The sequence below is a fragment of the Zootoca vivipara genome, chromosome 14 (genome assembly GCF_965207765.1).
Source record: "Zootoca vivipara chromosome 14, rZooViv2.hap1.1, whole genome shotgun sequence".
Taxonomy (NCBI): domain Eukaryota; kingdom Metazoa; phylum Chordata; class Lepidosauria; order Squamata; family Lacertidae; genus Zootoca; species Zootoca vivipara.
The window spans coordinates 3,153,617-3,358,641 of NC_142597.1; the positions used below are offsets into that span (position 1 = coordinate 3,153,617).

A 205,025-nucleotide genomic window follows, 5' to 3' on the forward strand; every position below is an offset into this window, starting at 1 on the left:
CTCAACCCGGGGAACCCGGGGTTCTATGGGGATCCGCGTGCCCCCGCGGTATTCCCCCCCTCCGCGAATGCCAGAAGCCCCGCAGCTCGGGGCTTCTGCGTCCTCACAACAGCGCGATAGACCGGAAGTCAAGATGTTATGTTTTTCCATTTTTTCTTTCATCATGTAGAGATGCCACCCGAAACCTAGTCCTGTTCCTTCCAAATCCAAAATCCAATCTTTCTTGAGCTCCATCCAATCTTTAATCCAAACTAAACCTGCCGCATCGTGGTAAAGTTCTAAATTTGGTAAGCCAAAGCCTCCTCTTTCCCTCGTGTCTTCCAATATTTTATATTTTATTCTCGGTTTTTTCCCTTTCCATATAAATTTTGTTATTTATTTTCGCCATTCACTAAAGCACTTTTCTCCCCCCAAAACTGGTATATTTTGAAATAGGTACATTAGTTTTGGTAATATATTCATCTTTATCACTGAGATTCTTCCTAATAGTGACAGCTTTAATTTAGTCCACATTTCCATTTTTTGCTTAATTTCTTTCCAAATTTTTTCATAATTTTCTTGATATGAATCTATATTTTTAGCTGTCATTTGTATCCCTAAATATTTAATTTTTTTTCTTCATCTCTATACCTGTTAATTCCTGTAATTTGATTTTTCATTTTTTTCCAAATTTTTTACCAATATTCCACTTTTTCCACAATTTATTCTGAAACCTGCCAATTCTCCAAATTGATTTATCTTTTTTATCACCTTTGGTATGCTTTTTACTGGATCCTCAGTTGTTACAATTATATTGTCTGCAAATGCCCGCACTTTGTACATATTTTTCCCTACCTTGACCCCTTCAATTTCTCTATCCTCCCTGATGCTTTTCAATAGTGGTTCCAAAACAATTATAAATAATAGAGGTGACAAAGGACATCCTTGTCTGGTTCCCTTATAAATTTTTATCTCATCTGATAATTTTCCATTTATTACTATTTTTGTGTTTTGATTCTGATAAATAATCCCAATTGCTTTTGTTATTTTCTCTCCCAATTCCAATTCACCTAACACCTTTTCTAGAAAGCACCATGACACATTGTCAAATGCCTTCTCGGCATCCACTGACATAATAGCTGCACTTTTTCCTCTATCATTTTCCAGATATTCCAAAATGTTAATTATATTTCTTATGTTGTCCTTTGTCTGCCTCCCCTTTACAAACCCCGCCTGGTTTTCATGAATTACATGATCCAAAATTAAATTTATTCTTTTTGCTAGGACCCCTGAATATATTTTATAATCGCAATTCAGTAGCGATATTGGTCTATAATTGTTTGGAAGTTCCGGGTCTAGATTTGGCTTTGGCAATAAAGTGATTGTGGCTTCCCTCCAGCTCTTTGGCATTTCTTCTCTTATTGGGATCTCATTCATTAATTTCCGTAAAGTCGTTATTATAATTTCCCCTAATTCTTTATAATATTCTGCTGGGATACCGTCCGGGCCCGGTGATTTTCCATTTTTCATTTTTTGTATCACCTCTTTAATTTCTTCATCCATAAAGGGTTCATTTAATAATCTTATTTTTTCCTTTGATACATTTGGTAATTTATACTTATTTACAAATTCTTTAGCTTCTTGTTTATTAATTTCTTCTTTCTGATATAATTTAGTATAAAAATTTTCAAATATTTTCCTTATTTCTTTTGGTTTCTCTATAATTTTGTCTCCCTGAGAAAAGTTTCCCTGGCTTATTGGCCCATTCATAATTCCTATATCTCCAAAACTCCAATTGCCTATTGATCTCATCCTCTATTATCTTTTCATATTCCAATCTTAAAATTCTTATCTCTCGGTTAATTTCCTTTTTTCCTGTTTTATATAATATTTTTTCCTTCTTTTTTATTTCTTCCATTAGCTTTATTTTTTTCTCTTCCTTCTTCATTTTATCTATTTTATTTTGTTTAATAAAATAACCCCTTGCAACCACTTTGCCCGCTTCCCACACCATTTCCAAATTCACCTCCCCGTTACAATTTAGTTCAAAATATTCCTTCATTAATGCTGGATGGCATTGATTCTGTACTCGTAAATTCAAGGCTGCCACATTTGGAGATAACTGATTTCTGCAAACTGCCAACAAATAATCATAATTATTATGGTACTTACTAGAAAGAACTGCAAAGATCTGGGAATCATGCCAGACACGTTAATCAGCTCCCCGAAACCCCGAAGGAGACAGAGTAAAATCACACATTATTTTCTCCAAAAGGAGGAGAGTAAGAGGGAGCTGGATGAGTTAATTCTAGATGAGGCCATTCCTCCTCCTCCCACTGTTCTGGTCAATTCATCTTAAAGGGCCCCAACAAGATTCCAAAATTATTAACTACCCAAGAAGCCTGGCTCAAGAACTGGCCTTGGCTGAGAAATCCTATAAGGCAACTCTATGATTCTAAATATGTGTGCCACCCATAGTAATTGTTCCAGCCTTCCGGTCGACCAGCTGCAGATAGTCAAATTCCGTTGCATACTTCGGATACAGCTCCCTCAGGCAAATGGAAGGGAACTTGGCTTCTGAGGTCTTGCCGTCATCTAGCTCTGGGTTCTCCACTGGCCCTTCTTCAAGCAAATCATTTCCCCTCTCCCATTCAGCCTCTGAAGCCTCAGCCAATGTCTTTTCCTTCTTTTTCTTGCGTGGATCCACTAACCGGAGGGTGTCCTGGATGACAGAGACTTTGACTGCCTTACCAACAGGGCTTCGGATGTACTCAATGACTCCCAGAGAAACCTCTTTCTCATGCTCACTTATCATGCTGGGGTTTGCATTGACTTCCATCAATATCCGCTTTAGGTTTTTCATCAGAAGAATGTCAAACCCTAAAATCTGTAAGCAAGAAGGCCCTGGTTTTCCGGCAGGAATATTGGACTGATAGTAAACTTTCAAGTTAGGGACCATGGCAATGGTCCCTGATGACCAGGGAAATGATGTCATTTGTGAGGTCCTCGATGTTGACACTGTTGGAGGACAATGTATACAAAGTATCAAAGTGGTGATAATAATTAACAATAAACCAAAACAAACCACCACAAACTGGCTAATAAATATAAAAGGGAATTTACTGAGATAATAACTGGACTAAAGATAGACTAAAGACCATTCAAACAAACAAAAATATGTTACAAAGTGGGTAATGTCCAAGCATTGAACAGCAACCTGATGCCAATAGAAAAATAATGTTCAATATAGTTTGTAAAAACTGAACTGGATAGAAAATTCTTCATTTGGTCTTAGGTTGCCACTAACCTGGTGAAGTTAACGCAGGTGGATGAAAGAAAGAGCTGGATGAAATGTTTTTCAGTAGATCTTATATAACCACCACTGTGATGAGATAAACGCAGGTGGGCAAAATGAAGGAATACCTGTCCTCCGGATATGCAACAGGTTTCGCCACAAGCTTCATCAGTTCAAAAGGCTGCATGGTACAAATAACACTCAAATTACAATGTAATTACAAAGAAATTGTAAAGCACAAATAACATGCTATACCTTACCCAGTCAGACAAAACAGTTTACACAAATTAAGAAAGTATTCACAGGCACAGCTAATGTTCAAACTTGCTTCAAGCATTAAATACATAGCAGGTGAATGGAATCAATCATTACATGGTTACATGGTTAAAGGTACAGTGTCACTTTTCTGTTACCATTAAACAATAGAATACATAAATACATATTAAACTTATACATAACATCCCAAATCAAGTTCAGTATTAAGACCCTTAGGATACAAGGTTCTAAGTTGAAATATTAATCTATACTCCTTTTGTAACAACGTTCTTCGTATGTCCACAGGTAATTTTTTAAAGGTCCACAAAGTAAAGAAGCTCAGATCATTCTCTGTATGTGCTGCTTGCTGGAAATGCTGCACTTATTACGTATTATAAATGCTTCATTTATTACGTATTTGGACCTACGTTCAGAAATTCTGGTCCTGATTGCACGGGTGGTACTGCCTATATATAATAGCCCACAAGTACAGCGTATACAGTATATACACGTTTTAGTGGAACAATTGGGAAATTGTTGCAGGACAATCTGTTTTCCATTAAGTGTATTAGTGAAAGATTTTACAGGCAACACAAATTTACAACATGTGCAATGACTACATTTGTAATGTCCTTTAGCTGATACTCAAGGTCCTCATCATGATATTCTAATGAATCTGCGCATGTAAGGAAGTCCCTGAATGATCTAGACCTTCTTTTGCCTAAAATGGGCAAGTTCTCACAACCTGGAATGTGGGAGAGGATGTGCCAATGTTGTTTAATAATTCTTTCAATAGAAGAGGATAAGCAATTATATTCTATGGAACCCAAAATCCTGTTATGTTCATTTTTGGGTTTAGATATTGTTAGGGCAAAATTCTGGGTGCGAGGGTACTCTGCCACCCAGCTCGTCAGGCGAGGGCCTGCGGTGAATGCGGAGAGCAATGGAAGGAGGCCAGCCACGGATAGGAGCAAACAAACACCAAGGTTTATTGCTGCGCAGCAGGTTCAATGCAGAGACTGAACCCCGAACATAAGGTTACAACAACTTTTAACGATTCCCCAAATGTCCCATGAAACATTGCAGAGGATGTCACACATACATCATTGAAACATCATCAAAACGTCACGAAAGGGGAAGGTACAAGATAAATTTCCATATGGGTAAACAGGATTAACACAAAGGGAGTGACAGACAACGACCCCTGATGGTTCGCTTGATGGCTCAGGTATTGAAATTCAGGTAAAGATGAGTATTGGGTGCAGTTCTTGATGTAGCCAGATGGGGGGTGACAATGGAACCCAGGTGCAGGTAGCCCCTGGCATGGGCAAGACCCAGGAAGGGTGTATGTCCAGGGATTCTTTCCTTATGGGCTGTGAATATGTAGAGGGAACATCTTCCTGTCTACGTGACTCTACGCTTCAAGGATATGGCGAGGCCTGGGGTCAATGAAAGACCTAGGCTCCTGTATCAAAATAACGTTGGTCTTATAAAGATACATGGTTGCACTGATTTTATATGATTTAATAAATATTTCTAGGTTTCCCTATCTGGACTCATTGTGTACTTCTTTCGCCTGGGTGGCCTGGATACATTGTAACAAGTTATAACAGGATTACTGGCTTCTGAGGATACGGAGAGCTGTCAGTGATTGTTCTCCTGTCAGCACCTTATCAGCGGCCCACTCAAGCGTGCAGAGCTAGCTGAGCTAGGCTCTGCAGGGCCATTGCAATTGCCTGATTGGCCAGGACGCAGCGGCTTGGAGAAGGGGTTTCATTCATTGATTGATTGCATTGATTTGATTTGATTTATTGTTACGGTTCTTGACCAGCACACATAAATATACAATACATAAAAACAATAAAAGAAGACAAGAATATCTAAAAATAGACAATAAGTATAAGTTTTAACAATTGGTTAAAAGAAAACTAATTAAAAGGAGTATTACTACTTAGGGAGGTAGACTACAGCAGTTAATATCACTGGATCCTCTTTAGCTAGTCCTGAAGATGTTCTGAGGATATTTGGACACTGCTAATTAGATTGGACCGAATTTTTATGGCTCTAGCACAGAATTTGGCAACCTTCACTGACACATTAGAGTTAGCGTCGGAAAGAAGCCACTCTATATAGAAATTATCTGAGCGTCCAAGTAGCTCTGCCAGTATAGTGTGGATAAGCTCGCCTCGCACCTCCTCGTAGAAGCAGCATCGCAGAAGTATATGGCCGATAGATTCCACTTCTCCTGATCCGCACAGGCAGCATCTCTCACATAAAGGGATCCATTTGTACTTCCCCTGGAGAACTGTTGAAGGCATTATGCGGTTACGGGCCAAAGTGAATGCTCTTCTATGAGAGGGTATTTCCAGGTGACATAAATATCTGGCTGGGCGGGCCAAGTATCTCCTTTCCTCCTCAATTAGAAAGTGAGGTACTTTACTTAAATCCTTCTGTCTTTCTATATCTATAATCCTCTGTTTGATAAGGGTCTTTGCTGTATTAAGATCATGTGACATAAGGCTGGATGGATTGAGGCCTATACTTAGCATCTTATTCACTATGGTCTTGCTCCAGAGGGATTGATAGTAACAGCAACAGAAGTAGGCCCTGAGGATTCATGTTAAGTTTCAGCGATAGATTACAAGCCTGCATCCACACTCTGGCCTCCACGCAGATCAGGCCTGTTTCTAATCTTATGGCCGCGTTTGACACACACGGGGGCATTTGTAAAGCCGCTCTAAGGAATTTGGACTGTACTCTTTCGGCTGTCGTCAGGTTAGGCGGCGGGATGTTAAGGTTGGCCCCAAAAAGCAGCTGAGCCATCACCTTAGCTTCATACAGTTTTAAAGCCGCAGGAATATACTGTCCCCCCTTTGTTCTAAGAAAGCTTAGAATAGCTGTAGAGGATTTGTGGGCTGCTGTTACTGATTGTATTAAGTGGGCTTTCTTTAGCCCTTTATCGTGAAAGACGACGCCTAGATATTTTAGGCAGTGGACCTGTTCGATTTTCTGGCCGCTTATGCTCCATGTATGGTTCTTAGGGCGTTTGGCGAAAGACATTCTTTTTGTCTTTTGATAATTGATAGTGAGTCATTGCCAGGTGTAGACCTGCCAAGTTTGCCTTGGTATCCTTGCAGTTCCTATTCAGGAGCTTGTTGGGAAGATCTTGGGCCACGTCAGGAGGGAATAGCTGATATTTGTTGTACAGTGAGTCATCAGCACCTTATCAGCGGCCCACTCAAACTTGCAGAGCTAGCTGAGCTAGGCTCTGCAGGGCCATTGCAATTGCCTGATTGGCCAGGATGCAGCGGCTTGGAGAAGGGGTTTCATTCATAATTTTGAGACATGTATTCGTTCCATTCATAATTTGGAGACAGTGTTACTAGTATGAAGAAAGAGATATAGGAAAGGAAAAGAAGTGGGAACGGGGGGATGCCTTTATTAAGCAGGGCTCATTCCCGTGTGATGCGGGTTTTCTTGAGGTCTTTCCAGGGGGTGAGGGCATGGTCTGGAGGGGGTTCTCTTTGGGGTCAGTCATTACTCTGGTGTCCAAATGAAGCCTCGTTTGGGTGACCCCCCCCCGTAAAATTCCCTAACAGTCGCCCACTTGGAGATAGATTCGTGACACAGTTCTGAAAGAACCACGAATCTTTTCTCCGCACCCCTCTGTACCCTTTCTACCTATATCTCGGTGATTTGATATTCACCTTCCCCCAGGTGCCGCATTTGGAGGTACTCAGGGAAGGGATTGCCATTGGGCGAATAGGCCCTCAGGGGAAACAACTTAGGGGAAGTCCTTTCGGGAAGGCAGCGAAGTAGGGAACAACAAGGGTTAACACAGTGTAAAGCACAACAAAGCATAGATACGCATAAAACACTAATGACTAGTATCGAAATAATCACTTTGAGCACGGATCTTACCCATCCTAAGTTGGGAAGCCAGCCCCATATGTCAAAGTCCGAGAGTCCTTCGTGTTGGATAGTTTCAAGTTGCCCTGCCAGCTTGTGGATATTGTTCAAGTGTCCCGTAATATTCAGGGTTTGATCCGTTATGAATGTGCAGCATTCAGAACCAATCAGAGCACAAGTCCCCCCCTCACTGGACAGCAAAAAATCCGCCGCGATTCGATTCTGAATAGACAGCTGGCGTACTTGGGACAATTCCGTGGTAAGGGAATCCGTGATCTGCTCTGCCTCCTGCATGAATTTCAAAAGCACGTCGGTGAGTTTAAGAATGTCCACATGGTTGGAGCCTGCTCCATATGCAGGGAATAATGCCCTGCCCCATGTTTCACTGTTGGCAGCCACATTGGAAAGGTCTGAGAGGGACTTCTGTTCTCTCTTGTTCCTCTGTCTCCCAGTAGGTAAGTCGCGAGTGATCCGTACTCCGGGTACGATGTATCCAACAAAGCAGGACCCAGACATGTGGGGGCTCACCCAGCTATACGCGCGATGCCCACATACCCAGAATAATCCGGAGAGGTAGGACTCCATTCTACCGGAAGCAAAGGTTCGTAGGAGTGAAGAGTCAGAGTTGCCCAAGAAGTCTTCGGGAGAACAGCCAATAACCGTGATTCATGCCATGGAGAGATTAGAGTAGACGTAGGACCCTAGACCCCCTTCATGGATCAATGCCTTGTCGTGGCGAAGGGGCTTGAATAACTCAGAGAAGCTATGAGCTATGCCATGCAGGGCCACCCAAGATGGACAGGTCATAGTGGAGAGTTTTGACTAAACGTGATCCACCTGGAGAAGGAACTGGCAAGCCACTCCAGTATCCCTGCCAAGAAAACTCCATGGACAAAGACAACAGGCATATAAAAGTTATGACGCTGGAAGATGAGCCCCTCAGGTCGGAAGGCGTCCAACATGCTACTGAGGAAGAGCGGAGGACAAGTACAAGTAGATTCAGAGCTGATGAAGCGGCTGGGCCAAAGCCGAAAGGACGCTCAGTTGCGGATATGCCTGGAAGCGAAAGGAAAGTCCGATGCTGTAAAGAAAAATATTGCATAGGAACCTGGAATGTAAGAACCATGAGTGGAGGTAAGCTGGATGTGGTCAAAAATGAGATGACAAGAATAAATATCGACATCCTGGGCATCAGTGAACTAAAATGGAAGGGAATGGGCGAATTCAGTTCGGGTGACTATCGTATCTACTACTGTGGGCAGGAATCCTGTAGTAGAAATGGAGTGGCCCTCATAGTCAACAAAAGAGTGGCAAAAGCTGTAATGGGATGCACTCTCAAAAATGACAGAATGATCTCGATACGAATCCAAGGCAGACCTTTTAACATCACAGTAATCCAAGTTTATGCACCAACTACCGGAGCTGAAGAAAGTGAAATTGACCAATTCTATGAAGACCTACAACACCTTCTAGAAATGACACCAAAGAAGGATGTTCTTCTCATTACAGGGGATTGGAATGCTAAAGTAGGGAATCAAGAGATAAAAGGAACAACTGGCAAGTTTGGCCTTGGAGTTCAAAATGAAGCAGGGCAAAGGCTAATAGAGTTCTGTCAAGAGAACAAGCTGGTCATCACAAACACTCTCTTCCAACAACACAAGAGACGACTCTACACATGGATATCACCAAATGGGCAGCATCGAAATCAGATTGATTATATTCTCTGCAGCCAAAGATGGAGAAGCTCTATACAATCAGCAAAAACAAGACCTGGAGCTGACTGTAACTCAGATCATCAGCTTCTTATAGCAAAATTCCAGCTTAAACTGAAGAAAGTAGGAAAAACCACTGGGCCAGTAAGATACAATCTGAATCAAATCCCTTATGAATACACAGTGGAAGTGAGGAACAGGTTTAAGGATTTAGATTTGGTGGACAGAGTGCCTGAAGAACTATGGATGGAGGCTCGTAACATTATACAGGAGGCAGCAACGAAAACCATCCCAAGGAAAAGGAAATGCAAGAAAGCAAAATGGCTGTCCAACGAGGCCTTACAAATAGCGGAGGAGAGGAGGCAAGCAAAATGCAAGGGAGATAGGGAAAGATACAGGAAACTGAATGCAGATTTCCAAAAAACAGCAAGGAGAGACAAGAGGGTCTTCTTAAATGAGCAATGCAAAGAAATAGAGGGAAACAATAGAATGGGGAAAACCAGAGATCTGTTCAATAAAATTGGAGATATGAAAGGAACATTTCGTACAAAGATTACCATAATCAAGGACAAAAGTGGTAAGGACCTAACAGAAGCAGAAGACATCAAGAAGAGGTGGCAAGAATACACAGAGGAATTATACCAGAAAGACATGGAGGTTTCGTACACCCCAGGTAGTGTGGTTGCTGACCTTGAGCCAGACATCTTGGAGAGTGAAGTCAAATGGGCCTTAGAAAGCACTGCTAATAACAAGGCCAGTGGAAGTGATGATATTCCAGCTGAACTATTTAAAATTTTAAAAGATGATGCTGTTAAGGTGCTACACCCAATATGCCAGCAAGTTTGGAAAACTCAGCAATGGCCAGAGGATTGGAGAAGATCAGTCTACATCCCAATTCCAAAGAAGGGCAGTGCCAAAGAATGCTCCAACTACCGCACAATTGCGCTCATTTCACACGCTAGCAAGGTTATGCTTAAAATTCTACAAGGCAGGCTCAGGCAGTATGTGGACCGAGAACTCCCAGAAGTGCAAGCTGGATTTCGAAAGGGCAGAGGAACCAGAGACCAAATAGCAAACATGCGCTGGATTATGGAGAAAGCTAGAGAGTTCCAGAAAAACGTCTACTTCTGCTTCATTGACTATGCAAAAGCCTTTGACTGTGTCGACCACAGCAAACTATGGCAAGTTCTTAAAGAAATGGGAGTGCCTGATCACCTCATCTGTCTCCTGAGAAATCTCTATGTGGGACAAGAAGCTACAGTTAGAACTGGATATGGAACAACTGAGTGGTTCAAAATTGGGAAAGGAGTACGACAAGGTTGTATATTGTCTCCCTGCTTATTTAACTTATATGCAGAATTCATCATGCGAAAGGCTGGACTAGATGAATCCCAAGCCGGAATTAAGATTGCCGGAAGAAATATCAACAACCTCAGATATGCTGATGACACAACCTTGATGGCAGAAAGCGAGGAGGAATTAAAGAACCTTTTAATGAGGGTGAAAGAGGAGAGCGCAAAATATGGTCTGAAGCTCAACATCAAAAAAACCAAGATCATGGCCACTGGTCCCATCACCTCCTGGCAAATAGAAGGGGAAGAAATGGAGGCAGTGAGAGATTTTACCTTCTTGGGCTCCTTGATCACTGCAGATGGTGACAGCAGTCACGAAATTAAAAGACGCCTGCTTCTTGGGAGAAAAGCAATGACAAACCTAGACAGCATCTTAAAAAGCAGAGACATCACCTTGCCGACAAAGGTCCGTATAGTTAAAGCTATGGTTTTCCCAGTAGTGATGTATGGAAGTGAGAGCTGGACCATAAAGAAGGCTGATCGCCGAAGAATTGATGCTTTTGAATTATGGTGCTGGAGGAGACTCTTGAGAGTCCCATGGACTGCAAGAAGATCAAACCTATCCATTCTTAAGGAAATCAGCCCTGAGTGCTCCCTGGAAGGACGGATCGTGAAGCTGAGGCTCCAATACTTTGGCCACCTCATGAGAAGAGAAGAATCCTTGGAAAAGACCCTGATGTTGGGAAAGATTGAGGGCACTAGGAGAAGGGGACGACAGAGGACAAGATGGTTGGACAGTGTTCTCGAAGCTACCAACATGAGTTTGACCAAACTGCGGGAGGCAGTGCAAGACAGGAGTGCCTGGCGTGCTATGGTCCATGGGGTCACGAAGAGTCGGACACGACTAAACGACTAAACAACAACAGGACCCTAGACGTGAGGAGACTGTCACACGTCCGGAGGCATGAAGTTTGATGTTGGTGGTGCAGGTGCTGGTCCCTATGTAGGCCCCGTCACCGGTAAAAAGCCGACAGAGGGGTCCTTTAGTTGGGCCCGTGAGGTACAAGTACTGGTGGGTAAGGTTCATTGCGGTGAGATTCCAGGAAGTCATATCCCCAGAGCGGAATTGCTCTAGGGTGACAGGTATGGGTACCAAAGGCAGTCCTTGTCGCATGTGACTTGGAGCGTGGGCACAAATCCAACAGTCCTGTGGGGGCGCTTCCTTAGCTACTTGGCTGAGGAGTTGGAGGTAGGAGTTCTTGCCCCAGGAGGAAAGTAAATTTGGTCTCTGAAAGTGGGGTCTTCGCCGAGCTGTCGAGGAGCTGTTCCGATGGGGTGAAGGGGATCAGTGGTGTTTAGGAGTGTTGCATCCTTGGCGATTCCCCCGCATCGCTGGGGTCCAGCGTGGTCCCATACTGGAGAGGTGGTCGAAGGGCCTATGGGGTGGTACCAACCTTCAAGGTACTCTCCCCCTTTCCAACCCTTCGTGTGTCCAAGGTTCCACAGGCAGCAGAAACGTCTCAGGCAAATCCCTTGCAATTGGGGCTTTTCTGGTTTCGGGGTCAAAAGGAGGCACTGGAATCCAAATATCAAATTCTCCGAGGGGTGGTGGTTGTCGGTGTAAACGTGGGTGGCACCTCCTCGATCCATCTCAGTCCAATTCGGGTGGCGGAGGGTGTCCCCTTGTCCGTAGAGGAGGTACGACCCGTTGGTGCAGCGTAGACGGTAGTATTGTTGTTCCATAGAAAGGTTGGTGGATCCAATGCGTTGGTATTGGCGGTCCCGTATGAAGAGTTCCCAGTACTGAGTCCCGCTGAGTCTAAGGATCAATGAGTGGCGGAGAAGGGTTCAGGATTCAGGGAGACAGAAGTTGAAGTCGCCCACTTGGTCGGGGTTCTGGTTACCCCCAAGGTCCATAGTATGGTAATCAAGAAAGCGATAGTCCATTTGCAGTTCGGAGCACTGGTCCGACAAGGGCATGGTAGCTCGAGTGTAGAGGAGGAGGGTGAGGAGGTAAAGTGTAGGGCCCATGTTCAGTTCAGGAGAGAGCAGTCCAGGCAGGAGTTGTCGGACGAAGCGAAGAACGAGCGGCTGACAGCCGTCAAAGCAGGAGCTGTCAAACGAGGCGAAGAACGAGCGGCTGACAGCTGTCAAAGCAGGAGCTGTCAAACGAGGCGAAGAACGAACAGCTGACAGCTGTCAAAGCAGGAGCTGTCCGAAGCGAAGGCTAAAGCGACGGCAGGAAGCAGAAGTGAGGCGAAGGCTGAAGCGATGGCAGGAAGCAGAAGCGAAGCGAAGGCTGAAGCGACGGCACCGTCGGTGGGTATTACTCCCACCTCAGGCGCAGCTTGATCGCAGTAGGATTGTCCCACAGTTGTCCCACAGAGGTGTAGCGGCGAGGTCTTGCTCCGGTCCGGTCTGTTGAGCCCGATCTTGGCCCCGATCCAGGTCCGGAGGCGGGTGTGAATGAGTCTGGTCAAGCTCATCGTCCTCTAAGTCAGTAGCTGGGAGGGATGGGGGTTTGTCAAAAACACAGTCCTCCCCCTCCCCGTCCCCAGAGTCTTGTGGTGGGGCAGCTTTCTTGCACCTGGTGTGGTGCAGCCAAGAACTCTTCTCCCCTATTTTTTAAGCGGTGGGTGAGGTGAGGAGAACCTGAAACGGTGCCTGCCTGTGATATACTTTCACCAGGATCCAATCCCCTGGGTGGAAGGAATGGGCAGGGACGTCTACGGGCAGGTTCTGTCCCTCTATGGCAGCATAGGTATGGAGATGCTGTAATTGTTTTTGGATGACATATGTCGTAAGTTCCGCTTCCCCTACATCCAATTCAGCAAGGGGGAACTGTGTCGTATAGACGGGTGGTGGTCTTCCAAACAAGAGCTCGTATGGGGACAATTTTAGGGTTCTCGTGGGGGCGCACCTAATATTATGGAGAACTAGAGGTAGAGCATTCACCCACTTAAGTCCAGTTTCACTGCAGAGTTTTCCAAGTTGTAATTTAATTTCCTGGTTCATACGTTCCACTTAGCCGGAAGATTCAGGGTGATAAGGGGTATGTAATTCCCATTTAATTCCGAGCGCCTGTGCGACGTGTTGGGCCACTTCCGTGGTGAAATGGGTTCCTTGGTCACTATCTAATCTACGGGGAATTCCGTATCTGTGTATTATGTCTTGAATGAGCGCCCTAGCGACTACGGAGGCAGTCGCCCTTCGGGTTGGAAATCCCTCTACCCAACAGGAGAATTTGTCCACGATGATCAGAGCATGTTTAAATCCCTGACAAGGCGGGAGGTCAATAAAGTCTAATTGGAGAGTTTCAAAGGGAATGAAAGCCCAAGGCCTGGCTCCTGGGGGTCGTTTCGGTTCCCGCTTTGGGTTAAAGTTCTGACAAGTGACACAGTTCTTGGTGGCTGACGCGGCTGCGGCTGCAGTCCCCAGTGCATAGCAGTACCTTTGAATGAAGTCAGTTATCTTCCCCTTTCCCCAGTGGGTTTGTTGGTGGAGGATTCTTGCAAACTTAGGTGTCCAAGTCTTGGGTGGAATTATTCTACCATCGGGCAAAGTCCAAATCCCTTCGGCCTCAGACGCACCGATGGAAATCCACTTTCCTAATTCTTCATCGGTTACGGTCTCGTAAATTTTCCTCAAATCTAAATCCGCTGGAAGTTGTACACATTGAAAGTCCATTCCCTCTAGAGGAGATTGAAGTGCGGCCATTTGGGCCGCCTTGTCTGCCCGGCTATTTCCTTTGGAGATTGGGTCTCTCCCCCTAGTGTGCGCCTTACAATGCACGACTGCTATAGCCTCTGGTAGATGAATGGCATTTACGAGTCTTTCTACGAGGGCGGCATGGGATATTTGGGAACCTGCCGCTGTTAGGAAGCCTCTCTGGAGCCAAATCTGCCCTGTGGTGTGGACTAAACCAAAGCAGTACTTGCTATCTGTGTAGATGTTGGTGCGCTTCCCTTCGCTAATCTCACAGGCTCGTATGAGGGCAACGAGTTCAGCTGCTTGGGCACTATACTGTGGGCTTATTGGGTTGGCTTCTATTACTTCGAAGTCAGAGACCACCGCATACCCGGACTTCCTTTCCCCATCCACAATTCCCGAGCTTCCATCCATGTAAAGGATTAAGTCTGGATTTGGTAGAGGGAGGTAGTCTAAATCCTCTCGGGGTTTTTCTGCTTGTCAAACTATCTGTGCACAATCATGGTGTGGGGTGCTGTCCTCAGGTAGTGGTAGCAAGGTGGCAGGATTAAGAGAAGTGACCCTTTTGATGGTTACATTTGAGGGGGTCAGTAGTAAGGCCTCATAGCGGTTCAGTCGCGGATTCGAGAAATGGTGAGTGCCCTTCATGGTTAGGAGGACGGATACTGCATGTGGTACATGTATAGTAATTTCATGTCCCAGTACAGTCTCCTGGGCCTTTTCAAGGAGTATCGCCGCGGGTTTTATTGAGGTCTTTCCAGGGGGTGAGGGCATGGTCTGGAGGGGGTTCTCTTTGGGGTCAGTCATTACTCTGGTGTCCTAACGAAGCCTCGTTTAGGTAACCGCCCCCCCGTAAAATTCCCTAACAGATATCAACAAACTCTGTCTAGATGTTCTTTTGGCCCTATCAAGGGCTGTCTGAACTATAATCTGAGGATAGCCTCTATCTCTTAATGAAAAGGAAAGAGCTGTTGCATTTATCAAAAAATCAGATTCAAGGGAAGAATTTCTTTTTAACCTACTGAATTGGCTGGAGGGGGAGACTATTTTTTAAATGAACAGGATGATTGGAATGATAATGCAAAATCAAATTTCTAATTTCTATCTGTGGGTTTGCGAAATGGACATAAATTGATAATTTGCTCATTGCCAGAAGCAAAAAAATAAAAAATAGTTCAACGTCTAAAAAAGGAATACAGTACTAACTTCACTCTTTTTACCACTAAATCTCAAAGCTGTATCACACTGATTTAACCAAATATCAAATTCAGGAACTATATCCTTGTCTAAAACATATATCAAATCATCAATAAACCGGTGATAAGTCAATAAATGCTTTCTGAAGGGGTTCAAATCACTCATAATATATTCCAAATCAAAACAACGCATGTAAATGCAAGGAAGGGAAGGCGCACAATGGGAGCCCATCGTAACACCCCTGCATTGAATGTAAAACTGATCTTTAAAACGAAATTTTTTTTTTATCAAGAATGATATCCACCAGGTCAAGTAGTACATCTACAGGTGGATCATTCTGATTATTATCATAGAGCATTTTTTCAACTAAAAAACGTAATCTCTCCAAAGGAACATTGGTATACAATGCTTCCACATCCCAGGTAGCTTGGGGGACAGAAAGGCCTTCTATAACAGAGATAAAATGTTGGGTATCTTTAATTTAAGATAGGGTTCTCTTAGCTAAGGGATTGAAAATGGAATCCAAAAATTGGGCAGCAGGCTCCAGTAAAGGTCCAGATCCAGAGATAATAGGACAGCCAGGAGGGGGGGGGGAACACCCTTATGGATCTTGGGGAGGGTGTGAAAGATGGGCACATGGCTGTGTTCTGGCACTAAAAATTCAGCCAGCTGATCTGTTATAGTACCAAGGGCCAATGCCTCTTGAGCTACCATTTAAAGCTTACATCTGACCTCATTGGTGGGATTATGATCAACAGGTTGATAATAATTGTGATTGCTCAATTGTTGGGAGGCCTCTTGCTCATATACTGCTTTATCTAAAACCACAACAGCCCCTCCCTTGTCAGCTTGTTTGATGACAAGATGTTTTTTCTCAGCTATCTATTTAAAGATGGTATATTCTTCTTTAGACAAATTATAAGATTTATACTGCTTCTTCCTTTCAATTCCTCAATATCTCTTAACACTAGGGACTGAAAAGTTTGTACATTATATAATGATTATGTGTTACAGGATTGAAATGTGACTTAGTTCTAAAAGGGGTAGGCTGATATATCTTGCCTGCAAAACAGATGATTTTATGAATATCCACACGAGTTTGAAAGGCTGAGTAGCTGGGTGTTGGTACAAAACCCAAACCTTTCTCAAGTATGTTTAATTCTGCCCTAAATTAACAACTAGTGACTTGGCCCGAGTAGATGGCATTATCATGAAACGAGACACCGTGCCAGTAGATGTCACAGGGTATGTGGCAGCCAAATGAAAGCTCTTTCCAACGCAGCAGCTTTAGGCTACGCTCGAGCAGCTGGAGCGAGGTGCGCGCCTTGGAGCTGTCCACTGTTACAGGTCGAGAGTTCCAGCACAGGTGCGGCCGAGGCCCCGGAGCTGCAGGGCCCTTTTTCTTCCTTGGCGTCCGCATTGGCGGCTCCTTGGCTGCTCTGCCTCGGCGGCCTCTGCTCACTTCTATTATGAGAAAAGTGATGTGAGGCCTGGATCCAGAGGGGAGCCTGGGACTGGTTTCCTGCTGAAGACCTCCTCTCCCCATTTGCCTCTGTGTCTCAGAGGTTCTGTTCATTGCAGGGATGACTAACATGTCATTAGACTCCAGTCCCCATCTTATGCAGTCAGCATGCCCAATGGTCAGGGAGAAGGAGAGTTGTAGTCCAGCAGTACTGACTGTTGTTGCCATTCGTCTGCCTTGGGAGGCAATGGAGGAGTGCACTTTGGGGGATGAAGTCACACTGTTGGAAAGTTGCAGCATCTGCTGTGGAGACCGATGCAAGAGAGACATATTTTGTTGCAGCTGGAGCAGATGAAGGTGTCCAGTTGTGCTGCTGCAGATGTTTCTTCCCTCTGCACTCCTCTGCTGCTGCCATTCATCCTCTGGTTACCTGTCTGTCTCTCTCCAGGCACATGGCGGGGTTGATGTTGCCAACCTTCACATGTCACGTTTGCAGCCATCTTTGTAATGCATAGGATCCTGCCATCTTCCATTCTGTGGACACAGCCAAGCCAGCAGTACTTACAGAGTCCCAAGTTCCCCACCTCTAGTTCCCAGGGAAAGAGCAATGCCAGTTTCTGAAGGGATTCCTAGGAAGAAAAGTGCAACAGCAGACCCCTGGTTTGATCCCTGGCACCTCCCAAATCCATCTGGGAGACACCCCTGGCTGAAATTCTGGACAGCCACTGCCAGTCAGTGTAGACAATACTTGGCTTGATGAACCAATAGTCTGACTCAATATATAGCTACTAAGGCCAGAAGAGCAAAGGCATAGAGTAGAATGTGGGTGGTGACCATTCAATAATAGCACAGTCTCTTATTGCTCTTTTTCTCTTTTGTTGCTGTTTTAGGAATGGAATGTCCAAGGGATATTCCTTGGGAGTGCAAAGATCTTGAGCTTGTCCTACCATCTGTGGCGAGAGAATTTGGTGGCTTCAGAATATCTTATGTCCTATTCCCTCCCTGTTGAATCCTGGGGAATGGGGATTCATGCTGAAAAATGGGGTGATGGTCTAGGGTGGAGGTGAGGGTCCTGTGGCCCCAGCTGTTGCTGGACTGCAACTCCCTTCATCCCAGATGGTCCAGGCCATGGTGTCTGGGGCTGATGGGAGTTGGAGTCCAACCACACCTGGAGAATCACAGCTTCCCCAACCCTGGTCTGCTCTGTGTTGGGGGAGGGGTGTATATGGCCTGGACATGTCCCTGCCCCGCCTTTCGCACCCCATTCTCAAAAGCATGAGGCTGCTGGCATGCCTGGAATGCTTTACGGGTGTGGGTTTCCCAAGAGGTTGGTGGGAGCTGTTGCGCCATTCAGAAACACAAAAGCACAAAAAAACGCTGCTCCTTTAGCAGTGCAAACAAGGGCCCGTGCAAAGACTTGGAGAGGCATTCTGGGTGCCGCCCATCTTCCTGTTGCGAACAGCATTCCTGCCATGAAGTCACCACAGAAACGGCCAGCCCAGCGTGTTCTGGAATGCAGCTTGCACATTCTCCACATTCAGATACCCAAAAGCAAAGGGAGAGGTGAGACTCAAGGCCTTTCACTGGAAAATTTCACCCAGGGAAGCAAAGGCCTCTCACTGCTTGCCAGGGATGGGGAACCTGCAGCCCTCCAGATGGTCAAGGGATGAAAGGGAGTTGCAGTCCAGTAGTATCTGTAGGACCAGAGCCCCCCCCCCCTTTGACTTTTCAGCCTCTGTATCAGTTTGATACTGTTGATACTGATGCAATTGTCATATCTCACTGCTGTTAATCCTGGGAATTGTAACTGAGAGTATTTCCTGTCCCCGTAAGAGAGCCTATACAGAGAGAGAGAGAGAGAGAGAGAGAGAGAGAGAGAGAGAGAGCAGTAGAATTACAGTTCCCTGGTGGAGAAGGGCTGGTTCCTCTTAAGTGTTCTGCCAAACATATGTTCAGGAAATGAAGTCATTATGGCTGTGCTGCTAAATGTGGATGAAATACCTCACACTGCTAAGTAACTGTCACAGATGGGTGTTGGCTACTCCCGAGTAAGCACTCCACACATCCTCTGGATTTTCATAGTTTTATTGTGCATGCTATATACAGTGGTGAGATGTCTCAAATCATGTCTGCTCTGCATGGGGCAGAAGCCCACAATGGCGTCTCGTGGGCTCTGACCCCCCTTTTAAGACTCCAAACGCCCCTCCTCCTTGCTCTATGGGTCCTCCGTGGTCCCAAACCAGGCTCCTGAGGTGCCGTTCCCTCTCCTCCCTCCTTTCCAGCCCCTGCTGAAGCTAGCTCCTCCCCTGCTTCCCTGCTACCAACCTGGAGCTGAGCCACCAGGACTGTGCAGAGCCCTGGACCCGTCTTAACCCTTCCTGTTCCTGATTTGAACTCCCAGACTTGCTGCTGCTCTCCCATCTGATGGAAGTAAGCAGAGTGGGCTGCTCTCTGCAAGCCCTCTCTCTTACATCCACCCCCCCTCCAGGCTCCCCCCCCCTTCTGAGGCCTGGTTTGCCTGGTCTGATGTCTGTAAAGAGGGCTGGAAGCCTGACAGGTCTTCCTCCTCTGTAGTGTGTGTAAAATCCTGTTCCCAGTCGGTGCTGGGTGGCTGGTCCGTGTAGTTCCTTCCGTTGTCATCCTCCTCCTCCCTCTGGAAAATTGCTTCCGATTCCCGGAGGGCTCCTTGGGTCTGCGTCTCCCCTGCTCCCCACCTGGGATCGCCCTCCCCCTCTGTGTTCCCTGTGCTACTGACGTGTGGTGGTTTGGGTCTGTGGGAGAAAGGAGCGTGCAGTTCCAGTGTGCGGTCCTCCCCTTGCATGGTGTGCGTGGTTGCCTCCGCGTTTTGGGAAGCAGGAGTGCCCTGCCTGGCCATCAGACATTTTAACCCCCCCTCCCCCCTTGGGGAGCCCGGGCTCGCTGTGGCACTGTAGACCTCCTCCTCTTCCTTTCTTTCTGGAACCTCTTGGCTGCCTTCTCCCTCCACCCTTCTGTCTAGTGTCTTTTGTGTGATTTCCTCCCCCTCCCTCCTGTCAGCGTCTTGTGTTGGATGTGTGTCACGTCCTCTGAACCTTGGGCTTTCCCTAAAGTGTGAGAGCAAAGACCTGTGACCCACGGGATGGACCTTTCTCGCTGTAGGTACTTCCCCCCTGAAGGTGACAGGGTTGATCTGTGTCAGAACCTTGAAGGGCCCCAGCCTTCTGGGTGCCAGCTTCTTCCCCCTTCCCCCCATGGGAAGGCCTTCTGACCACAGCCAGACCCTGTCCCCTCCGTGGAAGACCTTCTCCAGTCCCCCGTGATGGTCTGCCCCCTCCTTGTAAGCCTCATTGCCCCTTGCCACGTCTCCATCCAGTTGTTGGTGTACTGTCTCCCTCCTCTCACCCCATGCCTCAATAGGTGGTCCCCCACTCTCCCCCTCCCGCTGCTCTGGGAAGGCTCTGGGGTTTCGCCCAAGACTGGCCTTACTGGGTGTGAGCCTCGTGAAGACATGTACTGCATGCCCCTCCGTGGGGTTGTCATGATATTGCTTGAGAATCTTCCCTCTGAGGGAGTCCTGGGGCATATACCGGGCATCATTGCTAAAGAGTAACCCCTCTTTCTCTGCAAGCCCTTCCCCTGCCCCCTCTCCCTCCCTCAAGTCCCTCCGTATGTTCTGGGTAAAAGTGTCCTCTTTGGTGAGTTGGCTCAGTTTCTCTTCCTGCATCCCCGCCTCTGCGTCGTTCCATCCGCCTGGGGAGCTGATGTGGTGCGATCCTGAGGATTCTCCTTCTTTCCTGCAGTGCTCCTTGCCGTCTGCATCTCCAAAGGTGAGATCTCCCCGGCGCTGGCTGCCCACAGGGTCATTGTCCATTAAGTCCAAAGCTAGCACTTCTGCGTGCTTGTTCACTGTCATCTTCCGAGAGGGGGTCTGTTGCGTGACCTCACCCTCCTGCAATTCCCTGCCGTCTATGGCCGAGACGCTCATGGGAAGCTTCCTTGGGAAAAGGGGAATCTGATTCTGCCTAGCCAAGTCCACCGATAGGAAATCATTGCTGCTGCCCCTGCAGAGAAGCCCGACTGTCTCCTGGGTCTGGCCTCTTGGCAGCTGCAGACTTACTTCCATCTCTTTGTCGTGCTGTGGGGTGTTACAGGAGGGCTCAGTTGTTGGTGCTCTGCCTGGCCCCTCCCCTCCTGATCTGGCATCCAGGCTTGTGTCTGTGCCTGCCTGCTCTCGCCATTCCTTCCTCTGGGGGCAGTGTTCCACCCAGTGGCTGGGTGCATTGTAAAGGCATCTCCCGCCTTTCTCTTCCCTCTGTTTTCCCGCGTCAGCGTTTGAAAGTACCCGCGCGCGGGCTTTGTCCCTCTGCATCACATCTGGCTGGAGGGGGCTGTGCTGGGCTGCAGCTGCCTCCCCGGGACTGTATGGGAACTTGTGGCCGCTGCCTTTCCCCTCCGTCTGTCCCCTCTGCCCGGACTCGCCTCTCAGCCTCCTGCACTTCCACGCCACCATGCCTCTCAGTCTTAGAGCCAGCTTGTGCTGAGGGTCGCCCTACAAAGTGCTGGCCCGTCCCGAGTGTCCTCTCTGCTTGTCCAGCCTCCGCTCCTCCGGCTTGGCTGTGTTCAGAGCTGCTCGGTCCACTAAGCTTGGCTTCCCCTGTGCCCGGGTGCCTACCTGGTGCTTGAGCCGTTCCATAGTTGCAGGGTGCTGGCAACTCATGCCAATCCTCCCTTGGCATCTCTCTCTTCTGCTTTAGATGCTGCCAACTTCATGCCGGCTGCTACATTTGCAGCCCTCTTCCCTCGGGGTAGCCATCAAAAGATTGTGGGCTTGCTGTCACAGATGGGTGTTGGCTACTCCCGAGTAAGCACTCCACACATCCTCTGGATTTTCATAGTTTTATTGTGCATGCTATATACAGTGGTGAGATGTCTCAAATCATGTCTGCTCTGCATGGGGCAGAAGCCCACAATGGCGTCTCGTGGGCTCTGACCCCCCTTTTAAGACTCCAAACGCCCCTCCTCCTTGCTCTATGGGTCCTCCGTGGTCCCAAACCAGGCTCCTGAGGTGCCGTTCCCTCTCCTCCCTCCTTTCCAGCCCCTGCTGAAGCTAGCTCCTCCCCTGCTTCCCTGCTACCAACCTGGAGCTGAGCCACCAGGACTGTGCAGAGCCCTGGACCCGTCTTAACCCTTCCTGTTCCTGATTTGAACTCCCAGACTTGCTGCTGCTCTCCCATCTGATGGAAGTAAGCAGAGTGGGCTGCTCTCTGCAAGCCCTCTCTCTTACAGTAACCAAACTACAGTATTGTTTTCTGGGATTAGGTGCATGTTGAGGAGGATAGTTTTCAGCCACACAACGGGTTTCCATATCTCTGGATCTCTCCACCTCTGGAAGGTGACCACATCTGGAGTAGATTCAATACACAATTGTCTGTAGTCAGGCCCAGGATCAAAGGTCAACTCTGTGGAGCAATTGCTGAACCCTCCCCCAAAGCCTCTTCACATGCTGCCAACCCAACATGCAAACAGTGGTACCTCAGGTTAAGAACTTAATTTGTTCTGGAGGTCCATTTTTAACCTAAAACTATTCTTAACCTGAGGTACCACTTTAGCTAATGGGGCCTCCCACTGCTGCCGCCACGCGATTTCTGTTCTCATCCTGAAGCAAAGTTTTTAACCCGAGGTACTATTTATGGGTTAGCGGAGTCTGTAACCTGAAGCATCTGTAAGTTGCAGCGTCTGTAACGTGAGGTACCACTGTACTTGGGTGACGATGGCTGGTGCCTGCCATTTTATCTCTCAATGCCTCTGAGGCCACAAGAGCACTACATTGAGCACTACATTGAGTGCTGGAGACATTGGGGCCGGCTTACAGTGGCAGGACCCAGCAACGGGGTTTGCTGCTGTTGCTGAAATTGCACCCACCTGCTACCACCAATGTGAGGGCAGGGGCTCCTACTCTGTGCTGGTGGTAGGGTGGCAGATGGTGCCAAGGTTCACACCAAACCATGTGCCAAGCCCTCTGTCTAGTGGTCTCCTAAGTCCTGTCCAGTATAGGGACCTGTATAGGGACACAGGTGAAGCTGTGGGTTAAACCACAGCACCTAGGGCATGCTGATCAGAAGGTTGGCGGTTCGAATCCCTGCGATGGGGTGAGCTCCCGTTGCTCGGTCCCAGCTCCTGCCAACCTAGCAGTTCGAAAGCACGTCAAAGTGCAAGTATATAAATAGGTACCACTACAGCAGGAAGGTAAACGGCGTTTCCGTGAGCTGCTCTGGTTCGCCAGAAGCGGATTTGTCATGCTGGCCACATGACCTGGAAGCTGTACGCCGGCTCCCTCGGCCAATAACGCAAGATGAGCGCCGCAACCCCAGAGTCGGTCACGACTGGACCTAATGGTTAGGGGTCCCTTTACATTTTAAGTCCTGTCCAGAACTCTGCACTATTGGGTGTAAGGAGGTGGGGGTTCTGGGTTTGGGGAAAGGGGCCAAAAGGGGCATCTTGGCTACCTGTCAAGTGAAGTCTCCAATTTCTCCAGCTCCTTCATCAGACGGTATTGATGTAAGCATGAGGAAGGAGACACCGTTCACACTACAACTTGTGATCTCTTATTGGTGTACTCCCTACAATCCCTTTCACACACCAACAAACATGTACACTAAACGCTTGTACCTCTGATCACTGTGGATCAGAGTCTTGTTCTGTCCCTCTACCAAATTGTATCACACACACAACCCAAGACATTTTTCTTCCTGGAGTGAAATACAAAATGGCAGCCCCTCCTCATTCCCCATACAGAAAGCTGACTGGATTGGTGATGGGATAGTCATTGTTCTTCACTTTACCTGAGGGCAGCAGGGGAGGGCATGTGTAGCGGATACAGATGTGTTCTCCATCCCAAGGAAACAACCATGGAGTTTAAGAGGACTGGCAAGTGGGACTGCTGCTTGCGGTGGTCACCTCCCTTGGCCTAATTAAAAGGCTGGTCCTGCACATACAGGTGCACACAGGTGCATGCACACAGGTGCTTCAACAGATCCCATTTCTTTTTTCTTAAACATTTGTTGTTGCATCTATCTGGTTGGACACCTTGCTGATTTGTGTGGCAGTAGAATCTGTACCTGGTTCCTTTGCAGTTAGATTAGGTTAGAACACACTTATATCCCAAATCTTTAATTAAAAAAAAGGGAGCACAGTGAGATGTACATGGTTCGCCTCCTCTCTATTTCACAACAACCCTGTGAGAGGTATTTACCGGCCCAAAGGCAGCCAGTTTTGTGGCCAAGTGGGGATTGGACCCTGGTCTCTCAGGGCCTAGTTTGACACCAACCACTATGTCCAAGTGGTGTCACGTTTTGACTTTGGCAAACAGGATGGGGCCACGCAAGTGCCCAAGCTCAGTACTGACAAGAGTCCATATTTGCAAGAGAAAGAAGTGGCCACACATGCAAGGCAAATATAAAGATTTGCCCCAGGGAAAAGAGGTGGGAAGTGGAGAAAATATATCTGAACACAACTTTACTGGAGAGATGAGAGGGGTATGCCCAGACTTTTTGCTCCCTGTAAGTTTAAAGACAATTAACAACCCTAAGGCCAAAACAATTCCCAGAAGCAATGGCTTGGAACTGCTTTTGAGGAATGCTTTTGTTTATAATTTGAGGAGAACCTTAGTGGGTGAAACTGAGAAGGATTCACCCTCCTTAACCATCCTGTTGGGTGCTTTTGTGTGATTGATGGGTTTGAATTTGGCATGCATCAGCAAACCTGTATGACTAATGAGAAGCAGGTAATACAGTATCAGGTGCAAGTTGGGGGCTGCGTGATTTCCCTGAGAACTGGTGCAGGTGAAAAAGGCAGGTTCTACGGAGTCCTGCCCTCTTGTCAGTTTGGATTTGTTTCTAAGGTTCAGTAGTCCATCCTCTGCACCTGGATAATCTGAAGGGCCTTTTAAGAGCCTCTTGAGGAGGAGGTGATGGTGTCTCAGGGCTGATAGCATTGTATTGGCTGGATTCCCAGACCCCCTCCTGCCTGCTTCCCCTTGTCTTTTTCTGGGAGTGTTAATAGGGGGTGTTATGGTTTGTAGGGGGAGAGAACTGTGCTCTTTGAGGAAAAAGAAAGCCCTATTAATCATGTGCTATTTTAGGCGTAAACCTCACGCTACCGGTATTTACAGTGGCATTATTATCTGGTTGCCCATTTACCTTGAGGCCTTGGGCTTCTCTTTACTATTCAATAACTCACTCACTCACTCATTTATTCATTCATTCATTCACCATTAATCATTTTGATAAAAAAAATACCAAAGTGGATTACAAAAACAAGATTTTAAAATCAAAGATAGTTATTACAGTTAAGTATTTTCATAACTGTCTGCTTAAGCTTGGCAGCATTGAAAAGTTTCAGCAGCCGTTTATGGAACTGGACGAGCTGACCGGGAGACTATGTGATCAGGGAGAAGAGTTGATGGAAGAAGATTGGAAGAAGTTTAAAGCATATACAAAAAAGAATTGCAATATTGGTAGTGTTTAATTTAGATTTGGAAGTATTTAGAGGTTGTAGAAGAAATATATGTTAATGTATTTTAAGATATAGGTACAAGTATTAATTAAGAAATGAAATGAATATTAAGAATGTTAAGAAGATATAAGATGATTGGAATTATGATATATACAGTCATTCCTCGGTTTAAGTACGCTTTGGTTTGAGTACTTTCAGTTTAAGTACTCAGCGGATCGTCTGGAACGGATTAATCCACTTTCCGTTACTTTCAATGGGAAAGTTCACTTCAGGTTAAGTACGCTTCAGGTTAAGTACAGACTTCGGGAACCAATTGTGTACTTAAACCGAGGTACCACTGTAAATTACTAAAGATGATTTACAAGGAAACACAGTGAGGGGGGACACGAGGAAGTCACAAATGTTAAGATATAAGAAATATAAATATGAATTTCTCTTTTTTTCATTTTTTGTATTCTGCATTTTGTGTATTTTTGTATTTTGTATTTTTTCATTCTTATAAAATGAATAAATATTATTGGGCGGGGGGGGGGGAGAGAGAGAAAATCAGCAGAAAGTCCCTCTTGGCAGAAGACTCCAACGGACTGAGCCCCATGACACGAAGGGTTGAGTTTCTTGTTGGTGTCAGATGAGCCTCACCATCTCAGGGTATTGCAACCACTGCCTCTTCATTTATGTCTCCCCCCTTCACTTTAAGGAACGCAGTGCAGCATATAAGCATAGCGCATAGCTGTCAAGTTTTCCCTTTTCTCGCGAAGAAATGATCTCTCTTACCATTCCCTATTCTACAACAGCCCTAGGAGGTAGTCTAGGTTAGGCTGAGAGAGAGCAACTGACACCAGCTCACTCAGTGAGCACCATGAGTGGGGATTTGAACCTGGGTTTCCCCCATCCTAGTGTGATACTGCAAGCACACAACACTGCAGCATATAGGTATTTGCCCTGTAAACTAAATTTTTGCTCCTGGGTTTTATACATGTGCTCTTATTAATCATTGCCTGGCCTCCCATATTCCAGTATGTGACACAAGGGCAGAGGGGTTCCTAACCAAAAGTGTAATGGCAATGAGACAGACCCAAGAACACAGTGGCAAGCCTTCAGAAATTGGTGCAAATTAGTATTGTTTATTAAATTTGTATACTGCCCTTCACCCACAGAACTCAGGGTGGTTCGCAACATAAAACTGTAGCATAAAAGCAAAAAATACATGATTAAAATGTTATGAAAAATGTACCCAAAACAAGAATAAAAAAGCCAAACCAACCAATAACCCTCCCTCTCTAGATTGCTAAGACTTCAACTACAAAGAGTTCTAGTAAGTTTAGCCTTTCAAGGTAAATAAATAACTTTAATGTGAACTTGTTGAACAACTCCACTTCCAAAAGCAGATAGGTAAGGAGGCCACCACAATAGGGGAAGGCATGGACCCCCTCCATCCGGAAGATAAGTCACAGTTTATTGTGACATCTGAGCACCAGTGGCCATTTCCAACAGCAGGAAATGATGGACAAAGAAATGAAAACTAGAAGCCAGAGGTTTGTTGTGCCGAACACCTGAGCATGACACCTCCTTGTTTTGACTCCAGTGCTCCCTTCCCACCTTTGCTAAAGCGCTGCCCTGTGTCTGCCTCCTCTTCTGCCCAGGGCTTAATCCTGTTTGTCTGTATCAGCAAGTGAATTCCAGCACGTCTTTGAAGGGGTGTGCGTGCTCTTTATCTTCCTTATCAGTCTGCCTACCTCCCTTCTCCCTTTAAACCTCTCTTGCTGAAAGGAAAGTTTGGATAAGAGCAGAGGGGTTTGGGTGTTGTTATCATGCTGGTGCCTGGTATTCTCCAGGAGTCTGGCTTCATGAAACAGCTGTGTGCTCATCCCCTTCGCTTGCCTTCACTCCTGCTTTTGTGCTGCAGCTAATCAGGTTCCTTTTTATGAAGTCTCCCTTTTAGTCAATTTATCAGATTAAAAAGAAATTCCTCCTTTGAATCAGATTTTTTGCAACATGCTACGTTACTTTCTTCTGCATTAAAAGATAGGGGCTATCCTCAGAGTGTCATCCAGAAAGCCCTTGATAGGGATTTTAAAAAGCCTAGACAGAGTCTGTTAGTACCCAAACCTAATAGTCCACATAACAGGGTTTTTGGTTCTATTGAATATAACAAGTTATCCTCATCTATTGAGAGAATTATCAAACATCATTGGCACATCATCTCCCACATTTCAGGATGTGAGAATTTACCTATTTTGGGCAAGAGAAGAACCAGGTCCTTTAGGGACGTCCTTACACATACAGATTCATTAGAACATAAAGATGAAGATCGGTGTATAGTTTCTAAAGGGCACTTCAGATGTGGCCATTGTTCATGTTGTGAATTTGTGTTACCTGTTAAATCTTTTACTAACACGCTTAATGGGAAACAGATTGTTTTACAACAATTTTCCCATTGCTCTACTAAAAATTGTGTGTACTGCATATGATGTGCCTGTGGTCTGCTATCTATAGGTAGCACTACATGTGCAGTTAGAACCAGGATATCAGAACATAAGTCCAAAATACACAATAAATGTTTGGACGCTCCATTAGTCCGACATTTTCAGTTAGCAGCTCATACTGAGGATGATTTAAGTTTTTTCATCTTATGGCTCTTAAAAAACTATCATTTAGAACTACTGATATACGTAGAGCGTTATTACAGAAGGGGTATCAATTAATATTTGAACTTGGTACACTCCATCCTAAGGGCCTTAATACAGAGTTTGATGTGGGATGTTATGTATGGTCTGATTTGTTGTTATACCCATTGTTTAATGGTTCCAGAGAAGAGTTACTGTACCTTTAAGTAAGCCATTCTGTATTAATTGATGGTATTCACCTGCTGATGTATTTAAGGTTTGAAGCTTGTCTATTCATTAAGCTGTGCCTGTGAAGTATTTCTCATGTTGTGCTAATTGTGCTGCTTAATCTGGTAAGGTGTTACATGGTATTATGTTTATATTTTAGTACAATTTATGTAATGTGGAACATTGTAATTCAGGTATTATTTGTATTACACAGCCACAAACTGATGAAGCTTTATGGCGAAACCTGTTAGTAATCCGGAGGACAGGTCTTCTTCCTGTGTCTGTGCCATCTGATTATGCAAGACCCACTGAAACATTATTCGTCCACCCTCTTCAATTACATCCAGGAGGTTTCTGTTTTAAACCTCTGAAGAATTCCATTATCATTCCACCCACTATTACTTGTGAACGTTTTGTTGGCATCAGGACCTTGTTGAATATCTAGCCTATTATCACCACAGTGATACTTTGTATACGGTAGTTTGTCCTTTTTATGGAGGCCATAAGTGCCAACTCCCTGGGGCCCTGGGTGCCCAAACACCCACAAAATTCCCCACAAAGGGGCTGGGCACCCACTAATTTCGGTGCCAGTGCCATGCATGTTGCATGGCACCCACAGCACCAGGCACCCATTGTCATGGGGCTAAGTTGGCACTGCTGATGAAGCAGCCTCAGACCCTGGTTTCACATCTTGGTTAAGACTGGCAGGAGAAACTGGAGCCAGAGGTGGGAAGGGGCTCCCAATCTCTAATTTTTAAAACTGTTGCTTGTTTGCTTTTAACTGTGGCTAGTTTTGCTTGCTTCTTTGTTTTTGCTTTAGGGCTGCACTTTTCTGTCTGTGTCAAAGGCACCTTGTGAATCACTTCCATACAAATCACAAAGCAATTTCATAGTAAAAAAAAACTTTAATAGAAATAATGAATAACAATCCCATATATGCAAACAAGGCAATGCAAACTGTCATGTATAAAACAGAAGTCAAACACAGTACAGGTGTAGGTTGGTATAAAGACATCCAATTAAAAGGCTTGTTGAAAAAGGAAAGTCTTGAGTAGCCAAAAAGGCTACAGAGTGCTAATTTTCATTTTCAGAATAACTTTCCCTTGAGAATTAATTTGCTGTGTTGTTGGTCATTAATCTTTCATTTTACGGATGAAGTACTGGCATTAAGGCATAGTGTCTTGTTATAAAGTCTCATAATGAGTCTGTGGCAGATGGGAAAGTTTTTAAAAATTCACTGATTAGAATAGATATATACCCTGCCTTGTTCCACATTCTCAAGCCAACAATTAGCAGTCTGTCATCCCTCCCTCCTGCCAACCTAGCAGTTCGAAAGCACGTCAAAATGCAAGTAGATAAATAGGAACCGCTACAGCGGGAAGGTAAATAGTGTTTCCATGTGCTGCTCTGGTTTGCCAGATGCGGCTTTGTCATGCTGGCCACATGACCTGGAAGCTGTACGCCGGCTCCCTCGGCCAATAATGCAACCCCAGAGTCGGCCACGACTGGACCTAATGGTCAGGGGTCCCTTTACCCTTTACCTTTACCATCCCTCCCTACTATCCTTTCTTTCTCTCTTTCTTTCCTTAAAGGGCGGACAATAAAAAACAAAGCACATACATGGATGCAGCAGGAAAAGAAGAAGAAGAAAGATGGAAAGTTAGACAAGATTTTGAAATATTGATCCAAGCCCAGTTTCAACACTATCATCTTGCTTTACTGCTCGAGGGAGCCAGCATACGGCTTCCAGGTCATGTGGCCAGCATGACTAAGCCGCTTCTGCGAACCAGAGCAGTGCATGGTAACGCCTTCCTGTCGGAGTAGTACCTATTTATCTACTTGCACTTTGACATGCTTTGAAACTGCTAGGTGGGCAGGAGCAGGGACTGAGGAATGGGAGCTCACCAGCTCACCCCGTCACACCGCCGACCTGATTGGCAAGCGCCACCCATGTCCCAATTAAAGGCTGTATTTACTCTTAGACAAATTATAGTGTACTTAAATAGATAATCTCTCTGGAGTGAAATTGTGAGCAATTAAATGGTTAATGGCATTTGCCTCAATTCAGCTTACTAGTTAAAAAGCAATCAAAGATGGGGGAAGGAAGAGAGGCTACCGTGTTTCCCCTTTTTTAAGACACCGTCTTACAACTTTTTTTTCTCAAAAAAACACAGGGTGTCTTATTTTCGGTGGGGTGTCTTTTTTTTAATTACCTGATGATGATAAGATATAGTTTGCATTTCTGTACATTACATTTCTGTACATTAATTAATGATGATGATAAGCTATAGTTTGCATTTCTGTACATTACAAAAAGGGAAGAAAAAAGAAGAAGAAAAACTGGCTTAGGCGGTCCACCCGGCCCGGCAGGGCGCTCCAAGCGCTTGGCGCTGTGCCGGTTCTGGGCGGCGGGGAGGCAGGTCTCCTCGGCAGGGCCAGGCGGAGACCACTGGCTCGGGCGCTCTGCCCGGCCGACAGAGCGCTCCAAGCGCTCGGTCTTGCGGAGCTCTCAATGCGCTCCACGCTGCAGCCGCCGGATCTGGGCGGTGAGGAGGCAGGTCTCCAGACTATGTTGTGGGTACCTCGACAACCGAATGACTTGACTTCCAAAGGTTTCGACTTCCGAAGTCGACACCCCTGGAAGTGTTTTCGCGTGTGCGCCCTGCACGTGCGTTCTGCGCCTGTGCAGAAGTGGCACACGCAGTCAGCACATGCGCAGAAGCGCGAAATCGCACTTCGCGCATGCGCAGAACAGGCGCTTCGAGAACCGAAGACTTCAACTTACGAAGATGGCCGTGGAACGGATTGTCTTCGTAAGTCGAGGTACCACTGTATATATTTGGGGGGGGGGATGAATGAATTCCTATGCCCCACAAATAACCCAGAGATGCTTTTAAATAAAACGACACATTCTACTCATGTAAAAACATGCTGATTCCTGGACCGTCCATGGGTTGGATTGAGAAGGCGGTTGGGTCGCATCCGGCCCACGGGCCTTAGGTTGCCTACCCCTGGGCTACAACTTAGTATTTTTGGTAGCATCAGCCATGGTCTGAATAAAGTACAGTAAAGGGAAAACAGGATCCTGCTAGCAATTTTGTGCTGGTGTATTTATTTATCTCTATACTGCTCCACCATAAAACACCAGTCCTCCCTGGTCTAGGTTTAACAGGATAGTTGCTATGGAAAAATCAGCTGGTGAAACTGTTTAATGGCACACAGTTAACCATGATAATCTGTGGATTAGTAAAGGTAAAGGGGCCCCTGACCATCAGGTCCAGTCATGTCCGACTCTAGGGTTGCGGCACTCATCTCGCTCTATAGGCCAAGGGAGCCGGCGTTTGTCCGTAGACAGCTTCCAGTCATGTGGCCAGCATGACAAAGTCAAAGCTGCTTCTGGCGAACCAGAGCAGCGCACGGAAACGCCGTTTACCTTCCCGCTGGAGCGGTACCTATTTATCTACTTGCACTTTGATGTGCTTTCGAACTGCTAGGTGGGCAGGAGCTGGGACCGAGCAATGGGAGCTCACCCCATTGCAGGGATTCGAACCGCCGACCTTCTGATCAGCAAGCCCTAGACTCTGTGATCTAACCCACAGCGCCAAATGCAGGAGGCTGGTCATGTGCTAGCTACCCTACAAGGAAGCAGCTGCTTGCAGTCTAAAAGGTGCTCCTTGGAACCCTTTGCAAGGTTGCAGAGGCACCATGAAATGTTTCCAGGAGGGCAGCTCTGTTAAGGTAAGATCCACACCATATGTTGAAAGCATGGGCACCCCCCTAACAGGGGTGTCCAAACTTTTTTCAAAGAGGGCCAGATCTGATGAAGTGAACATGCCCGAGGGCACCCCCCCCCCCACACACACAGTTGTTGAGCTTTTTTAGGGTTGAAGTTGTTGACCTTTTTTGGGATTTTACCCAAAGTTGATGACCTTTTCTTTCTTTTTTTTAGGATTTTACCCCAGATTGTTGACCCTTTTTTAGAACCACAGGAAGGAACTGCCTGTGGTGGCCAGATTAAACCAACCTCTAAGTGTAACCTATGTAAGTGTAACCTATGGTATATAGGTAGTACAATAAGAACCGTCAAGACTAGAGTATTGGAGCACAAGAGCCACATTTTTAATAACGTTATAGAGGCCCCGTTTACATCCCACTTCATAGAAGCTAATCACAAAGCTACAGACTTCAGATGGTTCATGATTTACAAACATGGTACTGATGAACCCGCCTTCATGGATCACTGCCTTGTCGTGGCGAAGGGGCTTGAATAACTCAGAGAAGCTATGAGCTATGCCATGCAGGGCCACCCAAGATGGACAGGTCATAGTGGAGAGTTTTGACCAAACGTGATCCACCTGGAGAAGGAACTGGCAAGCCACTCCAGTACCCTGCTAAGAAAATTCCATGGACAAAGGCAACAGGCATATAAAAGTTATGACGCTGGAATAAGGGCCCCTCAGGTCGGAAGGCGTCCAACATGCTACTGAGGAAGAGCGGAGGACAAGTACAAGTAGATTCAGAGCTGATGAAGTGGCTGGGCCAAAGCCGAAAGGTCGCTCAGTTGCGGATATGCCTGGAAGTGAAAGGAAAGTCCAATGCTGTAAAGAAAAATATTGCATATGAACTTGGAATGCAAGAACCATGATCCTTGGTAAGCTGGAGGTGGTCAAAAATGAGATGGTAAGAATAAATATTGACATCCTGGGCATCAGTGAACTAACATGGACAGGAATGGGGGAACCACTGGGCCAGTAAGACACAATCTAAATCAAATCCCTTATGAATACACAGTGGAAGTGAGGAACAGGTTGAAGAACTATGGATGGAGTACCACACAGTATAAAAGCCAGTGATTGGGAACACCTTCCAGCAGTCCTTGCAATAGCTTTGTACCAAGCAGACTATGAGAGCTTACATAGCCCTTTGCTGAATCTTCTCCACAAGCTATGATTGCTTGGCTTTGAATCTTCTTATAGGTTTTTTACCTTTGGATTCAAACAAAACTGGACTTTTTATTTTGGGTAATTTACCCCTTACTGCCTGGGAGCTTTCAGTTTTCCTTAAGGTTCATAAATCCTCCCCTTATTTTGAATTGTTGAGAAGTGACCTTGAGTCTTTACGAATGCAATCAGTTTCTTTTTCCTTCTGAGGAAACTGATAGATCATTTACAGAGAAACGAGATCTTTAGCCGGCAACTAGTTAAGGTTTCTTTGAGTTAGTTAAAGGTTTCTTTGAGTTATTTATGTTTTTTGAGTATTTAATTATGGTTATACATTAGTTAGTTTAGCTTCACTATATTCTTTACTTTAATTCTAGATATCTCGTTTTAGGGATCTTTCACGGTGTAGATTCGTTCTGTGCTCATTATATTCCCGTGATTGTCTTTTTCGCTATCCCAGATTAAACCAACCGGCAGGCCAGATTAGGCCCCCAAAACGGACTTTGGACATCCCTGCCCTAAAGAATTCTGGTAAATGTTGTTTACCCCTAACAGAGCTACCGTTCCCAGCACCCTTAACAACAGGGGGGTGGGGTGGGGGTGAGGAGCAGAAGGAAAGATGCTGTATCCAATCAAGCCCAGTGACTGGTATCAGCAAAATGGTTTGCTTGAGGCAGTCATTATGCATGCATTGTTACTGAAACAGGAACCATTCACAATGATGGATAGTAAAATAGCAAATGCAATTCAATGTAAACAAGTGTCAAGTGCTGCTTATCAGGGCAATTTTTTAAAAATTTCACATATACATTCATAGAGACTGAACTGGAGGTGGCTGACTAGGAATGTGATCTTGGGGTCCTAGTAGTGGATAGCTTGGTGAAGATGCTGACCTGGTGTGCGGCAGCTGTGAAAGGAGCTAGGGATCATTAGGAAAGGAACTGAAAATAAATATTCCGTTATCATAATGTCATCATATAAATCTATGGTGCAACCACATTTGGAAGACTGTGTACCATTCTGGTTGCCTCACTTCAAAAATGGTATCGTAATGTTGGAAAAGGTTCAGAAAAGGGCTATGAAAATGATCAAAGGGGTGGAAGTAAGGAAAGCTTACAGCATCTGGGGATTCTTAGTTTAGAGAAATGCCGAGTAAGATGATGACACAATAAAACTCTGCAAAATCATATGTAGAAAGTGGATAGAGACGTTTTCTCCCTCTCTCATAATACTAAAACTAATGGGTATGTGGTTAAGCTGAATGCTGAAGATTCAAGACAGAGAATAGAAGCAGTGGCAAGTTGAACAGAATGTTGGACTAGATGGGCCATTGGCCTGACAGAATCTTAGTGACTTCCAGGAAGAATGGAGGCATTTCATAGAATCATAGAATGATAGAGTTGGAAGAGACCACAAGGGCCATCCAGTCCAACCCCCTGCCAAGCAGGAAACTCCATCAACAAAGCATTCCTGGCAAATGCCTGTCAAGCCTCTGCTTAAAGACCTCCAAAGAAGGAGACTCCACCACACTCCTTGGCAGCAAATTCCACTGTCAAACAGCTCTTACTGTCAGGAAGTTCTTCCTAATGTTTAGGTGGAATCTTCTTTCTTGTAGTTTGAATCCATTGCTCCATGTCCGCTTCTCTGGAGCAGCAAAAAACAACCTTTCTCCCTCCTCTATATGACATCCTTTTATATATTTGAACATGGCTGTCATATCACCCCTTAACCTTCTCTTCTCCAAGCTAAACATGCCCAGCTCCCTAAGCTGTTCCTCATAAGGCATCGTTTCCAGGCCTTTGACCATTTGGGTTGCCCTCCTCTGGACACATTCCAGCTTTTCAGTATCCTACTTGAACTGTGGTGCCCAGAACTGTACACAGTACTCCAGGTGAGGTCTGACCAGAGCAGAATACAATGGTACTATTACTTCCCTTGATCTAGATGCTATACTCCTATTGATGCAGCCCAGAATTGCATTTTTTAGCTGCTACATCACACTGTTGACTCATGACCAAGACTCCTAGATCCTTTTCACATGTACTGCTCTCAATCCAGGTGTCACCCATCCTGTATTTGTGCCTTTCTTTCTTTTTTGCCCAAGTGTAATACCTGTTAAAATTCATCTTGTTTGCTTTGGCCCAGCTGTCTAATCTGTTAAAGTCATTTTGAAGTGTGATCCTGTCCTCTGGGGTATTAGCCACCCCTCCCAATTTGGTTTCACCTGCAAACTTGCTCAGGATGCCCTCAAGCCCATCATCCAAGTCGTTTATAAAGATGTTGAATAAGATTGGGCCCAAGACAGAACCCTGTTGCACCCCACTAGTCACTTCTCTCCAGGATGAAGAGCAGCCATTGATAAGCACCCTTTGCTGGGGCGTACCCAGGATCAAAACTGGGGGGGGGGGCAAGGGGCGGGGCCAAGGCACGGGAGGGGAGGGGCCACAACAGATGTTAAGGTGACAACAGATCATCTATCAGGGCCGTCTTAAGCCCATCCAGCGCCGTGGCGCAAAGGTGCCTTTGCCGCCCCCTCCCTGCACGGGAGAAACGGGAGAGGGGTGTCAGGCAGCGGAGCGGGAAACTTCTGCGGGGGGTGGGGGATGGGGGGGGGCTCCGAGAGAAAGCCGCACCTGAAAGCCCGCCGCACGCTCCCTCCGCACTTTCTGCCGAAGGCGCCTCACGAGTCTCCTGCTGGGTGGAAGGAGGTGGGCGAGACGCGGGAGATGCGAGGCGGCGCGGCCTGCGGGGCGAGCAGCCGGCCGCTTGGACACCCCCCCTCCCAGCTCACAGCGCCGGAGCCCGGTGGTCCTGCTCAGCCTTTGCCCGGCCGCGCAGCAGCGGCTTTAGCCCCGCTCTCGCAGTTGCTGCTCTGGCGCCGCAGCAGGACATTTGTTTTTAAATCAGCTTTTACTGACGCTTAAAGTGACTAACAAATGCAGTAATAATTATTTTATTATTGTTGTTTTTTGGTGTCCATTGTTTTCTTCTTAACGTTGGCAGTACTTATTTTGCAAATAAAGAAATAAATAATTTTAAAATAAAACGAAGGCCAACATTTTTTTGTGGGGGGGGGGAGTAGAGGCTTTGGGGCGGGGGACTCCCGTTCACTTCATCTTCAGATGCACGATGGGCTTTGGTGCACGAAAGCTTTTGTCGTAATAAAAGAGGTTCGCTTTTCCAAAGGCAGCAATCCTGGCGGCGCCTTTGGCGAGACCCTCGTGCCCCCGCCCCCTGGCTGCCCCTGGGAGGTCCTTCCTCGCGGCGTCATGTGAGCGGCGTCCTCCCTCTCCGTATAAATCCCTGGCGCGGCGGACTCGGGCCACGCTGCTGCCCGCGGGGAAGAGCCAGCCAGGGGCCGCTCCGCGCCTGCGAGTGAGATGCTCCGAAGGCGGCGGCGCGTCTTCTCGGTGGCGCCTCTCGGCAGCGGAGGTGGGTTTCTGCGCGGCCCCCGGGAAGGAAGCGCTGCGCCTCGCTTGGCCCGCGCAAAGGGCCGGCATTGCTAATTCTGGTCTCCCCGCACCGGCTCCTGCGAGGAAGACGAGCGAGGTGCGCGCTAGCAAGTCTTCAGGGTCCGCTTTCGTGCTGCTGCCTATCACATACAGGTTTATCACAAGGCGTTTTCACACGTGGCGTTGAAAAGCGTAAATTGCCTTCGTCACGTTCACGCTGTCTTCCTGAGTTATCTTAAAGAAAGCCTCTAGTCTCGCTTTTGATTGCTGTTTTGTACGATGCTGCTCGTGAATGCCTTTACCAATGCAGTCTTAGGAATCCTTACTCAAAAGTAAGCCTTACCGAGCTCCGTGGGGTTTACCGCTCGTTAGTGTGCATAGGATTCCAGCGCAAGTGGACGTGCGAAGGACAACAAATGCCTGTTGAATTGCATGCTGACCTCAGTGTATTTCTTCTGAGACTTATTGAACATAAAGGTAGACACGCACAGGATGTATTTTTGCTTTTCTCTGATGAACGTGCCAGGGCTTTTAAGAGTAATGTCGCCTGTCCTGCAGTTTTGATAAACAGAAAAGCAGCAGTCTGTTTATAAATTTTAAATTGATTGCATATATTTCCTAACAAAATTCGTTTTGCATTTATATTGCTGGAAGCATCAATGCCAAAAACAGAAAGGCATATTAAGATATTGGGGGTGGCACTTAAATCGGGTGTGTTCTTTCTGTGTCACATTTGTGATAGTCACAAGTTTGCATAACTCTGCAAGACAGGCTCAAAGATGTACTTAATGCCCTTGGTAAAGAAAGTTGTGTGTGCACACAAATGTAGGAGACCTTGAAAGAAGTTGGCCCTGGGCACCTGGTCCCTTGTCTTTCTTTTATTTAGGATGTGATTATCTTGTTTTTAAACACAATGGCATTGCAAAATGTGTGTGTTATTTTCTGGGAGGGAAAGTTAGGACAACATACAAGCTGGGGAGCAGACTGAGAAGAAGAGCTTCATTCCAGTGCCTGAATGCTTCCCTCCAGGCGATGGGGAAAACTTTCTGTTGTTTGTTTAGCTTTCCTGGTTTAATTGGTAGAGTTTCTGTAGGATGCTGGACTGGGGAGATTTGGGTTCAAATTTCCACTCAGTCATAAAGCTAAGGGGGACTGGGTCAAAGTTCCTGTTTTTTCAGCCTACCATCTTTTGCATGTTTATTAGGGAAAAAACCAGGATAACCTCCAAGAACATCACCCTAAGTTGCTTCGAGGACAGATGGGGTATGAATGTGATTAATACAATTTTAAATAAATAAAAATTGATATTGGAGTAATGCAATAGAGATTCCTTTTCTTCACTGCTTCCATGTAGGCTCCTAGACTTGAATCTGCCAACACTGGAAAATTTAAGAAAAGTTGAGGTGCAATGCCCATCCATAGAAGAGGGTGTATGGATGTGCTGGATGATTTAGACTGTGTTCACTTTTTTCAGAGTTATCACCATTGAATATAGTACTTCTGAGTGTACTTAAAGTTGTTCATTTATTTGTTTAGTAAGTCTGAATGTGTACTAAATGTGGCAGATTTACTTTCTTGTCCAGTTTGCAGAACTACGTACATTTCAGAACTGGTTTCTCTGTGCTCAACCATGAGCAGAGCTGAACCATTAGTTTTGCTCACTTTTCCATAAATGACAGATTCGTAATCAGAAATTCAGCTGGTTGAGCAACAGAAAGATTTGTGGAGCATTTGAACTGTTGTTCTGTGAAAAGAACTTGGGTGTTTGCAGGTATGTGTCCCAGTTTATTATGCAAGTGTGGAATATTGTGCCTTGCACAACATTTGGAAACTTTACTTTGATACAAGTTTCTAGTCCTCACGGCTGTAGAGAAAAGCTTGTGATCAGCCATTGGCAAAAGCTCAGATCAGAGACTTTCATGATTGATGGCCATTGTTGTGAACAATAGACTCAAGGTAATGTACAATAAAAACAACAAAACACAAAAACAGACAATATAGTCTAAACTAAACTAAACAAAAACCATACAGAATAGATTGATGGCGAAGATTCATTCATTCTGCTGGGATGGGAAAGCTCATTAGAACAAAATGTCTTCAGTTGAAAAGGCATATAGTGTAGGCCTTCTATGGTATTTCTCTATCTGCTACCTTTATTGGCTACCTCACTTAAGTGTCCCATTTCTTTGCAGTCTGCAGATAAGAATTATACATTCCAAGGAATGGAAAAATAGCTCATTAGACCTAGCAATGTTTCTGTGAGACAGAACCCATCTGCTGTAAAGCTGGGCTAGGTCCTGGGCCTGCTATCCATGCATATCTGTCAGGAATGCTTTGATGGAGTTTTCTGCTTGGCAGGGGGTTGGACTAGATGACCCTTGTGGTCTCTTCCAACTCTATGATTCTCACCAAGTAGTTTAAGGTGGAATACATGGCTCTTCAATTTCATTCTCACTACAGCACAGTGAGGTATGGTGAGTAGCCTTTTGCCACCCAGTGCCTTTATGTCTGAGGTGGCATTTGATCCTGGGTTTCCTCAGTCCTAGTCTAACCACTATGCCACACTGACTTGTGTGAACTGGCCCATAATTGTGTCCCAGCAGGGATGGAGAACTTGTGACTCTTCAGACGTAGCTGGGCTACAACTCCCATCACCATCCTATATTGAATCAGATCATACAATCATAAAGTTGGAAGGGCCCAACAGGGTCATCTAGCTCAGCCCCTTGTAATGCAGGATTTTTTTGCCCGGCAAAAACCCTGAGATTAAGCCTCTTATGCTCTACTACCGGCTGAGCTATCTGTGGTGATGGGAGTGGGATCCCACCACCTATCCTTGTTAATGGAAGGTTCTGCTTCCCAAGCACATTTGTAGAAACCTCACATTTCCCTGTAGCAAATTTCAAAACTGTGCACTTTTTCAAATTTCAAAACTCAGCAATCCCATTTCCCAAATATTGGAAGTAAGGCAGCATTCTCATGACTGGCTTTAAGCACAGCTAGAGGGGGTTGGGATTCGGAAGCAGTATTTCTTAAGAAACTTTTGTTGAGTTTGCACTGCTTTCCAAACCAGCTCACTGGATGCAGAATAAGTGGGAGCCCAAGTCTGTTTAAGTTTAATGTAATTTCCTCATGGATCAGTGTAGTTTGGTTTCATTACTCACAAGTTGCCAATACTGTTATTTAGAAAGCAGGTACTGGTACAGTATTACTAAATAGGTACAGTTGGAAGGAGAGAAGGTGAAGGTTTGGATCCATTCCACCTGGAGAGACTTCAGACCATGTAGATCAAAGGGTTCATCTCTCATTTCTTCCAGTACCTCCTCTGCTTCTCCCCCCCCCCCGCCCCCGCCCTTCTACCTCAAGCATTTGGCAGACTCAGGAGAGTGGAGGTCTCTGTAGCAGGACCAGTGGGGCTGACAGCTCTTGATGGAGGTGTGCTGGTTTTGCTGGTTGAAATGATTGTTTCAGATTGCAAGGCGATGGCAGATTCTCTGCAAACAGCTCTGATGTTTCCCTGCAGGGCCCTCCTGGGGCTGGGCATTCTTCCACACTTCAGTGGAACTGCAAAGTCCAGCCAGGCTGATGAAAGACGGAGATATGCTTGTGTTTATGTTCTTAGAATGCCAGAAAAAGAGAGGAAGAAATAATGATGGATCTTCGTTATTGGGCTCTGCTTGTCTGGGAGGAGAGAGAGAGTTGGCCTGAAGGAGCAGACATTGCATAGGATCCTACCACTCCCTCCACGATGCAATGTGGCGTATTTGTTTGTTTGTATTGTGTGGGGGTGGCGCTGTGGGTTAAACCACAGAGCCCTAGGGCTTGCTGATCAGAAGGTTGGCGGTTCGAATTCCCGCGATGGGGTGAGCTCCCATTGCTCGGTCCCAGCTCCTGCCCACCTAGCAGTTCAAAAGCACATCAAAGTGCAAGTAGATAAATAGGAACCGCTACAGTAAACGGCATTTCCATGTGCTGCTCTGGTTTGCCAGAAGCGGCTTTGTCATGCTGGCCACATGACCTGGAAGCTGTACGCCGGCTCCCTCGGCCAATAACGCGAGATGAGCGCCGCAACACCAGAGTCGGTCACGGCTGGACCTAATGGTCAGGGGTCCCTTTACCTTTTACCTTATAGTGGGGGTGGGGCACCAGGTGCTGGGCAGAGTACTAGAGGGCAGGCCTGTGTCTGGACATAAGAGGCGCTGGAGGAGGAAGGTTTTAAATCCGGGTTTCCCAAAGGTGTGAGTTCATGGACTCCACTGATGAGATAGTATAGCTATCCTTGACTCCAACCCAAATTTTTAGCAGTGTAAATATGAGTATATAATCAACATTTATTCCTCACTCATCCTTACTGGAATTCATAACAACTTAAAAAATATGGAAAGCTGCTGGATGTGGAATCATATTGTTAAATTCAGAGGTTCCTCCTGGCAAGTGATGTGTCTTCTGTACATGCCTCGTGCCCTTTATTTCTGTGGCTTGTAGTTCCTGATTCTTGTTGTGTTTCCTGCAGTATTCCTCATAAACTTATTTTGCACCCCAGGCCCTTTAGGTCATTATCCACCCCCTGCAAAACCCCACTGACTCCCATGGGGGTCAATTTAGGAAACTGGTTTGAACAAATAATATATGATTGTTTCAGTTAGTTAAGGAATTTGGCTCTTTGGCAAGTCTGGGATGAACACAAATGGGCCCCTTGTTTCTCTTCTGTGTCCCTCGCCTTCTGCCAGTACTTGGGAATGGTGTGGGTTGAGCCTCGGGGCCTTCGTTCTGCCTGTGGTCTTGCATCTGATGTGTCCAGAGGAAGGTTGCTGCATGCAGAATTACCGTATTTTTCGGACCATAACACACACTTTCCACCTCCTAAAACGGAAGGGGAAAAGTCGCTGCATGTTATGGAGTGAAGGCAACGGATTCCGCGCTGCCCGCTCCTCTCCCTTCGTCGTCGTTGTTGGCAAAGGGGGAGGAGCGGACAGCGCGAAAAGCGCCACTTTCCCGCTGCCCACTCCTTCCCCTTCGCCCACAGCGACAAGGGGGGGAGGCAACATCAGCCTGAAATCAGGTTGGTGCTGCCTCCGTAGCCAGCAGCTGAGGGTTGATAGAAGCGGCTGAAATGGTGCTGTTGCTGCCGCCTCCCAGCCTTTTAGAGGAGGAAAACCAGGAAATTTTTTTTTCTGGTTTTCCTCCTCTAAAAACTAGGTGTGTGGTATGGTCCGAAAAATACGGTAGCTCTTGGTGCATGTGGATTGGGAAGGAATACTTAACTGTCATTGTTACCTCCGAGTGACTTGCAGAGTAAAATAAAATAACGTCAGATAAAGGCAGCAATGCACAAAAACTGAAATGCTCACCTGGCAATATTTTAAAGGAGCAAGTCCTATTCTGTACTCTACCCGGGCTACTCCCCACTTAAAAGATGGGCATAACAAGGAACTACCTTTCCAATCAAAAACCCTAAGCCTGGGTAGAAAGAGGATGTTTTTGCCTGGCACCCCAAAACAGTCTCTGCTCACCTGTGCTGGTGGTGTAGATGCACGAGTGCTTGCTATAGAGATGTCACCCTAGAGACTGAGGTCTTAACTTAAGCATTTTAACATCCACGACAGCTTCTAGTCAAAAGGGGAGAGAGCTCCTGAGCCCAGCCAAAATCCAACCCCCCCCCCATTAACACACAGGTCATGGACCTGGCCAAAAAAAGTTCAATGTATTTATTCTGGAATCAGTTGCAGCCTTCAGAATTCTACGCCACGTTGTCTTGGGGAGGATAGGGCTCTGTGGCCCCCATTTTTATTTCTTTGCAGTACAGTGCATGTACAGTTAGCGATGTAATTCCAATAATTCCAGAGCTTGGCTCAAACATCCTGTCCTCTAAAAACTCCTCTCCTGTGGGCACAGTTGACAAAATCAACACATTCTTTGAATAGGTTCTGGCTCATTATCTTACTCAATTGATTTCTATTCACAGAATGTGAGTTTGATGCAGAAGTCTAAATTCCTGTGCCAGACTGCCACTGTGCCTCCACCCCCATCCAAAAAAGGGCTTTTTTGGCCTCCCCTGCCATATCTGATTCACCCTGCATGTTTGAGGCCACTTTGTTCCAGTCAAGAGAGGCTTCTAGAGTCCAGGGAGTGATCCTGTGTTTCTGGGCCCCTGGTTCCGGATTCTTTGCTGGAAACCAGTCTAACCAGGGCGGAGAGGGTGAAATGGCTGCTGAGTGATACTAATGACCCTGTGACTTCTAAGGAGACTCTCTGTACCCTGGGCTGCTGCTAGGAAGATTAGGAAGAAAGAACTGGATGGGCTAGTGGTCAATTGCAAAGGGGACTCAGATATCTAATGTGCACACTGTATTTGAGAATTACATTTTATTCTGTGTAATAAGAAATTTTGGTGGTTTTACTACATATGTAGCAACTGCTGTGTCCCCCCCTTCCTTTTCCTTCTTTGGATGTTGCCATGGTTTTTGGCTAGTGCAATAACAATCCAATAAATTAAATGTAGGATTCCTTGTTGGGAATGCCCTAGGTTGTTGTGTGGCTCATTTAGATAAGAATGGCACAATACTAGTACTAAAAGTCATAATGACTTTGACTCAAGTGTCCCACCATAGGTCTGGGTGACTCCACAACCTGGAATGCAAGGAGAGGGAATGGAGGGGCCTCCTGCAAAACTGAAGGCAGGCAGACCACCTGCAGTAGGTTTCTGGCTCCCAGTTTTTCAGCAACACGACAGAAAGACTGTCTTTTCTCTTCTAAATTAGGCCTCTGAAATTAAAGTTTTGATTGGCAGAGGGAATTAAAAGTTATTTACTGGTACTTTATTTTTCTCCCACCCTAAAGGAACCCAAAGCAGCAAACAGCAAAATGATAAAAAAGAATGGAATATAAAAAGAATTCTGGAAACTTCTGAAAGCAAACCAAATTCCCCCACAACTCATATTCATAGATTTCATTCCATAAGCAGGGACTGCTACCAAGAAAGCAACATGGCTGTGTTATGGGTCAGTGCCAGCTGAGCAGCACCCAGCAGCAGAATCACAACAGGATCTCCCCTTTCAATTGTAAGGCCTGTCCCTTAGATCCCTGGGTCCTGGGCTGTTTACAACTTTGCATGCTAGCACTAGCACCTTGGATGGGGCCCAGTACCGGTAGTTCGCTGGCATCCAGGGCCACACTTCCAGGACTGCTAATACATGGTCCTACTGCACTGCCCCACCCTCCAATCTGGCAGCTGCATTCTGCACTAACTGCAGCTTCAAGGCCATCTTCAAGGGTAGCCCTATGCAGAGTGCACTGCAGCAGTCCAGACAGGAATTCACTAGGATGCTTAACCAAGGCCAAGGAACTGCTGTGGATCGTACCCTTTTTGAGTATGTTTGCTTGGCTAGAATGTGTTATTGAACTCTGATGGTGCCTTTTTCTTGTCTGGATGGTGGATAGAGAAGGGTATGTGTAGAAACGAGCCTCTTGTGCTATGGTAAAATTGACTTTCTTTATTCTGTCTGCTTTTGCCTCTGGTCCAGGCAGTCCGTCATCACCATGTGGCCCCCAGAAGGTTGCCTGGCCCTTAGGCTAAAAAAGATTCTCCACCACTTTTTTGCACAGTTGTTATCCCTCGGTTTTTCCTTTTTCTGCTGCATATATTTCATTCTATGCTATAAATGTTAAAAATGGAAAACTAGTATTTAAAAATGCAAGTTTTTTAAAATGGAAATTTGGGGAAATAAAAAAAATGCAATCCTGAGTTATAAAACCTAAACTTTATTTGACACTTTAAGGATGTGAAATGCAGGTGTATCTTAGCAGTTACCACATATGTGACACATATGTTTGCTGTATTTGTGATATATAAATTCTTTGGTATTTATTTAAACCAAGTGTTAAGAGATACCTCCAGAGTTATCTTTGTGCTAGTCAGTAAAGGGAGTCAAAAATAAAAACCATCAATGTTATTGTAAACACAAAGGCTTAGGAATTGCCTTTTTTGGCTTAAATTGCATGCATGGATGGAGGAAACTCCTGTTTCTGAAGCTGCAGCTCAGAAGCAAACATTCCAATGATGCAATTAACATAACTTGTCTAACTGCAATGCAGTCACCTTGAGGATGGATGTTAAGCAGGTCTGGGTCTTGTCAGTGCCTAGAAGGGAGACTAGTAGTAGGGTGGCTGAGGATTTTATTTTCCAGGAAAGGAGGAATAGAAATTAAACTAATCAGTTAATTCTGAAATAGAAAGGATTGTATTCAGTGGGGTTCCTACTCAGAGTAAATCCATTGACGTTAATGGACATGTATAACATAGGTTCGCTAATTTCAACTCTTGATTAGAATGAGCATTGGATAAACTCAAAATACCTTACCAAGTGGTTTACACAGAAGAGGGAATTCTTGCAGGTGCAGCTTCCCCCACTTTCCTTGTCTTTTAACCTGGTACCACTGAAATGCCAACTTTACCTGTTTGCCACATTGCAAGCTAAAGATCCTGTAATGCCTCCAATAATCCCAGGAGACAGATTGCACTGCCTTCTTTGCTGGCCCTTTTGCCCACCCTTCTCTCCCAACTGTCCTGTGGGATAAAAATGGGAGTTCTGCTGGCCACAGTAGAGTACAGTGGTACCTCGGGTTACAGACGCTTCAGGTTACAGACTCTGCTAACCCAGAAATAGTACCTCGGGTTAAGAACTTTGCTTCAGGATGAGAACAGAAATTGTGCGGTGGCAGTAGGAGGCCCCATTAGCTAAAGTGGTACCTCAGGTTAAGAACAGTTTCAGGTTAAGAACGGACCTCCGGAATGAATTAGGTTCTTAACCCGAGGTACCACTGTAGCTGTATGGGGGTGGAGATGGTGCGAGGGGAAGGATGAGGCACCTGTCACTCTGGTACTCTGCATCTCCCAGGGCTCACTGCAGCATTGGCAGGGCTAAAGTAGGCATGGAAGCCCTTCGCATGGTTACAGGAGCATTTGTTTTTGAAACTTTTATCCTGCCCTACCTCCAGAGGAGCCCAGGGTGACAAACACTTCTTTAACAAAAAACGGCGTTAAGAAAAAACATACTTAAAACAGTTTAAAACTAAGAACAGATGCAACCAAATCTTATGTCTGGTTAGGCTTGCCAAAACAGAACAGTTTTCAGCAGACGTCTAAAAGGATTCAGTGATGGTACCTGCCTGATGAAGGTGATCCTGCACTAAAGGAACAACTTACAAGCACAGAACGGATGTTTTGTGGATCTTATAGAAGTGCATCTTGAACTCAGTCTGGTAGCAAATGGGCAGCTAGTGCAAATCTTGGAGTGCAGGCACAAAGACTTGTCACTCCTGTTTAGCTAATACAGTATGCTGCAGCATTTTACACTAACTGCAGTTTCTGGACCAAGCACAAGGGAAGCCTCACATAGAGTGCATTGCAGCCTTGTGGTTAACAGTGCCTGTTAAGTTGTTCCGGTCCAGGAACAGGCACATTTGTCTTAGCAGCAGAAGTCTGCTAAAGGCACTCCTCGCCATGATGATGAGGAGGATTAATTGAATCCGTTGTAACTCAGAGTGGGGCACTTGGGGCTCCAGTGGCAGAGCTGGATCCAGGAGCCACCCCAAAGCTGTGTACCTGCTGCTTCAGAGAGTGTTCGTCATCCCCATCCACTCAGGCAATGGACCAATTTATTGGGAAAGAGAACTGTTGTGTATTGAATAGCAGGCACAACACAGGAGCAGAGTAGCCAGGAAGGAGTTAAGGCTAGGAGTGACTGTTTCAGTTAGTTTAATTAGTTTCACCTGCAGTTTGTAGGCTGGCCCAGTTGGCTACATATATATAGAGCAGTAGGCTGGGAGCTGGTCTTTGTCTTTTACTTGTCTGCTGTGAATAAAGAGATTGTCACAACCCCATTGCCTGGACTTATATGCAACAAGGACCACTTGCCACAATTCAAACAAAACTTATCCCCCCCCCCAATCCATCCCACCGTGGCATCCAGACACTGGTCTCTCCAATTCAGATCTTGAGAAGCAGAGCTGAGTGTCACCAGCATATTGTAAAAAGGAATGATCTGTGAACTGGGATGCCTCTGGTTAAGATGTCTCCGTTTACTAAGAGCTTGTTGGATAACCTTAGGCAAGCTGAGTTCTCTAGGCCTCCTTGGTACAATAATTATAGATAATATTGGCCTACCTTAGAGCAGTGTTTCCCAACCTTGTGCCTCCAGCTGTTTTCGGACTACAATTCCCATCATTCCTGACCACTGGTCTTGCTAGCTAGGGATGATGGGAGTTGTAGTCCCAAAACATCTGGAGGCACAAGGTTGGGAATCACTGCCTTAGAGGGCTGTTTGAAAAAATTACTGAAACAATGTCTGTGAGGGGCTGTGAACACTCTGAAAGTGTTGTCTAACTGCTTAGTATTTGTTTTATATAACCTCCTTTAGCACACAGTGTGATGTTTGAAGAGGGGTTTTTTCCTCCCTCTGGCTCTCCCCACTCTCATGTGAAATTAGGGAGAGGCCGTAGATCAGGGGTCAGCAATGTTATACCTGCCTGGGCCGGTCAAGTCCTGCGGAGATCTCTCTGTGGGCCGGATCATGTGCACGCATGCGATTTCTGGCGTCTGGGCATGTGCAGGTGCAATTTCCGGCGCTGTGGAAGCGAGTTGCCGTGCTGGTTTAGCACAGCGCGCGGGGACTCGCCAAGTGGGCGGCTTGGTTCGGGGGTGGCTCGTGGGCTGGTTAAACTGCCCCCGTGGGCCGCAGGTTGCCAACCCCTGCCATAGATTTATCAGCCCTTCTTCTACAGGCTAAGAGCAAGAACACGGATCCCTGTCGCAAGGATGGTTGGCAGAAACCTTTATTTCTGTCATCAAATTAAGTAGAATGTGTGAAAGTTGCTGGGGTCACAAAGTTTGCACAAGACCTCTCTTGTAGCCCCCAGTTACATAATTTTTTGAACAGACCCACTGAGAGAATGAAGACAGGTGGGCAAGTCTTGGCAGTGGTGGCACACACCATTCATGGTCCTTGTGCAATATTCCTTGTGCAGAACCCGTTCCCCCAAGTTCTATTTCCTTAGCACTGTCTTCAGCTCCTCCTTCTCTCCCATCCCTTGTCTGAAGCAAAAGCCAGCGTGATTCAGGTGCATGAGGAATATTCTTGGAATGCATATGTTGCAAGCACACACATTTCCTCGTCCAAAGGAGCTTTGGGGGGAGGAGAGTGGCCAGGGCGGAGTTATCTGCTGGGAAGGCACTATATTTACCTGGATCCAGGTGTTGGGCTTTTCATGATCTGTGGAACAGGGTTGGCCTCTGTCTCAACAATGTCTGCTTCCCTTCTAAATCTCAGGTAGTACCTGGAACCCCATAGAGAACTGCGTGGTGTTGACCTCAGTCAGCATGTTTGAGAGTCTACAGGAACCTCAACTCCAGTGCCCCCTTGACTTGGAGCTGGATGGCAAGATAAACAGCCAGGTGGATCGATTGGATGAGGCTGGCTCCCTAACAGAACCCATTCCCCACCAGCTAGGCTTTTTGCCCGTCAGCGGGAGGTTCCTCAAATCTGAATCGGAGGATTCTGGTGTTGAAATGACCAGCAATGATCACTCTCCCTCCAGCACGGAGGGCTCAGAGAAAAGCTTCTCTTTGGACTGTCTTGATGGCTTCCGGCCTTCGATGGAAGACTCTCCACTACATTCCATTGCAGCTCCCTGCCAAGGCTGCCCCAAAGGTGAAGAGCAGGAGGACCTGGGTCCCATCCAGGATCGTGCCTACTGCCGGAATCTCTCTGCCAGCAAGAAGTTGGCCCAGGTGGTCCAGCGGTCTCAGAAGCACCATCTGCCTCGCCGATCCCCCAGGCAGCTGGGTCAGAGGCCCTGTAGCCCAGTGGACTTGGAGGGCCTGAATTCCTATTGTTTGCACCGGGCAGCGAGCATTGACGAGAATGTGGATGCTGCTGCAGGGGAATTGATTCCTATGTTGTCTGGCAACAGCACCCCAGAGGAATGGAGCCCACAAGGACAGGTAAGAGGGGAGAAAGGTGCACTATTCTGCTGTTTTAAGCCAAGCCAAGCACAGGTCCTCTTTCCCAGGATCCTTTGCAGCAGGTTTTTCAGTTTTAAGCATGGTTTGGCCAAATGCTGTTCTTCCTTTTCTGGGTTCCTTTGCAGTGGGCTCCCCAAGATCTTTTGCAGTGGGTTTTTATTTCTGCCAGGCTAGTCTCCTCTTTGGAGAAGGAATGGTCGTGTGCTGGGAAACAGATCTATAGATGGCTGGAAAGGCGGCTTTTGTGACTGGCTGGCAGAGTATTAGGGACCCAGGACTCTGTGGAAGCTTGCATACTCTCCTGCTGTATCCCAATCTCTCCTCCCACTAGCTAGGTGGGGCAGTTTCGTATGGGAAATGCTCTCCATTCCACCTGATGACGATACCTTGCATAATTGCCTCTTGCTGGAATGTGGCAAGGTCCTTTCCCTCTAATAACATAACACAACACAACACAACATGCACACACACTTTTCTGACCCGGTTTTTAGGAGGAAGGTGCTGGGACACGAGAACTTACTTGGCGTTCCAGTAATCCATCCTAGTGTAATAAATGTGAAATTTTGATACCACAAACTGTTCAGAGCCAGCACCATCTGTTTCCTTAAGGCAGATCTTGGAAATCCTATATTTGTTTCCCCTTCCCCGCTCATAACGGCTAACTCAACTTAGGTGAGAGGTCCAGGACTGACAAAAATAAGTATTTATTCATACTTCAAGAGTTAAACTATGGAACTCACTCCCACAAGATGCAACTTGGATGGATTCAAAAGAGGATGAGACCCATTAATGGAGGATATGAATATCAGTGACTCATGAGAGCGATGTTCTGCTTCTGCTATTGGAGGCAGTATTCCCCTGAATATCAGATGCAGAGGGCGTGGCTGTTCGCCCAGGTCCTGCTTGCAGGCTTCCCATAGGCACCTGTTCAGCTACTGTGAGATGAGCCTTTGGCATGATGCTGCAGGGCTATTCATTAGACTGTTTCGGGAGCCGTTTGCCTCTTCCTCCACTTTAGACTGCTTCTCTCTGGGGCTCTGTTTGCTGTCTACTGTATATGTGCAAGTGAGCTCATATCCCTGATGGCTCCTTTCTTAGGTGCATGAGACTTTGCTGACCATGCCTGGACAGGGCTTACGGTACTTGGAGCATATTTGCCAGATGCTGGAGAAGATCGCCCACCTGCAGCAAGCCAACCTTCAACTTCAGCATCAGCAGCAGATTATGGAGTGCCGGGTGCGAGTCCAGGAATCTGAGAATGTGAGAGAAAGGGTGGTACTGAGGGCTGCCATCCTGAGCATGTTTATTAGAGGGTTATTGAAACAGGTTCATGCTGATTTTGAGTAAATTTGTTGTAAGAAGGAGAAGGCAGTACAGACATTGGGGCAGGAAGTGGTGGTGGGCAGAGATGAGCTCCTTTCATGTGTTGGACTTGACTGGTCAGCAGCAGTATGTGTGGCAGACATTTTTTAGTGCTTTATTTTTCTGTGGAAAATTTTAGTTTCATACATTCATTAGCAAGAATGAACAGGAGCCAATTGCAAATATAGTATTAGGCAAGTTTGGTAGTGGATATATATATATATATATATATATATATATATATATATATATATGCTGTTTCCCCTATTTTAAGACGTAAATAAGCCATAGCAGGATTTTTAAGCATTCAAGGAATATAAGCCATACCCTGAAAATAAGACATAGTGATAGGCGCAGCAGGAATGCCGGCTGTGGCAGGAGAAGGAGGAAAAAAATAAGACATCCCCTGAAAATAAGCCATAGTGTTTTGTTTTGTTTTTGAGGAAAAATAAATATAAGACACTGTCTTATTTTCAGAGAAACACGGTATATACCAAATACAAGCAATTAAAAATTAGATCTTTTTCTATTATCTCACAACATTTTCTGATGCTTAACTGAAAATTTTCTAATGCAAATTACCCTATGCATATTGAAAACCAACATCACCAATCAGCAGCATTCACAAACACACTCTGTGAACAGGAAGGGCTCATTTTATTTACTTACTTCCTTTAAAATCACATATAAGAAGCAGAGAGCAACATTCATGATTCCCCCCTCCCATTTTCCTCCTCCAACGACCCTGTGAGGTAGGCTGAGAGAGGCAGGCCCAAGGGAACTTGGCAAGCCTTGTGTCTATAGGGGATTTGTTCTCACAGGTCATAGCTATGCACTCAACCAGCCTGACTCTTTTGCAGTTGGATCCATAGTCCTGGGATCGTTAATCTCCACATTCTTTCATCTTAGCCCCATTTCAACTGTTGAACCTGAAATGTCCCCCCCCCAATACCTGTTTTTCTTCAACTGATACCATTTTGTCTGACAGGAAGGCTTTTCTGAAGATGTGCCAGATGTCCCCGGGCTGATGACACTTGAAATGCAGGCTGAGGATCCAGCAGCCATGGAAAAGGTGGCAGAAGAGGAGCATCTCAAATCCCACCACTTCCGGGCCCGCTCTGCCTCGGACACGCGTGCACTATGGAGGAGCCCAGCCCGTAACCTGGGTGAGCTGTTGACTCTTGGTTTAAAGGCAAGGCAAGCCATTGGCCCTGATCCCGAGTACCAGAGTATCTTCGCCAGAGCATGCAAGCGTTTCCAGTACAGTGGTGCCTCGCTTAACGAATGCCCTGCTTAACTAAATTTCCGCTTAACGAAAGGATTTTTCGAGCGGAGGTTGCCTTGCTAGACGAATTCGTTTTACGAAAAATTCATCTAGCGAATCGTGGTTTCCCATAGGAATGCATTAAAATTCAATTAATGCGTTCCTATGGGCAAAAAAATAAATAAATCAATGCACCACTGTACTGAGGCAACATACTCATCTGCTGTGCTCATATGACAAATAGGATTCTTATCTTTAGACCTTTTCCCCCTTTAGAAATGTTAACAAAACATTCTGGATCCAGGTTCAGTTGTTTTCTAAGAATATTGTTGATAGCTTTTTAAATAAGTTATGAAAATGTCAGGGCTTTAACATAAGACTACCAATATTGATAGTCACTTTTTCTCTTGTGGGTATATGTTAAGTAATTCTTATTACTCTGAGGCAATTTACAGCTGGAGTTTGATAACACTGAACTATCCTTTTGAAACTAGTTTGTTTGAAACTATTTGTTTGAAAAAGGTTGAAAGTTGTGATGTGGAGCAGAAACTTCTCAGAAAATTCCAAGAAATTTTCTGTTGCTACCTTTTTGTGTATGTGAAGCTGTTTCTGTTCCTAAAAATGCATTGCTTCATAAAATTCATCAATGTAGCAAAGGGATATAATACCAGTTGAGCTGGGTAGCTTCAAAGTTGCAATTAACTTATTCAGATCATTAGAATAAGTATAAACAGATTTTCAGGTCCTTCAGTTTTTTTATTGGAAATTTTAATACACATAACAAAAGTGATCTGTCACACTGTACAACATTTAGAACTGTCATCAAGAACAAAAATGAGTGGAGCTATTTAGGTGTTACATTTAGGAACATGCTCTTGGGAGATGCCTATCTGAGAAAATATAATAAATTTAGACATGGAGGCAAATTGGCAACAAGCCAAAAGGACAGAAGGAAACAAGATTCCACCTTCTGGTTAATTGTGTTCTCAAATGAGACTGAACCTTGATTCAGGCAGTCGTTTTAGCACACACGGCTCATGAAGAGAGCAGAGCCCACAGTTAAATTATGGTTCCAGTGTGATGTAGTGGTTAGAGCAGGGGTAGTCAACCTTTTTCTATCTCCCACCCACTAATGCATCTTTCTTGATGGTAAAATCTCCTTACTGCCCACCAGTGCTTGATGGAAGGAGGATTCAGCTTGTGCCATAGAATTCCCTACCGCCCACCTAGAATCCTGAAACGCCCACTAGTGGGCAGTAGGGACCATGTTGACAACCCCTGGGTTAGAGGGTTGGACCACTGGATGACCATAGGCTACTCCTAGTCTCTTGGCCTAACCTCCCTCACAGGGCTGTTGTGAGGCTAAAACAGGAAGGAAAAGAACCATATCTGCCACCTTGAGCTCCTTGGAGGAAAGGTGGGGGTATAAATGTAATAGGTAAAGGTAAAGGGGACCCCTGACTGTTAAGTCCAGTCGCGAACGACTCTGGGGCTGCGGCACTCATCTCGCTTTGCTGGCGAGGGAGCCGGCGTTTGTCCGCAGACAGCTTCTGGGTCATGTGGCCAGCATGACTAAGCCACTTCTGGTGAACCAGAAACGCCGTTTACTTTCCCACCGGAGCAGTACCTATTTATCTACTTGCACTTTGAGTTGCTTTCGAACTGCTAGGTTGGCAGGAGCTGGGACCGAGAAACGGGAGCTCACCCCGTTGCGGGGATTTGAACCGCCGACCTTCTGATCCGCAAGCCCTGTGCCACCTGTGTCCCATATATTTATTACATATAACTTTATTACATATTTATTACATATATTTACATATTTATTACAAATTTATTACATATAAATGTAATAAATAAATTAAAAACAGGATGTTGGACTAGATGGGCCTTTGGTCGGCTCCAGCAGGGCTATTCTTATGTTCTTATTATTTGATTGTGTTGGGCTAACATACACTTCTGCTGCCATAGGGAACAAGGCTGGTTGCCCTCAGAAGTCAACAGCCCATTCTGCCAGCTCTCCCAGTTTGCTGGATCAGCTAGATGGGGGCTCACACACATTGCCACCAGGCATGAAGCTCAAGGTAGGTCTGCCATGTGGGGTAAGGTGTTCCATTAGGCAAAAAAACAAAACAAAAAACTTCCCATGTGTAGGATTTGAATTAAATCTGGAGGTGTGTGACTGCTGGCACAAAAGAGGCAGTGTGGTATAGTATCTAGACTCTAGAGCATGGGTAGCCAAGGTGGTGCCCTCCAGATGTTGGTGGACTCTGTGAGTCCATCAGCCCCAGGGTCAGGGGTCAGGGGTAGGATGGGTGATGGAGTCCAGCAACATCCGGAAGGCATTGTGTTGGCTTAGTGTTGGGTTGTGTCTCTGGGTTAGAGTGCTGAATTTCCACTGGGGAGACCTCAGTTTGAATCCTCACTCCGCCATGAAATTCACTGGGCAATCTTGAGCCACTTACATGGATGTGTGAATGGCTTAATCTACTTCACAGGATTGAGACCTAAATTTAAAAATGGGGGGGGGGGAGAGAGAGAGAACCGTGTCTGCCACCTTGAGCTCCTCCGAGGCAAGATAGAAATGTGTCAGAAATAATATAAGCAATGCCACATCATTTTACTTAAAAATCTTTGTTGTACAGTACAGTGGTGCCTCGACTTACGAATTTAATCTGTTCCGAAGGCACCTTCGTAAGTCGAAAAACACCATTGGAAACGCGATTTCCCATAGGAATGCATTGGAAATGGAAAAATCCGTAACCCTATCTAAAAATTCGTAAGTCAAAAAATCCCTATCTAAAACCGCCGCATTTCCCCCCCCCCCCGGATGTCGAGACATTTGTAAGCGCACGGCCATTACCCCAATTTATAAGACGAAAAATTCGGTTGTCTAGTCATTTGTAAGTCGAGGTACCACTGTACTTCTAAGTACTATGGTATAATTTTTTTGTATGAATAAACTACAATCATATTCTATGGTAACATGATCTATGAGAAGGTGGGGAACACTATTCCATGGTTCCATTCTTTAAAAAAATCAGCAAGAGTTTACCATGAGGGTTGCCACCACCTTCCTTTGAAAAATGGATGACTAGGAGAAATGGAACATGTGCCACACCCCTCCCCAACAGAACTTCCCAATGCTGCGGAAAGCAGTTGCTGTTCTTGCCCTTCCATGCCTCTTTCAATGGAATGCCATTCCTTTCAATATCAGCTACAAAATTATGTCATTGGCTTCTAAAAAAAGCAATTTTTTGCCAGGCATTTTTAGAAAATCAGTTTGATTCAGTGTTGGTCATTTGTTTTTGTTTGTTAAATGTTATATTATTTTGATGATTTTATTGTACACTGCCATAGTATATTGTTTTTATAAGTTGGAAGTTTAAAATAAATTTGAGCTAAATTTTGCTGGGAAGCAGGTGGAAAGTGGTTGGAAGGGCAACAATCCCCCTCAACTTATACATTGTAAACGTGGAAAGATCTACCCTGAGTTGGGCAAGTTAAGTACAACAGGGTGGCATAAAAGATTTTAATGCAAATTAGTTTGCTCATAAGTGACACTAACCCCGTGTTCTCTGAGGTCTGTCCTCATTATGCTCAGCACCAACTGGGTAGCACTCAGGTCACCCACAGGTGAGCTATAATCCTCTTGGGTGTAGACACGAAGAATAACACATTCTTCAGTAAAATGGCAAAGAAGGGATCAAAGATTCCTGGCTGTTTGTTTCATTTCTGCGATGTTGTGATTATGGCTGGTATAAACTTCATGTACCCTGGGAAAGACCCAGTCTCTCCACATTGTGTTCTCTTTCTCTTAGGACCACTCTCACTGGGGCAAAGTCAAAGGGCTGATCAGCAGGATTACGAGGAAATCTGTGTGGGCCAATGAACCAATCCCATCTGGCGAGCCTGCCCCCAGCAGCAGGCAGTGTAGGTAAGATGATGATGTTGATGATTAAAAAATTTATATGCCACCCATCTGACTGGGTTGCTGTGGCTGTTTATGGCGTGAAAGCTGCTATAAACAGATTTGCCCGGCACACTTCTGACCAGGCTTTTAACAGAGTTGAAATACAGTCAGCAATGAAGCATGAGGAAATCGGACCCTAGTCTTCATTGATGACCAACACACAATTGTTCTACACAGATTACTTTATTGCCTGTCATTAAGCTTAATGTTTGCTTGCATCCTCTCAGCAGATCAAAACCGAAAGTCTCTCTTTAGTCACACTCACATAACGTACTGCGCATGTCCATGACTTCACTGTCTTATCTTTGAACCTGTGTAAAAAAATCCAGCTTCACAGTCAGTTTCATCTTAAATGCAGAAACTCACGAAGACATTGTTCTGAAAATGAATGACCAAATACCCCCAACAGTCGCCCCAGCCACTCTGGGCTCCCAAGAAAAAATAGTAAAAACACAACATCACACACTTTGCCTCTTTTGGAGTGTACCATTGGGGACTCCTCAGAGTCAGACTTGGTGTAGTGGCATTGAGCATGAGTCCAGTCTTCCAGTAGATCTTACATATTACCTTGAGAAAATGTGTTTGTTAAAAGTGGAGCTCCGATTTCCAGCTTCCTCATGCGTAGGGAAAGAAACTTTACTAATGCCAGGCAATTTGGATATTGTAGCAACCTGTGTTGCAAGCAACCTATTGAGTGGGTGCCTCCCACTTGGAGTCTCCTATCTGATCTCCCTCATCCCTTTTTATTTTCCTTACAGAACATATACCATATTGGACAAAGAAGAATCCCAACCCAGGTGGCGTTTCCTGCCCACTCTGGGGGCAAAAAAGCACAGATCGAAACACCTTTCCATGCGGTGAGCCACAGGTTCTCTTGGAGGTATGGCAGGTCTGGGGGCCCCATGTCAGTGCTGTCATGCACATGGACTGTTCTTCCCTTCCCTGTGAGCTTATCGGGAGCCGAAATGTTCCACCCACTTTGTGAGGGTGGTGAGATTTGAATCCCCCTCCAGCGGAAGAGAGAAGAGACTTTCAGATAAAGAATGGACACACAAAAGCCCCCACCTAGCAAAATGATTCTCTACTATGAAACCTTTCCAACCAAGTGAAAACATAACCGCTCACTGCAAGCCACAGTCTGCAAATTGGAAGCCAGCCTTGTGAGCAAATCCTTCCTCCTCTTGTAATTTACCCCTTCTGTTGTGTTTTATTGTTTTCACATTACATATGCACCACTGCAGTAACGTAAACTATGCATCAGCATGGGCTTTGTAAACCATAGTTAGGAGGGGACCTGGTATAAATTAACCATGATTTGTATCAGCACATATATTGTATCGTGTTGGGTCTCTATTTACAAACCAGTCTACAGAGAGCCAGTTTTATATTGGCACATAGCCTCATTTTCTTTAGCCTGCCCTTCTTTTTATTTTTATACACTGTCTTTGGGACAGATCTCCCTGAGGCTGGTCCTCTGGAGAAAACAGGTTTTAGGTCTGTCTCATACACACCACCAAAAACATCACCATATTTGGCGTTAGAAAGATCCTTTTCCATAATTGCCAACTCTCCTAAGATTTTAGGCTGCCATCTCATTGATTAGGAGTGTGGGCATAAAATCTCATGTGAGTAGTTGCTAGGTGAGGACGATGGCTCAGAGGGGAGAGGATAGACCTCCTCATCTCCACTAGGAAATCCCTGCATGGCAGAATGTGAAATAACTTATTGGCCCTGCCTTTAATTATGATTTGCCTTATTAAACAAATGACTGACACTCCACATCTTTTTGTATGTGCTATATACAGCAACTTCACATATGGAGTGAGCCCTGTATATATTTATATGGCCTAATGGTCACGCATGTATGTGTATATAGATGGAAATTGATATATTCACAAGTTATATAAAAATGAGGAAAATAAAACTATTTGCAGACTTTTTTACATTCTGCCTTTGAAATTATGTTGGAAGAAAGTTATCTGAAAGTTCAATAGAATGCAGTGGAGTGTGCCACTTCAGCCTGGGGTGGGGAACATTGCATATCTGAAAGGACCTCCATGGGGTGTGTATGGAGGAATTCCCTGCATGCGTAGCATGTTGTGAGAACATAAGGAGAGCCTTGCCAGATGAGACTTTGGGTCCATCTAGCTCACCATCCTGTTCCACAGGGCCAAACAGATACTTCCATGAATCCCACCAAGAAGGGCTTGAAGACTCCTGCCTGGAAAACCTGGCCTGGAGAGCTGCTGCCAGTCAGTGCAGATGATCCTGAGCTAGATGGACCAATGGCTTGACCTTGTACAGTGGAACCTCATGTTACATACCACCCTCCTTATGAATGCTTTGGGTAACGAGCTCCGCTAACCCGGAAGTAACGCTCCTTGCGGCGTGACGGCAGCAGGAAGCACGCCTCATGTTAAGAATGGTTTTGGGCTACAAATTGACCCCTGGAACGGATTAAGTTCGTAACCCGAGGTACTACTGTATATGGCAGTTTCCTAAGTGTATTGTGAGATCAAATTACAACCTAGCAGAAATTTAGGAGAAATCAGAGAAGCTGCACTTAGTTCTGTTCTCTTCTACCTTATTATTTATTTACTAATTTATTAGTTGCTGAATGCCTTGAACAGGATTCAGCGAGGACTTTTACTTTAGAAGTTCTTTGTGATTTGTTGGCAGCAAACAAGTGCCCCCCCCTAAATTTGGGGTTTCACTAGAGAAGGATCTTTGCACTTAACTGTTTTCTTCTCTTCCTTTTCCCTCCCCCACTGCTTTCCCTTTGATGTAACAATAAACATCATGGCTTGTTGGATTTGCCCTCCTGTGTACAGCTTGGAGAGGAAGAACAGAGTTAGATTTGGCCTGATAGATCAAAGGCTTTTTCCCAAACAAAAGCACTGGGCATCTGGTGCCTGTTGTACAGACTCTGTCCGTAGCCCCCTGCTGTGTCGTTAAAAGCAAGGAAGAGCAAGGAAGTCTTGAGTTACATCAACGTATAGAGTGGGTGACGTTTGATCAAGATAATAAAGGGCTGCAACCTCCCTGTAGCAATTATGTAAAATTGGTTGGGAACATAGGAAGCTGCCTTACACTTAGCCAGGCCATTGATCCATCCATCTCTACCGACTGGTGATGATTATAGGGTGTCAGGCAGGGTTTTCTCTCTGCTCTGCCTGAAGGTCTTTGCATGTGCTGTGTGAAGAAGTCCTTTCTTTTGTCTGTCCTGAATTCTCTAACATTCGGCTTCATTGGATGTCACTGGAGTTCTAGAGCAGGAGAAAAGCTTTACCCACTTTTCCCAATCTGTGCATAATTTCATATACTGTACTTCTGTAATATCCTCTCAATTGCCTTTTCTCTAAACTAAGAAGTTCCAAATGCTGCAATATGGGGGAGTTAGCTGCTGCATCCCTTTTATCATTTTGGTTGCACTTTCTGACTCCCAGTTGGCAAACAAATGATTCCCGACACCCAAATTATACTGTTGAAAGGAAGGTGTGTGTGGTAATCAGGAGCAGATTTGTGTGTGGAAGGACTGTGAGCTAAGTTCGTATGTTTCTCCATACAAATTCCTGAGTTCAGAATGGTTTAATTCTTAATTACGCACATAATGGATCTTGGGGTATAGTAAAAAGAAAAATGTTCCTGCAAACCTGAAGTCTGCCTGCCCCTGGTGAAGAGCAATGGCTAACAGTGCAATCCTACATGTCTATCCAGAAGTAAATCCTATTGAGTTTGATGGGACTTATTCCTAGGTAAGTTATGATAGGAATGCGGCCCAAGACACTAAGCTACAAATTAGGAAAGCCACGCTCTCGCAGCCTCAGCCCTTCCACCTGCTATATGGGAATAATAATACTGACTCATCTTGGAGTGTTGGATGCAGGTGAAGCCTTGTTTATAATTTGACAATGCTTGTGAAGAGCTTTCACTTGACTGTACATAGTGCTGTTGCCAGGCTATTTTGTGCCCTAGCCTAGACTACTTTCACACATCTGTTGCCAACTTCAATTTTCAAAAATAGATGTAGAAATGATTAAGGTGAAACATGATCAGGAATCTATTAAGGCAGAACGGAAAGAGTCTGCATAGAACTGCTGCTCCCCCTCTCTAGAGGTCTCTGCCCCGGTCGGCCTCCGGGCAGCGCTGGCCCTGCGGACTCTGCCAAGGCCGCGCCGGTCGGGCGCCTCGCGCACGGTAGCGCCATCCTCCGGCAGCAGCAGGACGAAGGGACCCGGGAACACCCTGGTTGCCGTTGTGGGGAAGGGTCCCGCCGCCTCCCCCCCAACGCCCCCGGAAGCAAAGACGGAGAAGCAGCGCAGCTCCTCATGGCCGCGTCTCCTTTCTGAGGCTCCGCGTCCCCGCCGTGAGAGACCCGTGTCGCTGGGATGCGGCAAACCACAGCCCTGCCGTGCAGTCCGCTGCTGTGAGCCCGCTGACCCCTCCCCGCGTGCGACCCCTCGAGGGCGGCGGCCTCGCGGCGCCTCTTCCGCCGCCAGAATCCCCTCCAAGGGAGATACGCCCACAAACGACATCGCGGAACTATGAAGGAAAGAGCGCGAGCGTCCATTCTTTTTTCGATGAGCCAGCAGCGCCTACCGCCCTCTCTTCCGCCCCCTCTCCAAGGAGCACAACCATTTCCGGGTAGAGCTTCACTCCGGGCAGAAGCACTTCCGGGGCCTCGGAGGCGGGGAGGGGAGGGCTGGCGCGCGGGAGGCGTTTCCGTTGAGGCGCACATCCGGGCGGAGCTTCCGGGTTCCTTTGTCCCTGGCGTCGCAGCCGGGCTCCTTCTTCCCCCGCGCCCCCCTTCCCTACGGCTCATCCTCGCCCTCAGGTAGGTGCGAGCCCGCTCCGGCCAGGCCTCCCCGGACCTGGAGCGTTCGGTCGGCCAACGGCCCTTTGGTGCCTCCCCGTCGCCCAGCCCGGCGAAGAAGGGGAAGAGGCGGAGAAACCTCTCGGAGCCGCCTGCCTCCTCGAGTGTCCGTTAGCAGAGGCCACACCAGGCACCTTGGGAAACGGGGGCGGTGAAGCCTCCCCGCAGCCCTGCAGAGTAGGCCGGTGCAGTTGGAATCTTTTTGTCCCCTGCCTCTCAAAAAGTTTCAGCGCATTCGCCTCCCCCTGCCCCCCTTCTCCTTTCCTGGCCCTGTCCGGGTTTTGTTCATCTGCCTCCTCTCCGATTGTAGTTCTCTCTCCCTGCTTAACTCTGCCTGTTTTTTCCTCCTTCTAGCCGAAGATGAGCTGCTTTGCTGCTGAATAGGAATTTGGGTGCCGCCGAAGGAACCCTGGTTGCTGCTTGCAGGGCTGGCTGGGTCTGGGGGAGTGAGAGCCACAGTGTTCCCCTTGCTGTGGAAATCTGGCAGGGTGAGTCACTGAGCAGCTGTAGGTCTTGGGGGAAGTTGTGGCAGAGCATGGCTGGCTTGTCAGTGTGGTTCTGACAGCTGAAAGGGTTCAACTCTTTCCCCACATCCATTGTGCTGGTTTGCATGTGGGATCTCTCTGTAACCTTTGTGTCTCTCTCATTACATTATTATAGAAAAGAACACTTCAAAATGGCACAGTTCAAGCGTCAGAAGCAGCTGAGAGCCAGCAATCTTCAGGGAGCCAGGTCGTTCTCAGGTTAGTCGGATAAGGATGTTGTAAAGTTTGCCTCTGATCTATCCATGCTGTTGTTTAGGCCATGCTGAGTGGGTGGCATTTCTGAGTCTTCTTTAAACCCTTCTTCATGAGGGATATATGGTGGGTTTGTTTTTTAAATTCTTTAGAGGGAAAGAGATTTACTGCTTTACATTTTTGTTAATGCTCTGTGCTCTGTGTGTGTATTTGATAGAAAATCAGCATACCAAAATATGAGCATTACTTCAGTTCTTGGCTATGGGTGCTTTAGTCTCATCCTTGTCACCACACTTCATTTACTCTAATGAATCTTAATGGGAATAGTAAGGAGCTAATCTCATGGTTGTAATGAAATGAACACATTAAAATTTTTGCTAAGTGCCATCTGTCTAATTAATGAAATTGTACATAAATGCACTTCTATCTGACCATTCAATAATTTTCTAGTGTTTACAATTATTTGCTCCTTTTCACTAGGAACCCAACCAGCCTCTTTATTGGGACCTGCACCTGGCCTCTTAAATCCTCCCATCTCAGCAGAGATTATTCAGGCGGCACGCCATCTTCAGGTCTGTGGGAGATTATTGGTTTTTCCTTCTAGGTGTCAGTGAAATTCTGGTGTTTTTTCGTTCTCCTGAGAGAACAGTTAAGCGATTCTACTTCCACTGGAGAGCTCTATGAACAAGTTTCAAGGCAGCTCTAGTCAACTTCCTGGGCATGTGCCAGCAGCTATGTATTCTAGAGGCAGGCAAGTGGTTTATGATGTGTCTCAGATGGAATCTCAGGCAGAGGTCAGGTGAAGAAGGTCTGTGTGTCTTTGGCATCTGGCTTCAAACTCTTTGCATTTAATGAAACCAGAGCTGCATGCTGTGTGCCAGTTGGGCTCAAAGCCTTTGGAGGAGGGGTTGGAAATATGTACTGTATTTCAGATCCTTGGAGATAGCAAGTGTGTGTTAGGGTCACACTGCCACCTTCCCTCAAACCATCAAATTTGGCTTAAGGTCATGTAAGTGGTCATAACTCTGATTGCAACACTGAAGCTCTTCACGTGGAGTGGGAAGGCTAGAAAAAAATTTTTTTGGGGGGAGAAAATGTTAAGCCACGCTGCTTAAGAACTCATATGAAATACTGCGCAGTGTGAATGGGTATCAGAAAAACAGTAGCCTTGATGAGGATCTGCCTGACACAGAGTTTCAAATTCTCTTGTAATCTCGTACCTGATCTAATAATAATAAATTTTTATTTATACCCCACCCTTCCTGGTTTAGAAACAGGGCTCAGGGCAGCTAACAACAAATATAAAACATCAACCAAAACAACTTAAAAGCAACTTAAAAACAGTGAAAAATACACATCAATATAGCATTACCAGGGCAACTGGCCAAGTTAGGCCAGCAAGGAGACCAGGGAAAATTATTATGTGGGGACCCAGAAGGGTTTCTTCATAAAAAAGGAAAGGGGAAAGGGATGACAGATCAGGCTAAATTGAAGGCCAGGCGGAATAACTCTGTCTTACAAGCCCAGCGGAAGGAGATTAAGTCCCGCAGGGCCCTAGTCTCATAGGACAGAACATTCCACCAGGTCGGTGCCATCACTGAAAAGGCTCTGGCCCTTGTGAAGGATAATCTGGCTTCTTTAGGGCCTGGGACCCTTAAGCTGTTACTATTTGTGGACCTGAGGGTCTTCTGTGGGGCATACCAGGAGAGGCAGTCCCGTAAGTAAGAGGGTCCTAGGCTGGAAAGGACTTTAAAGGTCAAAACCAGCACCTTAAACCTGACCTAGTACTCGACCAGGAGCCAGTGCAGCTGGTAAAGCACTGGGTGAATATGCTCCCATGGCAAGGTCCCTGTAAGGAGCCTCGCTGCAGCATTCTGCACCAGCTGGAGTTTCTGGGACAGTTTCAAGGGCAGCCCCGCGTAGAGCGAGATACAGTAGTCAAGCCTGGAGGTGACCGTCTAATTATCTAGGATAATTAGTAACTCCCATTTCCTTCTCAATTGTTTCAGGACTAAGTATATATTGTAGATGGTTACAGAACCGTAGATGGCTCCATGGTACTCTTAAATTAGTCCCCCTGCCACAGTGCCATAGATCAATCTGTTCATCCTAGTTTACAGTTTGCCTTTGCTGGAGCATACACAGCATCTCTGTGTCTACCTTGTGACTATCACTGCAGACTCTTAGTTTTATTTACGTATGTATTCTGAAGATTTATATCCTGTCTTTTGATGAAAAGGTATTCAAGACAGCTTCCAGCAGGTGACATAATAAAAAAGCGACACTTAAACCATGTGGCCTTTGGTTCTAACCAATGGAATTTGCTCCCCTTTAGCACCCAGGACAACTAGTTGCTGAAGCATAATATTCTTTCCAGCAGAGAGATAGTGGGGAGTAAGCTCTGTACAGCTTTTCCTCTGGCTGGGGGTGGTCTTCTATTTATTTTTGTGTTCTTCCTTAGAAGCAGGGCAAGCAACCTCCGAGGGTCTGTTGAGTCTTGTGACCGATGCATGGAGCCAGAGTGCTTCCTTTAGATTTTGCAGAGCAACTGGCATTTAGTTGAGCAGTTGAATAACTCAATATAGAGCAGATGTGGAGAACCTTTGGCCCTCCTGTTGTTGCAGAGCTACAACTACATGAGGTCCATCATACATGGTCAAAGGTGATGGCAGCTGTAGTTCAGCAACATCTGGAGGGCCAAAATTTCCCCATACTGTAGCTGCTATTGAGGAAGGCAGTAATCTTCTAGGTCACAGTTGGTGTGTGTTTGTAGCAGCTACTTCGATGAAGTAGGGTAGAAATGTATGATGAAGGCGTTTCTGTAATTCCCTGGTTTCCTGAGGTTTGCTTCAAATGTTAGTGGGCTTGGTAATCTGTTGTTTCATGGCTCTCATGATCACATGCATTTTGCCCTGTGAAGTAAGGCATCTTTTTACAGGTGTACTGTATAACCTATTTGCCCAGTTTCTGCCTGAGTGCCCAAGTCAATAGAGCTTTCCTTTCTCTAGTACAGGCATACTGATCCTGAGTTCCATGCTCCACCGCATGTAGGGCCTGTTGATGTCTGAAGAGGCTCATATTACAGAATAGTTTTTCAGGGTTCAGTTGGATTAGGATGGAACAAAATTGTTCAGTTTGAAAGAGAGTTGGTTACTGCTTGACATCAATAGTGATATTGAATCCAGAGTTAAAGGATTTAGAAATCAATAAATGGCAAATTCCTCCTTTGGCAGATGAAAGAGCTTGAGAGTAGCCAGGACTTGATATGGCCTCAGTCTTAAGAAATATTATGAACTGTCTAGAACTCCAGTGACTGACAAAGAGAGTGAATTTGATGGCTTGTGAATAGGTAGCACCTGCAGTCTGTTATGATTGTACCTGTTTACTGAGCCTGGGGATTGGGTATGCAGATGACCAGATTTGTGACACCAGTGATTAGTGTGCAACCTTTCATTATGTCATTATAGTGATTTCCCTGGGCCTTTGCTTTTCAGGGGGGAGAGAAACAACGAGTTTTTACTGGAATAGTCACCAGCCTCCACGATTACTTTGGAGTGGTGGATGATGAAGTTTTCTTCCAATTAAGGTGAGTAGAGAGCCATTAATTGGAAACGGCGTTTCCGTGTGCTGCTCTGGTTTGCCAGAAGCGGTTTTGTCGTGCTGGCCACATGACCTGGAAGCTGTACGCCGGCTCCCTCCGCCAAGAATGCGAGATGAGCGCCCCAACCCCAGAGTCGGTCACGACTGGACCTAATGGTCAGGGGTCCCTTTACCTTTACCTTAATGAGCTTTAGATGTGCCCATTAGAATCTCTTCTGTTTTGTTTCAGTGTTGTCAAAGGTCGGATCCCACAGATTGGTGAAAAGGTGCTGGTGAAAGCTGTCTATAACCCTAGCCAGTCAGTGCCCTGGAATGCCTTGAAGGTCCAGACATTGTCAAATCAGGTACCACAGTGTTTCATTCTCCAAACATGTAGGGGAATTCTTTTGTCATATATAGAGTTTGAGTTACTTTGCTCGTGTGATCTCATGTATGGAGATGAGTTACCTTTCTTCCACTAAGGTGTTACAATTTATTCAGTACTACTTCATATCGTACAATGAAGCAGTGAAAGATTCACAACTAACATGAAAGGTGGGTTTTCCACCACAGAGACATCAGAAAGGCCCAGATAGCTTCTGAATCTCCTGAATGGAATTGCAAGTCAGAACTAAGACCTGCTTCACACAGAGCCAAAAAAGTGATGATATTATTATTATTATTAATATGCCATCCATCTGATTGGTTTATCCCAGCCATGCTGGGTACCTTCCAGCAAACTATAATAACACAATAAAACACCAAACACAAAAAATTCCTTAACCAGGGCTGCCTTTAGATGTTTTTTTAAATTCATATAGTAGTTTATCTGTTTGACATCTGATGGGAGGGTGTTGCACAGGGTGGGCACCACTACCAAGAAGGCCCTCTGCCTGGTTCCCTTTAACTTCGCTTCTCACAGCGAGGGAACCGCTAGAAGGCCCTTGGCGCTGGACCTCAGTTCTTTATTTATACAAAAAGAATTCCAAGCTTTCTATAATTAATAGTTCCTTTCTACATTGCAAAAAATTGGGATGAAAGTAAAAACTGTGGCAAGTCAAACATGGAAAATGGGAAACAGTCGTATTCCACTGGATATTATCTGGCATTGATTGGCATTACAGTGGTACCTCGCAAGACGAATGCCTCACACAACGAAAAACTTGCAAGACGAAAGTGTTTTGCGATGTTTTGGGTGACTCGCAAGATGAAGTTTTCTATGGCCGTGCTTCGCAAGATGAATTTTTTTGTTTTGTTTTTTTGCCGCGGCAAACCGCGCTTCGTAAGATGAAATTATTGCAAGACGAAGTGACTCGCGGAATGAATTAATTTAGTCTTGCGAGGCACCACTGTATATAGAGACACTGGCCATACATGGGTGGCAGAGCATGCTCTTGGCATTGGGGATGTGATATATCACCATCTGCAAGAGATTACACAGTGCATATTGGTAACCTTTTGGAGTCATTTTAACATTCTTCCCAACCTAAAATCTGATGTTCCTAAAGTAACTAACATCAGGTGCTAGCAAACGAATAATAGATTAGCCTGAAGCTGTTAAGCATAGACTCTTTGAAAGTCAGTTTCTTGTAGTGTCTTGCTCCCTTTAATATCAAACTTGGCTAGCGAGTGCCAACAGAGTTGTAGCCAAAATAGGGTCACGGAGAAGCAAGAGAGACAGTGGCATATCTGCAGAAGTACAAAAAAACTTTAGGTGGGGAAAAGCCCAGCAACCCCAAAACAGCTCAGTGAAGACTGATCATACTCTGTGGATGCACAATTCTGCATGTTGTATTGGGGATTTAGGTGGGTGAATGGTAAGGGGAATAGTGTGTCTTGGAAGATAAAATCTTGTTTTGAGCCCCTCTTGCCAAAGTCTAATAAATACTAAATTGGCAAGAGAATGGGGACATTAATAGTGATTGTTGTTCCTTTCCTTACTACTTCAGATTTTTGGGCACTCTAAATTTGGAAAAGCATTGTTCATTATCCACCCCAGGCACTTTGTATTCTGGAATGATAGATATGAGATATTAATATGAAGTCCATAATGTAGCTTTTCTGTTGCTGATTATGTATATGCCATGCAGAAGAAAATGGTGTGCATGTATGTTTCAGGTTTACCACTTGGCTGGGCTATTTGGTGTTCTGTGGTGGTTTTCTGGCATAGGCACCTTCCACTTTTGTGTCTCTGCATTGCCAATACAGTTGACATTGTGGAGAAATGGGGAGTTCCCTCCTGATTCTTCGCAATGAGGTCTGCATTCTTAAATATGGGAACTAGTAGGGTAAGAAGGGTTGTATTTCTGGTTCATAGCATCTGCTTGTACCACAGCCTCTTCTGAAGCCCCCCACCCCTCTACTCCATGTGGCTTCTTTGGGGCAGAAGCAAGGCATCCTGGGAGCCCAGCCACAGCTGCTGTTTCAGCCTCACCGTATCCCACCTCTCTTTCCCCAGAAGCGTAAGTGTTGCTGCATCTTGTGTTTGCTGGTGGAGAAATGGAATGGTTAGACATACTAAGCATTGCAAATCTACAATTTGGGGTGGTATGTCTGGTGATGGAATTTGAGACAGATCTCTTTTGGAAACCATGGAAAAATCTGAGGCAAGATCCTCTTTTAGGATGGTAGTATGGAGCCCAAGTCTTCAGTAAGCCCTCTCTTCACTGGGTCATGGGAAAAGACTATAATTTATTTGATAAGGGCCGGGTGGATAGGACCTGTGTTGCAGCTCTGTGAAGGACCTCTAGGGTGGTATATATGTGGCCATGGTGAAAATTCCATTTTCAGCCTGAGATGGAATTAGTATGTGAATTGGAACCAGCTGATGATAACAATTGTGAGTGAATTGGGGGTGGGCAGCACAGGGAGGCCAATGAATTGTCCCAAAGGCAGAAATAAGACTGTATGTCTTTCTTCCTCAGCAATGAGCCTTTTCCAGACATCTCCATCGCTGCACTTGAGCCATCTTGGCAGATACACTGGTCGGGGTCCAAAGGGCAGGCAAGACTCAGGCAGATGGTAAGGACTTAGATGTCCTCTGTGCTGGCACAAAGTCCCTTTCCGTTCCTCCTCCTTTTTGGATGGCAAATGGTGCAAGCTTCCAAAGAGAGTTATCCTGAAGAGCCCTTGGCACATATGCTTGTTTTTTTCCACAGCTGGAAGGTTTGCACCTGTTCTCTGTGCCCCCCCAATTGAGATTTAGTATTTTTGTTGAGCTCACACTGCCTCTTTATATTCAGCAAAAAAAATTATATCTAGGAAACCTGCTTTATACCAGGTCAGACTGTTTCAATCCTTTTTAACTGGAGATGACGGGGGTGGACCCTGGTTCCAGGCTTTTCCCTTTCAGTCCCGTGTTGCTGCTTTTAGTTTCAGTTGTGCTTGTAGTATTACAGGGTGGCAGCTGCAAAATTCTCTCAGCCTTTCTCCTGCCCCTCAAGGATTCTTGTGCCACAGTTAGCCATGATGGTGGGCAAGGGTGGGGAGGCCTGTCAATGCCTTTGTGTGGCAATTGTGGGCTTCCTGGAAGAATTTGGCTGACTGCTTTCAGAAACAAGAGTGCTAGACAACATATACACTCCTTTATGGTCTTCTGCGATGTCTGTTGGGGTTTTCATAGATCAGTGGCTAAGTAGAATCAATCCTGGTCGCACATTGCATGGGAGAGTTGATTGATGCAGTGAATCTTAGAACAGAAGGCCCTGACATATTTGGATAAAACACATGGTTATAAATCTGAGTGACTGCAGTAATTACAGGATCCACACAACTTCTTCCAGGGTAGGGATATAAGTTTGTCAGACCATAATTTTGGTAATCAGGCTAGGTGTCTCTTTCCTAAGCTTATGGCCTTTGCAGGGCTGTGTATTGCTAAGAACTGAAGCTTGGAGGATCTGGCATTTCATGGCTATTGCTGTCTTAGCTGCTGTGCTGCCATGTTTTTAGGGATGACTTTGATTCCAAGAAACGGAAGCAGAAAGGTAATGAGCCATGGGGAGTGAAAAAGCCACGACACGAACCACCCCAGTACCGAGTCCAGTTGGCCTGCTATGCTGTGAACAGGTAAGGCCAGGAGACCAAGGGGCCCCTTTTGGGAAGGGAATTGCTGAATTAATTAACCCTCTTGTGCCAGGAATAGGAGCTTTTCATGCTCAACAATTAACTGCCTTGGCAGAAAGGAAGTATATAAATGTCATCGTCTTTATTATTCTCAGCATTTAGCTGATGTTGCTTGGGAATTAGAAACTCACAAATCAGTATAGTTAAAATCACTGCAGTTTTGAAAGGTTCATTCCACCATCTTGTATCCAGACATGCACAAAACCTGCTCCTTAATATCAAGAGCTATAATTCAAACTACAGTCTTTTGGGGGTTGGCATTGGCATCTGTCTGTTTTCTCCAGCCCCTTCTGTGATGCCATGGAAATCCTGAGGCGTTACTGCAGTATCCAGCTGCCCAAGGAGTTCTATGATGTGCGCCTCTGCTGGTTGGACACCTTCCCACTCACTCAGCCACTGACTCTCCGGCACCCCAGCCGCATCCAGGTAGCCAGTGCTGCTGAAGAGGCACCTCAGGGTGATGAAGGCACGAAGCAGGATGCTCAGCCAGAAGACGCCAACTCTGCATACAGTGCCAAGGTGAAGGATTTTGGTGGCAAACCAAGTGGGGGCTGGACCAAGAACTGGCAGATGTGGTGGGTGAAAACCAAGTGGTGCAAATAGTTTTAATGTTTGAGCCAGGCTGAACTTCAAGCTTATTTGCACACCTGTTGAGCTTCACCTTCTCTGTTACTAATGCTTCATCCCATCATACCTGTGAGAGTCCACACAAGGGCGTCAAACTACTTTCCCCTTGCAGACTCAGCTAAAAACTTTAGGGAAGTTTTTAATGTGTGACATTTTAATGTATTTTAATTTTTTGTTGGAAGCCACCCAGAGTGGCTGGGGAACAAATAAATTATTATTATTATTATTATTATTATTATTATTATTATTAGCACAGGGTTGCTTTGACCATGCTTTCCATGCTGAGTACAGTGCTACTGTACAGTACAGATTCAGCTGAGGCTGACTAGGTGTCCTGGGATTAACTGATTCTTTTTGCCCATACATGGCTGGTGCCCGACATAAAGGGAATACTGGGGACTGCTTGGCATTCCTTGGGCTCCCACACATTCACATTCAACTAACAGAACTTGCATATGCATCTCTCTTGGTGTTGTAAAGAAGGAAAATGAGAGAGATGGTAAAGATGATGACTTCTTTGTTGTACATCAAATTCTGCCTGCGTATGTTTGTTGAAGATAACAGACATATGGAAACCATAAGCTTTGGTGTCATTTCCTTCACCTTCCCTTTAGCTAGTAGCCTCTTCTTCTTCAGATTCTGCATACGGCTCTGTGGCATTGTCGGATTTGGAGAAAGATCTGGGCCCTTCTCTGTGTTTTATATATCTTAAGATATTTATATCCAGTTTTTCCATTAAAACGTTCAAGGTGGCTTACAGTTTTGTTTTGTTTTAAAAAAAACAATCATAAAAATAATACAGGGCAGCAACAGTTAAAAACAGTATCAATGAGTTAAAAACTATAAAAATATGTAAGAAGAGTTTGCCCTTTGCATAACATTTTGCTAACCCCCTTTTCAGGATCAACCATGCAATAGCCTGTCTGCAATAGGGGGTGGGAGTGAGGAGAGGTCACTCTAGTACCTATGAAGCTGTATTATACCAAGTCAGACCATCCTCTCCAGAGAGCCACTCTGATGTGATGGTAGCTGTCTAGAACCCTGGACAGAGGTATTTCCCTTTTTGAGATACCAGGGATTGAACCTTCAGCTTTCTACATGAAATGCTTCTTCCCTGCTGCTAAGATATTGGTCCCTCCCCAATGTAGGTTTTGCTGCTCTCTTCTCCGGGCATCGAAGAATTTTACCGCAATTGTTTGCTATACATTGAAGATCCCAGTGACCAGAGGGAGAGTCCTGAGCACCCAACAAAGCAAATTAAGGTGAGAATCTTCTGGTTCAAGAGAGGGCGGCGTAGAGGGATGCCAGACTTTGCTCTTAACCTTGTGCAAGAACTAGTTGGGAGGGTGAAGCTACTCAGATAACTGGGAAGAATTTCCATGTGAAAAGATAAGAAAACAAGGTGGCATTAAACGATACAGGGGCAAAATTTGAGAAGCAGGGTCAGTTGGGAGACTGAAGAGTGATTCAGGGCAAATGCATTGAGGAATATATTCTCTATTGCCCTGACCTATGGTTTAAAACAATAAATTTGAATAGATTACAAATTTATGGGCAGAATATTGCGATTTCTTTCCTATGTGGGAGTGAACTTCTGTTCCATTGGGATCTGGAATGACTTTCCTCTCCTGTGAAAGGGCTTTAATTCCTGCCTTTTCCACTGTGGTACCAGGAATACCATATCTAGAGACAAAGATATTACAGTACATGATGTAGGTATTGCTTTTGAGAGCATGCATTTGGGGGCAAAAGCAAGCTTAGCCCCACCTACAAACTACTGTGGGGTGTTGGCTGCCTTCTCTAGGAGCAGGTTCAGTTGGGCTTCCTTAAGGTCTTCTAGCTGGATGATTCACAAAGTGCCTTCGATCCCTTGCCCCATTCCCCACGCTCAACCTAGATGAGGTTCCCTTTTTATAGCTGGGAGGCTGATGCTGACAGTAACATGTTTTCTGCCCTGCTTGTGGTTCCCTGCCTTTTGGATTGGACAGGTTGTGGTCTGTGAGAGGCTATTCCAGCCATGAAGCATTAGGTTAGACTTGATGCCTTTTGGTCTCTTCCAGTTTTCAGTGGGTAAGGAGCCCTGCTGATTAGTCAGGTGTGGCTGGGGGCTGGGGTAGGAAGATTTGGGGGTAATCAAGGCCTCTACCTGAGCTCAGTCACCCTCAAAGATCTGGCTAGTATGTCTCCTTACAGTCTCTCTTTCCTTAGTTCTTGCTGGGAAAGAAAGCAGACGAAGCAGTGCTGATTGGAGGGGAGTGGTCCCCATCTCTGGATGGTCCTGACCCAGCTGCAAACCCTATGGCTCTGATTCACACAGCCATTCGTTGCACCAAAGCGCAGATTGGTTTGGACTTGAGTGCTTGCACTAAGTGGTGAGTCTAAGTGGTGTTGGGATTGGAGACTATGGGTCTGTTGAGAGCTGGGGTGGGGAACATTTCTGCCCAGGGGTTGCATTCCCTTATGGACAACTTTTGAGGGGCCGCATGCCAGTGGTGGGTGGGGCAGTGGCTTTGTTTATATCCTACCCTTCCTCCCTAAAAAGACCACATTCCAGTCATGCTAAAAGTGCACATGCACCTCCCAATCCAAGGAAACGAGAGGTATTATCACAGTTCAGGGGCAAATTCTAGCCAGACCAAAGCACTCAGGGTGGGGAGCAGGGCTGCTAAGGGGAGAGTCCTGAAAACCACATTCAGCCCCTGAGCCGGGCCTGAGGTTTCCCCACCCTGGTTTGGAGAGAGATTCATGCAAACTATCAACCAGCCCCTATTTATTTATATATTGCCTTTCTACGTGATACATTCAAGGAAGTATACATCAAAACCGATAAATGTGAAATCAATAGAATCTTGTTACCTAGGATCCCAGATGAATGATCATTAGTCCTGATGAATTTGAATGAGTTAAGGGGGATGTGCTTGGTAACCATATCTTTGAATTGCCAGGTAGATTTTAATAGTCATAGTAACATATGCAGCTGCCTTATACTGAGTCAGTCCATTGGTCCATCTCGCTCAGTGGTGTCTACACTGACTGGCAGTGGCTCCAGAATTTCAGGCAGGGAGCCTTCCTCAAGCCTACTTGGAGATGCTGGAGATTGAACCTGGGACTTTCTGCATGCAAAGCATGTGTTCTTCCCCTGAGCTCTGGCCCTTTCCCATTTAGGCAGACCAAATGCCTGTTTTGCTGTTGGCATATTGTATCCTATAGTCGAAACTGTGGACCTAAAATAAAACTTTCTGGGTGTCCCCCCTGCCTTCAGAAGTGAGGTGGGTGGAGACTGGAAGAAGTTCCTTCTTGGTTGTGTTCCCCAGCTGTGGAAACCCCTTTCCAGGGAATATCCCCAGTACCTCCTCTTCTGTCTGGCACCATGCAAACCCCTTTTTATGTTTCCAGGCTTTTCATCTCTGTTTTTCTTTTCCCCTTTTAAATGTTGCTGCTGTGTTGTTTTTATGGCTTGCCACTTTCATTTTTTTATTGTTCATTATTTATGTTGATATTTTTAGGGTTTTACATAAGTTGCCTGGGGCACCATATGAATATGGGCTGGGTATAAATGCCTAGAATGAAAAAAAGAGAGCAAAACTACAAGTCATTGTTAAAAAGGGACTTCTCTGTGATTTGGAGCAGATGGCATGTGCAGAAGACTCTGTGATAAAAGAAGTATTGAGCAGATTATGACGGGCGGGCAACAAATGAACCTGTGCTAGAGCACAAGATCATCATCCCTGGGGCCTAGGGCCCTTTTTGCTTACCATCTGCCACCATTACTTCTCCTGTGATGGGAGACCAGATTGGTGGGGTGGAGGGCAAAGCTTCTGTTCATAAGGCCAAGCAATACAAATACCCACTAGTCATATTAGTCTGTTAGAACAAATTTTTAAAAATGATTATGTGGCAACTTTGAGGCTGATTTAACTGTGGCATCAGCTTTCCTGGACTAGAAGCCTTATGCAGTGGTACCTCAGGTTAAGAACTTAATTCGTTCTGGAGGTCTGTTCTTAACCTGAAACTGTTCTTAACTTGAAGCACCACTTTAGCTAATGGGGCCTCCTGCTGCCACTGCGCTGCCAGAGCACGATTTCTGTTCTCATCCTGAAGCAAAGTTCTTAACCCGAGGTAATATTTCTGCTTTAGCAGAGTCTGTAACCTGAAGTGTCTGTAACCTGAGGTACCACTGTAATGCATCCGGTGAAGAGGACTTTTAGTCCATGAATATTGATACCACACGAATCTGTTCATTTTTAAGAAGCTAAAGGATTCGTTCTCGGTTTCTCATGCACAGTGGCATGTCATTATTGCTTGGCTAGCTTGACCACTAGGTGGCTGCCTTTTTTAATGAGAAAGCAAGCAAGTCAGTTTTGTTGAGTCTCAGCTTTATGCATGTGCTATGCAAAATTATGTTGGTTTTATTCTGGAAATTTATTGTTGCAAGTAAGAAGGCTATTTTTCAGAAATGCCTGCAGTACTACTTTCTTTTTTGGCAGAACTGAAATGGCTATGGCAGGGGTCGGGAACCTTTTTTGGCCAGAGGCTAGATTCTGTCCTCAGGGCGAAATGCAAAGGAACTTTTTGCCAGTAGCAATCAGCAGCTTAGTGCTGGACAGCAAACACTGATTTGTCCATTTGTAAACTTAACATTTTTCCTTTGCGGTCTCACAAACCTGTTGCTTCTTCAGAAGATAAATGTCTGTCTGCAGGTGTGGTTTGAATTCAAATCAAGCCTGCAGACAGACAATTTCAAAAGGGCTTGTCAGTAAGTCCCGTTTTTCAAGAAACAATCAGCAGCATGCTTCAAGCTCCTCATTGCTCCTTTGCAGCCATGTCTATACCTGCCTGTGGGGCAGGTGGTCGTGGTTTGGAGAAAATTGCTTCAAGGGCCAATCTAGAAACTCTGCCAGGCCTAATTCTGGCCCATAGCCTGGCAGAGGTTCCCCATGTCATGGGAATGTCTGGGATTATGACCATATTTGCCAGGTCTGCTACTTAAAAAAAGATTTGATAAGAGCTAGTGTGTACTTTAAATTACCCCATGAATCAAAGACCTGAGGAAAGTTCTGTAGTTAATGATGAAGTTGTTTCTGCCCTTTGTGAGCTGAGAGATCCTCTCCTTTCAAAACAAAATTTAAAAAAATCCTTCCAGTAGCACCTTAGAGACCAACTAAGTTTGTCATAGGTATGAGCTTTCGTGTGCATGCACACTTCTTCAGATACACTGAAACAGAAGTCACCAGACCCTTATGTATAGTCAGAGGGTGGTGAGGGGTATTACTCAGAAGGGTGGTGGGAATGGGTGATTGGCTGATAGGAGTGGTAAACCTGTTGATGACTGTTAACGACTGCAATTGGTCTTGCAGGAAAAAGCAAGGGCTGAGGTGCTAAAGAAAGCTTGATCATGTATAATGAGATAAGAATTTTTCTGTAATAAAACAGCTACTTTGAGATCTTGTATAGAATGTCCTGGGAGATTGAAGTGTTCTCCTACTGGTTTCTCTGTCTTGTGATTCCTGATGTCAGATCTCCTTTGTTTACCTTCTGGGTCCCCTTCCTCTCACCTGTAGCAGTGAAGCAAAGGCAGCCTCCTTTTGAGCCATCACTTGGGGGCGGGGGCGGGGAGCAAGAGCCTTCTTTGTGGGTGGGAAGCAACAATAAATAGAATAGGTGGAGTTGCAGAAAACATGGTTGGATATGGGTCTCATTGCCCAGGCTCAGTTCTTGGGCCTTTTGCTCAGTTCTTGGGGCTTGTGGAGTACTTCTAGGGAAAGCCCATTTGTGCTGCCATCCTAACCGAGAACTGTGTGCCACTGGTTCCCTGGAAGTCCAGCAGATGCTTTTGCATATGGGCTCTTTGGAGTCAGTGAATACTTCATAAGATCAGACCTCCAACCAATCGGCACGGAGGGGAGAAGCCGGAACTTGGAATACATTGGTTTGGTTAGTAGCTGCATGGCTATATATAGATTCCTTGCACTGGGTAACCATGGCAACAGGTCTTATTTTGCTTAAACCTGACTGCACACGTGACTTGTTTGGGAAGTAACAGATGCAGGAAGATGGGAGCTTCTGGGCCTTTAAAGCTTTGCCACCTGTTGAATTCAGTCTTGGGTTGGAGTAGTCGTTCCTCAGAAACCCTCTTCTTCTGTTCTCTAGTGAAGTCAAATGTTTCTGGAGTAAAGTCTAATGGCAGGGGCAACTGCAGTGAACGAGGCTAGCAGAATGAATGACTCAAGTTCAGGATTCTGGAACCATTATGGGCCAATAGCAGCAACAGAGCTTGGCTGATCACTGGATTTTGTGGAAGGAGTCCGTGCTGGACTAGTATTCATTGGGCAACTGTTGCCAACTTGGATGGAAAGTAGAGTTTCTCCAGTAGCGTTTGGCTGAGTCTCACTAGCTTATTTATTCATAAAATGTATATACCACAATACACAAAGAAATCACTTAAGTGACCTACAGGGAAAGGATTACAATAGTAAACCAATGGCCCCACCTGTGCACTATACATTTAAGCAGAACTAAATAACGCAATGGCCAATAACAATTGCACTAAACACTATTTATAGACTAATACAAATGATCAGAAATTGCAACCAAAGTCTCTAAATCTTCACCAGTCGTGGTGGAATAATTCAAAAGTTTGATATAGAGTGGTACCTCTACTTATGAATAACTCTACTTACGGATGTTTCTACTTACGAATGGAGCTCCGTCCGCCATCTTGGATGCAGTTTAGATAGGATTTTTTCTACTTACGAATTTTTAGATAGGGTTGCTTCGACTTATGGATTTTTTCTCCCAATGCATTCCTATGGGATTCGACTTACAGGATGCTCCCAGCTCAGAGCACCGCTCAGAGAGTAGCGCAGAGCTTGGGGAGGTGGAGCAAGGGGCCAGGGATGCTGACAGCTCAGAAATCCACCAGGAAAGGTCTGGAGCGTCAGGTCAGAGCGCTGTGGAAGGGGAGGTGTCAGTGGCCAAAGAGCCTGGCCAGAGGACTACCATCGCCCCTTCTCCTCAGCAACACTGGGGGGGGGGGAGCCGGGAGGAGAGGAGGAGACTCAGGGCGCCAAAGCTACTTTGCTGGAGGAGGTCCTGTCGTCCGGCACTTCCGGATTCTGACTCGGACTGAACAGTCATGGACATTTTTACTATTTCTTGTACATACTTGTAAATAAAGCCTTGTAGATATTACTCAAGGTAGCTGTGCGTCGTGACTTGTGGGAAGCATCCTCAGCACCATTACACCGGATAACCAATCTGTTTCGTTCAATGCTTCTTCAGCCAATCTTGATCAATTCTTCATCAGCCAGACTTGTAAGAATTAATATGAGAAGGATGCAGTTCAGTTTCTTAAGATGTATGCAAATATAAACGCTGTAGGAAATATGCTATTTGTTACCAGCATCAGTGATTACAGTATCATATGAGCACTGATGCAAAGCATATTTCCTACAGCATTTATATTTACTTACATCTTGATAATCAGTAGTTGGGGGTGGAATGGAGTAGAGCAACCCCTTTCCCCTCTCTTTCTGCTGCCCCCTTTTCCTCCACCTGAAAGAAGGCTGAGATCCGCAGGTTGCCCTCCTCCACACCACAGGCAAAAAAAGTCCGTGCATTGCTGGGTGCTGGCTGGTATGAGTCAATGTCCCAGGAGTCCCATTTCCTCCTCCTCCTCCTCCATCTCCATCTTGATGGCTGACAATCCATTCTGTAGGTTCTTTTTTTCCAAAAAGGGAGAAATGCAAATGACATTAAATACACAGGTCATTTAAGTATATCCTCATTATCTAATTTGTAGTGATGTGTGTAATTCGATATCTTGAGTACCCTCTTGTGACCTTTGGGGTAGGAATCCTCACAGTACTTACTGGCTCATTGCTGTGACATTTCTGTGTTTTTCAGAAATCATTCTGTATTTTGCGGCTTGTTTTGCTGCTTCTCTAGGAATGAGGCTTCCTGTGGGAGTCTTGCATCCCTACACATTCTCTGCATTTGGTGGCGCAATCAAGCCATCCCCACTCTACTTTTTGAATTTAGTGTGATCTCTCAAGGAGGCAGATCCTGATTTACTTTGGCCTTGGCTCCATGGGTGGGATGGAGAGTGTTTAGCAGGAACCACCCTGAGTCCTGTAACTGACCTGGGATGACCAGGAGAGGCATAGACTTGGAACAGATAGGATTGATCAAGACCTAAAAGGCTCTTGGTCTCGGTGACCAAGGAAAGAAACTATTCTGTAAACAGCCTGCATACCAGCTGCAGCAGAACAGCTTGGTGGGACTGTACAGCCCTCCTGAGAATGGGCATTTTTGTGTCCTGTTGTGTCTCAATTCTCTCTCCAATCCCTGTTCATCAGGTTCCGGTTTGCAGAGTTCAGATACTTGCGTGAGGGAAACCCATCTCATCAGGAGAGGACAGTGGTCTTCTTGCCAGACATTTGGAGCTGCATGCCATCTCTTGAAGAATGGGAGGCCTCATGCAAGCAGAAAGCAGAAAAAGCTGCTGCACCATCAGAAGAGAAAGTGGAGATGGTAAGAATGGGTTGGTGTTGGACAGAAAGTTAACCAGAGCAGAGAGAAATCAGAGGCACCTGGTAACCTACAGCACGAGGGGTTTTTAATATTTTATTTATTTATTTAAGGCACTCTTATACCACTTGGGAGAAGGGCCATTTGATTCCCAGCATCTATAGGTAGGGCTGGATGAGAACCCTGCCTGAAACCCATTTTAGGGAGTTGCTGCCATTCTGTGCAGACAGTATTTGATGGGCTGTTGGTCTGACTTGGTATGAGGCAGCTTTCTAGGTTCCTATGACTTCAGTCATGGGACAGTCCTTGTTTCCCAGGCTTTGTGGGGTCACTCCACCAGTTTAAGAACATAGTTGGGAACAGACTTTGGCTTCAGATTGAAGCTAGACATTAGCCTTGGCTCAGGAGTACGTACTTCATCCAAGTTAGGGGTTGTTGCATCCAGTGCTTACTGAAATGATTATACTCTTAAACAGGAAGAGGAAACTGTACAGTCCTCTGAACAAGGCTCCAAGCAGGAGTCCAGTGAACAGGAGGTAGACTCAGCTGAACATGTCCCTGAGCCAGCTCTTGAGACCTCAGCACCTGAGCCAGAGATTCCAATTCCTCCCCTGGAGCCTGCCATTGTTGCTCACCTACAGCCGGCACTGCAGGGTGGCCAGCCCAGCTGCACCAACATCTCCCTTTGCACCCTGCTGGAGTACAGGCGGCAGCGGGAGAAGCTCTCCTTTGAGGTAGGCTTCATTTTCTTTGGGATCTGGCTTCTACAGGAAGACTCTCCTCTTCTGGCTTCTCTTGGCACCTCCTCTTTCTAGTGGAATTTTGAGATTTGCCTTTTGGGGTGTATATCTCAGGCAAGCTACCACACGTATGTTCCTATCAGCTCAGTAGCCTCTTATGGTGTTTGAAGTTCATGGAAACTAGTAGAAGTTACTGAGGAAGCTCTGGTGTGACCATGAATGTCTGCTACTTCCTCTGTTCCAGCCACCTGCTTGCATAAGGGGTGCATGGGAGGAGAGGATGCTAGAAGAAGAGTAGAACATCTGCTTTGCATACAGAAGGTCCCAGTTTCAATCCTTGGCCTCTCCACATAGGACTAGAAATGCCCCCATGTCCTCTCTGAAGAGTCACTGCCAGTCATTGTAGGCAGTACTGCACCAGATGGACCAAAGGTCTGACTCTGTAAAGAGGAGCTTCCTATGTCCCTGGCAGACAGCAGTGTTGTGATCAGTAGGGCCTTAAGAAGGTGTATTTCTAGAGGCCTTTGCAGTTGGAGCGAGGGGAGAAGAAAGTTAAGGAGGCTTGGTGCAGATAGGTCTAACGTAGAGTGAATTGCAGTTTATACGAGCATAAGATTGCCTTATGAAGGTTTTCATACCTGGTACGTTCAACTTTGAGATTTGTGCTTGCATGCAAGTGTCTACTCACTTCTGTGGCTGATGTGGCATCAAGATCTTTCCTTGTTTCTTGCTCACTGCTTTCTCTCTCTCTCTCTCTCTCTTTCCACCCCTGAGGTGGCAGTGGTGGCAGAGTTCTTCCAGGAGATGCTGCAACGGGATTTTGGTTATAAGCTCTACAAGGCATTACTGGCCCTGCCAGAGAAGGAGTCGGTGGAGGCAAAGAACCCCGAGCAGGAGAAAGCAGCTGAATCAGAAAAGGAGGGAGAGAATGAGCTGAGAGAAGAGCCTCAAGAGAATATTGGGACAGAGGAAGCCCTGGAAAATAGCCAGAAGGATGTTCAGGTGAGATGACGCGCCTCTCTGGCCCGTTAGTACAGTGGTGCCTTGGTTTGCAACCGCTTTGGATTACAACCGTTTTGGATTACAACCATGTCAAACCCGGAAGTGTGTGTCACTTTTTTTGTATTACAACCCTTTCTTTTGGATTACAACCAATATTTTTTGGTTTATAACCGGATCTCCAGAACGGATTATGGTTGTAAACCAAGGTACCACTGTATAGCAAAGTGGCCTCAGATGCTTAGGTGATGGAGGTATGTCTCACCTTCCACATATTGGGTCTAAGAGCACCTGGGGGCTTTTGAAAGCATCCATGGCAGGATTGGAGTGCCGGACTGCAAATTTCCAGCTGTTGTGCCTATGCTTGATAGTGTGTGGGCAATGCCTGCTGACATCTCAGAAGCCAGAGTGGGTGACTCACTTAGATTCCCAGTGATCATGGACAGCAACTATGCTGCTGCTTTTGGGGACTTCTCAGTACTAGCCAAAACCAAACAGATAATGCAGAGGCAAGAGATTATGTATATGTACTCAAATTTTCATAATTAATACAAACTGCAGAATTTGGAAGAGTTATGTTTATGTGTTTTTCATTCCTGTAGAAGGAGGAGGCTGGGGACACTGAGAAGAAGCCCTCAGGTCAGGATGGGGCCAGTTCAGCCAAGGAGGAGGTCAGTGGGAATGTCAAAGCGGAATCAAAGGATTCTACAGATGAGCTGTGTGAGCTGAGCCTAGAGGATGACTTGCTGCTGCTGAGAGAGGAGGAGGAGGAGGATTTTGGTAGGTACTCTGGGAAGTGCAAAGTTAGGATATGGCTGCTCTCATTGAAAAGTGTATGTGTGCGTACACACATATGTAAAGGTTGGGACAGCCATGATGCTGCCTGCAGACAGCTGCACCTCTCAGTGTGTTTAATTGCAAGGAAGATGCAAGTTGAAAGGAGCATGCCCATAGGTTTTCCTTATCCCTAGTAGGGCAAGAGTAGGATCCTTGAGTTCCTTTCTCTGGTCTGTTGTTCATTTCACACAAGCCAGTGGTATCTGCTCAGTGAGCCTGTGCTTTGGAAGACGCTGGTATTCACTCAAGTCTCTCTTGGTAAGCACTGAGCAGAGGTCAGCCTCTGAAGCCAGTCATGCTGCATTCCCCACAGGTGTCAAGTTAGAAGATGCTGAAGTGAGATCAGTTGCATCCAACCAATCAGAGATGGAGTTCTCCTCCCTTCATGATGTGGTCAGTGACAAATCCCCTCCTCCTCAAAGTCTGCTTTGAACTCTTTAGGCCAGAAGCCCTGGGAATTGTGGCTGGAGCTTGGGTTGTAGAAAAGGATACTGATTTCTCAGTATCAGAATTCCCAGCTGGGTATCTTATGGGTTTTTAAGCATTATGTAAAAGCTGTCCCTTTTGCCTTGATGTCTGTCTTCATACCTATGTGAATTAGAAACGTGTTGCTTGTAAAGGGAAAAGTGGAGTTCCCAAGAATTCCAGCAGTTGCTATTATTTTTTTATAAGCTCTGTATTCCATGGTTTGTGATAAGACTTATCCATGTGGATTTTTCTTCCTCAAAATCCTAGAATTTGCTGTCTCATGTGTATTTTCCATAGCAAGAAAATAAATATGAGAGCACTTTTTTGTTTTGCCCGAGATGCCTGTTTGTATTCTTACCAGTTCTAGATTAGCCTGTGCTGCCCCTAAGGCTTCTCAACACCTAATGGCCATTTCAATATCGTTCTGGTCCAGTTTTAACTAGGCTTGTCTCTGATACCCAGTGGGCTCCCGAGTGCAGTGATGGTACTCCAGTATAGGAGCTGATCTTAGAAACCTGATCATTCCTAGTTGCTGAGACTAAATCTCACCAACATGTTCCAAGTCAGCTGTGGATATGCAGTAGATGCCTGTCTTTGGCTGCGGGGAAGCTCAGTCCCTAACAGTTCACTGTTGAAATCTACCCTATAATGAAAGTGCAGGGGGTGGTCTCTGTAGTGGAAGGGAAGTGACACCTTGACAGTTTGAACAGCCTTTTTCTTTTTCTTACACCACCTTTCCCCAGCCCAGAGAGCTGGACCCAAGTGCTGTGCTGCCATTGGATGCCCTTCTTGCCTTCATTTACTTTGACTTGAATTTCTGCGGCTACCTGCACAGGAGGGATATGGAAAAGGTGCTTCTCACCTTGGGGCTGCATCTCTGCAAAGAGCAGGTGAGTGCCAATCTGATTTCTCCCCTGCTTTTGCTGGAGGTTTGAATGACTTGAGACCTTCTTGATTAGCGCAGAGGGTACAAGGATCTGTTTGCGGCCTTTTCCAGTGCCATTCATGGAGGGGGGGTGTCTCATCTGGTGGCAGGTGAAGCGCCTGGTGAACAGGGTGGTGACGCAGTTCGTGTGCCGTTACCGCAGCCTACGCTACAGCCGACAGGAAGGGACTGAGCCAGGCCCTGAGGAGGAGACATTAGGTAGGTACTCAGTGTGGGGTTGGAAGGGACTGTTCAGTTGCAGAGCTTCATGGGTAGAAGGATCCCTTTATTTTTCCTTCTGAGCTAGAACTCTTAACAGTTTCAGCTTAGCTCTTACCCATGATCAGTGGCTTCTGGTCCTATTTACTGACCACCCAGTTATGCCTAGTTCTGCTAGGGAGCAATCCCAATATTCTTCTGCCCTGTCCCGATTCCTGTGTGCATGGGGCAGTGTACATGTTGCCCAACCTGCCACTAGTGACTCTGCAATGATGCAAGGAAGGGAAAAGTTACTTCTGTAGAATCTCTTTCAATCCATCTTTGAAGGGCATGCTCAGCTTTGGGATGGTGGCAATTGTGTGTGATTGGAGGAAGGAGAGAACAGAGCTTTCTAACCCACAATGGGAGCAACTGGAAACTGTAGCACAAAAGTAATTTGAATGGGTTTTTTTTCTGCCCTTGGTTCCCATTCCCTGTCTCTGGATGCTCCATTTCTAAACCAAGCAGAGTAAATGTTGCCTTGTTCTTACAGGGAACCTCAATCTACTGTCCTCATCTATCTCTGTGCCTGAGGTGCCTACCAAGCATTCTCCAGAGTCCGGCAACCTGGTTTCATACAATGGGACTGTCCTTAATGTAGGGAAACTGCTGGAAAAGGCAGAACAGACAGAAAACAGCCGACTCTATCTAGAGAACAAAATCCACACGTTGGAGCTCAAATTGGGTGAGCCACACATGGTTAGGATCAGCTCATCTTGTAAAGGATTGGAGTGGGGAACCTGTGGTCCATGCGTCTCATTAGGCCTGCCAGGCTCTCTGTTTGGTCCCAAGACCATTTTGGTCAAGCCATGTCCAGGCAGGTGATACCAGCTGTAGGACAGGTAAAGACTTGCCTCAGCCCGAAAGGTTTGCAAGACCCAATTATCAGCTGACTGTCAGGTCTAGCTTTTGAGAACTGTTCCACAAAACTCATGGGCAAAATAGGTGACTTGATATTGCTATGCTAGGTGATTGACAATTGGATGTCCCCACAAGGGGTAAGATATGGCATCCTGTCTAGATCGAGTTCCCCACCCTGCTGTACAGTATCCCCAAGAAGCTGCACCAAGCCAAAATTCAAGGGAAAGCACCTGTTTTGCTTTAGTCTCTCAACAACATGGAGCAGTTCATTGGCTGTTCCATTGGGCACACTCATACAAAGCACTTATATCTGATGAATGACAGGGCTCCCAATATATATATATTAGGCAAATGAAACCCAACAAGAATTGGATGCAGGAGTGCAATTGGCACCCAGTGCAACAAAGCATTGAGTGGTGGAACCATTGTTGATAGAACCTTTGGGGATGGTGGGGGCTGCAGTGATTCTAGGCCAGGCATCCCCAAACTGTGGCCCTCCAGATGTTTTGGCCTATAACTCCCATGATCCCTAGCTAACAGGACCAGTGGTCGGGGAAGATGGGAATTGTAGTCCAAAACATCTGGAGGGCCGAAGTTTGGGGATGCCTGTTCTAGGCTAATGCTCCTTGCCTGTTTTTGGCTACTCATACCTGCTTGACTTTCCAAGAATTTGAGCTGGAGGCAGAGAGTGGGCTAGCTGGACATGGTTATGGTCTATTGTGAATGCACTAATTTCTGCCACTTTGCTCATCCTCACAAGCACATAAGAGAAACCATGATCTGTAGCCAAGGTTTGTTCAGAGTGGAAGTGGAACCACCACAATCCCATTCAGACACGATTGGCCAGGGATCGTGGTTTGTTGCTCCTGCTTGCCACTAGGGAACAAAGCAGAAGCCATCTCTGTGTTCACATGGAACAATTATGGTTTACTGGGGCATGTGTTGCCTGGCCCTTCCCCCAATTTATATACGATGGCCGTGTATAAGTATCTCCTCCAGCTTCCCTTTTTGAGATACTTTGAATTTCTGCCTTCACCCTTGTCACATGCTTTGTGAGTTCAGAACAATGGCTTTTGTTCCTGGTGTTGGGAGATAGCACTGCTCTTATCTCAGTCCATTGTGTTACTTCCTGGAATCTGATTCTACGCTCTGGGCTGTGCTTACAGAAGAGACCCAGGTTCGCTTCTCTACAACAGAGGCTTCCAACAAGGCCCTGACATTGGAGGTTCAAGAGCTGCAGAAGCGCCTCACTGAGATGGAGGAGCAGTGCAAGGGGAACGAGAGGCAAAAATCCAGTTTCCAGAGGCTGCTGCTGGAGAATAAGAAGCGCCTGATTCCACTGCAGCTGGAAATCCAGAAGATAATTGAGAAGGTAATCTGGAACCTGTGGAATCTTTTAGGACAGAGCCTATCTGGTGTCAGGAGTTGTGGGAGTTGTTGTTTACATGAGGCAGTCTAGGAAGGCTTCTCTGTATGTTTTGATCAGCTATAAGCTATTTGCAAAAGTGTCTCTGACAAATCTACTGTACCTTTAAAGCACATGGCATCCCCCAAAGCATCCTGGAAACTAGTTCAATATGCTGGGAATTGTAGTGGTGAGGGATGAATTTAGTTTCCAGCAAACGGGGGGGGGTGTGCTTTAAATATACAGTGTGCATGTCACCTCTGAGACATGTATGAGAATCTTCCAATATTTAAAAAATTAAAGGGCAGGGGGAGTAAAAAGGCACCCAACAATGTGTCAATATCGTCATCCTGGAAATCTGTTCAAAGTCTCTGCAACTTATCTAAAAGCCATGCAGCGCTTGTTCAGAGCTGCCTTTAACAGCTAGGGCCACGCAGGGTTGTATGTCTATTTTTTCTTTATGTGCTGTTTTGATTTTTGTTGATAAATTTTGTTAAATAGGTGAGTCTAAAGACTGGGGAGGGCAACAAGAATGAAATAAATTGAATGTTTGCTTTTCTTACTGTTGTGCTTCTTTCCTCTTTTGTCTCTTTCAGACCAATAATTGCCTAGAAAAGAAGGAACCAGCACCCACAGCAGTTTCCAGCAACTGAGACTCCCCGGAGAAGCAGCTTGGCAGGGAAGAGCTGTACTTTGGTTTGATATTTTTGGGCTGTGGGTTAGCAGTTTGGGTAAGCCTTTGAAACCTTCAACCCTTTCACTGCCACGTGAGAGGCTGGAGCTGGAGTTCCTCCTAAGCCCACTCCGCCACCTCTGGCTTGTGTGTGTTGGCAGAAAGGCCACCTAGCCTAATCATGGCTGGGATTCAGTTCATATGCTGGAGCCACCATTATTGTTTAAAGGAGTACCCATTTAGTAGGAGTTTTGATGGTCTATTGTGTGAAGTGGAGAAGCTACCATGCAGGTATTCTCAAGCTGTCTGCCAGTAGAAAGTACTAGAAGGGATTTTTTAAAGCCCAGTTCGGTAACGAACAACAGGGGCTGACTGCACCAAAGGACAGGGCATGGCTGGCCTCTTTGTGCTGCATGGAGAATTTTTTTCTGTTCTCTTCAAGCCCTCCCTCCCTCCCTGCCTCACAGCTTTTGCTCAAGGAGGTGGTTCAGTGCTGCGTGCTGGCCATTCTAAGGAAAACAATGCCATTTGGTTCCCTCTCTGGCAGTTTTGAGTCACTCGCTTGCAAGATGTAGCTTTAAAGGCTCAGCAATCTGCTGTGTTTTCGCCAGTCTTCAAATGTAAGTGAAGTTATCGGCCACCAGGTCTGGTCTTAGGCGGTAGGGTGGCTGCAGTGCATTTAACTTCCATTTTGGGGAAGTAGCAATGGAAGGAGAGCTGTGATAGGTAGCCCATTGGGTCCCTGTGGTAGCCTTTAGCAGAGTAGTGGCAGGCCAGGCAGGTGGGGGGCTGTCCAAAGCCAGTTACTGTTGGTTGCATCTGCTCTGGCCACCTGTTTCCCCACCCTCAGGTGGTCTGTCTCTTCTGGATGTGTTGCTTTTAGTCTGTAAATGTGGTAACAACTTGTATTTAACTGGCCAGGTTCCCTTTTATAAAAGTCTTTTCCTCAGTTAGAAGGCTGTGCTGCCTTTTTTGCTTTTGAGTGAAATTTGCCTGCCTTAATTTGAGAGAAACACATGCAGCTGACATACAGTGATCATTTAGATGCTGCTTAATGAAACAGTTAGCTAATAACTTTATAGAGAAGTAGGCCTGCAAATAGCAGCTTACATGGCACAGCAACCCATCTCCCACTGACAGAAATAAAGCAAAACTTGAAAGCAAAAGGCAATGTGGTGCATCCCTGCACTCTTGTTATCTCCAGAGGTAAGGGCATTAATGCAATGATGATCCTTCATGGGGTGGGGAGAAGCTGCTTTGGAGACAGTATTTCTGGCTGAGAGGCATTGTCAAGGAATGAGTTCCTCAGCCTAATTTCACAATGGCATTTAAGACTGGTTTGTTGGGTTTTAAAGTTGTTGGCATTATGCTATAATCAGTATGCTAAACAGTTACGGAGAGGGAAGGAGTACTGAGTTTTTAAAATAATCTACATAGTTCATAAAATATAGACATCTCATAGTTGCCTCCTCTTAAACAGCCTCATCAAAACTCATCTCGGCTCCTCTGTTCCCTTAGCAGCTCATTCTAGCTGCTGCCTCATGTATTCAACTCTGTTCTCATGCAACAGGTGCCTGCTGCTTTAGACTGGCCTTTTCAAGCAGTAGAGGGCAGCAGTGTGTGTGTCAGCGGTTGCACAGAGAAAGAAGATGGATAAATAGCCAAGGACAGGTTTTCTTTTTCAAAAATAAAATTAGAATCACTGGTAACAGAAGCATTTAAGAGTAACCTACCACCATACATTTTATTTAATTGTAAAAGAGTGGGAAATATTGAGCAGCACAGATGCTGTCCTTGTTGTAAAGTGGGGAGAAAATCAAGGAAGGGAACATCTCTTCCATAGCAGCTTCCCCTAAGAAAATGGCGCAACACTTGTGGTATTCTCTCATTAGCTTAATCTTCTCCGAACCCCCGGTCCTGTGCCTTTCTCCACCGCCACCCGCCTAACTCGCATATAAGCTGAGGGCGGCTTTTTCAGCACATTTTTGGTGCTGAAAAAGTAGCTGCATTGAGACCACCATTATAAATGCTGGCTGTCTTCCTCTGGGCTCAGAAAAATACTGCAACTCAGTATAAAAATTTGTTTTGACAGTATTCTACTGCACAAAGGCATACAAACTCAACAATGCCACTGCTAGGAAAAGGCTCAGTTGTGATAAGGGCACAGAGGTGCAATCCTATGTTAAATCTGGTAAACTATGGCGATTCAGGGTCTCGCATAACTACGACAACAAGCACCCAGGCAAAAACACATTTTTGAATATGCTGTGAAAGAAAGCCAACAAGTGAAAAAGCTTGCAATTGACAGTAGTGTCTTAAGGCAATGATTGGTTATTGCCCAGGATCAAGCAGAGTCAGCAGGGAACCCACAAGAGCTGCATATGCCATGTCAATCTGGACAAGCATATATACAATGGGTTAAAATCCAGAGAAGACAAAGTTTTTAGAGAAGGAGGAGCAAGAAGTAATCTCCATTTTCCCTGCGTGGAAGCAGCAGCAGCAGCAGCAGCAGTGATGAGCCTGGAGCATCCGAGTTGGAGGTCAGTCATCAGCCACAATGGAAAGGGCCCTCAGTTCATTCAGTTTGGCTTCGTTCTCCTTCTGCCTCTGCTCATCTGTCAGGCCAGGCTCATCAATCTGTTCTGTCAAGTCACCAAAGATTTTGTACATTTCCGTGTAGTACACAACCTGGAGGGGGTGGAGAGGGAAGAGTGCCATTAGAAGCAGATCTCCTCAACAGATGAATATCTAAACAGGCTTTTCCTGTGATCTATAACCACCACACATCCTCAGCATTCCCAAGAAAATACAGATGAAGTACTTTAGTACTTGCAGTGACTGAACTATTTTTAAAATGCCAGTTTCTGAGCCAGCAATGTTGTGTGGTTGTCTGCTGGTTACTGCAAGGGCTGTCACCTGGTTAAAAAAAATATGATTGAGTGATTGACTGCATGATTTTTAGTTGAGTGATTAAATCTGTATAAATTTGCATGTAAAAAGCCAAAATTAAAGGCTTTGTGCAGAGTATCTTACAGGCAACCCCCCCCCCCACACTGAAGGGCATGCCATTTGAAATAGCACTTGCTATATGTACTTTTATAAATCTTTTTATTTATTTATTTTAAAAAACCTCACAGGAGCATAGTTTTAGTCAGTTAATTATTGGTTAAATTAAGTAACCAAGCTTGCAATTCACATGGTGGCATTTCCTTTTGAGTAAATATGAATAGAGTATGGCTGTAAACATTTCAGCTCTGGTTACAAACCTTCAGTGCTATTTGAGAAATCACTCAGATTTTTAAAAAGGCATGTTGGAGCATGGGCTTTTAAACAAGGTTAAGTAGTCTCTCATCCTCATGTTTTTGGCAAGGGAGGGTTACAATAAACAGCACTGTATGCTTAAAATGTTGGTGTCATTGCAACGATGGCCAAGGAACAAATCAACAGCTGGCCAAATTGTTTTAACTACAGTAGCAGGTTTGGGACCGCTAGTCAATTTGTTACACTGTTTTAAAATATTCTGAACTAAAAAGGTGCCTTAACCAGTGAGTAATTTTTTTAAATAAAAAAAACCCACATAGGGTACTTTTATTTGATATGCAACTACTTCATAAATACTGCAGATGGCAAGCACCATCTTAAAAACCAGAAACACTCTGTTTTGTGTGTGAGAAGAGGGGGAAATGTCTCTTAAACTGAATAACAGAAAACTGCTTTTAAGGTGACATATGCATCTCTTACACCACAGGAAGTAAGTTTGCCTTAGAAATATGTTTTCCTCATGCAAATTTATACAGATTATCAATTAAGCAATCAATATGATTATTTTAAAAATAGGTGTGATTCCTTTAGATATGGAGGAGTACGCACATAAGAAAGTGAGAGAAAGCATCATAGCCCAGTATCTCTAGGTACAACTCAGCTGGAATGATGGAGAAACAAGATGCGGAGACATGGTTTGCAAGTTTCAAAGCAGCTGTGATAAAACTATCTGGGACACAAGTCGTAAGAATGCATTACTGTATATATAAAAAGCTAGAAAAACGTTTAGTCTTGTTCTGCTTGATCCTGCTGGCCATGCTTTTTATCTCCACCTCTGAAGGGGATCCGTTTTCTCAGTTGTGATTAGGCAGTGACAAACCCCTCTTCCTACACAGCCGCCTGGAGCCTTGCAGAGGAGAGAGCAGGAGTGAGTCATGAACTCTGACCTTTCTAGCAGTTGGGGGAAGAATGGTGTTTCCTGCTCTCCTCCTGTAAGGTTACATACACCAAACTGGAGACACACCAGTAGGCCCAGCTTAACCCTTTCCTTGGCAGCCAAGCATGGGCAGGATTTTCACAGATGCCAGCTAATCTTCCAAACACCTCCGCAAAGTGGCTATTCTTATCCATGTGTCCTAGACAGGTCCCCAAGGGGTCAGGTGCCTTCCCTTCAAGATCAGCGCAGAGATCTACACCCCTGTCTTCTGCTGAGCCCACTAGACAACCATTTGTCTTCTGCCGAGCCCACTAGACAACACTGCCTGCTGTTCCTGCTACTGCCCCTTTTATGCATTATCACCATAGCAACAGAAGCTGATGGAGTAAGCTTTGCAAAGAAAATCAGAATCCCAGCTTTTCCATCGCTGCTCCCTGTGCCCTGCAATAATTATGCAGCGATACAGGCAGCACACTGCATGGTTGTTCCCATCTGGAAGTTTCCATGGAGGAGCTTTTTAAAGGGGGGGGGATCATTTTATCAACTCAATATCTGACAAATAATGTGGCTCAAGTGTTCATTTTTACAAGATGACGCCTGCCAAGGCGCCCCTCCAGACACCACATAACCACAACTACCGTAGGAACCTTGTTTTAAATCCCAGCTTTGCTAGCAGAAGAGTTTTGCCTCCTTTTATGCCTGTGCTCACTAAATCCCTTGGACTAGTAACTTTCCTCAAATCACTAAGCAGCCCTTTTTGCAGGGAGTCTTGGGCTAGGGCTTTTGCCACTGCCATGGTCTGAAGTCAGTGTCTGGTCTGTGCCTTGATGGGAGGCCAACTGAGACCCTCAGCAACCCCACTTTGAGTCCCATGAAAAATAAATGCTGTAGCCATATGAGAAGGAAGAAAAATGCGAAGTAATTCTGCTCTTACCTTTTCAGTTCGAAGTTGGATAGGGAAGAGCAGTAAGTGTTGGTAATAAGAAGAGCAGAACCAGGAACGTCATACTTAAATTCATTATTAAAATTCTATGGTCATGGGCGGAGTGGGGTCTTGTGGTAAGGCTGACCACAACACTGGTCGGTAGAATTCTAAGGCAGATGAATGTGGTGCAAATAGTAAAATATGTATCTGGCTTGTTAGCAAACCTTTCAGTATCCTAAAAGCCTGCATATGGGTTTTGAGAATGTTGCTCTGCAAAGGATCCCAACCAATAACTTCCCCTGTCTCCAACCAAGGAGGTCTTGTGGTAGAATAAAAGCAGCAGTGGCACTAACCCAAGAAGCCTGTCCAGCTACAACGTGAGGCAGGAATGATGAGACTGGTTTCTCTGCTAAGCTGCTGCTGTGCCTAACCACATGGCTCTCATCAGTGTAAGAGCAAATGTTTTGGGTACAGATATATACACCATCTCCATAGAGACAGCCTCTTCCCCTCACCATCACAGTGAATCGGCTTTTTATTTTGAGGGGGAGGTGGCTGCTACTCCTTGGGAACACCTAAATCTCAAAGGCCCCACCCCTGTTCCTCAGCCTAATCTATTAGCAGCTGGAGTGGGGGCACCACCAGGAGACAGAAGCCCTGCGCTATAGCACTGCTCTCCCTTCTGATCACCAGGTAACAGAACTGCGCTTTCTGGTGATTCAGCAGGACTGCTGGTTTACACAATGACTAATGAAGTGAAATTGGCAAGAGCAGAACAACCAAAATAGGAAGAGCCAAAGCACTAGGGGCTGAGTGGGCTAATCACATGCTGTGGCATTAAACTACTTGGCTCCAGGAAACACTACTTGTACCATATTAAACATCAGTGCCCCTTTCCCTCACCTCTTCAAGAGCCCAAGAGCCAGTCTTTCCCTACCCCTCTGCTGAACAGGACATAAGCAGCCTATTGTCTGAGCCATGGCCTTTGTGATAATGCACTTAATTGGGTGGGTGCACACAGCATGTAGTCTCTACATGCGCAGATGCCTAGGAGCATTCCTCTCCCAACACATGACTAGTATGACTAGTAACTATAAGCCTTAGTAAACCACAAACTGTAAGCACCATCTGTCTCCTTGTAACGGGGAGCAGCATAAGAAATGAGAACCCCATCTCTCCCTGAGTCATTTATATGCATGCAAAGAAGCACCACACCACAAGATACCTGAAAATCACCTGCATCCCCACCTGGCTCTCCCACTCTACGCAACAAAAGTTACTTGACACATTGTCCCTGGGCCCTTGCACAAGGGAGGACACTGCCCCAAGGAAGCAAACAGCTAACAATGAGTGCAAAGGTACACAAAACCTTTCACACTCTTTGTTTGGTCTGTGAAAAGTAGGTTATCCCAACTTGTGCAAGAGTAAGTGCTTTCCACTTGTGCAAAGCCACCATGGGCTAAAATTCACAGAGTGACCTGCCTATGATGCTGCAGTCATCTGCATGAACAAATCTGTAGCAGCTAGAACTTGAAGAAAAGTATTAGAGAGGTTAGAGGGGAAGTGGTTCTAATGCAACCTCATTCTATGGTCCCTGTGGGACACTGGATGCTTTTTCAGGCCACTGAACAGCCTGTACCTCTGTCAGGCTCCACAGAGAGGTGCCCCCGCTCTGCAGAAGCATGGCTGTGGGGGCAGTGTGAAGCCACCCTTCCCTGACCAGGAGAGCCAACAGATGCCCCTTCTCTCTCAGAAGGGCAAATGCAAAGTCCCAGGGCAGGCATTCTTAAACTTTGAGGTAATGGTGCATTTTGGGAATATGTGTGGTCTCAAGCCTGCCTTCAGTGGATGAGGAACAACTGAATTGGCAGAGGCAGAGAATGGGCCTGGGAATCCGACAGCAACAGAACACTGGCTTGAGGGAGGCCCAAACACCAACTTTGCTGACTGAGCATGGAACCCAGGTGTAGCCGTCTCATGATGCAACATAAGGTTGCTACCTCTGCCAGCAGATTTTGGAGGCCATTATAAAGATGGCAAAATGAGAGGCAAGTCATTTCAATGAGGCTTGTACTGGAACATTTCCCAGTAGAGCTATTAATTGAAATGAAGTGTGTATTGGAGAGGAGGCAGGAAGAAAATGGAGCAGGCCTTTTCTGTAGTGGCCCCCAGTCCATGGAAACTTCATTCCCATCCCAGGGAAGCTCAATGGATTCCTACTCTGATGCATTTTTGGCACCAGGTGAAGAGACTCATCTTCCTGGACTTTTTACCATCTAAAGGACATTTTCTCCTGGGATTTTTACTACTGCTTTCACCCTTCTGGTTTGTACTTCTACTGTATTTTAACTTTTGTAGATCAGCCTGTTATTTGCTGAAGGCCAGTATAAAAAAATCTGATAAACAGAGCACTTAAAAGAATAATTTTTGGACATTGCTCCTTTAAAAACCGCAAGTTCCATGAACTACAATTCTTGTTTGGAGGTGGGTATTTGATTTTTCTTATTAAAAACTTCATACAAATGAGCCATTGTTCTTCCTCAGAAACCTTATTTGTGCCCATTTGCTACAGATTCCTCTTAATGAGCACAAGGATACTATGTGCAGCAGACTCCTCTTACCACAGTGGCAGAACTCTACACAGTCTAGAAGTTGGCCAGCTTTTTAACCACTAAGCAAGTAGAAAGCAAAGGGAAATGGTAGCTCCCTCTAACTTTGAACCTCAAACCCCGGATAGTTTTGCAGTTATGACAGAAAGAATTTCACAGCAGTAAGGTAAAGGGACCCCTGACCGTTAGGTCCAGTCATGGACGACTCTGGGGTTGCGGCGCTCATCTCGCGTTATTGGCCGAGGGAGCCAGCATACAGCTTCCAGGTCATGTGGCTAAGCCGCTTCTGGTGAACCAGAGCAGCACACGGAAACGCCGTTTACCTTCCCGCTGTAGCGGTACCTATTTATCTACTTGCACTTTGACGTGCTTTCCAACTGCTAGGTTGGCAGGAGCAGGGACCGGGCAACGGGAGCTGACCCCGTTGCGGAGATTTGAACCGCCAACCTTCTGATCAGCAAGCCCTAGGCTCAGTGGTTTAACCCACAGCGCCACCCACGTAACTACCCCCAAAACAGTGTAGTCACTTCCTCAAGGGGGAGGGAACTGTCATGATTAGCAGCATTGAACAAGTAAATCCACTTGAGGGCACCAGACTCCATATATTATGCATTTGCTAATGACTTACGAAGGGACAGAATTACCGGTATGAAAACTTCAAACCTCCACCAAGATTTTAAAAAGAAACAAAACAGCCAAACACACCCACACTCAGCCAGTGTTCTTCAAATCCACTATGGGAATCCCATGATCCTGGATAAGGCTCATTTGCAACTAGATCTCCCACTGAAGTCCAATAGTTAAAGAGTTGCTTTTGGTCAGGGGAGGTATTCTGCAACTTTGGAAATTCCTGAATTTTGTGTATGAAGTCAGTATGAATTCTGGGCCAACCTTCCCCCCACCCCCCAAAACACTTCTATGTAAATAAAACACTATATTAATAAAACCAAAGTGTGCTGATTAATACCAAATCATGAAAATGTTATGCTTTTTTTCTAATTGTGTTTATTTTGAACAAAATTTAAATCTTTAAAACAGCAAGCGTTTAGAAAATATGTAAAATTATGGGGGTCTGGATATCAAAGCAAAGCTTGCACTTAGCAATAAAGGCCACAAATGTGCTAATTATATACACCACAGATTTTACTCAGAATAAATTATGCAAATTTGAATATTTTGCAGATCTCGTCTGAATTTGCTTGCTTCCATTCAGAACTCATTGTTTGAGCTTTTACAGAATTTGGAATCTCGAACTTTTAATTTACAATGAGCAATGCCTGTGGGAAGAAAAATAGTAAAAAATAGAAATAAACTAGAGGACAAGAGGAAGTGGCAGAGTTATTCAGGACAGAGAAAATGTGCCCCCTACGCTCTGGGGATTTTCACAAAACTATCTGCATTTTTTCAAACATATTTCCCAAATTATATCGGTGAGGAAATAAATATAAATATACTTAAATAAAATGACTAGGTGTCATTATGCTTTTCAATAAAATATATGACTAGTCCTCTGCCTAGGAATTTACAATGAAACCTCCAGTATTGCAACAGAAATCCCTGGATGAAATATTCTACTCACAAAACACAAGAAGACCTCAAAGGCCTGAAATGCGCACAAACACCTATGACCTCTGCATCTTGAAATCAGGCTTCCTGCTCAACTATAAACATGGTATGCAGGTTTAGCCAAATATTTGACCTGAGATGGAGACTTTAAAAAGTACATGCTACATATTCCTAGTATATCTCCAAAATACTCATTTACTACTTTCTAAAGGTAAAGGGCCCCCTGACCATTAGGTCCAGTCGTGACAGACTCTGGGGTTGCGCCCTCATCTCGCATTATTGGCCAAGGGAGCCGGCGTATAGCTTCCAGGTCATGTGGCCAGCATGACAAAGCCGCTTCTGGCAAACCAGAGCAGCACATGGAAACGCCGTTTACCTTCCTGCTGGAGCGGTACCTATTTATCTACCCTTGTACTTTGACATGCTTTCGAACTGCTAGGTTGGCAGGAGCTGGGACCGAGCAACGGGAGCTCACCCCGTCACAGGGATTCGAACCGCCGACCTTCTGATCAGCAAGCCCTAGGCTCAGTGGTTTAACCACAGCGCCACCTGGGTCCCTATACTTTCTAAGGGTACTAGTATTCAAATAAAATGTCATACAAATTGAAACAGCTGAAACACCCCACATTTCAAGTTACATAGGATTATTTGGCATCTTTGTTCTTGGTGAGTTGTTCTATGTTAGTGGAAAGCTTCCTCTCCTCTTCTATCCATGAGGACAAGGCAGTATGCTAGTACTGCGTAGATAAGAAAGATGCTTCTTTTGCCCACACTAATTGTAAGGTAAAAGGTAAAGGGACCCCTGACCATTAGGTCCAGTCGCGGATGACTGGGGTTGCGCGCCCATCTCTCTCTATAGGTCAAGGGAGCCGGCGTTTGTCCCCAGACAGCTTCTGGATCATGTGGCCAGCATGACTAAGCCACTTCTGGCGAACCAGAGGAGTGCACGGAAACACTGTTTACCTTCCCGCCAGAGTGGTACCTATTTATCTACTTGCACTTTGACGTGCTTTCGAACTGCTAGGTGGGCAGGAGCTGGGATAGAGCAACAGGAGCTCACCCCGTTGCAGGGATTCAAACCGCTGACCTTCTGATTGGCATGCCCTAGGCTCTGTGGTTTAGACCACAGTGCCACCCGCATCCCTAATTGTACACTAATTGTAGTCACTCAGAAATGATTCCCTAGCTAGAGCTACTGAAAACTGACCTGATGCACCTGCTGGGTACACACGTGTATACATGCAACATGTGCATGTACTCACGCAACCCTTCCAACAACAGACGTCTTAAACATGGACAAATTATTTAAAACCAGAAACTGATAAGAAGAGAAGAAAATGTTCTTCGCAAGCCTTCATCAACAAGCGAGCACAAACTCTCCCTCTTTCATCTTTGTGTGGGAACTTCAAAGCCTATGGCTGGGGAAAAGTTTGTGGGTGGGCAGAAGTATTTAGCATGAGAGCATTGCCCTCAATACTCACCAGAGAAAGGGGGGGGGAATGCTGGATCAGCCCTTGGCATCAGGCAGGGTGGGTGACCCAAGAGCAAGCGGGTTTCCCCTCAATCCTTTGCAAAGCTGTGACACATGAACTGGTATCTCTCCCCTCTCTAACTAAGAGTGAAGCAGTGTTGGGAGGGGGGTGTCTTTCCCCTCCTCCTCCTCTGACCTGGTGCCTTTGTATCTGGTCTTTTCTCACTTCTGAACCTAGACTAACTGCAGTTAAACTTAAGGATGTTTTGGAGAATAAGCCAACTACAATCACGTCACACTTTCTTAACACAGTTAATGGTTTGGAGAAAACAAGTGACTGTTGTGTGTAATTATTAGATTCATAATTTATAATAAGGAGCTCAAGGTGACAAAGAAGGTTCTTTGCACCCCATTTTCTCTTCATAACAAACTTGTAAGTTAAGCTGAGAGAGTGTCTGTTTGATGGCTGAGGGGATCTGAACCGAGATCTCTGGTCCTAGTCTAACATTCTCATCACTAGACCACACTGGCTCCTGAAATGGAATAAAAAAACTTCTTATCTCATCTTTGTGGCTGGAGGTTCTCTCAGACTCACTGCCTTGGCGCAAAATGTTCCTTGGCATGTCAAACACTCCTTGTAGTTTTCTTTCAGGGCTCTGTTACCTCTGAGGTGGGATTTCTGCTATAAATACAATCTTCACCACATCAGGCATTTACGCAACATGAAGTGGGAAGGAATTGAGAGAAGAGTAACACAGGAAGACTCATCGCTTTGCTTACTACACAATTCAATCCATACATGTGCAACTGCAGCTGCTGTGAGAAGGGAGTTTACACAGTTTTCTCTTGCCAGCTGGGAGTGCCGCATGAAAAGGCAGTCAGCCTCAAAACTCCTAAGTTACTTTCCACAATTCTTGGGACCTGGAACAATTCCTGGGAACAGATGAGCCAGTAAAGCTGTTGTGCAATAATGATAAATAATCACAGAACCATGTATGGAAAACAAAATCGAGACCACACCACTGAAGAGAGGAGCCTCCGACCTCAACACTCTTGGGTTGCTCACGTCTATGTTGCTAATAAATAAAACAGAAATGGGGGGGGTGGCATGGGAGGGACCCCCTGGGTAGGCTTCCCTGGACAATAATGAGCCTGTTACTCATCAGCTCCCACTTCTGTTTGCTTGGCTGTTGTATCCAAGACATAAAGGGGTTCAGATGTGCATGGGAACACAGGAAGTGGCCTTACAGCACCGGTTACAGCACCGGTCTATTGTCTACACAGCTTGGCAGTGGCTTTCAGAGTTCCAGGCAGGGGACAGTTCCTGCCCTACCCACGGTAGAGCATGGAAAGCAGATGCTCTACCCCAGAGCTACCGTCTCTCCTCTGTTGATCCTGCTAGCCATAAATTAAACTATACTTTGTCTAGTACCTTTTCTAAGTGCTCAGAATGCATTCTTATGTTATCTCAACCACCCCTTCACCAGCTCTCTTAAGGTAGGCCAGTAGAGGTAGGGGGAGAGCAGGGCTAAGGGAAGACAAGCGGCTTCCTGGTCCTGCTGCCATTTCTGACAGACTTCCTGTTAATGCTCTTCAATGCTACACTACACTGAACTCAGAAAAGGGCCAAGGAACCCTCTACAGCTGTAGTTAAAATATGACAAAAACTTACATAAAGAACTGCCCTTATTTATTTCCCTTTTAAAACTGGTTCTGATTCAATTTTTTTAGCAGCAAGCTAAATAATTTTTTATAAAATTGTCCAGTAGCACCTTAGAGACCAAATAAGTTTGTTCTTGGTATAAGCTTTCGTGTGCATGCACGCTTCTTCAGATATGCACATGGAAGCTTATACCAAGAACAAACTTAGTTGGTCTCTAAGGTGCCACTGGACATTTTTTTTATTTTTATATATATTTCAACTGCATCAGACCAACACGTCTACCTACCTGAATTCAGCAGCAAGCTGACATTCAAAAAACCGAAAGAGGTGAAGCTGTTCCTGGTATGGAGGTAAGTAGCCAGGGAAAAACCTTCACCTGTTGAATTGCTGTTTGTTAGTCTGATGGTCTAATAATGTGCTTTGAGTCTTATTATCAGAACACTAGGAAGGACTCTCTTTTAAAAATCTGTACACTTGAACAGCTCCCTGAAAGAACAGGGTCCTATTCTCAGTCTGTTCATCTTTTTCTCTCACACACATATACCGGTACTTCTGCTCACAATGAGAAAAATAGTTTTCTTCAGGGCTTTTTTTCTAGAAGAAGAGGTGCCAGAACTTGCTGACCATTTTTAAGGAGGAGCACCCACCAAAAGTTGTTGATGTTTCAGGGCCATTAGCCTCCAAGAGCGGAAACATTGACAAAAGCGCCAATCGAACAGGCAGGGAAACCCCCTGGCCTAAACTAGTGATAACGGATGACATTAAAAGCATCCATCGCTTCTGGTTTCATTCAGAAAATGAAAACATCTGTCAGCCACACACAAGCCTCTTCCACAAGGGCTGCAGCACAGCAAGATATTTTGACTCTCAAAAAGGTACATGAAGAGAACAGAAATAGATATTCCACTGAGTAATACAACACCATAGAAAATCAAATAAACTTAATGAGGCATGGGTGGAAAGGGAGAGATCCTGAAAAGAAGACCAGCTGGATGAAAGAGCGATCTGGGGGTGGCGCTTAGTCCATTTACAACTTGCATGCTTTCAGCCTGAGTTCATTCCTGCTCTGACCTTAAAGGCCAAGGGATGATCTGACGGGTGGGTTCCGGCTACAGGCTAGGAAACAGAGGTCATGCACACAGTTCTTTATTTAAGCAGACCCCAACAAGGCAATGTGGTCTATTGATTACAGCCCTGAGTTAGGACTCTTCAGAGGTCTAAATCTAAAATCTGGCTCAGCTAACTTTCTTTAGAGAAGCTGCTTCTCCTTTCAGCTTGTGCCTTGTACACAAACGGCCCAGAAATCTGCACAGGCACAACGAAGAGAATCTGATGACAAACTCATAACCCCTTTTAGGCTGCAACCCTACATGCACTTACATGAGAAGAAGTCTCTTTGAACACAGTGGGGCTTACTTCTATGTAGACATGCATAGGATTGCATTGGCAATCAAGAGGGAAACATTAGCATTCAAATCCCCAATCACTATCACCTGCAGGGCTGGAAAGGGGTTAGTTTAACTTTCAGTTTGCTAGTAAAACTGAATCACTGTGTCATAATACGATGCATGTTTTGAAAGCTCTGCTCTCTTCTCTTCATTGGCGATCACTCGTAGCCGAGTAAGATTGTCTTCCATAAACACGGTTTTAACAACGTAAGTGACTGTGGAGGCCAATTCTGGATCCACACGTCCTTCCACAGTGGGGACATTGGTTTCCGGGTGGGAGTTGATCACGGTGTGGATTTGCCAAGCATGCTTTCCTCTTAGCACATTTCTCCCTTGCGTCCTGAGATCAAGTTTCTTCAAAGCCCATGACACCTTTGGTAAAGGCTGTTCTCCAACTGGAGCGCTCGCAGGCCAGTGTTTCCCAGTTGTCAGTGTTTATACTACATTTTTAAAGATTTGCCTTGAGACAGTCTTTAAACCTCTTTTGTTGACCACCAGCATTACGCTTTCCATTTTAAAGTTTGGAATAGAGTAGTTGCTTTGGAAGATGATCATCAGGCATCCGCACAACATGACCAGTCCAATGAAGTTGATGTTGAAGAATCATTGCTTCAACACTGGTGATCTTTGCTTCTTCCAGGACACTGATATTAGTTCGCCTGTCTTCCCAAGTAATGTGTAAAAAAAATTGGAGACACCGTTGATGGAATCTTTTGAGGAGTTGGAGATGGTGTTTATAAGTGGTCCATGTTTTACAAGCATATAGTAAGGTTGGTAGTACAATAGCTTTGTAAACAAGCATTTTGGTTTCCCTGTGAATGTCCCGGTCCTCAAACACTCTGCACTTCAATCAGGAGAAAGCTGCACTCGCAGAGCTCAGGCGATGCTGGATTTCAGCATCAATGTTGGCCCTTGTGGAAAGGTAACTGCCTAGGTAGGAGAAGTGATCGTCCTGCTTAATGGGATATTGAAGGGCTGGAGTGTTCATTTTGCGTCTTGGTTTCCTTCCTTGAAGCCTGCGATGAGGTATAATCTTGAAAGCCATCATGGAGCGTATTAGTCGGTGATCTGTCCAGCAGTCATCAGTCGTCATAGCTCTGGTAAGGAGCACATCATGGCGATCTTTCGCATGGACAATAACATAGTCTAAGAGGTGCCAGTGGGTTGACCAAGGATGCCTCCATGAAGTTTTAAATTTATTTTTCTGTTGAAAGAGTGTGTTGGTAATAACAAGGTTGTGTGCTGCACATATTGTCAAAAGTAAGATTCTGTTCTGGTTGCTGTTGCCAACTCCTTTCCCAATAGTCCGAGGCCACAGATCGAAATCTCGCCCAACTCTTGCATTAAAATCACCCAGGAGGATAATTTTATCCTCCTTAGGTGTCTCTGATAGGACAGTATCCAGCTGAGAGTAAAATTTTTCTTTAATGTCTTCATCGGCATCCAGTGTTGGTGCATAAGCCTGTTGGTTTTTGGAGAGCTTTATTCGAAGGGTTAAGAGATGCTCATTAATGCCGGTAGGGACTTCTGACAGGAGCTTCACAAGGTTGTTTTTGATAGTGAAGCCTACCCCATGTATTCAATGATCTTGTTCAGATAGACTTTTCCAGAAGAATGTGTAGCCTCCTTTTTCTTCCTTCAGTTGTCCCTCACCTGCTCTTCGAGTCTCTTGAAGCGCTGCAATATCGATGTTAAAACGTCGCAGCTCTTGCAATGATGGCAGTTCTGCGTTCAGGACGCCCACTGTCTGTGTTATCTGACAAAGTCCATATATTCCATGTTCCAAAATTCAATTGTCTTTTACTAGGTGGTGACCCCACTGGGCGCGGTAATCCAGTCAGGGGGAAAGGGAGGCAGACTATGTTTAGGGCACCTTTTCTAGCCCCTCCCCCTTTTCAGGGTGAGCACAGTGGATCCTAAAAAGGGCTGCTCAGTCATGGATACAGCTGCCGAGCTGCTCAACTGCCTCATTCCTTGAGTCAGAACGACTGAATCCGTATCTACTGCCCATGTTCATGACTAGGGGCTTCCAGATTTCACGATCCTGCCCCCGTTACCATTTGCCGATTGCCATGGGATTTCTGAGGTTTGGGTTGGGTTTTTGGAAGACGCCTGTGTGTGATTTTGTTTTATGTGTGTAGATCAGTGCACGCTGACCAACGCACAGTCTTCTCAGTAGGGCTCTGTTCCGATGGCATGAAGTAGTCATGGCAAACCAGTAGATTCCTATCTGCTGCAGCCTTCATCCGCCTTCACAGTCGTTGTAACATACCGCTTGTTATCATCCGCCTGTTCTGCCATGGAGGACTTTTTGGATCATTCTTTGTCTAGCTCCTTTGACCTTACCGCCTTGGGTGACCCTGCTGGGAGTATGAGATTCCCGGCGGCTTCACTTACAAGGGTCATAGGAACATGCAAGGTGATGATCCAGCAAGTAGGTAAAGCTCTGCTCTAGATATATCTTGACTATGAAGAAGTGCTTATTACACGTGATGCTTCTTCATAAGTTTAGTAAACATCCATGTTTTTATTCTTATAGCTAGGTGGGGGTTAATTCTGTATTCTTACAACTCTGGAGTTCAATTTCAGAGAAAACTGAAAAAACACACACAGACAAAGTGGTAGGGGTCAAAGTGACCCTGTAAAAGTGCTGCTTAAATTATTTAGGTTTTTCTTCATGACCACAGATGCTTAGCTCAGAACCTGTTCTTTTTGTTACTTGTGAGAAAGGAGCATAGAGGGTAAAAACACAGCATATTGGCTCTTCCCACAATAGATAAATGACTCGGTTTCCTTAGCAGGGCTACAAACTGTAATGGGGGGGTCAACAGTACCTCTCAGGTTTACAAAACCCATTGAAAAGCCTGAATTTTAAAACACACCCCTCCCCGCCCCCAGTTAAAACCTTTCTTGTGATCTACCAAAATTGTCCCCCCACCCCACCCATCATGGCTAGCATTTCACACAATGCTTACTAATTCTGCTTTGGGGGTCATTGTGACCCCAACTGCATCTGCAAATGTTTGCAAGCTACCTGCACCCATACCTAAGCAGGTGGCCGGACTCAAAGACAACTCTCAAAAGCTAACCGCTTTTCTCTATTCACAAAAGACCTCTACAATAACTGTTGTTGAGCGTTGCCCTTAGGCATCAACGTACCATTCATCATCAGTTGCTCACAATGTAGGCTAGACAGTGGTTGCACATCTACCGTACACATCTACCCCATATATGACAACTAACCCCCCCCCCCCCCGTGGGCTACTAACCAGGCCACTAATCTAGAAGTGCCAACAGTGCTGATTTTGGTTTTCAAGAAGGTTTGAGACGTCTAAGCAATGTAACAAAGCAAGGAAGGGCAATGATTCTCCTTTCTTCAGTGCATAATTGTGCAGCAATCTCAGGATAAAATGAAAGGTGGTGTGGACATACATCACCAGATGATCATCACACACTTCTACTCTCTTAAAACCACAGTAAACAGAATGCCCCCAATATATAAAGGTAAAGGGACCCCTGACCATTAGGTCCAGTCATGACCGACTCTGGGGTTGCACGCTCATCTCGCATTATTGGCCGAGGGAGCCGGCGTATAGCTTCCAGGTCATGTGGCCAGCATGACAAAGCCGCTTCTGGCAAACCAGAGCAGCACATGGAAACGGCGTTTACCTTCCCGCTGTAGCGGTTCCTATTTATCTACTTGCATTTTGACATGCTTTCGAACTGCTAGGTTGGCAGGAGCTGGGACCAAGCAACGGGAGCTCACCCCGTCACAGGGATTCAAACCGCCGACCTTCTGATCAGCAAGCCCTAGGCTCAGTGGTTTAACCACAGCGCCACCTGGGTCCTAGACCTGTGCCTGGATTTGATCAAATCATGGGCTGAGTCTACATTCTAGCTTGCTCTTGTAAGGCTGTCATTGGAGGTCCTTGCCTGTGGACGTCAAATGACTGGCTACCAAAGAGACAGCCAGTCCCAATGGAGATCTGCCTGGCATCATTGCTGTTACTTTCTATTTAGCGTTTGAATGGGTTGATCTAACGTGATTTTTTGTTTCACCATGTAGCTTGCCGAATTGACTTTCTTGTTGCCAAATGATTTAATATGCTGCTTTTAATTTAAATTGTTTTTGCATAACTGTGCATTCTTTTTCTCTCTCATTGCTTTGTATTCTTATGAAGTTTTGATTATTTTTATGGTATTTTGTTAAGCCACCTTGAATGCAAATCGGAAGAGAATACACACATTTTTAAAACAAAACAAATATCCATGTCCATATGATATAAAGGGTCTCCCCCTTCCTCCAGGGGGTGGGAAAAACCAGAGGAAAAGGAATGGATGCTGTAAGGAAGAGGGAAGGGGAGGAGAATGGTGGTGGGGAGGATGTAGAACATTACATGCGTTTGTAGTTGTTTCATTCTGGGTCATTCCATGCCAAATAACCTGATTATAATACTTGAAAGTGCTCTCATGACTCAGATTTCCTTCCAAAAATATTTTTTAATGTGTGAGATAACTTCAAACAAATTTTTAAAGATTTTTTTGGTCCAAAATTGGGTGCAGGATAATTTTTTGATTTTCATGCGATTTAAAAAGGTAAAGGGACCCCTGACCATTAGGTCCAGTTGTGACCGACTCTGGGCTTGCAGCACTCATCTCGCGTTATTGGCTGAGGGAGCCGGCGTACAGCTTCCAGGTCATGTGGCCAGCATGACTAAGCCGCTTCTGGTGAAGCAGAGCAGCACACGGAAACGCCGTTTACCTTCCTGCTGGAGCGGTACCTATTTATCTACCCTTGTACTTTGACATGCTTTCGAACTGCTAGGTTGGCAGGAGCTGGGACTGAGCAACGGGAGCTCACCCCATCACGGGGATTCAAACCACCGACCTTCTGATCGGCAAGCCCTAGGCTCTGTGGTTTAACCCTTCCCTTCATGGGATTTAGGCTAATGCAATTTCTGCATCAGTTTAGTAAAAACCTTCTGTTTTGCTTATTTTTCAACCGATTGGGCTTATTTTGATATCAAAATAAAGCTAATTGTGGTATCTTTCAAAATATGGTATAAAAATGGAGTTAAGTGCCTAAGAAAAGGAGCACCGACCATTCAAAGTGTATTTTTGTCATTCTCTCCCCCCGCCCCCGGTAGGTTCCATAAGCCATAGTGCTTTACACAATAAAATGAACAAGGGCTCTGAGACATATTTTGTTTTTATTAGATAATCAACAAAACTTAATTTTTAAATATATCAGATGACATTGTAACACAAGAGGGTACAATTTTAACTATTCTCACGAATATGTGAGTTATTTCAGGCTCAAAGAGACCTTTAAAAAAGTAATATTTTTTTTGTAAAATTTTTACTTCAAAATCAATTTATTTTATAACCACACAAAACACCCTTCTTATTTTTAAAACATTTCAAGTACACGGTTATCCCATTCTACAACAAAAGTATGATATACATGTTAGCTGTGGTTTGCGCGCTATGGCTTATGGAACCTACCGGGGCGGGGGAATTACAAAAATTCTCTTTGAATGGTCGGTGGTCCTTTTCTTAGGCACTTAATTTCAGTTTTATACCTTATTTTGAAAGACAATTAGCTTTATTTTGATAGTAAAATAAGCCCAATTAGTTGAAAAATAGGCAAAATAGGAGGTTTTTTCTAAACTGATGCAGAAATTGCATTAGCCTAAATCACGTGAAAATCGGAATTTTCAAAAAATTATTTTGAGGTTATCTCATAGGTATAGACACATTTTTAAAAAAATGAAGAAAATCTAAGTTGTGAGAGCACATGGCACCAGGTGATTTGGCATGGAATGACCCTTCTTCTTTTGTCAAACTGTAGCTGCCTCAAAGCCAAACTTAAAAGCCCCTTGCATGTTGATGCTGCAGTGTTCCTCCTCGTCCTCTCATCCCTTCTATCCCCACAAGGCCTTGGTATGTGTCTATTGGATATTCCAACATAGATTGATGGCATCTATATATGGCATTCACTTTTTACTTACTGAAGTACTACTGAACAGCCTTGTTGAACAGCATTAAGGAAAATAAAGCAGATACTTATGCAACAGACTGCCTGAGTCATACCTGAGCCCGGATCAGAGATTCAAAACTTGGCTTGAAGTAATTGATGCGGCTGCTGTAGAATTGCGGCATCTCTTCCAGAAGCTGCTTGTTCTTAGCCTCAAATTCGTCTTTCACCGGCCTCAGTTCTTCCCGTGCCTGGGGGAACAGAAACGGTAGTCTAAGGAGAGGACCACAAAGTGTTATCCTTCACCCATTCCTCAACAGTCAGTGAGACTTTCCTCCCAAGTTCAGTACCAAATGTAGTTTGGCCAAGCAAGGTCCTTTTAATCCTTAGCATATAAAATGGCCCTCAGCCCTTAAAGAGGCAAGATGCATAGTAGCAAACATGGTTGGACCAAATATTTGCTTCTTTCCATTTTTAGGATGAATGTAGTGCTTTAAGGCTTTCCAAAATATTTCCCAAAAAATCCCTTACTCTTGAGAATGGTTTGCCTTTTTATTAATGTTCACCTGACTTAATGCTCATATCCTTTGTTGACTAGGGCTTCTTTGTCTTAGCCAGTCCGGGATCACATATTGAACATAACCACATTACAATGTTACATAGCCAATCAGATCTGTTTATATGCTGACATCAATAGGACAAACAAATTTAGAATGGCCATGCTTCCTAAACTGGGCTCAAGGGTGTTCCAAGACAATCAGGACTATGATGGCAAAAGAAACTTATTGTACTGCCTATTGCCTAAAGACACGGGGAGGGGGGGGAGGGGGGAGCGTATGTTTGTGCGCACATGTGCCTTCTGATACAGATGAAAATGTTTGTGAAAACGGTGCCCCCCCCCACTTCCCTCTTGGCACAGCCCTACTTGAAATTCCGGGTGGGTGGGGGGAACCCTCCCTGCTCAGTCATCAAGACAAAGGAGCTCACTTTCACACATCCTTAGTTTTATGCATGCATACACAGCATTCTAAGCTTCTTTACTATAGAGCTTGAATTCTCCTTTCTTAATGTTGATATGGTAATTCTTTAACACAATGCCCAATTTATAAAGTTATTAAGAATTTGCATTCTTCAATGAAAGCCAATCTCTTAAGAGGCTCCAGCATACACAGGAAAGTGGGTTAGCAACATTAGATTCAGAGCTGCTTCATCATTTATATGGCAATCCATTCACCCCTGATACCCTAACCAGTTTACTGCAAGAAACTTCAAAGTGTGAAATGTGAGCACTTACATTTAAGCACCTAGGGACTGGTTGAGGCTCCCTAGGGAGCGTTTAGGAGTGTACATCCTATCTTCTCCAGGATGCCAATACAGCCGCAGCAAACACAAGTGCCACACCAAATGCAAAGTAGCGCTTAGTGAGTTAGAAAACTAAAACTGCCATCCTAAATACAATTCTCTTAACACCAGCTTAAGACCAGCTTAACCGGAAGACTTTTTTACTTTAGTCTTAGCCCCACTTTCAAAACAGATTAACGGCCCTTTTCAATGTTCCTGTTTGACACAGGAGTCATCTCATAAGACATCTCAAGATCTCAACAAATCTTGCTGGATTATTTCATACAAAAAAGTACTGAGGGGAATTTGGAAGCCATTCTGTGATGTGAACTGAACTCTGAACTGTGTACATATACTTGCAGGATATTCAGAGGCAAAGGAGTTACTCTTGCAGGAAGAGTGGCAGAAATGTGAAATGTGAAATTGCAACAACAGCAACCAAGATACAAATGGGAGCTGAGCACCTAATGGACATATGCAGTTCTAAAGATCATATTACAAATGATTGATTTTCTTTTAAATGAAGATATTGGCCTCATTCGTATACAACACTGGCCATGAACCATGGTTAGAGAAATTAGCCTCTGCACAAGCTGCGTGCAGGTAGGTGCCTGTAACTCAAAGACTCCAAGTTTTGCTCATCGCTTTCCAGAGCTGGGAAACAAACCACGGAGAAGATGGGTTAGGGTTACATGTGAACCAGTTTGTGTGGCTTGCTTCTCTCCAAATAAACCACAAGCGGAAACCAAAGTTTGTTACTGGATTCTCAAACCATGAGTGCTGGGTTGCATGCTAGTGCTAAGTCAGCTGCTCTGTGATAGCTTAGGCAAAGGCTAGTTGCCCTGATGTTGGTTTGTGGCCGGTATTGCATCCAAATGTATCTTCTGTGTGAAAACTAGATTTCTCTGTAAGTAAGCTATTCACACTAAAACACACCAGAACGCTCTAGATTGTTGGTTGAAACCATCCAAATTCCAGCTCAAAACTAAATATTAAAGACACCAAAAGAACAAACACCTCAGAGATATCATTTGACCACTCCTAATGGAATGGCACTAACTCTCCCTTTGTATTCCCTATGGATAAGCACATGCAACTTTGTGAAAAGAGTCCTAGGACAACCAGTAAAATGTTACCCTGAACCTGCAAAACCTCTCAATCCTCTCTGACCGCAAGCCTATGAGCCCCCTTCCCTCTTGGCACAGTACCTGGTGCAACTTGGTCAGGATGGGTCCCGTCTTCTCCTTCTCTTCATACTTCTCCACCTTAGATTGCAGCCTCTTGTAATCTTGCAGAGTTTGTTCCCGCCGCTTTACTGCCATATTCAGGCTAGGGAAAACACCGCTGAATCTGTAACAAATAAAGTGGGGTAAAATTATAGTTACTGTGTCCTCATGGCACTTATCCCAATTGTCCAATGAGAGCTTAGCTTAGTGACTTGCTTCCATGTTCATGGCCTTTTTCAGAACTGCTCAAGGCAAGGAACATTGCCACTGCCCCCCTTCCCATGCATTTTATCCACAAAACAACCTTAGACTCAGAGAGTGAAAAAGGGACCTTGCAAGTCATCTTTTCAAATCCCTGTTCAAAGCAGAATTCACCTCCAGCTCCAGCAAAGGAGAGCCCACCTCACTCCCAAGGCCGCCCCCTCCCACACACCTGCTCCATCAGAGCCATTCAGATGTTGGCCAGGGACCATGGCAGTTCAAGAGCATCTGGAGGGCACCATGTTGGCTACTCCTGCCTTAGGCAAACATCCTTCCACAGGGAGATGCCTGAGCTCCAACTAGCAAGAGAGAATACCAAGAAGCTACTGTGTCAACTACCCATGCTAATTTCTTGTTTTAGGTGTTCACTAGGAGTTTTGATAGAAAAGAGGCAGTGTCAGAATAAATGTCCTCTAACACAAGTTGGAGCCATTAGCTATCTGCACTGGCTCCAATTAACCAGTCCACTAGCACGTGGAGATAGAAACCACAGCCCATCTCCCTCCAGCCCCCAAGAACTCAAAATGAGAGTGTGTGAGCTACTATCTTAGGCCAGAAAGACTCTGGGACTGCCACATGCAAGTCATGGTGGCCCTGAACCAAACCTGTTTGAAAGGACAAGGAAACTGAAGTCACCTAACCGAGGGGGCTTCAACAGCACTTCCAAGACCACCTGTCTGTCCCAAGGTATATTCAGTTAACAGGAACTGTATTTGAGATGGGAAGCTTGGTGAGGGAGATAAACACCTAAGCACCTCTTCCATAAATTTGATCTGTCTTCCTTCTAACATTATTTTGGCAACCTCTCCTTGCCATTTTTAGCTTCTTTTTAAGTTTTTGATTTAAAGTAATCTGCCACACCTTATGGTACCATGTCTAAGAGTTGTCCGTTCCAATCCCTTTCATAATCTGGCTATCGCTAGCCTGACCACTGCCAGTAAATATCCAATTAATCATTTAAAGTGAGCATTCAAGTTTTCACTTGAATTAAATTCAACAGGGCTAGCTCACTTGTCTTTTGTCCTTTTATACCATCATTATTATGAGTATGTTCTGAACACCTTACACGAGAAAAGTGACTAATATTTTACAGTCCTTTCCCACACACAACAGACATTTAAAAATCTTATTAACTTCGTTCGCATCTACCTTATGAGATAGACAGGGAGAGATCCAACTTGCACAAAGGCAAACCTGAGCAACTTTATGCATTCTATAATTATATAAACATAACTTTATACATTATATGGAGGTGACTGATCCATGTCCTCATAGAGAGTGCCCTGCTCCATAGATTACTTAGCCTGAGGTTTCTTACAGCCATGGGAGTAATGTGAGAACTAATCCTACATCTAAATTAATTTTTTGCTCTCCCCATCCTGAAGGCTCAGAAAAGATAATGACAGATACACTCACACATACACAATATCCAGTTTAAATTCAAGTTTTGCAAGATGCATCAATTACTTGTTAAGGGAAAGATGCTAGCAAAGAACACAATTACATTCCTTCGTTAACTTCAACAGTGTCTTTTTAGAGGTGTCCAATAACTTTAAAATTGCTAGTTTCATACAAAACTAGTTAAAAGTAGTTGAAAGTCTTCCAGCAGCCCCCGAGGGCCCCAACATTTATTTCAATTATAGAGTCAAATCTCTCATGTCTTCAAACAAAAAAATTACTTCATGTTATGACTTAATTCAAGTATCTTACCAACAATGGTTTGCAATAATCATATGGTTGGTTCAGACATAATATTCCCAATCCTGATTGGCAAAAGAGCCACAATGTGTACAATGTGTTCTTAATGTTGGGATCTTTTGAAAAAAGGTGGTATATAAATTGAAACAACATTATCTATCTCCTGCCTCATCCAGAAACACCTGAATGGTTCAGAAGTGCTTAGGTGATTTCATTATCAAGTTTAGCTAACAATGATTTAGAGTTGCTTGGTTGCTTTCATTTTCATCTATTCAATACTATGGCACAGGGCCCTCTGGAAAAAGAGGAATGAGATTACCTATATTACATCATTTCAAATATCATATCAACTCATTGCTGGCATAAATTAAGGGGGCAGAACTAGTCAAGTCATGATTTTCATTTTTTTAAAAACATAATTTTTATTGATTTTACAAATTACAAAGAATGGTACATACATGAACACCTTTTCCACCTTCTTCCCATCCCCCTCCATGGGTCCTCCCCTGCCACAGAAGTATCCCACGCAGGTGAACAGTCAGAAGTGGTCCATTTTATGATTGGATTTCTGTCCTCCTCCCCCTCCCCTGCCCCTGAAGCCCCCCCCCCTGCCACCAGGGAGCTCCAGTGAACCAGGGCAGTACGCAGGAGTTCATCCATCCAACCATCTATTGTCATACCAAAAAAAGAGAAAATACAAAAAGAGAAAAAGAGAAAAAAGAGAAGAAAAAAAAGACAAAAAGGAAAAAAGACAAAAACAGAAGAAAAAAAAAATTCATCATAATTGTTAAATTCATAATTGTTAAACCATATTTTGTGGGCTTCCCCACCCTCCCCCCTTCCCCGGTTTTCCTCCCTTATTTATCATCTTCAACAGTTTCATAGTTCATATTTTATAACATACACCTTTATATCTTATACCACTTTTAAACTAACTATTATCATTTTCGCCTAATGTCCAATCACTGAAAAATCAAACTCCCATTTTTTCTTCCCGTGCCTAATTTTTACCCCCTCTATAGGCCTCCATATTTTCACCTTTTTCCAGAATCAATTCACTCTTTAAACCTATAACTATTCCCAAACTAACCTTACATCCCCCGAGTACCGGCTCCACCCCACCAATCCAGCAAGTTCCATAGTCAGCAGTCCAGTTATAATCCTATTAATCCATCCTTACAATCACAACTTCACTTTCCCTTCACCCCACCCCCTGTTTACAGTCTTTTGCCATCCAGGCCTCCCTATCAGACCCCTGAGCTTCTTCTCTTCTCTGCTTAATTTTTCCTTTTTCCCTGTGGTCATTCTGGAGTTCCAGTAAATCCAATCGTGCCCCCCTCGAAGGGGAGGCACTCCATCCAACTTTTTGTAGAGTAAAATCATCATTTTTTTCGTGGTGGGCTTCATTTTGTGTTAAATCATCACAGTCCTCATCTTCATCTTTTCCTTCCAAATCACAGTCACCATCATTGTCATTCTCACATTCGTCTTCTTCAGTTTCAAAAGCTTCATCTTCTAAGAAATCATATTCTGCCATCACCATCTGGAATTGTTGCTGCAACTCTTGCCGTTGTGTCTCCTATTGACATAGTTCTATTCTTGCTTCCCACATTAAGGTCAAAACAGTCCGCTGAAACTCAGGCGGGTACCTTTTTGTTGACATAGTTCAATCCTGTCAAGGTCAAAACTTGTCACATGGGGTGGAATATGATCGCAGTCTATTTTCTCGACTCCATTTTAACATGCTGGCTGCATTCTTAAAAATAAAGTTCAAACTCACATTTCAAAAGCATATAGACCAAAAAAGAATTTCCAAAAAGTCCAGAAATAAAGATAGAAATAAAATTTAACTATAAATCCTGATCAGCTCACTGGGTTGTCTGGGCTGCCGGCTCCCGAGGAAAAGAAAGGTCTTTCTTAGTCTTAACCTCTTTCTGCAGGGCATTCACAACCACAGTCTCTTTCCCCCTTTACCCTGCATTTAGGGGAGATTCTCTTTGATGCCTTTGAGGGATCCTTTTAAGTTAAAATCTTCTGTTTACGGCTTCGGGTTTCTGTTTACTGTCTCTTATGTTACCGTAGGGGGGGGTGGCTTCCTCTTTTCCCCTCTCTCCCAGGTCCAAATTGTTGCCTTAATTTACATTCCAAAGAATCCAAATTACTCACAGTCTATTCATTTGCTGAATATTCTTTGAAGAATTGGCCGCCTCCACTTCCCAGACTCGCAGCTTCGCGCTCTCAGAGCAGCAGTGTCAGCCTGTCCGCCGCGGTTCACCTCCTCGCTCTCGGGGGCTTAAACAAAGCCGATCCGGGGAGGAGAGAGCCCGCTTTTGGCGCCGCCAGGCAAAATCCGTCCCCAAAAAGCTCGATTTGGGGCTTTTAAGGAGGTTTCGCTTCGCTGGAACGATTCCTTCCACCTCTGAAGCGCCGAGGTCCGCTCCGCTGAGCGGACCCCCGTCTGAGCAAGATGGCGCGGACAACCGGAAGCCCCCAAGTCATGATTTTCAAATCTGGTTTGCTAGCAGATTGCAAATCATGGTTTATCATTACACTAAACCACAATTTAAATACAGTGGTACCTCTGATTAAGAACTTAATTTGTTCTGGAGGTCTGTTCTTAACCTGAAACTGTTCTTAACCTGAGTACCATTTTAGCTAATGGGGCCTCCTCCTGCTGTACTGCCCGATTTCTGTTCTTTCATATATATATATATATATATATATATATATATATATATATATATATTGATTTTACATAATAAAGAAAACAAACATACAAAACATATTGTCCCCCTTCTTCTGATCCCCCCTCCACGAGCCCCCTCCTGCCACGAGAGAGTCCCATGAACAGTGGGCAGCCGAAGGTGGTCCATTTCTGTTCTCATCCTGAAGCAAAGTTATTTCTGGGTTAGCAGAGTCTGTAACCTGAAGCGTTTGTAACCCAAGGTACCACTGTATTCTTAACCATAGTTTAGTGTAATGTCTTAACTAAGTCGAAAAGAAAGTAAAACAGCAATAATAATTAAGGCTGGATAGGAAGCAGTTTACCAACAAGGGACTGGATTCAAACTAACAGCAGTAGTTTTCCTGGGCAATTTTTAAAGTTTCAAGGTGGCTTAGGGAAGGATTCATTAATCCTTCCCACTTTTGTGGAAAATTTGTATAACTGCACATATCAGAGAGGTGCAAGAAACCTGCCAAATTTCAGAAGGATAGATGCATGGATGTTTGTGCTAGTTGCCTTTAAATATGATTTGGGGGTGGGGAACCTGAAAGAGATATTTAAATAATATATCTAAATTGCTTCCGAGGCTCCTAGTTCAGTTTGGGGTGATTTGGAGGGATTTGACTTTAGTTTAGACAAGTCCCAAATCTTTCCAGAACAGCCGAACTCAGCTTAGGGTTGGTGTCTGACTTCAGTGAAACATTTAGCTTTTAGTACCATGAAGCAGAATGCCTACATAATAAATACAAACACTCCCAAATCCTTAGTAGCCTAATGAACATTAAAACCTGCAGAACACACAGAGCTGCTAAAATAGAAGTACTGGTAAATTTGCCACCTGCATTCATAATCTCCTGGGAAATGCGGTTAGAATTCTGTAGACAGAACTTTAAAACCAAACCACCATTATAACAGCTCTTAGGTTTCTACGTACATGGAAGAGTTGCCCCAGTAGATTCCCCTTCCCTCCCCCTCAAGCCTTTACGCCAATAAGCACACCATGTTGTGCTCTTAGATATTCCAGATGCCGCTGCACCATCAAATCTAATCTATAAAACCTACTCACCTGTAATAGCCTGTACGAAAGACATAACAGCAGGAAAGGTACTGCGGTATTATTTAAAACCTAAGAGCTATTGACATTTGCTTCTATACTTAGATTTCTACATTGTTGGGAAGGACTTAAGCGCCTCAGAATAATTGTGGTTTTGATTTAAAGGACTAACTAGCATGGGTGTAGACAGGGGGGGGCAGGAGGGGGCAGCTGCCCCCCCCTAGAAGAAAAAAATTATTGTATTTTACAGACCATAACCAATACTTTGCCCCTCCAAAAACTGAAGTGGAAAGGGCTTTGCTTTAGCAAGAGCAGCTCTCCACTTGCTGGGGGCGGGAACACAGCTGTAACAAAAACACATCAAATAAATAAAGCAAAGTGGCTACCAGTACTTAAGCAGTTAAGACAATGGAGCAGAATATCCCTTCAGGCAAGGTCCACCCTATTCACCCTATTGTTATTCAGTGGGAGTTGTTAATGGGCATTCAGGGATCGCATTAACAGTTCTATTGGCGATTTAATGAGGGTGCAGAGGATTCAATTTGACTAAGGTGGCCCTGCAAGGCTAAAAGGAAGTGAATAAGAAGGGGGGGGGCTGTAGCTTTGATACACACAGTGATGTTTATAAAAAGCATTGGTGTTCCAGTCTGCCCCTCCTCCTGCATCTGTATACTGTAAATCAGGGGTGGCCACCTCCCAAGAGACTCTGATCTACTCACAGAGTTAAAAACTGGGAGTGATCTACCCCCTTTTGGGGGGTTCAGGTCAAAGCTGTTGAGTTTTTTTAAGGAAGGGAAGCCCTGTTTTGGGGGGTTTAGGTCAAACTTGTTGAGCTTCTTTTAGGAGGGAGGGAGGCCCATTTTTGTTTAGGGCTTCAGGTCATAGTTCAGCTTTTTTTAGGGAGGAGGAAAAATTTGGGTGAGCTTTTTTTAGGGGTGCCAGTGATCTAGCAGTGATCTACCACAGACATCCAGTGATCTACTGGTAGATCACAATCTACCTGTTGGACGTGCCTGCTGTAAATCAAGCAGAGAGAAAGCTGCTTACAAGGCTCCTGTACAGGTGTACCGGTATCTTCCTCTTGCTGCAGAGTTCTAGCATCACAGCGTCACCCAGAGGCACCCACAAATGTGAGTTATCCCTCTCTCTATTTCTTCCTTCCTTTCCTCCCTCTTCCATCCTCAATAAAATACTGGGGGGGGGGGCAGATAAGCCCCACATAGAAAGCCCATCAAAATGGGGGGGGTGACTCTTTCAAATACGGTATTTACCAGTATTTGGGGGGGGGTGAGGCACCTAGGCCTCTAGGATTTGGCTGCTATGCCTAGGAGTAGGACAATTCAAGAAAGCAGAATGATGCATATGCTATGGTAATATACCAATGGAATCATAGAATTGTAGTCGGAAGGGACCACAAGGGTCATCTAGTCCAACCCCCTGCAATGCAGGATTTTTCCCCCAAGGTGGGGCTTGAACCCACAACATGGTTGAAATATTATGCTGATATGCAGCAACGCCTCGGAGCTGTCGTGACTGCGGCCGTGCCTTCCCTCGCCCTCACCCGCCCTGCCACCCCCTCTCGCCTGCCCGACCCTCCCGTCCTCTTGCTGCAGAGTTCCAGCATCACAGCGTCACCCAGAGGCACCCACAAATATGAGTTATCCCTCTCTCTATTTCTTCCTTCCTTCCCTCCCTCTTCCATTCTTAATAAAATATGGGGGGGGCAGATAAGCCCCACATAGAAAGCCCATCAACATGGGGGGGATGACTATTTCACATACGGTATTTACTAGTAATTGGGGGGGGGGAGGCACCTAGGCCTCTAGGAGTTGGCTGCTATGCCTAGGAGTAGGACAATTCAAGAAAGCAGAATGATGCATATGCTATGGCAATATATCAATAGAATCATAGAATTGTAGTCGGAAGGGACCACAAGGGTCATCTAGTCCAACCCCCTGCAATGCAGGAATTTTTTCCTAAGGTGGGGCTTGAACCCACAACATGGTTGAAATATTATGCTGATATGCAGCAACGCCTCGGAGCCGTCGTGACTGCGGCCGTGCCTTGCCTTGCCCTCGCCCACCCTGTCACCCCCTCTTGCCTGCCCGACCCTCCCATCCTCTCCAGCCAAGCAGGGTAGCCGCCGCCGTTGCCAGCCCCAGAAGCACAAGGTGGCCGCTGCCGCCGCCACCACGATGTCGTCAGGCCAGCTGGCCCTGTAGCCCCGCCCACGTTCCCACTTTGTGGCCCCGCCCCTGAATGATCATGGCTTGCCCCCCCCCCTAGTTTTGATCCTGGCTACGCCCTTGCTAACTAGGCAATCCTTGCCATGCTATAGTTGCTATAGATTCATATGTTCAAAGTGTGAAAGATGGGAGTCCCGCTGGACATACATAAAAATCTCCAAGGACTGTCCTTTGTGTTTAATTACACCCAAGAATTTTTTTTATTAATTAATGCAGGTCATGTCAGATGGTACCACTTCACATTCTGGGGGTGCGGGGGGGTGGGAGGTAGAGTCACAAGGCTCAATACTCCTCCATATGTGTGTATGAGAGAAAGAGAGAGATCCAATGCACACAGAAAAGTAACATATTAGTGAGAAGGGTTCTAGTCTAGTCTTCTTCCCCCTGGTATATCACTTTTCTGTATTCTGAGAATTCATTCCTATGGACAAGCATATCACCATGCATGAGAATTTATATCCAATTTATTTGTAAAGCCAAGTAGCCCTCATCTGCAGTCTGAAATTGTACACCTCAGACACAGGCTTGCAGTTGTTTCTAGGCATGAGGCGATCAATCACTGTATATATTGAAAACAATAATCAGAGCAGACTATCTACCACTGCAATCCACCACAGAATACCGTTCTGAGATGGAAATGCATAGATGGCAGGTCAATGTCCCAGATCCCACAGGGGTTTGCCATTGAGTCCACCCATAGAGATGACCCTTCTAAAGTCCTCTTTCACCTCTGAATTGGCAAGTGTGCAAGGGCACATGAAGATTTAGCCAAGGGGTTCCCAGTGCTTACCCCTGATCTAGGATTTAAGGACAGCCCTGCTCTTAATTAATCTAATTAAACCAGCATCCTGCTTCTGACAGTGGCCAATAATATCTTTTGGGAAGTCCACAAACAGGCCAGCCAGCAATAGCAGCCAGCAATAGCACTGTGCTGCTTAGGAGCTAGAATCCAGAAGCTGGCTGTTTCTCAACCTAGAAAGACAGGCTCCAGTCTTGTTCAAAAGGTCCCAAGGAACTTGGAGATACATCACTTTGCTTCTGCTAGAGAGTTCCAGAAGAACATCTACTTCTGCTTCATTGACTACGCAAAAGCATTTGACTGTTTCGACCACAGCAAACTATGGCAAGCTCTTAAAGAAATGGCCTGATCACCTCATCTGTCTCCTGAGAAATCTCTATGTGGGACAAGAAGCTACAGTTAGAACTGGATATGGAACAACTGATTGGTTCAAAATTGGGAAAGGAGTATGACAAGGCTGCACTAGGAGAAGGAGACGACAGAGGACGAGATGGTTGGACAGTGTTCTCAAAGCTACGAACATGAGTTTGACCAAACTGCGGGAGGCAGTGGAAGACAGGAGTGCCTGGCGTGCTATGGTCCATGGGGTCACAAAGAGTCGGACACGACTAAATGACTAAACAACAACATGACAAGGCTGTATATTGTCTCCCTGCTTATTTAACTTATATGCAGAATTCATCATGCAAAAGGCTGGACTGGATGAATCCCAAACTGGAATTAAGATTGTCGGAAGAAATATCAACAACCTCAGATATGCTGATGACACAACCTTGATGGCAGAAAGTGAGGAGGAATTAAAGAACCTTTTAATGAGGGTGAAAGAGGAGAGGGCAATATTCTGAGGGCAATTTCTGAACTCAACATCAAAAAAACTAAGTTCATAGCCTCTGGTCCCATCACCTCCTGGCAAATAGAAGGGGAAGAAATGGAGGCAGTGAGAGATTTTACTTTCTTGGGTTCCATGATCACTGCAGATGGTGACAGCAGTCAGGAAATTAAAAGACGCCTGCTTCTTGGGAGAAAAACAATGACAAACCTAGACAGCATCTTAAAAAGCAGAGACATCACCATGCCGACAAAGGTCTGTATAGTTAAAGCTATGGTTTTCCCAGTAGTGATGTATGGAAGTGAGAGCTGGACCATAAAGAAGGCTGATCGCTGAAGAATTGATGCTTTTGAATTACTGGAGGAGACTCTTGAGAGTCCCTACAAGAAGATCAAACCTATCCATTCTGCAGGAAATCAGCCCTGAGTGCTCACTGGAAGAACAGATCCTGAAACTGAGGCTAATACTTTGGCCACCTCATGAGAAGAGAAGACTCCCTGGGAAAGACCCTGATGTTGGGAAAGATTAAGGGCACAAGGAGAAGGGGATGACAGAGGATGAGATGGTTGGACAGTGTTCTCGAAGCTATGAACATGAGTTTGACCAAACTGCAGGAGGCAGTGGAAGAAGGAGTGCCTGGCATGCTCTGGTCCATGGGGTCACGAAGAGTCGCACGACTAAACGATTAAACAACAACAGCAATCTAGAAACTCAAGAGCAGCCCCACTGGATCAGACCAAAGACCCACTTTAATGCAGCCTCCTATTCTCACAATGTCCACCTGCATGGCAATAGGAAACTAAGGACATGAACACACTCTCCCACTCATGCTCGCCATCAACCGCTATTCATAAGACCAGGTGCCTCTGATCCAGGAGGTGGAATATATTCGCTGATAGCCTTCTCCTCCATAAATTTATCTAATTCCCTTTTAAAGTCACCTAACCTGGTGGCCATTGTTAGCTGTGATTTCTGCTCTGCAGGGGGTTGGGCTACATGACCCTTTGGGTGCCTTTCAACTCTACAATTCTATGATAGAGAATTCCACAGTTAACTAAGGCAGATTGGACTTCTAGGATCAGAAGCTGAATGGAGGGCCACTACTGAATGCTGAAAGGATAGGACACAATTCAAATAATGCAAGGCTGATAGGTATATGGCAAAAACAATAAAAGGAGGCCAGGAGCAGGTACAAAAAATAGGATTGAGAACAAGAACAAGAACCAGAGCTGAGCAAGCAATGGCTTATTGCATGGGCAAAGGCTGTAATCTAAGGTGAGTAGTTAGGGCGGCTTGTGATCCAACAGATTCCCAGTCTAGAATGAAGCTGCCAAACATTTCTCAGTGTGCAGAGCTGGGGCAGGCATTTTATAACTGCTGAATGTGTAGGATTCCCAAAGTTTGACCCATGTGTTTCCTGATCTCAAAGGAAGCTGGAATCACTTTATCTTTGGAGATTCTGTTGTGAAAGTTTTTAATAAAGATTTAAAACTGAAACCTGCAAAATGGCGCCCTCACGCTTCTCCTGCACCTCTCTGTTCGCTGGCTCATGAAACGTAGCAGAGTTTCTTCTTTCTGCGCAGCTTTAAAATGTAGCGGTTTGCAGCCCTTCTGTGTGTAAAGCTCTCAGCAATAAAACGCTGACACAGTTTCTTCCAAACTGTCAAACATTTATTAATAAACTAATAAACTCCAGGGGAGCTTTCTTCCATTGCTTCCTCCTGGCTTGAAAAAAAACGAAAGTAGAAAAAAAGCTAACTGGAAACAGCCCCACACAGTGGCCAGAGCATCATAGCAGAGCCATTAACTCTTTAAGCTCTGATATTCTTCACATCTGCTTGGGTAAAGAGGTAAATGGAGTGGTAATAATAAAAACTCAAAGGCAATAGGTATTAGTAGCTAGCTATAGGGGGGTAACTAAATGAAAATACAGAAAGCAGTTTCCCCACTGCTGGAAGTAGAGAGGAATGTGCCACCAAAACTCTGCTTAAGGTGACACTTTAACCTATGGGTGGGGAATGCCAGTCTTTAGAAGACACACTGAATTATAAATAATATTGCCACTTCTTTTTGCATTCGCAGTCTCCCTTCAGCTTCCCATAATTAAAGGATGAGGATTGAAAGACAGTGCCCTGAAAAGATGAAAGCAGCATCAGGATTCCTACCGCTGCTGTGTTCATTAACTAGTCAACCTGCCTGCCTGTTCCTTGAAAAAAAATGGAAACTCACTCTTTCATTCTCCAGCTGTGACACAGTGACTGCAACAGACCCACTACCACCCAGGCTGTGCTACCAGGAGAGGGAGGCAGCTAGGCTGCTGTGCGCAGACAAGGACTCAACACACTGCACCATGTCCCACAGCAGGTAGAAGAGAAAAAAGTTGGGTGGATCCCTGCAATTAGGGCCACCACCTTACTAAATAATCTTACAGCACAATCTGAACCATGTCTGCTCAGAAGTAAGTTCTACTGAATTCTAAGGGGCTTATTCCCAGGTAAGTGGGGTTAGGACTACAGCCTCAGTCAATTAAGTTTACAAACAAGGGAGGCAATAACACCACTGTGTTTTAAGACAATAGGTCATAGTAGGCCTCACCTTAGAAGCGGCAATTTTGTGTGTGAGAGAAAGAAGACGAAATGCTTCCTTCTCCTAGGACTGCACTTGCTACCTTCAGTTTTTAGAACTAGCTACTTGTTTTGAATTAAAAATAAAAAAAAACCTTATGTCCTATGAATCAGAATGCTTTTTAGCCAATCAATTTGAATTGAATGCTGCAGCCCTCCCAGAAATTAGAATAATAGAATCAAAGAACTGTAGTTTGGAGGGACCCTGAGGGTCATCTAGTGCAACCCCCTGCAATGTAGAAATCTCAGCTAAAGCATCCATGACAGATAGCCATCCAACCTCTGCTCAAAACCTCCAAGGAAGGAGAGTCCATCATCTCCTGAAGGAGTGCCTTCCACTGTCATACAGCTCTTAATAAAAGAAGAATCACAAACATTGCAAGAAAGGGTGAATTGTTTGCTTACCCTATGGCAGAGGGAGGCTCCAGCTGTTGTTGGACTACAACTCCCATCAGCCCCAGCCATCATGGGTTATGGCAGGGGTTGGCAAGGCTTACCAGGCATGGGCTGGATCACCCCCATGGAGATCCTCTGTGGGCTGGGCCGGTGCAGTGTGACGCCGAAAATTGCGCCTGCGCAGGTCCACAGCACTGGAAATCGCTTCTGTGCAGGTGCAATTTCTGGCATCTGGTCATGCGCAGAAGCGATTTCTAGAGCTGCAGAAGAGAGTCCCCGTGCCGCACTTTGCCGGTTTAGCACAGTGCGCGGGGAGTCACTGAGCGGGCGGCGCAGTTCAGGGGCAGCTCATGGGCCGGTTAAGTGACCCTCATGGGCCGCTTCTGGCCCATGGGCCTTAGGCTGCTGACCTCTGGCTTACGGTCAGGGACGATAGTAGCTGTAATCCAATAACAGCTACACCACTCACCATTAGCAAACTGAGAATTGCTTTTCTGCACACTAATAACCACAGTCGCTAATCTTTTAGTTCATTAACTGCCTGCTTTTAACTGACTGATGCAATTGAAATGTATCTGTCCAGTGCTAAGGGCCTTCTGGCGGTTCCCTCTCTGCTAGAAGCCAAGTTACAGGGAACCAGGCAGAGGGCCTTCTCTGTAGTGGCGCCCGCCCTGTGGAACGCCCTCCCATCAGATGTCAAGAGATAAACAACTACCTGTTTTTAATGATTGATGTTTTAATGTATTTTTAATCTCTGTTGAAAGCTGCCCAGAGTGGCTGGGGAAACTCAGCCAGATGGGCGGGGTACAAATAATTATTTAATTATTATTATTATTATTATTATTATTATTATTATTATTATTATTTTCTGCATACTGCCAAAGCCTCAAAATGAATGCCTTTTTGGAGATAATGATGGAAGACCAAGGTAATGTACAATTTAATAAATAAAACCTACCGTGCATTCAGCGGCGGAGAGCAGGTGCGCTGCCCCCAGTGATGCGCTGCACGTTCTGGAGGCGGGGCGCGGCGTGCGCAGTGACGTAGTGGCACGTTTTGGGGCATGGAGCGGCAATGGCGCCCCTGGGATTGCATCACTCGGGGCGCGCCACCCCCATCGCCCCTATCTTCCTATGCCCCTGCGTGCATTGTTGGAAGGAAAGCTTCCAACAAGCTATCACCTCCATTACCTTAAATACCAGAACCAAATAGTCTTTTTTTTAGCACTTGTTCTTAACACTCAACCTCTCCAGTTAAAAGCTGACTTCACCAGTTTAAATTCAATCACACTGAGTAATCAATTTAAGATTTGGTTGATTAATCTGGCTGAAGCTTACAGTACTCCTAGCATATAAAAACATATCACCAAGAAGTACTTGTAGTTCACTGACACATTATTAGGTTGTTATTTTTACATCACACCTTTCTTCATGGAACTCAAGGCAGCTTCCAAGGGGGCTTCCAGGTGGTCTCCCATCCAGACCCTGACTGCTTACAAGGCTGCATCCTGCATGTGGACACGCTCATAAGTGAACTCTCAGACACCTTAAGACAGCATCCAAATCCACCTTAAGAAGCTCCTGACTTGGTTTCAAGGCGCTCGAAATACATAGAATCCAGGTGATAAAACTGAAAGATATTTGGTCACTTCCATCAACTGTATTTAAGTTTGCCTCTTCTGACTGCCAACTCTGGAGTATAGTTCAAACCACCCATTTCAGGACTCCTATTCAATCGAGGTAAGCACTTCTTGTTATGTTTGAATCTGCATGTGTTACATTCTCTATTGTGTTCCCAAATCCTAAGTTTGCTGTGCCACCACAATCTTTTTTTATACAACTTTAAGAAAACATGAAGTCCTTTACATTTATAGAAACAAAACCAGCAATAAATCCACCCTTCCCAGCCCAGTGACCACAAACCATATTTCAGAAGTACCTGCTGAGAATCCAAGAGCAGTATGCTGACAACCACTTCACCATGCAAGCTTTCAAGTCAGCCTGCCCCAAGTTTGGAATGGATACCACAACAACATAGCAAGACTTGGGTTTCCTGGAACAGGATGCAAAGTTCTTTTTGCTGTCCTATACCACGAGAGATCTACTCTCCTAGCACAAAAAGGTTGATCTCAATTCCTTCTGCTATGTGGGTGATGTTCTAAAAAGGCAGAAGATCCACACTCTCACAGCAAGCAAGGTCTGAGGATAAAACAAAGCCTTTCTTGCCCAGTGCGACTCAGCTTTTGCTTCTTACTGAGAAGGGGTTTTGCACATAGTAGGTTTAATTCTTGGCTTCTGTATAATGAATGTCAGGTGGCCCGACTGGGAAAGACCTGAGACCCCAGAAGGATGTTGCCAGTCACTACATACAATACTAGACCTGCTGGCTCAATGGTTCCAATACAACAATTTCATATTTATATGGCTGAGTATGTGTATGCATTTATGTGCATGTGTTATTGGGATGTGCTGGAATCTGCCTCGAGCATCGTATCAAAGTATACAGCAAGTAAAAAAGAAAAGAAAAAGAAAAGTTTGGAATCCCTGCTAGCCAGACTAGCTGAATTACATCTGGCAATATGTTCCCTCTTCTTTAAAAATGGGAATCAGAACAGTTAAAGCACAAGTGGGCAATCTAAAGTGCCTAACCATCTCTTGCTGCTTTCAAAACACAAGGGGCTGAGTCAATGTTAAGTACCATCATTAGTAAGTACTATCATTATCTTAGCATACTCCAAGCAGCTTCCCCACTTTACTCAAATCACTCCTGGAGAATACACTCCCTTCCCAATGATTCTTCCAAGCTGTCTGTGGCAGGTTTGAGACTTTGCTGTCAAGCTGTGTCATGTATATCAGGGACATCCAACTCCCAACAGACTGTGATCTGCTCACAATAAAAAACTGGCAGTGATCTACCCCCCTTTTTGGGGGGGGGTGGTTCAGGTCAAAGTTGTTGAGCTTTTTTTAGGGAGGAAAGTCCCGTTTTTTAGGGGGAGTTCAGTTATAAGTAGTTCAGCTTTTCTTAGGGAATAATGTCACATTATGGAGAGGGAAATTTCAGAACTGAGAAAAGGGAAAGGGGAAAAGTCACTCACCAACAGATTGCTAAGGAAACAATAACTCTGTCTTCCATTTCAGTGATCTTGCAAAAATGGAGGACGGGGCGAGGGGGGCAGGGCCGGATGCTATTATGCTACCGCAAAGTAAAAGGAGCCAGCGATCAACCGTGATCAACCAGAACCTCCCGGGGATCGACCAGTTGACCAGGTGTTGGACATCCCTGATGAATATGAAATGTGGCTTGTGCTGTTGTGCAGCTGTTAGTCTGGGGACAACACACCAGATGCTGTTTCCCATTATGATCATGTGAATTCAAAGCCACTCCACTAAAGGCTCGGGAAGCCATTCAGCAGTGACACCTGGTCAAAAAGCAAAGAATGGAATCTGGCTGGGTAGGTTTTGAGGAAGCTTGTAGATAAAGAGATATAAAGTTTTATTTGTATGGCCAATGTACCATATTTTTTGTTATGGATTAAAATGTATCATTTCTGAACAATACATAAATAAAAGAACAAATTCTTAATGTGATAATCACCTTTTCAAAGCAGAAACATCTATCAGATCACCCATAGTCATGCAAAACCAGACAACTCTTTCCACTTTTATCAGCAGCCCAAAGAAAACTGGCTATTTTTCTGTTGTTCCCACTGCCCAAAAAAGAATCTTATCTTCTGTAATGCTGTTTCCTCTCCAAATATTCACAATTGGGTTTGTGTTTTTAATGGGCCGATAATGCAAATATATATTGGAAGGTATAATAAGCCTGAGCAGCAGCAGATCTGCTGCCAGAGAAGAAATGAAGCCTGCCTCTTGAAGGACAGCTAAAGAGAACTGAAGAGCAGGACAAGGGAAAAGGAGCAGAAAAACAGGACTTGGGAAGAGAAGAGGAAAGGGTGGGAATTAAGAGAACATAAAAAATAGTAACTAAGCCAGAAAAGGCAATGGGGAGTCAGGAAAGGGTGTGATTGAGACTGGTACAGAGCTAGCCAAAGTACTTGGGCTGGGTTCAGGAATGCCTGTCATTCCATAATCGGTGCCCACACGTCCGTCGCAGGCTTGTCCACCCACCAGGAAGGGGAAATTAAAACCATCCTTTCCAACTACAGCAAAAAGCAACAGAAAATAAGATGACAGTTTAAACCAGTGGGAACAAGGGATTAAGACTAAGAGTCCCCAGAGGCGGGAGGGAGGGAGGGAGGGTGCACCAATGCGGGTGGAGGCAAGGAAGGCCATGTGGCTAGCTTTGTGTATGGAATCCTCATTAGAGTCCAATAAGGACATGAAAGCGGATTTTGTCGTTTCCGGTCCCCAGTTCGCCCCAGGGAGGCGCAAAAGGCTGGGTTATCTGCTTTCACTGTCAGAGAAAGAGTCACAGACCAGGATTGTGTGATTAATGGATGAGATTTATGGAGTTACGGGGTGTGTGTGTGTGTGTGTTAGGCACTGCTACTACCGTAGTAGTGTAGGCTACTGGAACCTTCTAGCCTGGAAAAGCGGGGGTTGGATAAAGCTGGTCACTCAAGTGGCAAGCCTCCAGACTGGACAATTTTTGCCACACACCACTGGCTTCCAGCTGTATAAGAAACTCCCTCTTGAGAAGATATAATTTAGCTTATGCAACATGCTGATTCAAACTGCTGAGGGACAGGTGAAGATTACTTTTCACAGAAAAAGCATCAGAAAGAAGTGTAAAGAGAGGCACCACCACCAGTTCTTTCTTTCTAATGAACCTCAGACTCTGCATACAACCTCCACATCCATTTATTCTTGCTTCTGAGGATTCCTGCCTTGGGTCTGTCACAACACCTTCACCTGCTTCAGAAGCCTCTCCTCTGTACTTGTTGCTGGTCTTCACAAAGGTCAAATTAACAGCAGCAGAGCCTCCCATTTTAAGCATTCCATTTTTGTCTGCTACCTCAGGCCTGGGACCGTCAATCCAGCCTTGGGCCTAGCACAGGGGTCAGCAACCTCTTTCAGCCGTGGGCTGGTCCACCATCCCTCAGACCATGTGGTGGGCTAGACTATATTTTGAAAAAAATAATGAACAGATTCCTATGCCCCACAAATAACCCAGAGATGCATTTTAAATAAAAGGACACATTCTACTCATGTAAAAATACGCTTATTCCCGAACCGTCCGTGGGCCGGATTGAGAAGGCAATTGGGCCGCATCCGGCCCATGGGCCTTAGCTTGCCTTCCCCTGGCCTAGTATACAGTGGAACCTCGGTTTACGAATTTTCGGTTTACGAACACCGCGGACCCATCTGGAATGGATTAATTCACTTTCCATTACTTTCAATGGGAAAGTTTGCTTCAGTTTATGAACGCTTCAGTTTATGAACAGACTTCCAGAACGAATTACACCCATGCTTTGGGTTAAGTTCAGGTTGAGTACTCCGCAGACCCGTCTGGAATGGATTAATCCACTTTCCATTACTTTCAATGGGAAAGTTCACTTCAGTTTATGAACAGACTTCCGGAACCAATTGTGTTCATAAACCGAGGTACCACTGTAAATCCTGCCCACACATGCCAGTGCAACTGTGAATCTTCGGGAGAGAACTGCCAACTGTGTTAAGCAGTTGGTTAATTTGGACCCTTCCCCTCTGTCCTTGTGCCAGGAGAGTCAATATATCACACCACCCCCTGCTGTGGGTGGGAGTTCTCCAGGATCCTGGAGTTCTCTGCAGTGTCTCAGGTGCTCTGCAGCCTGGAAGCAGCTCCTTTCGGTGCCTTTGGGGACCACCACTCCAACCAGCTGGGAAAGCACACTAAGAAAACATGTAAGTGGCTTGAGCATGTCTTGGTGTGACAGCTAAGGGTCAAGCTCTGATTTAGTTTTAAGCCATGGTGGTCTACACAGTCTGCCTAGTCCATTCACAGACATCAGGATCTACAATGTTGCTGAGTTTTTTTGTCTCCAAGGGTCTTTTCTTATATGGACCTTTCTACTGACATTTTAATCAGGATAACCAAAAGCTTTTCAGGAAGCAAGAGTCTTGAGCAGCAGCACAAGACTTGGTAGGAACTTAAACCTTGGAGCTGGAAGAAAACAGTTGTTTATTTAGTACTAGTGGTGTATAGGTGGCTTAATGAGACTCCGCACAGTGAGATCAGAACCAAGTCTTCTTGGTTTGAAAGACATCAATTCTCTTCAGGCACTTTTGTATCTTAATCTCAGGGTTGTGGGTTCGAGCCCCACATTGGCAAAATATTCCTGGATTGCAGGGGGTTGGACTAGATGACCCTTGTGGTCCCTTCCAGCGCTATCATTCTGCAATTCTATAAGGGAGTTTGTTCAACACGCAAGGTGGGGAGGCAGAGCTCTAAAGTGCAGAGGGGAGCAAAGAGGGCTCCCCATTTCATATATTCACCTTTATGGAGAGTAATACAAAGAGATGAACTCCTGCACTCATCCTCATGGCTCCCACTCATGTATTGAGGGAGCTCACTTTTAGATCACCTGAAGGAGGCTATTGTGTGAATGAGGTGCAGAATGCAAACATCCTAGCTTCTGGAATTGTTCAAGCACAAAACGTGTCATCCACCTATAGGTGTAGCTAGTGCACTGTACACTTGACCAATCCCATCCTGGGCAAGGGAGGAGCTGGGAGGATGCCGTATGAGCCAGCAGATACTGTAGCTGCCTGTCGATTGAACTGGATCTGGGGTGAATTTTCCAGCCTTCCACTCTGCTCAACCCGCAGAGTGAAGAACACAACATTCTCACTTAAAAATTTAAATGAACTGAAATTAACCCTCAGTAATTCCACACCAGGGGACTGTATTATCTAGGAAAAACAAAGAAAATACAACTTCTGATCCTAGTAACCTCAGGAAGACATGCCTACCCCCTTGAGTCAGTTGCTGCTTTTGAAGAGAAGCGATTAGTCTCATCAGAGGGGCCAAACACCTCCTGGAGCTTCGTAGGGCTGCACTAGAGAATAAGGAGTTTTATGCTGCACATGACTCTGATTTTGCCGCTAACGATAATTGCATGGATTGAATTTATCTATGTCTTTAGCTAATAAATTGTAAGGACCACCACTGAAGGGAGTAATGAAGTACAGCTGTTAGAATCAAAGCCCATTTCTAGGTCAAGGCAAGTCTGGGAGAGGCTAGGGAGGATGATCTCCTTTGGGAAAGCAATACCTAACAGGAAACAAGTGAAAGAATCCCAAGACAGTTTTCATTAATCTAGAAACATTATCAGAGCATTCCAAAATCAGAAAGAAGGGAGAGCACAAGCCTGAATGCCCATGGTGCCTCTCATTAATGCTCAGATGGGTCCTGGGGCTCTTTAAAAAATGTTCTAGCATCACATATGCATTTACTCTCATTGGCTCCCCCTTGGCTTCACATTTCACATACAGGAAGCAGAGGAAGAGAAATGATCCAGATTAACCCTAAAGTGGAATGTGATGGGGGGGGCTTTAAAATGCAGGTTGGAACTGCACTCAACTTGCCAAACTATAAAAGGGCAAAAGTGAGGGGATCAGAAATGAGTTTGGCTTCCAGAACTGTTTCAGAGATGGGAGTTTCTGGAGCCCACGGGCTAAAGATAGGTCTATGGTATGTTGCGTAATCTTCACAAGCCTGTTCAGTTTTTATACCTTCCAATGTGAATCCAACATCCATATCCAAGCTGACTGAGAATTACAATACTTTTTTTGGGTGGGTTGGAAAAGAAAGAGATGCAATAACAGGAAAGACAGACAAGTGAGGGCAGTAAGAGCAGAAGAGAAACATGGCTGGAGACCATGAAAAATAGACAGGGTGCCTTATGGAAATCTGCTAGGTAAGAATTTTGCAATCATTTAAACCAGGTTAGTTCAACATGCGGCCCATGGGCAGCCCTCAAGGCTCTCCAGCTCCATACCCTCTACCTCACCCAGGGCAGCACAGTCAGGCTGATGGAGATGGCAGTGAGTGTGTGTGCTGCAGCCAAAGGGAGGCTGCTGTGGCTGTTGCTCCTGCTCCTCTGCTGCTACAGGAGCTCTGTGTGGCCACCAGGCTGCATTCTTGGAGCCGCTTGGAGTGTGGCTGGATCCCCAAGCAGCCAGGGCTCCAGAGCCTCCCAGGGAGTGGGCGGTACAGAGAAGAAGGGTGGGTGTTCGTCTGTGTGTGTTTTAGCATGAAATACAGTGGTACCTCTACTTACGAATAACTCTACTTACGAATGTTTCTACTTACGAATGGAGCTCCGTCCGCCATCTTGGATGCGGTTTAGATAGGATTTTTTCTACTTACGAATTTTTTCTCCCTATGCATTCCTATGGGATTCGACTTACAAATTTTTTCTACTTACAAATGTGCGTTTGGAACGCATTAAATTCGTAAGTAGAGGTACCACTGTACTTTGCTTTCTTTTTTGCAGTGTATAGAAGTTTGTGCTTTGGGATATACCAATTGGTGGGGGAAGAGAAATTAATTTTGGTGAGAAGAAGAAGAAGAAGAAGAAGAAGAAGAAGAAGAAGAAGAGGAAGAAAGACACACACACACACACAGAGAGAGAGAGAGAGCGAGAGAGAGCCGTATGTACAAGTGTTTTCAAACATGAACTTCATGAAGTCCAAAACTCAAAACCACTTAACAGACAATTCAGTTAAGAGTTACCTGCAGATGTGAAGGACAATATGGGATGCCAGCAAGGCGGTGATGCGAGGATTCTTAATACAACAGAATACGATCAGGAAGAAGCAACAAATTGAGAAAAAGGAAAAAATATTGAAACAATTGAAGGATAAGGAAAAGGAATTGAGATGCAAACCCAAGGACAAACAGTTACAAAAAGAAATTAAGTTGCTGCAAGTCCAGTTTACCCAATTAATAAATTTGGAAATTGAGTGGAAGATTAAAATGATGAATCAAAGAAGTTTCAAATCCGCAAATAAATGTGGGAAATTACTTGCATGGCAATTGAAGAAAAGACAGAAACAGAATACGATCACCAATATCAAGATAGAGGACAAAATTATTGAGAACCCGTCAGAGATAAGATAAGAGTATAATTTGTTGTTGGAGTAGCATACTAAAGATGAACAAACAAAATCGGTTATGATTGTGGGCAAAAGATGTAGGACACAATATAATGATAGAAGATTGGGAAAGGTTGTGGAAGAAGAACATGAAGTTCACTGCTTGTAATGTGTTAAAAGAGAATATGATGAAGATGATGTATAGATGGTACCTTACACCAGTAAAGTTAGCTAAGATTTATCATAAACAAGATAATAAGTGTTGGAAATGTAAGAAAGTGGAAGGAACCTTTTATCATATGTGGTGGACTTGTCCCCAAGTAAAGAGCTTCTGGGATAAGATTTATAATGAGTTGAAGAAAGTGTTTAGAACACATTTATTAAGAATCCAGAAGCTTTTTTACTTGGTATTACAAGAAAAGAATTACCTAAGAAAGATGTTACCTTTTTTCTGTACGCCACAACAGCAGCTAGAATTGTATTAGCAAGGAATTGGAAATCTGAAGATATGCCTATGGTGGACGACTGGCAGATGAAGCTGATAGAATTCATGGAACTGTCTGAATTGACTGTGAGACTCCGGGATCAGGGAGAAGAATCAGTGGAAGAAGACTGGAAGAAATTTAAAGTTTATTTAGAAAAGAATTATAAGATTAGAAATATTCAATAAAGGATTTGGAAGTATAAGGGGGGTTGCAGAAGTAAGTTAGTTTAATGCAATGTGTATTTAGAATTAGATATATGATGGGATGTTATTATGCTCTTAAGACTAAAATTATATTGTGAGGTTTTGGAAATATTTCAGTGAAATAGGATTAAGAGTAAGATTTAGATTTGATAATTAAGAAATAGAATCTTAGTAAGATTTAGAAAGTGCTAAGCAAGTGATATTTAGAAACGTAGAAGGGAGGGAAAGGAGGAAGTCGATATAGATATGGAATATAAGATTGGGTGATGTTTTATTTTTGTTGTTTTTGTGGAATGTATATGATGTTAGTTTTCTTTATATTTTGTTATTATAAAAAATTAATATATATATATTTTTAAAAAAGAGTTACCTGCAGATGTGAACAGCCAACTTCAAGGCAGACATCAATCAGCTCATGAAGAATTCTCCAGCTCAGACACCCTATTGATGTCTGCATTGTTAACAAATACTAATTGTTAACTATAATTGTGTGTTTAAAATATATATTTATTTAAATACATGAAATGTGTATATTAAATAATATTAACTATATTGCGAACACTGAAATTTACAATATGAAAATTTAATTCAGTGTGTGCCCCCCTCCTAGGTTCTGTGTCAAAGGACTCTTGTCATCTGTTTGGTCTGAGAGGTTGGACCTCCTTGGTGTAAACAGAATAGGAGGAAAGGGAGGCAAAGCAAGAAAGCAGAGATTCTCCAGAACCCAAATTCTGCAATTGCATTGCTCTTGATACTAGCACAGGGCAACCATCTTAACAGTCTTGCTGAAGACTAGAGACAACAAAAATGTCAGGTGTAAACTAAGGTTGTTATTCAGTAATTTACCTCACTCACTACCTTATTAAAGTCATTTTATTCTCTCTTGCACTATTTCCTTGTAATAAAATAGAGAATCTAAAGACTTCTGAAGTCATTTGGTTGCAGTAACTGAAATTCTTCCTAAATTCAGTTAAGGAGTCTCTAATGCTTGCTTAGAGCCCTAGTAAATGCTAATAAGACTTAAAAATTGGAAAGATGCTTACAGACTTGCAAGGATAAAAGTACGTCTGCAGGGTTTGATGTATGTATTGCTGGGTGAGGATGAGCTTTGAAACCTTTACATTTTATCAGCCTTGATAGGGGAGGTGCTACCTCCAACATAAAAATGACAGAACCCACACTGTTCATAGAATCTTAAGTTCATGCAGTTCATATATGTATAGGATTTAAATACAACTCCTTGACCAAAAGAAAGGATCATCAATCCACTAAGTTAACAACCAGAACAATCCTGAACAGAGTGGGCTGTTTGCACATTAACACCAAGCCATACTTTGGTGGTATATGCTTGAGCTAAAATTATCCCAATGAAACCTCAGGATGGCATGCTCCCCTCTCCTTCTCCCACTCAGCCAGGAGAAGGACTTTGCCAGCATTTACAATTGGTTTTGAAGAATCCTGGATCAGGAAACTCTGGTTAGTTAAACCAATATTTAGTTCATACATAACAACAAGCCAGAAAGTGAAAGAAGCAGCAGGGAAGCCTTTTTATAGGAGTACAAAAATGTCCTCTCTTGTGCTTATTCTTGTTCATGCAAATCTGCTCCAGGACGATAGACAGTCTGTGATTTGTTGGCCAAATTCTACAACTAATATAACTCATGCATATTAAGTACAGTAAATCTAACCACATTTCTAATTGTTCTGATTCTTTGTATAGACATTATAGACTTGCTTCTAATGTTTTAGAATGATTTTCCTTCACATTTTCAATCTTCTATGAAGGCTAGGAATTGGGATCCTCATCCCCTGAATACAAAGTGGGATTTACACAATTTCACAAGCTTTCATGGGCTTCACTTACGTTCCTTGATAGATACACGGATTGCTCGCCCCCATGTTAAATCATGTTCCCTTGTAAGGATTGCAAAAGCACACACTGTTGCTCATACCAAAATAGTGTTACTTACTTTTTCAAGGGCTCTATGACTGTCTTTTGTATTTGGTTCACCTGCCAGAAAAAGCGACATGGTCAACAATAATGGATGTGAAAGGCAATCTGAATTACAAGTGGGACCTGCAATGAAATGTTGCAGCGTATTCTCGCCTCCTAAACAAGATTGTTCTTCTTCAGGGTTCCTGCTAGCCTGCTGGCCCATCCCCAGGTTGATCCCTTTCCACTCCCCCACCCCCATGTCTTCTGCTCTTCACTTCCAGCTGACACTCAACATTCTGAACATGCTCAGTTCTTATTGGAACAGTCCATTTGTTCCTATGAACAAAACCCTGCAAGCCTAAGAGTCCTGAGGGATGTATCCATGCCCAAATACCAAATTCTGCAATTTGCAGCATGATCCCAATCATGCAGACTTGTACACCCTCTGATATATATCCAGATACTTTCTGGTACATGCAAATTTTGACAGGCTATTTTCAGACAAGCAAAAAGGACACTTCACAACAGGTGCAGGCGGACCTGAAGTACATAATTTTTCACTCTCTCCTCTCCCAGGTAGAGACTCTCTCTCTGATTTACCTTTTCTTGGTTAAAGGAATCCATTCTCTTCATAGCTGTGTCCAGGGCCATGACCATTTCAAGAAATTTGGGGTCTTGCTCACAGAGTGGGTTCAACAGTAAGTCAGATGAGATTTTCACAGCAGACTTTGACATTGCTACAGTTGAGACAGAACCCAGGAAAGCAAGGAGTTAATGCTCAAGAGCTGCACAAGTACTGTTGAAACTCAAGGAAGTATATTGCTATCAATAGGTATGACCTCACAAAGGTGCTAGCTGTATAGAGGAAGGGTGAGCAAACCAGTGCCATCCTGGTGTTCTAGACTACTATTCCCATCACCCCCGACCTCTGTACATGTTCGCTAGCCCTGATGCAGGGTGGCTGGAACTGAAGGAAGTTGCAGTTTAGAACTCCAGGTTGCCTAGCCTTCAAGTTGTAGCCTAGAACATCTGAAGAAAACTAGGTTGTCTACCAAGTTGTCTAACAGGTAAATGCTTGTCTCTTTGATTGGTTCCTAATTCTGTTTGCATCATGCACACCTACTGTTGAGTACATTTGACCCCTGCCAAAGATGTCACTTTGTTCTGCATGTTGTACTTTTAACTTGAGGCATGTTTAAATGTTTTGGTGGGAATGGCAAGCTATAAAAGAAACCTCCCATAATGTGTTTAAAACCAGGCTTAGAATGCCTGTGGGCAAAATTTGACATCTAATTATCATATAAAAAGCAACACAGCATTTGTATAATGATTATATTTATTACATTTACATATTGTCTTTCTGCCAATGCACTCAACAAGGTTCAAAGCACTTGACATACATTATCTTGCTGTAATCCTTATAACTACCCTGTAAGGCAGGTCTACCTAATCATAACGCAAGTGTAGGCCTGAGACTAGGGGGGGGGGGAGCTTGCCTAACGCCACCTGCTGAGTTCAGGACAGAGAAACAATCTGAAGCAGGGACTTCTTGATCTGCAGTAGGCTTTTTCAGCCACTGTACTACGTAACTTTTTACTTTATGGCCTTTTCCTGTTGCAAATTGCTGTGTTCATTCATTCTCACAACCACCACTTAGTAAGTACTGCCACTTTCCTAAGGCTTAGACATCATAACATGCCTAGACCCACCCTGAGAGCTGGTATTTGAATCCAGACCTCACTGTTCCAAGGCCAGCACTGTCAAATACTCTCTGGCAGTGAGTCAAGTTCTTCATAATCCAGCTTTTCAGGAACTCATTCATTATCTTGTTTCTACAGAATAAACTGAAACACAAATAGCAGACACTCCAGAGTGCCTAAAATGCTAATGGGAAACTTTCCAGGAACACTAATGGATGGCTTGGAAGAAGAGTTATTAATGAATTTGTGTAATGCCAAGATAAATAGCTCAAATGCAATCAAGTCCATACCATTTAAACGCAGCATTTATAATACTGCACAAGTAAGGCTCTCTTTCAAACAGGCACAGACGCGCAAGGCCTGCCTTTTTCTCTAGGCTGTTAAGCACTGCAGAGTCTCACTACAGCTTTTTCAAAATGAAACAAATCACAGCCTATTAAGAGTTTGCAGCTTCCCAGTTGTTCTAAAAAATTATCTGGTGGCAGCTGTGACAAGATAATGAAAGTAAAGCAAAGGTTCCTGCACACACTTATCTAGGAGTAAGCGCCACTGAACAAAGCAGGATTTACTTCCAATACGATATAGGTAGAATTTAACTGCTAGGATAGCACTGTACATTTCAAGCAGATCTAACTGTGGGGAAAGTACCAGAATGAGGGCAGGAGAATGCCTCTCTCCAGAAGTTGACAGAGAAGCAGCAATGAGATCTACCTGGTGAAAGGTAAAGGTAAAGGACCCCTGGATGTTTAAATCCAATCAAATTTGACTACGGGGTGCAGCACTCATCTCGCTTCAGGCCGAGGGAGCTGGCATTAGTCTGCAGACAGCGTTCCAGATCCTGTGGCCAGCATGATTAAACCACTCCTGGTGCAACAGAACACCATGACGGAAGCCAGAGTGCACGGAAACACTGTTTACCTTCCTGTCACAGCCTTTACCAAAGGTGTCATGGGCTTTGAAGAAACTCGATCTCAGGACACAAGGGAGAAACGTGCTAAGAGGAAGGCACGCTTGGCAAATCCACACCGTGATCAACTCCCACATGGAAACCAATGTCCCCACTGTGGAAGGACGTGTGGATCCAGAATTGGACTCCACAGTCACTTACGGACTCATTGTTAAAACCGTGTTTATAGAAGACAATCTTACTCGGCTACAAGTGATCGCCAAAGAAGAATAAGACCTGTTTATCTACTTGCACTGCGTGCTTTCGAACTGCTAGGTTGGCAGGAGCTGGGACCGAGCAACGGGAGCCCATTGCGGGGGATTCAAACTGCCAACCTTCTGATTGGCAAGCCCTAGACTCTGTGGTTTAACCCACAGCGCCACCTGTATCCATTAGGCTACATTACCTGAGCCTGGGTTCAAATCCCAGTTGTAGTGACTTCCATAGATGTCAACTGGTGGTTTATGGCTTGCTTCAATCTCCTTCACAGGAAATGCCCCCCTCCCCAATTTCCCTTGTTGTGTCATGGCACACTGCACCCATGCAGGACATGTTAAATGGTAAGTTTCTTGTACTCTTAGCAAACCCACACTGAGTTTTTTCTAGTATGGGGAGCAGCACATCTCCAGGAAGGAAATCCAGGCTGCATGTTTCCCCTTGACATAAAGATGGCAACTGATGACAGAAAATACAGCTGATAAGACATAGGACAATGTGACTCCATCACTCTAATTGCTACTCATTCTAATCTAACAATCATGCTTCTAGAATTATCATTCTGCATCATCTGTATTCAGTAGTTAGAGCAGGAGTGTCTAACCTGTAGCCCTCCAGCTGTCGTTGGACTCCATCACCCTTTAACTCAAGCTAGCATGGTCAAGGATCGGGGCCAATGAGAGTGGTGCCCAGCTGCATTTTAAGCGCCACAAGTTAGTCACTCCTGGGCTATGGCTTTGGATTAGGACTGGGAAGATCTAGGTTCAAATTCCCACACAGTTGTGAAGCTTTGAGTGGCCTTGGACCAAGTCACAATCTCTTAGCTTCTCCTACCTTACAGTGTTGCTGTAAGGGTAAAATGAGACAGAAGAAGTGAGTGATGAGCTCCGTGAAGTAAATGCAATAAAATAAATATAACTAGTATCTCTATTAGTGAAACTAATATAAATCGTGCATCTAATCAGGATGGCAAAACATAGCACTATTACTTACTTAGAAGGCCTACAAAGTGCTTTTCATTAATATGTCATTTTCGTTTCATTGTGCATTTGGAGAGGGGTGAGGTAAGACCTCTTTTGTTCGCCATTTGACAGCATATTTTGCAGTTACGATTGTTGTATCATTTTAAATGAAAAGTTATTCAATATATTGTATGTTATTGGTTGCTGTACATTGCCTGGGGATCCCTTTAATATGAAAGGCTCATTTGAAATGAAATGAAATATATAAAATATAAAATAAAATATTTAATAACTACAGAAATAGCATAATTATCTAGGTAAAAATGTCATCTTGCAGCATTTATTTGGATGAGGCATTGCTGGTAAAAATAAAATTGGGTTTTCATGGAAGGAAAATGTCTAAGGAGACGTAAGGAGTTTGTTGAATCTCCTACTCTTTATGACTACATCCAGTAGGGTGGAGGGAGGGCAGGATATAATATCAAAGAATCATAGAATCGTAGAGTTGGAAGGGACCTCAAGGTGCAACCCCATGCAATGCAGGAATTCCAGTAGAAGCATCCATGACAGATGACCATCCAATCTCTGCTTAACAACCTTAACAACAAGGAGAGTTCACAACATCCCGAGGGAGACTGATATAAATTTAATAAATAGATTTTAAAAAGACAGTTAAGAAAAGCAGTAGGAAATTAAGAACTAAAGGAGAAAGGTGACAAATTAAAACAGGAGAAATAATGAAAGAACTACAAAGAGAAATGTTTTCAAGTGCCACTGGTTGGTTTGGCAAATATAAATAATTTGTGTAAGGGCATTGGGTTTTTGGAGACCGCGTGCAGGCATAACATAGCATTATTTTTTGTGTTGTGATTTTGTCCCGTGAACCGCCCTGACACCAGTGGGTATAGGGCGGTATACAAATTAAATAATGATGGTGATGGTGATGATGATGATAACAAAAATATATTTCTCAAAGTCACTGATCACTTTGTAGCCATGCTTGTGATGTTCTCTTGTGTATGTGCTGCTAGTGAAGTATTTGCCAGGAGTGCTGCTACCCATTCAGCTGGAGTAAGCAAGTTATTTGCAGCAGAAGCTGGATATCTGATCCAAGGCTGACCAAGTCCAACACGTCAATACTGGTCAAGTAAACAATCATCATTCCATCAATGCAATAGAAGGACTGAATGCAGAGAGGAATGGGACATATCACAGCTAATACTTTGCCAGACTTATGCTGGACCTGGGAAAATATAAACAGTTCAATCCAAATAATAGTCAGCTCTCAGTTCCTGGGAGGTGGAGGAAGCAGTGCTCCAGAGGGCTTGAATGTGTAATTAGGTTTTGCCAAACAGCATCCAGCCAGATTTGGATTTGTCCCAGTTTCCACTCACTAGTAGGAAGGACAAGCAAAACAAAGAAATAGCCACTGTCAGTTCATAATTCAGGATGACATGCCTTAAAATGCAAAATCATCTCTTGCTATCTGGGCAAGAGTCTGAGCTGATTTGTGATGATGCCACGCAGCTGGAGGGGGAGAGAGAATCCTCCCACAGATCCTTTGGGGTTTGAAGTGATCCATATAAAACGCCCACTGAAAGGGAGGAGAGTGGAATTCTCTGCAAGGAAAATCTTACTGGGCAATTGTAACAATGGACTAGTGGGAGACTTTTTTTTAAAAAAAGTTTTGAGTTGTTTCTTCAGGACCTGAACCATTTGTGCTTTCTGTGTGTGGGTGTGCAGCTATGGCTTTAAGTGTGCAGGGCAGTAGTTCCCCTACAAACATCCCTATCGGCTGTGATGATTGGAGTTGTAGTCCAGCAACATCTGGAGGGCCACCGTTTAGCCATCCTTCATGTAGCGCCTATAAGAGATGGAGACTGTAACTGCCCTGGAGCCCTAGCACGCCTGCTCCACAACAACTGATGTCAGGGTATTTGAACAGGGTCAGCGCACACAGGGCTGAAGACAAGCAGTTGTAGTCTGAAAAGTCATGTAACAAGGCCTACAAACTTTGAGCTGTGTATGCATAGATCCCTTTTAAAGGGATGTGCAAATGTAAGGTATAGAAGAACAAGTGTAATCTCCCCCTTATAGTAAGCTCTACACACTTAGAGGCATCTTTGGGTCCTGTTGTTGTTGCTGGACTCCAATTCCCATCAGCCTTGCACACCCGGCCAATGGTCAGAAATGATGGGACTTGGAGTCTAGCAACATCTGGTGGATCACAGTTTCCCCATTCCTGTTATATGGTTTGCTGCCATTAGCATTGCTGAGCACATTCAAAAAAGAAATCCAAATTCTAACCTTTGCAAACATGAATTCTGTATTCTTGGGGTGGGAGTAGAAATTGAAACAGTAAGATTCATTCCTCTTGCATAGTTGCAAGAATAGTTTAAATAAGGTTTGTTTTATTTTATATTAATAACTTGCCGTTCAGACCATTAGCTGCCTTTGGGATTGACAACACTGCATTTTTCAGCTAGTCACATAACACCACAGAATCTATTTTGTTTCTTTCCACAACACTTTCATTTTCCTCCCAGTTTCATTCTTTAGAAAAACTGTTATTTTCTGCACATGACCATTTCCCAAAGACTGGAGGGTGGAGAAGTACTGAGGATTTATGGGTTCAGAGGAATGAGAAGCCTCATTTTTGTTCCTAAAACAAGCAGCAATGGCAAAATATCCGCAACTGAATGAAACACATTGTGGACCACCAAACCATACTGATTTCCTTTCTGATTTCCTTTATCACAAGCCTCTGCCTTCACCTTGTTCCTTGCTTTAGATGCATCATTGGGTAATAGGGTTGAATGGGGTTCATGAGGAAGAAGTTACATGAGCATGGAAACAAGGGGCCAAAGCACAAAATAACATAAAACACCTGGAGGCCAGATGTTTTTCTCTGAAATTTCTGAAGCAAACAAATTGTGTCAGTAAATTAAGAGAGACAGAGAGAGCCAGCCAGCATGCTCATGACTTCCAATGCTTATCACTCTGTCCTGGCCAAATGAAGCTAAGTCATGCATCAGCCAGAAACTTCCTTAATATTCTATCCATACAGGTCAATGAAATGGATTTGCTATTGATTCACACTGGTTTATTGGTAAGTCACAGTTTAAAGTGTCTTTTTGTAAAGAGGCATTCTGACCACCGAGAAATGGATGAATCACAGCTCCACAATGTATGTGCAACAAAACCCTAGAAAAAGATCCTTGTCGGCTTAAAGGTAAAAGGTAAAGGGGCCCCTGACCATCAGGTCCAGTCGTGTCCGACTCTGGGGTTGCGGCGCTCATCTCGCTCTATAGGCCGAGGGAGCCAGCGTTTGTCCGCAGACAGCTTCTGGGTCATGTGGCCAGCATGACAAAGCTGCTTCTGGCGAACCAGAGCAGCGCACAGAAACGCCATTTACCTTCCCGCCCTATTTATCTACTTGCACTTTGATGTGCTTCCGAACTGCTAGGTGGGCAGGAGCTGGGACCGAGCAACGGGAGCTCACCCCATTGCAGGGATTCAAAACGCCGACCTTCTGATCAGCAAGCCCTAGACTCTGTGGTTTAACCCACAGCACCACCTGGGTCCCTCCTTCTCGGCTTAGTCTCCATTTAATACGTTCATCTTACCTAGGTCTGCATCTGTGCTTTTCTTCATATCCTTTTGGAGTTTCTTAGTTTGATCTTCCAGCCTAAAACAGAAAATTGAGATTTGTTTTGGGGGTTGGTGTGTGTGTGTGTGTGTGTGGTGAGAGAATTCTTACTATCGGGCAATCTAGAGATGACTCAGGAGGAGGAGGAGGGAAACAGTGGGGCAGTGGCCAGTTCAAGCCTGCAATATAGAGAAGGCTGGCCGGAGGAGGAAAGATACAGGAGAAGTAATGCTTGAAATACAGCATTTGCTTAGACACCTGTTTTAAGAAATAATTACCGTATTTTTCCATGTATAAGACTAGGTTTTCCCCCTAAAAATAATGTCAAAAATTAGGGGGAGTCTCATACTCTGGGCCATCTCTCCCCATTTCTTAAATCTGAGTCCCCGAAAATAGGAGGCATCTTATACATGGGGACGTCTTATAGATGGAAAAATACGGTACCTCTGAGCAACCGAGTATGCAAATGTTATTAAACTAGAAGTCTGTTCTTAAAAAAATAAATCAATGGGCCAAAAAGGAAACTGCTTCCCCAGGATAATAATAATCATAAATGCTCCATTTTTGAAAGAATTTTTTAAGAAAGCAGTTTGGATTTAAAATGCTGGAAGAAGTGCTTTAAACTCGAGTCACTTCCTCCTGCCCTACACCCTGGAGTTCCTGAAGCATTTCCAACTCCCTACTGCAGCCTATCCCAAGTGTTTGGCAGGGCTCCCTTCAAACCCCACCAATCAACTGATCACCAGGGCTTGCAGACAGCCCTGTGCTGCACTTTGAAACAAGTTTCACAGGCACCACCTATCAACTGACAGCTGAAAACTTATCAGCTGAAAACCCCTTTGGGGCCTAGCTGCAATTTTACCTGCCGCACATGGGCCAAATGGGGAGGCCTGGTGGGCTGAAGGTTCCTCACCCTTGCTGTTGTGTACAGAGACCCATTGGAGCTGTTCTCCCTCCGTTCAGGGTCCGCCCCCTGGCGCGACCCAACCAATCACCAAATAGCTAGGGAGGTGAGCACTCCAATAAGGAGCAGGCTAACTAGCGGGCAGTTCCCCTTTAAGGGAACAGTTTTGGCGCACAACTGTTAGTCCAGCTCCGGCAGGCACACTGATACAATGGGTCTTCTTTGAGTTGCTGTTTAGCTCTGGTGTTAAGAAATAAATGGAATTTCGGAACAAATAAGGACTCTGCCTCTTCCTAAGATGAGTATTTAATACTTGCTTTACAGACATGCAAGTTCAAGTGCAATTACCTATAGAGAAATCATTATTTCGTTTCTTTTAAGATGTTTGAGAAACAACCCTTAGTCCTAACAGTCACAAGGAATCCAGGGTGAAGCAAAAGAATAAACCAGTACAGGCAAGGTTTAAGGATGGATAGAGAATACAACAAGAATGGAACCACAACAAGCTGAATTAAGAACACTTACTGCTGCAGCTTCCCATACTCCCGTTCAAAATCTCTCTCGACCTATGAAAAGGAACAGAAGCCAAATCAGCTAAAAACACTGGAGTATAATTAAAACAAACCAAAAAAACCACACCACTCCACCCAATGCAGCCAGCATGCCATCTTTCCAAGTGTAAAGCCCAAGAATAGACTAGTCTACAAATAGCAATAGATAAAGCACATCAAATTCCACTCAAGTATCTTACTTGCTAAGGGCTCCCCCCCGTAATCTGTAGAAAACATATCACCCATGGTTGGCATGAAAAGGGCTTTATGTCTCCAGAACCACGGCTAGAAATCGAAAACAAAATATCTAATATTTATATGAATCCCCCACCTACATTGGAATTTATTTTCTGATTCTCAACAGCAATCAGATGGGGAAATTAGTACTGAATGATTTGCAGAGTAATTCAAACAAACATCTCCCCCCCCCCTAACCCACTCATGAAAACATATTTAGAAGCAATATTTAATTTTTTAATTTTTTAAAAAATCCCCCACACAAAATTCTTATAAAGAGTAACTGGAATTCAGATATTGGCAGAGCATACAGAGGAAAGTTGTGAGGGGTCCACTTTGGTTCAATAAGTATTGCTCTCTATGATTCAGCTGTGAGGCTGTCCATACAGTAAGATCATCTTGCTTGAAAGTTGTTTCTTAAAGAGAAGGAAACACACATTCATATAATGCTGGCTTATTAAGGTGCACAAAAGAGGGTCTTCTAGCAGGGTATTCTTGCAAGCTACAGCTCACTTTGGGCACTTGAGTTGCAAGGTGTGGCAATAGCAGACACACCACACAGTCTTAAACCAATACAAGCCCTAAACTAAATGCAAACAAAAAGGAAGCAGAACTAGGCAGGTAGCCAGCTGACCACAGAACTGCATTTATCATACAGCTCAAATGCACCCTATCAAATCGCATCACAACTGTACAAGGCTTCTTGCACACCTGTTTCTTCTGCTTTAGGGGCCAATGATCGTTGAAGGCAAGATGAAGTCAGGATGGTGCACAAAAAGTCTAGTGTACCTGGAAGTACAACAAGATTGTTTTCTTCTACTCCCACTAGGATTCCAGGACCAAGAGATGAAGAAGTGCGTAGCTTGCGACAGCAAGGGGAATCCAAGAACAGGGCCCAATTCCCCACTGCCACTCACCAAAAAAGAAGGTGCAATGCATATTTAGCCTGCATTTCTACCAAGGAGTTCAGAGCACTAGTTTAATCTCAGAACCCTCCTGTGGGGAAAGTGAGACTACGATGCCTCCAAGGCTATCTATCCACTGAAACACACAGCTGAGCAGGGATTGGAACGTGGTTTCCCATATCCAAACTTTATTCTACAGCTCAAGAGCTAACATTAGACTTGGCTTGCCAAGTCAAAGAGGAGTGGTGTCAATAGCTGTTCAGGCAACTGTCTACCTTATGCTATAAAATGAAGAAGGAGTGTGCAGCAGTCACATAATTATCAGTGTACTGTGACCTCACATTGTTGTTGTTGTTGTTTAATTAAATTTCTATAACACCCTTCATCAAAAGATTAAAGGGCAGTTTACAAAACAAAACTACAAAAATATACCACAGTAACAAACAGAAACAAGAATCTCTGCACACACAAAGTTTAAATGGGCATGGTTCAATTAGCCAATTCAGTGGTAAACAGCTGGTTTTCCCAGGGAAAAGAGTGTGGGGGGGAAACCAACCCTGCTTGGACATGGACCTAGAAATCATGGAGTTGTGGCTAGAAAGTACGGCACAAAGGAAAGTGTGGCTGGACCCTCAACCGAGAGCCTTTCCTGCTTCAAAACATAATTTGCCACGGTTAACTAATACATTAGAAGTATTAAGATGGGAAACAAATGCCACTTTAATTTTGGAAAATCGGAGCTGCTCATTTTAACCGAGCAATTTCCAACAATTTCCTTTGCAAAGGAAAATGCTTTATATCTGGGGAATCTTAAGAGAAAGCAGAAAATTACCCTGGAAAAAAATCAAGTAGTTTGAACTTTCTATTAGTTCTTGCTCTTTTTGAAAACAAAAACATGCAAGTGACAATTTTTCTTTCATCCCTTCTACCTCAGCTCTGGTCTTTAGGGCATTTTCATGTGCTTTCCTCGTTCAGCATTTGCCACCCACACCCCAATGTTAATGAGAGCTGAATATCATCTTCTCAGTATCATTTCCTAGAATACTCCTTACCCCCACTACTTTACTCAATATTGCCATCAGGAAAGTTTCCAAACCTTAAGACATCATCCAAAATGACTGCTACTACATCATCTATTTGCAGGTTAGATCCCCAAAACTCTGCAGGGAACTGTGTAGTTTTTATATTTTAAAAGTGAGAGTGCAGTCTAGCCTAATGTCCTCTGAAGCAAGGCTTGTTACCAAACTTCAAATCCTGTGTAAGGAATTAAACTTGGCTAGCCTAAACCTTGATCAAGGCTGGTGCTGTATATCTTCCGTGATAAAGGAAGGTAAAGTACACTCTATGGAGAGGCCTGTGTCTGCCACATCTGGTTACAGAGTGGTTACTGTCAGACTAGAACCAAAAGGTTCAAGATTCAAGCTGACCATGAAGCTTCGTGGGTGACGTAGAACTAGTCAAGATTTCCCAGCTTTAACCTACCTCACAGGGTTCCTATGAGGATAAAATTGGGAGGTGCCATACGTGTATACCACCTTGAGCTTCCTGGCAGAAGGGTGGGACAAACATGTAATAAACCTCAAAGTAAAATTACAGTAAACAGTGTGCTAAATCTGTATTGGACCCAGGAGGCTACACAATCTGTACCACTGAGGACCTGCACAAGCTGAAGCTTTGAACAGATATACTGTATATTCCTGTGTATAATTCTACTTTTTAACCCAGGAAAATCTTTTCAAAAGTCAGGGGTCGTCTTATACGCCGGGTCGTATTTCTTATACGGTGAATTATCCCAAACTCTATATTTTAACTGGAAAAGTTGGGGGTCGTCTTATACGCCCAGTCGTCTTATACGCCGGAATATACAGTAATTCATTATCTAATTAATGTACTATACAATAGATAAAAGGTACTGTACAGATTAGATGAACTACACAAGCACTCTGGGTCCATGAAATAAGCACTGTGCAGATGGCATGCTCTTAAGAGGCTATGACAGGGCACTGGCTTGGGGGTGGAAGACTTCTCTCAGGTGAGACAAAAGTGAAAGGAATGGGAGGCTTTATTGTCACAAGATCAAATGAAGTGCAAGTCAGCATGCCATGGAAAGCAGGAAAATGTCGCATGTTCCTATAACCAGAATATGAAAAAAGAGTAAGGATCCTAGCACACACAACCATGCCACAGGCATTCACAATCCAAAATTATCAGATGCAACAAGCAATACCTAAAGAAATGGGAATACATCAAATTAAAATCCCCACTTGGTTTCTAATTAACACTGCTACTAGGCCACAACCATTTCAAAGCAAAGGCCTGCAGATGTAAATCGTCTCCTGCTTTTATGGCAACCTCCATGAAAAGAACATTGGTTTGCAAGTTTGAATGTCCCGAGGCATCTCAGTCAGATGGCTATTTCAGCTTTGCTGGCTGATACACAGTTCATGAAACCGTACCTATTCTGTGTGCACTGCTACAAAACTACTGCCATTAGTGGAAAGATTATGTACAAGCAAAAAGCTTTGCCCACTGCCAAAAATGGACTTCCTAGGAATTGGGGCTGGAACAGTGCGTAGGATGTTTGCACTGCCGCTGCCTGTGTTGTAGGCTTGCCAAAATCCACAGCAGCTGATGCCTTCAGGTCAGGTAACAAGCACAAAAAGAGCCTCCCTAAATTTTTATGGGTGTTCCGGTGGTAAAAAATAGCTGCTGAATTGCTGCTTCTATTTATATGCCCATGTGTGAACTGTCCTGGTTGCCTTAGAAGGCAGGGTGACACAGGGGTCCACTGGCAATCAACTCAAGAGACTGTGCCAAAAAAATTACTACACAAAAATGCATATCTCACAGAAGCAAGAAACACCTGGGCCTGATGCGAGGCCTATGCAAGCTGCTTTATTTTCACACAGACACATTTCTAAGGTTTTTTTGTTTCGAACCAGTTCAATCACCTTTTTCTATTCTTTCACACATGTGCACACAGAGAGAGAATAATTAGTTTGTTCTAGCTAAAAGGATTCCAGTAGTGTGTGATGGGAGCCTATTGAGAGCTACTATAAGTCAGAATAATAGACAGCATTGGACAAGATAAACAAACAGGCAGACCTGATGATAAAAGGCAGCTTCCTGTGTTCTTAGGTTGTGAGTAAAGTTAAGGCATCACAGAACAGGGCAGCACATGGATAGAAAGATGGAAATACTACCAATATCTACCATGTGGCCCTCCCAAGGTTGCCCCAGTCAGTATAGTCAGGGAAGATGGGAGAGAGTTGGGAGTCCAATAAAACCTGGGAAGCGGTGCTCTCTTTTTGAAGGAAAAAAAAGGCTCCGGAGCTCCCTCTTCACTTCCTGTCCACTGCAAGCTTTTCTGTGGCAGGAAGGCTGTTGCACTCGCAGTGCGCTCTCTCTCTCTCTCTCTCTCTCTCTCTCTCTCTCTCTCTCTCTCTCTCTCTCTCTCTCTCTCTCTCGAATGAGGTGCCCAAGGGCAAAGAGAGGGAAGGGGGGAGCAGGGAGAACAGTGCAACCCTCCCCCCCCCATCACTGCTGCCATTGCCTGAGCCCAAACCGGAGACACGTTCCTGGTCAAAGATGACACACACAGCCTGGCCGTCACATGGCCTCCCAGAGGGCCACAGTTGGGCTTCGTGTCCTGGAGGCTCGGACTTGCACTGACCTCTCCCCACCCTCAGCCTCCCATCCACTTCTCCTTTCCCACCCTGCCAACTGGTGGCAGCAGTGGCAGAAGGGAAGCCAGCTCGCAATGTCACCTGCCACCTGAGAGGTCCTGGAGCAGAGCTCCAGCTGAAAAAAAGCCTTGTCTTGTAGGCCATGGGTTCCCCATTCTTGATCTATATGTAAGCAAAGTACTAACCTGGGAAAACCCAGAGGCAAATCAATTAGTGATGCCTCAGTATCATTCCATACTTTCTATGGTTTTCATTTCTTTTTTATTTTTAATTTCACATTGTCTAGGGAGCACTGTAGTGCTGCAGAAATAAGATACAAATACAGTAAATAAATAGCTCAGTGGTCCAGCACACAGTTTGTGAGAGGAAAGTCCAAGGCCCAGTTCCAAGCACCCCTGTTAAAAAGACCTCTCAATCAGCAGGTCCAGAAGACCTGTGCCTGAGATCTTGGAGGAAGAGTCTGTTGCCCATCAGGACAGATGCTACTCAGCTAGGTTGCTACACCAGTGGCTTGACAGGAGGAGGCAGGTTCAGATGGATTAAAGCACACTAACTTTACAAACTTACAAGAAGAAGATAAGTGACACCAAAGATAGTCCTGCCTAGAGAACAACTTGTGCAACCAAGCCTCCTCACTAAGTTGTAGGTTGTACCCCCCCTCCCGTTCCAATTAATTCCACCTATAAATGCTCAGCTCACTGATTCTGCCAATTTTACCCGCAGACAGAGAATCTGCCAAGCACTCCTCTTAGACACCAACCCTGCAGGTGAACAGCCCATTCAGGGACCATCAATAATCATTATGAACAATAACACTTGGCATAGGCCCTGACAACCCATTTATAGTCATCAGGATAGAGGAAACTCAAAAACATACCATGTATTCAGTTGTTCCCAAAGAGTTTACACTATTCAACTTGCTGTCACCTTCAAACCTGACCAACCCTGAATGCAGTGGTACCCCATTTCCAGAATTAGGATTGGGACTAGGTATCTGCCTCTCTACAGAATATGTTGACTTCATGCAGGATGAACACTGTGCCATCAAAGTACACTTGAAAGATTCTTGGTAGACTATGGAATTTAAATGAATAGATGTGGCGGCGGAATGGGGGAGGCCATAACCCAATCATGTTTTATGCACTTAAAACATACTAAAGAAGCAGTAAATAATCCCTTTATTTGTTATTATACACATAATTGCATAGTTATTTTGATAATTTAAACTATGGAACAATACTGTAACTTCATACACAGCTACATCTGATATATTTAGTTCCTTGCACACTCTAAAAGAGCTTTACTTATATTGACAGCATTCAGACGTTACAATAATGTCATTATTTATGGGAATGACCCTAGGAATATCTCAGTTCCGAATGCTCCTTCTCCACTTTCCTCCTCTGATGGAACTGCAAGTGGTAAATTGAAAGCTTTCGTTTTCATTTTTTAACAACTACAGATTTTAGTGTCATCTTAACCCAATAAAATGTGGTTTATTTTAGCCAGTTTGTCAAAAACAAGTCAACTTCAAAACCATGTTTGTTTCAGACCATAGTTATGATTAACTACAATTTAGATTTCAGACATACTGTAACACCCAACATCCGAAGACTGAAGCAAGCAAGCAGACAGGCAGGCAATCCTGCAGTGAATCAGCCCCTGGCCAGACCCAGGCCACGCTCCCCCACATTATGCCTGCATTCACCTGTCGCACTCCAAGCGGGGGAGAAACATGTTGATGGCGGCGGCTGCACCAGAAAAGAACTATGTGAATGTGGGGCACGGAAGTTGCAGGTCCAAGTTCAAGCCCCCACACCAGGTCGGGGACCGTTGCCCTGTCAACACAGCCCTGTCAACACAGCACCTGGTTTCACAAGCTACTCTTATCCCAGTACTGCTTTACAGTGGTACCTCTGGTTATGAACTTAATTCATTCTGGAGGTCCGTTCTTAACCGTCCTTAACATTTTGCTTGCCTTCTCTCCCCCGCCATTTGTAAGACCTCATTGGACAGCCACTTTGCTTTCTTGCATTTCCTTTTCATTTGGAAGGTTTTCGTTGCTGCCTCCTGTATAATGTTACAAGCCTCCATCCATAGTTCTTCAGGCACTCTGTCCACCAAATCTAAATCCTTAAACCTGTTCCTCACTTCCACTGTGTACAGTATTCATAAGGGATTTGATCATGGATCACTGCCTTGTCATGGAGGAGGGGCTTGGATAACTCAGAGAAGCTATGAGCTACGCCGTGCATGGAAATGTCATAGTGAAGAGTTTTGACTAAATGTGATCCACCTGGAGAAGGAATTGGCAACCCACTCCAGGATCTCTGCCAAGAAAACTCCATTAGAACTAGTACAATCTAAATTCTTAAGATCAGCCCTACAAGTGCCTAAATACATATCCAATGCTACCATACGTTTCGAAATTGGATTTGTAAGAATTGAGGCTAGACTATGGCTCACCACACTTAAATTACTGGCTGAAACTATCCTTCCTCCCACGTGGCCTTGCTTTCTTAACTCTTAAGGATGGTTTCCAAATAACATGGAAACGTGCAGTGATAAACATAATGACAACTCTGGGCTTCACCCCGCAGATCTTACTCGACATGGGGTATGAACAAGCCAAAAAAAACTCCATCAAACAGCACCTAGAAGATACACAACACCAAGCGGATCTAGTCAGGTACCCCAAATTTTTAATCAGTGAAACCAGAAGGCCCCTCACCTTCCAAATGCCATATATAGCCAACCTTGAAATTCAAAACAGCAAGGGGTTTTCCCTCTGGCCCACTGCCAGGCCCTCCTTCAGCCATCCAGGAAGCCCGCTTTAGGAAGACACCATATGAGGAGAGGAAATGCCCATGTGGCTCTGGGCACCTGGAAACAACAGAACGTGCCTTTTTTCACTGCCAGTGCTATACAGATATACGGACTAGGTTCATCTTACCTATGCTACATAAATTTCCAGGTCGGAGATCAACTTTATACCTCCCTCCTACTTCAAGATGAAAACTCAGTTGCTAGATTTTGTGCTGCTATTATGGATATCGTCAAAGAATAGTTTGCACCACAAACTAGGCCCCAAATGCAAGACCTGTGCTCCTTCACGTTCCCTCTTAATAGTCACTTTTAACCATTTGTCCTTGTTTCTATCTTTTTAAGTATGTATGATACAATCATCTTTTAATTACTAGTTTTTATCCCTTACCTGTTCTAAGTCTTATGTATTCAGTTTATCCATATGTTTTATCTTATGCTGGTCTGTGACTGAAATAAAGTTTGATATCTGATACCACAAGCTACTCTGCCCCACACATGTGTTGCATGTCACACCGTGCATGCTGCGGTTTGCCAACAAAGAAACATCTTGCAATGCCTTCGTGCCCCTGGCCCCAGGAACACTTGTACGAAGCACTGATTGGCTAATGGTTGTCATGGTCTGTGAAGGGGTGTCAGGCCCTTCCTTCCTTGTATAGTATCTGCCACAGGAAATAGCCAAAGAACAAGAAGTAGCTCAAGGCAAGGGGGAGGCGCAAGTTGGCAGCAGTGCAGGGCAGGGGTCAAAAAAGGTAGTGGAACGCCATTTCCTCATGTTCTGGTTTTAAAAAAACCCCACCCTGTTTAACTCATAAGGGCTACTACACATCTGGGGATTTTAATTTAAAAAAAAACAAAAACAGGCAACTGCTTATGTGTTAGGAGTTTGTACATTTATGCATAGTGCTGACAAAGTAGGTTTTGCCCCTCTCTCATAATGCTAAAAACCAAGGTCATTCTGTTAAATTGATAGGCAGTCTGTTTAGCACTAACAGAACAACTTCTTTAAACAATGCATGGTTAACATATGGAAGTCACTGGCTACAGGATGTGGCAATGGCCACTACTTTTGTAGAGATAAGGCTATCAATTACTACGAGTTATGATAGCTAAACGGAACCCACATTTTCAGAGTCTGTAAGCTACTAAATGACAGTTTGTGGCAGGCAGGGGCAATGGGAGAGGGTTTTTGACTTCATGCCCTGGGTGTGGCCTCCCTGGGTGTCTGGCTGGCCACTGCGGGAACCGGATGATGGACCAGACAAACACTTGGTCTCTTCTATTCTTACAAGAAGCTGTTCCCAAACAGATTCTCTGGATTCACAATGATTTGTATGGTGTTGTCCGAAGACTTAATGTTTTCTATTTTAACAAAAGGTCAATTCAAAACTCATGAGGGAACAGGATTTCTGTCTTTTCCTCTTTTTTAGCCATTTCAATGTAAGGCATTTAGGTAATATTCTACTGTCCGGCTGCTCAAATGCATATCAGATTATTATTTTTAGTCTCTCTTTTCCAGTCTGATAATCTGTGCTGGCTCCTAGTAGCATTTCCATGTATCTTAGAAAATGCAAATCGACTCCTACTAGGAAGTAGCCCTCTTCCTTCCCCACAGTTCAGCTCTGAGCTGTTTACCCAATTTGAAATGTAATCAGCTGCCCACCAGTTTTACCTGGACTTAGAGTTCTCTCATAAAGGAGAATGTGGTTTTGACTTTATGCCCTGTTCTATTGCCTTGGATGACGAAGCAGACAGCACTGGAGAGACCATGCTATTTTGTGTGTTTTGTTTCCTATACACCTGATGTTCTGTTCACTTCTGTTTTCCATGAATAAATGTTTTCTCTACTTAAATAAACATTCTGGAGTTTTGCCAAAGAGCACAGTTTGAAGGCATATGATGCATCTACTTTGCTGAAGTAAAACGGGCCAGGTCTGGTTAGTGCTTAGATGGGAAGTCTAGATAATCCCAGGTACCTTGTTTCATGAAGTATATACACACATGTAATAAATAAAATACATAAGAATATAAGAAGAGCTGCTGGATCAGGCCAATGGCCCATTTAGTCCAGCATCCTGTTCTCACAATGGCTGAAAAGTTGCCTATGGGAAACCAGCAAGCAGGATTTAAGCACAAAACCACTCTGCCTTTCTGTGGTTTCCAGCAACTGGTTTTCGGAAACACCGCTGCCTTCCATTGTGGAGGCAGGGCAGAGCCATCTTGGCTGGTAGCCACTGACAGACCTTTCCTCCTCCATAAATTTGTCTAATCCTCTTTCAAAGCCAACCAAGTTGGTGGCCATCACTGCCTCCTGGGGGAGGGAGTTCCACAGCTTAACTATGTATTGCATGAAGAAGGACTGTCATTTATCTGTAGCTGAATCTTCCAACACTCAGCTTCATTGGATGCTCATGACTTCTAGTGTTATGAGAGAGGGGGGGGGGGGAGAGAGAGAGAGAGAGAGAGAGAGAGAGAGAGAGAGAGAGAGAGAGAGAGAGAGAGAGACCTTTCTCTTTCCAATTTCTTCATGCCATGAATCATTTCACACACTTCTACCGATATCATGTCACAGCATCTTAAAAAGCAGAGACATCACCTTGCCGACAAAGATCCATATAGTTAAAGCTATGGTTTTCCCAGTAGTGATGTATGGAAGTGAGAGCTGGACCATAAAGAAGGCTGATCGTCGAAGAATTGATGCTTTTGAATTGTGGTGCTGGAGGAGACTCTTGAAAGTCCCATGGACTGCAAGAAGATCAAACCTATCCATTCTGAAGGAAATCAGCCCTGAGTGCTCACTGGAAGGACAGATCCTGAAGCTGAGGCTCCAATACTTTGGCCACCTCATGAGAAGAGAAGACTCCCTGGAAAAGACCCTGATGTTGGGAAAGATTGAGGGCACTAGGAGAAGGGGACGACAGAGGATGAGATGGCTGGACAGTGTTCTCGAAGCTACAAACATGAGTTTGACCAAACTGCGGAAGGCAGTGGAGGACAGGAGTGCCTGGCGTGCTCTAGTCCATGGGGTCACGAAGAGTCGAACACGACTAAACAACAACAATAATGTCACCTCTTACTCGCTTTTTCTCTAAACTAAAAAGTTCCAAATGTTGGAACCTTTCTCCACAGGAGAGTCACTCCAACCCCTTGATCATTTTGGTTGCTCTTTTCCAACTGTATAATATTCTTTTTGAAGGAAAAGTCACATTCACCTCAACTCGCTCAGTTCTAAGCCCCATTCAGGCATCCAGCGCATGGAGAGGGGGGTTGAGAACAAGCAGGCTAACTCTGTTGGCCTGAAGGAGACCTCTGCGGGTAGGCAACTCTTCAGACAAGCACTGAACCGTCAGCGTCAAGGATGTGTGACCAGAGCTTGTGCTGGCATCCAGGGGTGGAGCTAGCCTGTTTGTCCTCTCTACCCCTTTCACGTGTTCTATAAACCTGAACAGGATTCTAATCTACTTATTTAGGAGACTGGGTGGTTGACTTAGACAGCAACTTCTGCTTTAAGAAGTTTCAGGGGTGTGCGTGCATGCTTCTCTCTGGACCTACATACAGTAAGTGATGGCAACAATCTGGAATGAGATCCCAGTGCACAAATTGGTTAGATTACTCCTGCTTCTTATACACTTAATGTCAAAGAGCCAGTGTGGTGTAGTGGTTAAGAGCGGCAGACTTGTAATCTGGGGAACCGGGTTCGCGTCTCTGCTCCTCCACATGCAGCTGCTGGGTGACCTTGGGCTAGTCACACTTCTCTGAAGTCTCTCAGCCCCACCCACCTCACAGGGTGTCTGTTGTGGGGGGGGGGGAAGGAGATTGTTAGCCACTTTGAGACTCCTTCGGGTAGTGATAAAGCGGGATATCAAATCCAAACTCTTCTTCTTCATCATCTCAGAACTGAATCGGAGAAGTGTGTTGCTTACTCTACACCAGCTCCTGGATCTATGGCCCTGCTGCCTCTCTTATTCTGGCATAGACTACACAGAATCTTTCTTTCTGCCATTTGAAGGCTGTTTTTCAATGCAGGATTCCCTCACTTCCTTGTCAAGGCTCAGAAAATGGGGACCATTTCTGCAAAACCCACCTGGCAGCAGGTGGGAGGCTCTTCCCCAGGCATAAAGGTCTCTTGGCACAAAGTGGAGGAGTAAGCAGCTCCTTCCTTTTCAAGCATCTGCCGACTCCAATAACCCAGTCCCCACTGAAGAGCATGACATCACCACAGGGTGAGTTAGATGCCTTTCATTTAGCTGGAACTGCAATGCAGCTTGAAATAGAGTTATAATCCCACCCAAGCTGCTGTTCAGGCATGTCCGCACAGGAGGTTCCCGAACTCCCACTTCTGCAATTCAGTGCACAATACAGAAAGCTGTTCCAGGCAAATTAAGATGTGGCGCTGGATTTCTTGTGCCAACATTGCCACTTCCGACATGTGGCCTTCCGTACCTGGATTTCCGGCATCTGCCATGCACACTGTCTGCAATTAGGTGCCACTTAGCTTCTGACCAGGAGCAAATTGAATTAGCATGCCTAAAACTGGGGGAAAGCTAGACTGATGTTTGAAGGTGCCCACAGAGATATCCTCATTAATTTATTTAAAATATTTTTTATCCCGCTTTTCTGCGTAAGTACCCAAGGTAGTTTATATAAGAAACCGTAGAATTATTCAGTAGAATAACTTTGAAATCCAGAAGAAAATGGTGCAAATGAAGATAGCAGTCAGCAGCAAAATCCTAAAGTTAGTAGGTTGACGGACTGGTGCTAAGAGCACAGAAAACAAAATGTGTTTTACTAGTTGTCTAAAACAATAAGAGTGACTATACTAATCAGAGAGTCTGGAAGGGCACTTCAAAGGCAAAATGCCACCATGTAAAATTTTCTCTCTCCAGATGACATTCCTCTAACTTCTGGATAGGCACATCCAGGACAAGGCTGATAATGCCAAGGTTCAATGGGATAACTGCATATTCAGGTTGGACTAGATGACCCTCAGGGTCCCTTCCAACTCTATGATTCTATGATTAGGACCTTTGTGAATAGGCAAATGGAAGAAGGCAGCCCTTGGGTTACAAAAAAAGCAGCACTTTTAAGTTTGCCAAACATAAAGGTAGCCATTGATTTGGCACACCTGACTTGTATTTAGTGAGCAAACTTTTTTTAATGTTGTAATAATTTTATATGCTGTATAAATATCTGAAAAAGGCCAAAAGCAGTTGAACCTAAATATTCAATTAGGACAAAAAATGTGCACTTGCTGTTGTTTGAAGATAACATTTAAAACAAATTCAGAGCTTTACTTGGACTTTATCTTTACTGTAATACTTGTGAATTTTACTGCAATGTTTGCAATTTAAAACTGTAAATTAGGACTACAGCAACCAGATAGAGCTTATACTTTTCTTACATTGTTTAAATTGTAATGGGAATGCCTTACAATTACAGTGCACTTTTCTTCCATTGTGGAATCCAAGGCGGTATACTTTTTATTATTATTAACTAGCTGACCTGGCCACACGTTGCTGTGGGTTTTGTTTGTTGTTTTTAGTTATTGAAATCATATTTTTTTAAGTTAATGGTTTAATACCTTTGTTTTTTAATTGTAGGGTGTATTCTGTTTGTCCGAATGTTTCAACTTTGTCCTTGTATTTATGGTTTTGTTTTTGTTTTTTTGTCTTCTTATGATTGTGTATGTTTGTTTGTTTTGGTAGTTTTATTTGTATTTTTAATTTTTTGAAGTGTGATTTCCTCCACCCTGTTCTGATCCATGATGTTTACCGTTCCTTTCTCCCCACCACCACCGCCCCACCCTCGGGCTTATCCCTGTGATTCCCCCTTTTCCCACATGCCCTTTTTACATTTACTGTATTATTTGTGTGTGATTGTGGGTTTGGGGTGTGTGTTTACTGTTGAGGATTTGTTTGGTTTTTTTGTTTTGGGTTGGTTTGACAGTGTTTGTGTCCCCACCCTCGGCTTATTCCTGCGATTCCCCCTCTCCCACATGCCCTTTTTACATTTATATATATAGATAGATGGGGATTAATGGATTTTTATTATGTGGTGGTTTTTTTAGAGGTTTATTTTTTTAAGGTGGTATTTTGTTTAGTTTTGTAGGGTGTTTATTGTTTGTGGGTCAGAAGTGGGAAGGGTTTGATATATGGGTGTGGTGTTATAAACTGGTGGTGATCTACCCACATTTTAGTGTGGTTCAGTGGGCATTTTTTAGAGAGGAGAAATGACCTGTTTCATCACCTGTTTTTGGGGGGTGCAGGGTTAAAACTTCTTTTTGGGGGGCTGCCTAACTTTCAGGGGCAAGGGGATTAGTTGCTCACCAAAACATCACTGCAAAAACTCCGTTCTTCATACCAGCTTATCCCTGTGATTTTCATTGTGTTCTCCCCGCCCTCGGCTTATCCCTGTGATTCCCCCTCTCCCACATGCCCTTTTTACATATATATAGGGATTAATGGATTTTGATTATGTGGTGTTTTTTTAGAGGTTAATTTTTTAGAGGTTAATTTCCCCCACCCAGGCAGGCCCCTACCTCTACTTGGCCTAGTCTGGAAAGTGGCCTAGTCTGCAAAGCCGAGGCGAGATACTGTGGAGAGGGCAGGTTTCATCCCTGTGTCTCCCCCCACCCTGTTCTGACCCATTACCTATCCCTGCCCCCTATTTGGCCCCCCACCCCCACCCCAGGCAGGCCCCTACCTCCACTTGGCAATGTTGGGCCTTGTTGCTGCAAAAGGCCTGTTTTCAGTTGGTTGCTGTGGAATTTTGTGGTGTCATCTGGTGGCACGGTTTTGGAGGAAGCAGCGTGTGATCTGCCTTTCTATTAGATGCTGCTGGAGTCTTCAGAGCTTCTGCTGGTGGTGTATAATTTGCGTGCAACTTTTGTGTGTTTAATCATTATTTTAGGTATGAAAGGTGTGCTTTTTTTGGAAAATGTTTTACGGCAGATCCCTCCCTGGTGGGCTAGGTACGCTTTGCCCTAATTTGATGCAATTCGGTTCAGCGGTTACGGTGAAAGGCTGTTACATCTGCGCTCACAATGCCTACATTTATATAGATTTCCATACTCCATCTTTCCAACAATGCGCTCAAGGTGGCACTCATAGTTCTCCTCATTTTATCCTCATACCAACCCTGTGAGGTAGGTTAGGCTAAGAGTCAGAAATTGGCCCAGGGTCATCCAGCAAACTTCATGGCTGAGATGTGACTTTGTCACTGACCTCCCAGGTCCTTGGGTCATCACTGCACTGCACTGGCTCTCAGGTGTAACCCCTAGAAGGTCTCCCAGGTAACTGGCCAGACCCAGACAAGCTCTCCCACAGCTATGCATTGCAGGGGAAGTTAAGTAGAGATTTGCAAGCTGTCTTTCAGACAGATTTTTTCATTGTAAGAAACTCTTGATAAGCTTCCCAGGAACACCAGGGTGCCCCAGAACACAGTTGCTGCTTCCAGGAGTGTTTACAAAACAAATGCTCAGATGCTTCCCATTGAGACGCCACAGGTAAAGATGCACACCAAATTCACTCCCAACAGACTGATTCACAAGAAGCACAGTGGCACTGAGAGCCCTGCTCTGCCTAAGTGATAGCTGCTCTATTCAGAGGAAGAACAGATTAGTCTGTCTGGAATTAGATTTGGCCAGGTTAAGGTGAATGCAACACTGCGATGCATCTGAAGGGCTAGAAATCAAATCAATTCAGCTCACTGCTCAGTATATAGTACAGTATAGGAGTTTACTCTGACCATGAAGTACTGAACTACTGTTGACACTTTGCCCTTCCTGGCAGCAAGCACTGAAGTATGACTAACATCTCCTCCAGATGAATACAATCATCTTCTAAAACAACTGCTACAAAACCATATTTGTATCAGAAAGGGTTCTCCCCACCAATCTGAAGAAGCCTGGTGAGCCAAGTCTCTCATTCTCCCCACACTAGACTTCAGATTGCTCTGGACAGTTCAGTTGGCAGCGAGTCTCCTTTAGCAACCCCACAGTTGCCTAAATGTGTATGTGTTTCTGATCTACATTTGCAAGTGTGAAAGCCTCTCCAACAAACCGCTTCTCCCTCTGATCAACATTGGATTCAGATCCAGAGATGCCTCACTTTCCCACTTCCTGAAACACTCTCCAGAGGCCAACCTCTGGAATATGAAAGCACAGTAAAACTGATATTCCAGCCTACCACCACAGTTCCCAGAAAGCCTGCACAAATGGTCTTACTTCAGTCCACAATGGACAGGAAAACTAGGCGATTATGTAGCAAAGCCACAAAGCAAACAGATGCCATTTTATAATTGGTTTTAGATTGTGAAAAGCATGTGCTTTCCTGACACTTCTTTGCTTCTGAAGAGATGAGTTCTTGTTATGATTAAAGAGCATAAAAATAACTTTTCTGGATTACAGCAAAGGTCCATCTACGCCACCATTTCATTTTCAACAGAAGCCAGTCAGACATCCCTGGAAGCTCACTAGCTCACCACCACATCAGTGCCCAAATCATAGCTGCCAAGTCTCCCATTTTTCGCAGGAAACCCCCGTATTTTAAACCATTTCCCGCTGGCAGCCGAGATTGGAAAAAATCCTGAAAATCCCCCAGATTTCTTACCTGCCAGGGAGGCTCCATTTTGGGTGCTGCCACAGCCCGATTTCCAGTGTCCATACATGGGTAGCACGGCACCGGAAGTCACTTCTACGCATGTCCAGACATGCGTAGAAGCGACTTCCGGTGCCGCTCCGCCCAGGCCTGGGCACCGAAAATCGGGCAAAGCGGCACCGGAAGTTGCTTCTACGCATGTCCAGACGGATGGGTGTGGCCAGCGGGTGTGGACCTGGCTTTTAAGGCGTTGGTGGGGGCGTTGGAGGCGGCGGCGGAGGGGCCCAACCTGTCTCTCGTGGTCCGGCCTGAGTCTCCTGGCGTAGGCGTCGGTGAATGTGGGGCCCAGCCTGACTCTTGTGGCTTGCCTCTCATGACATCGGCAGTGGCTGGGGCGGAGGCTTTGGGGCCCGGCCTGCCTCTCACGTCAAGGCCTGGCCTACCTCTCGAGGTGTTGGTGGTGGCAGCAGCGGCGGGGACTGACCTGTCTCTCGTGGCCCAGCCTGAGTGCCCCGGCATAGGTAGCGGCGCCTGCGGGTGGTTGGAGGTAAGCAGCAGCAAGGCCCGTCCTGCCTCCTGGGCTACCTGCCATCCTCCCTCTCCCCTCAGCGGCTATGGTTCTGAAATGGTGAGGGAGAAGGAGGAGGAGGAGGAGGAGGGGCGGGAGTCTGGAAACGTTGTTTTATCCGTGTGTGTGTGTGTGTGTGTCCATAGAATGTTCTATAGGATGTTTTCCTTTGGTACACCAAAGGATATGACGGCTGTTCCTTTGACAACCACTGGAGGGCGCTATGTTTTTTTAAAAAGACAAAATCTTGTTTTTACCTGTGACAGGTGTGACATCTGTATAATCTAAGGTTATGGAAACACTCGCATATTGGAATGGAATGTTGCGTCAAAATTTGAACGCAATCGGTCAAGCGGTCATTGTACACAAGAAAAGTCATCGTACACAAACATGGATATTTTACATTTATAGATAGATAGATAGATAGATAGATAGATAGATAGATAGATAGATAATGAGATAAGAATCCAATGTCTCTATTCAGACCAGGTCTCTCCGTGGTTTTAAGCCTTCACCATCATCATCAACAACAGCAAATAATAATAATAGTAATAGTAATAGCAATAATAATAATAATAATAATAATAATAATATTTTATTTATTTATTTATATCCTGCCCATCTGGCTGGGTTTCCCTTGCCACTCTGGGCTTGAAAAGCTATTCGCCACATGGCTCCTGGAACCTAAATTATGGGTTCTTTTTTTCAGTTCGGCTGCACTTTCTATTTATTTTTTTCAAAATGCATGAACTAATACACAATTCACATCAGTGACACAATATTAATATCCCTTTTTTAATAGCAAATCTTAACCCAACACCACAAACAGAAATGGGGCTCAGTCTCTGCAATTCTTCCAGCTGACCGCTTTTTCCTCCTTACAAACAACACCTCTGTTACATCTTATAAATATAAAATCCAGTTCACATGTATACATTCATATACATTTTTGTTCCAGATCTGGTGTGCTGAGAGAGTTCATTACTACCGTGTTTCTCCAAAAATAAGACACTGTCTTATATTTATTTTTCCTCAAAAATAAAATAAAATATTATAGCTTATTTTCAGGGGATGTCTTTTTTCCCCCTCCTCCTCCTGCTGCGGCTGGCATTGCTGCTGCGCCTATCACTATGTCTTATTTTTTGGGAATGGCTTATATTCCTTGAATTCTTAAAAATCCTGCTACGGCTTATTTTATGGCTAGGTCTTATTTTCAGAGAAACAGGGTATCTTCTATTGTTCAGTTCCTTGCAGTGTTTATCTGGATGGTACAAGGTCACATTCCATTCCTTTCACTGTTTACAGACTGGCATACGAGCCTCAGCTACAAATAACTCACAGGGTGCACTTCCAGGCTTCTGCCATTAAATTCCCCTCTGGAGTTCTTTCTCGGCACCCAGTTAAGAGCAAGATCTTTTCTCAAATTCAGCCTCTTTTCTGCATCTGTTTGGCTACAGATCATTCCCACCCCCCACCCTCCGTTGCATTCCTCTGACAACACACCCGTCCAGAAATGGTCGTAGATAAAATCCATTCAGCTTTGATTGAGGGGTGGGGCATAGCAAAACTTTATTAAATTCCTTATTGAGGCCTTCCCCCTCTTTTTCAAAGTGTCAGACAGAGTAACAAAGCAATGGCTACACAGGTCTCTTTCATTGTGGAGGGGAGGACAAGAAAAGGAAAGACCATTTGAAAACCATTAGCAAGCACCACCTTGTCCTCCTCCTTCCTTTCCCAGCTGTTGTAAAGATTCTCAAGCTTCAGAAAAACATTCAAATACCTTCAAAGAGCCAAGTCCAGTCCTTTTGGCAGCTGATTAATTGCAACCCATTAGCATATGTCAGTCCAGGAGCGTGTCTTGATTAAAGCCAATTGTCCAAATTAAGGAGGAACCATCCACAAATCATGCCGGTAATGGAGGCTCGTCCATGGCAGGGACACACTCCAGGTCGCTCCCACTTTGCCTTTCAAGTTGGCAGACAAAGGATTGTGTGGCACTGTGGAATGCAGTGAACTCCCCAGACCCCACTGAGCAGCATCACAAGGATTTAGGCCTCATAAATCCTCCCTTTCCCCTGCCTGAACTGCAAAGAACAACTGCCATTGACTCGTGACATAGCCCGAAACCAAATTAAATTGGCTCTTAGCACTGAAGGAAAGTAGAAGTTAAAGATACATCAGGAGTTGCCTTAGATCAAATGTGGAGAATGTTTGGCCCTCAAGATGTTGGTGAACTGCAACTCTCATTAGCCCCAGCAAGCATAGTCAATGGGGCCAGGGATGGTGGGAGCTGTAGTTCAGCAAACGTCTGGAGGACCAAAAGTTACCCACACCTGCCTTAAAGGTAAAGGTAAAGGGACTCCTGACCATTAGGTCCAGTTGTGACCGACTCTGGGGTTGCAGCGCTCATCTCACTCTATTGGCCGAGGGAGCTGGCATACAGCTTCCAGGTCGTGTGGCCAGCATGACTAAGCCACTTCTGGCGAACCAGAGCAGCACATGGAAACGCCGTTTACCTTCCCGCTGTAGCGGTACCTATTTATCTAATTGCACTTTGACATGCTTTTGAACTGCTAGGTGGGCAGGAGCTGGGACCAAGCAACAGGAGCTCACCCTGTCGCAGGGATTCGAACGGCTGACCTTCTGATTGGCAAGCCCTAGGCTCTGTGGTTTAACCCACAGCGCCATCCGCACCCCTGCCTTAGACCATGCAAAACCATTTGTCTATCCACACCAGTATTGTCTGCTTTGGCTCTGGTTGGTGGCTGGACTCCTTCCTTTATTCCGCAGTGGACCACGGGCTCTTGCCTGACGAGCTGGGTGGCTGAGCAGCCTCACACCCAGAATTTTCCCTAAAACCTTTCACTCACCGCATCTCCCAAAATGCCTCAAGAAAGCAGCTTGGAGCTTTCACCCATGTAATATTTCTTTGCATCCCAAGGCATTAGTGTCAATGGTTAAGTAGATGCTCCACAGAGGAAGGATAAGGAATGCTAGTCTGTACAAAGGATTACCTTGTCAGAACAGAGACAAAGCCAGTGTCCGCTGTCACCCCAGCATTCAGGGACACTTGCATTAAAGACAGGTAAATGCAGGTTAATTCAGAGATAACCATCATGACCCACAACAGTTTGCATTGCACAAAAGATATCCTGCTGAGAAAAGGCTATGCTATGGCCAGCTGCAAGAAACCAACCAACCAAACTAAAAAAACAGCACTTCAGGAAATTCAGACTTGCCAGAAAGTGAAAATGCATTTGTGAGTGTGTTTTAAAATACCTTTTAAAGCTAATGCTCTGCAGCCCAAATTAATTCATGCCTGGGCACTAAGCATTTCAGCTTCCTCCAATAAGCCTTCCTTTGGAAATGGTTATATTCAGCAATGTGAACCACTCCCCCTTCTCCATCTGCTCAGAAAAGATGAACAAACAAGCCATTGCTAAAGGAAGGAAGGAAGCGCGTTCAGCCATCTCCTATGAAAACCATGCCAGAGTGAGAAGAGCCCCTCCTCCTGACACACACACATACACAAAGAGTAAAGAAATGGGGAAAGGCGGCGGCGGCGGGGGGGGCGACGGACACAGATCCCAGATACCAAAATAATCCACTCTGTATCGAGACTCCCCCTCACTCATAGGAACTGAGTGGTGGTCAAAGACAGAAGCAAATTCAGCTCACTCATGTTTTCCCCTCCCACACACACAAACAAGATATTAAAAACTGGGACCAGTTAATATGCTGGCTTGAGTCATCAGCCATATGATCAAAGACTGGATTTAAAAAGGGGGGAATTGGTTTACTCACTGTCTTGGGTACAATCTGTTTCTTAGGCTGCCCAATCTTGAACGGAATCCTGGATTGGGGAGGGAGAGAAAAGCAGCAGGAATAAGTACTTATGTAAATAAGCAATGATAGCAGCTATCAGATAATATACCACATCAAAGAACGAAATCTTCCTCCTCAAGTCACTTTTTGAGGGAGAAATGCCACAGGTCACAAAACATGAGGTAAAAACAGAGTCAATGATTTCTTTGTACCATGCATCAATTTCCCCCCTCACCACTGACAAGCCAGTCCTTCACAGCAAACCTTTTCCTTGCTGTGAGTAGATAGGGGTAGCCTAATAGCATAAATATGAATGCTGCAGGCCGGAGACATTTTTGGCAGACTAAGTTTCTAAACAATTTAAGTTGAAAAGCAAATTGCAAGAGTAAAGAAATAAAACCACCACAATGTTTTGATAGGGAAGGAAACAGTGAGGAAAAGAAAAATGCAATGTATCTTTTAAAAAAAGCAAAAAACTCTAAAACTGTGAATAGCTTCAGGTAGATTTTTTGGATGCAGCAGTGTTTCATCAGACATATGACAAATCTTACAAGGTAGGTGATCCAGTTTCATCTCCCAAGAAGTTACCTGCAAGGTAAACACAGCTTCCCATAGTGGAGTCTAGAGCGCTCCTAAAATCTCAAATTCCTCCAGCAAATACAGTGGTACCTCTGCTTAAGAACTTAATTTGTTCTGGAGGTCCGTTCTTAACCTGAAACTGTTCTTAACCTGAGGTACCACTTTAGCTAATGGGGCCTCCCGCTGCTGCCGCCACATGATTTCTGTTCTCATCCTGAGGTAAAGTTCTTAGCCTGAGGTACTACTTCCGGGTTAGCAGAGTCTGTAACCCAAAGTGTTTGTAACCCGAGGTACCTGTTGAATAGTGGGTTGACATAGCAGACGACACAGTGGCACAGTACCACTGTACAGAGCTTAGGCAAGAGGCCAGGATACCGATTTGCGGAGCTGCACCATGTCAGATGCCAGCACACCAAACATTTTCTTTTTTACATTTATACCCCACCTGTTCTCTCAGAAGTTCAAGATGTGCACATGGTTCTCCCTCCAATGCTCCAACATCAACTGTGACAAACCTTATAACTCCCTTAAAATCTTGCAAGGCAGGGGACTGAGTATATGCATTATAGACACATCTTCATATGGATTAAACTGGTTATTTGTCTGTATGCAAGTACCCCACCGCTGACAGCAACTAACTGAATTGCTATGATGCCACAAAGGCTCAAAAAGAGTCTAAATGTTTTGGGGAAGGGTCAAACTAGACCACGTGCTTTAAACAGTTGTTCTGAACATGTATGACTGCTTAGTACTGAGCCTATTACTAATCCACCTAGCCCAATATTGTTTTCGTTCAACTGAGATGCCAGAGATAGAACCTGGGGCCTTGTGTGTGCATAGCATGTGCTTAATCACTGCATTATGAAAAAAGTCTCAAACTTACCTAAAGATAGGAAGGGGGTTTGGAAAGCCTGGGAGCTGTATGCCTAAGAAAGCCAAAGAAGGGTAAGGAACACACACAGATGGGTTCAAATTAACCCACCAAGTGTTTGGTTGAGGATTCCTGTATCCAGCCTCTGTTTCATTGCTACAGAGACAGAGATGGAAAACTGCCAAAATTTGTTTTTGACAATGCTTTTAATAGTTATATAGAAGGGGCAACTGCAACTCAAAACACTTTTCCATCACCTAGTTAAACCACTACCTCCAACACTCTTCAGAGCAATTAATAAAAGCAGGCATGTCCAACAGGTAGATTGTGATCTATCGGTAGATCACTGGACATCTGTGGTAGATCATTGGTAGATCACTGGCTCCCCCCAAAGAAGCTCAACAACTTTGGCTCCCCTAAAAAATGCTCAACATTTAGCCCTTCACGCACACACACGCACACACGCACACACACACCCAAAACAGGGCTTTCCTCCCGTCTCAGAAAACCTCAACAACTCTGACCTGAACCTCTAAAAATGGGCCTTCCTAAAAAAATCTCAACAACTTTGACCTGAACCCTCCAAAAGGGGGTAGATCACTGCCAGTTTTTAACTCTGTGAGTGGATCACAGTCTCTTCGGAGTTGGCCACCCCTGAATAAAAGTATAAAATGCAGAGCAATGACAAGAGAACTACACCTCCTTAGATTCTCCTTTCTACACAACATTAAACAAATATACACTCTTAAGGAAATCTAACATATCTAGTCAGGAGCCCAGATTCTTCTTTTTCTATGTAAACTATAGTGAACATCTCATACGTACTGTTACGTGTTATATATAGAAAAGCTACATCCAGTTCAATCCTATACACATCTACTCAGAAGTAAATATCATACGGTTCGATGGGGCTTGTAAGTGAATAGAAGCACAATCTTAGTAGTTTAAGTGTAAAAATGGGGCCGGGGGGGGGGGGCTGATGAGCATCGGAACAAAGGAATTTGTCTTACAGGTATATTGTTGTGAACCACCCTATGATCTTTGGATGAAAGGCGGTTTACAAATTTAATAAATAAGAATCAGACCATTGGTCCATCTAGAGCAGGGGTCAGAAAACTTTTTCAGCAGTGGGCCGGTCCACTGTCCCTCAGACCTTGTGGGAGGCCAGACTATTTGGGGGGGGGGGGTGAACAAATTCCTATGCCCCACAAATAACCCAGAGATGCATTTTTAATAAAACCACATTCTACTCATGTAAAAACACCAGGCAGACTCCACAAATAACCCAGAGATGCATTTAAAATAAAAGGACACATTCTACTCATGTAAAAACACGCTGATTCCTGGACCATCCGCGGGCCGGATTTAGAAGGCGATTGGGTCGGATCCGGCCCCCGGGCCTTAGTTTGCCTAGAGTAGTCATGTCTATACTCACTGGCAGCATCTCTCCAAGGTTTTTGGCAGGGAGTGTCTATCAGCCCTATCTGGAGATGCCAGATATTGAACCTGGGGTCTTTTGTATGCAAAATGTGCTCTGCCACTGAACTACAGCCCTTCCTCGGTGTGTGGCTAAATAGGAGACATGGAGAAACTGAAAGAAGGTGGAAATATTGTATTTGGCTTAGAAAGGAGACTTTCTGTTCCATTGGTTTGGAAAGCAGGGGGGAGTTTGTCTACTCTAATGTGTTTATTTATTCATGTTGGCATCCCCTAGAATCACAGAGTTGGCAAGGACCTCAAGGGTCATCTAGTCCAACCCCCTGCAATGCAGGAATCTCAACTAAAGCATCCATGACAGATGGCCCCCCAAACTCTGCTTTAAAACTCTCCAAGGAAGGAGAGTCCACCACCTTCCGAGGGAGTCCATTTTTAGTAAGATTCTCCTTTCTTATAACCACTGTTATGGCTCCTACCCTTCAGAGCAGGAGAAAACAAGCTTGATCCATCTTCCATGTGACAGCTCTTCAGATATTTGAACTTGGCCATCATATCTCCTCTCCATCTCCTCTTTCCAAGGCTTAACATACCCAACTTCCTCAATCATTTCTCACAAGGCTTGGTTTCCAGACCCTTTGATCATCTTGGTTTCTTTCCCACAAGAATCTCTAATAAGTGTTTAATCCTTGCAATAGCCCTGCATGCCAGGCTTAAGGCTGAGAAAAAGTGACTTATGCAAGGATGATCACCATAGCCCTGAACAGCCATGAACCGGGGGTATCCACATGATCCAAACACAAAGCTACAACACTCAGTACTTGAGTACCATATAATCTTGGCTGGAGGGAAGGGGGGGGATAAGAAGAAATGCCTCAGGTCCTCCTTGTTTTTCCTTCTCAGGCAGGTTGCCACCATTGCTTGCTAAACAAGTGTATAATTTTGCCACCAATAATGAACTTGGCCTGAAAACCATTCCATTCTGAACCGAACATGGAGCTCAAGTCAGCCTTAGTCACAAATGTATAAATTTAATTTCTGAAGTGCTTCCTGTTTATTGCTCTACAGCAAAGCTGATGTAATTTTAGTCTATTAACCCTTTCTAGCTTTACTGGTACCCTTAACAGTGATGAATCACACGTCTTCTATAAACAAGCAATTGTCTGGCATATAATTACGCTGTCAATAGCAAATGGTGTGCCTTGGAAGAAAAATGAAGTCAATAACCCCCCCCCCCCCGCCCCCCGCCACATAGGCAAAAACGTGAAATTGAGGTAGTTTCATTGTTATTCTTACAGACACCTGCCAGTTAACTTAAAATAGTATGGTAAAGCCTGCCTGTTTTCTGGAATTCCTCACCCAGAGGATTACACTGTGTATCTCATGTTGGAATTCATGAGAATAGCTTGTGTTTTTATTTTTATTTTTTTAAAAAATAAGTTCTCAATCCTTGTGGTTTTAGAGTAAACAGGATCCTTTGGCCCACATGACAAATTTTCTCCCCACAGGAGGAAAACTCCACCCCCCCTCCCCACTCACTCTTTGAATATGTTCTGTGCAGAAGATGATGCCTCAAAAGGGCTATGATGGGAGTTGGGAGACCAAAACATTTACAGGACACCAGATTGAGGAAGGTTCATCTACAGCAGGCATCCCCAGACTTCGGCCCTCCAGGTGTTTTGGACTACAATTCCCATCTTCCCCGACCACTGGTCCTGTTAGCTAGGGATCATGGGAGTTGTAGGCCAAAACATCTGGAGGGCCACAGTTTGGGGATGCCTGATCTACAGCATTAAATGGTAGCAGACAGTTAGAGAGCAGCAGCAGCAACAACAACAACAACTAAAGAACATTTGCCTTTAGCTAGAATGTGAACATTTGTGGAGTGCTGCCACAGATAAAACCCACTCACCAGTAAGATATTTACCTTACTTCTGTAGGACAGCGAAATTGAGAGAAGGGGCTGAGAATATTATCTCAGTTCCTGGGCAGGTTAATCACGGCCCTAATTTGCTGTGGTTGCATTCACCCTGTACTTTCATACATCTGTCTACTCAGACATCACATTACACCCCAGCATGTCTTTACATAGGTCATCAAAAACATGCAAGGAAAGGTGATGTCAGAAACAGTCCAAGTTTAGGCAGCTGCGGAGAACAATGGCCACCCTATTTGTAATGCATTACTCAGCATTCCAACTGCATAATACTGTCATAGATCTAGGGTACCAGAATATGTTAGTGAATTGTAGAAATTAATAAAAATAGTATTTAGATAATATTTGGGATATGAAGGGAGAATACAAGCTACAAAACCGTGCCAGACAATAAATTCCTGGGTTAGATTACCGGTATGTAAACTGGCCTGGCCTGACTAACAAAGTGCATGATGCCACAGAAAAATGTGTCCTTTTTGTGTTCTGAGAACAAGAAGAAACAACAGGGGGTTGAAGGGCAGAACCATCTTGGCAATGGCTGGAAGAGGCTGCCCCGAGAAACTGGGAGCCATGACCGACTGCTGCTTTGGACCCAAGCTTGCTGAAGCTAAGAGAGAGGCAATGAGAGACACTTTTGGGGTGTCCCCCACCACTGAAGACTTTAGGTGTAAATATGTGTAAAATCACCTCCTGGCAAATAGAAGGGGAAGAAATGGAGGCAGTGAGAGATTTTACTTTCTTGGACTCCTTGATCACTGCAGATGGTGACAGCGGTCACGAAATTAAAAGACGCCTGCTTCTTGGGAGAAAAGCAATGACAAACCTAGACAGCATCTTAAAAAGCAGAGACATCACCTTGCCGACAAAGGTATGAATAGTTAAAGCTATGGTTTTCCCAGTAGTGATGTATGGAAGTGAGAGCTGAACCATAAAGAAGGCTGATCGCTGAAGAATTGATGCTTTTGAATTATGGTGCTGGAGGAGACTCTTGAGAGTCCCATGGACTGCAAGAAGATCAAACCTATCCATTCTGAAGGAAATCAGCACTGAGTGCTCACTGGAAGGACAGATCGTGAAACTGAGGCTCCAATACTTTGGCCACCTCATGAGAAGAGAAGACTCCCTGGAAAAGACCCTGATGTTGGGAAAGATTGAGGGCACAAGGAGAAGGGGACGACAGAGGATGTGATGGTTGGACAGTGTCTCGAGGCTACGAACTTGAGTTTGACCAAACTGCAGGAGGCAATGGAAGACAGGAGTGCCTGGCGTGCTATGGTCCATGGGGTCACGAAGAGTCGGACACGACTAAACAACTAAACAACAACAACAAAATGTGTAAAATAAACCATATTTCTTAAAGACACTAGCCTCCACTGTGCCTGAATTTTCCCAAGGGACATACAACCCTAGGTGAGCGCCTGGAACCCCCTGGAATCTTGCTACCGCTGGCAGAGATTGAGTGTAGTGCACAACCTTCATAACAATACTTTCAGTTTTTGCTACCACACAAAGGATTTACAATCTCGCTTTGAAATAAACCCTCACACCATATAGAAGATCGGGCCAATGAAGCCTTACTTCTTCTATAGTGGGACGCGGCTTACCAATTGGAAGGTCACCGCTTCAAATCCCCACAATAGAGTGAGCTTCCATTGTTCTGTCCCAGCTCCTGCCAACCCAGCAGTTCGAAAGTACACCAGTGCAAGTAGATAAATAGGTACAGCTGTGGCGGGAAAGTAAATGGCATTTCTGTGCGCTTTGGCTTCCGTCGCGCCAGAAACGGTTTAGTCCTGCTGGCCACATGACCCGGAAAACTGTCTTTGGACAAATGCCGGCTTCCTCGGCCTGAAAGCAAGATGAATGCTGCCACTCCATAGTCACCTTTTACTGGACTTAGCTGTCCAGGGGTCCTTTACCTTTTTTTTTTTACCTTTCCATAGTGTTACAATTTAATGTCAGTTAATGCAAAAGCAAAAGGGACGCAGGTAGAGCTGTGGGTTAAACAACTGAGCCTAAGGCTTGGCGATCAGAAGGTCGGCGGTTCGAATCCCCGCGATGGGGTGAGCTCCCGTTGCTCAGTCCCTGCTCCTGCCAACCTAGCAGTTCGAAAGCACAAAGTGCAAGTAGATAAATAGGTACCGCTCCGGCGGGAAGGTAAATGGCGTTTCCGTGCGCTGCTCTGGTTCGCCAGAAGCAGCTTAGTCATGCTGGCCACCTGACACGGAAGCTGTACGCCAGCTCCCTCGGCCAGTAAAGCGAGATGAGTGCCGCAGCCCCCGTCATCCGCGACTTTACCTTTACCTTTTAATGCAAAAGCAAACATACATTGGGACCCAATTGTCCACACATCATCAGTGGCAACTTGTGAAAACCTTAAATCCACAGAATAGTAATGTCTGTTCTGAAGAAGCTGCCACAAGCAAAATTATTTGAGACCGACTCCCAGTTGAGCAACAGCAGTCTGAGGACAGCATCCAAAAGCAAGAGAGGAGCAGCCAGATACGCACAGGTGCTGACTGTCAAATAGTGGATTGGTCTGCAATCTTCATAGGTGCAAGCTACCAGGTAAAGAATCTTTTGAAGATGATCCTTGACTTCCTTCTTAATAAGCAGACAACCTGATTTTGCATGTGTATTAACCTCTTTATGTAAAACATCCATGCATTGCAACTACAAGTCTCGAGGTCTGTAATTAGGGCACAGAAGCCCCAGTTCAAAGTGAAATTCCAGACAGTTTTGCAACAAGAAGCCCCTTGGTGCCAGAAGCAGAATGCAGAAACATGATAGGAAGAAAGATGGCACAGCCAGAATGCAGTGATGAAAAGCATGTAAAGGAGACATGCTCTTGAACATGGATTCTTCTTCCCTATGTGCATCTCCAATTAAAATGAGATCATATGAAGGGTGTGAATGAATTCTGTCTGAAATCTTGGGAGAGCTGCTGCCACTCAGACTAGACATTACTAGGTGAGATGGGCCAATCATCTGACTCAAATTAAAAATGGATAGCCACCCATGGCAGCTTGCCAGAGAAAGAGGACATCGGATTGTTGTCCACTTTGCCACCAACTCAATCGGATTAAGGGGGACACAAGAGGATTATGGGACTGGTCCTCGGCGGGCAGAAGCAGCAGAAGCCCGCAAAGGAGGAGCGGGGGGTAGCGCCCAAAGGTGGTGGTTGTGGCTGCTGCAAGGAAGCTGCGTGGGGGCGTTTGCGCTGCATTGCTGGCGGCAGGAGTAGCCTAGTGGCAGTGACCCTTCCTCGCCGCCCCCCACCCCCGGCAATAGGAAAGGAGCTGCCTTGGGGGGCGGCACAGCTCTCCGCTCCCCCTGCGTGCATTGCCCTCTCCGGGCATTGGCTGCTGTTTCCTTCTTTGCAATGCACCCCCCCCTCCAGCCGCTCTCCCTTGCTGCCCCTGCCGAGAGAGGGGCATTGAGGGCGGGGGCGTTGAGGGTCTCAGCTTGGTGTGGGGGTCCCCAGTATCCTCCCAGGCCTCTGAGCTCCTTCCCCATCCCAGATATATAGGGTGGGAACTGGCAAGGCTTTGGGGGACCTGGAGGAGGGAAAGCGGGGCACAAAGGGGTTTTTGAGGGGGGGTGGCTAGCCGTAAATGAATGGGAGCGGTGTTTTCAGAGCAGGGCCGTCTTAAGCATACCTGGCCCCCTGGCACCGTGGTGTGACGGATCCCTCTGGCGCCCCCACCCTGCCCCGTTTCCCAGCGTGGCGGGCGCAGCTCACTGCGCGGCTGCCGCCTGGAGGGCCGGAGCCCTGCGCAACCCAGCTTGGCCGTAGGGCTGGCCCTGGGCCAGGGGGTGCTACCTGCCCCATGTTGCAATGCCCCTGCGTGCGGCGGAGGCGGCCCCAGGCCCGTGCGCCTCCGGAAAGCAGCCTGAAGCCGCTGAACAGCTGAGAGGCGCGCCTGGGGCGGCCTCCGCCACGCCTCTCAGCGGGCGCAGCAGCACCCCTGGTGGCCTGCCGCCCTGGCGCTCCGTGCCACCGGACCCAGGCCTAGAGATGGCCCTGCTTCAGAGCAGGGGAATTTCATGTGAGAGAGTTTAGGGGGCTCATTTAGCGGCTGCAGCCGCCGCCGAGTCGTCGGGCCCGCTAGCCCTGTAGCCCCGCCCACATTATCACTTTGTGGCCCCTCCCCTCCCGTGCCTTGGCCCCGCCCCTGAACGACCATGGCTTGCCCCCCCCCCCTAGTTTTGATCCTGGGTACGCCCCTGTTTGTACATATCCCTTTTAAATCTTAACTCAGTTAAAAGTTCTTTAGATAGCCACCCTGGCTTCTTTAGGCACCTTCCATGTTTCCGTCTCATTGGTATTGCCTGAAGTTCTGCTTTTAATATCTCCCTTTTAACAAAATTAAAAAAATCCTTCAGTAGCACCTTAAAGACCAACTAAGTTTTTATTTTGGTATGAGCTTTCGTGTACATGCACACTTCGTCAGATACACTGAAACAGAATCCACCAAACCCTTATTTATATACAGAGGGTGGGGGTGGGGGTGATGGGAATGGGTGGTGGGCTGATGGGAGTGGTAAAGCTGTAGATGGCTGTTAACGACTGCTGAAGGCTACAATTGGTCCTGGGACCAACACGGCTACCTCCCTTTTAACAAACTCCCAACCATCATGAACTCCCTTCCCTTTTAGTATTTCTGTCCATGGGATTTCACCCAGCGTTTCCCTACATTTTCTGAAGTCGGCTTTCTTAAAGTCTAGAATTTGAGTCTTAGTATGCTTGATTGCTCCTTTCCGCTGTATTATAAACTCCAGGAGAGCATGGTCACTCCCACCTAATGATCCTGCCACTTCTACCCCACTAACCAGGTCATCACTATAAACATCTATGGGCCTATCCTGAGCAGGACTAACATTGGATACAATCCAGTATCACCCCACACAGATTGTATGGAATTCATTGCCACAACATTTGGTAATGGCAATTAGCTAATATAGCTTCAAAATGGTGCCTGACATTAGTATGCCTACCGCATGATGACTAAATGGGATCTCCATGTTCAGAGGCAGTATGCAACTGAGTACTAGGTGACAGCCCTCATGCCCTGTCTGTGGGCTTCCGACCAAGAGGTATCATGGTTCATCACTGTTTTCAGTTGGATGCTGCTTGGTGGATCTTTGGTGAACGAGTCCTCTTCTCCATCTGCATTCAAGATGCAATGGCTAATGCAAAAAAGATGCAGACACTGGGGCTAGGCTTCAGCTTGGCCATTCCTTTCTTTTGCAAAGCCCTGCTCATCTCTTAAGCATGCTCTAGCACAGGCTTCCTCAACCTCGGCCCTCCAGATGTTTTGAGACTACAATTCCCAGCATGCTTGACCACTGGTCCTGCTAGCTAGGGATCATGGGAGTTGTAGGCCAAAAGCATCTGGAGGGCTGAGGTTGAGGAAGCCTGCTCTAGCATGACCAAGGAATACAGCTTTCATATATGCAAGTCATTCTATTGCACTTAAAAGTGTTTCTCATTCCTACAGCTTTGTAGTTGTATCAAAATTATTTCCAGATGAGAACCAAAGGCTGAGAACGAAAAATTTGCTCAAGGCCACCCTGATGATTCCACAGCTGAAGTGATATTTAGAGCCAAGGCACTTATTCTACTTAGTAGGATAGCACTACGTAGTCCCAATATGGCTCAGAAAACCATCTGGGGAGCTGTTTGTAACCCACCCCTTTCCAAAACAGCCTGCAACCTTCTGAGATTGCAGGCGAGTCTTGTAAACATGTGAGGCTGTTTGTTCACCTTTGGAAAACCCCATCACTTCACAAGGAGTCCAAGAAGGAAGAAAAAGTTCTAACCCCTGCCTGTACAGGTGCACCAAGTGGAAACACAAGACACAATTGGAAAACATACACCCTTTCACTCTGGGTTTATTGCTGCGGTGTTACACGGTGTCCATGGAAACTGCATGAACCATCCCACCAAACTTCCCTTCCTTATATAGGAACTCATAGCAACCATTCCAAACAGAACACAAGAGGAAAAATTATTCAAATGGATCACAAACAGCTTATGCTGACGGAGTTGCCATTCCAAATTCTCCACTTAACTTCACACTTATGCAACTTGGGGCAGGGGGTGGGGGAGAGATTCAGCCAAAACATTAAAATCAGGCCACATCGCAGACTTACAAGGGACATTGTGGGACCTGCAACAGAATATGGCAGTGTGGAGTGTCCCTGCCTAGCATTCCAGCCAGCAATCAATACCCTCTTCAAGGATACAGTGGTACCTCTGGATACGTACCTGATCTGTTCCGGGGTGCCGTTTGCACCCCGAAAAGTACGTATCCAGAGTGGTGCTTCAGCGCACACGCAAAGTGCCGATAGAGCGCTTCTGCGCATGCGCGAAGAACACTTCTGCACATGCACGAAGCATACAGAATGCTTCTGCGCATGCACGCCCAGCGGAACCTGGAAGTAAACACTTCCGGGTCTGCCACGTTCTTAACTTGAAAGAACGCAACCTGCAGCGTACGCAACCCGAGGTATGACTATACACCATTCCAACCCCCAACCCCAAATATTCTGTTCGCTCACAGCAGTCATTCCATATTCCATGCCCAATGAACGTACCAGTTCTCCTCAGCAAACCTTGGTGTTCCAAGCCTGATTCTTTCCTCTTAAGCAAGGATAGGGCTATTTGGGCTGCATAAGGACCCACATTTTGAGAATGAATCTGTTCCTTGGATACAGGATACAGGGGAGCAAAGGGGGAATAGAATCATAGAATCATAGAGTTGGAAGAGACCACAAGGGCCATCCAGTCCAACCCCCTGCCAAGCAGGAAACACCATCAAAGCATTCCTGACAGATGGCTGTCAAGCCTCTGCTTAAAGACCTCCAAAGAAGGAGACTCCACCACACTCCTTGGCAGCAAATTCCACTGCCCAACAGCTCTTACTGTCAGGAAGTTCTTCCTAATGTTTAGGTGGAATTTTCTTTCTTGTAGTTTGAATCCGTTGCTCCGTGTCCGCTTCTCTGGAGCAGCAGAAAACAACCTTTCTCCCTCCTCTATATGACATCCTTTTATATATTTGAACATGGCTCTCCTATCACATATCACCCCTTAACCTTCTCTTCTCCAGGCTAAACGTACCCAGCTCCCTAAGCCGTTCCTCATAAGGCATCGTTTCCAGGCCTTTGACCATTTTGGTTGCCCTCTTCTGGACACGTTCCAGCTTGTCAGTATCCTTCTTGAACTGTGGTGCCCAGAACTGGACACAGTACTCCAGGTGAGGTCTGACCAGAGCAGAATACAGTGTTACTATTACTTCCCTTGATCGAGATGCTATACTCCTATTGATGCAGCCCAGAATTGCATTGGCTTTTTTAGCTGCTGCATCACACTGTTGACTCATGTCAAGTTTGTGGTCTACCAAGACTCCTAGATCCTTTTCACATGTATTGCTCTCAAGCCAGGTGTCACCCATCCTGTATTTGTGCCTTTCATTTTTTTTGCCCAAGTGTAGTACTTTACATTTCTCCTTGTTAAAATTCATCTTGTTTGCTTTCGCCCAGTTGTCTAATCTGTTAAGGTCATTTTGAAGCGTCATCCTGTCCTCTGGGGTATTAGCCACCCCTCCCAATTTGGTGTCGTCTGCAAACTTGGTCAGGATGCCCTCAAGCCCATCATCCAAGTCATTGATAAAGATGTTGAATAAGACTGGGCCCAAGACAGAACCCTGTGGCACCCCACTAGTCACTACTCTCCAGGATGAGGAGGAGCCATTGATGAGCACCCTTTGGGTTCGGTCAGTCAGCCAGTTACAAATCCACTGAATGGCAGCATTGTCTAGCCTGCATTTTACCAGCTTCTTTACAAGAATATCATGGAGCACCTTGTCAAAGGCCTTGCTGAAATCAAATAAACCCTAGCGCTTAGTCCACCTTCTTTATGAAACTGGTGGGAAGAAAGAGGGACAGGCAACTTTATATTGGCACAATTACCAAGAAAATTATGGTGCACATAGTACCACCATGGCTCTTCAGATGCAGAAAGACAGGACCCAGTAGGACATAGTGGGGTAGAGAGAGGGAAAGAGAGACAACCGGGGAGAGAAGGAGAAGAAATGAGAACTAGAAATGAATTTGAGTAAATACTACTCCATATATTTAGGCACTGTTTCACTTGGCGATAGAGAGAGGCTAAAGAAGCTAAGCTAAAAGTTTAACAGTGAAAGTGGATTTTGAGCTGGGGCTTCCACAATTACATATGTGTCAACTATTTAAAGCTCATGACTTCCCCCAAAGAATCCTGGAAACTGTAGTTTGTTAACGGTGTTGGAAATGATAGCAGTTCCTAGGATTCTTTGCAGGACATCATGTATTGCTGGAGTCTTATGAGAAAAGGAAAACAGTGGGCAGCTCAGAGTGGTAAATATGTAGGAGTGATGGTCAATCTGAAACACATATAAGAAGGTAGGAGAGCTACAAGCTAAGGGGTCAAAACCATGGAGAACTTTCAAGGTACTATTGCAATAACCCAGTGCTGAATGCAGAAGTGATAGGAAAATGTGTTGTGAAAAACACATTTTCTATTTATGGGTGGAAGGACTGGGTTTTAATCCTGCTTTCAAGTAATTTATTGAACACACTTTGTGTGAAGTTCTTTGAGACAAAGAGCATTTCTCTTGCACTGCACACATACAAGTATCTTATCAGCCAAGTCAGAGTCTCCTAACCATTGCAAGACAATAATTAAGAGAAAAAAACCTAATGATATTTTATGCGCCCATCAAAAGACAATTACTCACTCTGGGCATGTGGGCGAGCAAAATCCTGCAAGGCTGTTTTAGTGACTACACTACAAAAATAACCATGTTAAAGAAGGCTTGTGAAACATGGTTGGTGCTCAACAGTGTAATAACATTGTTTGCAGTTGCCTGTTTGGAAATAAGAAAGCATAATGATGACCACATCAGGGAAACTGAGATTTGGCTGAAGAAAGGTTGAGAGTCATATGTCTTTTACTCACCTTCACAGGTGAGGGAGCCCCAACCAAGTCTGATGTCAGCACCCAGCATGAAGGGTAAACTTCTAGAGCCCACTGCAACAGCCAACTCCCCTTTTTATGGCTCAGCGCTGTACAGAAAAATGTTGGGCCATGTGCAGGCCTTGTGCTGGAACTCACCCCAACACATGCATCAGAGGCTGGGTCCAGAAGCCCTGGGAGAGAAGGAAGTTGGCAGCAACAGCCACAGATGCATTGCCCTTTTTTTTTTTACAGCCCTGAGTTAAGTACTGTACCAGGTTACTGGACTTGTGCTGTTTTCAGCATTGCTGCCTGTTCCCATCCACATCCGGGTAAGCTTTGGGGGCCACTATGGAGGTGCTGGTGAGTCACTAGAGGGCACCACACCAAGGGTCTCATCATTTTTTGCACCACCCTGTAAGACTGTGTATGATGGAACTGGCATGACATCTCACTCCCATGACCTGCTTCCAAGTGCCTAGAAATTAAAATGTGCTGAACACAATTGTATTTCTTCATGCAACTACCTAGTATCTCATGCCAGGATGGCTATGCTGCTTGGGACTGAAGGGAGTTGGAGTCCGACATCATCTAGAGGGCTACCGGTTCCCCTGCCCTGGCCTAGTCCAACAAGGAATGTAGTCCAATCCCATGCAGGTTTCCTCAGAGATATACTTCACTGAGTTGAGACTTGCTTAGGGTCTCTCAATTTCAACTGCACCTGTCAAAATCACAGCAGTAAACAAAGCAGATCTGAACTTGTCCTGAAGGGATTCAACAAACTTGGTTTGCTTTCCTGGGCAGAACTTCTATATAGTAGCAGCCACTGCAAATGCTTTTCATGCAGAAGGTTCAATCTCTAGCAGACGCAATCAACAAGAGCTTGGGGAGCACAAGTAGAGAAGCACCACCTGATCTGAAGAACAGTAGGCTAGACAAGACAAATAGACTAACTCAGTTGCCTGGTTCACCTGTAACACAAAGCCATTATTTCTTTAGCTTAACTGTGGCTTGTTTGTACATCTGAACCTACCCTAGCCAACCAACTATGGTGCATTTGTGGTCAACAAGTATACTAGAATATAAACCATGGTTTGAAGTTGACTTATGAACTCAGCTTGTCTTAACCATGCCTTCTCATTACAGCCACAATATGGACTTAATCCCAGTTTGTTTCAGCACCTACCACAGATGCTCACAGAGGCACAAGAAAATAGCAGTTAGAAAACAAAACCAACATTACAGTCATACCTCGGTTTAAGTACGCTTCAGTTTGAGTACTTTCAGATTAAGTACTCCGAGGACCCAGAAGTGTTTAATTCCGGGTTCGGCGGCGTGCGCATGAGCAAAAGCAATCTGCGCAGTTCGCACATGCCCAGAAGCAATCTGCGCAGTTCATGCATGTGCAGAAGCGCTCTATCGGCGCTCAGATTAAGTACTTTTTGGGGTGTGGATGGCACCCCATAACCAATTAATTACTTAACCCGAGGTCCCACTGTACACAGATCAAACCACGGTTCCTCTGCTGATCTGTGAAGCTGACAAACCATGGCTTAGCATTACTGTATGTGCAAATGCAGAAAGCTTAAAGCAGACTCGAAGCAATCTCTATATACAGATTTCTTTGCAAAACCTTTGTATAAAAGAAGAAAAGAAACCAACTTAGATCAAAACAAGTTCAGGGCTTATAGAAGCCATTATTAAATGAGCTCACTTTTTAAATAAAAATTGCTCCTAATCTTGAAATGAATGCCAAGCACTCAAGCCAGTTAATATAAGAATTTGCCAGCTGGTCTCTCATATAAAAACCTAGTCAAAGCTACATAACATGAAAGCCAATTACTGATTAATGAAGTGAGTGAACACGGCCCTTGTAATTCTGCTACATTCCCAGTGTGCACTTCAGGCTTTTATTCCCAGTGTGGCAGCACAAAAATCATGATCGTAACGCTTAAAATCTCCTCTAGTCTCCTTTTTTCCCTTTTCCTTTTTGCTAATTCCTGCTGCCTCTTTGAAGAAAAAAAAAGCTTTCTATTTTGCCCACTAGAACTAGAAAACTGCCAGTTAATCCAGGTTGAACATTTGCTTTCAAAACCCAATTGAACTTGGCTTTATGCACTTCTTTGATAACTAGGGAAACTGAAATTGCTTTGTGCTGTGATTACACACTTGTAGAGCAAGTGACTGTAATCGGAATGACAGAAGTCACTTATGCTTCGAGAGGGGAGAGAAACCCATGCAGTAGAAATGATAATATTTCCTATAGCTTCCCAAAGCATTGTAGTGCTTCATGTTTAACCTACAATTGATACCCCAAGTTACTCAAAAGAGATCACATTCAGAATGCTATTCTGAGTCCACTTACTTGGAAATAAATTCTCTCGAAATCAACAAAACTATCATCCACTGAGAAGTGCTTATGGTGAAAGGCTACAAAAGGTTGAACAGCAAGGCACTAGGGAGATAAACCATGCAGAACACAAGACCCTTTCACCCACCTGCCAGAGATCAGCATTTGAAATGTGTGGACAAAGATGACTTGGCTGCTGTACTCCATGCTGTTGTAACTTCCAGAATGGATTACTACAATGCATCCTGTATGGGGCTGCCCTTGAAGATTATTCAAAACCTCAGTTGCTCCAAATTGCATTAGCTAGATTACTGGCTGGGGTTCCATTTAGACCTCATATAACCCCTGGTTTAAAACAGCTGCATGGGTAGCCAGTTCATTTCTAGGCCCATTGGTGTTTAGAGCCCTAAAGACCTCAGGCCCCAAATACCTGAAAGACTAACCTACTGCCAAAGAGACCCTCCCAGGTGTTGAGATCAGCAGAGGGGGCCCTCTTGGTAGTTCCTCCACTTCTCTTGGTAGTTCCCAATTCTCTGTGGTGGCCTCTAAGCCCATCCAGGGCTTCTGCCACCTTCATTACATAGCATTTGGAGGATGCTGAACATGTTACTTGAGGTGTATATTTTTAGGAGCCACCTTATTTTTATGATTGTAAGTTGTTTAAACCGTTTTTAAAGTTGTGCTCAATGTTGTAACCTATCCTGGGACCTTAGAGTGAAGGGTAGGCAATAAATAAATAAATAATCCAGACCATACTAAATCTATTCAATAAAAAAGTAATAAAATTAAGAGATCGTTTCTTCTGTACGCACAAAGCAACAATCACCAGCATTCAAACAAAGCTTTCAATCCTTCAAGAAAGCATAACAAGTCACAGGCTAGAGGTCAACATCTGGTAGGTCTAGTTACTAATTTTACAGAAAGCCAAAAGCCCATCCTTAGCACACATCCTAAGGTGGATTGCCAGCAACCATCATCATTTCCTCCAAATGTCTCTTTTGCCTCCAGTTGCAATTGGAGAGTCACCCAATTCTTCTCAGGGGGGAGACTTGTCCCTGGGCCTCTGATTACTGATCTCCACTGCACAGGGTTAAGCTGTCTAACAAATAGGAAACTGAAGGATTTCAAATAATATTAATCCTCTGTAAAACTGAGTTACTGAAAACCTGGATCTTCTGTTCACATCCTAATACAAGACTTCTGTTCTTAGCCTACGAACCTGCAGAAACTGCTATGCAAGTGTTTGCTCTTAAGATGCAGGTTGACACCACAAATCTCAAGGCAGCAATTTTGCATTGATAATGCCTTTTAGGCACATAACCAAATCAAGTAACATTTGTTTTGGGATGTTTGTTTTCCAGACTGGCACACTTAAGTATAAAATCCTGACAACAAAGCACAATGTGGCTTTCACACGGGTTGAATTTCACCCACTGCAAGTGTTTTCCTCCAAATTACACTCAAGAGGGAGCCAGAGCTACTTATTGCTTCTTGACTAGTGTGACTAAGAACATAAGAGCCCTAAGTAGAGTTGCCATTTTCCAAACAGTGAAAATCTGGACAGAAAGGTTGTTGCGCTTTTTGTGTGTGGCAAATTCACACACACCCCCAAAGTTTGGGGGCTATTTAAGGAAAGTCCCCCAAAACAACACAGCCGACATGGGCTGCCACACATCCGGCTTTTGTGCCCGGACACTGCTCCTGCCTGCAGTATTCCGGATATGTCTGGGAAATTCCGGGTGCCATGGGGGAGACCACCAGCACAGCACTCTCTCCACTTACCATTTCCAGCAAATAGTATTCAGAGGCATATTTTCTCCCTTCATGGCTAGTAGTTATGTATGATCTGACAACTGTATGATGAATGCTCACATACAGTACATGTTTTAGGAGTATATGGTACTTAAAAATGTAATGACTGAAGAGGGCCCCAAGTGTCACAGTCTGATGTAACACAAGGAGTGGAGTATTCTTGTGAATCGTGGGACAGTGGTATCGTTATGTCCTGAAAAGACTCTGAGTGCAGAATAAAATTCACATATGCCAATTTATATGTATAGCTACAAACATAAGTTTCAGAGGGAAAACTGCCTTATAAGCAACATATGAAAAGTTTTTAAAAGGGAGGGGGGAGGAGCAGGAGACCAGGGCCTGTTATAAAAGACCCATTGTTGGGGACCTCTGGGCCACCCCCTAATGATGCCCCTGTATGTAGTGTAGTGTGGTGTGCGGTGTGCATAGTGTGGTGTAGTGGTTAAGAGTGGTGGACTTGTAATCTGGTGAAATGGGTTTGCGTCCCCGCTCCTCCACATGCAGAGTGTTTGTTGTGGGAGAGGAAGGGAAAAGGAGGTTGTTATCCTTAGGGTAGTGATAAAGCGGGATATCAAATCCAAACTCCTCCTCTTCTTCTTCTTCCTGTTGCAGGACTATTTTCATGTTAGACTTTCCACTGAGAGCTACCACAAGCAGAAGCAAGTCTAGAAAACACTTATATTCTCAGAAATAGGGGCAACTTCCTCTCTTTTTTTCATCCTTGTTCCTGTAACTTCAGAAGGAGATCTGGTTCTGACTGTTTCTTTTTCTTTTTTAAGTACAGTATGTATAAAGAAGACTAGAGAAAAGTTCCAAAGCTTCCATATCCTACAGAAGTTTACTGCAACCCTAACACAAGTTTGCCTTCAGATCACAAGAAAGAAATAGTTATGAACTCAAGAGTGGATAACTGGACAAATTTTGTTTATCTCAAAGTCGAGTCCTGCAATGAAGATGCCTTCTGCAAAATGGAAACATACACAGACCTTCTTTGAGTGTCAATGTGATGTAAGTGAGCAACACTTTTATGGAGGAAAGGTGATCTGGGTGGAGGAAAGATCAGAACCTCACATCAGTTACACCCATCTTCTAATTGCAATCAAGTGCTAACGTAATCATTAATTAAATGTTCAAAACACCCATGTGAGGCAATTCTCAGTCCTCATTTTACAAATGAATACACTGAGTAGCAGGTAGCCTAGAGCAGGGGTCCCCAGACTACGGCCCCCGAGGCTCTTTTATGCAGCCCCCAGGGACCCCCACCGCCCGCTCTTACCGGCGTGGTGAGGCACGGCTGCCGAATTCCGACCCGGAAAAGCCACGGAAATAGCTTGCGCGCATGTGCAAGCCTCATTTCCGGTGTACTTCCGGGTCGGAGGAGGCTTCTGCACATGCGCACAAGCTATTTCCGGCGCTTTCCAGGTCGGGAGTGTGCCAGAAATAGCGTTTGCACATGCGCATGGGCGCGCACTCCCGCGCCCCCGCGCGCGCTCCCCCACCCTCCAGCGCACCACGCAATCGGCGCGGTGGGCATCCGGCCCAAAGCCGGGTAAGTTTGGGGACTCCTGGCCTAGAGAGAGCAAGGCTGGGGCAGATTTGGGAACACAGAGAGACACTGACAGAGTCACACTTGACTTCGGAGGAGCCTTACATCAAGTCAGATTATGGGTCCATCTAGCTCAGTACTGTCAGCACTGACTAGGAGTGGCTCTGCAGGGTTTCAGGCAGGAAACCTTTCCCAGTCCTATCTGGGATCTTTTGCATGCAAAGCGAATGATCTACCCCTGAGCTACAGTCCATCCCCAAGAGAAGACACTTTGCAAAAATGAAGGGATTGGTAAAAGGGAAGTTGAAAAGCAAGAGTCAGGAAGGTAAAATCTTTCCAGAATTCCTGTGAACTGTTCAAAACCATAATAATAGAAGTCAGGAAACAATACATACCATATATCAGAAAAGGACTAGGAGGATGCAAGCATGGTTAATGAGCAGAGTGAAGGAAGCTATTATAGAGGCAAGAAGGCTCCCTTAAGAAAATGAAAATCTTATCCAAATGAGAATGAAAACGAACACAATTATTTGCCAAAAAACAGTGCAAGTAGACAACAAGGGATGCAAAAAATAATTTGAGGAGCACACTGCTTCTCAAAAGCAGTGAGAAAAAATCACAAAGACAAACAACAACAAACTTCTCAGGTATGTTAGAAGCAGAAAACCAGCTGAGGATTGGGCTAGACCAGGCATCCCTGGTCTTATGTTTTGGACTACAATTCCCATCTTCCCCGACCACTGGTCCTGTTAGCTGGGGATCATGGGAGTTGTAGGCCAAAACATCTGGAGGGCCGCAGTTTGGGGATGCCTGGGCTAGACCTTCGGATGGCAAGAGAGTCAAAGGTGTGCTAAAAGAAGAAAAGGAGACTGCAAAGAAGCTGGTTAATTTTTTTCTTTTTCATCTGTCTTCACAGCAGAAGTTGTAGGGTAGATCCTGTGCCTAAATTAGCATTCTCAGAATGGAAATCTAAGGAACTGAGACAAACAGTAGTGACAAGAGATGAAGTTCTAGGTCTTACTGTCAAATCAGAAACTGACAAATTATTGAGTCTGGATAGCTTCCACCCAAGTGTTCTTTAAAAAGCTCAAATGGGAAATTTCTGATCTTATAACAAAAATATGCAACATGTCCCTAAGATCAGTCTCCATACTTGAGGACTGGAGAGTGGGCAAAGTAACACCAATTTTTAAACAAGGATCCAGAGAGGATCCAGGAAATTACAGACCAGTTAGCTTAATGTTTTCTTTTCTGGAAAAACTAGTGGAAATCATTGTTAAAGATAGTACTACCAAGCATATAGAAGAAAAAGTCTTGCTGAAGCAGATCCAGCATGGCTGCTCTAAAGGTAGGTCCTGTGTTCCTTAACTTTTCAGAGTTTGGGTTTTTTTAGAGTGACAGCAAGCATATAAACAGAGGTGACCTAGTTAATACTGTGTACTTAAGACTTTCAAAAAGTATTTGCCAAAGTACCTCAAGCAAAGACTTTTGATTAAGCTTGGCAGTCATAAGAGAAGTACCTCAGAAGCTGGTTAAGGAACAGGAAGCAGAGAGTAGGAACAAACGGACAAGTCTCCCAACAGAGGGATGTAGAAAGTAGAGCCTCCCAAGGGTCAGTATTGGTACCTGAATTTCTTAACTTATTCATAAATAATCTATAGAGTAAGGGATGAGCAGTGAGGCCGCCTTAAAGAAACGGATTGTGAAGAGCACCGAAAGAATCTCTCCACACTGGTCGAATAGGCAGTAAAATGGAAAATGCCGTTCAATGTAAGCAAGTGTGGAATAATGCAGTCATCATTAATAGCTCAATGAAGATGTTAGCCCATGTACAGCAGCTGTGAAAAGAGTGAATTCCATGTTTGGGATTATTAGAAAAGGAACTGGGGGAAAACCAACCCTGACATTATACAAATCTATGGTGTGACCACATTTGGAATACTGTGCACAGTTCTGGTTACCTCACCTCAAAAAGGATATTGTCCAACTGTAAAAGATAGATAAAACATCAACTAAAATGATCAAGGGGCTGGAGCAAATTTCCTAGGAGGAGAGGTTACCACACTGGGGGCTTTTAAATTTAGAAAAAAGGCAAGTAAAAGCATAGAGATGTATAAGATTATGCCTTGGGTGGAGAAAGCAGACATGGAGAAGTTCTTATTCTGTCTCGTAATACTAGAATTCAAGGCCATTCAATGAAGATGAATGTCGGAAGATTCTGGACAGACAAAAGGAAGTACTTTATTATTATTTATTAAATTTGTATGCTACACTTCATCGGTAAATCTCAGGGCACTTCACAGCATAAAAATCTATATATATAAAAATGTAAATTGGGTATGTTCCTTCGTCTCAAATGTTCAACAAAACCGCTTGACTGATTGCATTCAAATTTTGACACAACGTCCTAAGCGAATGTCCGAAGGTTCTTATAAGTTTGCTAAGACAGATGTCACACCTGTGGCAGGTAAAACACCCAAAGCCCCGTGTTTCAAAACACACCACTCAGTCAAAAGTGCATGCTGGGAAAAGAACTAGGTTGCAAACCAGTGCCCTCTAGGGTGGCTACACTGGTACTACACCTACAAAACCTTCCCTCTCAACAGCACCTCGGCTACCGTTTACATACTAGGCCGAAGCCTTTACAGACTAGGCTGAATGAAGGTACTGACTCACCTGGGTGGGGGTTTGGGGGAGGGGGGGCGGGATAGCTCAGGACACAGTGGGACCACTCACAGGGATGAACCGAGGGTGTGGGGAGAAGGGGGTGTGACACGTCATGGGTCAGGACAGGGAGGAGGGAATCACAGGGATAAGCTGGGGGGGGAGAGGGGCCGGCTAGGGGGAAATCCGAGGGATACGCCTGTCTAAACAGAACACGCGTAAAACAGGGGAGTTCTGAAGGTGAAGGGAGTCTGAAGGGAGACTCTGAGCCTCCATTTAGCAGACTGAGCCACAGCAATGTGTGGCAGGGCCAGCTAGTATAATATAAAAACACAATTCATAATAAAAACAAGTACCAAAACGAAATGAAACAACCCCCTCCTCCCTTCACACAGTGCATTGTTAAACTATGGAACTTGCTCCCAAGAGGCAGCCATGGCCACCAAGATGTTCAGCTTCAAGCAGGCATTTGACCAATTCATGGAGGATAAGACTATCAATGGCTACTCATCATGATGGTTATTTTCTGCCTCCACTGCTGGTAGGGAGTATGTCCCCATGGGCCACAGTGGCTGGGATTCACAAGTAAGGAGAGTGTTGTTGTGCTCAAGTCCTGCCTGCCGGCTTCCGGCTGGCCTCGGGGAGAGCAGAGGGATGGACTAGATGGGTCTTTGATCTGATCCAGCAAGACACTTCTCATGTTCTCTTTATCTCAATTTGTTTGGTAAACCCTAAGACATAGAAGTATTAAATGGCAGTTCAACACTGGCTGAGGAGGGGCCATTGCTGGAGCAAAGGCGGCACGCGCAAACTGAATTAAGCCGTGTGGCAGATCCTCTGCACAAAGAAAACACTCAAATTGAATGTTAGAAATAAAGTTCATTCACTTTTTATGCAGGGCTCCCTGAAAACAAAGTGATACAAAAGCAAGGCATATTTTACACTGACATTTGGGAAGTAGGGTGGGAGCCCCTCAATAACAGACCTGTCCTCCCCAGACATGCATATTTTAACTGCCTTGTTCACTTCAGAGTTTGCTGCAGTCTTAATGAATGAGTCTGACCTCCCACAGCCTAGTCTGCGCGTCATCGAGACCCTTTTCTCCCTCTAAAGACGTATGGCATTCCGGCGCTCCGTGAATAACCCAATTCATTCAAGAAGCGGCAGCACGAACTTACCCTGGCCTTCTCGGCATGAATTAGCAACTATTACAGTCAATGTGGTCTCTGCCAGCTATTGACAAACTGAACTGAGGGTGATTGTTTGCTTTTACACACAGACAAACCTCTAGAGTTTGATTCCTCTGGCATTCACATTTAAAAATGAGGCCACCATATGCACAAGAACTGATGCTGCCGCAATTTGGAGAGAAAGCAGGAGTTACAGATTTCTGAAAAAGGAACCATCTTGACAATGCCCCCTTTTTTCTCAATGAAATAAATTTCCTGAAATTCTATAGCACCCCCAACCCTTCTCTGCAACGCAGTGTTTAAGAATGTTGCTACTATGTACGCAAAGGCCCAAGAGACTTAAGGTCACCGCTAGTTCTCTACCTGATCATATGAGGTTCTCTTATACAAAGTCATAATCTTGGTGCGCCTAACCAAGTCTTGTTCATTTGGAACTTTATGCATACAATGTATGTTCCTTACCACTGAGCTATGGACCTCTTCTAATCCAGAACAACTAGCATGGGACTCAAACCTGCAGCCATGGCTTTCGCCTTGAGCTGACTCTGCTTTTGACATGTTCTCAGACACATCTTTCACAGGGCTTTGAAAAGAGACGCAATACACTAGCTTCAGGAGAGCTTTTGGCAGGAAGTGAAAAGCAGCACGCAAAACCAGAAATGCCCCACCTGACTTCTTCCCAGAATCAGTTTAATATAAAAATGTTGCAACAGTCAATAAAAGTTCCTAAAAATGAGATTTAAAACAAAATGCAGCTGTGTATCACAAACCAAACTGAGAAGTACAAAGCAAACAAGAAAATTAGAAGCTTGATAAAAATGTAAGTAAATATGTTTGGTGTTCAAAGGTCATTACTGTTTCAGCCTGAGCCAATTTAAAGACTCAGGGAAGCCAATTTTAGTTTGCAGCCCAATAAATGCACTTGATACATATAAGCTTTGTGCTGCATTGTACCTGGAAGCATATGATGTTTTGGAGGACATACTAAATTCATTTACACACAAAGAGTACCTTCCCAATGATTTTCCTAATTTCAATCTCTAAATAGAATACAAAATTAACTCCTCCTATTGCTTTTAGAATACTTTTCCTCACTCAGTGCTGCACGGATGCATAAGCAGAAAGAACACAGCCAGTTTTTAAGCATTTTTATTATAGGATATTTTTCTCTTTTTAAAAAAGCTCAGAATTATTACATCAATGTGTTGTGCTGTGGACTTTTTTATAATATCAATTTCTACATTTTAGCACTTGCCTTTTAGCAAGTTCTAATTTAAACACGAGGGTGGGGGCTTAAAATAAGTAGAAGCCCTTAAGGGAGTTTATTTTCCAAGGATAACACTCAGTTCTATGTTGTAAAAGATTTACTACACATCTTTTTGTTTTGAACTAAAGAAAACACAAATAATGTCTTGTTCCCAAACAGATTCACACTGAAGAACATCCCTAATATTGTATAGCAGAAGCAAAACCTTACAAGTGTCTGCCTAAGTTTGTTAGTTTATGGTGAAGTTTGGCTAATGGCACCAACTTCTCATTGTAGGGGTGGGGGACCAATGGATTTCTGAATGCTCTGTCCGGGGGATTTTCTGGTGGATAGAACTGATGGCCCTGCTGCAGAGGGCCAGATAGGATTGCTCCTGAATGCCCTCTCCAACACTGTGGAGAGCATTCAGCTCCTGGTATACTGGGAAACTACATGCGATGAAACAGACCAGAAGACAGCTAGAGCACAATTGTGCCTACTGCGTGGCAAAGGCCTGCTTCGCTACTTCCACCTCATCCTTGAGAGAACAGTCAGCAAAGCTCTTCAGGGTGGTCCGTAGGCTGTTGACATCTATATTGGCATATGGAGCCCACAAAACCTCAGAGAAACTCTGAGTTGCTTGCTGGGCACTGTGAAGACAAAGTCATCCATTTCCATAGCGAGCTAGGATTCAGCTATACAGCTGCAAATAAAACGTTTTACGTGTGTTTTAAGTGCAATTTACAATGTGACACTAGATGGCAATGGTGAGCCTTATGGTAAATTCAGTGTATTGTTGTTGTTGTTGTTGTTGTTTTTAAAAAAGCATATGTGTGTAGATTCCATCCTAGATGCCATGATTGATGCAGTCCCAAGTGAGGTTTCTAATGTTCCATCAAATCTTGCTTTGTGGGATGAGTTTCCATTTTTATAGCCTGATGACATTAATAGGGTGCTTATGAGAGGAGCTGCCTAGTTTAGGTGCCACAAGACAGGTTGTGTGGAACAAACAGATCTGTCCTCCAACACCTTGGCACCATTCCCTACCCCCAGCATCTGCCACCTGAGGTGGCCATGTCATTCTCCCTTATGGTAGGGCCATCCTGGATGATTTGCTAGTGCAAGAATAGTCAACACAGTGCCCCCCAGATGTTGTTGCACAGTTTAATAGTTATATTCCTCCAAGGCAAAGCAGGCTCTATACCAGGCACCCCCAAACTGTGGCCCTCCAGATGTTTTGGCCTACAGCTCCCATGATCCCTAGCTAACAGGACCAGTGGCTGGGGAAGATGGGAATTGTAGTCCAAAATATCTGGAGGGCCGACGTTTGGGGATGCCTGCTCTATACTGTGTGTGTATGACTGAATCAGGCCCCAGCTTTCATTTAAAATGAAATGCTGAAGTTCTGACCCATACCTTTTATAGATAATAAGCCTGAAAACAAAGTGGCCAATAAGTTTTATAGACACCTGAGTCAATATTAAATGCATGCACCAATTCTAAGTGCTGAAAGTTTAAAGTAGTATTTACAGAAATGTATGTCATAACTACTGGTCCAATATAGTGAAACACTTTGGGGTAGGGGGCAGACAGTGGTTCCTGTTGTTATCCCCCCCCCCCAGCTTTTTAAATAAGTTCCAACAACCTACGAACTGGTAGCAACTACCCAAGAAATATGAAAAATACCAAAACTTACTGGTTTTCCTTAATCAATGACACAAGTCTAAGGCCAAGTTTGAATGCAGCAAAAGGAATTTAAAACTTGTGCGCCTCTTAAAACAATTTTTTAAATGCTTGCATCTCTGAGTCAGTATTTACTGCATACCTTTTCCTATCATAGAACACACTATTACTCATTGACTGCCAGTCTTGAAATGTACAGCTTATAATCGGGACAAACTTGATTGTACAACTGACAAACTTCTCTGGCATTGTGCCTGGGTGACAGAGATGCTGACTTTAGTGACATTTATACTAATCCTGAAGAGCTTCAACAGAGAGCAAGAATCCAGTGTACCTAGTCCAACAAGACAAATGTCAAGTTTACTTGTTAGCTGAAAATCTTCATTACTCCACATAACAGGGGGATGCAATGAGAATGCAGCTGGGCTTCTCCAATTCACAAGATGAATCTGCAGAGCTGGCAGCAAAGGAGGGAAAAGAAATCAAACACTTGACTTGTAAACCAAGCACTGTTGAACCAAAACTGCTGAGAGAGGATAAACAAGAAACCTAATGATCACATACAGAAACAGTAAATGTCTGTATTTCCATCAAAAAGTTTAGAAATCATTCAACTGTTCTGCACTAGCATGGTATAATTTAAAACAGGCATCCCCAAACTGCGGCCCTCCAGATGTTTTGGCCTACAACTCCCATGATCCCTAGCTAAGAGGACCAGTGGTCAGAGATGATGGGAATTGTAGTCCAAAACATCTGGAGGGCCGAAGTTTGGGGATGTCTGATTTAAAACATGGATAGGCAAACTAAGGCCCGGGGGCCGGACTATATATCTGCTGTTCTCTTAAATGTATGGGACCGCAGGCAAACTGTTAAAGAGAGCCAGGGCAAAGCTGGAGAAAGTGTGTTTAAACATTCAGCAGGTGAAGGTGAAACTGCTGCCAAAGCTTTGAAAACAAAGCATTGCTACAACTGTGGGGAGATAGGCCATTATAGAGACCAGTGTCGGAAGACTTCAAAGAAAAGGACCAATTTCAAAGGCAAAGACAAAGATGGAGGATGCCCAGAGCCACGAGGAAGAAAATTTCAGGGGTCGTATGCCTCAAAAGCTTTGATCTCTCGCTGTTCTGATGAGTTCACGCATTCAGTCTTTGTTGTGGATTCGGGAGCTACGAGACAAAGAGGTAAAAAAAAAACCCTATGAAGTAGTTCATGCTGACCTGGTGGGGGCTCTAGCGCTCTCTAGAGGAAACTCACGTTATTTTTTGGTTCTGATTGATGCATATTCTAGATTTGTTTGGGTTTATGTACTACAAAAGAAGTTTGAAGCTTTTTCAAAGTTTCAACAGTTTTGTGCATGGCTTTAAAATGTGCATGATGAGCATATACTGTACGTAGCTTTCTTACTGATAGAAGAGGAGAGTTTTGTTCAGAAGAGTTTGAAAGTTATCTTGCAGAACAGGGCATTGAGCATCTTAAGCTGGAACGTGTCCAGAAGAGGGCAACCAAAATGGTCAAAGGCCTGGAAACGATGCCTTATGAGGAACGGCTTAGGGAGCTGGGTATGTTTAGCCTGGAGAAGAGAAGGTTAAGGGGTGATATGATAACCATGTTCAAATATATAAAAGGATGTCATATAAAGGAGGGAGAAAGGTTGTTTTCTGCTGCTCCAGAGAAGCGGACACAGAGCAACGGATTCAAACTACAAGAAAGAAAATTCCACCTAAACATTAGGAAGAACTTCCTGACAGTAAGAGCTGTTCGGCAGTGGAATTTGCTGCCAAGGAGTGTGGTGGAGTCTCCTTCTTTGGAGGTCTTTAAGCAGAGGTTTGACAGCCATCTGTCAGGAATGCTTTGATGGTGTTTCCTGCTTGGCAGGGGGTTGGACTGGATGGCCCTTGTGGTCTCTTCCAACTCTATGATTCTATGATTCTATACTACTACGCCCAGATCTCCTTGGCAAAATGGTTTATGTGAGAGAATGAATCAAACCCTGCAACAAGGGATTAAAACTCAGGTTTACCCAATTCTTTCTGGGGAGAAGCACTGTCCTGTTTTACATATGTTTACAACCGCAGGTATCAATCAGCCATTGGGTGCACTCCATATGAAATGCTGTTTCATAAAAAACCATTTGTGAAGCATTTGAAAAATTTTGGTTCAGAAGCGTGGGTACATACTATGAAGAATGACAAACTGAGTAAATGTGGTCAACGAGGTATTTTTCTGGGGTCTGAGAAAGGTTCATATCGTGACACGAATACAATTAGTTGACCAGGAGTATGGACTGTAATCCTAAGTGGGATACAGTTGGTATTTTTCAGTGTTACGTACTATCTGATGATGAGAATGTAAAACATAAATCAGAAAAGAAAGGAGCAATGTAGAGCCTGTCACTGTTGATAAATTAAGTGATGATAATGATGATGGTGAAGAGTCTGACTCTGACACAGATTTTCAGTGTCAAAGTCTCAATTAGAAATGAGTCAGAGGCTGATACAGATGTATGACCTTCGCTTACTATGAGTCAATATTCTCCTAAGGAGAAAATAGATCCAGAGGATCCGAGAATTTTGCGCAGCTCTGAGCTACCAAAGGAAAATCGCTAAAGCATTTTTCCAAAGAATTTGCCAAAGCTGTCACTACCAGTAGCTTAGACTCAGTGTTTGAACCAACTAGTTACAAAGAGGTTCAAAACATGTCAGCTAAAGATACAGAACCTTGGCTTAATGCGATGAAATCTGAGTTGAATTCTCTGAAACAAAATGAAACTTGGGAATTGGTTCCAGAAGAACCAGGTATGAAATTTGTAGACAGTCGGTGGAAATTTAAGACAAAAACAGACCAGCATGGTAAAGTTGTCAGCTAGATTAGTAGCATGTGGTTTTTCTCAGGTTCCTGACCAAGATTATCATCAGATGTACTCACCAACAGTAAAATTTGAAAGCATCAGACTGTTGATGAAAATTGCTGCTGAAAAAGACACGACTATTTCTCATCATGACGTGAATACCACATTTTTATACGGTGTTCTTGATGAGAGTATTTATATGCTACCACCAGATGTCATACAAATCAAAAAGGGGATGGTATGCAAGTTAAAAAAATCTCTATATGGTCTAAAACAAAGTGCTCGTTGCTGGCACACTAAACTGACTGATGTACTGTTTTCATTAAGTTTTCAACAAGGAAAAGCAGATTCTTGTGTATTTGTGAAAGAGTGTAATCAACAGAAACTGTATTGTGTGTGTTACGTTGATGATATTTTATTTTTCTGGAAGGATGTAAACATCTACAGAAACACTCTTTCAAAATTGCAAAGGCATTTCAAAATGAAAGATTTAGGAAAAGTAACTATCTGTAGAGGTTGAAATTAGAAAGGTGACATTTTGCTGCACCAAACTCGTAAAATCAATGATTTGATTGGAAAGTTGAATCTAACTGACGCAAATGCTGTAGACACCCCCATGGTAACAGGTTATCAACATCATACAAATGCTGAAGCTTTTTCTGACACCACATTGTTTAGAAGTGTGTTAGGCAAGCTCAGCTTTGTAGCAAGGTGTACCAGACCAGACATTGCCAGTGCTGTGAATATACCTAGCAGATGCGTTAATAATCCAACAGTGCAAGATTTTAAGGCACTGAAACGCATTGTTAGGTACAGTGGTACCTCTACTTATGAATTTAATGCGTTCCGAACGCGCATTAGTAAATCGGAAAAAATTGTAAGTCGAATCCCATAGGAATGCATTGGGAGAAAAAAATTCATAAGTCGAAGCAACCCTACCTAAAAATTCGTAAGTAGAAAAAATCCTATCTAAACCGCATCCAAGATGGCGGACAGAGCTCCGTTTGTAAGTAGAAACATTCGTAAGTAGAGTTATTCGTAAGTACAGGTACCACTGTACTTGAAGGGTAGTGTACATTAGCGGTTAAGACTTACTAGTCAAAAGTCTGCAGGCCTAGAAATGTATGCAGATGCCAGTTTTGGCAGTGATGCAACAGACGGCAAGAGTACATCAGGTGCAAACAGAGAACGAAGCATTTGCAAATTGCAAAGTGTATGGAGTTGTGAAAGTTTCATATATGCCAGAAAAGGAAATTCCAGCAGACGTTTTGACCAAAGCTGTTAATAAGGAACAACTTGGTATATATGTAATATATGTAATATATACCAAGTGCCCAACTTGGTATATATGTAATATATGTAATATATACCAAGTGCCCAAGCAGAAGACTGTGGGAAACTCCCAAGCAGGATCCAAGCACAGGAGCAACACTCTCCCCTTCTGTGACTTCCAGCAACTGGTATTCAGAAGCATACTGCCTCAAACTTTCAAAGAGATAAGAGGGGAAGTAGGGCAGTGTGCAATGATGCGGCCCATACAATATTTGTCGTTGACAGCAATGGGTAGTATTGAACAAAGTCTTACTCAGAGTAGACCCAATGTTACTCAGAGTAGACCCAAAGTCTATTAATTTCAAATGGTCTACACATTGAGTAAACTTTGTTGAATATCACCCAATGTCTCTAAATTTCACTACTATTGTTGTTTAGTTGATTAGTCGTGTCTGACTCTTCGTGACCCCATGGACCAGAGCACACCAGGCACTCCTGTCTTCCACTGCCTCCCAGAGTTTTGTCAAATTCATGTTGGTCGCTTCTATAACACTGTCCAACCATCTTGTCCTCTGTCATCCCCTTCTCCTTGTGCCCCCAATCTTACCCAACATCAGAATTTTTTCCAGAGAGCGTTCTCTTCTCTGGAGGTGGCCAAAGTATTGGAGCCAGCCGTGGGATCACATTCATCCAGTGCTTTACCAGCTGCACTGGCTCCCGGTGGAGTACAGGATCAGGTTTAAGGTGCTGGTTTTGACCTTTAAAGCCCAATGCGGCTTGGGACCCTTGTATCTATGGGACCGCCTCTCCTGGTATGCCCCGTGGAGGACCTTAAGGTCCACAAACAACAATATTCTGGAGATCCTGAGCCATAAGGTGGCTAGATTGGCCTCAGCTAGGGCCAGAGCCTTTTCAGTATTGGCCCCAACTTGGTGGAACGCTCTTTCACAGGAGACCAGGGCCCTACGGGATTTGTCATCTTTCTGCAGGGCCTGCAAGACAGAGCTGTTCCGCCTGGCCTTTGGGTTGGATTCAGTCTGACCCCTGTGTTTTCCTCCCTCATGGTTTGGATTTATGGACTACTTAAAATGAGGCTGCATTTTAAATTTTAATATTGTATTTTAATCTGTATTTTAATTAACTGTGTTCTTTTCTTTTATGTCTTATTGTAATTTTATTGGTGTTAGCCTCCCTGAGCCTGGTTTTGACTGGGGAGGGTGGGGTATAAATAAAATTTTATTATTATTATTATTATTATTATTATTATTATTATTATTATTATTTTATTGGCAAGTGAGCGAAGATTTGAGTGGTGAATAGATAGTAAAGCCGATCTCATTCCTCGCCTTCATAGCTTAATCAAAGTGCCAGCACGCCTCCCTTTTTGACGGCGTCTCCAGATCCTGCAAGGAGCTACAACTCCTCCATCCAAAATGTCTTCGTAGCAGGATTTTGAAGGCTCAGCTGTATAGGCAGTCCTGCAAAAAAATGTTATCTTGAGAATGGAGTGTTCATAAACATGCTGCAGAGAGGTGCTGCCCAAAAATAATGAATTAGGGTGTAGTCCCAATTTGCCTAGGAGCAAGTCCTTTTGAAATCAGTAGACTCTATTTCTGTGTAGAAATGGTTAGGATGGTGCTGTTAGGCCTGTTCTTCCAATAATTTCGATTTAATAGACATGTTTAGCTGTGACTGCAGTACTTGCTGAAGCTGAGACAGAACATATTGGACTAAGAGGTCAGAAAGCTAGCCATGAGTATTTATAAATACAGTACTTGTATACAGCTATAGCTACATACCAGTATTTATAAATACTTTATGGTTCACCACTATTGCTAAGGCTGAGCCCCATTTATGTTTGTGGTGTCCAATTAAAATTGCTATTAAAAATGTGTCACTGGTGTGAATTATATTAGGTCATGTGTTTCAGAAAAAAATTACTGTAATTGGTAAGATGTGTGGCTGCTTTGTAAAATATATTAACATTGACAATATACACAATATACACAATTTATTTATTTGTTGCTTTGTAATCTTTCAACATATTCAGATATTCAGTTGTTACACCCATAACCCAGGTTTAAGGAGCCATTTGGCAAATAGCTTACATATATGAGTTTTTAGCACTGAAAAGAAGGGAGGGAAAGTGCATGAGCCCAGGGAAAGGCTAGGTTTAATCTCCATGGTTTCATGTTACAGTGGAGCCTCGCAAGATGAAAGTAATTCGTTCCGCGAGTCGCTTCATCTTGCGATAATTTCATCTTGTGAAGCCCGGTTTGCTGCGGCAAAAAACAAACAAACAAAATAACCGCCGAAAAAAATCATCTTGCGAAGCACGGCCATAGTAAACTTTGTCTTGCGAACCGTCGAAAACATCGCAAAACGCTTTCGTCTTGCGAGTTTTTCGTTGCATGAGGCATTCGTCTTGCGAGGTACCACTGTACATTGAGACACATCTTCTCTCTTTAATAGAGAACAGAACTGGGGGGGGGGGGGAGAGCACAAACCATTCTTCCCCTGTACTTTTCCACCCAAAACATTGTATTTCTTCATTTCTGGTATATATGTATTGCCCATTCACCAAAGTCCTCTGAGCAGTGGACAAAACAACTTTTTAAAGCTATTTTTTACCCAATATGGGTTACATCTGGCCACAGAACTTCACCAGGAGGAAAAAAAGCTTTAAAAAAGCAAATTTCAAGAGGGGAGAGAAGAGAACAGAGCTTCACAGCGCACCCTCCCACTCATGCTGCATTTTATTTAATATCCCGCCTACTAACCAACAGTTCTCAAGGCAGCTTACAAGACATAAAAATACAGTACATAGTAAATTAAAATAAGAACAATGAGATTGAGCAGTACTCCTTAGCAAAAATAGAATTTTAATCAGCATCAAATTCCTTACAGCTCAGCAGAAAAATGGGAGGGGACTTCCAGGGATGAGGGGTGACCACAAAGGCTCTGTCTATGGGACTCACCCACCTCACTAAAGAAAATGAATGGAATAATGAACAACCCCAATGAAGATATCAACTAGAGCAATCTCATATGCCTGCAGCTGCTGCCCAGGGGACCTCCATCTTCCCCCACCTGCTGCAGATGGAGCCTCTACTGGACCTCCAGATCAGGACCTGCCTGCAGCTGTGGAAGTAAGGCAGGGACCAGCACCCTGGGCAGGCAGGCAGGCAGCGCTGGAAACACCTGCTGCCCAAGGTAAGCAGGCACCATTTGCTGGGGCAGCTCTAGAAAGCCTGCCAGCTTTGGGGGTGGAACGAGGGCGTGGGCCAGCCCCCTTGTGCTAAAACTTTGGTTTTAATGAGGATGGGGTTTCAACTTGGGTGGGTGGAATTGTTCTTAAGTGAATTTGTTTTTCGTATTTGTATTTTTTGGTTTTATAAGGCTGATTCAACAGCCTTTTAAATGTGTTTTGGGGAAAGGGGTCGTTGTTGTATTAACTATTTACTAGTGTTTTACCTTGTATTTTTATCTGATGAATCACCCTGAGATCTTATGATGAAGGGTGGTATATAAATCTAATAAATAACAAACACAGCAGTTGGTCCTTTATATCTTAAACTGTTTAGGGCTTTAAAAAATAAAACATAAAACCACACACACACCCTGCTACTTTATAGGCAGACTCACTTGTGCTCATCTAGACCCTTGTCCCTCTTGACTCAGGGAGGGAACAGCTGGCTGGGCCAGGGAGGTGATCAATGTCTGTTTAGGAGAGGAGATGGTCCCTGTCTGCTTGAAGGACACAGTAGTAAAACCACTCCTTAAGAAACCTTCCCTGAATTCAGAAAACCTAACTAACTACTAGCCAGTTACTAATCTCCTTGTTCTGGGCAAGGTTCTGGAGCGAGTGGTCACGGACTAGATCCAGTCGCTTTTGGAATAAACTGATTTTCTGGATCCATTTCAATTGGGGTTTAGGCTGGGGTTTGGCAAAGAAACTGCTTTGGTTGCCCTGTATGATGACCTCTGTCGAGAGAGAGAGAGAGACAAGGGAAACATGTCCCTGTTAATTCTTCTCAACCTCTCAGCGGCTTTTGATACCATCAACCATGGCATCCTTCTGGAGCGGCTGTCTGAGTTAGGAGTGGGTGGCACTGCTTTGCGGTGGTTTCAGTCCGACTTGGATGGTTGTTCCCAGAGAGTGTTACTTGGGGAATGCTTTTCAGCCCCGTGGAACCTTCTGTGGGGTTCCACAGGGCTCAATCCTATCCCCTATGTTGTTTAACATCTACATGAAACCGCTGGGTGGGGATATCTGGAGGTTTGGAATACGTTGTCAGCAACATGCTGGTGTCACTCAGCTCCATTTTTCCTTTACAGTGGAAGTGCTGGACCAGTGTCTTGCCTCGGTGATGGACTGGATGAGAGACAACAAACTGAAGCTCAATCCAGATAAGACTGAGGCACTGTTGGTGGGTGGTTCCCTATGTTGAATGGTTTAAGTTTTAAGGTTCATTATTGTTTCACAAGATGTGTATCTCTTTAAAAGCCAGAAGTAAATGTCATGACCTGGTTTTGCAGCTGTGGGGCAGGACAGCAGGTGATGTTAAGTTTGTGTGAATTAAGCTGTGTCAGCAATTGGGTACAGTATATAAGGAGCATTGTGTACCTCTCTCAGTACCCTGGTGGGTGGGTCACTGGATGGGTCATGTTTTGTAGTGTTAATGTAATTTCTGTTATTTTCTATAATTAAAACCAAGCTAAATATTTATTTTGCATTCTCTTAATTATGCGCAGAACGTGTAGTCTCCTCAGCATGCTTTCTGCAGAGCAGTTACTCAGTTTAAATTCCGTAACACCCTAGACCAGATGGGTGGGAGGTCGTCTGCTCTTGATGGGGTTACGTTTCCTCTGAAGGAGCAGGTTCGCAGCTTGGGGGTACTCCTGGATCCTTTGCTGTTGCTCGAGACTCAGGTGGCCTCAGTGGTCCGGAGTGCCTTCCATCAGCTATGCCCCTAGCTGGACGGGGATAGCCTAACTAGTGTTGTCTATGCTCTGGTATCCTCAAGGTTAGATTACTGCAATGCGTTATAAAGTGCTGGATAAAGTGTATGACAGAGAAATGGAGCAATGTGCAACAGCTCTGGAGGGTAGAATTGTTAACCTAAGTATTGATGGGTGGAGTAATGTCCACAATGATCCTGTTGTATGTGCTTGTATAACAACAGAAGAAGGGAAAGTCTTCCTTGCACAAACAATTGATACATCAGGAAATGCACACACAGCAGAATACTTACAAGAAGTGGCAGTAAAAGCTATAATAACATGTGAACAAAAATTCAAATTTCTAGTACCCAGTTTGGTCACAGACAATGCTGCAAATGTATCCAAGATGAGAAGAAATTTAGAAGAGCAGGAAGGGAATAAGCTAATAACAAATGGTTGCAGTGCTCATTTGCTGCACCTCTTAGCCAAAGACTTAAGTGTTCCAGAAATAAAGACTAATGTTGTTGAAATTGCTGAATACTTCCGTAACAATCATTTTGCTGCAGCAGCTCTGAAAAGGATAGGTGGAACCAAGTTAACGCTCCCACAAGATGTTAGATGGAACCTCTGTGGTGGACTGTTTTGAGCAGTATATCAAGAACTGGCCTATTCTGATGACAGTTTGTGAACAAAATCGAGATAAAATAGATGGCACTGTCACGGCCAAAATCCTCAACATTGGGCTTAAGAGAAATGTTGAACATATGCTGAGCATCCTGAAACCCATCTCTGAAGCTTTAAACAAAATATAGAAAAATAGCTGTTTTATTGCTGATGCTGTTGAACTTTGGAAGGAAATGAGTGAACACTTAAAAACAGAACTACACTGTGCTGGTCAAGAACCGTAACAATCAATCAATCAATCAATCAGAACTACACATGGACAGAATTAAATTACAAGCATTAAAAAAACGAATGGGACAAGTACTGTCTCCAGCTCATTTTTTGGCAAATATCGTCAATATCCAGTACCAGGGTCAAAACCTAAGTGCTGAGGAAGAGGAGTTAGCTATGACATGGGTATCCAGCAATCACCCATCTGTAAAACCAACGATAATAAACTTCAAAGCTAAGAAATATATGTTTGCTGAAGATATTTTAAAGAAAGCCACACCAGTGAACTGGTGGAAGTCACTTAAGCACTTGGATATAGAGACTGTTCAAGTACTGTAATGATTTCACTTTTAACAGCAGTAGCTTCTTCTGCAGGCGTTGAAAGAATATTCTCTTCCTTTGGACTCATTCATTCTAAATTGAGAAATCGTTTGGGACCCGATAAAGCAGGAAAGCTTGTTTTTCTTTTCCAGATTATGAACAGAGAAGAAGATGAAGATGACGAGTCAACCACAGAGGACAGTATTTAAGTTTTTCATGTGTAGGCTGGGCTGACAGTCTAAGTTTCTTAAAATATATATATATTGTTTAGCCAAATTAGTTAACAAACATGGATGTTTGTTTAAGCAAATAACATGCTGTAATGTTATTGTTTCAGTTGAATAAATCTATTTAAATTGTTATTATTAAGGTAATGATTATTTTTCTCCTTCCTAAGTACAACAGAAAAGTTGTCCAAATATGAATGATTAACCTATTAAACTGGGGATAAAAAAACTAATATGAAAAGTTGTTAATTCTAAAAATCTTCATCTACTTGCATATTAAAGTTATACCAGCAAGAATTAGTCTTTATGTAGAAAACAATGATTTAAATCAAGCCTTACTGACTAGTGATTTAAATCAAACCGATTTAAATCAAATCCACCCTGCTGGGGAGCATCCTGGCCACTGAATTCTGCTGAACCGTGTCCAGGTCACAAGAGCCTCCCAGATCCCAGTAAACAAAGTGAAGAGCTTAAAAATTCTCTGTCTTGCTTGGCAGATTTGGTCACCAGCTCTGGAAGGAACGATTACTCGTGCAGGATCAGTTCCTAGTTTCCTTTTTTTTTTACTATAGGCAATTTCAGCTTTATGCACCATCCCTTGAATGTAACCCCCATGTAAGATATCTGGTATCTGAAGAAGTGTGCATGCACACGAAAGCTCATACCAAAATAAAAACTTAGTTGGTCTTTAAGGTGCTACTGAAGGAATTTTTTTTATTTTACCCCATGTAAGATATGAGTCAACTGTACATCCTTCCACAATGGTTAACTGATTTCTGTTTTTAAACTTTTTGTGGTTTTTAATTGTAGTTTTATGTTTTATTGCTGTAAACCACTTTAGATATATGTTATGACACAGCAGTGTGTGTGTGTATAAAATCACGCTTCATTCTCCTACTGCAGGCATGTCCAACAAGTAGATCATGATCTACCAGTAGATCACAGGACATTTGCGGTAGATCACTGGTAGATTTTTGCCTCCCCCCAATGAAGCTGAAACAACTGTGGCTCCCCTAAAAAAAGCTCAATATTTTACCTCCTCCCTGAAAAAATTCAACAACTTTGACCCAAGCCCCCCCAAAATGGGCCTTCCTCCTTCCTAAAAAAAAAAAAGCTCAACAACTTTGACCTGAACTCCAAAAAAGGGGGTAGATCACTGCCAGTTTTTAACTCTGTGAGTAGATTGCAGTCTCTTGGGAGTTAGCCACCCCTGTCCTACTGAAACCAAACCAATGGACTGTATCCAGTGCTAAGCCTATTCAAAATAGGCCCATTGTCCATTGAGGACAACAGTAACTTTGTTTAATGGGTCTACTCTGAGTAGGGCTGGTAAGGGCTACAACTCACCGGATCTTAAAGCCCAATGGGGCTCCCAGTTTTGACTGGAAAATGTCCACTGCCCAGTATGCCAACAATCCATGGCTTCATTAGCTAGCAATTGTGGCCTGCTAGGGAGAAGCAAACCATTTCCTTGATCTGGAAGTATTATGAAATGAAGGTTTCCTGGCTTGCTTGTTTCTCCCACTCACACCAAGGGAAGAGCAAAGTACCGTGTTTCTCCTAAAATAAGACGTGCCTCTAAAATAAGCCATGGCACGATCTTTTAAAGGCAAAAATATATAAGACATCCCCCAAAAATAAGACATGTTGGGGGTACCGGTACCTACCCGACCCAGCGGGAGCCGGCAAACGCAGCAGCGCGCGCCAAGCCCCAGCCCAGCGGGAGCCCCAGCACAGAGACGCGCCGAGCTCCGACTGAACGGGCCCCAGGACCCGGCAGCGGGCGGCGCACGAAGCCGCAGGACCAGGCAGTAGCCGGCAGCAGCCCCAGCCGCGCCGCGCCGCCCGAAGCCCAGGGACCCAGCAGCGGGCTCAGCGGGCGGCGAGCGAAGTGGCAGTAGCCGGCAGGAGCCGGCAGCAGCCCCAGCCACGACGTGCCGCACCGCCCGAAGCCCAGGGACCCGGCAGCGGGCTCAGCGGGCGGCGCGCGAAGTGGCAGTAGCCGGCAGCAGCCCCAGCCACGACGCGCCGCACCGCCCGAAGCCCAGGGACCCGGCAGCGGGCGGCGCGCGAAGTGGCAGTAGCCGGCAGCAGCCCCAGCCACGACGCGCCGCACCGCCCGAAGCCCAGGGACCCGGCAGCGGGCTCAGCGGGCGGCGCGCAAAGTGGCAGTAGCCGGCAGGAGCCGGCAGCAGCCCCAGCCACGACGCACCGCACCGCCCGAAGCCCAGGGACCCGGCAGCGGGCTCAGCGCGAAGTGGCAGTAGCCGGCAGCAGCCCCAGCCACGACGCGCCGCGCCGCACGAAGCCCAGGGACCCAGCAGCGGGCTCAGCGGGCGGCGCAAGAAAGCCCCGTACCATGCTCAATAAAAAAAATAAGACATCCCCCGAAAATAAGCCGCAATGTGTTTTTTTAGAGAAAAATAAATATAAGACGTGTCTTATTTTGGGAGAAACACGGTAGAAGCGCCTGGGTAGTAAATCAGCTAGAATGTCTCTGTATTTATATCACAAAAAGACTATCTGCATAGCAAGCCACCAGCATGCCATATAAAACGACTGTATATTCCTGCGTATAAGACTACTTTTTAACCCAGGAAAATCTTCTCAAAAGCCGGGGAAGTCTTATACGCCGGGTCGTATTTCTTATACGGCAAGTATATCCCAAACTCTATATTGTAACTGGAAAAGTTGGGGGTCGTCTTATACGCCCAGTCGTCTTATACACCGGAATATACAGTACACTAACATACAAGGGACCCAGGTGGCGCTGTGGGTTAAACCAGAGACTCTAGGGCTTGCTGATCAGAAGGTCGGCGGTTCGAATCCCTGTGATGCGGTGAGCTCCTGTTGCTCGGTCCCAGCTCCTGCCCACCTAGCAGTTCGAAAGCACATCAAAGTGCAAGTAGATAAATAGGGACCGCTCCAGCGGGAAGGTAAACGGCGTTTCCGTGCGCTGCTCTGGTTTGCCAGAAGCAGCTTTGTCATGTTGGCCACATGACCCGGAAGCTGTCTGCGGACAAAACGTTGGCTCCCTCAGCCTATAGAGCAAGATGAGCGCCGCAACCCCAAAGTCGGACACGACTGGACCTAATGGTTACCTTTACCTAACATACAAGATACTTTGACTGTCTCAAACAGCTTGGCTAGCACTGTATGAATTGAAACATACTGAAAGTATCAGGAACTATAAGTGCAACTGAATTCAACTGGAGTTACCTCTAAGTAAACACAGGCAGTGTATGTATTCTGTACCAAAAATCCTAAAAAGCCCAACTGCTTAAACCCATACTTACTCTTTACTACACAATTTAATCTGCTTCCAGAATAAATAATTCTGGTTATTGGGTTGTTGTTTTTATTCTGATTATGTAGTTTATGGTTTTTATTTTACCTCCGAGTATAGGGCGGTATATAACTCAATAAATAATAATAATTTGCTAAAGCATGTGATTTTTTGTGGCAATGACTAAAGTGGCTAAAACTGAGAAATGGAAACTGGAATAGACAGGAAAATGAGTAGAGAAAAGACTGCACCTCCTTGTGCTAATCATCACCAGACAATATGCAGACTTTATATGATGTCTCCACAACCATGGATGATGAGCTGGATAGCTCAGTTGATTAGAGCATGATGCTGATAATGCCAAGGTTGCAGGGGGCTGGACTAGATGATCCTTAGGGTCCCTTCCAACTCTATGAAGCTAGAAACTTGCTTTTCTTAAAAAAAAAATTAAAAAATGAAATCACAAGATTCTCTGACTACTGAGTTCCATAACAAATATCTAGTTACCTGCTTGTGTTGTTTCCCACACATTCATAGACATTGCTTTATCTTTCCTTCCATTGCTTAAAACTAATCTAGCAGTAACTGGTATGCTTGCTTTGTCAAATCAATTAAAGGTTTTGTGTTAATTATTATTTAACCCATCATAGAATCATAGAGTTGGAAGAGACCACTAGGGCCATCCAGTCAAACCCCCTGCAAACAGGAAACACCATCAAAGCATTCCTGACAGATGGCTGTCAAGCCTCCGCTTAAAGACCTCCAAAGAAGGAGACTCCACCACACTCCTTGGTAGCAAATTCCACTGCCGAACAGCTCTTACTGTCAGGAAGTTCTTCCTAATGTTTAGGTGGAATCTTCTTTCTTGTAGCTTGAATCCATTGCTCCGTGTCCGCTTCTCTGGAGCAGCAGAAAACAACCTTTCACCCTCTTCTATATGACATCCTTTTATATATTTGAACATGGCTATCATGTCACCCCTTAACCTTCTCCAATATCCACCTTGTGCTATGCAACTTTTCAACATTTACTGATTCCAGAGTAAAGGCCCACAGTTGCTTCTATTGAGAGGGGGGAAAGATGGTTTTAGTGGAGCTGTAACATAGACAAGGTATCGCTCTAAAATAGTACAACATAACAAAACAAATATCTTCCATAATAACTTCCAGAACAAATGTCTGGGAATGTAGAAAAAAGCAAATGATGAAATAAAGAATAGTAAGCATTTTTACACTAACTCCTTAGTCTGCATCCTAGCAACTATGAGCCTGAAACTGAAAGAATTGTGGAGCTGAAAAAGCAGCAGGATTGAAGAACAAGTTATATTTTAAAAAGAATACAGAATAGTAACAATTTATGGATTCTTTAGAGTTTTTTGAGAATATGGCTTTGTCCCCTGATCCATGGGAATAGCTGAATACAGACCCTGTTCCATGAGTATTTATGGAGGAAATGGTTCCATTCTCTGCTCTGATAGGTTTTGGCAGTGGAGCAAACAGAAAGTACCATGCATTGGTCCAATATGACTTTTTCTTTATGCAGGGTGAGACTTCTTACACCTCAGACACACAGTCATCATTGTCCACTTCTAACATCTATACTAGGACCTTGCTAACAAGGTACCTGTATTATATTCTTTATTTTTAAAAAACCCCAACAACGATGCACACAAGATCCCACAGGTCTCTGAGAACTTTTGCTGTAACAGACTGACTTGGCTACTTTTAAAAAAATACACCAACACCATTTTGCGAAGCTCTATAGATTTCAGATGTTCATGCATTATGAAGGAATGACAAAAGGAAGTGCTTGTTCACTGGAACCAGTTGCATTTTTAATAAACAGAAACATGCATTCTTTGATCAGACTAAAATGTCCTTTTAGTACAGCATATCGTTGCCTTCTGAAGCCAGAGAAAAACTTCTAAATAACCTACTGTGGTGACTTGATTCCCCATGGGTTGAGTGAATGCCCTGTAGAATCTGCAGCTACAGTTCTACTAACTGATGCCAGCCGTATATGAACCTGATCAATCCCTTGAATGGAAGGCCATCAGGAACTCCCATGTGCCAGTAAAATTTGAGCATAAGAAAACAAATTGTTAGGAGAGCCAACACAGTGTAGCAGTTGTCATAATAAGACTGAGGAGACCCATTAAGCCATGAAGCTCACTGGGTGACCATGGGTCACTCATTCTCTTTTAGCCTGATCTACATCACAGGACAGCTATGAGGAATTTGCTTTGAGCGTATTGGAGGAAAAGCAGGATATAATTATAAGAAGTAAACAAAAACAAGAACTTAGGAAGCCCCCAACTGGGACAGACCAGTCAGTGGGAAGGGTATAAATAATAAAATAAAATTATTATTATTAATATCCTACTTCCCTCAGTGACCAACCAGACACTAAAAAACAAAACCTCAAGGAAGAGACCACAGCTCAGTGATAAAACACCTGCTTTGCATGCAGAAGGTCTGATGTTCAACCCTACCTATCTCAAGGCAGGGCTAGGAGAGCCCCCTCTCTGAAATCCTGGAGATTTGCTGCTGGTCAGTGTAAAGAATATTGAGCTACGCAGACCAATGTCCTGATTCTAGATATTCTACGTTTCTATGTTCCTCTGAAGCAAGGGGTGGAAACAGAAGTGTCCCCACCACCACGCCCTGCCAACAACGGGTAATCAGAGATATACTTCGTTAGTATATGAAGGTTCCACTTCTCTCTGATGTCTAATAACAGTTTGGAGATCTAACGCCTATGAGTTTAACACCATTTGAAGCCCTAATTACTGCCCGACAACATGCTTCGAAAAAAAGAACTGATAAGGAACAGGGACATCACACGACACGTGGCCCCCGGGGGCGGAGCGTCTGTGAGGAAAGGGGCTCCCGCGGAGGGTCCGGAGGGCCGCTTGGAAGCCCCGCAAGGTCCACAGGCACCGGGCTGCGATGAGGAAACGCCACGGAGCGAAGGGGCTTTAGGGGTCAGAGGAAGGCGGATAACCGAGTGCAGGATACCCTCCCGCCCCGGCGGCAGAAACAACTCACCAACTCATGGTCCCCTTCTGGTCTGGCGCCTCTCCCGGAAATGCCTGCTCTCCCCGCGGTCCAAATTCCGGAAGTGAGGTCGGGGCCAGGCGGCGAGGAGGGATGACGTCAGGGAGGCGGGGCCGGGGGTGGAGCCAGTGCTCGGGGCGGAGCCTGCCTCGCTCTTCGAGGGCGTTGGCGGCGTCCCTATCCTCCGGCGGGGCTGGCGAGGCGGCGTCTGGCCTGCCCTCCCTTTCTCAGGAGGCTCCATCTCCCGCGCGGCCAACTTCTCTGCTGCCTCTCGATCCGCCTAGAGAAGATAGGCGTCGCTCTCCGGCAACCTGGCCCGCCTGTCGCCCTGCAGGCGCCGCATTTGGGGGGGGGGGCACTGGCCCTCGAGAGCGAGGGGCTGCGGGAGGGGTTACACGTATGCATGCATACAGAGCAGAGACTGTGAGATGTCTATAAATAATTTTTTTTGGTAAAGATATGCAAAAACTTGTATTATACAATATTGTATGGATATATATTGTATAGATATATGTACAGTAATATTAAATAAAGTCATAAGTAGAAGAAAAAAGGCACAGGACTAAATTTGTAAAAGGAGAATTGCATTGCACAGAGAGCTTTGAACTTCACCTCAGATTCAAATATGCAGTCATGGGGAAAAGAAAGTACACCCTCTTTGAATTCTGTGGTTTTACATGTTACAATCATCTGCTCCTTAGTCTTAAAATTAGGCAAATACAACCTCAGATGACAATTCACACCATGCCTGGCATGCCATGATTTATTTAACAGAAATAAAGCCAAAATCGGGATTCAATAGCTTG

The 205,025-nt window shown here is 44.6% G+C and overlaps 3 protein-coding genes across 13 annotated transcripts; 2 read left to right on the forward strand and 1 right to left on the reverse strand.

Moving 5' to 3' along the window:
• Window positions 1-36,316: 36,316 nt before the first annotated feature.
• C14H8orf58 (chromosome 14 C8orf58 homolog) lies at window positions 36,317-57,088 on the forward strand. 5 transcript variants are annotated; one of them, XM_035140093.3, is made up of 7 exons: window positions 36,317-36,508; window positions 47,855-48,528; window positions 49,648-49,809; window positions 50,900-51,077; window positions 53,144-53,256; window positions 54,994-55,109; window positions 55,904-57,088. In XM_035140093.3, the coding sequence occupies exons 1-7, from the start codon at window positions 36,457-36,459 to the stop codon at window positions 56,004-56,006; spliced, it is 1,398 nt and encodes a 465-aa protein (XP_034995984.3). In that variant the 5' UTR covers window positions 36,317-36,456; the 3' UTR covers window positions 56,007-57,088. The 5 variants fall into 5 exon arrangements, with proteins under 5 accessions (XP_034995984.3, XP_088513939.1, XP_088513940.1 ...); XM_088657813.1 differs by having other exon boundaries at window positions 36,351-36,508; window positions 49,648-49,785; XM_088657814.1 differs by having other exon boundaries at window positions 36,418-36,625.
• A 2,733-nt stretch (window positions 57,089-59,821) lies between these two features.
• On the forward strand, window positions 59,822-85,731 carry CCAR2 (cell cycle and apoptosis regulator 2). 3 transcript variants are annotated; one of them, XR_015947028.1, is made up of 22 exons: window positions 59,822-59,979; window positions 60,373-60,506; window positions 60,679-60,761; window positions 61,236-61,327; window positions 64,250-64,341; window positions 64,585-64,699; window positions 66,670-66,796; window positions 67,259-67,355; window positions 68,283-68,399; window positions 68,741-68,975; window positions 70,232-70,345; window positions 71,292-71,455; window positions 77,441-77,615; window positions 78,089-78,346; window positions 79,127-79,354; window positions 79,954-80,131; window positions 80,502-80,581; window positions 81,400-81,546; window positions 81,654-81,800; window positions 82,333-82,524; window positions 83,867-84,072; window positions 84,702-85,731. XR_015947028.1 is itself a non-coding variant. In XM_035139690.3 (22 exons), the coding sequence occupies exons 3-22, from the start codon at window positions 60,695-60,697 to the stop codon at window positions 84,756-84,758; spliced, it is 2,850 nt and encodes a 949-aa protein (XP_034995581.3). In that variant the 5' UTR covers window positions 59,822-59,979; window positions 60,373-60,506; window positions 60,679-60,694; the 3' UTR covers window positions 84,759-85,731. The 3 variants fall into 3 exon arrangements, 1 of the variants encoding a protein (XP_034995581.3); XM_035139690.3 differs by having other exon boundaries at window positions 81,692-81,800; XR_015947027.1 differs by lacking the exon at window positions 81,654-81,800.
• A 764-nt stretch (window positions 85,732-86,495) lies between these two features.
• Window positions 86,496-204,285, reverse strand: BIN3 (bridging integrator 3). 5 transcript variants are annotated; one of them, XM_088657817.1, is made up of 10 exons: window positions 204,211-204,285; window positions 187,736-187,828; window positions 161,045-161,093; window positions 140,399-140,439; window positions 138,947-139,008; window positions 132,097-132,233; window positions 131,531-131,571; window positions 107,185-107,326; window positions 104,752-104,886; window positions 86,496-87,466 (listed from the first exon to the last, which is right to left on the reverse strand). In XM_088657817.1, exons 5-10 carry the CDS (start codon window positions 138,972-138,974, stop codon window positions 87,320-87,322), a joined length of 630 nt encoding a protein of 209 aa, XP_088513943.1. In that variant the 5' UTR covers window positions 138,975-139,008; window positions 140,399-140,439; window positions 161,045-161,093; window positions 187,736-187,828; window positions 204,211-204,285; the 3' UTR covers window positions 86,496-87,319. The 5 variants fall into 5 exon arrangements, with proteins under 5 accessions (XP_088513943.1, XP_088513941.1, XP_034995582.1 ...); XM_088657815.1 differs by having other exon boundaries at window positions 187,706-187,828; XM_035139691.3 differs by lacking the exon at window positions 187,736-187,828.
• Window positions 204,286-205,025: the final 740 nt, after the last annotated feature.

What these genes read in the sequence shown, in the direction of transcription:
- C14H8orf58 (XM_060283082.2), top strand. Translation starts at nt 36,945, where the DNA reads ATGCCTGTTGAATTGCATGCTGACCTCAGTGTATTTCTTCTGAGACTT. An exon ending in AATGGAGCCCACAAGGACAG is followed by an intron (nt 48,529 to 49,647) that starts GTAAGAGGGGAG and finishes CTCCTTTCTTAG; the next exon opens with GTGCATGAGACTTTGCTGAC. An exon ending in GAGTCCAGGAATCTGAGAAT is followed by an intron (nt 49,810 to 50,899) that starts GTGAGAGAAAGG and finishes TTTGTCTGACAG; the next exon opens with GAAGGCTTTTCTGAAGATGT.
- CCAR2 (XM_035139690.3), top strand. Translation starts at nt 60,695, where the DNA reads ATGGCACAGTTCAAGCGTCAGAAGCAGCTGAGAGCCAGCAATCTTCAG. An exon ending in TCCAGACATTGTCAAATCAG is followed by an intron (nt 64,700 to 66,669) that starts GTACCACAGTGT and finishes CTTGTACCACAG; the next exon opens with CCTCTTCTGAAGCCCCCCAC. An exon ending in GGAGGAGGAGGAGGATTTTG is followed by an intron (nt 80,132 to 80,501) that starts GTAGGTACTCTG and finishes CATTCCCCACAG; the next exon opens with GTGTCAAGTTAGAAGATGCT.
- BIN3 (XM_035139691.3), bottom strand. An exon ending in GAGTATGGGAAGCTGCAGCA is followed by an intron (nt 139,009 to 140,398) that starts GTAAGTGTTCTT and finishes TTTCTGTTTTAG; the next exon opens with GCTGGAAGATCAAACTAAGA. An exon ending in AAGCACAGATGCAGACCTAG is followed by an intron (nt 132,234 to 138,946) that starts GTAAGATGAACG and finishes TCTCAACTGTAG; the next exon opens with CAATGTCAAAGTCTGCTGTG.